Raw genomic sequence first — 284,641 nt, forward strand, 5'->3', positions numbered from 1 at the left:
TCCAGTAAAATAAAAAAATATTTTCTTTTAAATGTATTAAAATTTTATAAGGTATTAAATTCCAATCCTGAATTTAAACATTTCGGAATCATGTTACTTCGTACTTGAATTAAATAAGTCCAGGATTTCTCAGGTATTGGCAACATTTCAGACAATTTATACTGTGTTTTTTTCTGTGTATGCGCATTATTTATTATGATTTTCTTTTCGATTTTTTGGCCACATAAATATGAGATTGAATAGTGAATCTTTCTGCACACAAATGGTTAAATGATGAATTTTTAGCTGGCATTGGCTTTGGTCAAGGCAAGCTAAGGAAGTGGTTTTTATGAATCGAATCGATGAGTGTTGTGCTTCGCATGCTTTAATGTTGCTTACTTAAGACATTTTTATTCTGCACTTGCAGCTGTCTGCTGCGAGTGAGACGAGACATTTGGCGTTGCCACAAGAACACAGAAACACACTAAGATATACCACGATATTCCCACACACACACACACACACACATACTCAGCGGGATAATCAGACAAGCATCGCAACGTAGCTGCCAATTTGATTTTCAATTTACGCTGCTATTCACATTTCACACTGAGCCAATTGTGCACGTGCCAAACTCTCGAACGATGACTGCCGCTCTGTTTACGAATGTGCGTGTAAAAACACAGAGAGTGCAAAAATACGTTTCGTTCAAGTGCGCCAAAAAAGAGGCCCAACAGCGCAGACGCCAAGTGGCCAAAGAGTGCAGCAGAAACGTAGCACGGCAACACTGGCGAAGTACTTACGTCAAAGCGTACTAAAAACGTACTAAATGCGAACGTTTTTTCATTTAAATATTTCTGCAGCTTATGCTCAGACAACAAATGATAACATTTTGAGGGCGTTTTGCAAAAAAATAAAAGCTGATTAAATTGTAGAGAATGCAATTGAAAATGCACTTCAAGAGTATTTGTGGCGAACAAATAAAACGCAGCAGCAACAAGCGAAATCAAATCAACAGCAGCAGCAGCAACAAGCGCGCAGTAGCAAAAGCAGAGAATCAGCAGCGACCTGCGTCTGCTCGCCACTTTGTTGCGCGTCTCCTTCTCCATCTGGCACTTTGTCGTTGCCTTTGCCACATGGCTACTGTTTGGCTGCTGCTGTTGCTGCTGCTGCTGCTACGATTGCTGGGCAAAACACAAAACTCAACACTGGCAACTGGCAACTGGCGACGTCGTCGCTTTGCCTTCAGTTCAGTTCAACGGCAAACTCGCGCGCGAACAGTTCGAAAAAGGCGACGAACGGTGTCGCTTGTTGTGCCACTGTGCTGTCAATTGGGATAACTTGGAAAATGCTTAACGCATGGAAAATGCCGGCGGCAACATTTTTTCGTATCGTATCGTAATTAAATTTTGGGGGCCAGTGAATTGAATTCCAAATTGAATTTTCTCTAAAATAAACATAAAAACATTAAACAATTGACCAGTGCAGTGCAAGGTGTGTGTTCCGTTTGTGTTTATGTTTTCGTATCCAGCAATACAACAACAAAAAAATAATAAAATAAAAATGGAAAAAAATGGAAAAATTTGATTATGGGCCGTGCTTTGAATGGAACCAATAAATATTTACATAAAATCGCTGCTGCTTAAAAAAATAACACCATATAAAAATTATAATTTATGAGCGATTTAAAATTCTTTTACCCAACAAATTCAACACACATTGCTCATACGCCACGTGATTTGACAGGTATTTCCCGGTAAGCTGAAGATTTTCGAAAAAAAATTCGAAAGTACTTGAATAGTTTTTGTTGATCTTTGAATGCGTCAGTTTAGTTTTAATTGATTATTTGCTGAGCACTTGGCACACTCATTGTTATTTGAGATTCTTCAATTGCAATAAATGCGGATGCAAAATGCGCGGTTGAGTGAAAAGTGAGCTCAACAGGAAGCGTATACTTAATATTATGTTTCAAAGCCATCAATTTAATTCAAATGTTGCGCTTTTTACCATTTCAAATGAAATTTCACAATTGCCAAGGTTTAGTACTTTAAAGAACAGCACTTCAAGCGGACGTAAAATGTTTTGAGTAAATATTTGAAATAAACGCAAAAATAATGTGCGTTCTCTAAGATAAATAATAGCTAAGCAAAAGTATTTTTACACACAAAGATAATCATATCTTCTAAAGACATAAATATAAACGTCAAAATAATGTGTATTTTTTGAGAAAAATAATAGCTTTGTAGAAGCTCAAAGATAATAATATCTTTTAAAGGCATTAGTCTAATTAAACAATAATATTTTTAGAAAAAGCAAAAATATTGTTCACCTTTAATCATATCTTTTGAAGACATTGAGCTAATTTAATATTTATATTATTTCGAATAAACGCAAAAATAACGTGAGCTCTTTAAGCCGAATAATAGCTTAGCCAAAGTATATTACACACAATGATAATTATATCTGTTTAAGACATTTAATTTATTATATTTTCTATACACAATTAAAACTCAAGATAAACCGCAAAACAAACTTATACGTAATTTGTGTCGAGCATCGTGTGCTTACACTCGATTTGCCTGAACATCTACAACGCCCAAAAAATATTCAAATCGAGTGAATAATAATTGCATATTAATAGAGCTTCGTGTTTTGTGCTTCTTCAGCTGAGTGCAACGATTGCTTTTTGTATTTGTTGTAAAAGCCAATTAAGTGAGAAAATCCACAAGTTGTGCAGCACAAAAAAATGAAATTGAAGAACTCAAGAACTTATTTGTGTGCTCGAGTAAATGAATCAATTAATATTCATTAATTAAGTTTGATTCGAATGCGAATTGCAAATTACATTTGATTATGCGGCTGAATGTAATTTCCGCCTGATTTTGCAATATTTTAACATAATTGGAATTCATAATTAAACTATTAGTTTTTGGTTGCGAATGCAGTCGAAACTAATAACAAAAGGAATAAAAGAATAAAGTCGAAACAAAGTTGTCCGACAGTTGAAGCGAAGCTGATTCTATGCATATTTATGAGTAACAAACACAGCTTTTCACTAGTTTAATTTTCTATTGTTTATGCATACAACAATAATCTATAGATATCAAAAACGGATTTAGTCTAATGAAAATTTGTTTGGATTATGTATGATTTTAGATTTCCGTGAATTGTGGCAAATGTTTTTTGTGGCTTTGTCACAACAAAAACAAAGGCAAAAACAAAAACAACTTTAATAACCAGTTGAAAATAAATAAATATTGCAAACGTTGCTTTTCTTTTCGTTTGTTGTAAAGCGGAAACATAACTCAATTTTCTACCTAACTTTTTGCCTATCTCTGCGCTGTGTGTGTGTGTTGTGTGTATGTGAGTGTGTGAATGTGCATGTGTTCAGTGTGTGTGAAAATACATAATGTGGTTTTTGATACCGACAAATCTCGTAAATCAATCAAAGCGCCACTAACCCATCCAGCACTAAATATTTAATGTCGAAAATGACGGTCATCCGGCTGAACATTTGCTCAACTTGATTCCTGCTCTGCCAAATAAACGGATCAAAATGTGAGAGTGCAAAAGAGAAAGGGAAAGAGGAAGATAGATGGAGACTTTGTTGTTAGCCTAATTTAGCCAACTCACCAGACAAACGGTCAGCTGAGCTAGTAATAGGCTAACATAATGAAAAACCACGAGCACTGTGGGTCCGAGCTTAGTGCGACCAAAAAGCTCAAATCCTTTCAACACGACCCCTGATGCCACGTCACATTAACGTATTGAAGAGAGTCAAAAGTGTGTGAGTGTGAGTGTGTGTATGAGTGTGAGTGTGAGTGTGAGTGTGAGTGTGAGTGTGTTTCGGCAGCCATTAGTTGAACTTTATGCGAACCAATGCGATGCGATGCCGTTGCGAATATACTTCATGTTTGTCCTTGGTCCTTGGTCCAGGACCCGGACTCGGCCAGTTTCTACAGATTCAGTCGGCGGAAAGGTCTTTAAACGAATTAGAATGAATGCCATATCGTGTGCTCGTTCCCATTTACGTTCCCGTTCTCATTCTCGTACTGCTTCTGCTGCTGTGCTGTCATGCATCAAAACATTTAATTAAATTGGAACTGAAGCAACAAAAGCCCGGATCCTCTCATGCCTCTGCTCTATGCTCTGCCCATGGAGCCAGTGAAAAACTGGACAGTTCTTGTGCCCACTATCTTTTGCAGTATATGAATTTAAAATGAAGGTAACGGGACTAGGGACCAGTAAATAGCAACAGCAGCTACAAGCTGAAGTCCTAAACAACTTTGTTTGTATGTCTGAATCATGTGCATATTTTAACGATTCCAGTTTGTTCCACAGTTTATAGTATTTCTTAGTTTTTTTTTTTTTTAGCTTTCAGCTTTCCAAGTGCTCTGAACAGCTTCACTCAACCGACAACTGTCCCATCCACAATTTTATCCTTCAGTCGGAGTCAAGTCAATCTAGCTGAGAGTGCGTGGCAAGTGAATGCTGTTTGCACTTGCAACACGTACTTGGTTACTTGAGATCTCATCGCATGCGATGGCATCGTCTGGACTCGCTTTGTTCCTCAATTTACACATAATTGCAATAAATTGACTGCTCACAAAGAGGCAACAGCAAAAAAATGTAGAAGAAAACCGAACAGAATTTATTATATTCACCCTTAATACAGTGTTCGAGTTCGCATTCGAGTGTAGTTGCAATGCAATGTCTCTTGTCTGAGAATCGATTTAGGTTTTGCCATACACAGAGACAGCCGGGGCATAAATATATCTGTTGGCCTCTTAATAAACTCAGTGGCGATAAGATAAGGCATTGAACGAACCTCTTGTATGTATTCTCGCTCGAACTTTAGCATTGGCTTTGGCTTTGGCTTTATTTTCTTGGCCTTGCTACATTCGGTGTACTTTATCCGCTGAGGCGTACAACAGGTCGTATGAGTATCCTCTGTATCCTGCTCTACATACAGATTGTGGCTTTAAATAAGCATCATATGCTACTTATTGCAATGTCATGCATAATTCACTTTAATTTAAGTAACGATAAAGTTTTCCAAGGCGGAAAGGAAAAAAGAATTTCTTGTTCCACTTTTTGTTTCTGTTGTTCCTTGACGGCACTCGTATTCTAATATTTGCCATAAAGAGCAATCAGCGTTATCAGCCCTTTGTAATATAAAACTGTAAGACTTTCTGACAAGTTCAACTTGCATGCGCTTTGCAAATTTATGAACACACAAAAGTTTGACAGCGAGTTCCTTTTGATTTAAACCAATTTAAATGATGATTTGCATACGCTAAATATAGAAGAAATGCGAAGTCTTGACAAAGCGCTTAACAAAAGTGTTAAGTACTGTATGATTTTAGCTGATTTTCCCTCCCTCCCTCCGCCTGGCGCGGCGCATGTAATTGCTTTCATTTTAAATATTTTAATACACACGCAAACAAATTAAAAGCGCATAAACAATTTATCTCACGCCCACATAGACACGGTTTCTCCTCATACTGAAAACAGATTGCCAGCGACGTATACAAAAGATGCTATATAGCAGATATATAAATATATATGTATGGATGTGTACCCCTTTTATTCCAGTATTGTTTAGCATTTTTGGCCGCTTTTTGCGAGGTGCGAAAGAAGAACGAAACACACATACCCCCGACACTCGTAAATACATTTTCGGCTGGAGCAGCTCATGTAGCTCATTAAAAAATGATGTTTTGATGAATATATATTTTGTTGCTGTTGTTGTTGTGTTCTTTTTTCTGGTAGGTCTGGTCTGGTTTGGTTTTTGCGGCCAATTTATAGCATGGGGTATTTAATTAAATTTCATTTCACTTAAATATGTTTTTCGTGTGGGAAAATTAAAAATGCTACGTGCTCGTTTAGAGCCTCGACTGCTCAACAACAGCAACAAGCAAACACGCTGCATACATACGCAATAGGCCTTGGTAATTACAATTCAAGTTCATTTCCATTGTGCTCTCGCGGAGCAGAGAAACAAAAGCTCGAATCTGTAATGAAAAGCAAAAGTGTTCGCTGCCTCAGTCTCAGCCTCAGTCTCAGTCTCTGTGTTAAAGCTGCAGCCCCCAAAAAATGGGGGCTAGGCGCATTTTAGCATTAAATTGTTTTAGAACTTTGCCACGCCATCTCAATGGAGTGACAGAGTGCGAGTGCGAGAGGGAGAGGGAGGCGGAGAGACAGTGACAGAGTGAGAGTGAGAGAAAGTGGCAGAGTTCGGAGTGTGAGGTGAAGGTTTGAGCCTAAAAGTAGACCAGCATGCCGCATAGCGACTGCCGGAACCCATTGCTTATTGACATACATACATACACATGTGTGTGTAGCACCCACACATACATACCTACCATGAGGGCAAAGTTATAGCAACAATGGGGCAACTGCCTCGAACACACACACATAACAAGAAAGAACGTTGCAATCGAGTGTGCTCGACTATGAGATTCCCGCTACCCATTTTCAATAAAAGCAAAACAGTGCAATGTCGGTATTATCGACAAATTATAGTACAGAAAAAATACTAAAGGCTATGTGTGGTATAACGCCAAACTACTGCATTTAAAATATAGCATAGAAAACAGTAAAAAAGACTAAAATATCCTATAACTTATATGTGGTATGACGCCTAACTACTGCATTCAAACTATACTTAGACATATATCAGATTAACAAACAAAGCAGTGAAGACACGACAGCAGCAACAGCATTCAATAACTTTTAAGATATTTATTTGATCTTAACGAAATTTTACGCTTGCTGAAATCTAAATAAACTTAATCTGTGCAACAAAAACAAACGTTGTCCAAAATTTGGGGCTTTATCTCTTATAATTTCGGAGATCTAGGCGTTCTTACGGTCAGACACAGAGATAGATGGACTTAAATATATGTATATCGTCATAGCGTTGACGTTATGGAGTAGGAAATATCTCCTTCTGCATGTTACATATGTACATTTTCTGTTGGCACATAATAATAATACTCTTTTACTCTATCAGTAGCAGGTATAAAACCTCTTTTATTATTGCACACATATTTATATACATATGTGTAAATGTGCTCTTTTTGCTTCTGCTTCTGTCTCTGCTTTCTCTTTTGCAGGGTACACACACACCCTGCACTTGACTTGTTAAACAAGCATTATACCCTATGATTCAGTCAGCACAAATTCCCCCGAGCTAGAGGTCATCCAAGTCTGACCTAAATACATGTTGAGTCGATAGTTTACAAGCGTAATCCAGGAATTATCATATAAAATGACTCAGCGCTTCGTGTCAAACGAACCTGGCATTAAACGAATACCTTTGGCTGTAACTATTTTTACTGCACTGTAACTCTTTCTCCATTTTTTTCTATGAATTTATATTGAAAAGTGAACAGAGACTGACAGCACGACAAATTCATTTAGATGGTATGCAGTATATGCCATAAAATATTGAATAATTCTCAACACACGGCACACGGCGCGTATACGTTATCTGCCCGCATGTCGCATCGGATGGAAGAGAGAGTGGTGAGATGGCATTACCAAACCATTGCCAAACTTGCGCATCCATCCATCTCCCCAGGCATCAGCTACCGTTGAACAACAGTCTGTCTGGCTGTGACTTTAACAGTTTTCAACAATCAACTCGACGGCACGTGACAGTTGGGCTATTTTTCAAGTCAACAAAAAAAAAATAATAAAAAAAGAAAATAGAAAAAACGAAATCCAATTTTTTGTGATTATTGCAAAAAAAGTCATCACTCATCAGGTTCCCGAAATGTTGAAACTCTACGCTACTATGTTCTACGCTCTCTCTCTCTTTCACTCTCTGTTAGTTTAACAAATATTTTGTGCACAAATATTTTTAGTTGATTTCGTGGGGCATTCGTGGCCATTGCAGTGAGTGTCTATCAGAGTTGCGCCATGTAGTTCATGTTGCTGAAGTAGTTCAGTAGTTTAATTTCAGCTGAACTAACTTTTCGTTCCAAAAGTTCAAATACTTAGTTCATTCGTTTAGTCCTAGTCCATTTAGTTCTTTTCGGATCTATTTAGGTTCATTTAGATCGTTGCTGTTCGTATTAGTGAAACTTAATTTTATGTTCATTTTTATTATCTAGAATTTGTTAAATTTTAAAACATTTGATTAGAGTGATGCGATGTGTAAAAAATGTGCAATCAAAGAACATGCTCAGATGTTCTGTCTAAATTGAATTAATATTGCAACTAAAGGAACATACGACCAAAAATAATAAACGATTTAAGCAAACGTTAATAAAACTCCATTAAACTCAACGAGCCATTATAAGAAACGATCTAAACGAATGACAATTTGACTCAAATTTACAGAATATAAACGACCATCAAAAATCCAGTTAGTTAGTTCGGTGCTCGATCGAACTAGTTCAGAATGATGCGACACAACACTACTGTCTACTATAACATATAGCAGTTTAGTCTAGGGTAGTCTTGGGGTTGTTCGGGTTTGTAGCGCGATGCCAGAGTCTGGGTAGCTGCCAATTATAGCCAACATTCTTTTGAAGTTTGTTTACATTTCATTAAGACTACAATGCCCGACGAGTCGCCACAACTGCAACGTAGTGCTGTCTCCTCTTCACTCTCTCTCTCTCTCTCTCCCTCCTTCTCACACTCTTTGGCTGGTTCTCTGCTTTCAGTCGCATCACAGCGAATGCATAATATTGCCATATGTTTTGTTCGCTGTTAAAGTATGCGTGGCGTATACGTAATTATTGTCAGCGCCGGCAAACTTGACAGTAATTGATTTTTGCATTTGTTTAACAACAATTTTAGCCAACGCGAATGGAATTGAATTTGAAAATGTCGGCAGATTAATTGATTAACTGCTTTGGCCACATAATCCAGCATTATTAATGAGCAGAGGGCATTTTCATTTCGACGGCATCATCTGCTCAAGCGCGAGAGACCGAAACCCATTTCAATAAAGAAAAAACTGAAAATTCATTTTCATTCTGTTTGCACTTAAAAATTTGTTTGGTATATTTCATTCTTTTCTGTGGAATTTAAGCATCATAAATACGGAGAGTTAAGGGCTCAGTCGTCGCTTAATTTGGCGAAAAATGTCAAACCATTGGCCGGTGGTGGTTGTGGTGGTGACGATGATGATGATGATGACGGTGGTTGGGTGGTTGGGTGGTGTCCTCATTTCGTTGAACTTCAAGTGGCGACCAGAGAAGACTGTCTGACGTTTCCGTCACTCGCAATTGTCTCAATCTGTCAGCAGCAGTTTCGGTTGGCGGTTGAAGGGCGAACAGCTTAAGAAGCTGGCTGCCACCGTTGCCACCGTTGAGTTCAGTTCACTTACCACTTGCCACATCTGTTGGTCTTTTATCAAGCAAAGAAGAAAAAAAAAAACGAAGAAACTTTAACTGTCATTGCGAGCGACAAATAAAGGGAAAGTAAAAGCAATTTTCTATGCCAGAACGCGCCAGTCACCAGCATTCTCAGTCTCAGTCTCAGTCTCTGTCTCAGGCTTAGCTTTACCTTGAGGTAACAGCTACAGGTGAGTGAATCTAGAGCTCTGGGGACAAATTTCTATAAAATGTTTGTCTCGAGTGTGAATGTATATATGGAATTGGATTAGTTTTTTTCTGATTTTTTTTTTGTTGGACCTCTTGCTGCTTTTCATCAATTGTTTCAATGCTTATTTGTCCAGGCAACAAAAGAAAAACAAAAGTAATTGAAAACAAAGCAAAATTGAAAAGTCTATTTTTATATATATTTTTATCTTTCTTGCTTCATTCGTTTATAAAAAACCACAATTGTTTGTATTATTAATTGCATTGTTGCCGTGTTGAGAGAGATTTTGATTAGATTTGCCACAAAATGCGAGTTGAGAAATTAATTTTTAATTTACAATGGGTATCTTTAAGTCCACCATGCTTTAGACTATTTGTGTTTTGAGAGTACTAGAGAGTATTTATCAAAGACAAGAAATACTTCTCAAATGTTTGTCGAGCTGATTTCAAGTGTTTTTATTGATAAGCAATTGAGTGTACTCATTGCCACAATTCAAAGTTTGGAGAGCAAACTTTGATTAGAATGCGACATATCAAACTCAAACTTTAGTTCAACTTTATTTCATTCTCTTTTGTTGCAAGGTAAAGGCAACAAAATGTTTTTACTTACTTAAAGCAATAAATAAAAATGCACTTCAAATTTTCGTTTATTATTTCTTATTAATTAGATATATTTGTGGTATTCAATCAACAAATAATGAGTGAAAGTGAATGTGAATGTGTAAAGTGAGCAAATATTTTGAGAGTTTTGTCTGTGAAAATTGCCAACGCAAATGTCTATTGAAGTGTTTGCTCAAATTCTATAATAGAAAAAGATAAAAGATTTTATCACAATGGTCATTATCAGTTTGATTGTTGAAGCCTCGTTCAATTCCCAATTCTATCAGAAATGTTATTTATAGAAAATGTTGAAAGCTGATTTAATTTTCTTTTGATATTCTAAGCAAATAAAAACTATATATATTCATCATTAAAAATAGTTTAAATGCTGAACATTTTAATTTGCATTTAAATGCTGCCTAATTAGTCAATGTCCAGCTTAGAGTGCCGAACTTTTAATTGTCTTTGATGTTTACAAAGTTCCTTGCTAATTTAAAAGTTTGCCCAATGAAAAGAAATTGAAATTGTCAAAAGTGAAAAGTGAGTGTGTGTGTGCGTGTGTTTTTTGAACTTTAAAGGTAGCCAAGCTTATTTACATTTGGCTACACATGAATCCTGGAAAAGCCTATTATGCTATTATGATAGACGAGAATGTTTGCAAGAATCACAGAAAAAGTTATTTGCTACTCGTAGTTTTCAATGGAAAAACCGCAACTGTGACAAATACACAAATCAAAATTCAATCGCAATCGCCACACAATGCGAGTGGTAAATAAAAGTCGGACAGAGAAATCAAAAGTTTAAGTCGACAAAGAGGCAGACAGAAAAGAAATGCAGACACAGACTCACAGAGTGGTCCTATTTTTGTGGTTGACTGAAAACACGAAACATCTAAGAATTATTTTTGCCTTTCAGTCGCCTCAAAATGAAATTAGTTAAATGTATTATTGTTCTCTGTTGTTGTTGCAGGCACACGAGCAAGCAAATGGAAACCAAATAGGAATAGGAATAGCAATTCCATCCAAATAAAAAAAAAGGAAACGCAACATTAGTCAGAATAAACAAAGGGAACGCTAGGCCAAGGACAAAAGGGGACAACGGGAGACTCCCAGAACGCCAGTTAAAAGACTGGTCTCTGTCTCTGTGTGTCTCCGTGGTGAAACATCCGTCACTCGTCATGGAAAACATCGATGAGCTGCTGGACAGCAATGACAGCGACCATGGCAATGGCGACATCAGCTACAGCTGGAGCAACTGGAGCACTTTAGCGCCAGCCATCATCTACAATGCAATGAACAGCGTCATGGCTGTGGCCAATCAAACGCCACTTCCTGATTTCAATCAAGATTTCCGACACAACAGTTTGACCTACAATCTGAGCCGGGTGTAAGTAAACATGGTGCCAAACAAAGCCATGCCAAGCCAATGCCTAATTATGACACAAATTGAATTAATGCACAACACACGCAGCCATTAAACGACTCTCCAAGATGGTCAAAGTTCTAAGCTCTCTTTCTCCCTCTCTCTCACTCTCTTTGAGTGCCTCACACTCTTTTGCTGAGGCTGCTTGATTCAAGTAGATGAACTTGCTTCACTTGGACTCAATTCGTTTTCGCTTTGTGTGCTAACCATGCATATCTAATGACTCCACATTGCGGCATCCATTCAGCCATTCACTCAGTGACTCATTCATTCATTCAGTCATTCATTCGAGCATTCACTCACACACACTCGCTGCAAGTCGCCATTCAATCAGTCAAGCATTTCCGTTTACTCTACCCAGCTCTTTGGCTTTTTATTTCCGTTTCAAATACATTACATTGATGGCCCCCGCACACAACAATAACAACAACAACAACAAATACACATTTCGCATTTTATCTATCCGATTGTCGCAGTATGTGTGTGAGGAGCTGACTGCTTAATGTCGTCTTCTGTTGTCCCCTGGGGAACAAAAGGCATATTTTATATTGAACAGCGAGCATCGCGAGACTCAATTTGATACATAGCAAAAACAGGTTATTTTAACATTGTAAACGCTAACAGAGTCTGCTAAGTTAACAGTTGATTTTAATTTGAAATATAGCGCAGATTGCAGATTTTTAATTATTTTTTAATTTATATTTCCATTAATATAAGCTAAAGTCTTAAAACAATTTTAGTTTTGTAACATTCAGTCAAAAATCATTACATTCTGCATATGATTAGTTAACCGTTGATATTTTTAACATTACATTAAATATTCTGAACAAATTTTATACATAGCAAAAACAGCTTTACAGAGCTGACAGAATCTTCTAACAGTTAACAGTCGATTTTTATAACATTTTTAAAGATAGCATTAAATTAACATCTTATTACCGCTTAACATGAAAGGAAATGTACTTTATTTAATTTATTGTTGCTTTTTAAAAATCTTAGGGTATAATGCAGTCTGTCAATGATTTTAGAGCGGACTTTTTTACATATTTAACGACTACGGCAGTCGTTTTGCTGCAGCTCAAATTTGTTTACTCCTCCCACACACACACACACACACACAGCCATTGACTCTAGCCACATAAGTACTCGCTGCCTCGCCTAGCCAAGGAAATACAGATATGGAGGGAACACAGAAAGAGAGAGCGCAGAGGGACAGCGCTGGGAAGACAGAGATAATTGCTGCGTTTGACGTTTTGGCAATACATTTTCTGAGGTCCTGAGCGGCCTTCAAGTTGCAGGCAAATGGCAACGGCAATAGCAATAGCAATGGCAATGGCAATGGCTCATCTAGGATGGCAACGACATCTTTAAGTTGATGTAGTTGAAGTACGACGTATCTTTTGCTGCTGCCGCTGCCGCTGCTGTTGCCAATGTTTTCTTTTTATAACTGTTTATTTGTTTGCCTTGCCGCCGTTGCCGCGTCGCATTGTGCGCTCTTGGGCTTAATGCAAAAAATCAAAACACACCAAAAGAAAAGAGCTCGACAATAGCAACAACAACAACAACAGCATAGGGCCACAGCAACAATAACAGATTTATTTTTTATTTTATTTTTTACCATGACATTTTCGTGTGCCTGCGGCTGCTGCATGAAATGGTTTTCTTTAGATTTTGTTATTTTATTTATATGTATTTTTTTTCCTTCTTTTTTATATACGCTCCTCCCACTCGTTGTGTGTGCCTTTGTGGGTGACTGAGAAACTAGCCGCCTTGGCAAAAATCAATAATCCTCTTTGCACTAGGCCAATAAACAAAAGGGGACTTATGCAAATGGCCCCCGAGTCCACGTTTTTGAATCCATCACACTAAAGTGATGAGAATACATATTTTAATTGCTCTGAAGAGCTGGCCGTAAACACTAATGACACTAAAAACAGCAGCAGCTCAGTCTGCGTTCCCCTTCACAGTCCTTTGCACCCTTCGCAGGCAGCTTCTTTCTATATAGAGAAGCAGAGAGAGAGATACGAGAGCAAGCACACAGCTTACATATTAAATTACTTGTGTCCGGGGCCCTTAACGAGCCGTATAACACGAGGCCGATAGACTCGCACATATTAAGAAGGAGCCACACACACACACACTCACGCTTTTCACTAGCTTGACAGACGATGCGTTGTGGCGCCTCTTTGTTGCCTCTCTTGCACGTGCTCTACTTGGGTTGCCTCTTTAAACAATAAACCACTAAATCTATGTCTCAGCTTGTGTTGCCCTTTGCCGTCTCTATGTGTGAATTGCCTATTTAAACACACAAATACACACACACACACACAGAGAAAGCGAGCTAAATAAACAATCGGAGACAGAAAATATTAAAAAGATGTCTACTGCGAAAGAGACTGAGTAGTCGGAATGGTTTCATGTCGCAGAAGGCGCACACAAAAACACGGATTTGTCAACGCACGCACAATTACATACACCTAATATCCTGGCAGCAACAGGACACCACACTTTGCACACTCGTTGTGGCTTAACACACATAATCTTTATGTCAGCGTAATACAGCATTGTTCTAACACTCTTGCTTTCTCTTTCTCTTTCCCTCTCCCTTTCTCTTGCTCTTTTCTATTCTCATTCATTCACACAGTTTGCCCACTGGCATTACGGGTCTAACAGCCGGAGATGTTGGCTTCGGTGTCAATGGCGATCACGAGGATGCCGCATCGCCGGATGCCAAGTTTGCCTTCGTGGTCCCGTGGTGGCGTCAGGTGCTCTGGAGCATACTCTTTGGTGGCATGGTAATTGTGGCAACTGGCGGCAATCTAATTGTCGTCTGGATTGTGCTGACCACCAAGCGGATGCGCACCGTGACCAACTATTTCATAGGTGAGTGCCCAACGAGGCGTATACTTAACGCACATCACTCATACGTCATGTGAACTTTTGTGCCCTTGCCTTTAAGCTTAAAGTTCGTCAAGTCCAATTAGACGCTGAACGTGCTGAATTTATGAAATTGTTAGCTTAATCAAGTTCTCAAGGAAAATTGTGAGTGTGTGGCAATGATTAATGAGGCATTCGCCTGACGGCACTTTTAAGGACTCCACGCTGCATTGCGTTGCAATTGTGCAAATGCAAAGAAGCGAAGCCATAAACTATAAAAGAGGGAGAGAGTATGCAAGCTAATAAATGAGATAATCAAATTTTGCAAAAGAACACTTTAATGCAATTAGATATGCCGCTGCTTAAGGTTTTTCGCTTTTGGGCACTTTCATTAAAAGCAATGAAAGCAAAAGTCCGAGAGTTAACTAATGAAATTTCTTGTCATCACAGCTTGAGGGCGTCGTTTGGGCTTCCATAATGATATTATGCTGACAATGCTCTTTCAGTTTTGATTCGCTTTGTCGACGCCTTTTTGCCCTTCTGCTTCAACTCATGCATATGCCATATTCGAGTCATTTATTTTATATGCAAGGCATATGAGAGTCTGCCAGTGTATGCGTGTGTGTGTGTGTGTACTTTGACTACACATGTATTTGTATGCATTGCATTGCAACTGCCATTGCCAAAACCATTAAAAACAAAGCGTATAAAAATGCAACAACAGCAAACTAACCCCGGCCAGATGCTGTCAGCTGACTGCCTTCCGACAATTGTCACACACACTAGCATACACACACACACACGTACACACTCTTACTATACAGTCAACTGCATAGTCGAAAGCCCGGCGGCCTTATGCATGCGCTAGTTGACAATGAAAAAGGCTGACAAAATAGTTGCACTGTCAGCCATAATGGCGTCTGAGAAACAACCTCAACCCCAAACGCAGGACACTAGCAGAAGAAGAAGCAACAACTGCTGCATTTACAGAGCAATAGTTGACTTGACTTTGCTTGCTGAAAATGTCTTCAGAGCGGAAACTCTGTTGTTGGCATGCCCCCAGCCAAAGTACGGTAAAGACCGACAAGGAGACCAAGGAGACTCTCTTTCTCTCTGTTATCATCATCTGTCTGTGAACTGATTATTATTATGTAAACTAAAATGCCTTGAAGCGCGAATGGCTTTGCATTTGTAAATTCCACATTGGCCAACCTTATTAGTTGGCCAAGAGTTCAACGTTTAGTCAGCTACTGCCTCTTATAAATTCAAAACACGCAGCAACAGAAAATGGAGATGAAGTTGGAGATGGAGATGGAGTTGGAGATGATGTTGGTTGAGCCAGGTTTATTATCAAAGCGAATCATTTGCATCTTTTGTGTTTTGTGTTCATTGTGCTATTGTTATTAGATTTTTATTAATTAAAACGAGGCCAAATCGATATTGAACTACGTGGCTGCCACATCGTCAGACTCCGCACAGACCGAAAACAAAAAAAAAAACAAAAAGGACGAGACGAGACTAAGACAGGTCGTTTGGCAAATGCGACACGTTCCTTGTTCTGGAGGCGTCAATGTTGGCCAAGAACTACACAGTCCAATGCCTCAGAGAACATTTGTTTTATTCGCATTGTTGCCGTCGCTGTTGTTGCTGCTGTTGTTGTTGTTGTTGTTGTTATTGCTGTGGGTGTTGTTACGAGTGTTGCTTTTTATGCTTATTTTCTCTTGCTGCTTATCTACATAGATAATGAAAAGTAAACAATGGGCAAAGGCAAGCCAGCCAAACTCATCGCCATCTCCATCGTCGTCGTCGTCATCATCATAATAATAATAATAATAATTTCGTCTCTTTCCTTTTTGGCTACCAACGACACCACTTTTCTCAGCCCCCTCTCTTTCGGTTTCATAGTGATTCATTGGCATGTAAATCGTTACAAACATACTTACTATACTCGTAAAAACGCGAATGAAAGTAAGAATTATGGGTTTTGTCTCTCCGCTCTCACTTAATTATGCCAAGTCTCGTAGAGCTCTTCTGAGAAAACCCCGTTGTGAACTGCACTTAACTCTTTCGCTAATTATAAATGTACAGCGCATAAATAAACGTGAAAAATACAAGACAAACAAACAAATAAAACACCCAACAACAGCAGTTGCTTCTCTAACACCCAAAAATTATTATGTACATATGGCCAAAATATGTTTTGTACCTTTCGTTGCCTTTTACCTTTTTATCTGAGTTGTTAAATAACTCTCTCTATACCCTGCATGAAATGCAAATGGTGGGCACATTAAAGCTATGCAAATATCACTCAACTTGCTTTCAGTTTTTCCTCTCGTTTCTTTTCTTTCCTTTGCTTTCCCTTTCCCTTCTTTTTTTCCTGTGCGCTGATATTGACACTGCGTGAAGTTAAGCTGTGATTAAGGCATAAAGACTGCAAGCACAATATGCTAAACTCTGCGCAGTTTTGAGTCAGACTAAAAATATACAAATTATTCTAAATAAAGTTTTGGTATCTAGTAAAACTGGAATAAGTTTTATTGTAATTCTTAATAGTGTACTTAAAAGACAGTTTTTTTTTGCTTAGAATAAAAGTAAAAATGAAATGGACTTTTTCATTAGGATTCAAAGTAATGAAAAGTTAGTAGTCTGACTTTGCAATTTATTAAAAACTTTCATATACAAAGAAATTTAATGTAAAGCAATTATTTTGCTAGAATATTCATGAATATAATTATAAGAAATTGAAATAATAATTTTATAAATTTCTCTTTAGGAACTAGTAAGAATTTCGAGAGTCCTAGACATTGAAATAATAGCACAGCAGTGCTGTAATTTTCTTTAAAATATTCTAAATTAATATCCAAAAAAAAAAAATATTAAAGCGAGTATAGAAATCTAGTTACCACATTGAATCCACTAAGATTGGATTCATTATGAGCTTTGCTTTCCGTCTTTAAGAAGTATCTTTTAGCCCAGCATATCTTAAAACACATAATCACCACTTGTTGTCTCAGATAATTATGTGATTATTTATTTAGAATTCGGGTATTTGCAAGTGTCGCATGATTTCCTCGACTGAAACTAATCAAGAGCACCTGTTTGCTTTCTTTTCTGTTTACTTTTGTCACCTGCTGCGTGGTCACAGTGAATCTCTCGATAGCAGATGCGATGGTCTCCAGTCTGAATGTGACCTTCAACTATTACTATATGCTGGACGGTGATTGGCCCTTCGGCGAGTTCTACTGCAAGGTATCGCAATTCATAGCCATGCTGAGTATCTGTGCATCGGTGTTCACTCTAATGGCCATTTCAATCGACAGGTAAGTGAGTTAATTCCCAACAAACTCCCAATTTATGTGTACTATACTCGTATATACCATATATTTGATATATGCTCGTGTATAAGAGTACTCAACAAATTGCAGACGTGCGTGGCTCGTTTGCCAAGTTTTTAGGTCGCTGTGATTTGGGTGCAGTTACCCTTATCAATCTCTGACTCGACTTGGTGAACCCAAAAAACGGATCAATTTAATATAATGTACACATATGTAGTCATATGTATGTCTTGCATTTTGATATGTTAAGCCAACAAAATTGACAATAAAAAAAAATAAAAATAAAAAGGGGTAAGAGCATGTCAATAGCTTGTTGCGCTCCCAGATATTGTTAGCCAAATCGGCGCCATCATTCATCGAGCCAAAACGTGAAGCTCGTTTAGTGGAAAGCCAACGGGGGATTTCACACAATAAGCGATCGAAACTCCAAACATTATGTGCAGTTCATCAATTCTGACAAGAGCCTGTCAAGTATCGTCCCACTTAAAGGTCTCACTCAATTGATTTAAATAAAGCTATGGAAAACAACAAAGAGCGTTTTTAAATTTCCCATTCCCATTTGTTGACTTCACTTAAATTCATTACGTGGCCAGAAGGTTAGATTTCAGTTGAACTTTACAGCAAAGAGACTTGTAATGTTGCATCAAAATAAACTAATTTCCTGGACCTAAAAAAAAAACCATGTACCAAAATGCAACTGGGGTCGAGTTCAAATTTCATTAGCGAGGAACTGCCAAAAATGTACCAGCTTAATTTGATTTTTGCGAGTACATGCGAGTGAAAAGGTTAGCTAAAGGTGTTTTATTGAAATACTCTCTTATTTTTAGACATGATCACATGCAAAGCTATAGAAAACTATATTAAAACTATTATTATTATTAACTATATACAGTATTTGAATTGTTTAGACATCAGCCATAAACGACACATACCAAAGAAGTTTATGTTGATAGTATTTATATTTGCAAGAAAATTCCTTTTAATTTTTTATTTGAATTGCATAATTTTACTGTAATCGCATAAACAGAAGAAAAACTAATTTTTAATTTTGTAATTCATTAATATAAAAGGCAAAGTTTTTTCTATTTCTAGTTCTATTTATAGAACTGTGCCTGTTTATTTTTAATGATTGCATCGAAATGGTTTCACTTATAATAACCTTAAGCAGTTTCAAATAATATAAACAATAATTGTGTGAGCTTTATATTTCCCCAATTCGATTCAATTCTGCGCTTCTCTTTGTACGTTGCCCAAAAACGATATAGCGAGCGCACTTAAATAGATTTTTGGTTGCACTCATGCGAATTAAAATAATTAGTTTACAACGCAGCTTCCCCTTTTAAAAGTTACTCGTAGTGTATGTATACTTTTTGGATATTGCAGGTACGTGGCAATTATGAAACCACTGCAACCGCGGATGAGCAAACGGCGTAATTTGGCCATCGCCGCGGTCATCTGGCTCTCCTCGACTCTCATCTCCTGCCCGATGCTGCTCTTTTTTAAAACCGAAGAGGTGCTTATACAATTTTTATGTGTGTGTGTGTGCTGCCTCTCTGACTGCCACTGACCAACTTCGCATCGCTTTTTGTTTGCTTTCACTGCTTTCAGGTGCCGGTGCAGAACACAACACGCAGCGTCTGTTTTCCTGAGTGGCCAGATGGCCAAACGAATCACTCGAAGCAGGAGCATCTGTAAGTATTGCAACTAAAAGGAATTGTGTTTGCAGTTTGTTGCACATGCAGCTATAAATCAGTAAATCAGACAATTCGAAAGATCTGTTTATCTGTGTCATAAAATTTGTGTCACACCACCACCATCACCACCGAACAAAGTCACATCGAAATGGCGCATAAAATACGCTTTAGAGCCATTAAGTTAGACAGCTGGATGGACTGTCATTAAATGTCGATTCAAATAAAAACTGACAGCACATTAGGCGATTGTTCATTTACATACACGATGCGATAATGATAATGATGGCTTGTTACACTTATCTATACATCTGTCTCTCTCTCTTCACTCCTCTCTCAATAGCTATAACATACTCATTCTTATACTCACCTACTTTCTGCCCATTGTCTCGATGACGGTCACCTACTCGCGTGTGGGCATCGAACTGTGGGGCTCCAAGACCATTGGCGAGTATACGCCCAGGCAAGTGGAGAATGTGCGCAGCAAGCGAAGGGTAAGTCAATGTCAAACCCCTTGCTTTCATGCATACAAAAATACGTATTAATGCGCTACCCCAAAAAGTATGCTATGCTTTTTGTTAAACACTTTTTGCAATTTGCATAAATATATCGTTATACTAATTTCTACATATATTTTAATTTTCCGCTTAGGTTGTCAAAATGATGATTGTGGTCGTTTTAATATTCGGCGTCTGTTGGCTGCCCTTCCACACGTACTTCATTATTACATCCTGTTATCCGGCCATCACTGAGGCACCTTTCATTCAGGAACTATATCTCGCAATCTATTGGCTGGCCATGAGCAATTCCATGTACAATCCGATTATCTACTGCTGGATGAATTCGCGGTGAGTACTCTTACAATCAGCGAGAGCAATGCTCTCAAAGGTTCCGCCGCCTCCTTTTGCCCTTTGTCAGACGACAAATTATGTAATTTGCGGTTGAATTAGCGTTGAGGGCGTTAAGTGCAATGCCACAGCCACTTGCGCCTCTCACTCAGACCCTTCACGCAGTGCCCTTGCCACAGCCACAGCCACACACAGAATGTTTGCCCACATTCCACACAGTTGGCTCCTCTAACGTCACTCACTTAGTCAGCTCGTCAGCTAGCCACTCGCTTAACTTGTTGGCCGGAAATGAACTTGACGCCCTCAACTCGTCATCATCATCATCATCACCATCAACATCAGCAGCAACAGCAGCAGCAGCATTATCAGCATAATTATTCTTATCATTATTTTATCTTCATTTGGCTTCGCGCATTTAGAAATCGTAAGTTGTCTAATCGCAGCGAGGGCAGTTTATCAAGTAAAATGAGAATAATACAATTCTAGCTCCATGATAATGAACAAAGTAAAGAGTGTGGGGAGTAAAATAAATGAAAATTAATTTTATTTACAGCAAAGATTTCTGATGTATTTGCTTGCTTATTATTGCAATCCAGAGAAATACTTCAATTTCTTTCATTATTTGTCTGCCAAGCAGAACAATTCCTTTGCTTTAGCAAACACTTCTTAAAAGTTGATTCACAGAAGAGTGAGAGTGACTTATTTCATACTAGCAAGAATTAAATCAAAAGGATAAAGCAGTGAAAACTAAAAAAGAAAATTAATCTTATTTAATGAAAAGCTTTCTGATATATTTAGTATTATTATTTATATAACATATTTTTCTATTTTTTTTTTATTTGTCTTCCAAATTCAAGACAATTTTCTTTTATCCACTACTTAAATGTTGATTCCCATTCTTGCGTAAGTTTAATTCACATAACGAAATATTCAATACAGAAGGATAAAAAGTGAAGACTAAAAGAAATTCAAATTTTTCTTTTAAAGAAAATATATTGCATGAATTTACTATTATTATTGCAAGGAGTACAATTCCTTTTCATTCACTATTCCATAAGTCTATACTTCAAATTCAAAACGATTTCCTTTCATCCACAAACATTACTTAAATGTTGATTCTTATTCTTGCGTAAGTTTAATTTAAAAAGCGAAATATTCAAAGCAGAATGATAAAAAAGTAAGGACAAAAAAAAATATTAATTTTATTTAAAAAACATATTTCTGATTTAGTACTATTATTTCTACGCAAGGAAATAAAAAATCGTGGTTTACACTCTTGTGTAAGTTCATAAAAAATATATAAATTTTATTTAAAAAACAAATTTCTGATTTAGTAAAAAAAAATATTTTAGTAAAAAATCTTGGTTTACACGCTTGTGTAAGTTCATACTATAAACTCAAATATTCATTATTCACTCTATAGAGTGTTCACTGTATATACTCGTATTTTGAATAATTAGACCGTTATTTCGCCTTAGGCTCGTCAGCAGTAGGCGTTTGCATGTTCAGATTTCGATCAGAGAGTTTCCATGTCAAATTAATTGAGCCATCCTCGTTGAAAGCTATCATATATCTAGATTGCCATATGAGTATGCAACTAGTTTAGCAAACACACAGACAGACAGTGAGTGAGTGCCACATGTGGCACACAGTGGGGCCTGTGTTGTGCGCTACGTGTCCGTGTGCCACATCCGCTAAGGGGAAACGTAACTGATTGCAATTAATTTGGCCCAGTCAACATGCCAATGACTGTTGCTGTCGACGCTGCTGAAGTCATGTTGTATTGGGCGCGTTGCTGATGTCCTGCCGGTTTACGTGCATCGCAAAGTTTGACGCCAACACGTATCAACTCTCCACCCAGTTGTGGCAAACTGCGGCGCCCTTATGTAAATGATGAGAGTCCATAAAGGTGGTTGCGCTACCCTGTAAAAGAAGGTGCACCAAAGACGAGTCTACTCAGCATATATTAAAGGCAAAGAAACAGAAGACAAGTCGAGTAGTCTTTACTCTGACTTGTTTATTATTGCAAGTACTCGGTGTCGAACTATGTGAGTGTGAATGGCGAATGTTGAATGGTGAATACAGAGTGAATGAGCATGAATAGTGAAACGTAAATCAAGCAGGTTGACGTGCTACCAAATCATTCAAATGCCAAAGGTTGCTTGGTTTACCACAGAAATAACTGCAAAACCAGATCGAACTCGAAGAGAGAGAGCGAACGAGAGAGATGTCAATCATTCATTCGATTACACGTAAGCAGAGATGGAATGCTAGCTGTGTAATGCAAATAACATTAACTGGAGCAGGTTGCCAGCTCCAAGCTGATGGCATCCTCTCCAGCTTGAGTCAGAGAACTGACATATCTTTTAATGAACAGGCGAAGTTGGACTTGGTCAACATCTTTAGCATGCGCTGCTGATTATTTATTCCATTTTCATTTCCAAATGGATGCACATTGACCCGTCAAGACAAGTCACAAGACATGACATTGCTTCCTTGTTCCTTGTTGCTCATTGTTTGCATTTCGATGTAATGTATTTGCAGGTTTCGCTATGGCTTCAAAATGGTCTTTCGCTGGTGTCCTTTTGTGAATGTGGGCGCCGAGTCGCTTAACCGCCGAGATAATCTCACATCGCGCTACTCCTGCTCCGGTTCACCCGACCACAATCGCATCAAACGGAATGGTAAACGCTCCTGCGGCTGCCTAATGACTTCTGTCTTGATTCACGCACTCTCTTTTTGTTTTGTCTTTTGCTGCTCCAAACAGATACGCAGAAATCCATACTGTATGCCTGTCCCGGCTCACCGAAATCGCATCGAGTTTCGCACTGCGGTAAGCGAGCTACGATTGCAATTTGAAATTGCCAGGGCAACTGTTACACAATTTTTGCAAAAACGATTCCCTTTTTCTTCTCTTGCCAGGTCTGCTGCGTAACTCGGTGGGACGAACTGTGGAACAGGTTGCCAGCGAGGGACAGCAAAGGCACTCGATGCCGGTCAGCAGAAACAGCGGAGGGCCCATTAGTCTGCGTGGTCACAGATCGCCGTATCAGCAGGAGATGCAGGAACGCTGGAGCAGCGACAAGTGCAGCAGTGGCATCAACATGGCAACAGAAAGTCGCACCACAAACCTTTTGCCTTGACAGACAGCAGCGGCAGGAACATCAGCAACGTCGCCAGAAAGCATCGAGTTGCAGCTGCAAATGCAAGTCGTTTGCTCCTCTGGTTACAACAATAACTATCGTCGCATCAACAATGTGAACAATGTGGCAAACACAACACAGACAGTGGCTGATGACAAAACTTGGCTGTAGGTTCCTCTAGCAACCTTCTCCCAATCATGTCTCGAATTTATGTTTAGCGAATGGATACTGTTAAATACATAATTAATTGATGTAAATGTAAACCAAAAGCAAAATTAATTGATAGACTCCACACGTAAACGTCTTACATGCCAGACAGACAAGTGAGGCAAATCAATGAATTGAATGAATGAAAGCGTGCTGCCAACGGGGCGAATACGTTATGCGATTCGTGGAAATGATAACTCACTTATGTTCCGCTGCCATATCACATTTCATAAGCATTCATTGCGGCTACATTAAATGCGTGTTTAATACCAGAAACCAAAAACTATATATATATAATATATTATTTCGTTGATCTAAGTGCTAAATATAATGGATAAACCATAAACCAAAGTCATCTATGGATTTAAAGCAAAATGAAGACTTTATAATTCTATACGTGTTACACTTGTATATAAACTTAAACGTATCAAATACTTACTACATACATAATATATGGTAACAATTCTTCAACTCTTTAAGTTATGCAAAATTTATGTGTAAATATGAAAATAAATTGTATTTGTTTAGGCACGATTCAATGTCTGCCTCTCTGAGAATTGTGAATAAAGCGTCTTACTCAAATGCGATACTCGTCTTAAATTCAAAATTATTTTTTATGGCAGATTGATGAAATCCCAACCCATTAGTTGGCACTTGACACGTGGCGCCTAGACGACGCTTCTCCAAATCTCTGGCTGGCATAACTAACTACATGTGCAGAGAGATGGAAGAAAAATTGTATGTAAATATAAATAATCCGACTGCTGCCACAAGGCAGACGTCGCTGCATAAACACATGTTTAGAGTACGGCTCCATGCAGATCTCTATGTACACCTTGAAGCTGTATTTGTGCGCTTGTCTTGTCGCCGTATCAATTTTTCATAAGTAACCATTTTTGAGCAAATTGCATTTGCCTTTATTTGGTTTATGTGTGCATATGCGTGTGTGTGTGTGTTGATTTCAGCGTGTTGATGTAATTGAGCATCTGTGCCGCCTGCCTCTCGAGTTCCGGAAAATTTCGCGTGGGTGCCCTTTAAAAATCGCCCGGAGGCCTTTGCTAGTAATATTTGCATAGATGTGCACAAAACTCTTCAAATGCGGCGCCCCTTATGAAATTTCCACTTTAGCGGAATAAGTATATATGCTTAGAAATAAGTATAGACATTTCTATTCCGAAAAGTAAATACATACATATACTTTCATGTGTGGAGACAAATCTAGCACTTCTGCTGAACAAACACTCCGTAATTTCTCATGCCTTTCATTTTTTAGGGGTTGGCTTACTTTACTCTCATTTCATCGCACATTTGTGTCACTAGATTTGCCTAAACTCCTGATTAATAATTGATTTGCTGTCGACTTGACTTGTGGCATATAATCATGTTTGTGTAACATGCAACTAAGCAAAATGATTGCATAATTAATTAAGCATTCGCCAGCTGATTGCTTTTTGCATTTTCAATTGCTCTTTTTGGGAGTTACGATTAGAATTGATTATCGAGTCTGTATGTGCATTAATTGAACTGTATTTAGTTCATGAAGCAGTCGTATGCTTAATGCATTTGCACTACATTTACTCGAGAGGAAGCATCCGCTAGTGAAAGCCATTTCCCATAGCATTTCTTTTGACATGCACTATGGGTAAGTATTATATAAGTGTTTCTAGAATTCACAAATTGTTTTTAAACTAAGCCAGATGTTTTTATAATACCTTTACTAATGTGTTATTATTATTATTCGTGTTGTGGAATTACCCCTTAAATGTATTTTACTTAATGAATTGGAATTAGAGCATACATATATTATATGATTTCACTAATATTATTTTAACTTTTAAATATTTTTAAAATCGCGGCATCGTTATATTCGAATACAAAGAGCTTGTTTGAGCCAGTAGAGCATTATTGTTTTTTCAAACTATTTTCATTTGACTTAGTTTTTGTATACAAAACAATTTCTTTCTAAGAACTTTTTGCAAAAGCTGACTTTAAGTGCGAATATTTTTAATATTTACATTTCTGGTGTTTATCGTAAACTTTTAATGCTTTCCTAATATAGTCTCAAACAAAAAACCTTAATTTCACTGCTTAGAAAACAAGTCTAATACTCGCGATATAAGAATTTCCACCATAGTGAAAACAAGAAGGGCCAAAGCCAAGCATCTGTTCATGACACAATTCGTTGCCTACTTTTGAGCGCAATGCAAAAACACAACATGCCTGCACATTACTGAGCGTCTGCAGTGTGTTTGCATATGTGTGAGTACACATGCACAAAGCTCTGTGGCTATTGGGCTGGGTGAAAAGGGAAGCAGGAGCAACAGCAGAAGCAAGAGCAAGACAAAGGCGGCAACTTTACGGCGTAAAAGCAAAACAAAGTCATGAAGTGCAGCACATCGTTCTCAACAATTGACAGGGCTATATTAGCGGCCATAAGCAACTGCCAGCACACACGCTCGCTATTTGCTTATAAGCATCATTTGGGGGCTGTGTTTAAGAATGTTTGCAAGTATGTGTGTGCTAGCGAGCTGTCAAATACATTAAATAGGCCAACTTGTGCAAACTTTGTGTTTGTTGTTTTAAAGTGAATAATATACTCGCATATATTTTAAACACACTGCATGCAAGCATGATTGTGTGGCGAGCGCGGTTGCGGCAAAGCGGCGGCTATAATTGAATCCTTTGGTTATGCAGCCGCATAGTCGATGCAACCAGTCAGCCAGCCAACCAAGCAACCAACGAACCAACCAAGCAAATTATATTTTAAACGAACACAACGAAAAAAACGGAAAAGTAATTTGATGCGGTGGCTCTTGTGGCTCTTGGGTTTGCCCGGCAAACAAATTTTACGACTTCTTATTTTCCCTTTTGCGAATGCTGAAGTCGAAAGGACCGCGAATTGCACTCGATGTCCATGTCCTGTGCATTCCTTTGGCCAGTGATTGTAAATACGTGGTATTTGGTGCGTTAGTCGTTGTCTTGAGTTGGGTCGAGCACATAGTTTTACAGCTGGTCTTAACTAAAATCAATTTCATTAAATTGAGCTTTGCCGCATCGACATCGACATCGACATTGGCATCGGCATCTCGGCATGCACGTTCAGTGTACCACAGGGGACGACATCGGCGTTGCCCTTGAAGCACGTGAGCACAAAATACCAAAGAAATCCTACGCAGGCTCAATTTTATTTGTTGAGCGCTTGAACTTTCCGCTAAGACATTTACGTGGTTATAATTTATAATTTTCGTATTTATTGCAAAAGGGCAACCAGTCAAAAAGGTTAACAAAAAGAAATTGGCTGCATTACTCGAATATGTAATTTGTTTTGTTGTTGTTGTCTTCTTTCTTCTTTTTTTTGGCAAATAGCAATACAGTCGATTTGAAAATACTTTGCAGAATGCACTTAAGACACCACACGTGGACACGGAGTAGAAAAGGGGGCAATTACAAATATAAATATGGGGATTTGTATGCATCTAGATAACAATACATTGGCTGTACAGAAAGAGTAAAGTCTATTGCGTTTGGCGAATAACCTTCAGGTAGTGCATCAGATGCTCGCCCATGTTTTGCTTGAGGAAGAAGGTGCACTGGCTCTGGCGATGTTCATCATCCTCCTCGTGGTCACTCACGTGAAGTAGATCGCTCAGCGAATCGTTGAACTTAACATGCGCCCACGAAGAACTCAGAAAACTCTTGATGCGCTCGTTCGTGTACCTTAATTGCTGCAAAAGTGATAAATGAATTAAAATCAAATTCGAATAAAATAAATAAGAGTTGCTTACGCCTTCAATGCCGTCAGCCTGCTCGGGTCTCAAGCTCAAGTACAGCTTGGTGGGATCCTCACGATCCGCCACAACCTCAACCTTCAGCACCGACGCTATGAATGTCAAATCCTCGCGTTGCAACTCGATGATAACGAGCACTGTGGATGTTACGAACAGCAACGCTGGCAGCATTTGTCCATTCAACAGCAGTGTAATATCCTGGAAGAACAATATCTGATCCTTTTTCAACTGGGGCGGCAAGTAACGCCAGATGCGATAGGAGCTTGCATGCAACGCCACATTGCGTGTGGTGCTCGGCTCCACCTGCTGTGGCATCGTATTAAAGCCCACGGTGTGCAGCACTCCTTGGCCGGTAAGTGCCAGCATTTCAGCTGCACCACTAATGGGCTTCGTTAGAGCGCCCACAATGCCTTTGGTCAGACCTGTGATGACACCCACAGAGGAGCGTGCCTCCAGCGTATGATGCGCTATCCCGCCGACAGCGCCCAGCAGACTAATGCCCAGTCCGGTCAAGCCTTGCGTGAGGCCATCCGCAAAGCCTTGGGGACGTGCACGTCGCCTCGCTTCTGTTAGCTCTATGTGTTCCGAGTCGAGCGTTAGTCTGTCCAGATTGCGTGCCACCGAGCCGGCCAATTTGGTCACCGAGTTCACCGTGCCCGCCGTCACATTGCGCAGCAACGATGCAGATCCTTGAGTAACGCCAACCACGAATCCCCATGGACCACGAAACAGTCCTTGCACTGGCATCGAGATAAAGTCGCGGAGTCCAGTGCTGAAGGAACGCGCCAAGCCACTAGGACTGCCCAGTATCTCCAGGGATCCCACCACCCAACCGGCACCAAAGATGGCACCACTCAGATAATGCAAGCCCAGGGATTGACCGAAGCGCAGCGGCACCGTCAGTATCTGGTGTCGCTCGTAGCGGGAAAACGATAACGGCGAATGATCCAAGGCAATGTACAGACGCGACGAAGTGTGCACCGATAGCAGCAGACTCAGCGGCTCCACCACAAAGCTATCCAAACGCAATGGCTCTGAAATGTACAATGCTTGCGTAACAAGATGCGTAGGCAATAGAGTCTGACCGTCGGCCAGTTCAACACGTTCAGTGTCGAGTGGCGGCGTATAGACGCAGTTGGAGGGCTCGCATTCGACTAGTGTATCGAGCAGTTGATTAAGATACGCATCCTCGATGTACACACGCAATGGCTGCAGTTGACAACGCACCGACTGCAAATGAAACTCGTCCTGGTAGAAGACAAAGCTCAGCAGAGAGACGGGCATACGTTCCGCCTGCCGCTTGTAGACTGCGTCGAGATCGTAGACCAGCGGCAGGCAACAGTTGCGTTTGTAGAGCTGCTGAGCGCAGAGCAGCACAGGGAAATCGTACTTGCCATTAGTGTAGAGTTGATTGTCAATCTGCATATTAGGCAGTTGCAGATGCAGCACGCGCTGATCGTCATCATCATTGTACGCAAGCATCACATCGTCCGCATACATGTTACATACTTCAGTCTTTAAGTAATCCTGCTCGCGATTGTTGGTCTGCAGACTAAACACAAAACTCTTGATGAACGTGCGCAGGTTTAGTTGAATCTTCTGCTCGCACTCTTGTTGAAAGTGCATGCAATCAGCGTTGATTATTTCCTCCTCTGGTTCGCTCAAGTCCTCTTTTTCATGATTGTGGAATGATGCTTTTAATACATTCTCTGGCAACATGAGCGTGGCATCCTCATCAGGTTTGGTGAGACGTGAGCGCAGATCCTTCACAGAGAACTCCATCTGCTGTGCAATGTAATAGATGTTGAAGCGTATCACTCGATGCTTATCACAGATGATCACTTTGATGTCGCCATGGTTGGGCACATGCATAAACTTCTGCCACGACTTGTCGGTGCGTATGGGTTTGCTCCAGCCGATCTTGTTCTTGCTACAAGTGCTAGGCGCTGCAAGCATAAGAATATTACTATCAGGTTTCTATATATAAAGATTCTCAGTATAAATGTACCATTGTAAAGCGCAAGTGAAAGATTGCACATGCTGTACTCCACATCGGGGAAGTTGGCGTACATTTGAGGTGGTGAATAGTAACACTTGCTGTACGGCTCAATCAGTTGATTCCACTCAAAATGCTTGCCCGCAAACTCGGATGTGGTGCAAGTCACATTGCTGTTCCCCGACGCCGTTGTCTGGGCCACAATGAACTTCACATTCGTGTTGTTGCTAATCACAATCGTCGGCGCAGTGTCCCGGAACACATTGAGATAATATATATTATCCTTCTCAATGAACGTGATTGTCAATGGAATTGATTCCTTGCCATTCTGCACGCTGAAGCAACGGCGTGTGAACGGCATGGCCAATGGGACAGGTATGGAAATGTGCTGGGTATTGTTCGCCGCAAAGCTGACGAAGTACACAAAGGCAGTGTCACTGGTGTGCTTCGTCTTGCGCGCATTCAGATCGTGAAACATTTCCATGGTTACACCAATGCTGCAATCAGAGAAAACAATAATAGTTGATGCCTGTAAAGGATGATTAGATCACTTCACTTACGATTTTTCCTTTGCCTTGATGGGCAGCAAATTGCGTATATTTTTAGTCATGTCCAGCAGGCTGACATCCTCCCGACTGGAGGTCTCCTTGTGATCCATTGTCAGCGGCATTGCATGCAGCACCACATCCGTAAAGTTGGCAATGATAAACTTGGAGCGTAGCTTGAACACACGTCGCCCATCTTCAATTTTATATTCTAAGATCATGCGAAAAACATCCTCGTTGCGCACCACAACCAAGTCCACATACGAATTCACCCGCAGCACAACAGGTCGTCCAATGCCACTCGATGTCTGCACCGCCTGCATTTGTTGTTCTAGGCAAATGGGCATCGAAGGTATCCAATTGGAACCAAAGGTAACATCAATGGTAAAGTAACCGCTGATCACAGGCAACATTTCCAAACAGTTTGCACCAATCGGATAGCGTGCTCCCTCTTTGGGCAAGGACAAGCTCATTGGTACGCCCGTGGCATTGATAAACATGCCCCAAGCTGCCACCTCCAAACCTAGGGTGCAGGAAAATTCACGCGTTGGCTTCACACAATACTGAATATCCAATTTGTCGAGCACTTTTGAGATACGTTGCACACGCATTTCCTCGTCATCATCGAAGGGCCATTTGGGCTTTGGTGTCTTGTTTAGACGCTGCAGCGTTGTCTCAATGGTCCACTCGGCGGAATCATAGTTGAAGAACTTTTGCCAATCCATATTCTTCAACATGAAGGTGTATTCACTCTGCGAAGCTTCGCCAAGTTCGCAACTAAAACGATTTGAGAGAGATTTAGTATCATTCATTATTTACTCTCCTTCATTCTACTTACGGAAAATTGAACTTCACAGGATGCTCGGTGGAATGTGTTGTGGCCGTATTGAGCTGTTGGCTGCCCCCCTGTTTGGCAATGACAAGCTGCTCGTCTGTCGTCGTCTCAGTTGCCGGCAGATCACAGCTCAGCAAATTGCAGATCTCAAATATGGGCCAGATGCTGACGAGTATTTTTTGCGGCTGGAAGCCATCCTCCATGCCTTCAAGGGGAATGTCCTCACGCAGAATACGCACCCAAACGCTGATGAATTGCTGTGGCTGCTGCGTGGGTACTTTCACCAACCAGGGCAAGTTATTATTGGGTTTTAATGGAATGTCGCCAGTGCGTCCCTTGCTTTGGTCAGAGCTCAATTTAAGCCTGGGAAGTTGATCATAAAATTATATGAAGAACTATTTAAATTGAGTGACCGGTACTCACCGCATGACTATGTTCTCGTTCCGCATTACAGTCTTGTAGAAGGATGTGCGTCCCTTGGCAGGCAGCCAGTCACCTGGAAGATTATGCTCTTCGCTCGAAACCACCTCGGATCGGAAGTCAGTGATCAGTCGAAATGAGGCCATGTTAACCACCTCAATCTGTCCCTTGATAAGCACATAAACTTGAGTGGCCGACAGCTTGCCCTGTTTAATCGTAAGACAAGCATTGCCAATGCGCACATGACGAACTCGCCGCTTCTCCTCAAATTTGAGAGCAATGTGCACTGATTCGCTGACCTCTACTTTATCTTTGTCAGTGCTTGGCTTGAAGAATGTCAACTCTTGGCTATGATAGTCGCTGCTGAAGTAGTAAAGAGACACCTCCTGTGGTGTGACCAATATGCGTTCCGTTGTGCCAGTCTGACCAAAGCTGATGGGACACTGCATGCGATTAACAATCACTACGCGTGGCATCAACGTATTGACCACCTTATTCTGCTGCATCACCTCCAGCCAATGCTGCTTGGAACAGAGCAGCGTGTGTATCACCCAAGGGCCGCAATTAATGCGCAATTTGTCGAGCACTATGTTGGCATTAAGCTGACGACGCGAACGGTTAAAACGCAAATAACTCTGGAATGTCATGGGTTCAAGTATGTCAACCATGTTGAAGAAACCATAGTCGAGGCATTTGATGCGGCTGCGGAAATTCGTATCGATGCTATAGTTGCTACGCGTATAGACATTCGAATGGATACGCAGATTTTCCATGTGGACGGTGAGAAAGGTTTGCGTCAGATCGGTGGTCAATTTCAGATCGTATTTCTTAAGTTGCAACGGGAGCACATTTGCGGCATTTGGCATGTTGAGCAGATTCACCACAATGTCCTGACAGCATAATAGCAACTGCAGTTTCGGCACCTGCTGGACATCGAAGGTTGTGTCAATCCGCATGCAACCTACCAGAACTTTGGGATGTAATATGAAATCATTATCCAGATTGCCTTTATAGTCGTTCACTACACGATTGCTTTCGATCTGATAATCAAAAAATCATTGAGTAACATGAAAGATGAACGGAATAATGCTCTTTAACTCGCTTACCGATTGCAAGTCATCGTCCTCGTCAGCATCGAAGCACGTGCCATCCACCGAGATCAGCGACTGCATGATCACAACTCGCCAGATGGTGGCGCTGATGCTGCGTTCCGGCGGCGTCAATTGCTTACTGGAAATCTCCGACAGCTCAAAATCACAGTAATGCAAAAATGTTTCGTGCGTCTCGCTGAAGTATTCCATGCGGCACTTGATATGTATGGGATTGTCCACCTAGCAAATATTGTACAATTTAAATTAGTTTCACTTCGTAGTTAACACAGAGCTACTTACTGGCATTGGCACTGGATAGATGTATATTGTGTGCATTTGGCGTGGCTGCGGATAGCGCCAACAAACAATGCCATAGTTCTTCTTAATGATCTGCACCTGGTATGGCATCGGCAGTACCGAATCCGTCTTTAGATATACAAACTGAAAAGCTCCAGCGCTGCAAATTGAGCACAATTGGTAAATAAGTATAGAATTTTTACTTAGTTAACTGACCGTAGATCGTCCTGATAGAACTCAGCTTTGGGCTTCAACGAGGTCTTCGAGCGCACGATTTGTGACTGCAATGGCTTAAACTTAAACAACGTATCTGTAGGTAGTACTAGCGGCATTCCAATGGCTGGACGATTATGCAAAAACTGCTGCCACTCGCTATTAACATGTTCCATAATACTGTCCATTTTGTCTTTGGCCAGGCGCAACTGCAGAATGCTCATCACACTCGCATCGATGTGCAGCACATTCAGCTTTAGTATAGATGAAATTAAGAGCTGATCGCACCATGGTTCGCTTAACAGATCAGTCGAGAAGCGTATTAACAGCGGATGCAGAAATATTCTCTTGCCCGCCTGCACCAAAAAGGAACCCAACGTTGCCTTAATCGATGCCTTGTTCGGACGCATGTTGAACTTGACGTTGGCATTAAGGTCGAGACAGATGGCGCTGACGTTAAAAGCACGCTTCTCATCGTAGAACTTGATGGCTAACCGTTCGCAAACTAAATGCATGCGATCGGCATTGAAACAGTAGAGCTTCAATTGTTGCATTGGCGTCGAGTTCACCACAGGTTTCTCGGTGCGCACGGCAAAGTACGGTGTCTCCTGCAGCAATGTGTGGATACTGATGAGATCGCTCAACAACAGCTTCACACTTCGTTCACAGAGCCGAATCAACAAAGGTTTCCCCAGTTCAACGTCCACCTCCAACTGTTGGGTGCGATCACGTTGCGCCTTCAACGAGAGTAATGGCGGGGGAATACCAGAACTGCCCAGTGGACCGGGCATCGTATCAAAAATGAACTCACTAAATCGTTCGCTATTAATCTGTGAGCCGATGAGAGGCTCTCGCTCTTCGAGTGTCTTGGCCAAGTGGATTTGAAAGTCGAACAGCGAGGCCTGGGTTGTGCTTACGTGCAGCGTTTTCTTTGACAGAAAACTGGGCTGTGATATGGTTATTTGCAGCAACGGCTTCAAAAGCACTTTATTCTCCACCTCCACGGCATCGTAGATCTGCAGCTCAAACTTGCCAGCCACAAATGACACGCTCGATGGATAGCTGAGTCTATGTCGAGTGCCCACATGGCTCTCTGTCGTCTCTGGCAGCCAAAAGTGTGGTTGGGATTGTGTAGCTTGGGCATTTTTGGGCATATTAATGCCCGAATCACACTGACTGGCGTCCATCATGAACTCACTGCTGCTCTGGGCATCCAGAAAGCTTCCACGCATTGGCATCTGTGTTCCCGTGGTATGACGATTAGAAATCCTTGCGGTTTTTGTGCTGTAGTTTGGGTTCGTAGAATTAGAAGAGGCTGCCAATGAAATATTCGAACTGTTGCCGCCCGATCTCGTCATTGATTGCGATCTGTGGCACTCCAAGTCCAAGATGCTACACATTTAATTGAAAAATAGAATAAGTTTCATGTGTTTTTAGTTTGTCTTAGCATATGGCATACTTTCGAAGTCGTAGCAGCTGCTCCATGAGACGGGACATCAAGCGAATTTGTTGCGTGTTCAAAGTGGCCAAAAAGTCCGTCAGGCAATTGTACTCGATAATTTGGCCAGCCACCAGAAAGCGATCGAAACACATGGCAGGCGCATAGATGGTGATAAAATCAAACTCCTTGAATATAACCATATGTTCGAGTTCTGTGGTTTGTTCCTGATTATTCCACTCAAAGGCTGGGTTGTTGTGCTCGTCGGACAGCGTTTTGGCCAAACGATATTTTTGTGTTTGCTCCCAGTTGCCGGAGGAAAGTGAAATGTTTAACACACTCAGCTCGTACTGACGATCCTCGACCAGGGAGCCAGGCGTGTTGAGCATGTTTAGCTCTGCGGCTTTATTATATATATCCTGACGTATCAGAGAACGCACCAAAGGGTTTTCAACAGTAGGTGTTAACTTAATGCTCTCGATCTGCAAAAATACATAGATTAATAGAATAAACTTGAGACTCCAATACTTAGAGCACTTACTCGCAGCAGTAGAACTGAATAGCGCTTCTTTTCCGTCTCCTGTGGAATGTAGATGTAAATGCCCTTGCTATTAAGATGTACTATGGGCAGATCCTGAACGGTTAGCATGGTCTCTTTTTGTACTAGCTCTTCATTACTAGACCCTAAACGATGATTGGTACGCATAATGTCCAGTATCTCGCATTGAAGTAATGCAAACTCTGCAATCTTATCCAGATCCAATATCATTTCAATTGGCTGCAAGTCAATGATCAGCTCAGAGATGGTGTGCTGTTTATTGTGCAGATTTATAGCACCAATTTTAGAGTAAAAATCATGGAGGCTAACTGTCGTCACAACGACACTTATCATTGGCAAATTGGAGCTGTCGGGCAACATCTTAATATAGATATTGTCGACAAGCTTAAAGTCTGTCGGCTGATTTGCCTCATAGTAATTTAGACTAACATTCTCCACCTTACAGGTGAATTTTGAGAAATCCGGATGCTTATCCACATTCAGCAACAAATCCTCAAAGTTCATGACAATCTTGCGCTGTCGACGAGTGCCGCCAGTTTCCATTTCTAAGGAGATGCGCGGAATGGTCCATTGGCAAAATATGATCAAGGAGACACCTTCTTCTTGAACTGCAAAAGCAGAGATGGGTGATTATTGAGGTGAGATAATAATTTTAAGAATCGCTGAGGAGAGATGTAAATACTCATAATCCTCAAATGGTTAGCTTAGTAAATTATAAAATTGGATTGAAATAAATGGCATGTTTAAGTTATGCATTGATGGTCAATTCAAAGAGATCAATTGTAAATATTACCAAAGCTTATACTGCTAGGTATGTAGTCGGGATCTAGATCTAGAAAATCTTTGATATTCGAGTAGTTAGCCACGCTGCCTGTGTAGATTTGTAGTAGACGTTTAGCAGCGATATCCATGCACTCATTGTTGGCATCCAGGTGACGTATTGCTTTATAGATGGAATACACGATTTCATAGTGTTCATGTAGCAACTTTAACTATAAAAGACACGATACATTAAAGGAGTTTAATTGGAAAAGCGAGACTTACACGACGACCAAAGATGCTGATCTCAGACATATCTACATGCACATTGATGGAGACGGTGCGCAATGATTCTGTGGATGGCTTAGCCTCGTGCCAATCCACTTTCTTGCTCTGTTGTCCTCCCAAATCCAAATCGGAATCGTCAATGAATGATTCCACCGGTTTAGTCTTCTTTGGCCGCGGCTTGTCGCTTACCTTTTGCGACAATGCTATCGTTACAGTAGTCTGCACTGGCGCTACAATCAATTCAGACTTTGTCCCGCGACGCAGGGACATGCAAAAATCATGCAAGTCAATAACCCACTTGCAGAGCTCTGTGCGACCGCTGGTCATATGGATGGTGTTGCGAATGTTACCGCGTATCACATGATCACAATTGCTGGACGTGATCTTTGTGTGTGGCAGGCGAATCGCAGTGTATTCAACGGTCTGCTCTTTCATGGTCTTCCTCAGCATCACTTCGCACACATCAATTCTGGCCTTTGCCATGTCCACAACGACAACAATGGAAGTAAGTCGCTCGATCAGCGCAGACATGTCCAGTAGCACCTCATTCGACTCTTCGTTCGTCTCTGTGTTGACTTGCGTATGGACAGATTTCTCCTCACGTTCCGAACTCAAATGTATTGTCTCCGCGGGAATGGAGATTTTGCGACTGTTGCGCATAGCACGTCGCGGTTGCCTGTCAATATTTGATGGCTTGATCAGTGGGGCCGAGGTATAGGATAAATTCGAAAACGATTGATTCCTCTCCAACAAGCTCAGCGTATCCGAGTCTGCTTCTACATCTACAACGAATAAAGGGATAATAATGGCAAGCGATTGATTAGTTTATTAATCTTACCACCATTTTCGACGCAATCATTGAAATTGAAACAGTTAAAAAATTGCACTAAATACACGTCCAGCGTGACACGGAAGTTTTCCAGCCATAGGCAGACGGCGGTGGCTGGACGCTTCAAGTCTTCCGATTCCTCGTATCCCTCGCGCGGTATCTGAAGCTGCAGCTCCAGCCATTTATTGTTGATGCCCTTGTTGGTGGAGATTATTACATTGCGAACATGCATCATGGTGTGATAGACATCAGTGTTAAGGTTGCGCAGCGACAGCAGCATGGCGTAATGCGTGTGATATTTGCGATAGTTAAAGCGCAGCTTGGTCACCAACGTCTGCAGCTTAATCACATCAGACGAGAGATTGGCACGAGCCACCAGTCGGACCAGCGCACCCAATCTCCCGCTATCGTAGGCAATAATCAGCAGTATCATGCGATTGAGGAGCACCAGTTCACGCTTAGAGAACTCCAGACTGATAAGCTCCGAGATTATTTCTGCCGACTCCAAGGCAGCCACATTCGGTCGCCAGAGATGGGGCAATACTAAACGATTGAAGTTCACCTGCATGCTGGGTATATTCACCAGCTTGGCCTTGCCCATCTCCGGATTGGTGTTCAGTGCCATCACAGTTAGATTCTTCACGTGCAAATTGTAGAAATTGTAACACGAATCGATAATCTCGCGCGGTTTGTCCTGAAGATGTGTGATCAAGTGAACCAGACGCTTTGGATTCGCCGGTCCGCATATTGTGCCCACCACCGATGACATGTTCACCTGCAAATACGGCAACAGCGTCTGGCTGAATGTGGTGCTCAAACGATGTTGATTGGCAGCCGTGGATCCCTCATAGCTTTGTTGGCGTGGATAAAACTTCACCGTCATGTTGCGCAGATCGACGTGATAGTTGCAAACGGGCATGAAACGCATCAAGTACTCAATGTCCGAGTAGGTCATGTACTCGTTCTTGTACTCCTGGTCTCGAGTAACTGGACGATTGACATTTTCACTGGCAGCTTCTGCATGATATCCGGTGTAATCGTAAGGACGCAATAAATCACTAATAACATTTTTAACCTGAAGAAACGACTGCGAAAAGTGGAACGTGATGCCAGCGGACAGCAAACGATACTTCACCCGCAACCCGGCATCTTTCAGCTGTGCTCCCTGCATCACATGACTTCTGGTCTGCGCCTGCGGCGCACGATACTCGACAATGTCAAAGGCCAACACCGGACTTCGATATAGCATATAGTCATCCGTGTTGCGTGCATAGTATTCATCATGGTTATTGCTACACCAGGGCCGATCCGCAAACATATACTGCTCGTCGAAGAGGCTCTTATCCACAAACCCACGTTCGTTTTCCGCCTGCAAATGATGTGGAATGAATAATTCAACTGTATACAAGAGAATCTTACGCTTACCTCCTGCGTGTTCATCAGATTCTGCGTCATGGGATCCTCGCTACGATAGATACCCAACGGTTCCATATTTAGACTGGACAAACCAGCTCTCACATTTGCCCAATCGCTCTCCTTGAGCTGCGACCGCTCGTAGTAAATCCCGCCCAGACTTATACGCATTATGGGAGTATAGCGTATGCGTTTAATGCCGCCCATCACTTGATCGGTAAATATCTCTGAATTTTTGAGCTGGAAATTCAGCTGCTCCGCATAGACGCCAACGTCAAAGAAGTGGCCAATTGGCTCGTCCGCGGCAGGTGGCGCGGTTGCCTCAAAGCTGGGCAACAGATTCCAGGCCCAGCCAAACATGGTGTTTGGTGCATCGGGCGCCACACGTTGCTGCATCGAATCGCTAGTTGGTGGCTCTACCGGATCTTCTAAGACGAACGAGTCCTCCTCAATGTTGGCGGGCTTAAGTTCCAGCAAGATCTTCACCAAGCGCATGACCATGGGAAATTGAAGTGACGATACATTGATGTCCAGTGATTTGGTAAAGACACCAATGCGAGTGGTGCTCGATGTGTTGAGGGTGTTCACATTGTACTTGCGCAGCACACGCAACTCTAAGGTGCAACGATATAGGATGGGCTCCTGGCACACCTCAATTTTACCGGCTGTATTGCGTTTGTCTAGGCAAATAGTGAGATCCGATACCTGCAGCAACTTGCGCATTAGCACCTGCACAGGATTCACATCCATCATAGCTGGCTCCCAAAGTTCGTTAGCCGAACTAAAGTTTAGATATTGCACATTCATGGAGACGACAATATCATCGTCCACATACTTCAAAATGATGTTGTGGCACTGCAGATTGATATTATTAATGATCTTATTGACCACGCTCGAATTGATGGCGCCGCCGCCCTGCTGCTCATCGACCACATCCCCGCTGAGACGCTGTCGTCGACGCTCGGCCAGCTGTTGCTTCTTGGCTTCCTCATCAGGCAGCTTGGCCACAAACTCAATCGTGTTGATCTCAATGCGCACCGGTTCCGACGTCAACTTGGTCCAGGGCACTTGAATGGAGAGTTCATGAATGTGGCCGGACACGAGCTCGAAAGGCAAATTCAGCTCCTCCTCGAGAACATCAAGGCGCAAGTCAAGGTTTTGAAACGTCACCTCGCCCTCCCACAGTGACACCTGTGCATCTTCATCGCGAATATTTTTCACATATTTCGCCACGTAGTTCAGCAATATCGGTGTGATGTAGGACTCTAGTTTAAACATTATCGCTGCTGTTGCCCCGCCACCACACGCGTCGCTCGCTCAGCGCATTAATCGTCGTTACACCAATTGGGCTATTTACTTAATTAGTTTGTAGCCGTTTCTTATTTGCTGCACATTCTGTTAATTTTGATCAAAATCTAAGCCCGAAAAAAACAAAACAAAATAACATTTGCCACAGTATTCACAATTGTTTACTTTTTTGCCCCGGCACTCAGTGCTGACTAATTTTCAAATATTCTTGCAAAACCACACTGCACAACAAAAGTGCTGTAAATAACAGAATTGGAATTAATTGGCTCTAAGAATCTTGTTTTATTTAAATTTTAAAATGCAATTAAATCAATTTTGCAACTGAAATAGTGCTTAAAATATAAACATATATTCTGAGAAATGTTGACAGCTAAAAAAATTATTATACACAAATGCAGGTTGCACTTATTAATTCTTAAAAATAAAACCAACAAGTGTCTATAGCAATGACCAATTGATAGTATCTGTTATTTTAATTATCAATTAACTTGAAGCTATAATTAATATTGTAAAATTAAAATAATTATCAAACTTAAGTTGTAACTTCCCAAATTTAAATGGCAAAAAAGCGAACTTTGCAACACTGCCAAAACATACAACTCGTCGCAACGTGTAACATCTGGGCGATCCTAAAACAGCTGTTTCACCATTTGTTGACAACAGTAACGAGGAGCCACAGTTGCAATTCCACATTTAAAATGCCGCAAATTAAAAAATCTGACGAAGAATTTGGTAAGCCAAGCAATTGCATTTAAAGATTGCAGAACGGAGCTTTAAATTAACACGCCTTCTTTTAGATGTGGTCAAGTACTTTCTGCAGCTGCTTGAGGATGACAAAGACATGTCCTCTGGCATTGCGGCCATCAAAACCCTGCTTATGATATTGGAAAAAAAAAACAATGTAAGTGAATCAATTTTAAATTTTAGTTTATCATATTACGAATGTGCTCTTTCAGTTGGCACCATACACATTCTGCACACCACAATGCGTGAAGCTGTCGCTGCTATGCGAAAAACGGATCTGTCCATTGCAGCCATCGTTTCTGCTGGAGAACTCTTTTGTCGCTTCATCACGCTCAGCCTGGATGATAAACACATGGAAGAGTGTCGCCAGATCATGTTGAATCGTGGCAAAATCTTCCTCACCAAGTTGCTTAATTCACGTCAAGTAATTTCACAACAGGCACAGCGTTTCATCAGCGATGGGTGTCGCATTCTAACGCATTCACGCTCACGTGTGGTGCTCAATGCACTGATTGCTGCCTCCAAGAATAAGAAATCATTTCACGTCTTTGTGACGCAAGGTGGCGTCGGCAATTCTGGGTAAGTCCATACAATATATGTATATTACAAAGAAATTTTTAATATTTTGCCTTTGCTTAGTGAGGAGATGGTGCAGGATCTGCAGGCGGCGGGCATTGATTCTACACTTATACTGGACTCTGCCACTGGTTATGTGATGGAATCAGTTGACTTTGTAATGGTTGGCGCCGAAGCTGTGGTAGAGAGTGGCGGCATCATCAATCGCATTGGGACTTATACGATGGGGTTGTGCGCGAGGGAGATGAAAAAGCCGTTCTATGTGCTCGCCGAAAGCTTCAAATTCTCGCGCTTGTATCCACTTAATCAACGAGATCTGCCCAACGAGTATAAGGTAAGCGTCTGCAGTTCAATTTGCAATACTCGTAGTTAATTAACAATTTGTATATTAAATTAGTACTCGCGCAAGCATTTAAATGACGTGTCAAAGGTGCATCCGCTGGTCGATTATACGCCGCCCGCTTATATCACGCTACTGTTCAGCGATCTGGGAATACTGACGCCATCCGCAGTGAGCGATGAATTGATCAAATTGTACATGTAAACCCGTAGACAATAAAATTGAATTGAATTGAAATACGAAACATATATATATGAAATAAGTTATCTTGGATATTACATGCAGTTTGTTGTAAGTAGTACTATATAAGAAACATCTAATCTATACTATAATCAAGTAAATTTAGCATTTACACATTACTAATTCAAATTTATACTCGAGGTGGTCTGGTTAGAAGTGCATAATAATCCTCGAGCTCATTCTCAGCATCATAATCGGATCCCAAATCATCGTAAATACCCGCGCTATAATGTGAAGCGGCGTCGCTGTTGCTGCGACTGCTGCTGTTGCCATCTCCGTTGGTGTACTCGGTGTTGTACTCCTCGAGATCGTCACTATAGGCTTCGCTATCGTCGTCCATGTGGTGCACGCCGTGCGCGGCTAAATGTTCCTCGAAGCCATCATCCTCGGACTCGTCAAGATCACTAGCATTCTGTTGTCAATAGATTAAAGTAAGAATCGAGAATCTATCAACTTCTATGTAGCCTGCAACGTACCACCTGACCAGTCTGTATGTTAATCTCGATCTGCAATCGTATATCCATGACCAGAAAGGCTGTGGTGACAAGCACTGGGATGGTTAGGCGACTCTTCCATGCTAAGTCCGTGAGAAAGAGAAACACACTGCCAAACGTTGAATCCATTATATTCTTAGTTACTTTCCCCTTCCTGCTTCACTTGCTCCAACTCCAATTCCAGCTGCTGCTCTTGCTCGATCTGCTCTTCGAGAGCGTCGTGTTTGACAATGTGCAGTGTTTCACCCACCGTCACCGCCTGCACGGGCAGCAAATGGCGATGCAAGCGACCACTTTCGATGGGCGTATCGAGTTCAAGCAGCTGCTCAAGTGTTGTGTCCGCTGATGCAGCCAACAGATTACGCATACAATCCTGTTTCTTCTCCTGCAGCGAATCCAAAAGTTTGCTACCCTTTTGAACCCTTTGCAATTTGCGTTCTTTAACAATATAAAAGAACATTATTAGTAGTAGAAGTAGTTTTAATAGTTTATTAATTCGACTGCTCTTACCTAGCAACTGCAGGTAGTTTGCCGAGTCGGGCAAAGGTTCGATTTGTGTGACGCCAGTAACATTACTAACATCACTAGCTGCGGTTTTCTTGTCGTCGATTTCTTCAGATGATGCAGTTCCAGTTTTATGGGGGTTGAAATTATCCTCAAATTTTTCAATTACTTCAATATTTCCGTTCTCTTTTTGTTGAATATTATCGTTTTTCACTTGCCAGGGATCGGCACTGCAAACTGACATGTTTTACAAACTACAAATAGAAATATAAATAAGTACATATTTCTATTTCTTAATAAATTGTGGGTGTTTTATCCAAAAACATTTTTACTCGTCTTATAAATGATGCAGTTTCCAACACATTGATAAATGTGCTCATTCTAACAATAGGACTTTACTCACCAAACATGTATCACCAGCTGTTTGTTAATAATTCCCTTTGTAAATGGTCTAATTTCCTTCACAAATGTTGAAATAATCTTAATTGCACAGCTAAACAGAATGCGAATGTGTTGCAAAGCAAATAAATTTCTAGTCAACCCTTTTACAACACCAGCCGTTTAACAGATGTTATTCCGCAAATTTAAGATTTTACCGATACTGACCATTTAACAGCGTTATTCCGTAAATGTAACATTTGAAGCTGATATTACAGATCATAGGGATGTTAAGCAGCCCTCTTATTTACCATTACCCAACACTTACTATTAAACAGCTGTTGTTTAGTAGTTGTAAAAGACTAATACCATTTGGATTAATTTATTCGGTCCGGTTTTATTATGGATATTTCGGCGTTATCGGAGCCTAGCTTCAGTGCAGCCGATTGGATAAATGCAAACTACAAGAAGTATGCCGAAGAAAATAGTAAAAAAGACGGCGCAACTGCCACATCATTCATCCAAAGCTACGTGGCCAAGTTGCAGCTCTATGTGCAGCAGGTGAACTATGCTGTTGAAGAATCCAGCCAGCAGGTTGTGGCCAATATGCCGCGTATTGCCAAAGAAGCTGCCACGCTGCAATGTGATGTCGCCATGTTGCAGCAAAAGATGCGAACAATGCGTCAAGAAGTGGCAGCGGTGCAGGAGGAAACAGGAGACTGCATGGCCACGTTGGAGCGTTTGAATACATTGCAAACCAAGCTACAGGCTGCAAAAGAATCGTTGCAAGAGTCAGACGGCTGGGGCAACCTGCTTGCTGAGCTGGAGGACTGTTTTGAGCGCAACGATTTAAAGGTGCGTAAAAGTGACATTAATATAATAATTACTTTAAACGATATCCTTTAATGCAGGGCGTATGCGACAAGCTGACAGCGCTCCAGAAATCACTGCATGCACAGGAACAGCTGCCTGGGCATGCTGAACGTCAGACACAAGTGGAGGACTTTAAGAATCGACTGGAGGCCATGGCATCGCCCAGTTTGGTGCAGTGTTTCGCCGAGTCCAATTTGGAGCAGTCACAAAAGCATGTGGAGATTTTTAGCAGCATTCAGCGACTGCCCCAGTTGCATCAATACTATCGCGCTGTTCAAAAGAACGTGCTACAGCTGCAGTGGAAGCAAGCTCTGGAGTTGCAAGTAACCGATTCACAGCAGACGCCACATCAGCATTTCTTGACACACTTCTATGACCAACTATTGGAGCACTGTCAACGCCAGCTAAAATGGTGCGTTCAACTATTCGGGGACGACTCGTCTTCGGAAGTGGCTCAATCACAACCATTCCTGGTAATTGCTGAGCTGCTGCCGGCCCTGCAACCAACACGAGACACTCACATTCTACAGTTGCTGAAGACATCGAATGAACGGCTGGAGCTGCTGGGGCAATATGCACAGGCGAATCAAAGCTTTGTGCTGCATCTCAATTCCATATTGCAACAGTCCAACATTGTGCTGCCCAGTGATTTGCATCGTCAGCTGGGGGAGGCCATTTTTGAGTATTTCCATAAGTTTATAAATCAATATCCGCGTCTGGAGGAAACACAGCTCTCGACGCAAGTGGATAAGCTGCTGTCGAAGCAGGCAACGCCCAGCGATGCAGTACATCATCTCGAGGACAGCACTCGCAAACTTTATGAATGGCTGCAGCAGGCATGCGCTCGCTGTGCATCGATAACCAACGACCTTGCCCTATGCAAGCTCATCACGGTACTTAATGGCATCTTTAAGCGTCAGCTGGAGAATTTCAGTCGCACTCAACGTCAGTTGAGTCTCAGTCTGGGCAGCAATGGTGCAACGGGCACAGGAGCAGCACGTAGCGAGAATTGGTCACTGCTGCAGTACACCATGTCACAGCTGCAATGTCTCACGGACTTTCTGCTGCGACTACATCAATTCGAGCAGACTCTGCACACGCGCATGACGACGTTGGCCAATCGACTGCAAGTAGCTGCTGATGGACATTCCATTGACATTTATCAGACCTGTGAACGCTCGGCACACACTCAGTTGCTCGCGAGCATAGCTGATTATCAAGCGAAGCGCGCCGACGCATCAGCAGCCACATCGGCAGACAGTCTGGGTATCTTCCCACAGATCTATGGCACACTCAAGACCTATCTGGCGGAAACACATGACATTACACTGAACATATTGCTGCAGCCAATCGAGGTGCATCTGGCGCACATACGGCCACCCGTGGAATCGCATACCTCGGCTGGCATCAACATGCCTGCCTTTAGCTTTGCACCTCAGGAGAGCATCACACAAATTGGACAATATCTGTTGACGCTACCGCAACATCTGGAGCCGCTGCTGTTGTCGCCATCGGCGTTGCTCAAGCAGGCGTTGGAGCTATGCAACATCAAGTATACGCAAGCTATTCCTTGTGCGGATGTGTTGTTGTCGCTGGTCGTGGAGCAATGCTGTGTGCTTTACCAGGCGCAGATACTGCAAATCAAGTCACTGCCCGCTTCGTCGGCCACACAGTTGAGCGTGGACATTGAGTATTTGTCGAATGTGCTGGAGGAACTTGGTCTAACCATCAACTTGCAGCTGTCACAGATTTTAATTCTGCTAAAAGCGGCACCAGAGCAATATCTTAGCCTGAGCAGCGGTTGCGAACCCCGACTCGTGACGGCCATAAGGCAAATGCGCAATATTATATCCACGCAATAATTGTAATCAGTATGCACAATATATCTATGTCTCTATTACCTATATAACTTATCATCAAATCAAATTCCTCTCAACGATTCGTAAATGTGACTTTTGTAAGGAGTTTAAACAAATTCAATCGAAGAACTAAACGTTGTCCACATGAATGAAAATGCAGCTTATTCATTTGCAAAACTATATTATAAACACTTAAAATCTAACAATCTGATTAAAAACAATGCTTTAGATTAGACTATAGAATACCCAACTAAGCAGCAGTTTCTTCGGCAACTTGCTTCTGATCCTTTTTAGCATCTGCATCTGCTTCTTTGTGCACCTGCCACCAGTGAGTGACATATTCTCTCAGGCTGGACAGCGCGAGTACAGTGTGCGTATCCAGTTGTTGCTCCTTGGCCAGCCAGTCACAAAATTCGGCTCGCGGTGAGGCATAAGTGCCGCCAAAGCTGCGCAGATAGCGAATGCTGGCCAACTGCTGCGGCCAGTGACGGGCGGCACAGTCGAGCAGAAGGTCTAGTTGTTGGGCGGACAATGCAAGGTATTGGCCACTCCTGGTGGCCGTCTTCTGCAGCACATTAAGGAGGCGTGCGAGACCGGGAATCGAGACGCGTGGCGATATCAATGGCAACAACTGCACAACGAGGCGATGCAGACGCAGCTGAATATGAGCATAGTCTGGAAGCTCGCTTTGACTGGCTGCCACAGCATACCATAGATTGTTGATAATGCTAATGATGCCCTCAATGATGTCGAACTGATGGAACTGTGTATCCCTTACGACGCCTGCCAGCCAAGAGAGTATTCCCACATGTTCCAGCATGATTTTGACAGCACCAGGAATCTTAACGCACGTGGAGAGCACCGAGAGTAACAGCAGATTTGTGTCCAGATTGGCCAGATTCGAGCAATAGAAGCTGAGCAGCACCTTGAAGGTGTTGGTGGACACAAGCAAGAAGAGATCAGCACTGCATTTGATGCCATTGCTGAGCAGCTGCACGATGAACTCGCGGTACTGTTGATGCTCCGGCTCCGGCGAATAAAAGAACACATTGAATTCGGGTATCGTTTGGAAATTGAAGCTCTGCTTCAGTTGCAGATACATCATCAGTCGCTTGTACAGCAGATGCGTGGGATCCGTGCTCAAATTGAAGCTGTTCGCAATGAACAGCGCCGGGATCAAAGGCACACGAGGAGTACCGCCATGCGTGCGGCGTTGTGCCAGCCAAGCAGTGCGCAGCTCATTCAATCCACCCTGTATGTTGTCGTAAGCCTGCGTCCACAGAGGCTTCTCGTAGAACTTGGACAGCTCAAAGTGAGAGCGATAGCGTTGCTGGCAACAGGCGGCCGCCAGTCGCATATCTTTGTCCAGCGAAGACAACGCACAGAAGCTGAGCGCAAGTAGACCATTCTGCACTGGCCACTGGGCACGCACCACAGACTCAGGTGCGAAGCAATGCATCATTAGTGGCAGCATGAATGCCGGATCATAGCACTGCTCATAGAGTTCGTCGCGCTTGGGACACAAGCGACGCACATCCTGTGTGAATTCCGAGGCGCCGCTTTCAATCTGTTGCTCCAGCGAGTTGTCTCCAAAATTCTGCGACTTCCGACAGGGGTTCAAGAACTGCAGTTCAGGCAGCTGCTGGCTGGCGTGTAAGCTACGCCAGATGGGAAAGTTCTCGATGGTATATTGGCAGCCAGGACGCACAATCAGCGCTAGTACTTGCGCCACGTTTGTCTCCTGCTGCTGCAACTTGGCGCGCTCATCATCGTCGGCGGCTCGCAGCGCATAATGCGCCACAGCGCTTTCGCCCCATATGAATGGACGATACTGGGCCAGTCCCACGTCGAAACGTTCATAGTGCTCCAGTAGTGCGAGTGCATAACGATCCGCTGGCGTCAGCTTGGCGTGATAGGCGCCAAGAATGACGGGGATGTGGGCCGCATGCAAGGCAGCGGGCGCTTTGCGTGCTAACGTCTCCAACAGCTGCAACAGATGGGTCTTCACAGCGCTGGATTCGCCCAACAGATGATCATAGCAGCAGGAATGCGTGCAGACCATCTCGTAGAGCAGTGCAGCATCTTCATTTGACTGCCCATCTGCCTCCTCGCTGTAATCAACATAGAGACGATCGCAGAGATATGCCAACAGCTTAAGCAGCAGTCCATTGACTTGATCCTGTTCAGGAGTTGATTGCTTCTGCTGCTCCTCGGCCATGTGCATGGCTTGCTTCAGACAGCTGCGGCAGTAGTTCAGCCAATGCGGCGCCTTCAGCAGGCGACTCCAATCCAGTTGATCGGCAAGCGACTCTGGCTGCTGCTGCCACCAGTCGTAGCAGTTGAAGGCCAGCTGCTCCAGTTTTTCCAGCTGCACACTCTGTTTCTTCAGGTCGAGGGCAAGCATTTGGATATTCAGATTCACGTAGCTCACCACAATGCTGGCCTGTTGTTTCTCATCCTTGCTGGCGGCAAAGGCTTGCCAGTAAATCTCGCGCAACACACGCATTTGAAAGTTCTCTACAGCATCGAATTTGAGCTGTTTCTGGCAGTAATCAAGGCACTCCGACTTGGGCATGCATTGGCCAATGAGAGCAGCACTGGCCTCGGGATGGTCTCGATAGATAACGGCTGCCTTCAATGGCTTCTCGATACTCTTGAGTATGCCATTCTTGTAGGTCTGATAGCAACGCTGAAGCAGCGACTGCTCCAGCTTGTAGCCCCTACTAAAGGCTACGTCTAGCAGTGGATAGATTAGTTCCTTCTGCTCCAGATGCGTCGGCAAAAGCTGGGCGAATGTAGATGCCAATTTGGCATTTCTCTGCAGCAACAAACTGGCGAGATTGACGGCTGACTTGCTCAGTTTGCGATTAGTTGTGGAGAAGAAGCACTCGAAGAACTCTGTATCGCATGTGGCTAAATGATGATGCTGTCCGATCAAGAACTGCAATAGCGCCGACTCCAGATGCTCCAGTTGCTCGGCCAAGGCGTTTTCACAGAAATTCCTGTAATATGCCTGTAGTTTCAACACGGATTGACTACAGTCCACAGGCTCCTGCAGCTGGGCCAGGCGACGCAAGAGACGCAATAGAAGTTCATAGTAATGATTTGTCTTGTTGCTCGTGTTGAAGTAATCGCCAGCTTGTAACTTGCTCGTCAGCAGCTGCAACATCTGCGCACACTCTGTGGCACTTAATTCAAAGCTGTCTACTAGTGGTACCCACTCCATCAGCTGGGCAGGTTGCTGCATACTCTGCTCCCCGTCTGCTGCCGCGTTATCCAAAGCAATCTCCAGTGCGATAACTAATTGTTGACGATAGTAGCTGGTGTAGCTGCTGAACTTGGGCAGCGAGCGACAATGTTCGGTGAGGTGACGCAAAAAGGTCACGTAATGTAGCAACGTGTCGCTCGTCTCGCTGAGCAACTGTGTCGTACGCAGTTGACTGAGTCGCATCCCATAAATGTACTGCAACAGACGCTCCGTGTGGGTCTCCTGCTCGCGCTGCTGCTGTTGATTATCTTCGTCTTTCAGCAGCTCCAAACGTTGCTGCTGGCTGTCATCCACTTGAGTGGCGATTTGCAGTAGTTTTATCAAAGAGTCGCAAATGAGCTGCGACTGCTCAGCATTCAGCTGCTCGCTGGCCACCAGCTGCGAGAGCAGAAAGAGCAGATTATGGGCATAGATCGTGTTGCGTCGTGGATTACGCAGTGTGTGATGCAACTGCATTGAGTTGCCATCTTCCAGCTTGAGCTCAAAGCGATCGGTGTCTTCGGCAGCCGGTTTGAAGATCTGTTCAAAGGATTGTGTCGGGTGCTTCAATACCGTTCGCTGCAAGGCATCCAGTTGGGGCCAATGCTTCCCAATTGCAGCGGGCAGTTGACTGGGCTTGCCATCTTGCCAGTTCTGCATATATGTCGTGTGTTGCTCCAGTTGCGAAGAGTACAATTGCTGCACTTGAGTAGGTTTGGCGTGGAACTGATAAAGCAGCACCATGACCAATTCAACGTAGGCATCGTAGGGAGCCTCAATTGTTACACCTTGCAGCAGCAATGGCATCATTTTGCTTAGTGTCAGAGTTTCCACATAGGCTTGCACTGTCTGACCTTTCTCAATCTGAGTAAATAGCTTGCGCAGATTCTCCACATTTGTCGCCGTCTCTCTTGCATTGAGCACCGGCAGCTCCTTTACCTGCGACAGATCGAGGGAAAGTAAAGTGAGCAGAATACTGGTCACATTATCAACGGTTTCAGCATTGAAGCCAATTAGAGCCTCCAACCAGATGTCAATCTCGAAGCTGGACGAATCAAACATGCCTGTGTTTTGAAAAAGAGAATGCAGCAACTCGCCTGCCTCTGTTTTGACCTCCACATCTTCCAGCATGTAGGCCTTGATAAAGGAGCGCAGCACTTTCTCGAAAAGCTTCTCCTGGGGATGCAGCGAGCGCGGAAACAGCAGCAGTATGGTTTTAATTGACTTCAGCTCCAGCTTGATTTTTTGCACCTTATCCATTCCTCCAGGATTAGTAGTATCAATGGGTTCATCAAAGTTTGTCTCATATAACGGGCGTAGAACATCCAAGTAATCAAGAATTTGACTTGTTTTGTTCACAAATGCGCGATTCTCTTTGCACATCATCAACACCAGCTCGAGAGTGACCGACAGCTGCTCTAGCACATTGACATTGGGGTCCGCTTTCTCCTGAATACTTTTGTACAACGAATACAATATGCTCTCCATGGGTGGAAAGTTGACCAACAAGTGATTCAGTAACTCGAACTTGAAGCGACGCAATGAATTTCCAGCACGCTTCGACTGCTCTCGGAGTGCGATGGCGTTCACATAGTTGCTGTATTGTGTCATCATGGACAGGAGCAGACGATTAACTGCTAAACGCACACTGAAATCGTCGTGCCTCAGCAAGTTCTTGCTTACAATTTGAATCAATGCCTCCGCTGGCAGACAAAGCTCCTTTATCCAATAGCCAAAGTCTGTAAGCGTCATTTTGTCCATGGCCGTGGACAGGGAGCTCGGTGGAACAGCAGCAATCACTTTCGATAGCATGTCTAAGCCCTTGGGTAAATCCGTTGATGACATACGCATTGGACTCACATAGTTGGAAAAGTTGCGGGCCGAATGTCTACCCAGATCGGGACATGCTTGAAGGATTCTCAGAATCAATTGCACCTTACGTTCGTCGGCAAATGGGCGATACAGCGAACCCATCAGCTTGCCCTGCAGTTTATTGTGCTTCTGGCGATAGTTGGTCATTGCATCGAAGCTGATGCCGTGCTTGCGTGAAGTCAACAACGTGACCAGAAACTTATGTGCTGCCTCTGCAACAGTTTCACGATTCTCCGGCTCAAAATTCTTGTCTTCAATTGGTTGTTTGCGTTTGCTGTACCGTTGCACTAAGCCTTGCGGTCCTTGCCATTCATAGAGGTGGCTAAAATGCTTACAGCATTCAAGGTCGAAAACGTGCACCTTCTTGGTCTTCTGTATATTGACATTTTCGAGCACATATTGTCGCAGCGCGTTGACCACCACGCACACCGTCACATGGTCATCGAAGACGAGTCCCTTAGCGAGCACTCGTATCAAATGTGCGCGATCCAGAATGTTGCGAATGAGCAAAGTATTATCGTCAACCAGAAAGGCGAGTATAAAGTGTATATAAGCCTTACGCACGGTTTCCTCGTTCGTGTAATCGTTCTTTGAATGCGACAGCATATTTTCCATGGTTCGCACATTCGACAATATGTCATAGGAACTGAGAACTTGACGTCCCAACTGTGGATCCACGCACACAATTGCTGTCAATAGTTTGAGAGCATTACGACGATGATTCGGCTGAGCGGACTGCAATAACTGATCCAGCACTGAGCCGTGCGCCTTTAGAAAATATCGACCAGCATGTGCAGCGGACTCCATGTGGTTCTTTTGATTGGTAAGAATTTCCATGATTATGCGTTGCAGTGCCTCACAAAGGTAGCCCACATGCAGCACATTGGTTTTATCGATGCGATTGAATGCTTCGGCCAGTTCCAGCGGTTTGCCGCGTTTCTCAATGTACTTGGCCACGATCTTGGGCCTCGATTTGCACATGTATAAAAAATGGCGCAGTTCTATTTGAATACACATTTAATTATTAAATTGAATATAACTAATATATGTAACTCCTCACCTGTTATGAAGCTATTCCCCTGCAGCTTCGTACGGAAATGTATCATTTTGAAATCATTGGGAAACCATTGCGGTTTCTCTTCGGGCTCAATACCTGAGTCGGGGCTGATGTCCGCTTCTTCAACGTTTCCTTCCTGTTTCTTTTTTTCATGTCTTGGCTTGCGCTTTTTCGTTGGTGAGGCTGTTTCTTCAGTTTTATTGTCTTCATTGTCAGGCGTTGCACTTTGTTTCTCTGCATCAGCCTGTTCCATAGGCTCCTGGTAGTTTTCCTCCTCTCCCTCTGTTTTGCCGGCATTTGTGTTTTCTCCTTTTGTTTTCTTTTTCTTTGGCGTCTGAGACTCCTTTGCCACCTTTTTGGGTACCGCTATTTCAGCGTCATCTTTCTGATCTTCGGCAGCGTCTTCGTGTTTCCTTTTTCGCCTATTCGTTTGTATTGCCATTTTGCTGTGTGCTTAATATTATTAATCTAAATATCAGCCGAGAAATAATAAAACTTTTTAAACCGCTTTACCCCACGAGCCGTACGCACGTGTTGCGGCCGTATGAAATGTTCGTTGAGTATGTTTGGTCACATTGACGTTAGTGTTGAGTAAAGTATCTTAATGTTACTGTTATTATTATCGAGCGCTGTTATCGAAATTCCATGGCGCCTGAAAAAGATTCAGATGTATTATCTGCAGATTAAACACTTTACTCTATAAAGAAATAAACGCTACAAACAAAGGCTTTATTCTTCAATGTCAGTTTTATTTCAGCATCATTATATTGAACAATAAACACTTATCGTCTAAATTCACCTCTAGTACGCGTTATATTTTATACCACATGTTGGCATATACATATATTAAATAAATATATATTTTGTCGATTTTCTTTAACGTCTCGTTTATATATAGATGGTCGGGTTCGTTGGTTGGCTTAGTTAATCATCTTCAAGTGCTATGTTGGTAACGCCACCGCCTACAGAAGAAATTCCGGAATTTGGTCCAATCACTCCGGAATTTCCGCCTGGGAATTCTGGCAGCACTGTGTTCCGTTGCTTACCTGGCGCTGGGGGCACAGGAGGCAAATCCACGGACTTGCTTGTACCTTTAACATATCAGATCACTCGAACAATTATTTATGTTAACTGGTTAGATATTGAATCACTTACTACAACAACAACCCATAATAATTGAAGATTAACGAGGATCACTCGTGGCCGTACAATGGAAAGAATTCAAAGAACTAAATCAGAAAAATCAAAAACCGGTGACCAATCGGCCATGGTATCTTCATAAGTAGTTGTATGTACACCCGATGTGCAAACGACTCACGGTTTATTGATAAGGGGCTTTTGCTTTTGTTTTAAAATGTAAAGTGGGTTATTTACGGTGAGGCGTAGAGCATTTATCTACAGGGTCGGCCACATTGGCTGGTTAGAAATTTGCTTTTGGCTCTACGGTTTCAGAGCATGAGCCAGGTCGACTGCGATCAAACATTGACTGTGAAATTTACCAATTTAGATAAGTTCTAATCAGACAGCATTGGGTGGCCCTGTTGTGTTAAATGCCCGCGCTTCAATTATGTCTAGCGCAAAACATATCGATAATCGATTAAGATTATCGAATAATTTTTTTGATGTACCCATTGTTAACTATATTTATAACAATATTTCAATCACTAGTGTATTTGCAAGTTAGTGCAGTAATATTTATCAATCAAACATAATAACAATCTAGTAATATAGCTTATCTATTAATTGGAAATAAATTACTTAGAAATCTGCTCTGCGTATAAACAAAATTTAAAAAGTCCGCCGTTCAAATGTTCTTGTTCGTTTTACAGCACTATTGTCAGATCAGCTGTTGCTTTTGTGCGCATGATCTTGCTCTCTTTCTCTCGCGCTACTTCTATCTCACACAAATGGGGAGCGAACCGAAACGTAAACAGCGTCCGCTGCCATTTCACGCTTTTCTGATAAAAATGTTTTAAATCAAAAAGTGTTAATTAAAACCGAAATCAAAGTCAATGTGGCTGTGGACGCAGACGGTTCGTGTTTGTGCGCGTGAACAACGTCGACAAAAATAAATCGTTTGCAGCATCTGCTAAAATTAAATACTACATTTAAAAAAAAAGTTTCGCGTCAGAAGAGACGACGACAACGACGATTGTGAGTGCGACGGCAAATTGGCGTTTGGCGTTTTTGGCGGCGCTCGTGAGCGTGCTTTTTGCATACACGTATATATGTACATATATTTTTGTGTTTATGTTCTACCTGACATTCTGTGGCATCAGTTGTGAATGTCAGCCGCAAAGTGTACGAGGCAAGAAATCACGGCCCAAAAGCAAATAAACAAGAATCATTAAAAACGGCAATAAAACACAGACTCTCGCACTCGCTCCCGCTCAACAAGCACAAGAACTTGTATATAAAAATTAAACAAACAATTACAACTGGAAGTTTTTGCTAAAAATACAATACAAGTAAAAGAAAACTTCATTTTTGCTGGCTTGGCTGTGAAACGCCGCCAACAACTGACAGACGACGACGACAACAACAACGATGGATGATGAGTTTAAGCTTTGCTGGAAGAATTTCCAGGACAACATTGCCAGCGGCTTCCAGAATCTATATGATCGTGGTGATCTGGTCGATGTGACGCTTGCCTGCGATGGCAAACTGCTTCAAGCCCACAAGATCGTCCTGGCCATATGCAGTCCGTACTTCCAAGAGATATTTACAACGAATCCCTGCCAGCATCCAATCAGTAAGTACTCCCAATCCGAATAGTTACCATATTTAAACATTGTCTACACAGTAATTATTATTGCCACGTTCTCTTCGCAAGTTGTCGATGATTTGTTTAGCAACTCGCTGCGCTTGTTGTTTGCCCAAAATGTTCACGCGGCAGTTTCAACCGCCCGCCAACAACATTCATCGACAGAGAAATTTTTATCACACTCTGACTCTGATACTACACACAGTTCACAGTTAGTTAGTTGTCCGATGTCCACCTGTCAGTTTATCTAAGCATGGCCGTCAGTTGTCAGTTGAGCGTTCGATATAAATCAACTTTATAATAAATTCGTTGTCACATTCAACAGTTATCAAGCGGAGATACCAACCTGGGGCACTAACATCCATTTCATTCCATTCTTTGCCCACAAATAAAACAATTTAGCCTTTATCATAAATCAGAAAATCAAACAGCATTAGCTGCAACTGTCTGATAATCCACATTGAGCATTGAGCTGTCGTTGTCGCCATGTTGTCTCCTAGATGCAGCAGGCAAACGCACATTTACATTGCCCCACAACTGCTCCTCCTCCTCCTCTTCCTCCGCCACCTCCTTCCAAGACAGAGAGACACACACACGTGTCCCCCACTTGATAACGTGCTCCATCGATACTCCAGCAACTTCAAGCTGGGTGCGTTGCTGACCTCATCAAATGTATAACAAATGCTTAACTCAAATCAACCTACATATTGTTGTGTGCATGGACTCTGGAATAGTACTCATGGATATGATATCGCCTAACTGGCTGACTATACCTAGGACTGGCCTGGGACTGTGGGCTGGGGATTGCGGTCTGGGGAATGAGGAATGGGGACTGGGCTGGTCTGGTTAGCTCTTGTTGTACACGTCTGCTGCACGGTGGCTTTATCAGATCAAGCGGCAATAAACAACAATGTTTTATCTTTCAAGTAGCAGCAGAAATGTGCTACCTAACAACAACAAAACAAGAAGGGAATAGCAACAACACACATTTCCAAAGATAAAGAATATTAATATACGCTATAAATAATGCTTTGGGGTAAAATAATTATAAATAAACCAAGTCATAATACAACAACTGACTTAAAGGTGCTAACAAGCCAAATCATTTGGTTGTCCACGTCGTCTTCGCTTTCGTCTGCGTCTTCGATATTGTTGTTGCTGTTAGTTTTGCTGCTGGGGCGTGTTACACTTAAATAACAACAAAACAGCAGCACCAACTACTTGTACAACAACAAAAGTCAAACATTTTATCTTTTTATCGCGTTCAACAATCATTTATTGCCCAACTGAGCAGGCAACTGGGTCCCCGGGTCTCTAACGGCACTTCTGTCCACAGGCACTCGAGCACCTTTTTTTCTATTTTTTTACCCGAGATATTGATTAGGGGACACTCTGAGGTTGCGATATGAATTGCTGTTGATATTACCTTAACCATTGTCGTCGACGTCGTTGTTGTTATTGTTGTTGTTACTGTCGTTGCCGTGTCGCGATCGATATATACAAAATACTTAAAGAGCAAATGCTTTGGCCACTTCTAATATCTACGCCATTTTGTGAACCCCACTAATCCTCCAACACCTTATATGTATTATCTATGCCCGATTCGTTCGGTTTCGATCCTATCCGGTGCGATTCCGTTTAAGTTTTATTATTGGCACATTAATGGCTGGGACTGGAGTGTTTATCAGCTTTGTATTTAGTGCCTAGTACTCTGCTTTCCATGGGTATCATTCCAAATCGTAAAATAAGATTTTCAACTTATAACCATTTGGCCAGATAACACACACAACCGCACGCACCCATTGAGACTTGGTTGGTCTCTATGGCACTTAATACACAGCCTGAAATACAATTAGCAAGTTGCCACACATACTACTACGATTATATATATATATATATATACTATAGCCATAGCTTCCTTCTCAAGTGCTCCAGCGATCGGATCGAACTGTGCCTCTTGCTGATATTACCAACAATAAATGGAGATAATATAATATCGATCGCTGAACTTGTCGTAAATATCAAACTCAATGTTATTTTTATAGTTCTGCATGCTCTAATAGCCAAACTTAACCATGGGCGGCGCTGCCAGGAAGTGCCACCCCCTCAGAGGGGTTGCCAATTAAAATCCATCTGACTGCATGCTGCATCTGTACACAGATCAATTAGAGCAAAGCAAAATAATCTGCAAGCCACTCGAAATATCTGTGAATCCTTTTGCTAGCTAACCCCTTTCAAAACTACGCCCTTGGCTTTAACAGGTGCTATAATTCGTTGCTTACGTATTAGACCGGGAGCACATTTTATAAGCGTATCATATAATATCAGACTTTGACATTGAGCATGTGAAATTTCATCGCGTTTATTGGGCATTTGTGTTGACAAATATTAATTTATGAGTCAAACGGCAGTAGCAACAAATAGATTTACTTATCGCCCCCGCTCTTAATTCCTTGGTTAATACCCAAACAACTTGATATTCTTAAGCCAAGATATGCATAAACTTGAATGGGCCACACAGCATTGTAAACTATAATTGTTATCAAGCGCTGTGAATTTTTGTGCCACAGTTGATATAATCAGTATTTTAATAATCCTCGCATGATTAATTTTAATTGCAATTGGATGTGGTAAGAAATCAATATCTGCTAGATTACTAGCACGTTGTATCATTCTAAAGTTTGAAGGAAACCAGATTTGGATTCATAGATTATGTTCTGCGCTATATTATTTTTAACCAAGAATAAACATTCATATTTCTTATTGTTCTTTTCAAATTTCTTAGAAATTTTTTCTTATTTTGTAGAATTTGTTTTCAAATTTCTCAGTGAAGTGAAGATAAAAAAATTATATATTTCAAATCGCTTTTAAAAAGATTTAAACTTAATTTTTTTTACTTCTTATCTAAAGTTTACTTTAATATATTGAAAATTACCCTTAAAACCATATATAAATCTAATCAAAATTTCCACGGCATAAATCTACTTATATTTTTTTAATAATTTACCAAAAATCCCTTTTCATAATTCCATCTTCAAACACAAGTATTTTTGTTTTATCCTTATTATTTTCATTAATATTTCTGCTTTATCAGATGATCTCGTTTAATTGAAATAATAAATTATAATTTCGTATTATGAGCAGATAATCCCCTAATGCTGATAATATCCAACGAAATTTATCCTAAATGGTATACGTGATATATATCATATTGCAAATGGTCGCCACTCGATGGGGTTTCTCTCACCACGTTTTATCAGGTTGCAGTAAAGTTTCGCTAGGTCTAGGCACTAGCAATCACACACAAACAACACAAATAGCGACTACTCGATTCGACTAATATGGCGTTTATAGATAACATTCATTTGTTAATGTTTGTGTGTCGACATTGTCGAAATGCGACAGCCCACTCCACGGGTCTGGCTGGTAGAGAAACAAAAAAAACAAAACCTATTGGCGTTCTGATTCGATAAACATTTATCATAATCATAAAATAAAAAATATTGGTTCGAAAGCGATCGATTCGACTGCAATCTTATTGGTTGTTGCTTCTCAAGTGGGCGTGGACGTTGTTCCTTATGGGTGTCGTCGGCAAACAAAAGTATTATAGTTTTTATAGAATAGAAATCTCACTCTTAAATATCAAATACAAGCGTGTCTATATACCAAGCCATATAGTACTATAAATATAAGTATCGTAGCTGATTGCTCCACATGGCGCCGAGCTCAAGATCTGAGTTGAGCTGAGCTGCTGTTGTGATGTGCGATATCAGTAGAGATCAGCTGGGTTCAAACATAAAAACAGACATGATTCGAAATAAGTAATAATATTTTTAAGCAAACAACCAACCCAGACAACACAGAATTGTTGATCGTTCGTTGATCGGCTGCGGCAATCCGGAGCAAGATGCCCCGAATTCTACACTCTGTAGTCGTTGGTTTGCTGCTTTTGGATGTGCTCCTTATCAACAGGGCACGCCGTACGCGTATTTATCACGTTTTCCGTGAACTTTTGACAAAAGTTTATCTACAGCTTCAGATTCGAACATTCGGACAGTCTTCGTTTTGTGTCTCTCACTTTCTGTATCTGTATCTGTATTTGTGTCGGTCTCTGTGTCTCTATAGATCTCTTTGTGCTGTGTCAGCTGTCCTATCTTCTATCCATGTCACCGTCTCTATCTCGTATTTGAATTGTATCTGTAGCTATAGACAAATATTGTATTGCATCTATAATCTATTGTATAACAAGTTAATATTTATCGCTGATAACAACAGATCGTTAATAGATCGGTACTATACATTTTAGAATAAATACATTTTATATTTTGTAGTGATTTCGAGCAAGTACGAAACGATTAGCTGCATAACGATCCAGTCTCCGAATCTATATCAGGATCATCAGTCAAGCACATGAGATTTGAGTGTTTTTTATTTTAGATCGATGAGGGTTACAAAAAGCACATATGTATGTTTACTTGTTGTACTAGGTATAACACTCGGATTTTGATCTTTGCAATACAAACACGGACATGGCGACGCACAGATACGACTAACAGATAGGGAATATGGGCATTATGTAGACGTCGGAAGGCATCGGGGCGGGATGACAGCGGGCGTCGCACGGTCAGATTAAGCAACAGACGGACGGACGGACCGACGGATGGACAGTCAAGCCGTCGATTTCATATATAGTCACTTGTTATTGAGAACAAGCGATAATATTGTTTTTTTAACTAGATGTTGATGCTGTGATGCCCGGTGTCTGAATATTGAGCTGTCACAGTAGCACGAATCTAATGTTTTCGATTCGAATTCAACTTGGAATCTGTTGCTATTGTCATAAGTAAACTAGTTCTTCAGCTTTAAAGCTATTATTAAAAAAGGTTTGCTTTTTATACGTATAGTATTCTCATATGAATACGGGTAAATATATTATGCAATTGTTGCAATAAAATCTGATATAATTACTACATCGTATTGAATCTACAATGTTATAAAATCTGTTTAAAAGTAGTGGTTTCAAAATTAAATTTGAATGCTAAATTACTATCTTTAGTTTTACGATATATAATATTTCTAAAATTAACATTTCGAATTCATATTCTGTATAGAAGTGAAGTTCATTACAACAAATTCTTTCAACTGCAAGAAGGGAAATAGAATGTCTTTTACGATTTCATCTTATATTGATTTCTAATACGATCTCTTCTTATTGACCCAGTTTATGTCAGGCTCAGATCAAAGCTGTGCACACCACTGTGCAAAGAGCAGCAGCCGGGACAGTTTCATAGGCCGTGTCGCAAGGCAGCGCCAGTTGAAGCTTCAGTTGCTGCTGCTGCTGTTGCTGTTGCTGATGATATGACATGCTACTTGCTACTTGTATTTATTTCATAATTATTGCTTCTGGTACTGTACCGCTGGCTGCTTGTGTTGTTGAGTTTATATTTAAGTTTTTCAGATTTCTTATCGTAGATGTTTTTATGTATTGATTTAGTATTTGAACGTACAGATGATAACATCTCCACTATGAATGTGACCTCCTTTCATTATAATAATGTTTTCGTCGCCGCTCACACTCACAGTGAGATAATACAATTTAATGAATACTAAACCAATATGATTAATAGCCTTAATAAGAATTTATTAAAGATTCACTCTAAACCTTTTTATAATACTTGCCTTCACCTTTTTGCAGTCATACTCAAAGATGTGAGCTTCAACATTATGTGCGAGCTGCTGGAGTTCATGTATCAAGGTGTTGTGAATGTGAAGCACACGGAGTTGCAATCGTTCATGAAGATTGGTCAGCTGCTGCAGATTAAGGGATTGGCGACCAATTCAAACACTTCACCCGGCTCCAGCGGATCAGAGAAGTCAGCTAATCAATTGACAAATGCCGCCGGCGATGAGCCCCACAACAGCAGCAGCAACAGCAGCACTCACAACGTCAGCAACAGCAACAATAACAACACCCCCAGCAACAACAACAACAGCAGCAAAACGGAAGCAGAACACAATGACTCCAAGAACAGCACACAGAGCAATTCACGCACTTCGACAGCATCGCCAAATGGTTGTCGCACCTCCATCAGCGATCCAGGGAGTCATCTCTTTGCACCCGGCAAGCGTTTAGCTCCCGCTGAATTCAGCAGCGATTCGCTATCGATTTACTCGCGTAAACAATTCCGTCGCTCGCTGACGGAACATTCCGGCGCCGGTTGCAGCGAGAGCGGCGACAATGCAGATGCGGCCAGCATGGAGAATGCCCTGAATTCGGACGAGTTCTTTATGCCACCCATACCGCAGATCTCGATGGTCGAATCACGCTACGATCTGGGCAGCCTGAAGCGTGAGGGTGACAATCATCACGGTGCTGTTGCTGGCCCAGGTAGCGGCAGTGCATCCTCGTCATCAACCTCGCTGAATTCGCTGCGCAATCCCTTTGTGCCTGCATTCAATCTGGACTACAACAACTTCTACAAGCCGGGCAACAGCAGCAGCAGCGGCGCCGCCAGCAGTTCCAATAATGTGCCTGGTCTTGGCGTGAGCGGAGTTGGCGTCGGTGCTGGCAGCAATAATGGCAGCAACAACAACAGCAACAGTCTGGGCATCAATGTTGGTGGCCCGGCCACTGAGTATCCCAACGAACTGTATATGCCCAGCGACTACTCCAAGAACTTTGCCAATCACATGGACATTCCGTCAAGTAGGTGACGCCACGTGGCATCTTCTATGTTTGCCTCATCCACATCACTCTTTCTCTCTCTGATCATCTCTGTTGCATGCCTCTTTGTTGTGGGCGCTCATCTTCATACTGATTTTAATTTTGTGGTTTACGGGCTTGCATGATACTTCATCAACAACTTAACGCCTCATGTCCCAGCTGTTACTAATCCCACCGACAACAACTAGTGATATAACATTGGTTTAACACAGGGATGGAAACCTGGTGTGGATCTCTGTTTTGGTGGTGTGGTTTCCATCTCTGGATGAACCACAGTAGTTAGTATGTCTAGCTTGCTGCCTGGACATTTGCTTTGCCGACTCCTCTACTCCGACCCCTCCAGTCTTCCCCCCTTGTCCACTCTTGCAAATTCCCTGAGGCGTTTGTCTCTCAATCCTTGTACATAGCATACGTTCAAGCATTTTCGGTTACTTCCTCCCCCTTCCACCCACCCCCCAAAAGACTTGCCCACTAATGTTCCATAATGTTGTTGTACGTATATTTGTTGCGGACGCTGCATTCTCCGGATCCTGCATTCAGATGGCAGCAACATGGTGATGCTGTCCACCACCTCGCTGCTGCATGGCAATTGCGTTTTCAATCGCAACAACACCGTTGCCACGCAGCAGGGCATGAAGACCTACTGGCTATGCAAATCGTATCGCATCAGCATGTGCCGTGCCCGCTGCATCACTCACCTCGGACGCATTATATCCGCCACTGGTGTCCACAATCATTTGCCACACATGCGTGGCGGCAGCGCTGGCGCTGTTGGGGCTTGCAACGCCAACAACACACCGAATAGCAGCAGCAGTGGAAACAACAGCGGCTCTTCCTCAACGACCATCACACCCAATCCGAATCCTGGCCAGACCAGCTACAGCATCTCCGATGGCAGTCACATAATCACACCATCAACATCTGGCGTAGAAGCCAATCACGTGAATACTGTGAGCGGTCGTCTAGGCAGCAATTTGTTTGCCAACCAGACGCCACCATCGCCAGCTTTGCCTGGCGGACATCATGCGAGTTTAGGCGCGAATTCGGTGCATCATCACCATCATCATCACTTGACGCAATCGCTGCCCAATCTGCTGGTGCAGCATCACACGTCGCACGGCAGCAGCATGGAGCAGCACGGCATGGTGGGTGGAAGTGGTCCACCTCCGCCACAGCCGACGCCGGCTTCGTCTTCGTCGAGCAACAGCGTCATACAGAACATTATGCACAATCCCAATCTGATGCATTTACCCATGCAGTCGCATCCACATCACCATCACCAGCAACAACAGCAGCAGCAGCAACACTCGCCACATGCGCAGCATCATCTGGAACTGAGTGCGGGCTCGGTGCTCTTGCCACTTTCCCCAGCGCATATGCAACAAAGTCCGCAGTCGAATCGTAGCAGTCATTCCATGCATGCCACCGAATCGCCGCTGGGCATGAAGAGTCCTCCACCACCGCCACCGCAAACACAGTCAGTAGAAGCGGATCAACAGCAACATGTGGATATCAACGCAAGTGCCGATGGAAGTGCAGAAAGTGCGGCGACAACAGCGCATGTGATTGATTCCATAACGATATCGCCGGGCAGCGGTCACAATTTCAAGATCGAGAACATCTAAGGAATGCATCTAGTTAATAAGCAGCAAATGATTTCTTATTTATTATTGCGGCTGGAGCCGCTTAGTTAGTGTTTTTAGATGAAATTTCAATACTACTTGATTGACTTGATTTTTGATTTTTGTTTTTATGTATGTATTGTATATACATAATGATATTTGTATAAGTATTTGTGAAAATGCAAATGAAACACATAAGTATATTGCAACAACGACTTGGGTTCTCTTATGGCACTGTGTGACTGGCACCGTGTGGCAGGTAAGTTAGGTAGGTTACCTCATGGGATTTGTCTGCATGAGACGCAACAATTAATGGGGATCTCATTTGTGAATGTCCTGACATCCAACATAACTCTCTCTCATTTAGACCTAGATAATAGATAAGCCTTAGCTTACTCATACAAACACACACACACACAAAACTCTACACACACACACTCACACATACGCTCAATCCTGCCAATCTTGTGTATATTATAGTCGCACCCGGCGAGCACTGGTTTCAAGGCAAGCTCGAATTTATGCTGAGTCAGCGCGGCAAACCGTTGCTCGTCCACGATGGTCACACGTTTGGCATTCAATACGTGCGCAAGGATAAGAAATACTGGCAGTGCAATTTGTCGCGCAAATTCAATTGCAAAGCACGCGTCACCACCACGGACACCGGCGAGATCATTGTGACGAACAACGAGCATTGCCACACGGAGATACGTCAGCATTTGCGCAAGGATTACCAGCGCAACAAGGTCATGATGAATGCACTGATTAATCTGAGCACAAATAGTTTTGCCGACTTGCGTCGACACAATCTGGTGGGGTTACCGGTCCTGCCCACCATGGGTTCGCCCAATATTAATGAGGTTGTACAAAATTTACATGATCTGGCCAAGGCCTCGGCGCAACAGCAGCAGCGGGCACATGAGGAGGCACTTAAATATGAAAACGATGAACAGCCCCTGGACTGTGGTATGCGTAATTCGGCAGCACTGGAAGATATGGCCCGAACTTTTATGGCCAATAATAACAACAACAAAACGGCTGAGAACGATAACAATAATATTGACAATGATTTGACCAAGGAAAGTAATGAATGGAAATGCAAAAATGAGGGCGACGACTCGCATCGATAGCTCTATTGTTCAAATGTTTGAACACATCGCGCGCACACAGCGTTGCATTTACGATAGCGATAACAATGACAGCGAGTTCAGATAAGTAAACGCCATCTGGCGCATTTCATGCGTACTTTCGCTTTGGCGGTTCTGACTTAAAATTTAAACATGAAAAACCAGATTAAGTACAAAAAACGGAAAAGCATGCAATAATACTCAAATAACAAGACACAGCGATACCAAACAAATTCCAAAGAATTTAGATAATTAACCAACGCAAATGTAATGGTACATTTGCTTAGCGAATTTAAGAATATGCAACTTTTTGCTTCAAGACAATAATTAAAGACAATTATATCGTTTTATGTAATGTTAGTTTTACAATGTAATTACTTGAATTTTTTAATAAATTTTTATGTTCTTGGGTGTGAGTGTGTTCTATGTTCTATGTGTGCTCCTTAAATATTTATAACACGGCTGAGCTTCTGGATGCGATTAAGCAATAGATCACCCTGCTTAATGGTCGCCTGATACTGCCAGTTCTTGTTGTCGGGTCGATTCGTCTCCACAATGCCGCCCACGCGATCCACCTTGGCATGCAAACGGCCAGCCGCAATGAAACGTGCCAACTCCTGGTCAATGTAGTCTACAGTGACGCCAAATGCCTCCGCCATGTACTGCAAAGTGAGCGAGCGATATGATTCCAGCAGCTGGGTGTAACCCAGAATGCGCATTTCACGCACATAATAACGGTAATGGGGATGAACAAGATAATCCGAGCGCAGCTGCTTCTCCACCTGGGCCAAGTGCACATAGAACTGTTCGTACTGACAGTTGAAGAGCGAGAACAAAAACTGCTTCACATCGGGCAAGCCATGCAGAACTTCCTGTATTTCCGAACCTTTGACTACCTTTTCGCGCAGTTCGTTGCGCGGCAACGCAATCATGGACACATACACGGTATAACGCACAAATGTAGGGTAATCCATCAATTCGTACGAGGTGAAGGTGCTGACGGTGTCCAGGAAGAAAGTGGCAGCTGCCTTAAAGTCGCGCACAGCCACAGAATAGATGCCCTGATAGACCTTGAGACGATTACGACGATCCCAGTCGCCGCCCTCCTCGATCAGATACTTTGCCTTGTCGATATTGCGAGTTATCAAATCATGATCCAAGTAGAAGAGTCCCAAGCGAATCAGATGGAAGACAATGTCCAGGCGATGACCCAATGACACAGTCTTCTCATAGGTTTTGCGAAAGGCGGTCTCGGCAGCTGCCTTATCGCCAATGCGACACAAATACTCTGATTTCTTGAGGTTGGCCTCACGCACTTCCATCTCGCCCAGATTCTTCTCTGCATCCTCGATGGCGGCATCCAACTGCTCGATGTCAATGCGATTCTGCTCGCGCATTCTTGCCAGTAGGTCTTTGTCCGTATTCCAGTTCAGCTCGGTGCAAATATGCTCGTACCACGGAGCCATATTATCGGCTCGTATGGCGTCTAGCAATTTTGACTTGAGGGCAGCATCTTGTTTGTGCTCGGCCAGCGTTAGCAGGAACTTTGTTTGTGCCAGCTCCAAGTTGGGGTTCTTCTCCAGACCCTGTTCTTCAAGGTTTTCGGTAGGCATATTTATTTTTATTTATAAATTATACGACACGACTGTTTCAAACAGAGAAATATTTTGCGTATGAAAATGAATTGTTTTTGTCAAAGCCGCAGAGTCATGTACGAACTAAAGTTGGCTGCGCTTCAATTACAGTGTTGGTTAAAAATGTTAGTGAATTAGGCAGTATCGATAAGTGCGATAAGGTGCGATAACTGTGTGTGTATCGAAAAAAGGGGAGGGCGAGAGCAATTGATTTTTTTTGTGGAAAAGTGGAAAAGTTAGTGGCACCAAATTTGCGGAAAACTCTCATTAACAGCCAGATAAAATTGTGCTGAGAAGGAAATTGAATAGCAAGAGCGTTTCGGCAGCAAACGGTGCACACAATGATTGGTGGTTTGTTCGTTTACAACCACAAGGGCGAGGTTTTAATCTCCCGTGTTTATCGCGATGACATCGGACGCAATGCCGTGGACGCCTTTCGGGTCAACGTCATCCATGCTCGCCAGCAAGTGCGTTCGCCAGTGACCAACATTGCGAGGACCAGCTTCTTCCACATTAAGGTATTTATTTGCCACGTCAACCGGATGTCTTGTTTACCGAGAGTTCACAATCACTAAGCAAACTTACGCCTCTTTTTTGTGTTTTTTAGCGTGCCAACATTTGGTTGGCTGCGGTCACCAAGCAGAATGTAAATGCTGCCATGGTATTTGAGTTCTTGCTGAAGATCATTGAGGTGATGCAGTCTTACTTTGGCAAGATCTCTGAGGAGAACATCAAGAACAACTTTGTGCTCATCTATGAGTTGCTGGACGAGATCTTGGATTTCGGCTATCCCCAAAATACGGATTCCGGAACTCTGAAGACGTTTATCACACAGCAGGGCATCAAGTCGGCCACCAAGGAAGAGCAGATGCAAATAACGTCGCAGGTCACCGGTCAAATTGGCTGGAGACGTGAGGGCATCAAGTATAGACGCAATGAGCTGTTCCTCGATGTGCTGGAGTATGTGAATCTGTTGATGAGTCCGCAGGGTCAGGTGCTGTCCGCTCACGTCGCCGGCAAGGTGGTCATGAAGTCGTACTTGTCAGGTGAGTCTCTAAACTAACTGAATTTGCTGTAGTTATTAATTATAATTCGTTTTCAGGCATGCCCGAGTGCAAGTTTGGCATCAACGACAAAATCGTTATGGAGTCCAAGGGCCGCGGACTTTCAGGCAATTCGGAAGCGGAAACATCGCGCTCTGGCAAGCCAGTGGTCGTTATTGACGATTGCCAGTTCCATCAGTGTGTCAAGCTGAGCAAATTCGAGACGGAGCATTCGATTAGTTTTATACCGCCGGACGGTGAATTTGAGCTGATGCGCTATCGCACCACAAAAGACATTTCCTTGCCATTCCGTGTCATACCGCTGGTGCGCGAAGTGGGACGCACAAAGATGGAGGTAAAGGTTGTACTCAAGTCGAACTTTAAGCCATCGCTGTTGGGCCAGAAGATCGAGGTGAAAATTCCAACGCCCCTCAATACATCGGGCGTGCAGCTGATTTGCCTCAAAGGCAAGGCCAAGTACAAGGCATCGGAAAATGCGATCGTTTGGAAAATCAAACGCATGGCCGGCATGAAGGAAACTCAACTGTCGGCAGAAATTGAGCTGCTGGAGACGGATACCAAAAAGAAATGGACACGTCCACCGATTTCCATGAATTTCGAGGTGCCATTTGCACCGTCTGGATTCAAAGTGCGCTATCTTAAAGTGTTCGAGCCTAAGATTAACTACTCCGATCACGATGTGGTCAAATGGGTGCGCTATATTGGCCGCAGCGGACTGTACGAGACGCGTTGTTAAAGGATAAGCAAGTGCGACTCCCAAAAGCAATCGAGCAAGTGGACGACATTATATATATTAATAATAATAATAATATGTTGAATTTAAAAGAAAAAACGGAAGAAAAAAACAGATGGAAAAACGATTACCATTCGTACGTTATTGGAAGTTTCATCAATCAAATTGAACAAAATGTTGTCTCGTATTCCAAAATTAGTTCTTCAGCAAGGGCAAATTAATCAACTAAAAAGTTAGTTAATTGTCCCATCCTATAATGCATATAAGTATGATGCACATCTCTATGCCTGTAAAACATACATACCATTATTTACAAAAAAACAACTCTTATTTACAACTATGTATTTTATATTGTAATCATATTGTTTATAATACGCCCTGGCGCGCGTCTCAAATCTCACGCTCATGTTTTCTACTTTTTACTTCTAATTATCATTTGTATTATTAACTTAAACAAAAAGGCAAAACAAAACAAAATATATACAAACATACATATTATTCTTGTGTATTTAGTAGACCAAACAAACAAATCCTGTCTGTCACTCAATGCTAATAATAATATGGATATTCAAAGTGTTAATAATAATAATATTCGAATTGTTTAAATGAATAAATAGCATGATATATATACAACAAACTATGTGCTATCAAGTTGTGGCCCACATCTCGTTTAATTATCTATAAGAGAAATGCATTTTGTAGATTATTGCTGTGACTTTTATTATGTATTGAAATGCCGGCAAAACATAAAATTTAATTAACAGTCGGGTGACGAATACATACTCAGTCATTTTGTCATTTGCATGTGTGTGAGTGCTGCGTACCAACTGGTGCCGTTTAACCGCGGTATCTAACTCTCACACACACACACTTTCAACTCACATACGCCGATGTCTCTATGTGTGCGTAAGTAGTTTACACTATCTGTGGAAACTTTCGTTGTACAAAGTTCAGATTTGATTTCTACTCACACACACTCAAATACAATTGTTATTTTTAACAGTCACCAGTCACCTTCAGTTTAGTTTTGATTTACCTATTTTTTAGATATTAATTAATTGAACAAAGACACACACACACTTGCACATTATACAACACACTTTGGGTGCGTGTATTTTTGCATGTGAAGCCAGCTGTTGTTGCGTCGTCCAGTTTCGATAGTTTTTTGTCTTATCACTCGGTCTGAATCACTTCGACCGGCCAAATTACGACATTACCAACCTGATAGCGGTCAACGGAAATTGTTAACGAACATTCGACTGAGATTTCCATTTAACACGTCGACTTGTCAGCAAAATGAACGACATTGTGCCAGATGTTTTGGACATTGAGCCTCCCCAGGGCAAATTACAAGTGAACTATCCGGTAGGCGTGTCTGTGCAAGATGGCAACGAATTGACGCCCACCCAGGTGAAGGACGTGCCAGAGGTCATCTGGGAAGCGGAGAATGAAGATCAGCTGTATACGCTGCTCATGGTGGATCCGGATGCACCAACGCGCAAAGATCCCAAGTTCCGTGAGATTCTGCACTGGGCTGTTATCAATATACCCGGAAACAAGGTGAACTTGGGACAGGCGGTAGCCGAGTATGTGGGCTCTGGACCACCAGAGGGCACTGGACTGCATCGCTACATCTTTTTGGTGTATCGCCAAAGCAAGAAGATTGAGGAGTCGCTGCACATTAACAACCGGTAGGTACAAAGAGGAGGGCATAAAGAATTGACGTTTAATAATGGTCATAATGTTGTTGTTTTCCCTTGCAGCACTCGGGCTGGACGCCTCAACTTCAATACTCGCCAGTTTGTCGCAAAACATGGATTGGGCGAACTCATTGGTGCCAACCACTACGAGGCTCAGTTCGATGAATATGTGCTGATTCGCAACAAAGAATTCAGCTAGACACTACGGTTCCTCACCCTTTCTATTTCCTCTAGTTGCTAGTTGGTAGTTTCTAGACGTGGCAATAAATTTACCCATTGCATTTGCTGGCTTTATCAGCATACTAGACCCCGTCTTTATCTATATCTTTATCTTTATCTAGTGGTGGTGGTGTGAGTATTGGGCCAAAAGTGCACGGCACTGATTACGCGAGCCCTGAATGAATTTTGGCCACCGCTGGTGGATCGATAAATAGCCAGGCGAGCGCCACGGTAAGCAGAGTCACTGTCTCAACATCAGTCGAAGCACATCAGCTCAGCTAAACATGGACACCAGCGGTATTATTCCCGACATCATCGATGAGAAGCCAAAGGCTAAGGCAACCGTCGCGTTCGGCGGTGTTCAACTTGATCTCGGCAAGGAACTGACACCCACACAGGTTAAGGATCAGCCCACCATTACCTGGGACGCCGAGGCTGGTGCTTTGTACACTCTGCTCATGGTTGATCCCGATGCACCCAGCCGTGCTGATCCCAAGCTCCGTGAGGTTCTCCACTGGGCTGTCATCAACATTCCCGGTAACAATGTCGCCGGTGGTCAGGTGTTGGCCGAGTATGTTGGTGCTGCTCCAGCTGACGGAAGTGGCCTCCACCGTTATGTCTTCTTGATCTTCAAGCAGGGCGACAAGATCACCAGCGACAAGATCATCCCCAAGACGTAAGTAATCTTTGTACTTTTGCAGGGTTCGAGATGCTCATTATCCCTTCTCTCCTCTTTAGCTCCCGCGAGGGTCGCCTCAACGTCAAGATCCGTGACTACGTGTCGAAGTACAACTTCGGCGCTCCCGTGGCCGGCAACTTCTTCCAGGCCCAATACGATGACTTCGTGCCCACTCTTCTCGCCCAGGTTAAATAAACCACTCTCTTTTGTCTCTAAAGAACTGTAAACTAATAAATTTTATACGCATTTGTCCGTAAGCAAAAAAAAAAACAAGAGATTCATTCTTTATATTTTTACAAAGCCATAAATTAAAGTAATACCTGATAAGTTCCAGGTGTATCTAATGAAAGACAATAGTTTTTCGATTTTAAATCATTTTATATATAAACTTTATTTTCTGTTGCGAGTGATTCGACCACTTCGAGACCTCTTATTATAGAGTCGTCCTGTAGATTCAATGCCTGATTAACTATCTGTCTCTATTAACTCTCTGATGTCATATTGCATAAATTCGTTCATAAAATTTCTTCCTTCTCTTTATGTATAAAGATTACTATTTCTCACAACCGTATAGATAACTTTTCAGTTATTCAATATTTAATTAAATTCCGATAATATGCTACTTCAATTTTGTTGCCATTTATTTTATAAGTTTGTATAAAACCTTAAAGTCAAAATGTCCGTCTCTATAAATACTGCGAACTGGTATTACATAATACCTAAAGATATACAATTCGATAATTTTTCTTAAGTCTCTTTTCATATGAAACTTGATAGTCAAAAACAATAGCCAGTAAACTTTATGCTTTCTTTAATAAATTTGTGTATACCCATAAATAATATGAATTACCGTTTGGGCTGTGACTTGATAGTTCCGTCAGTGAGTGAAGACAAACAGTTTTATAGGTACATATAAAAAGTATATTAATACAAATATTCCTATGGGCCGTTTGTCCAAACGTTTCTATAAACAGTTTTATCTTATATTGCATATAAGCTGAGGACTTCAAATTCGATAACATACAGACTAATAATTATTACGATCGGATAAAAACCATGAAAGTAATTGAAGATATGATAAGCCACTTCATTTTTGTATTCCCTCGAGTACTTTTCATCTTTTTCAACTTGTTTCTTCATAGGTCTGTTATTTCTCCCTGAAGAAGTCGGCGACCAGTTTGTTGAACTCCTCCGCATATCGCAAATGGATGTTGTGCTTGCCCTCGGGAAACTCGTGATATCGCGCCTGTTGTAATCGTTCCCTCAGCCAGGGAATATGCTCGGCGGCAATCATGGGATCCTTCTTTCCGTGCAGTATAAATGTGGGCGCCTTCACCTGGCTCACTTCCTTGCGACAAAAGTCGCCGTCGCGTTGCTTATAAATGTCACAGGCGGCATCCACCCATTCCGCCCAGAGCTGGGCGAAACGTTCCACGCCATAGACTTTCTCCATGGGCTCGCGCATGCGTGGCGACCACTTCGCCACATCGCGAATCGCTTGCAGTGCCTTCACCTCCGCTTCGTTGAGATAAGCGCCTGAGCCCCAAATTGCCAATTTGTCCACCGCATCGTTGTAACGTCCCGCTAACAGCAGACCTGTGATGCCACCATCACTCCATCCCAGAATCGAGAACTTGGGTCTATCCAGGGCACGCATTAGTTGCACAGCCGCGTCGGAGTCCTCGCTGAAGAAATCCAGTCCAAATTTGCGCTGGGGTGGCACGGATTTTCCATAACCCGGTGGATCCCAGGCAATAATTGTGTGATCGGGTAGCAGTTTGGGTAGCTGCTCGATTTGTGGCTTGAAGTCGGTCCAGGCCGAGCCCAGGGCACCGGGCATGAGCAGCAGGCTACGAGCACCATTGCCACACTCCACAATGTGCAAGTCACCAGCGCCCTGAACTTGCACTTTTCGCTCCGTGTAAATGGATCGCATTGATGATAATCGAGGCATCAGGCGACTCGCCACACGTCCCAATTGAGTGCCTGCCAGCATTACGTAAGCTGCCTGGAATTGGGGGATATAAACAATTGTCAAAACGGTTTACTTGGAGTGCACTCTAAATTAGCGCGTTTTGTCTGTCTGTCTGTTTGTGTAAACACATCACACATATACAGCTGCACCTGCCTTGTAAAGTGTTCGATAAGAAACGGTTTGATAAGTTAGCCCAGCTGTAAATGTCTTCTGATGAATGTGGTGAACTTTTCAACAGCTGCGATTGATTTGCATTTTTCAACACTGCTTTCAGTGGTCACCCACGCATACAAATTTATAACATTATTTCATATTCACTTCCTTTCCGTTACTAGTTTTGTTTTTATAAATTTTGTATTAATCATTGTTTTTATTAAAGTCTGATCATTAAAAGCCCAACATTCCAATGTTAATTTCTTGAAAAAAAAACAAACTGTTTAAAAAGTCGCGCTTTCCTAACAGATTGTTCACCATTCAATTAATATACTATCAGAAGTGTAACCAGCTATCAATAATGAGTTCATTTTAGTATATTTCCGTTTTATAGCGTGTACATTTATCTTGCGGTCACTCTCCTTGCAATCAACAAAGGTGTTGCAGAATAACCAAGATTAATTTAAAAATAAATTGAAAAAGTTGAAAATTATTTTATTGAAAAGAACTCCCTTTGGGGTCTGAACTCAATTAAAAAGTATATTGTCCAATAATACTTCCAGTTATATTCATTGCCGACTCCGAAAAAAACATCGTTGTTCGCGCGTTGCAGCAAAAAGCTTGTGGTGCATATAAAGGACATTGCGATTTTTAAACAACTACAATTCTTGACATTCTTCGCTAAATTATAATTGCGGTCATGTCGTTTGCATTAAGTGAGTAATGGTCAGTGCGTGTTCAAGAAAATGTGTAAAGTGACGTTAATGGCAAAATACTAGATGCGTCGTTGGCCTTGCAGTGCTTGCTTGTGAAAAATTGCATATGATAAGTAAGTGACAAGCCAAAGGCTCCCTCTATCTACTGAGAAAGCACATGGGGGACACCCACACATTCCTTCACACAAATACAAACGCACGGCATAGTATGCATCAACAAATGCAAATCGAATTTGACGCCGAGCTGTCGAAGTTGTGTGTAGTGTATAATAAATGTCAAGGCATTTTACATGGGTCGACCGACGTTGTCGTCCCTGCACATACACACACGCATGCACACATATGAATATCCTGTCCCTTCTAATACGCTTCGAGTGGTGCAGGTTATGAACCTGCGTGTTCTGCGCTCATTACGCATGTGTGTGTATGAAAATGTGTGTGCGTTCACATACATACATATACATATATGTATGTTAGTAGTACGCATACATACACATGCCTCGTTGAAGGAAGAGAGCTTTTAATTTTTGGCATTCTGATGCTCTACACACAACATCGAGGTCTTTTCCATAGCATACATTTCGGGGTGAACAAGAGTAAAGCTGAATGTTGTAGACTAAAGCAAACAATTAACAATTATTATAGTAGCATAGCTTAAAATGTTTCCAAAATTTAACAAAAATATTATAAGTTGCCTATATTCGAGAGTGGTGTAGCGTATAAGCAGTGTTGTCTATGCTGGATTCGCAGCACTCTGTGAATAAGCTGACGGAGCTTTCGTTATCCATTGGAAACACTGCGAAGAAATTAAGTTTGAAATTGCAGTTCAGTCTTGTCGTGAATGCAGCGCAGATCGATAATAAAACCAGAAGCAGCGGAGAAGTGCTTTGAACAAAAAATTCGACACATAATTTAAGTATCCCCGTTTTGGGTTCATTCTGCAAAAATTCCCATACTAAAACGTTGCTTATCAAAATCGCAAAACCAACGCAAAATTCAAATTCCTCTACAAAAGCAAAATCAAAATTGTAAAACATAGAAGACAAAAGTGTATAAATCTAACAAAAAAGCTACAATTGTGTAAGCTGAATGAAATGGTTAAATCAAATCCAAACACCAAGCTGGAATCAATAGTTCAATCAATTTGCCAAGTAATAATTGAATAGAATAACTAATCTAGGAATTGTGTTAAAAGTGTCCCCTAAAAATTAAACACATTTGAAATGAAAATTTTCGCCTACGTGCAGTGAAAATTTTTTTCCGATTTTTAGTATGTACATGTACGTTAAAACGCTCGTGGGCACCATAGCAGGCACATCGGGTGGAGGAGGCGTCCGGCGAGCTTTTGCCACCCCTACGACCAGCTACTGCTGCTGCTGATGCGGCTGCTAACGGTTTTCTAGCACGAAACAAATGGCCAATGAAATGTTGTGCACGTCAGCGAACAATTTGCAAACCATCATTATGCAAATCAAGTGTAAAAAATGCCAAAAACTTAAAAACCACTGTAATATAGAGTACAAAACAAGGCAACAATATTAACGCAAAAATAAAAACGAAAAGAAAAGGAAGAAAGAAGAAAAAATAATCAGCAGCAGTGAAACGGTGCGAATAAGTAACAAAAGCTAACAGTGCATTAACAGCCGCAGCCAACTTTGTGTATTTTTTTGTGTTCTGAGCTTTTCTCTCTCACGCTGCTCTCTCTCCCTCTCTTTCGCTGTCTGTGACTCCCACTAACACTCTCTCGGCTTTGGTTCGACACTCACTCTCTCTCTGTGAAACAAAAGTTCAATGAAAACTATAAGCGCGGATAATATTCCAATGTATCGCAGCAGTCGGGGGCTGTTGTAGTAATAGTACACACCAATACAAGGACACAGAGTGAAAGCTTGCCAGTCAAGGACTGGAATACGACGCGTATACGCAGCCAAGAGTCATCGTCAACGACAACGCCAACGCCAACGCCAAAGCCAGAGTCGAAAGCAAGGCGACATTTACGTTTTACGCGCGCAACTCTGTAACTATTTGTGTGCGCGTGTGTGATAGTGTGCGTATACGCACGTGTGTCTGTGTGTGCGTGCGTGTGAATGAGCGCGCGCCAAGTGCAACATATCAGAGATATAGGATTATAGATACATATAGCAGACACACACACGCATAGCAGACGAACATCCTTCAAGGACTGCACAAACTATGCATTTGAGGCCATGACAGCCCACAACAGCATTGACAACGTCCACAAAATGGACTGCGACCACGTCGTCGATGCCAAGAAGCTGCTGTTGATAGCTGACGATAATAACAACAATAATAATAATAATAATGACACGCGGCTGCTGCCCGAGCCAGTTGAATCTCCTACCAAAGCCTGCTCCTCCGATTTACTATTCAACAAGGCGCGACGCCGGCGAAGAGCTCTCGAAGCACACAACCAGCTGAAGCATCCGGAGCAGTCGGAGCACTCTCTTCTACGTCCTCGTCCTCGTGCTCGGCCAGCCATAATGGTCGAGTACCGACGCTCATATCGAGTGCTCATCGTGACCGCGCTCCTCGTCAGCTTGGTTGCCAGCTTCATTACGATTAGTGCTGGCTTTCCGCTCGATGGCTCGCAGAACTCCTTCTACACGTTCCGCAAGTGGTATACCGGCCTCAATGGCACATTGGAGCTGGAATTCAAGACGGAACAGCCCAATGGCCTCGTACTCTACACGGATGATGGTGGCACCTATGATTTCTTCGAGCTGAAACTGGTCGAGGGCGCCCTGCGTCTGCGCTATAATCTTGGCGGAGGCGCACAAATCATCACCGTGGGCAGGGAGCTGCACGATGGCCATTGGCATAAGGTGCAGGTGCTGCGCAATGATGATCAGACCTCGTTGATTGTGGACGGCGTCTCACAGCAGCGTTCGACCAAAGGCAAAGAGTTCCAGTTTGGCAAGTTTGCCAGCAACTCGGATGTGTATGTCGGCGGCATGCCCAACTGGTACAGCAGCAAGCTTGCGCTGCTCGCACTGCCCAGCGTTATCTTTGAGCCACGCTTCCGTGGCGCCATTCGCAATCTAGTCTATGCGGATCAGCCGGGTGGCACCACCAGGCGCCAGGAGATGAAGCAGCCGCGGGACATCAAGTGCGGCGATGCGCCCTGCGACCATGGCGAGATGCCAACACGCGAGCGAGGCATGAGGGTGAGTTTTTCTTACACTGATATCTATTCAATCTGTTCTTTAACAAAGACGGAGGATTTTAAATTACTTGTAATGTATGTAACTGAAAATATGTCGCATATTTGTTTAATAGCGTCGATAAGATGAAGTTAGTGCCAAGTTTTCCGAAGTAATTCAAACTAATGTTGCTGATTATATCTTAAGTAAATTTATATTCCCAGTTATTCCCGTGATGAACAAAAAGGAGCTACATTGAAGATTATAAAAAAAGTTGTATTTATTATAATATTAATATTCATTCATTATTGAATATTAGTTGTATAAAAACTTGTTTATGCTGCGTATTTTATTGGAATTGAAATTTGACGTACTTTATTATTATTTCACTGAATCCATTCAAGAACAATTTTGAATTACTTATAAAGTATTTAGCTTATAACATTTTGTCGAAAAGGCGAAGAGATCAAAACTAATTTAATTTTATATTTCAATGAAATACACATTCGCAATTCGCAAAATCATAAGAAGTATAGTCATACTCAAGCTTCCAAATACATACTTTTATTATAAAAGTCTTATAATATAGTATATTAAAAGTAATATTCTTTCATTATTGAAAATAAGCAGAAAAATAATATGCGTTTTAAATCTAATTTGCTTATGTTGCGAATTTTGTTTTCAAAATAAAATAAGATCTTTGGATTTTCAGTATTAGCGCAACAAATGTTATCAATTATTTCGTTTTATTGAATGACCTTGAATCAGCCGACCTCCAACATCCAGCAATCATAATTTGCTTTTTACTATATATAATATTTCGAAATTTTTTATATGTTGAACCGAAAAAAGTAAACAAGTTTTTTTGTTTGAAATATTTGCTACATTCTTCATAACAAAAACTATTCAAGAATTTGGAAATAATTCACAACTATTTAACTGTCTTCTAACTCTTCAAATCAATAAATAAAAATAATCAAAGTCAATATAAGTATGTCTATTTTTAATGCAATTTGGTTTGATTATTTTTGAGGAATTAACAGAGAACTAGAAGGCTGAGTAGTTTAGCTATTTTTCTATATTCTTCAATGTAATTTTCTTTATGTCCCGTCCCAAAGATTATTACCTCTTAAAATCAAGTACAGTATAATAATAATTTACCTTTCCGCTGCTTTATGGGTTTGATTTAATGCGTCAGTATTGAATAAATTTGATATTGATTATATATATAAATTATGAAGTTTACAGCTGTTCAATAGACAAGCATTACTTTTCTTTTTATTGAATAATCAATCCGATTTGCAGGGCGTTCGAGGCAACACGACCGATGCCTGTGAGCGCAACGATCCCTGCCAGCACGGCGGCATATGCATATCCACTGATTCCGGTCCAATTTGCGAGTGTCGCAACCTTGAGTACGATGGCCAGTATTGTGAGAAGGAGAAGGCGCCATCGGAAGCAACGTTCCGCGGTACACAGTTCCTTTCGTATGACTTGGGCCAGACGGGCGCCGAGCCAATTGTCAGTGCCCAAGATGCGATCTCTTTCTACTTTCGCACTCGCCAGCCAAATGGTCTCCTCTTCTACACGGGCCACGGCACCGACTATCTGAATCTGGCGCTGCGCGATGGCGGCGTCTCGCTGACCATGGGTCTGGCCAATGGCAAGCAGGAGATGCACATTAAGCCATCGAAGGTGCGCTTCGACGACCATCAGTGGCACAAGGTTACGGTGCATCGACGCATCCAGGAGATCTCGTCTATCACCAGCTTCTGTCGGGTGCGTAGCTCTCTTTTCCTCTACTCGGATTTATTTAATGACTTCCCTCCTTGTGCAGCTCGTCACTGTGGTCGATGATGTCTATACGGATCACTCGCACATTGCCGGCAAGTTTACCATGCTGTCCTCGTCTCGCGTCTACGTTGGCGGCGCTGTTAATCCACGTGCTTTGCTCGGCGCTCGCGTGCACAACAATTTTGTGGGCTGTTTGCGCAAAGTGGAGTTCTCCGCAGACACTTTGAACTTGAATCTCATCGATCTGGCCAAGAGTGGCTCAAAGTTAATTCAAGTGGCGGGCAGTCTGGAGTATCAGTGTCCTAGTGGCGATCCTCAGGATCCTGTGACCTTCACCACACGCGAATCCCATTTGGTAAGCGAAGAAAGAGCATTCAAAGTGTGTATTGTGTATTTAACTGGTGTTTGCAGGTGCTGCCGCCATGGGAGACGGGCAAGCAGAGCTCCATCAGCTTTAAATTCCGCACCAAGGAACCCAATGGCATCATCATACTGGCCACCGGCTCCAAGCAGCCGCGTGCCAAGAACGTAAGTTTGATTGCTTTACGGTTACGGTGTTTGTTAGCCGATGTTAATGCTCTACTCTATTGCAGCCCGTGCTGATTGCCATTGAGCTGCTTAATGGACACATCTATATACATCTGGATCTCGGTTCCGGTGCCTCGAAGATACGCGCCTCGCGACGCCGCGTTGACGATGGCGACTGGCATGATCTCATACTGCGACGCAATGGTCGCGATGCCAAGGTGGCTGTGGACGGCATTTGGAATGATTTTCGTACACCTGGCGACGGCACCATACTGGAGCTCGATGGTCATATGTATGTGGGTGGCGTTGGGCCTGCTTACAATAATGTGGCCTGGCCGGCGGCCATCTGGACGGCAACGTTGCGACAGGGATTTGTGGGCTGTTTGCGTGACCTGGTGCTCAGCGGCAAGGCGATCGATATAGCTGCCTTTGCACGCGTGCAGGACTCGGGTGAGTACACACACACACACACACACAGGCTCAATTTACATAGTTAGAAGGTTTAATTTTGGATAATGTAATAATGTAATGAGTAACGTCTCTCGCGTCTCTCACCTCTTGCAGCTTCGGTGAAACCTTCGTGCCATGTGCAGGGCAATGTTTGCAGCGGCAATCCCTGCCTCAACGGCGGCACCTGTCTCGAGGGCTGGAATCGACCCATCTGCGACTGCTCGGCTACCTTGTATGGCGGACCAACCTGCGGCAGGGAATTGGCCACGTTGGCCTTCAATGGCAGCCAGCACATGACCATTTGGCTGGCCAATGGACAGGGCACCAAGACACAGACCGAGGAGCTCATTATACGTTTCAAGACCTCACGTCCCGCTGGATTGTTGCTCTTGACAAGCGCCGAATCGAATTCACCAGATCGTCTAGAGATTGCCTTGGTGGCTGGACGCATTCGAGCAAGTGTCCGGCTGAGCGATCGGGAGAAGGTAAACAGAGTCTGATGGCAGTCTGATTGCTGTGCTCAGCAAACTTGTGAGTGACTTAACGATGGTATTAATATGTATGTTTGCTCGATCTATGCTCGACAGAACCTGCTCGCTGGCCAATCGGTGCTCAATGACAATAATTGGCACACCATACGATTTTCGCGTAGAGCATCGAATCTGCGTCTACAAGTTGACGGGGCTCCCCCCGTCAGGGGTATGTTATGTATGTATCAACAGCACATCTATTGCCCTACTACGTGTCGTGCCGTGTCGTTTTTTACAAAAAAAAAGAAGAAAAAAATATTAATGAAGGATACTCCCCATTCTCGAGTCTCCTGCTTACTACTACAGTTATTCCATATCATATCAATGATTGTTAGACCTCCCCCCAAAAGAGCGCAATGAAGGCCAGTTCTATATGCTATTGTAGAGATCCTTTACCCCTCAAAATATCCTTTTTGCTTAAAAGGTGTGTGCAGGTGATAGGAAAGCAGTCAAAAAAAACAAAAAAAAGAAAGAAAGAAAAATGCAGATTGAAGCAGCGGTTTTTTAGTTCTTCTTAAACGTTGTTTAAACTTTTCATTTCGAGAGCTTTTCAGTTAACTACACACAAACACAGCTACAAATACAAACACACACAACTATATATGACACATACACGCATACAAAAAAAGAACACACATATTGATGATGGAAAAATGATGAAAAGCTAAAAATGTTTTACCTCTTAAATGTTTGATTTCCTCATGACAAAACCAAACAAAAAACTTAATTAGCTGAGATTTGAGATAGAATTTGAACATCACATAATATCAACATAATACTCATTATCCTACTCGTACTCGTACTCGTATACTCATTCGATTCACACTCACTTTATAAATCAAAATCACACCAAATGAAAAAATACCCGTACATTTTGTAAGGCTCTTTCACCTAATTAATTATTGAACTTTCAACTCAACTCAACGTTTTCCACTCCATTTGCTTTGTTGTGTTCTTTTTACTTTTCATTTTTGGATTAATCATTGTTGACAAATTATTAAACGATTCTTTGCCCATATTTGACTAATTATCAATTCTATTAACTTGCCAATCTCATTATTATACTTGATACAACTATTCATTTATTTGACTCTCGTTAGTTATATATTTGAGACTTTTTCAAACATCTTGATGTTGTGTTTTCATTTGCAATAACTCTCTATTGCCCCCTCTCTCTCTCTATCTCTCTATCTGTCTCTCTCATATACTACTTACTATACTATGTTTGATTTTGCGACAATCCGAAAAAAACAATCAGCGAGAGTGTGCCAAACAAAATAAATAATTTATTGAAAATTAAATACTCAACTACTTATTAGTATGTACTATCTATGTGCCAAACAAAAGTTAAGATTAACAACAACCAAGTATTGAAACAGGTGTACAGCTGCTATCAAATCGCATTGAATGTTACTATAAATATAAAATTTGATTGTCTTGTAAATTGTTATGTCCATGATATGATATACATATAGTATTATCATATTTGAAGTATTCGTACTTTCTTTCTGTTTGAAACTTTTCGCACTTGATCCACATCAAGTGCTTGTAAATTACTTTCATGATTTCATTATGTGTTTACTTTTTCGTTTATAGTTTCCTTGTAAATATGACAACAATTTGTAATTACAGGCATTCTCAGTTTAAACAAACAAAAGCAATCAAAAAGTGTGTGTGTTTAAATAAATTATTAAACGACACGTGTGGTATGTGAACAAGTTCGTTTCAGGAGTGTATAATTAAAGTAATACAAATGTATTTTAGCCAACTAAACAAGCATAACAACAAACAACAGCAACTCAGCATTAACATCAACTGCGGTACTTGTTCAAGTACTTCAATTATTCAAAAAAAATCAAAAAAACAAAAAAAAAAACAATGTCAAATGCAAATGCAATTTTCATATCACACAATTGTGATCTTAATGACCTTTTCTATTTCAACAAAAATGCAACAACAGCGAAAGCGAAAGCCAAATCCGAAACCAAAGCGAAAGCGAAAGCCAAAGAGAACTAAATAAACATCGTAAATAATTTCAAATGTTTTTTTGAGGCGAGAGCAAGAAAAAAAAATCGACACGCAAGAACTCGGTGAAACATTTTTTTGCCAAATCGCTCGATAAAGTCCAACTCAAGGATGCAAAAAAATGGAAATGAAAATGAATGAAATGAAAATGAAATGTGGCAAATAAGAAAAAGAGTCTCACGCGAGTGGCGACTTATTGAGACGAGAAGGCAAAACAATGTTTGGAAGCACCCAGGGCTGTAATTTTGCACCATTTAATATGTAATTAGCTTTGTGTTAAGTAAACTATGTACTCGTTAACAACAACAACAACAACTACTACTTCTACTACTACTAGTACTACAGTAAAAACTAAAAACAAAATACTAAGCGTGTCCAAAACGTACAAATTAGTTTCGCATTATATTGTGTAAGTGTACAAAATGTGTGCAACTTGGCCGACAAACGACAAAACGACATCGCCAACCACACGGCCTCCTCCTTCAAATCCATCTTCTGGCTCTTGTTGTTGGTGGTCCGTGTTGGCTGCTTTGCTCTTTGCCTGCGTGTAGCCCGGCCGTACACTTTGCACTCGCACACGCACACACACCTTGAGAAGAAGTATTGCTGCACCACGCACGCACACACACACACACACAAATTGCACACACTCACACACACACAGTCGCGACACACACGTCAGAGTTTGCATGTGCGCACCTGAAAGTGAAATGAGTAAAAAAAGCAAGCAAACAAAATTAATAACTTTGAATAAATACAATGGAAATCGCATGACATGCTGCCACATGCCACACAACATTCTCTACGATTAGCAATCTCTCTCTCTCTCTCTCTCACACACTCTCTCTCTCTCTCTCTCTCTAACTCTATCTCTGTCTGTTTCTATAGAAAATTTGGCACAAATTCAAAGTACTTATAACTACTTACATACATATGTAAATGCGGCTAATTATATGGCTAACAAAGCAGCTGCAACCAACAATTGTGTCCTACATCGCTTTCACTCTCTCACTCACTCACTCATTCTCTGTCTCTCTCTCTCTCTCTCTGTATATCTTCGCCTCAGACTATCGCTTACTGCAGCCATTTGCATGTGCAGATTATGTCAATCATACTCACGCTGAACCACGCGTCGTATGCGCAATGTAGTCGCACAATAACTCATACTCGTATTCTAGCTAGACGTAGTAGTCAAAAGCACACGCAAACCAAAACCAAAACCACTAAAACTACAACTTGCGACTCTCTATAGGCCACACACATACACCCACACACACATACATACATACAAGCACATACATAACATAACATTTACTGAACAAATTACAAATTACAAATCGATGTTTAGTTTCAATGTCGTTCAAACAGCCGCAAAAAAAAACTGTTTATTTCGTTTTTCGTTTTTTCTTTTTGATTATTATTTATTTTTGGTTGATGAGTTTGGCGTTTAGGTAAGAAAACCAAATAACAAAACAAAATCAATTAAATTGAAATCGTTGTCTTCGGTTGTCATTGTTGTAGGCGTCTAGTTGCAACGTACGTTAAGTTCAACTCTTTCATTTTGTTGAGTTTGTTCTATCAAGCAATGCACCTATCGAATATATATAAAAAAAAAAATATGTCACCGCTACAGTAAATACTCGTAAAAGAGAATGTATCTCACACACCAATTTATCAAAAACAACAAAATAACAAAAAGCAATTATTAAAATAAGTCAATATGGAACGCATATGTACAACTAATCTGTATGTATGTGTGTAGATATATGTACTGCGCACCCAACTCAATACTCAATACTCTACTATTTAATTTAACTAATTAACTTCACTAGCGATATTATCTTCATTAAGTTGATTTGTTTCGATTGAAAGTCGCTTGCAAATGCAAATGTAACGACAACTCAGTTTATTTCGTATTTTTCATTTGATATTCAAATCTCTACTCTATTCTCTACTATAATCTATCCACACCGGCATATACTTATGTGTAGGCATATATATGCAAAACTATCGTAATACTATCGTATAACTGCACCTTTCTTTAGTATGTACCCAAGCTGCATTGACTACAAAACAAACAAACAAACAAACAAATAATTCTAGCCACTTTCGAGTGACACTTTCAAAAGTAACTCGTACAGCAACTGCTTGAAATGAATTATGAATTGAAATACTATTCGTACTTAGATCAATGTCTACTAAAAACGCAACTACTACTACTACTACTACTATATTATTACTTACTATCTATTACTATTTGAATACATATACTCGTATGCGTATGTGCTTCTTGTAACTAAAAACTAAACTTAAAAAAAAAAATTACATTCGTTTGTCACCAACAAAACAAAACTCAGCAACTCTAAGAACTACTACTATCCTTATCCATTTAACCATAATAATATCCATATATCCATAAATATATATACTACTACTACTACTACTACTCTATATATACGATATGCCTAAAGTGTTAACGGTACTTTGCCTAGTCTAAATATTAGAGCAAGCCCCCACAGGCTGGCACATTCCCCATGCCCGTAACCCCTTGAGCTTTATCGATCTCTGCTGTATTCTTTGCACCACAGCTGAGACAATCCTGGGACGCCACAGCACCATGGAGATACGTTCCATCCATCTCGGTGGACTCTTCCATGCCGAGGAGGAGATCCAAATGACCTCGACCATGCCGAACTTTGTGGGACAAATGCAGGGCTTCATATTCAATGGACAGCGGTAAGCGAACGATTTTTCTTCTCTATACTTAATACTAATTTTTATTTTGTATTTTCCCTTAGCTATTTGGATATCGTAAAGTCGTTGGGACCGGAGCTGTCGGCGCTGCCGAGTGCCACCTTCAAGCTGACCGCACGCTTTGTCAACTCGCCAGCTGGACAACCGTATCATGCGGCCACGTTCCGCTCCAAGCACTCCTACGTGGGTCTGGCCATGCTCAAGGCCTACACAAGCATCTCCATTGACTTCCGCTTTAAGACAGTGGAACCAAATGGTTTGCTCGTCTTCAATGGCGGCAGACGCAACGATTTTGTCGCTGTGGAGCTGGTCAATGGCCACATACACTACACCTTCGATCTGGGAGATGGACCTGTGACGATGCGGGACAAGTCTCGCATACACATGAACGACAATCGCTGGCATCAAGTCAGCATACGTCGTCCGGGACCCAAGACTCATACTCTGACCGTGGACGATTCCTTTGAGATTATCACGCTGACGGGCAATAATATGCATCTGGAGTTGGCGGGCATTTTGTACATTGGCGGCGTCTTTAGGGACATGTACTCCAAGTTGCCGGGTTCGATCTCATCTCGCTCTGGCTTTGAGGGTTGCCTGGCTTCTTTGGATTTGGGTGATACGTCGCCTTCGCTTACCAGCGATGCAGTTGTGCCCAGCTCGCTGGTTGTAAGTGGATGTGAGGGACCCACCAAGTGCAGCCAGAATGCGTGCGCCAATCGTGGCATCTGTGTGCAACAATGGAATGCGTATGCCTGCGAATGTGACATGACTTCGTACACGGGACCCACTTGCTATGATGGTAAGCAGCTGTTTGAGCATAGTAAATGAGAAATGGAAGTTCATAATAAGCACACCTCATATTTTCAATACTTTCATAATTTTATTAATTGATAGCCAAAACTATTTTACTAAATTTCTGTATCGCATTCAAGTCATATTTCAATGAAACTACCATTCTTAATCCTTTAAACAACGAGAAGGAAAGTCGAGTTTCCTCGACTGTGGAATACCCTCTTCTCATTTTCAATACAAGCAAAGGATATACAGAATTATTATATTATTGGTATATCGGTATACCACTACTTTCAAAATATACCATAGAGTACAAAATATACCATATAGCGAACCAGAGCAACTAACATTCGACTGCAGCAGCAATTTAAAAACTTATATTGTATAACTTCTACAATATTTATCTGCTCGCAACCAAATTATTTAGCGACATTCCTCTAATATTTTTATATTTTTCTAGAATTTAATTTATTTACTCAACTCAAATACGTTTCTCTTGTTAACCCTATTTAATTCAATATTTTGCCTTGCAGAATCGATTGCCTACGATTTTGGCAACAACAAGGGCATGGTGCAGTACACTTTCCCCGAGAATACGCAGGCGGACACCGAGGAGGACAACATTGCATTGGGTTTCATCACCACCAAACCGGATGCGGTGTTGCTTCGCGTTGAGAGTGCCACCACACAGGATTACATGGAACTGGAGATTGTGGAGGGCAACATCTTTATGGTGTACAACATAGGCAGCGTGGATCTGCCGCTGGGCGAGATTGGAACTAAGGTCAACGACAATGCCTATCACGTGGTGCGCTTCTCCCGCAAAGGTGGCAATGCCACGCTTCAACTGGACGACTACAATGTGCAGGCACTTACACCGCAGGGTAAGTGATGGATGGCTAATACAAATGATGCAGACTGCAGTGGTTCCTTGTTCTGGTTGTGATTTGCAGGCCACCACTCGACCGTGTTCAATACGATGTCGAACATCCAGGTGGGAGGCAAGTTTAGCCGCAACGGTCGCATAAGGATCGAGCGTCCGTTTGCTGGCGTCATTGCCGGTTTGTCGGTGAACAAGCTGCGCATTCTGGATTTGGCCGTCGAACGCGATCCCCATATCACCGTGCGAGGAGATGTTCAATTGGTAACTGGAGTATTAGATAGAAATGATCTGCAGAGAATGCAGCAGGTTAGGGAATTTATTTGAAATTTTATTTCAATTCCTCTCAACTTTCAACTTTCCAAGTATTTTTCTCATCGTAACAAAAACCAAACCGTTTTTTTATTCAAAATTCTTTCTTTAATCAAAACCAAAAAAATCAATTCAAATATTTTAACTAAATCAATGAAAATCGTATAATTATCAGCTTCATATGCAATCTGAATCACTTTTCCCCCCAAGTCTGAAATCCCATGCAAGGGGGAAATTTGGTTCTGCATTTTAAATGAAAAAAAAAACTAAAACTAAAAAAAAAAAAAAAAGTATTAGCTAATCATAAATGTATAAACTAGTGTAAATGCCACTTTATTTATTTATTTCAATTGTTTTGTGTCAGTGACGTAACCGCTTTTAACCAGCACCAGCAATTAATAATTACTACCCAAAACTGAAATTGCCACTAACCTCAGTTAAAACTCAGCTATTTGATATATTTATTCCTTGACGCACAGCATAAAGCAAACTAATCAAATTGTGAATATATATATTATAAAATTATCTACAATTACTAATAAGCGTACACACATTTAACAAATGCAGATAGTATTTTATTATTGATTTCAATTGCACTTTAATTGTAACTCGTAATTCAGCCATTTTTGAGCGCACTAATGCTGCATGACTCTACACATTTATTAGCACATCAGTAAACTAATCCACAAAATCACACAGCTCATTCACAACATATAAAAGCAAATATATTCAAATAATTTATTGTTAATTTGAATATTAATTTAACCTTTCAAATAGATACAGCTTGGCACTTTCCCAATTGCAATTCAACAAATCAACTTGCCGGAAATTGATAAACAAAATATAAGAATACTCTAAAGAATTAGTTGCCAAATAATATTTCCAAATTCTCGAAGAGCTTTAATTAATTGCAGACATTAATTTACTGTATTCAAACTTACGATAATCAATCGCTGCGCAAGCAATTCATATTCATTTTATTAAATACGTGTTTCAAAGAAAAACATTTAAATACTATTGAGAAATTTCATCTAATTTAATCAAGTTTAATTTTCTGATTATCAATAACAATAATTGCCACATGAGTTAATCAAAATTGCAATAGAGTTCGTCAAAATTTCAAATAGTTCTTTTACTCAACGTGAACTTATGATGATTGATGATTAGCTTCCTCAGCATATTTAAATTTCAATGCACTTCTATTTACGAATACATATGTATGTAAACAAACTCCCAAGCTATAGAGAAATTCCAATTATTGAATTCATTAACACAATATTAAATTTTAGTGAAGCACTTAAAGCCTTCATTTGCTACTTCGCAACCATAATTATTTGCTTAAAGCCAAGACATTCTTGGTTTCTCTCACACACATCCACTTACATAAACACACTGTACATACACACGTACTTATAATGCACCTACTACTAATACTTACTCGTAATACAGTTAACAATCACTAAAACATACAATAACCGCTTGGCCAGTTCGGCGTTAGACCAACTGAAGTAAAATCAGACTTTGAATTCTACTCGACAGACGCCAGCAAGCGGTTACCCGGGTGCCATAGACGATCTGATTTTCTCCGGCGCCGGATCCGGATGTCGTGGCGACGACGAAGACGAATGCACGCCTCCCTTCGAGTCGGGCAGTGGAGATGATCTCATCACGCCGGTCTATGTGCCACCCACAAAGCAGACAACAACCACACAGCAGGGCAACAGCTTGAGTGTCGATCGCAACAACAACAACAATAACACAAGCAACAACAACAATGGCACAGAGCGTGCCTGCGATGATGAGGATTGTGTGCACGGATCTGGGGATTATGGCGAGACAACGGAACAGTTCACAGCGACAAGCACGGCGAAGGGTGCAGGTGAGTTTAGCACTTTGGATTCGAGAATTTATTATTCCTCTTTTGTTTTTTGCCAATGTGGTGTCATGTTGTCATTGACATTAGCATCACAAAACACGTACACACACACAACCAGACACACACACATATATATATACAGATCATCAGACATTCTTAGCTAGCGATATAAACTTATATATACTCTTATATTGTTCGAGTAAGTAGAACTAGAGCTCTGGGTTGTAATTATAAACACATACAAGCATATTTAGCTAGTGCATACATACACATCCACTAACACGCACACACACACACATGCATATTGAATATATACTACATATATATGAACATGTGTTTGTATATTTGTGTCTAGTTAAGCCGCTTTATTAGTCTCAATGTTCTTGTTAGCGATCTCGTCCTCGGGGTTCTTTTTGTGTGCGCGCCTTGAAGTATGCAACGCTTTTTGAACGCTTTTTGCCACAAGTACACAAAACCTATAACTACATATATAAAAGTATATAACTATATCAATCTATATATATAACATATATATCGTCTAGTTGCAAAACTACACTCACTCCACAGACATTGATCAGACCAATCGATACCAAAACCAAAACCAATACCAATCCAATTTCAGCTCAGTTCAAATCCCAAATCAACAAAAATCGATATCAAAAATCAGCCTCACTCTCGTGTCATCTTCTCAGCCTCAGCTCAGCGCCATCCATTCAAGTTGTTGATGATGCTTCCTTCCTTCTAAGTAATTTGAACTGACAATGAGTACGCCTTATGTGTCTCTTTCAGAATGTGAACACATCTTCATATTTCTGACTGTGGTCGCGCCTTGGATACTCTGTAAATTTACATAAAAAAAAAGAACAGAACAAAAATCGATGCAAGCAAACGTCTGTCTCTAGTAGCAATAAACAAAAAGCAATGCACTTAGGCTAAGCTCCTAAAGTATTTACATATTTAGGCAGATATTCGATATCTGAGCAATTACCACCAACAAAAAGCGACAAGCATAATTATAATAATAAAGATAACAACAACAACAATAACAACTACTACTACAAGAACAACAACAACAACTAGAACATCAAATTACTCCTACTACAACTACAACAACAACAACAACAAACTACACAGCGATCATTAGCGTGTGCACGTAAAGCGTTTCGTTGAGCATCGGGTAGGGGTAATAATCAGAAGGTGGATCAGAAGGAAGTCATATCAGATATATGTGGATTTGTATATGTGTGTATTTATGTGTATACTAATAGTATTACCTCTCTTTGAACGTGGTCTAGAAAGTACTTGTATTTTTGCATAGTTTATTTATTGTACTCGTATATCATACTAAAAAGCAAAACGTTAGTCGATTATCGTAAAACGAATATCGTACAAAGTATTTACATACTACATTAGCTTACCTACATATGCACTTATTAACCTAAAGGCGATTGTATGTCGTAAATGTATATCGTAATTTGCAATTAACATGAAAAGTATTAACTGACATCGCATACATGCACATATTTACCGATGGGGTAAGTGCATATGCCAAAAACGAATATCGTAAACTGAATATCGTAAAGTGACTATCGTGAAAAGTGTTTAGCTTACCCATTGACATATGTAACCTGAATATTGTTAGGCGAATATCGTAAGACGATTATCGTAAAAAGTATTTAGCTAACCCATTGACAAATGTAACCTGAATATCGTGAAACGATTATCGTAAAAAGTATTTAGCTTACCCTTTGACATATGTACATGCATCTATTAGGTGTTTAAGTGTTTGTGCCTCAATATCGTATGTATATCCCAATTGTACATATCAGCCAAGTCGAAGCACAGCATATCTCTCTCAATATCAATAACTCTCTCTATCTCTATCTATCTCTAACTTTATGTTCAATAAACTATGATTACTAATTGCAAGCGGCATAAAAGCAATCTATTTTTCCGGGTGGGAACACACACACACACACTTCTACACTAGCACAAGCACACACAGACCAATACACACACACAATAACACGTAGCGTAGAAACAATAAATCAAATTGAAAACACTAAAAACTGGTGCTAACCCACTTGCAGAGTCCAATAACGAGATGGTCACCGCTTCGACCACAGGACGCAGCAGCGATGTCACCACGGAGCAGCAGCAACACAGCAGCACCAGCAGCAGTAGCAGCAGTAGCAGCAGCAGCAGCAGTAGCAGCAGCAGCAGCTTGGGCAGCAGCACTCCCAGCTACATGACAACGATGTCGAGTGCTGGAACTGGCAGCAGCAGCAGCACATCAATCAGCCAGCCCAGCAGCACCAGCAGCGTGAGCACCACTTCGACACAGCGCACCACCAGCAGCTCGAGCACAACAACAACCACGACGACGACAACAACGACTACCACAACGCCAGTGCCAGAGATACGGACCACGGTGACAGAACGCGACACCACACAGAATATCTATGATGCGATAGGCGGTGGTATGGGTGGCGGTGGCTCAGGTCACGATCATGAGCGTATGCGACTGCCCGATGAGCATTCGTTGCCCCCGATGCCACCGCAATTGCCACAACCGGATCCACCGCCATACGGACCGTACGGTGGCAACACCTACAACAGCAATGTGAACAGCTATCGACCCAAGGGCGGCAAGGGTGGACGCATCAACTCCATTGAGGAGGAGCGCACGGCGATGATCATTGGCATTGTGGCGGGTATTTTGATAGCCGTCATTCTGGTAATATTGCTGGTGTTGTGGCTGAAATCGAATGGCGATCGTGGCTACAAGACGGAGAGCGAGAAAGCCGCCGCATACGGTTCGCACAATCCGAATGCCGCCTTGCTGGGCAACACCAGCACCAATGGCTCATATCATCAGCAGCGGCAGCATCATCAGGCCACTGGCGGTGGCTTGCAGGCGGTGCAGCATCATGGGCAACAACAGCAGCCGCCGCATCACAACAACCACAATGGACACAACAATGGCAGCGGCGGCGGTGGCATGATGTCCAGCGGCAGCGGTTCCTTGGGCTATGGCAGCGATGGTCGCCCACAGATGGCGGGATTGGTGCAGCCAAAGGCCAAGAAGCGCGACTCAAAGGATGTCAAGGAGTGGTATGTCTAAGGAGGACAGGACAACTAACAAAAGCGTCGTCAAATTAGCAATAAAACACGTGATGATGAACATCCATTTACCCAGAATACACAACAACAACAAGAACAGCAAAAACAATAATCTATAGAGAAAGTATAATTATTTATTTACAATTGACTCGTGACGTTAATTAGACACATTGACAAAGTGTACAAATGACGGAAGGATAATAAGCGGTGCCCGCACGGATTGGTTTGTTATGGCAATAATGTTAGCAAAAGGACATAAATCAACACACACACACACACACTAACTCAAACACACAGATACTTTAGCTGCATATGCATTAAGTTTTAAAGGCATTAAATCTAGCTGACGGAAAACAAAAAAAGAAAAATGAAAAAATACGATTAATAAACATACATTTTGAGCAAAAATTATGCCTAAGAAATTATAGCTTCAAACTCAAGACTTGCTAAAAAAAAACAAAAAAAAAATGATGCAGCATATATATACACTCGTAATATATATATATATACATATGTGTGTGTATATTATCATTATGTTATAGTAAACAAATTATGCCACTAGCCAATCAAATAATTGTGTATAATATTTCGCTACAAAAAACAAAATATAATCGAAAGATGTCGATGATACAAAATGCATACACAAAACTTTAGCGAAAATTCAATGTAAACGTAATTTAATGAAATACTTATAATGAATACTTATACACATACTAATACTATATATATATATACAGATATAAATACATCCAATTCTATATAAAAAACAGTTTCTGTTTGTTGCGTGAACAGCGTGTAAAGTTATCAAATGTGGTGCTGTAATCTAATGAAAGACGCAGGCAGCGTGCAATTTAATGCTACTTATTATTATACATACATATATAGTAATGAAAATACTAATGATAATGAAGCGAAACATGATAATACTAATGCTAATGAATATAATAATGAAGAAAACAATGATGAAATGCACGAATCTCTCTGCTAACTGATTGTTTAATTGAATTGAAACTGGCTTTAATTAGTTAATTGAATAATGAAAATAATAATGATGATGATGATGTGGATGAGAAACCCAATTGAAAAACTGTACTCGTAGAATTCCCCCAAACGCTTTAGTTAATTTTATTATATATATGCATACTATATATATGTGTATATGTAAGTAATGCGATTTCCTTGTTTGCGTGCAGCAAGCGAAAGCGATTTTTGATTTGTTTTTTAACCCCAAGGGAGAAATTCCCACAACATATATACTTTTAATACAATGTATATGTATTTGAGACTATATATTGCCAGGGAACTTCTCTGTGCAATATGAACTCGGACATATCAATTGACAAGACACCATCTCACATACACACACACGCACACTTGACACACACACACAGACATCGACACTCGACACTGAAGCGAACCTACCTAGCTTTTTTACGAAAAAATGTGAGCGAAAATTACTTTACAGCTAAACAAGAGGAAAATGAAAAACCAAAGTGAAAAATGAAAAATGATAAATGAAAACGAAAACGAGAACAAGCAACAATTTTACAGTATTAGAGCCGCATTATGCGTATTTTTCGAGGCTTACGTGACGTATACACAATCAGCAGCTGCAACTAACAATAAGAAAACTCTCTCACACACTCACACATTAAAACACTCATCACGTTGGAAGATATCGTTTAGTGAAACGCTTTCTTTGATTTGGCAGCTATTTCAATTCATTTATACACTCACACCACACAAACACACACACACACACATACACACACGCCCATGTCCAAGGACTTAGCTGAATTGAGTTGTTCATTGTTATCCTGAATTAACGTTTAACCAATCGACGGTTTATACCAATATCGAATGTACTATTTATACATATATACATATATAAATATATCTATTTACATATACAACAATATATGTGTATATTTAACATCTAACTGCATACATATATATACTGCATTTCAAACAAATTTTTGATATATTTTCGAGTGTTTTGAAACCTCAACTTGTATACAACCGAAATACCACATGACGAAAACTAGCGAATCTAGCAAAATGAAGGACACCTAGGACAATTACAACAAAACAAAAAACACAATACAATGCACACAAATTTATACATATATATACTCTATACAAATGAATGACCCTTCTTACATAATAATACTAATACATTCATACATACTCTACTCTTTATATAAACTTATACATACAAAACAAAATCATACAATACATGCATATATACGATATAATGTAAAATTAATTATTATTGATTATTATTATTACGATTATGATTATCATTATGTCCCTTCGCGATTTGATAATTAATTGATAATTAAATTCAAATGCTGTTGATAACTACTACTATATATTTAAAAAACCAAAACAAAACAAAACAAATTCCCACTTATGTAATGAAACACAAACACTCTCTCCAAATGGCTACGACAAATTTCTATCTTCACAATGTTAATGCTGCACAAGGAAATCTCTGCATTTAAAATAAAAAAAAAACAAAAACAAAGCAACCAAAAAAAAAACAAAGAAAAAGCAAATAAACCACAAAGTTTATTCATTTCTCGATTGATATCAACTCAAATCTTTTGCCTTGCGAATATTCAAAATGCACACTAAAAAACCGAAAAACCAAAAAAATTAAAATTTAACTTATTGAAAATTCTACACACGCCATGCAAATTGTTTAAAAACCAATATTAGAAAAAGGTAAAACCAAAAAAAAAAAACCCAAAAAAACGAAAAAGAAAAAAGAAAACCAATTAAATCAATTCAGATACCAATTGAATAGAATGAATAATGTTATGTGTATGATAAACATAATTGATAAGAGGCAAGGGCAAGTACAGTTAGTATGTATAATGAGTAACAGTAACTTAGTTAAAGCATGTAATAGTTGAATGGTCATAGGAACAGATAGATGCGAATGAAATGCAAATGCAAATGTATCAATACAACTTAAACTTACATACATACATAAATACATACATACGGATATATATGTATCTATTTAGGCTTAATATCATTGTTATCTAATATATACACACAAACACACACATACACATACACAGACCCAACATTCATACCCACACACACACATATACCCAGTATATAACTACAAAGAATATGTATATGAACATGTAATGGCTGCGCAGCGCTGCAGTTGCGCCCCCCCCAACATATATATTATAACAAATCGTAACGTGTATGTACATGTAGCGGCAGTGATTGTTAAAGAAATTGCTTTGTTTTATGTTAGATTTTATAATTTATGAGAAAGAAAAATGGTAAAAAAATGCATACAAATACAGAATGACTGACAAAACACAGAATTATAACATTGCATATAATAAATAAAATAAAAGTATAAAAGAAAGTTGAACTTATTTCGTTTTTGTAAGTATTTTACACTGGCAGTCAGTTAAAATATATATATATTCTACATAGATATTTGCATACGCAAAATGTGCGCATTTAAGAAACTGTGTCACAAAACCTCTATAGGGAACTGGTGAGCATTTCTCTCTCTCTCTCTCTCTCTGTACTTATTGTACAGCGAAATACCAGACAAACAGAATTAAGTAGCAGCAGGCCTGTGCAATCAACTGCAATCCTGGGTGGATTCCCCTGCAAAGAGTGCAGCAGAGAGCAGCTTTTAAATGGCTATGACTCAAAGGTCCATGCATGTTTGTTTCTGCTTAGAACATGAGCGGAAGATAATTCTCTTTTTCACTTGGAGAGCACGTGGCATAGCTTAATTTCTGTATTTTTGCTTGCTGCTGATTTATGTTCACCTGGTAATTCACCTACTGATGTACCACTTTTTTGGGTGGCGGCTTCGAGTGGACAACATCATACATAACGCAGCTGTTGTTGTAATTTTGAATGTTATTGTTGTATTTACTGGTCATTCGAAGCCCCTGCGAAGACCAAAAAGTACCAACTCAGCAGGTGAAATACCAGGCAAACATAAATCAGCAGCAAGCAAAAGTACAGAAAGTCACTTGCCTGCCCACGAAATGTAGCCTATTTTCAAGGCGCAAAATTTTCAGTTACCCTTACAAAAGCGCCATCTATGAGTCGTTGGTTCAATGAATATTTAAATTGGTGCATCCCCAAAGTATACAACAAAAATTTTATTAGCTGCTCATTGCATTATTTAAATGTTAAATAAATTATTCCATGTCGGTTCTATCATAACCGATTTTATTGCTCTCGATTCGTGGGTACCAAATCTATCAGTTGGTGTTAAATATTTTAAGAAGCCTCTTGTCGAGTTTATAAGCCTACTTACCTTTTGCAACTCAAATAATATTTTTTTTTCAATTTTCAATATTGTTCATACCTTATTTTTATTTTAACTTATCTTTTGGTCTTTCCCTTTTCTAAAAGTTGTTATGATTTCGTATTAGTTCTGTTTATTAATTTATTATTTATTACAAGCAATTATACTTCAGCCCTGAGGTCAAATTCGGTATAATATAGTATTTATTTCGCATTGAAAGTGGTATATTTTCAAATTAAAATTGCGGCCACACTTATAATTCTACACGATTTGCGTGTGACTAAAAATTGAAATTATTTTTGATAAGTTATAAGTTTAAGCACAAAACATGGCTGCGACCGCAAATAATACCGCTAAAACCGAGATGATCGATCTCACCAAGCTCAGTCCGGACCAATTGATGCAAATCAAGCAAGAGTTCGAGCAGGTGAGTCTACCGAATCGCATGTGGGTGTTTGCTCTTGCTCACCGACCAAAAAGAGTCAAGGGAGGGGGCAACGGCAAGAGCGGGTTGCAACATCGGTGTGTTGCACATGTTACAATTAAATGGTTTTTCACTTCGCGTGTTTAGGAGATGAGCAGTATACAGGACTCGTTGTCGACTCTGCATAGCTGCAAAGCGAAATACGCTGGCTCCAAAGATGCCTTAGAATCGTTCCAGCCTGATTGGGAAAATCGTCAGATCCTGGTGCCACTCACCAGCAGTATGTACGTGCCCGGTCGCATCAAGGACCTCAACAACTTTATCATAGACATTGGCACCGGCTACTACATCGAAAAGGTATTTGATTTGATACATTTAAATTGCTTAACTTAACATTGGATTGATTTATAGGATTTGGATGGTTCCAAGGATTATTTTAAGCGTCGCGTCGAGTACGTGCAGGAGCAGATCGAGAAAATCGAAAAGATTCAGCTGCAAAAGACGCGTTTCCTCAACTCTGTGATCGGTATACTGGAGGTGAAGCAAGCAGCTGCAGCAAAAATGATTCAGCAGCAGCAGCAACAACAGCAGCAGCAACCACAAGCCAAGCAGACAGCCTAAGGTTTAGGTCAAGGACTCCACCCGGCCGGCAACGCGTTGACGCAGAACAAATATGAAAGATGATTAAATTATTATAAACTTATAAACAATATTTGTGCATTTAATTAACATGTAGTTTATTAAAATGTTCAACTATTTCTTGGCCTCCTCCAATGCGATGCTCAGCACCTTCAACTTTTGTTCATAGGCGGATTTTAGATCCTGTCGGGAAAAACATTTATTTAGCTCTAGGGTTTTTAAGATGCTTTTATTCTCACCTTAAATATCTTGGACTGTGTGTCGTATTCCGCTCGCAGCTTATCGTACACAGCCTTCGAGATGAGCAGCTTCTTTTCGGTCAACAAACACTTGTCCTGCTCGGCCTTAATCCAGAGCTGACTCTTCTCCAGCCGTGCCTCCGTGTGCTCGCATTCTGTGGTCTTCAGCTGCAACATGTCTTTGGTAACCTGCAGCACTTCTTTGATGGAATCAACTTGCTCCTTGAGCACAGCAATCTGTTGTTCCTGCTGTTTGTTCACTTTGGTCTTCTCGAAGAGCAGCGTTTTGGCTTTAAGCAGCAGTTCATCCTGCTCTTGACGTGATTTGGGCGCATCCACGCCGCCCAGCATCACCGACTGTTTGAGGGACTGCTCCAAGTTGGACACCCGCTTCTTCAACCGCTCATTCTCACAACGCGCTTCCTTCACATACCGAAGACTTCCCAATGAATAATTTGTTAATTAAAAAGAATCTTTCAAAACTAACCTCAAAATCTTTACGCAGAGCACCGATTCTTTTGCGAGACTCCTCTAGCAACGCTTGTTTCTCGCTCTCCAATGTGAATACCATATCGAGAAGCTCATTTTGTGGCTGTGCAGCTGGTTGCTCCACTTGCTCCTCCACTTCGGTGCCATTGTTGTTAACATCGCCTCCAACGGCGCCTTCAGCAGAGTTTTCAGACATATTTAAACAAAAATCTTTTATTTAAATTAATTAAATATCTTTACACGCCAGAGACTATTTTCTTGTGAGCTATGGGATTTTGTTTTCATTTCGTTTTTTTTTTGTATTTATAGACAGAATAGATGCACGCTCTATTAATAGACAAATTCTTTGGACTCTCCGGCTCTCTTCGCATTCTCTCTCATTGATATCCCACAGAATAAAAACATTAACTAGACTCGCCAGAGTTGTAGTTTTGGCATACGCCGCAGCATATTCTGAAGTTCCATTTATTATGCATGTTACGTGAATGAGAAAGTTTGAATTATGGTGCGGAATTAATACAAATCGCAGGTTAGCAAACGAAACAATTAAATTGTTATTACAAATAAATGGGTGGGCGAAAGTTTGCAGTGAGTGTTGGTGATACATAAGATTAAATGCCTAACCGAGTTAAAGAAATGATAGTTGATGAGCCACTAACTATGATAGCTTTTAACCATCAAGCTCGCCAGCGGCGCAGGCATCTGCGTAACTCTTGCCGCTCTTATCCTCAGGATTCAGCTTAATCATGTCATCGATGCGCAAAATTGTGATGGCTGCCTCTGTGGCGAACTTCAGCGATTTGATCTTGGACATGGCTGGTTCCAGAACGCCGGACTTTTTGTTGTCACGCACCACACCCTCAATCAAATCCAAGCCGGTCCACTTCAGGTCACCGTGTTTGGTGTTTGTCTGGCTGGAGTTGTGGTAGGAGCGCAGTTTGGCCACCAAATCGGTAGCATCCTTGGCGGCATTTACCGACAGTGTTTTGGGAATGACCAACATTGATTTGGCGAACTCGGCAATAGCCAATTGCTCCCGCGACGACAACGAAGTTGCAAAGTTCTCGAGGTAGATGGAGAGAGCTGCCTCCACACAGCCGCCGCCAGCAACGACCTTTTTGCTTTCAAGCACACGCTTCACTACGCAGAGAGCGTCATGGACGGAACGCTCCATCTCATCACAGTAAAAGTCGTTGGGACCACGCAGAATAATGGAAGCAGCAGCGCTATATACATAGATCACATTAATATAGAATTTGACAATGCCAACGGGTAAAAATGTCTTACCGTGCTTTGGTGCCCTTGATGAGGATGAGCTCATCGTCGCAAATGCGCTCCTGTGCCACCTCAGCTGCCTCACCCACCATGGAGGCATCGAAGCTCTCTTCACCATCCATATTTGTCAATGATGTGAGGAAAGCTGCGCCTGTGGCCTTGGCAATAATCTTCAGATCACTCTTCTTCACACGACGCACAGCCATGGCGCCTGCTTCAACGAAATACTTCATGCAGAGATCATCGACACCGCCGCTGACCAACACAACGTTGACGCCGGTGCCCAAGATCATGTTGATGCGCTCCTTTGTGATATCCAGTTCACGAGCACGAATGGCCTCCAGCTTGTCGGGATCGTTGATCAACACCTGGACACCCATCTTCATCTTTGTCTTTTGCAACGAGAAGTCAAGGCAGGCAATTTTAGCGTTCACAATCTTCTTGGGCATCTGCTGCGAAGCAATGGTGCAGTTCAGGGCATAGCCAGGAATCAATACAGATTCGCGAGCCGATTTGCCATGAGCCTTCAGCACATTGATGGCCTTAATGGAATACGCTGTCTGTCCCTTGGGATCGGTGATCTTAACAGCTTGGGCCGCATCTACAACCATAGCCGAAAAGAACTCCGCATCGGCACCAATGATCTTCGAGCTCATTGAAGTCTTTGCAATGTTGATCAATGAGTCACGCGTCAGCTCATCTACTGGAGCCGTCAGATGCTCGGAAATGTATTTGCAGGCCTCTTTGCAGGCAATACGATAACCGGAGATGATGGAAGTGGGATGAATCTTCTGCTTGACCAATTCATCGGCGTTTTTCAGCAGCTCGGCGGCCAAAATAACAACAGATGTGGTGCCATCGCCCACCTCTTCATCCTGCAGCTGGGCTAATTCCACCAGGACCCTAAACAACTAATTAGTAAACAGTAAACATACTTAATTGTGTAGAAGACTTACTTGGCAGCTGGATGTTCCACCTCAAGCAGACGCAGAATAGTGGCTCCATCGTTGGTCACCGTAACATCTCCGATGTCATCCACCAACATTTTGTCCAAGCCAACGGGACCCAGCGAGCTCTTCACAATATTTGATATAGAGAGAGCTGCCATCACTGTTAAAAAAAAAACCAAAAATAAAGAAAACTAATTAATCTTTCCAATTGTAAATAGAAAAGAACTAGACGCTTCCAAAGCCATAACCTCACTTTACGCTGTGTTACTGATGTTTTGTGGCATTGATATGCAGTTGGTTGTAATTGATTTGTTAAAAGACACACAAATTTAAAGCGATTAAGCATGCTGGATCTCTTTGTTCGGGAATGTTCCCAGCGGTCGTGGGTGGATAGCCAAATGACAAGCAACGTGCTTGAGACTTCAAAAAAGACCCCGGCGGCTTTGCAGCTGTTGTTCAAAGCAATGATTTCTTACCGTTCTGCGAACGCACTGAGGCGCCGGACTGTCGTGTGCCTGCGATGGATAAAGGACTCGCCAATGTCGACATGTTTCGTTTGTGTTCTGCTACTTTTAATAAAAAAATTCAAACAAATGAATAACACTTGGCCTCTGCTTTCAGTGAAAAATTGCCGCACGCTAAACCGCCTGACTCAGAGTGAGAGATGGAACTACATGCGTTTTGCCGATATATCGTTAAGAAATATTCGATTATATTTACATTTATTATTTTCCTCCTCTTTATAAATATGCTGTTGACTTTAGGTGCTTTTGCCTAAATTTAATTTAATAAACACTTATTAATCAGATATTTATTTTAATTTATTTAACACACAATTCAAATCTTTGGCGGCAAACACGTTGTGCTTCTTCTTCAATTGTCATATTCGACGACCTTGCAGCGCGATATCTTATTATTTATCGATTTACTATTTTATGAATTCGATAATGTTGTTCCTGCAATGCTATTGATAGGCGAAAAGCTGTAAGCGTTCGATATCATCAACAAGAAAACCGCGGCAAAAACAACAAGACTTTTTTTTGTGTTCTGCAAACATTTATTTTAGTTTTTCTTTCATTTATTAATTTGCTAGTGTAATAAATAATTTAACATAATGAGTACCACACCATCTAAAGTCCAAACAGCTGGTGGCGAATATAAAACACCCAAGAAGCAAACGGCAATAAGAGGACGTCGAAAATCTGTCAGTTTGAAATCAATTGAGAATCTAACAAATTCAGAAGAATCGAGCGCCGCCGAAGTGGAAGAGCAGCAACCCACAACACGACGCTCGGCACGCAAACCAAGCCCCACCAAGAAGTATCAAGCCTTTAAGGATGCCACTGCAGGAGAACGTATTGTTGTCAATTATGTGGAAGCCTCGGAGGAGGAGGATGAAGAATTACAGTCGGAGAATGAAGAAGTAGATGTTGTTGGAGCACCAAAACCTAATGCACGAGACTTGCAACTGATACAGTCGGACTACAATGTGTCAGGCACCAGCATGTTTGGCTTTAATACACCCAAGAAGCGAGATGCTATGGCGTTGGCTGCTCTCAATGCCACTCCTTGCACTCCAAAGACGCCAAAGACACCGCGATTGGGAGTCAAAACACCAGACACCAAACGCAAGAAGGCGGATCATCCAAAGACACCGTCGCATGTGCGCACGCGTGTTAAGAAACGTAAGTGTTGCTTCTTTAAAAATTATTTTAGCTAATGAAACGTTTTATTAGAAATTGCCAGAATTGTCGCTGACTCCGATGAGGATTTCTCTGGCGATGAAAGTGATTTTCGACCAAGCGACGAACACTCCTCCAGCAGCAGTAGTGACAGTGGCTCTGCCACCTCGGACAACGATGCCGCTGATGATGAACCAAAGACGCCGGCTAAAGCACGTCGCGCTATTGTCGTTCCTGTTCTGCCCAAGACGCCGTCGGCAGCGCGTCAACGACAATCAGCACGGGTTAAGCGTTCCAACGAATATGTGCCAGAAAGCGATGGCTACTTTCATTCGCATGCCAGCAGCAAGATACTCACCTCTGATCATACGCTGGATCGCCTAAAGAATCCCAGACTTGCGGCCGATCGGCTGTTTAGTCTGCTGGCGGAGATGAAAACATCAGCGGAACATGAAACAGCCATCAATGCCATCATGGAAGAGTATCGTTCGTACTTCTCCAAATGGATCTGTATACTCAACGAGGGCTTCAACATATTGCTCTATGGCTTGGGCTCAAAGCGACAGTTGCTGTTAGCGTTTCATCGTGAAGTGCTGGCCAATCAAACAGTGCTGGTGATCAACGGCTTCTTTCCGAGTTTAACGCTTAAAGATGTACTGGATAGCATAACTAGCGAGATACTGGATGCAGGCCCAAGTCCAGGCAATGCTCACGAAGCTGTGGACATGATTGAAGAAGAGTTTGCGCTCATACCCGAAACACATCTTTATTTGATTGTGCATAATTTGGATGGCGCAATGCTGCGCAATGTGAAGGCGCAAGCGATTCTATCGCGCCTAGCGCGAGTTGCCAATATACATCTATTGGCCTCCATCGATCACATCAATACGCCACTGCGTAAGTAGATATTACCACGAAATAATACTTTAAATAATAGGCAACTTTTCTCTCGTTAGTTTGGGACCAGAACAAGCTAAGCAACTTTAATTTCTCGTGGTGGGATTGCACCACCATGTTGCCGTATACGGATGAAACGGCCTTCGAGAACTCGCTGCTGGTGCAGAACTCTGGTGAACTGGCGCTCTCCTCGATGCGCAGCGTCTTCTCCTCGCTGACAACGAACTCGCGAGGCATCTACATGCTAATTGTCAAGTTCCAGTTGAAGAACAAGGGCAATGCGACGTATCAGGGCATGCCATTCAAGGATTTGTATTGGAGTTGTCGCGAGGCTTTTCTCGTCAGCTCCGATTTGGCATTGCGTGCTCAATTGACTGAATTTCTGGATCACAAATTGGTCAAGTCGAAGCGAAGTGTCGATGGTTCGGAGCAGTTAACCATTCCGATTGATGGCGCGTTGTTGCAACAGTTTCTGGATGAGCAGGAGAAGAAATAGTCGCTAACGTGTTTAGAACATATTAATTTATTATCTAATTTGTTAAATACAATTACAATTTGCTTTTTAAAAAGGTTTCTTGCGGCTTTTGCGTATTCCCCAGTTTACTTTTTACGATTTACTTTATACTTTTAAGTTCTATTACATACAATATTTACGTTACGTTACGTTCTGTTACGTTCTCCTGATCCTTTATTGTTTTCTACACATTTAGATTGGCATGCATAAAAATGTATCTTATTTAGCTGTTATATGTTTGCTTTTGATATTTTCCAAGTTTTTAGTTTTTCTCAATCGCTTTTCAATCATTCACACACAGCGCACTCTTATAAATTAATTGCTTCCTTATTTTTTGTCTGTTTTGTTTTTGTTTTGGTCAATTGGAATTGAAATATAACAATCGTTGTTTGGATTTTCTGGTGAAAGCAAACCTATATCATCATTGATTTTCTGACTAACAGCACTTTATGTGTATATTGATCATATTTTGGAATAGCTTTTGAATAAGAATCATTTAACCTTTGCCTTTGTTTGTTTTTGTGCATTTTTGTTTGTATTACCACAATCGAAAGACTAATGCTAGATATTTACAATCATCAATCAATCAATCAATTCATCAAGCAAACCGTTTTATTTGTATCCAACTGCATTAGATACACTTTTCATGGTAGTAAACATCAAATTTTGTAAGTTTAATCGATTCGATTCGAGTCGATCTTATAAAAACTTGAATATTTATAAGTTAGTTGGATGAGTATTATCACTTTTACTTTATTCGTTTTCTTGCTCTATTTTAATTGCTATTACTTTTGTTTTTTTTTTTTTGTAGATTTGCAAATAAGTTTTGTGTGGGGAAAATAACTTCATCAATTGCAGCTAAAGAACGATCAAATCCTGTCCAGACTTATCCAATCCAGACATATATACCCTCTATATGGTGACTGGTAGAAGACTCGTTGCCGTTGGTTGATTTGTTTAGAAGAAAGACTTGTTTGTTGTTGTTTTTGCTTACTATACACAGAGTGCTACATTTTGCTTTTATTTCTTCAATGCTTTCGATTTTTTTTTTAGTTTTTTATACACGAAATAAAGAAATTTGCATTAAATACTTAAAAACAAAAAAAACATTGGAGTTTATTTTTATTTGTTTTGTTTAACGAAAATAGAATAGAAATTTAATGTATACAAATGTTTCAAATTTACTGCTTGTGGTGTTCTTGTAGTTGTTGTTGTTGTTGTGTGGTGTGTTGTTGTAACGGCGGTGGTTGCAGCTCTTTAATGAAGTAAGATTCTTCTCTTGAGGCTGATGTCAGTGTGTAATTGAGTGAGTGTATGTGTGTGTGTGAGTGCTTTGTGGAGTTGAGGGGGGGGAGTGTTTTTCATTCGGTAAATACAAAAATAAAACCTTTAATGCTCTCTTGAATTCAATTAGCAGAGTTTACATATACACAATATATAAATCAACTTCATTATCATATCCGTATCATTATGCATTAGTCATACTCATCGAATATACATCACAATCAAAGTGTACGCTTTGTAATTATACGCGGTAATCATAATAATAATAGAATTACACAATAATAATAATAATAATCATAATTATAATAATAGTTACGCAAAGTTTTTACTTTATTTTATTTTATTATTATTTTTATGCATATGATTATATTTGCCTTCATTTCTTCTTAATAAACTTCCTCTCTCTCTTTCTCTTCACTTATTAAATTGATTTCATTTTATATTATTTTTTTTATTTATAAATTTGTTGCATTCCGGTTTTTTGTTTTGTTTTTCTCTGTTCTCTCATTGTTTTGTTTGTTTTTTTGTTTTCGTTTTTTTTTTGTTGTTTTTGTTTCTTAAAAATAAACATTAAACATAATCATAAATCAACAAAATAAGAATATTACAATTATCAAGTTATTGAAAATAAAATTAACCGATTTGGAAACAATCCACATTTCGCTGCTTGCTTTTGCTTTTGTTGTTGCTTCTTCTACCGCTGGCTGCAGCCAGTTTATTGATGTTTTACTGTAGTTGTTATTGATAATAATATTAGTAGCTGCCTTAATTAATGTTGCATTTGTTTGAAATCTGTTGAAATATTCTTCTTCAATTTGTAGGCAACTATTGAAAATTGCTTTACATTTGTTTACTTTATTATAATTATTATTGTTGCTCTTGTAGGTATTGTTGTTGTTGCTGGTTGGTGTTATTGTGTTTGCTCTTGTTGTTGTTTTTTGTTGTTGTTGATGCTATTTGACAGTTTACTTCTGCATTATGGTTTCAGCTCATTTTCACGCGTTTCCTTGGTGGTCCAATTGGTGGGATTTGTTGTGTTGCGAGGGCACGAAATGCCTCCGCTATCAAATGTGAATGTGTTGTGATCATATTTTGCCAGCCAGAGGTTTCCATCACATCGGTGGCATGACTGTAAATTACAACAAGCGAATCGATTGTTAATTAAATGCATAAACAAATCAATATTAAATTTAACACTTACGTATTAATGAAATCTATCGTTTGTGCTTTCAATTGATCCGCACTGTGGAGATCAGCTAATATTAACGTTTCGGCTGCTGTTTCTACAGAGAGATTGACGCACAGCGCCTCCTCGCACATCACTTTCAGCTTTTCGAGTGCGTACTGTAATACGAAATAGATATACAATTAATATGTATTCCAAAATATTTGTGGTATTTTAAGAACTTACCTTATCAGCAGCCGCTAAGAGATCATCAGCCATTTTTTCTAGGTTCGACGCCTTGCCTGTGTAGATGAATCGAAGCATCTCTTTGAGTACCTCATGATCCACATCGGTTATGGCGACACGATTCAGCTTGCGCTCCTCCATCTCGTGCTCAAACATGGCCGCGAAGACATCACTGCGCGCTGTTGCAAAAATAAGGAAATAAATATTAATTGCAAGTCGATTATTTAATCACTTTTCAATCTAACTTACCTGCCAAAATGGCTTTGTGCGCTTGGAACTCACGGCCACCCACCGAGAGCGTTACGTCGCTGAATTTCTCATTGTCAAAGAGATTGCCGAGATCTTCAGAGAGCTTGCACTCCGGCACTTTGAACTGCACAATATTGGATTGTCCGGAGATGTTCACACTGTCCGCCACAACGCTGACCTCACAGAATATGGTCAGCTTATCCTCGGGCAGCAGGCCATTGGCCTCGTCCAAAAGGAAATCGCGGCGTATGAACTTCTTAAAGCCCCAATCTTTGCCCTGCACGAAACGATAAGCTCTGCAGAGAGAGAGAAAGAAGTTTATCAATCAGTTCAAATTCAATATTAGTAGATTTGATTATATCTTACCGCTGGGATTCCATTGCTTTGGTTTCCTCACGTTTTGCATTTAATATGGAAAATTTGAACTTGGCTCTGACTTCAGATTTGTTACACGAAACTAACAGTAAATATAATGATAAGTAATCCTTGCTTTCCTCATCTAGTCCCTTGGGATTTACCCGTAAACACCTTTAAACGAAATGAGGAATACGAATTAATACAAATTTCAGATTTTAATTAGTTTCACTTACCATTTTAGTTTGTCATTAGCACCGGCTGAGAATGTGGACGATTTGAGTACTTCACCCATTTCTTCCCGACAAAAACTAAAGTTATTTATGGTCCACATATAACTAAATTTAACCACTTTGACCTGCAATCAGAGAAATACATTTTGTTAAATAAGAATATTATTTTTAAGTCATCTCTCTCTGTGAGTTTCTAAAGCAAGCGCATAACATTAAAGAACTTTAGCTTGCGTTTATTCTTGTCTTAAAATCTTTTCGTATTTCTTGTGGTGTCTTATATATTTTTTTAGTATTTCCCATAATGGAAATTGGTTTAAATTTCAGTTTGTAATGCAATGCGCACCTGCGACACAAGAGACACACAGAGAGAGAGAAAGAAAGAATGAAAGAAAGAGGAGCTAACGGAAATGCATTTTCCTGTGCACATAACCACAAAATGCGGATTCAGTTTACAGTTTATTGAAATTCGAGCGCAGCTGCAATCCATAGGAGTGCAAACATTGACCAGCCAGATCCGCGCAGATCTCTTTTAGCATTGTAATTTAATCCATTTTGGTTAAGAGCAGGATAGGGATAGGGAGAGGGAAGGCTTGGCTTGGCTTGGTGGATTATTGGTGGTCTCAAAGTCTTACCTGCGTATAACACCAGTTCTCAGCAACTGGCGTATTAACTTCCGGCAAGGGCGGTGAGGGAACACGGCTGACCGCCATTGTGCTACTGGATGCGTGCAGGTTCGAGGTGACTCTAGCTGTTTGGCTTGCCTGACATTCGTTCACCGGCAATCTGTAAAATGAAGAAACGAAAAAGAATTTTAATTAGCAAAAATTTCATAAATTACCGAGTAAAACTAGTACTAGATTATATTATATTTTATATAGATTGTATTATAACTGAAATATTGAGCTGACCTCGGCTCTTGCAGCAGATCCATGATGCTGCGCTCAAACTCAATCTTGACTAAGTTGCTATCGGCGCTCGAATGTGTGGCGAGTAAGTTGAGCAGCTTTAACAGCAGCGAGTTCTCCAGCTTGCCGCAATAAATATCAAACTGCCACACAACAAAATTCAAATCAAATTTCACTTTTTTCACGCAAGTTCTTAACAATAATTTTCGACACAAAAATAATACACGAGACACGGAGACGAGGACGATGAACAAGCACACGGAAATCACAAAATGGAATGCGCCAAAATGCAAAGTGCAGCAAATGGCAGCGAAAGCAAAATTCGTGAGTAAACAAACGTTATTTCGCATTGAGTGAGAAACGTTTTTGACCGATCAACTTGAGTGGGCGAGCTTAATACTGAGTAAGAGAGAGAGAGACAAAGCGAAAGCTTTGAAAGCACAGGGCGTTCGCCTTTATTTAACAACAGCAATTTGAATGTTGTGTGGATTCTGATCACAGTTTGAGTAAATTTTTTTCTGGTAGGAACTTTGGACGAGCACCGGAGTGGACAGCGCGACAACTGTAGTGCTGAAGTGGTAAATGAAAACTAAATTTGGTGATGTGTTGTGTGGGCTCAGGAAAATCTCAACAGCGAGGATAACTCAGGCAGAAGAGGAAGAGCAAACGCAGATGACAGCAAACAAAAGGCCAAAAATGTTGCCAAGAGTGGAAAATTGACAAACAATGGGCGACGACTACGAAGGTGAGGGAGAGCAAAGAGAGGATCTGCTGCACACACACACATAAACATGTAGAGACAATAACAATGCGAGCTGCGAGCAGATGCTAAAGGAACAACTCAACAAAAGCAACAACGGCAACATTTTTATATACAATTAAGCAAAAGAAAAATCTTTACAAGGCTGCAACAAAAACAACACGTAAACGGAAGAAGAAGAACCGTCACTATTATAGCTGCAGATTAACCAAGGAGTTGATACATCTGCCAGCCAGTGGCCATCAAATGCCTCAAAAAGGACCTTCAATCCACCCGTATGTATGTGTTTGTATGTCTGTGTGTGTGCAACAGCGCGTGCGTGTGTTAAAAGGTTGACGCGAATATTTATCAAGGTAAACGAACGAACAAACCGTAAACCAGCATCGGAAGCAGCAGCAGTAATAATAACAACAACAAGAACAAGAAATCACAGCAACGTCGACGCCGACTGCGACGTCAATCATGCGGCGAAGGCAACCGCGCTGTGTATCGTCAGGTTTAGTACCTTCAAGTAGCTTTATTCAATTTTTAGTGAGTGTGCTTTAGTGTTAATGACATTGATTTGGCATTGAGAGACACACACACAATGACAAGCACCTGCGTTCAGCTTAAGCTGTGTTGTCCGCTCTCTTGTGCTGTTCGCTCTCTCTTCTGTGCTCTCTCATCATCATCATCATTGCTCTCACGGTCTGTCGCTTAAAAAAGCTTTGAAGGGCTCAGAGCAAAATAAAAAAAACTTTTTTTTGGTTTGATGGCATTGGATGGCGCCGCCACAAGGCAAAGCCCATGGCGCAGAACTATGCAAGCTAAGGTTAAAAATACCATATACCAAATATAAAGAGAAAACGACACTAAATGCTTTTTTGGAGGCAGCCTCCGCCCCCCTCAATCTCCCTTACAGTGGTTGTTGGTAAGGTTAAATATTGTGTGATGATTAATGTGACGATGTCGCTGTCGCAGTCGCAGTCGCTGTCTCTGTTGCCCTCGACGCCAACGTCAAGAACTCCCAAAGCGCGTAATGACTCAGCATTGGGATGAACCTTAAGAGTTGAAGGAATGAGGGTTGGTGGTCGCGTTGTTCGCAGTGCGGGGGTAATAAATGTTTCTAACAAATGACATGGTCACTCTGCTGCATATAAAATAAAATACACATGCCTGTTTATGTGTGTGCGCTTAGTCTGCCATCTTCTGTTGCTCGGCAGCTGAAGCGAATTTATTTGGACACGGACACGCTGCTTATACTGCGATCTAGCAACACAGGTCAACAATGTAAAGAGAATTTATGACAAACGCAAGAGAGGAAGACTGCGAGACGTGTGGGGGTCGCGTTCAGCTGCCAAGAGTGAAAAGCGCGCCAAATGCAACAATCACTTACAACTTTTCACCAATTTTCCGCCAAGAGTAGCAGGCATGTTATATAATTGACGCTGCTGCTGCTGCTTTCCACACACACTTCCGGCAACTTTTCATTAGCATTTAAATGAAATTTGATAGAGGAGTGCACAGCGGAGGGAGGGAAAAAAATGAAAATAAAAAGCCTCCAAACGAATGTCGACAACAAAAGGCAAGCCAATAATAAAAATGGTGAAAATTTTCATTTTTTACAACAAATTATCGCATGAGTTTTCACTGCCTCGTGTTTGTTGTTGTTGCCGTTTTCACCAACAAAACAAAAACAACAACAGCAGCTCCTTTCACTCGCCTCTAACAACAACAAATGAGTCGAGTGAAAAAAACGTTTTGAAGAAAAGGAAATGCTTTTCATTTTACATACACACACACATACTTGCTTGTATTTGTATAAATGCGATGCAAAGATAAATTTAGCGAAGAAACGACGGCCATTTAATTTAAATAATGTGATCTTTCATGCCAATGAAAATGATTTCAAAAGAGAAACTACTCTTAAAGCGCCGTCGTCTCTTAACTTCCGCATCACTAAATGCAGTCACCAAAGCAATAAAAACAACAACAAACACCCACTGCTCATGCAATTTCTCTTTGCATCGCCCTTCTTTGTATTGCCCTATGGAGTCACATACACACAAATACACACAGAGGCATACACACATTTTGGAGTCGATGTCAACACTTGAATGCATATTAATTTTCAAAACTCCCACGCTCAAGTTTCGTTTTATCGTTACGTTTCGTTTCGTTTTATTGTTTTTGCAGTCACAGTTGCTGCTGTTGTTGTTGTGGCGTCCATTTGCCTTTAGCAGCGCCGTCGCAGCGCAGTCGAGGCAAAGGCCGAGGCATAAGGAGAAAGCTCCTCAGCGTCTCAGTCTCTCTTTCTGTCTTCTCTGCAGTTTTGCTTGCAGTTTTCGTGAAAGTCGCTAGCTGTTATTTTTGTTGTTGTTATATAAAATGTATAAAATCATTTAAGTAGAGTGAAATTTGTCTGCTGCGAACTCTTTTTCTTTTTGCCAAAGATTGGAAGTTTGCACTGCTGACTATTAGGGTAAGGTTAATTACATTTCTCCTCTTGAGCTATGTTAATGATTTAAAAAAAGAAGTGACCAAAAAAGTTTAAAGTTGACTCTGCACGATCGATGCTATAAGAGGGCAGAGCTTAAGTTTCGTTAAGTTTTGACACTTTGGCGGCCGCATTGCAACATAAATGAAAGTTTACACTCTTTTTGCGTTAATAACAAATAACGACAAAGGGAAAACATATTTCGATTACGTAAACATTACAAGCAGGCATTGAAATGAGACCCATCATTCCCCCTCCCCAGACTCCATAAACACTGGCCTGTATTTATTTCTCGTATGTATTTGTGTGTGTGTGCGCAGGCGCGTAGGCGTCGCAGCGACAGCGAATTTCACCCGAGCGCAGTCGTAGTGTAACCCGAAGTTGGGCCACGATGTGAAACGAGAGCACATCGCTGCGAGGCACGAAGAGCGAAACGATACTCGTTGTGTTTTATGTAATCGGTAAAGCGAAGCCAGCAACAACAACAAAAGCGTGCAAAGTCAAAACTTGTTTGATGACGTAGTTGTCGTTGCCAAAGCTCAGCTTACACACGCTCTCCCTATCTCGCTCACGCTTTCTGGTCGTAGTGAGCACGTTGCCGTTTAACGCGTGGCTTGGCGCATAGTATTGTATAATAGTAGATGATGGATAGAAGACGAGTGCAAAAGAGACAGAAGACAACATACGAGTCACATTATGATTAGAGTCGTACTTCATTATCGTGTTGAGGCATGAAATGAAATCAATAAATTAATAAACATTTTGTGCCCAATTTTTAACAATGCTCAGCAAACTCAAGTTTTGGGCCAAACTTGGCGTGCTTTTGTTGTTGTAGTTGTTGTTGTTGTAGCGGCTTGTTTGCATTTTGCCGCTTTTACCATTTCTCTGCACTTTCTAAACAAATTGTGCGGCGACTGCGACGACGACGAAGTGAAGGCAACGAAGGAAACGACAAGAAATTGGCTTTCATGCGTTTTCACATTTTGTTTTTGTCGTGCTTTCATTTCTGTTGTTGCTGTTGTTGTTGTTGTTGCCGGATTTCTACTACTTTTTCTCTAGGCGCATGCTATCCTCTTCTATCTCTCTCGTTCGCTATCTATCTCTAGTTGGCTTCAAATATCTTTTTATTGGCTTAGAAATTTGTGTTTGTTTGCTTCTTGTGGTTTCCGTAGAGATTTGTTCTAAATTCAAAATGTGGGCCCCAAGTGAAAGAGTGGATCGTTGTTGTTGCCTTTTTTATGATGATGATGATTATTGGGTGAAATGCGTTAAGCAAAGTGAAAAGTGAAATATCTGTAGCAATGATTTCATTTCATTTATTGCGCCCAAGCGAAGAGTTCAACAAACACGCACACACACACACACACACACACACATACACAGGCCTTTGACAGGCTCAGCTCAGCCTAAGCTTAGCATCCACTTGGCAACATGTTGTTATAGGCGATGTTGTTGGCAACATTGTTGCCAGTTTTGCCTGCTGCGTTGTTAATTAATTTAATTTCAAGCGAAATGCGTGTATAACTTTTGAAAGTTGCCTTTAAATAATTTATTAAACATATACATACATCAACAACGTATGTTACTTATTGATATTAAAATGAGAAAGTTGCCAGAGTTGAATGTATTTATAATACAAACAACTTGTAGTAGGATTTAATCATAGCGAATGTGTTTTAATAATTACATAAGCATTTACAATATAGCTGTGCTCCCCACTAACATGGCATGTTGCTGCCACATGTTGCCAAAGCATCATCGTTGGACCCTTGCAACGCCGAGGCACTGAAGCAAACTTCCCGTCCCGTTTGCTCAGAGGGCGTGCAAAAAAATTGAAAAAGAAATAATAAATAAAAGAAACAACAGAAAACCACAACTCAGACATTTCCCCAGTTCATAAACAATGCCACACTGAAATGCAGTCCACAGCAAACAACTGTTACAGTTATCCATCGATATCACGAATCGATCTCTAGAAAAGCTTTTTTTAATGTACCTTTTTTCTTCTATATATATTTTGTCCCAATTTGTAGTAGATCTGAAAACAAATTTGCTTTTCTGCTGGGAACTAAAGATTGCTTATAGATATTTTTCAGATAAAAACTAATTGAAAACTACGCAAGCATATAAATTATCGAATTTCTAGAGCAATATAAAATCGAGCTGATATAATACAAATTCAAACTGTTTGAATGTTTTTATAAATGTGTTTTACAATAAATAACATTAGCATGAATCATTTTGGCACAATCTCAGAACACACACAATTGCCATATCGCTTGAGTTCCCATTGGACTTTGTGGCGCCACAAGGTCACAAAAGCAACAAGTACAAAATTAAAGTTGACGCTGTTTCCCTGAGAGCAATTTCATTTGGATTATAAACAACAAACAAAACTCTCCAGTGACAAGCAAGCAGCTGCTTTACCTTTGGACTTGCCCCTGCCACAGCCCACAACCCACAACCACCCACTTTCCACATTAATGGAGCAGCACACACAACCCAACGAAAGCAAACAAAACGCATCAGCATTAAATTTATTATTGTTTACCCCCGAAAATTGTATTAATTTTGTTGCTTTCTAGGTCAGAGAGCAGAGAGAAACGTCGGATGGAGAGGAGATGGGGGGGAGGGCGAACACTGAAGTGTGTTCTTGGGCTTTCGAAGCGTTTACCAACACTGACGCCTAAGGTCAGCAGTGTGTCGAGTGTGGTGGTAAAGTGGGTTACGTCGAGGTTGAAAATTAAACTAGCACAAATATCGCTTGCTCGCTCGCTTCGCAAATGAATAACACCCAATGAATGTCAGTGAAAACGGCAAGTCATTCAAATGAATACACTGCACTATAATATGCTACAACAAACAAACAACAACAACAGCAAGCTGCAGCAATGTTGGTAAACAACACACAATACAACACAACACAACACTAAATTTGCTACTGTTGCTCAAAACTCAAGGATGCAACACGATTTTCAAGTGCTAATCAAAATGTATAACGAGGTGGATGATCAGGTCACTCGAAGGTTTTCAATGGGGTCAAGTAGTTTTTTTTTTTTAGTTGGGAGACACACAAAGAATCTTTAAAGCATTTTATTCAGAGTTTCACTTGATGAAATTGATGTCAGCATTGTAAAATTCTTTGTTCTCAATTGGAAATTTCTTTTCAAGTTTTATACCTTATTGAACATTTCTTTGTTTTCTTTTAAGATTGTACTTAGTTTTATTTAGTTTTTTTTTTTTAATTTGGTTTGATTTGAATTGGAGTAATCTTCTTAAACTTTGCAAGCATTTCTAATATTATATTTTAATACTGATAATATATTTCTTTACAATTCATTTCCAATTATTTTTCAATTTGTTTCTTTTCTTAAAATTTCCATTCTTCCTCAAGTTTAATCATATTTCTTTTAAGATTGGACTTAAAACCATTTTTTTTTTAGTTTTTTTCTAATTTGGTTTGATTTTAACTTCTTAAACTTTGCAAGCATTTCTAATATTATATTTCAAATATTGATATTATAATTATTCAAAATTTATTTCCAATTAGTTTTCAATTTTTTTTCTTTTCTTTCAATTTCTAATCTACCTCAAGTTTGTTCATATTTTAACTACACTTTCCTTACAACTTATCCATGCATCTTTAATTGTTTACTCTTTTCTGTTCGATTCATTTATTTTAACTATATAATTGAGCTCAAATTTGAACTGATTTCAATTATAATTCCTTCATAACTTTGCCTATAAACAGCGTTGCTTCATTTCCGATTTATGCAAAAAAAAAAAACTGCGGAAGTCGCTTAAACGTTATTGTGGCGCCATTTTGCGCATATTAATTGTTGATTATGTTTTTTTTTAATGCATTTTCCGGCATTTAATTATAATGATTATTGGGAATTGAATTTACCTTTTATCACAGAAATTTGCGGCGGCGTTACAAAACTCCTTTGAATTTGGGCATTTAACTAATAATACTAGGCACAGAGGAGATTGTTGTTGTTGTTGTTGTTGATGATGTTGATTTTGTTGTTGTTGTTGTTGTTGATGTTGTTGGTGGTGGTGGTGATGATGATGCTGCTGTTGTTGATGGTGATTGCTGCTGTGGTGATGATGGTTGCTGTGATGCTGCTGCTGCTGTTGATGTTGTTGATGTTGCTGTTGTGCAGGATGCACGCAATTAAAATGTTGTTGCTGTTGTTGATAGTGCGACGAGGAGGCAGCAACTGAGGCAGAATTCGAGCTGCTGCTGCTGTTCGATGAAGTTGAGGTTGAGGCGTTGTTGTTGTTGTTGTTGTTGTTGTGGTGATGATGCTGTTGCTGGTTGAGATGCCGCCGTATCGATTGATTAATACGATTCGTTATGGAATTGGTCAACGCGGAATGATGGCTATGCAGATGGTGATGCGGCGACAGGAGATGCGACGTCGATGAGGCAGAGGCAGAGGAAGAGGCAGAGGCTGATGAACTCGCTGCAGCTAATGATGAACTGGAGCTTGCACTAGACGAAGTTGGTCCAAAAAGGCGGCTGGCAATAATGCTGTTGCTGTTGTTGTTGCCACCGTTGTAGTGCCTGTTGCCTGCACAGGCGCTGCTGCAGTTGTTTGAGGAGCTTGAATTGGAATTGGTTGAGGAGGAGGATGAGGAGGAGGTGGAGGTAGAGGAACTTTGTGCGCGCGTTAAAATGTGTTGCAAGTTGCTGTTGCTGCCGCTAATGCTGTTGTTGTTGCTGTTGCTACTGTTGTTGTTGCTGAATGCTGCCTGCAATATGCTGCTGGGTGTTGCCAAATGTTGCGCCAGTGTTGTTGCTGTGCCACTTCTGGTTGCCGCCGCTGTTGCTGCTGCTGCAGTTGCTCCACTTTCGTAATTCAGGTGACCCAAATGTTGTTGCAAAACCGAAGGCGCTGCCGCTTGTTGCTGCCACGGTGGCGTTGGCGTGCTCACAGCTGCCACAACAGCGTGTGGGTGTTGCGGCAACGTTGACGCCGCTGCTGACGGCGACGCTGATGCCGACGTCGACGTCGACGTTGACAGCGACGATCTGCGCAGTAATACTGGAGGCGTTGATATCAACTGCTGCAGGCGACTGCAATTGTTGCTGCTGCTGCTGCTCGCAGTTGTTGTTGCTGCTGGCGTCGCTGTTGCTGCCGTTGCTGCTGCTGCTGCTGGCGTCGCTGCTGACGTCTCGGCCAATGCGCTGCTTAATGCGCTAACACTAGCAACATTATTTTGCGGGCCACTTTGGCAGCAACAATTATCACTTGACAGTTGCTGTTGTTGTTGTTGCTGTTGTTGGGGCTGTTGCTGCTGCTGCTGTTGCTCCAAATTCACATCGACAACAACATCGACGACATTCTCATTTTGATTTTGATAAATTTCGTGCACGTTTCGCTTTTTTTTGATTTTCACATACGGCTCAAACATTTTACAATCGAATTAACGCGCTTTTTATTTATTTGTTTATTTGATTTGATTTGTATTTTTTATTTTTTCTGTATTTTTAATGAATTGCTGCTTGTTGCACACACATTTATTACACACACAAAATAAGCACACAAATTATTAAGTAATTTTATATTGCTCACTCTTGTATTATTTTTGGTGTAGTTGTTGTTGTTTAATTAACCGTTCAGCGCGCTCAATTGATATTTGTTTTAAAAATCTATAAAAATCATGGCTATTTATTGTTGTTGTTGGTTGTTGGTTGTGCTTGCAACACTTTTGAAACCCTGCAATACGCTCGCTCGCTCCACACACACACGTCGTTGTTTTATCTAAAAAATGTAGGCCTGTTGTTGTTGCTATATTGCTGTAGCAGCTGCTGCTTATTGGGCTGTCAGCTTTTTATTTTTTTTTTAGTGGGCGCAACGACAACGACTATGACGAAGACGACGGAGATGAAGGAGAACGAACCACAACCGCTTCGCTTGAAAGTTTGCGGAGAACTGAACCAAGTGTAGTCAACTGAGCAACGAGTCGAGCGACTAACGACGGCGTCGCTGCTTGCGCTGCTATTGAGTGAGCGGCAGCACCAGCACCAGCAGCAGTTGCTGCTGTCCGATTTCAGTGCACGGCAACTTTTGGTGTCGACGCTGGCAGCGCTGCTGCTGTTCGTAGCGTTTCAATTTTCGTTCGTTTCACTTCGTTTCGTTTTTGTTTCGTTTCCACTCTATGTAACGTTGAAGCGTGGCGAAACGTAAAACACGCACACACCTACACCTACACACAGTGAGAGGCGGTCGCGTCGCGTCGGTGGGGCGCGCTCTGTGTGAGGTCGACTAGCGTATGAGAAAGGAAGCGACACTGAAAAACCACTGAGCGCGCAACTGCGGAGAGAGCGAGCACGCAAGTCAAAGAGAGAGAGCACTAAACTGAGGGCCAACGGCAGCTGATAATTGTACTACGTACACACTTACTTTTGTACATATGTATGTATGTACAAGTACAATGCAGGACTGACGAGGGCGAGGGCGAGGCGAACGAACGAGGCCACAAAATGCTGCTGCTGCTGATGATGATGGTGATGGAATGAAATGGAATGACCAACAACAATGGAATGAAATGACCATCGGCAGCGAGCGGAGGTCCTTCGTGTAGAGATAAGCCGTAATCATTTAGTCACAGAGACTTCTGTTGCCGCTCTCTTTGCATCAATTGAGCCGCCGAAAGCGCGTAGCCTTGTTGCCTCTGCCGCGGCTGGCTTATCGGCGCTTCCTACTTTACATCAAAGTGCGCGGCGGCGTCAGCTTCAGTTTCGATTGCACACACATATCGGCGTTTGGCCCCTAATATATCCTCAGCTCCCTTTGGGGGTTTGCACATATGCACACACACACACTCAACTCTCCATCTTTGTGTATGTATTAATACGCCGTTACATACATCTGTGTGTGTATTAAGTCAGGGGCGTTGTCGGCAACGCATGTCACGTCGCCTGCAGTCGCCAACGTCGTTGGTGGCGTTGTCTTGGCCCACCCAACTAGCACAGCAAACCCAACAACATCAGCCGGCTCTTCACTCCACTTCAGTTTCGTTCCTCGCATGCTCTCTTGCTCGTTCTCTATGTCGTCTCTTCTCTTCGCTTCATGCCCACTCAACACATTCGTTTCATTTATGGCGTGCAAATTAGCATCGGCCCCTAGGGCTTCGTGTGTGTTCCATGTCCTTTGGCCCGGGCCACACATGTCAGCTACTGTGTGTGCGCTGCTCTCTTGCTTGCTCGCTCTTACATGCAGTCGCAATCTGTTGCCCATTAGCTACAACTACAACTACAAAATTGAATGTGTGAAAATTTGACAGTAATGCGTTGTCGTTTGCTTTGAAGTTTTGCAAAATATACCGACAAAAAGTCGCAAGGTGTTGAAAGTCGAGCGAGAGTTGCGATTGCGTTTTAGTTGAGTTATCGCTAGGAGTGCAGTGCCAAAGAGAGGGGGAAGGGGAACAGACACTAACTTTGCCTACTCAATCGGCTAGCTGCCAGTCACAAGTGATGCGTTGACTCTTCGTTGTTGCCCTCTCTGTTGCTCAGCTTACGGTCCACAACTCGCAGCCCACACACAGACAGACTGCTTGCTGTATAAGGTTGTCGTTCAATATCATATTAGAGAGATCAATTCATACTCGTATTCGTGTGTATTTCTATTTCTATGCGCGATTTCAGAGGCCATTGGACGTTCACTGACCTTTTAGCACTTCCTTCCAAATTGCGGAAACGGTACAACTGGTTCACCTTTCAGCTGTGTTTAGTATCAACAAACACAACCAACCCCTTTGCCATATTTATCGTGCAGTTTTTCGAAAGCAGTTTTTATCGTTTATCGATTTCCAATAAGCTGCAAGCTGTTTTTAGAAATCCATATTGCGCTGCTGCCTGCTATCGATAAACGTTTTAAAAGCGCATGCACATGATTTACTTGACACTAATTTCCATAAATAAAACAAAAAGTTCAATAAAAATTAAGGCAAGCAGAGCGGAGAATGGGAGGGGGGGATTGATGGCTGACCGTCTCTCTGACAATAACCCAATTTTTCAGTAGCAACACACAAAGCAAAAATATGTGTGCGACGCATTGACGACCAAGGCAGGCAGCGCAGTCGCAGTCGCAGCCGCAGTCGACGCCGACTTTAACTCTGAGGCTAAAGCTCGCGCTGCGATGTCGATATGGCGACGTCATCGGCATTTTCATTTTCATTCTCATCTCGTCACCTTTTTTTGAGAAATTTGACAATTTTTTTGTAAACTAAAGCAGAGCCATCGGTCGCTCTCTCTCCCTCTCTCTTTCTCTCCCTCTTTGGCTTGTTAAGTGTGACGCGGGCTGCGCAGCGTGGGCTGACGAAAGTGTTAATTGATTTGATTGGCTTCAAGAGGCGATTTAGCTGGTGATCGCAGCTGACTAAAAAAAAAGCCACACAATCCATGCGAAAAACGGGTTGAACAAGCTGCCAACACACACACACACACACACACATACAAAGTTACGACGCGCATCCGTTAGATACTCGAAATAAAGTTGTAAGCAGCCCCAAAAAAGAGATACAAAGATACATTCGAGTGGAGCTCGTGTTGTTGTTGTTGTTGCTGTTGCCACCGCAAACGCTGTGGGATAACTTCCGCACTCGTGCCGCGCCGCTTTGTGGCGAGTGAAACTTGCGAGTCTCTTTTTCGTAATCAGTTTGCAGCAATTGCCGTTTTGGTTGCAGCGCTTTTTTATCCAACTTTTGCTTTGCTTTGTTTCGTTTCGTTTCGGTTTCGTTTTTGTGTTTTTTGTTTTGGCTTGTATGTTCTCTATCTCTTTCCCCCCCGGTCTCTCACACTCTCTTTCAATTTACATTTCAAATTTTCACAATACTTTGCAGCTTGCAAAGTGATTGGAGGAAAGTCGAGGGAATCCTCCGACTGACGCTTTCCGCATTTCACAAAATCACACACACACACACACACACACACACACTCGAACAAAGCAGCTTTGACCGCCTACCAAACAAAAAACAAACGAAATAATGTTATATCAGTCAGTTTACATCGATAGCAAGCAAACTTTCTAACTCACTTGAGACAATTTCCACATCTGGCAGCAGCAGCAGAGGGGGAAGGGCGCTTTATAGAGGTCACTCAAGTTGTAGGCATAATCATTATCATATTTATCGCTTTTCTTATCTATTATTTATTTATCACAGCTATCAAGACATTTTGTAACATGGCGTGAAACTAGCTCAGCGATAACTTAATGACATTTTGGTATTTTTATGCCATTTGTTTGCAGTTTTATACTGAAAGTGACTTTTTTTATTATATTAAATCTAGTATTTAATACTATATTTAAATAGAGAAGAGAGTACTGGCTGCTGGGGCCTTCGACTCGAGAAAGTGATTTATATCAAATTATTTTAAACCATTTTTAAAAAACATAATTGTTTTTTTTTATTATCTTTTGTCATTCTGAAAGTTTCAAAAGAATTACTGATTAGATTTTAATGTTATAAAACTTAATAACATTGAACTATAAAAACTTATTACTCGACATTCACAAATAAGTCTTCGACACATTTTCATATCTATTAAACCTAATATAGAGAAACAAATAATAAGGAAATTTGATGAGGTATATAAATATATTGTCATCGTAAAAACTTTCTAAGAGTTTCACAATAAATACACAAGTTTTTTCCAAAATATTACAAATATAATAATACAAATTAACAATTAGATGAGTTAATCTAATAATAAAATTGTATCAATATCTTTGCATCTCAAAAGAATTGTAAACAAATCTAAGATGGTGTATTATTATTTTATATTTCTCCATTCCAAAACCTTCCCAACATTAGCATTAAACTAAATGTTCCAAATAATATTACAGGATAATTTAGGATTTGAGAAGCTAATCTGATGGATTATTTAGTTAATTTACCACCCCAATTTATTTAACAAAAGTATCACACACAAAAACTGAATTATTAGCGTAGGGAATTTATCAGTCGATCACCCTTCAAACAAAGCATGTTTTCATTGTAATAAATTTTCGTAACCAAAGATGTCCAAGTCTTTTGGCTCTCTCTTTCTCCCTTTCCCCCTCTCTCTCTTGTCTTGGGAGTTGTTTCTTTTTGGTTTTAGGCCGTGCACTGGGGAATGGGCAAAAATGTGGGGAAAAGTGTCGAAAAAATGCGTGGCAAGTTAAACGTTGCCCTTGGCTTGGTTAATGCTGGTTTCTGTTTGCTGTTTGCTTGCTTGTTTCAGCAGCAGCAACAGCAACAGCGATTATACAATATCCGACCGAGACTCCGCTTGAAAGTGTGATATTTTCGTATTGTTTTTTTTTGTGTTTGGCCCAAAAGAAAATACTACATAACTCAAAACGTAACAACTTAACTTGGCTTAACTTGTATCTTACTCTTTGTTTGCACATTTCTTTTGAATTCGCTTGTTTGTCAATCCATTTCCTGCCAAATTTGAATGAAGAATTCTGGTCACGATAATAATTTGTCAATGCTGTGGCAAACAACATGTTGCAAGAGACAAAGGGGCAAGACACCCAGGCAGGCCGTTGATTTAAATCTGGGTGTCAAAATAAACGACAAACAATTCGATTCTGTCTGAGCATCTGGGTGGGCTGCTGCTTGAGTTAATTATGAAATTGTCCTTTTGCCAAGGATTCCCCCCTCCTCCATCGAACTTGCCACACACACAGCAGGCTGTCGAGTTTCCAAAACCACAAGAAATAACGATCCCAGGCAGAATAGAAGACGAAGACGAGAGACTCTGGACTACCCACGGCGTTTGTTTACGCTCATTAAAAGGCAAAAAATGAAAGAAAAGGTGGCAGAAGAGGCAAGCAGCTGGCAGCGAAAGAGAGTACCTCACCACCATAAGCCAGAGGAAGGTGCAGGGGCACCTGTGTCTGTGTGTGTGGCCCTGTCCGTTGCGGTCTATTCTTCGTTGAGCTTCTCGTTTCTAACAATTACGCCTCAATGGCAAATAATTCAATCTTCGCTTTGCGTTCATTGTGTGTGTGTGATGTGTGTGTGATGGATGCCCCTCAACTCGCTCTGGGTTGCTCTTTGATGGATGGACGGCGACGGCTTGGATGTGCGAGAGCTGGAGCAAACATGCAAAGAACGAACACACATGACGCTCAGATACAAATGTATCTGTAGCTGCGGCTAGGCTAATTTGAAGTGCGTGCGTTGTTCTTCTTTTACAGCCCGCTATCAATGTGTGTGGCCCTCAACGTCGCCAGTTTGCCAGCCAACCACAACGCAGACAGCAGAAAGAAGACTGAACACTGAACACTGATGCAGTCAGGTAGCTTGGCTTATACCTGGCTTGTGATTCAAATGCTTGACTGGACCTCGCACAATCCCGAAAAGGAAACCCCTTTTTACCCATAATACAAAATATTGTGTGTATTTTTTTCCTGTTCGGTGTTGTTTGTCTTGCTGCTTTAATAATTTAAATAAAAAAAAATTATAAGAATGCCACCAAAGTTGTGCGGCTTCACAAGCATATGTGTTTGTTGGTGTGCGTCAAGCGCAGACGCAGAGCCTAAACAATCACAAACACACACACACACATACACACACACATGCAGAACACACTCAGAGCAGCAAACATGAGAGTCGACCTCGGCCTCGGTGACGCTGGAGGAGCCACACACGATTTTTTTGGTTTTTGTTCTTCGTTCTGCTTCTTCTGCAGCGTTGGTGGCCGCTGCGGCAGCGACGTTGGCGTCGACGTCGACGTCAAGAACGCTGCGAAGGCAGCGAAACAATCAGAATTAATTCTCGTTTTTCTTTTTTTTTTTTGCTGGTTTTTATGTCGCATTTCTCTTTCGGCTTTGCCTTTGCCCACCTTGGGTTCTCTTTTGTTTTGTAATTTTCTATTTTATTGCCTTGTTGCTTAATTGTTTTGGGCTGTCTCCTCCTTGATATTTCTGCTTTGTTTGTTTGCTTGTTTGTTGTGCTCTGTGGCCGAGAGACAATCACAATATTAGACCTTTGACACACAACACAGCGAATTATGGCAACAGGTTCTCAGAAATCTTTATCTTAACTGTGGCTAATCAATTCATGTTTATGGCATTGATTTGTGCAACTAAACGTGGCCAAAAAGTTGTCCTAAACTCATGCGCAAACTTTCAAATGAGCCGCTAATCAAAAGAAAACTACCAAACTTGGAAACTGAGCAAACACACAGTTAAAACGAAGCCCAGAGCCCGGGGACAGCGTCAAGGCCCAGTTAAGAGCGCTGCGTGACAACAACAAACAAACAGCAAGAAAGATAGAGAAAAGAGTTGGCCCCGAAAACTTTGAGTGTGTGTGTGTGTGTGTGTGCGTCGCCCTAAATGAAGACAAATTGTAAATAAACGTAAATTTCGAAGTCTTTTAACCAAAAATAAAAAAAAGAGTGAAAACTGCGCGAACAAACATTTAGCAGTCCGAAAATGTAATAAAAATAAATCCAAAAGTGCCACAAAAAAAAAAAAAAACTAAAAGCTGAATTACATCAAAAAGAGAAAAAATAAATGCCAGACAACACAAAAATTGAAGAGCGAAAAGAAATGAGGGGAACAAAAAGTTGTTTAAATACACATTTCATTGTTGCTCGTCGCCAGACGGCGAGATGATGAACATTAAAAGCAAAAGCAAAAGCAAAAGGAAGGCTAAAATGCGGGCGACGTCGCCGCAGTTACGCACAACTTGTAAAGTTGTTATCTCTTCCATTGTGGTCTGTGTGTGTGTATGTACACAGTGTGTGGTTAGTGTGTATGTGTGTGTGAGTAATTAAGCGAAATTAGGGCGGCCCAAAAGGCGCACGCCAGACAGTTGGCCAAGATGAAAGATATGCTCAAAAGTAGCTTTTATCGCACAGTTACCCTGTAAGCGCAACTCCAGACAGATAATCGATTAACTATCGATAGTAAGCACAAACGGATATTAGTGATGGAAGAATTGAAGAGGTTAAGCTATCGATATTATCGATCAGTTTACATTGTTTATATAAAGTTGTCAAAAAAAGTCTTGCGGTATATTATAGTAAGATAGTAAGCACAAGCAGAAGTTAGTGATGGAAGAATTGAAGAGGGTAAACTATCGAACTTGTTGATCAGTTTACATTAGGTTTATAGAAGGTTATCAAAAAAGTCTTGCGGTATTTTTATTGAATTATTAAAGTAATATTCGCCGTTTTGTTCGATGACATGTTCCCAACGAGATGCCAACTTCATAATGCCCCTCTTATAATACTTGTTTAGTGGTGGCACAGTATTTTACTTTTGTATTTAGGAATATGTATTTATGTCCTAATTTCAAAAAATGTCAATCTTTTCATATTTCAAACGAATAATTTTGTATTAAAATGTAAGAATATGCAATTTCGGAAATCTGATAAAGATTTATACATTTTATAAAAGAAATTCACTTTAATGAATAATTTCAGTTCTAGTTCTGATAGAATTTACTATCGATTAATACAAAAATTGAACTCATGCGTATTCCACAAAGGAAAACGTAATCGAATACTATCGATATATAAAGTTTTTAGTGGGTATAGTCGCTTCATCAAGCAGACTTATCTCATTTGTTTATCGATTAATACAAAAATTGGGAATTACGCGTATTCCACAAAGAACATTAAAATCAAGAAAACGTAATCGAATACTATCGATATATGAAAACGTAAGCGCACCGTTTCACTTTTAAGTTTTTTTTTAATGGGTATCTGGCAGTCGCTTTTTCAAGCACATTGCTCTCATTTGCTGCAGTTATAGTTCGTTTTCGAAAAGGTCTCTTTAAGGCAGAGTTATTGAGACAGCTTTGCAGATCTCTATGCGCACATACACACTAACTATATACATATGCATTAAATGTATGTGTTTGTGTATGTGGAAAAAAAGAAAGCCACATTATGATGCCAAATTTTCGGAGTTCAATCAGCGGCTGCGTTAACAGCAACTAAGCCACAAGACGCGAGTCGAGTCGAGTTTTGTGCTTATTGTTGACGCCGTGTTGTTGCTGCTGCTGTTGTTGTTGTTGTTGCTTATTACGTCGCCTGCGCCGGCAAAGCAGCTTGTGGCAGTCGCGCAGTCGTGCCCCCTTTTTTTTTGGCCATGTGACGTCGCCATCGTCGACTTCGCGTTGCTTGCACAAAAAAAACGTGTCGCGCTTGTTATGTAATCGTCCCCAGCGCTACGACGACGGCTTCGACAGCGCTGCCAACGTCGCTGTCGTCGTCGACGCCAACGCTGGCTACAGTTTGTCATTTGACGTAGTTTTTTTCTTTCATTTATTTTTTTATTTATTATTATTTTTGATCATTTTTTTTGTGCTCGCTTGCTTGCTTATTCTTTTTTATTGCAATCTTGTGTGCATTTTTTCTTCTTTTTTTGGTGGTTGCCAAAAAGTTGTTACCCAAAATGCAACTGCAACACTGCGGCAGCAACTGTGGGCGCTGCATGTGGAGTCTCTCTCTCTATCTCTCTCGCTCTTGCTTTGTCAGTCTCGCTTGTTTATAATTTGCTGCGCTTTTTAAGCGCATGGCATGAAAAAGAGGTGAAACTAATTTTTTTCTTCTTTTATATATTTTTTTTTATTTTTTGGGAGTGTGTGGTGGCTGTTTGACTTGTTAGCTGCTGCCTGGTGTGGAAATCCCTCAGAGTGTTTATGTAATACATATTTGTCATGGATTTGGTGGCATGCTGCTGCTGCTGCTGCTGTTGTTGCTGCCACAACTTGTGGGCGCTGCCACACGTATAAATGTCACTCAGTTGCTGCAACTTCAATTTTCAATTGAATTGCCAATGCAAGGAGTCTGGCTTAACAATTAAGCCAAAGAGATTGCACAACATTTATAAAGTAAAGTTTTCTTAAAGTTGTTTTTTACTCGTTCGACAATTGAAATTAGAAAGGCTGCAAATTTGGAGATCAAAATGGAAAACAAAGCTACAGGCGGGGGCAACGTTTGTTGTTGTTGTTATTGTTGGCGTGAAAGGTGAAAGGTGTAGATAATCGCCAAGCAGCAGCAACAACACTAGCAACAACAACAACAGAAAAGAGAGTTTCAACTCATGTGATAGCGGGTGAGATTTTGTTGTTTTTATTTGCCACGCTGTTGTTGTTGTTGTTGCTGTTGTGTGTGCACACAACAAATCGCGGGTGGTTTCGTTTTTGTCTTTTGTTTTAAAAATACAAATCTCGACTTGACTCGCGACTCGCAACTCAACTCGACAAATTTTGCAACTCTCTTTTGGGTGTTACGAATTCAAGTGAAATCGCCCCGCGCCACCGAAAAAGGTAAAAAGTGCATGAATCTTTTTACCTTTTTCAACTTTTTTTTCGTTTTTTGATTTTTTTTTTTTTTTTTCGGTGTTTGTGTGTTTGTTTTGGGTCGAGTGTAGTTCCGGCATTGCTGGATTTGCCCAGCCAGCTGGATATGCAGGCGAGATTTAAATTGATTGGCAAAACGAAAGGAAATTGAATTTGAAATGTGATCTGTTCCATCCACGAGTGGGAGCTGACTTTAAAGTGGGTGGCGGGGTTGCTCTCTTTATATGAATATTGCGGCTTAATAATAACTATTATACATATTGTATAACAAGTGCTTTGAGGCCTGTGCATGTGATAAGTTATTGTTGTGAAATGCAAATACAATCCAGCTAGTTATTGTTGTCAAAGCGCTTCAAATAACTGTCATATGCCAACTGTTATACACAAATATTTGTTATAGTCAATCACGTATACTAATTATTGTTTGCAAATTGTAACAAATAACTGTTATATGTAAACTGCAAAACTGTTATAAATACATACAGTTTCTGTTATACACTTGAAATGTAAATAGTGTCGCATCTAAAACATACAACGCAATAATTAAGGTAATGTAGTATATCGAACTGTCAATTCTGTTATACACTAATAACTGTCATATGCCAACTGTTATACACACAAATATTTGTTGTAGTCAATCACGTATGCATTAACTCCAACTATTGTTTGCAAATTGTAACAAATAACTGTTATATGTTAACTGTGAAACTGTTATAAATAGATATTCTGTTATACACTTGAAATATAAATAGTGTCGCATCTAATATAACATACAACGCAATAATTAAAGTAATGTATGTCGAACTGTTAATTCTGTTATACACTGATGAAGTCTTTGTTATACTATGGGAAATGTTAATCAATTGGAAATAACAATTCTGTTTATGTCTGCTGTTATACACCACAAGAAATCATCAAAATACATTCAAAGGTTATTCTTAACTTGTACAAACATAACTGTTTTACTAAAACATCCTACTAACTGATATGAATCTGTTGATTAAGAAAATCAACCTAGTTCACTTCTAAAATAAAGAAGATTTTGTTGCTAATGCTATTAAATTTTTGCAAACGCAACTGTTATACAGCAAAATCTTGCTGTAATACATCTCACACACCCTAATTGCAATACAAAATAGTTCCTTCAAGCTTCTCACTCACTCCTTAATTGATTTCAAGCTGTTATACAGAACCATTATATACAATTTAAGTGTGATTTAAATCCATTACACATACGAAAAGTGCACGCTGCGGGAGCAACCCGAAAGTGCAATGCATTGCTGGAGACTCGAGCCCAACAATTAACTATTATACATTAGAGTAATAACAAATAATAATACATGTAGATGGCAACTAAACACGAACAGTCATGCAACAAACAACCAAATGCAGCCTTTGTGTCCAGACATTTACTTTTCCCCTATTTTTTCTTTCGAAATTGTTCAATGGATTTGAATTTGAATTCAACTTTTGACTCGAAAGCCTAAGCAGGTCGAGGAGAGCGGGAAGAGAGGGGAGGGAAAAGAGGGTGAGCTGGACAAAAAAGTGCTCATTGTTTTGCATAAGTTGAATGAAAGAGAAAACACAAGAGAAACAAGAGTTTGAAAAAGCAGATCACCTTTCGTTTTCGTTTTTCACGCTGCTGAGAAAGTCATTAAGTGAATGCTTCTTTCCCCGCTCTTCTTTTTTAAACAAATTAGAGTTCAAATTAAGTGATTATTATTATCATCAGTGATTAGTTTCGTTCGCTCAGAGCTCATCTCGACTACTCAGCAAGACAATTCTTCAATTCCTCCATTCCAAAGGCGACATCGTTAGCGCCTCATTTAAATGAAAGTTAACGCTGGATTTATAGTTATTTATCAGTTGCGTTTTCGTTAGGGATTACTTTCAAATTCCATTTATGCCATTTTCGTTTCGTTTCGTTTAGGTTTTGTTTTTTTGTGGATTGCACAATTTGCTGTTGGCCCAGAAAAATCACTTTTCACGTCGAAATGAAAACAGTTGCAAAAGTTGAAAAGCAAAAACCCAGCGACAACAAAACCAAATTTGTGTGTTTAACTTTCCACAAGCCGCAGCAGTCGCTACTCGCTAGTCGCAGTCGCAGTCGACGTTGACGTCGCAGTCTCTGTCGACTGCGATGGTTGGTTATGTCATAGCCACAGCAAAAGCAACAGCAACAGCAACAGTCGCGACACCGGGAGCTGAGCTGCTGCGATTTCCCTCAAGTGAAACTGAGCAGCGTTTTGCTTCTCTTACTGTTTTTTTTTTCTTTATTATTTTTTGGAAAGCCTCAAAACGCGGCAACGGCGGCTTCCTCGCTGCTTTAGGCCTCTCTCAAGAGCTCAAGCTCGACAACAAACCGCAGCAATGAAATGAAATGAAATCGAAAGTCTCGCGCATCCGCAATTAAAAAATTTGACCGCGACTTTTTTTTTGTATTTTTTTAAACGGCAGCAAAACGCAGGGAAATTAGAGGCGCGTTATTTCTGTTTAGTGAATAATATGTAAGTGTGTGCGATGATGACCTGCTTTTAAGTTGTAGCTTTAGTGTTTTTGTCTTTTAGTTGTGCTTTGCCATGGCAACTACAACTACAACTACAACGACGACTAGCAACTAAAACTCCATCACTGACCATGCCCAAACTTTCGACATGCCTGCTATGACATGTCGACTTAACGCTCCTCTTCCTCTTCTCCCCCTCTGCTTCCCTCTTCCCTTCTGTCCAATTCAACCACATACTTCACTTCACGATATTTGGGGCACGCACGCGGCGCAACCACAACAATTTTTTTTTTTCGGCGTTCATCGAGTGAGAAATGAGAGCAAGGCAGTTAACGACTACAAGATACTCAGCATGGAAACAAGAAAAAAAAAATAAACTCTCTCTTAAGACTTTTCTAATAACTCATTTAAAAGAATTACTAAAGTGATTTCATCATTTTTAAAATGATTCAACTGAAATGAAAAATGTATACAAGATTTCATTTTAAGATACTGAGCGAAGAAATATATTTAACGTTGTTTCTAATTATATTTTACTCTTTACATATTGAATTCAGCTTAAAATTTGGAATACGTATAAGTTTTAAGATCAGTAAAACAAAGAAGATTTTCGAACTACTTTTTTTATGAGAGTTACTCTCAGTTAAAGTCACTTGACTTCTTACAGGATTTAAACTCAAGATAATCAGTATAGAAAAAGAGGAGGTTTTGAATGGCTTTTTAAGAGAACAATAAAATTATTTCAGTTTCTATTTAAAGGCATTCAAATAAACTATCTAGAACTGTTTCTACTCTGATTAAAATGAATTCGTCTTGGCATTAAATTCAATTGAAGTTTGAAACTCTCGCAGTCAAGGATTTGAGCTCAAGTCACTTATATAACATACTCATCTTAAGATTCAGTTCGTTAAAGGCTATAAAAACTGAACGAACATTTATCCAGGAATGAAACTGGTTAAGCATCGTTTCTTTTTTATCTTTCGGGGAATGAATAATTGCGAATGCTGCTTAAATAGGTCGAGACTTCGATCTGCGATCGAGTTTCGCTGATGCGTAATCAATTTAAATAAATTATAATTACTCACACGTTTTATATACATATATATTTCTTTTTTGTTTTTTTTTTTGCAGCTGGGAAAGCCTTTTAGTTACATACCTGCAAAAGAAGAAGATCGAAAGAAATATGGTTAATTAATTGTAATTTTAATTGAAAGCAATACGTAAAGCGACAAAGATAGAGAGAGAGAGAGGAGAGAATACTTGGTGGCCCAAATTGTGCTTAATGCCATCGAACATGCCATAAAAGCGTCAATGTGATCAGGGTCAACATTTCATCTTTTATATGCGGCTGTTGCTTGTAACACACAGATATCCATACCAAATACAACACATGTAATAAATTATGTCTGAAAGAAATCGAAACAAATCGACATAAAGTGAAATTGGACCAAAGTTCGAAATCCATTTCGAAATCTACATGAACTCGAACAATAGTTGGGCTATAAAATAAATATAATACAATAAATGAGTGAGTGAATGAGAAGAGAAAAACCAGGCAATGTTTGATATTAATCTCGCCATAAATCAAATGGCAACAGGCGCTGTCGCTGTCGCTGTCACGTCAAAAAGCTGACAGGGAACATGGCAAAGGGCCTTAAGAGAAAAGCCCTCAAAAACGAGGGGAGCCACAACTGTCAAAGACGAGTACAAAATTCGCTCAGGTAGGCTGGGCAATATAGCATAACATAACAAAACAACAAAAATGTATATAGATGATCTCATATGAATTGTGTTCGACATTGTCGAGAGATTTAGTGCAACACACACATTGAATCCATTTTGTGTTGGGGTCAAAACTCAAAACTCAATTCGACTCATCTCAAATCACAATGAGCTGCTGCCGTTGCTTCTGGCAATGAGCCAACATATTTCAGTTATCGTTGTTGTTGCTATTTGCTGTGTTCGGCTCATTTCAAACACAAATATCAAACAGCTCGAGTTGAAACAATAAATAACGCACGCATATTTGTCCATTGCCGCGAGCTGAAGCTGAAGCCGAAGCCGAAGCTGAATCTGAAGCTGAAGGCAATGCCCAAGCTCTGATGTCGCATCGCGTCTCTATTTGAGGCTGCCTCGGCGATAGTTTCACGGCCAGCTTCCCGCTTGCTTCTCTTTGCTTTGCTATGCCCCTCCGCTCTATACTCAATATAGGCATAGTTTGCAGAGCTTGGAGTGAAAATCATCGCCGGCTCGCTTTACCTTGTCAAGTGCTATTAATGTTGTTGTAGTTGCTGTTGCTGTTGCTGTTGTTGTTTGTTTTATTCACACAAATTTCACGGCAATGGCCGCAACAGCAACAATCTTTGCACTGCCATTTCAAAATTGTTTTCTATGCCAGCACTTGGCAACAAGTAATCATATTTTCACAATTAATTGCCTCACAAAAGCATAAACTAATTCTTAATTTTGCGTATTTGTGAGCTTAAGTTTTTGGCAGCAACAACATCGAAATAAAAGGAAGGCAGCAACTGTTTTGCGACTTTCACGCGGGCAAAACGCATCGCTGCACAAATTTGCATTTACCAACACTGCCACACACACACACACACACACACGCAGACAAAAAGCGACCGTCACATTTTCAGCATGCAAATGGGAAAGCAGCAGCAACGAGCAGCGAAACTAAAGACAACAAAAACAGCAGCAGCAACAACAACAACAACAACAGCCACTGACAACTGTCATAAATATAATTCGAGCTCAATTGAGCTTTGTTGTTGTTGTGTATATCGTAACACACACACACATACATTCATATGGGCAGTGAAACAATCTCCAATGATTTCTCCTTTAAACAAATTTTGGTTTTTCTCAGGCAGCAGCTGCTCCCCCTTCTGCTTTATGTAACCAAGTCAACAGAAAAAAAAAAACACAATGCGTCGCGTCGGTTGAGCCAACTCAGATACATTTGTATCTCACAGATACAACTACTCTGCTATTTACGCCTCGTTGTTGTTGTTATTGTTGTTATTGCTGTGCTTTCCAGCACTCAAGAAGCTTTTCAATGTTTTATCGCACAGTGCCTAATGCATTTGTGCCTGTCACACAGCACAACATGTGCTGACTGTATCTGTATCTATACCTCTGCACACACACACACACACACACACTCAGGTACACATCATACACTCTTAGTTATGGTCACATATGGGGTTTTGGAGGCCAAAAAGATACAGCTTTTTTTGGGTAGTAAAAGTTTGATGCGACTAATTGCTGGGCATGCAAAGTAAACGCATCGCTGTTTTTAGCCCAACATTGAAATCATTTCGTATCTCATATCTGACTTTGTCTATGCATATTTGTATTTAGTGTATACACAATATATAAACTAATGGTTGAAATTTAATAAATTGTAAAAGGTAAGAGAAATCGTTTATAAAGTTTACACTTTTATGATTAAACAACAACCAAAATTCATCAGAATTTTCTATAATACTAATTTTACCTCAGTTAAAAGACTATTTTCTTAAATTTCGTTATATGTTAGAAAATGAATTATGACTTTTACTTAAATAAGAAATTACAAATTTCTATATATTTATTATTTAAGTTATCTCTAATCGAATTCCATTTCAGAATAATTCATTTTTAAAGATGTATTTTTAGGAAAATTTTGTTGAATGCGATAATAAGAAATATAGAAATTTTGCTTTGATTTTAATTACAAAAAAAGGGAAATAATTCTGTATATTCTGGAATACATCGGATTTATCTATGATATATTCATAACTTTATCATGTATCAATTTCATTAATTACTTATCTCCTAATAAAATAACGATAATTAAATTGTCGAGCATACACAATTTAAATATATTTCTACTAATTTAATTATATTTTCATATATTATTCAAGAATTCAAGTTGATTCATGAATTGAATTCATGTAGACATCACAATATTTCTATTTCCTCTATGTCTTAACGAGTACTTCAATGTCGAGCACACACAATTTTGCATTCAATTTGGGCACTTGGGCACCTTTTAGCTAGTCAATTGATATAGAGACCGTTACCCATCACCTCCCTCACCTGCTCCCCACACTCTTTGGCCTGCCGGCCAACTGGACTTTGGGGTGTGGCACAAAGTAGGCGTAGACCGTAGGTAAGTAACTACTGTAAACGTATCGTTGTCGTAAACTTGAACATGACATTAAAACGCGGTTTCTGTTTGCCTCTTTTTGTGTCTGCTGCTGATGGTCTTTTACTGCTGTTGTTGTTGCTCCGTAGTTTTGGCCAAGTTTTGGGTTACGGTTAACAGTTTAGGGGTTTTGTATTTGGCTGTATTTTTATGCTGGCACGTAGCGCAAAATGTGTGCATTTTAATGGTCGAAATTATGGTTACTTTATTGCGTTATTAATAACATTTTGATTGCATCACGTACGCACACGCATCGCATCGCATGGCATCGCTTGGTGTCATCGACGGTCGTCTGCTTTATACTCGGTACTCTGTACTCGATGGTTTTACTCTGGCATCATCATCGACAGTTCCACTCACGTTTCGAATATGCGACCACTTAATGGGAAATGGGCATGGAAATGGGTGCAAGCTTGTGTCTGCGTGTCGTTGTTGTTGCTGTTGTTGTCTCCGTCTGTCTGTCTGTGTGTCTGCGACTCCTCCTTGGCTTTTGTCGGTTTCATTTGCGATGTCTCTGCTGTTGCCGTTGCCATTGCTGCTGCTGCAGCTGAGCTAAGCGAAGGGCATCCCAAAAGCCAGCCCAAACCAAAGTAGAAATCGTGCCATCGTGCTGCAGCCTTGGTTCAGTTTTGCTTTGGGTTGTGTCTTATCAATTTTTTCAGTTGTATTTTTTTTTCTTTTTTTTTTTGGTTGCGTCGAGTGCCGTTTTCAGTTAATTTTCCGTTTTTGTTATTGAATTTTTACAACTGCCATAAGTAGGTCAAACATACCTACGTACACACCAGCCAGATACAGACAACAGCTTCAAGATACAACATGATAATGACAGAGATATTCAAGTTGCATGTGCCTGTAATTTAGACGTTCATTATACCACCTTAATTGGGATCAAAAGTACGCTCAGCTCAGCTCAAGAAAAGGGAATAACCACGCCCCTCCCCAAGCACTAACTATTTCCAGCTGCTGCTGCTTTTGTGCCAAAAGGACCTTAGAATTGACAAAGACCAACAAAAAAGCTGCACACAACTGTCGCAAGCTAAACAACCTTGGAAGCTCTTTTTTTTCAGGGGCGCTAAGCGAACAAGAGAAGCAAAAGCCAAATGCGAAATGCGAAAGAATCTGTCAAGAGAGACAAGACATGACACAAGTTTTGTATAACTTTGTGTCGCTTCACGTTTTTCACGTAAACCTAAATTATGTATGTGCTTCAAATAATGTGACCAAGGTGTGACATACCCGGGATAGAGGCCACATATCGAGGAAAAAAAAGAGAAGACATTATTAGAATTTCAATCCCAAGCTAACAGACAATACTTCATATTTTCTATACTCGTTTCGTGTTTGCTCTTCGCTTAAGGACTTTTGCCTGATTGCTTTGAAGTTTTGCGCAAAGACGATATTCTTCGGCTTTTCAAATACTCTTCAACAGTCTTTTAAAGTCTGCTGTAGATCATTTAAAATAAAAATAATACATTTGTAAATAGCATCAACTATTAGGATTAAAGCAATAGAGCTATTTATAAGGCATTACAAATTATTTTAGGACACTATTTCAAGCATCTTTTTTATATGAAAATTTCCATATTGAAGATTGTGTCTAAAAAGGTTTTTTGAAATGAATAATAGTTCCTTTTTATTATTCATACAAAAATTGAAAATAGGAATTTATTCAATTTAAAAAAGGTTTTTTGAACTCTTTATTTAAATATTTGTATTTACAAACTTGAAATGATCAATGACTTTCCATGTAGATACAAATTTAGAGTCAATTATTCCTTCATTTCATATTCCGATTCATAGTTTAATCTGTCCCACACTCAAATGCTAAAAGTTCATAAACCTTAAGACATTCACTCGTATGATTAATCGAAATGTATCTTTAATCTTCACTCAATTGACATTGCCTAAAACGTTTGTACAGACAGAGTATCTGTGAGTCAAGCACTCTCTCGACCGTCAAAATTCTTCGTGTCTCATTTCATTTTTTTTTTATTGTTTTAACGAACTCAGTTTGGTGTTTTGTTGACCATGAACCCATCATAAGTTTCAAATGCCGCACGCTTCGGGCCTTCTCGGGGTTTTCGGCATTTGGTTTCGGGCAATGTTTGCCATACTACTATACTATATAGTAGTCGCAGTAGTTTCATTTATAGCCTCCTCCTCTCTTCGCACTATTTCCCCTCTCGTTTCCTGCCCGCCCTGCCCCACCTTTGTTTATTTAAATGGGCGGACTATTTGAACTCATTTGACTCTCTTCGCATACTGTGTTTTTTTTATATTTTGTTTCTTTCGTATTTCTCCTCTTCATTTTTTTTTTTGGCCGTATTGAAATTTGTCATAATTTGGTAGGTTTAGACGGCATAATTAACGAGCTGCTGCGTGTAGACGGGGTGTGTGTGTTTATATGTATGTGTTTGTGTGTGTGCTTAGTAATTATGAACGTTAGAAGCCAAAAAGCCTTTTATTTAGTATACATGCATATTATCTGCCCGTCTGTTTGTCCATTCCATCGTGTCTCAATGACCATTCAGGGCATTAAACGTCCGATGAGCTCTCAACATTTTAGGGCGTCTCGTGTTTTTTTTGTTCTTGTTCTTTACTGTCGAAGCTCGTTGTGCCAGGGTTTTAATATAGCTCAGGGCGATGCCCAGTTCTTTTACTGCTGGCCTTGGATTCTATCCAAATTTTAAAAAGAGAATTTCGCAAAAATAAAAATCATGTTGCTAGACATTTGCATATTTTAACATAAGCAAAATTACTAAAGCGCAACTGAAATGGAATTCATGGTATTGCATTTTGTGTTCCATTTCGATTGTTCCATTTTAACGCTAACTTGTGCACGCTCTTATTCCGTTTTAATCCAATCATTTCAATACAGCGATAGCTTATCGTATAACTATATCATTTTACTGCTGGCCTTGGATTCTATCCAAATTTTAAGAAGAGAATTTCGCAAAAATAAAATTCATGATGCTAGACATTTGCATATTTTAACATAAGCAAAACTGAAATGGTATTGCATTTCGTGTTCCATTTCGAGTGTTCCATTTAGCTGCTAACTTGTACAAGCTTTTATTCCGTTTCAATCCAATCATTTCAATACAGCGATAGCTTATCGTATAACCTATATCATTTTAAAACCCAAAGACACTAATAAGCGAAATCTGAAATTAACCGTCTTAAATAACGATCAGAGCAATCAACTGCCAAGTTGCTGTGCAGTGACATTTGAAGTATTCCATCAACAGATTAATAACATAAAGAGGTGTAATTTGATCCGAGTTAAGAGCTTAAAGGGTAGAGATCGCAATTCATATACAACACAAAAAGAAGAAAAAAGGTCGCATAATGTAAGCGCTTATTAAACAATTTAAATAACATATTGTGCAGAAAATCACAACAATTTTTCAGCCTCGACGCGTATGCGATATCATCGTCGTGCATTGTTCCAAGCCAACAGACACTTAAGAGAGCTGGGAATGTCAGATGGGTAAGAAGAGGGTTGAGGTTGAAGATGAAAAGGAAGTCGAGAGATGAGAGCTGAGAGCTGAGACTGAGGTTGTCGCAAAAAGGGATCTTTTTTCAATCCGATGACGATGACAGACAACAACGATGACAAACAGCAACAAACACAAACTACATGTGAGAGGGGAGGGAGGGAGGGAAAAGAGATCGAGATGGGGGGAAGGGCGAGCAAACATCAGACCATCAAGTCAAATAAAGTCAATTGAAGTTGCGCACAATGGGCAGATAAAAAAAAGTGAAGGCAACACAACGACAACTAAAACTGAGCGCAGAAAAAAAAGAGAATTAAATAAAAGCGCAGACGACGCGACGTCGACAGAGGCGGAAAGCAGCAGAAAAGCAGATCAACATAAAATGAAAATAAATCAAAATGTAAAAAAATTTTGCATAAAAAGCAAAGCACAGCGCGACACACAGAAAGAAAGAAAAGAAAAAAAAAAAAAAAAAAAGAAAAAAAAAACTCGGTCGGTCGCTGAGGATGCCAAATGAAACTTTTCACCATTTTGCATAACAATTTGTATCTTTCAGTGGAGCGCGTTAAAGCAATACAACAACAAGGGGCCAACTTTTACTCGTTGTTGCTCAACTTTAAATTTGTGAGGGACACAACACAGACGGACGGACGAACAGAGAGAGACGAGGCCATAAAAAGGGATTGGGATTGGTGTTGGGCTAGGGCTTGAGATTGGCACTGGAAATTGGAGGATTGCGAGACAACGAACGCAGTTGATGTTGCAAGCTGAGCTCAGTAGTGAGAAGTGAGAGGGGCATGCAACCATTGCATGCCAGATGCAAAAGATACCGAGACACGTGTGTGTGTGTGTGTGTGTGCGCTAAATGTGTGGAAAAGGCGGAGGCAACGAAATTAACTCAAACTGTCGACAGGCCGAGAGAACATCAGCAATGTCGAGGTTGAGCATGATGAGGATGACGATGAGGCTGAGACTGACAAAGAGGACGAAGACCGAACTGTGGAGTTGCAACCGTGAAGCATTCACATTGCTGCGGCAAAGACAAAGGGAGTTACGATTCTGTCGTAAACTGTGTAACACAGTGAAGGAGGCGTGGCACACTTTATATATTGTCAAAGCTTGCCAGATATTTGTTGAAGACTAAACAAGGGTTTTTTGGGTTGTAGATAGAGTAGAATTTATGTTTAATAATAAGTTTAATAAGTTACATTGAAACCCCACTAGATTTTTCGAAAATTTCATGTTATGATAATTAATACATATTTTAATAATAGCAAAACAGATTAAACAATTAAGTAATATAAAAAAAAAACAATGTAAGGAACATAATAAGAAGTTCTTTAAAGGAAAAGTACTTATATTTAATTTAAAGTAACACATTTGTAAAAAGTTGTTTGAATAATTTTACAATTACTTGAAGACAATTTGAGGGAAAAATTACTTTAATTTTATATAAAATAGCAAAATTAAGATTAAATTAATAAAATAATATAAATGTAAAACTGATTCCATACGAAAGACTTTCTCAATGATAAAGCGCAGTAAAAAAAGAATAATTTAACAAAAATGTTTGAAAGCATAAAGAAACAAGTAAGAAAGCTACAGTCGAGTGCACTCGACTGTGAGATACCCGCTACCCATTTTGAATAAAAGAAATATATTTTGCGATAATTTTCTCAAAATATACCGAATATACTGCAAAAATACTAAAAATATACCAAATAGTATATTTGGTATATTGATATAGTACCGCATTCAAAATATACCATAGACGGCACAATATACCAGATTGTCATCTAAAGCAACAACCCTAGTAAGTAGACGTGTTTGCCCATACAAAAGTATTTCTTTAATAACTTCGACAATTTTCATCTGATCGCAACCAAATTTTCAGGAATCATAACTACTATAGTTATTATTATATATACCAAAATTCGCAACTCTAACTTTAAAATTACGCTTGTTATTCGATTTTTTTGATTTTCGGGGGCGGAAGTGGGCGTGGCAAAAATTTGAAACAAACTTGATCTGCGTGCAAACATAACAAATGCTGTCGAAAAAAAATTATAGCTCTATCTCTTATAGTCTCTGAGATCTAGGTGTTCATACGGACGGACGGACAGACACACAGACACACAGACGGACAGACGGACAGACGGACATGGCTAGATCGTCTCGGCTGTTAACGCTGATCAAGAATATATATACTTTATAGGGTCGGAGATGCCTCCTTCTACCTGTTACATACATTTCCTGCCGGCACAAAGTTATAATACCCTTCTACCCTATGGGTAGCGGGTATAAAAATCGAACAATACAAATGACTTTTTTATTCTAACCCGAAATGACTGTCATAAAAGTAATTGAAGTTCTTGTTATAGGGTATTCCTTTATCCGTTTAATGTTGCCAACTTTCCATGGCTGTGTTATTTGTTGTTGCACTCACTCTCTCTCTCTTCGTCTTTTCTCCTCCCTTAAGCGTAGCACAAACTCCAAGTTTCAATTTAAATGCAACTGACATTAAATTTACTACTTTGGCACAAAGCTGGAGACTACTGTATATATGTTATGTATATAGAGTGTATCAGATGCCGAAGTTGGGGAGACTGAGAACAGGATTGTATGTGTGTGTGTCTGTGGTTTGGTATGCGTATGTGTCTCGTCTGTGTGTGTGTGTGTGTGTGTGTGTGTGTGAGTTGTCGTTTTTGTAGCGAGTTTGTGCAAAAGCTACTCGCAAAACCGTTCCGCAGTCTGAAGCTAAAGTTGAACCGGGGACCGCATCGGCAATCAGCTGGCGAGGAACGAGAAGTAGAAGGAGAGGGGGAGAATGAGAAGCAGAAGGAGACAGATATGGAGACAGAGAAGGAGGTCTCTCTGTGCAGACATTGTTGTCGCTGTCTGGTAAACTAAATTTAATGAACTGGCGCAGCCATAAAGCGCAACTTATCGGATACACTGCAACTGCAACTGCCACCGAGGCTGGGGGATCGACAGAGTCTACATTTTAAAACCGACTCCAAGCACAGTGACAAGTAGCAAAAACAAAAAAACGAAAAAAAAACAGATAACTTGAATGTGTTTTTGTTTGTCATAAAATTGCAATGAATTCAATGTGCTTACAAAAGAAGCACAATAATAATTGCTAAAAGGGGGCAGAAGAAGCAGAAGGGGAGCAGCTCTCATTAAGCAAACAATTTTCTTATGCTAATTTCTCATGGCATTTTGCCACAGTGTGCGGCGCTCACACACACTTCATGTTTATGGTTTATGTCATTTAACTTCTTGTCCAATTGTGCAATAAACTTAAAACAACCAACAATTCACAAATGCAAATTTCGATAGCAAAGCAGTAATAAAAAAATAAAATAAAAAAAAAAAAAGAAATCTACATGTGACTCAGATTTTGCTTAAAGGCAACAGAATCGGCAAAAGATTGTAACTATCAGTTGAGCTATTGAAAAGTTCAACATCGAGCAAGTTAACATCGAGTTCACTCACATATTGATTACAATACATACTTTACTTTCGCTTTTTATGATTTTTTGTACAAATTTTCCAACATATATTTGCAATTTAAAATGACAGTCATAAATTATTAGGAATTATGTAAAACTTTATATAAAAAAATTATTTAAAATTTTAGTCATAATAATAGTTGTAATTTTACATTCATGTTTTATAATTCTTGTAGAGAATTTATTGGTTTATTTAATTATTTTCATTCATGTTTTAGAATTCTTGCAGGTTATAAAATTTGAAATTTTAGACAGCAAAATTTCAAATATAGTTTAAATTTTAAATAAATGAAAATTTTAACATTTTACTTGCTTTCTATATTATAAATCGTTAAATGTATATTTTAATTTTATGTTTTTTTTCCAAATATAATTCCCATTTAATACATTTTATTATTCTGTAAGCGAATGATTGCTTCACTTAAAAACTTGTCTGAACTCTTTCAAACAACTCATTAATAAATAATCAGCAGCATGATTTTAAAACCATTTTCCAATTAGCTTAAAACTTTTCAAAATTAACTCTGCAGCCAGAGACAAAACTAATAATATAAACTGCAACTTTTGAGGCCATAAAAAAACTTGACAAACTGCGAGTTCGCCTTCTCTTGCAACGCAATGTGTGGGTGTCTCCAAATGCAACAAACGACATTTGAACAAATGAAATCCAGTCAAAAGCAACTACAACAAAAAAATGAAATAAAAGAAAAGCCCAGAGACTGCCATGAAGCAGCTGCGCTTAGGCAATTGAGATAAAGTTGCCTTTTCGATGCGAGACAAGCGACAAGCGACATGGGACATGGGAGACAAGGGACAAGACAAGACAACGCGACAACTGTCATTTGTTATTGTTGTTTTGTTTTCATTGTATTGTATTTGGTCAACTTGCGTCTTTTATTTTAGCTGCACCCAATGGCACCCACATGGGAAACTCTGAGTGACTGGGGCCCGAAAAACTCTTTATGATATCCATCATTTAGCGCCAACAGGAAGAGAAAGTAATGCATGCCAAGTGTTGCAGTTGAAAAGAGACAGAGACAGACAGAGAGAGAGAGAGGAGGCAACGCAACGTCGCATTCGCTCTCACTTCATAAATTTCAAGCAGCGGCAGCAAGGTGTCAAGTTAATGCCAAGCTGAGGACGCTGCTCCAGCTTTGACTTTGACTTCAGCTTCAGCTTCAACTTCAGCTTTAACTGAATGACAGTTGCCACCTTGAACACGGGCTGCTGTTGCAACAACAGCAGCGGCAGCAGCGGCAGCAGCAGCTGTCGTCGGGCCAGTGCCAAAAAGCTTTCATTCGACGTTGACTGCGCTGTCTCTGTCGCAGTTGACGTCACAATTGGCAGCTGCTGAGGCATTTGTGAGCTGAGCTCTTTGAAAGCAAATTTCATTTCTTCATTTGATTTCGTTTCTCGCTCGCTCAGTCTTCCCGCCTTAAGGTGTGTGTGCGAGTTGTGTGTACTTTCATTACTTTCATTTGAGTGAAAGATACTCACGCTGTTGCTGCTGCTGCTGTCGCTGCCGCCCAGCATGCGCCAACAACTGAAGCTGTTGTTGTTGTTGTTGTTGCCTCCAACTCGTTGCCACCGCAATACTCCCTCCCTCCCTCCCCCCTTTCAATCCTCCTCCCCCCAATACAGCAGCCTCTTCAACTGGCTTGTTTTCATCGCTTCGCTTTGGCCGTTTTCATTTCACCAAAAAGGACCAATTTCAATTTGTACAACGACTCGCAGACTCAACGGCTTTCAAATAGCCACAAAATATTGCTGCTAATTATATGTGTTTGTCTGTGTGTGTGTTTGAGTGTGTGTGTGTTTGTGGCAGCTGCAACATCGCACAAGCAGGAAGTGAATTTTACTGAAATTCACTTTTACTTGCACTTCAAAAACACGTTAAAAGCAAAGTGAACGAAGCGCATCTGCATTCGATTCAATTTTTCATTTGTCATGGGAACACAACGATTTTCTATTAAAACGTTTTAAATTGAGTTAATAACAATTATTTGCATAATCATTAAATTGGATATCGATTTCCTATTAAAAACGAATGCAGTTTGTAGCAATTGATACCAATCGATAGTATTTCACAGCATTTACTGCATAATCGATAGTTCGATAGATGTAAGAAATTTTAATCTATGAACACGATAATAATAATTGATTCATTGATCATCTATGCTACCAACATTATTTTTATTTTATTTGAGATACCAATCGATAGTATTTCACAGCATTTGCTGCATAATCGATAGTTCGATAAATGTAAGGATATTTAAATCTATAAACAGCTTTCGATAATAACAATTGATTCATTGATCATCTATGCTACCAACATTATTTTTATCTTATTTGAGTACAATTTTTTATAGAACCACATTGAAAAATATTTATGCAATTTATTAGTGTTATATTCTGGAAAAATAAAACATATTGATATATCGATAATCTATCCAACCAATTGCTATAATATAATTTTTTCTATAGAATTCTTTATTTATAAAATATTTATATTTCACAAATGGGTGTGAATTAATAAAACAAATAAAGGGTTCAGCCAATTTAACCTTTTCGTTTAAAATAGATTAATAATGAACCACAAAATTCATAAAATAATAAATTTTAGAGGAAAAAGTTAGTAAAAACAAAGTATATTAATAAAAATAAATCTTTAAATTTGTAAAGACCATTAAGTTTCTTATTAGTACAAACAAACAAATATTCAACACTCCTTATAATCAATAAAATTCGAGGTCCAACTTTAATGACATTTAGGTCTGTACTTCAACTTGTTCACCAACAGAACATCAGATAAAACGTTATCAGCTACTCTTGAACATAAAACAGACCTCAAAGTAGGCTCAACACTTAATCGTTTTTCTGTTCTTTGTTTTGTTTTGTATGTTTTACAAGAAACATGGCTAATTTCTTGGGCCAAGCCCAGACCCTAGGCAGAGTCCTAAGTTGCTGTATCGCGTTAGTGTTGTGAGTTTGTGAGTTTGGTACACGAATGCTCGTAATACTTTCTAACGACTATCAAATTTCACAAAGTGAGTGTCAAACGATGTAAATGAAGCGATAGGCTGGCTTTTTACAAGAATTTGGTGAAAGCTACAACGATAAGCTGGCATAATTTTCACGCTTTTCCGGCGAAGAGGCGCCCCGAAACTAACGAACGAACAAACGACGTCCAAAAGCAGAGATGACAGCACCCCAAACAACAACAAACACAACAAACAAGAACTGATTTACTATGCAAATTAAAAGCCAACAACTTGGGAGGGCAACACACAGAAGAAAATGGGAAATGTGGGGAGAAAAAACTCTAGTCGAGGTAGTGGAAAAACCTTTGTGAAATGATTAACTGTAATTAGTGAGAAGTTCTGCGTCGTGTCACGAAGAGCAGAGCAGCGGGAAGCGAGAGCACATGGAAAATGACGAACGAGATCAAAATGTGCAGATAGCTGAAAAAAAAGGCAGGCAGTCAAATGCGATATAATAGAAGCGATTAACAACAATAAAAAGAAGAAATAAAACACAAAAAAACTATCTGAAAAAAAGGCAGGCAGGCAAGCAGATGACGACAACGGCGATGACGATGACGACGACGATGTTGAAGTGGATACAGTCCGATTATACTTATTAACAAAGCAGAAGAGTCGGTTTCGCTTTGAAGTAAACGAATTGTGGATACTCTATGTGTGTACGTGAAATAATCAAATTAATCATAATTCAATTAAAAACGAATCAAACAAGCCGCTGAGTATTGTTCCCTCATTATTTAAGTAGTCATTTATTAGAGGGGCAAACCAATATACTTTCGGGGTTAGGGTAGCAGAGAAACCTTCTGTGTGTGAAGGAGAAAAACCAGAGGTTGAGGCATAGAAGTTGCTTGGCATTAAGTAGCTGGCCAGCCAGACGGACGGACAGACAGACAGCAAAACCGCAGAAGCAAAGCAGCCATAGCAGAGCAGAGCAAAGCGGAGAGCACATGTAGTTATTGCTCTTGAGATACTTTTGGACACGAAGCGGAAACACAAGCGACGACCGCAGCGGCGGCAGCAAACAGAAGACAGAAAAAAAGAAACACAAAGAAAGAATTGAGGGACACACGAGACCAACGCGGACAGCGAAGCGAGCGAGCGAGTTGTGAGTTGAACTCTTTGGCTACATAATAAATATTTAATGTGAAGAAGATCTGGAGAGATGCGGCAGCAGCATTTGCTGTAGTATCTTAAAGATACAAATTACAAGAGGTAGACATTGAGATTGAGGCCTAAGCGAACACGACGCCAACTGCGGTTGTTGTTGTTGCTGTTGTCGAGTGGAGGGCAATAAATAAACACACAGAAGCGGAGGCAGCATGAAAATGATTAAAAGAGCTTAAAGAGCATGTCTGGTCGAGTGTAAGTGGAAGTGGCAGCAGCAGCAGTCGACTCAGCTCTGTTGCTGTTGCTGTTGCCATTGCTGTTGTCGCTGATGTTGCTGTTGCTGCTGCTGCTGTTGTCTTTGCGGTTGTAGTCGAAGGTAGACGGCCTCATGGTCAACGGGGCGGTGCCAAACTCTACTACAAAGCAACAGAAACGATATGGAAACGAAACAACAACGCGAGGCTACCCTTGAGATATCTCCGACAAAGAGAACCTACAACTACAACTACAACTACAGCTGGGCACAATTGGTGCCCAGGCACCGCTTCCCATTCCCTCCCCCTCTGCGGCCTTTGTTCACTCTGCTTTGCCGGCTGTCATCATTTTTGTCACGCACGTGCATGTTGTCTTTTGAAGGCCAGTGGAATGAAACGGAATGGAACATGCCAAAAATAAAACACAGCAAAGGGAAAACAATGCGCCGGCGCAACAACATCATCCCAAGACTATAAATCTTTACTTATTACAAGTGTTTTCTTCTTTTCGCTCTCTTCTCTCCCTCTCTCTCTCTTTCTTGCTGATATTTATGTTGAAACGCCATTGACTTCAATTATAACCCAGTTTCTTCTGTGCAGCAGCAGCATGCAGCAAAAAGTTATGACGTTTACTTTTCTCTAGCTTTTTAGCCGATTTCAATGAGCATATTGCCCCGCAGCTCATTGTCAGATAATTATCAAGAGAGCAACCTCTTTTTTTTTTGTTTTTTTGTCGACACTGTTGTGTATGTTATTATTTATATAGCAGTGTAAAGCCCTGACCTGAAAGGCCGCTTTATTTGCTTGGCTTACCGACGAACTACGTACACAATATTCATACAGTTACATTGCCCGGGTTTGGTTATATTGTTATAGTTATAGTTATAGTTGTTTATATATGTGAATATATGGGCAAACATGCAAAGCGTTTTAGCTGCTATGAAAATCGATATTGGACAATGGCAATTACTGATAATGGCTGAAGTTACGAGGAGGAGGAGGAGGAATGAGAGCTCTGTTAGCTATCGCTTATAATTATCATTAATGCCCGCACATGCCAACAACACACACATATATATCAAATGCCACACCTTAGGGATGAATATGCTGGCCAACTGACTTGACTTGACTTGGCTTCTTCCTTCTCCCGATTCTTTTTTATGGCCATGAAAATACAAATAGCTATAGCTTTTTTATGTGTGCGAGTGTGAGTGTGTGCGACAACAAAATTGTAGTTGATGACCCTCAGACAGCAGACACTTTCAAGGATACGACGACGACGTCGACGACGACAGCGTCGACTTCGCAGTGCGCATTGAGCAGCAAAGGTTAAAGGTACAACAATCAACAACAACAACAGCGACAACAACAACAATGCAGTAGTCGACACAAGGTTAGGAACATTGCGCGGTCAGTTAGCCAGAGAGTTAAAGTGAAAAACGTATCGAAGCGCGTAAATTACACGGCGCGAGACAAAGAAACAACAAGGGGAAAAGCATCGTCGTCGACGTCGCCTGGGGGCCAAAAGCCGAGCCGAGAGATGCCCGTGTGTACTCCGGGTTAGCAACAAGACCGACACAATAAACTAATGAAAATACATAATAATAGTAATGGGCAAGTAATAATAGTCAAATGCTATAGCAGGGAAAGGGAATGGGAAGGAGAACGGGAACGAGAGAGCAGCGTTGTCCAATGAAACGAAACGAAACGAAACGAGGCGAAATGAAATGAAATGAAACGAAATAGAATCGACACTAAAACCCAAACCCGGTAGGGGTTGCCTTCTCTCTATATACTATGTGGTTGTGTTTGGCCCTGGCCCTAGGCAAATGACTGTATTAAGTGATTGCAGAGCGGGGTGGAGAAACCGATGCGATATGCGATTAATAATGACTGTGAGGCACAAAATGGAAAACGACTTGAATGCGCGCACACAACGCCAACTTTTGCAGATTGTGAATGAATTGCTATAGATTGTAGTTGTAGTTGTTGTTGGTGATGGTGATGTGCCGCCTCAGCGAGTGACTAATCAATGGATAACATCATTTGGGCGGAGGCAATGAAAATTAATATTCATACATGATACATACTATATAGCTCTAATTGAAATAATGTGGCTTCAGAGAAAAGGCATTGAAAGCATGCTATCGATAGTAAGCAACATTTAAAATAAATAAATAATAAAAATATAATACAAATAATTAACTTTTATTAAATTAAAACAACATAGCGAAACTTTTATTCATCCAAGACTGTAATAGGTACTTCGATAAGACAATCGATAGTTTGTACTTTGTCTTTATCAAAGCTACTATCGATAGTTTATAGTTATTAAACCTTTTTCAAGTAAACTGTTAAAACTGTTCTAACTGATGATCGATTTAAACTCCGACAAACACCATCTTTAACCTACTTTTTTCGTTATAAAAAAATGTACATGCGTTCATTTTCGAATACTATCGATAGTTAACAGAGCCATAAATTCGATTGGAAATGCTTGCTCTAATTAGCACATGCAGACCCTTGGGGGTTTTTGGGCATCTCTGTTTGAAGTTGAGCAATCAAGTGGAAGCGAAATAGCCCAATTGTTTATTAAGTTTGTGCCGCAATTCTCCCTCCCTCCCCCCTCTCTCAGTAGTGTGCCCAGCATCACACAATACACCCCGAAAAATACATCTACATAGATTTTGAATATTTCTATTGTGATGTGGAGCTGTGTGTTGTTTTCATGCCTGTCGGTTGCCATTGGCAGAATTGGGTCAAGTTTCAGTTTTATTGCCCTCGAAATAGGGGGCATGGGGAGAACATGAAGGGGCAGGCAGCAGGCAGGCGGCAGCCTTGTGGTTTGGTCCCTTGGCTCCCAGGCACTCCCTGGTTGGCCCAGTGTCTAAATGTGTATGTGTGTGTGCGTATAATATCTTTGATTAAATCATGAAATATGCAAAAAAAAATACATATATATGTATGTATGGATGAACGCATGACCTTTTTTCAACGTAGGGGGAAACTTGAAGCGCTCGAGGGGCATAGAGGGAGATGAACAGCAAGCGAGAGCAAGAGCAAGAGCAAAAGCGGCTCTGGAGACACGACACGGAAAGCAAAGCAGAGTTTTTGAGTTGTGAATTTTGCGGTGCCTAAAAAGCGGAAACTGGGTCAGAGTTGCTGCCTGCCGAAAATAACCAACAACAACAACAATAGCGACAACAAGAGCAACAACAATCACAGCGACCACAAGAGTGTAGAGGGAAGGATGGCAGAGGCGGCATTATAACAAGCGCCTTGCCTTTTGTTGTGAACGAAGTTCAGCTTAACTGTCGTATACATGGCGTATGCGTAATATGCGAAATTTCTTTGAAAACGCAGCTTGCTGCTGCCCAAAAGGTCAAGCTGCTGTTTCTGTTGCTGTTGCTGCTGCCAGCAGCGTCGTCAACGGCAGCGTCAATCATTCAACGGCACTGACGGCAACATTGAGAGACTCTGAAGCTACACACACCGCCCTCTCTCTGTCTCTCTCGCTCTTGCTCTCACATACACTACTCAGTCAGCGAGTGCGGGGCAATTAGCGCGCAATTGACCTACATTGGGGCAGCATGGCAGCATTAATGGTGTCAATAGTAAACGAGACTGACGACGGCGACGTCGACGTCGACGCAACAGCAGCAGCAGCAGCTGGCGAACGAAAAATGTTGAATGTTTATGCACGCACACTGCTTAGATGGGTTGAGCTTGAGCTGCGTGGCAAGGGGGCAAGGGGGAAGGGGAAACATGAATTCCAAGTGCAACAATCAATGTGAAATTGTTTAAAGATTATCGCATTATTTATTGAATACAACATAAATGAAAAGCTAATCCTCTGACGTCAGCTGAGAAACCAGGAAGCAACAAATAATACAAATCAACTTGAATACAGTTGTCTATACAGTAATTATCGATACAGTTATATGAATAGCACATTGTTGTAGCAAAGCTCCCCCTTAGACCTCGCATTAGATCATCTGCATTACACACAGCCCACTTTGATCCATATTTCCATATGTAAATTTGATGATTAATGACTCGCGTTTATGGGCATTGCATTGAAAATTAATGATTACAATTTCCTAAAACAAACCAATTTCAATTTGTCTAAACGTATAATTTTTCGTGTGACCTCTGAACTAAATTAGAGCAGAGTACACACAAAACTGAGAATGACCTACACAAGTTCTCAACTCATTTCGAGGTCTATAGCATTTTTTGAATAATTTAGAAGTGTTTCGAATTTTTTTCATTTTTGTTTTTTTTTTTGTATTTATACTAATTTTATTAATACCATTTTATTTTTAGGTACTCTTAATAAGAATGACATTTTATTCTGATATACAGTCACTATAATGTTAATAATATTTAAAAAGGTCTAGTAAAATTGTATTAAATAATTTTCGATGTGAAATATAATGATTTCCACAAAGTTAAAAAAATTAAGTAATTATATACTTATAGAACTTATTATTTTACTATCAAACACTGAATACCAAAGCAATATTATTATTACGAAGGAGTAGAAAATATAATAGTTACTACATTATTTTATGACATTCTGAATTGTGTCATTTTGTTTCAAAATAAAAATAATGAAGAATCTTACTACATTATCATTTTAAGAAACTTTCAATAAAAAGGGCTATACATAATAATATTTCTAGAAAATCCGATTAAGAATATATTACATCACTAACTGCACATAAAATGTTGAATGCCCATTCAAGTGTAGGGTATTCTTACAAACGAATTACAGCCGCATTTGGAACGATAAAAGCCTTGAATCTCTGTGCTGTCCATAGCCCATTCTCACTCCCTCTCTTTGCGGCGCTTTCAAGTAATGTTAATCTGCTCACCTCTGCGCCGCTCCCCCTCTTCCCCAACCCCCTGCGTAAGTAGCAAAGAGTGTACAAGTGACCAACGCGTTGGTCAAACAATGACGCGCACTGTGCGTACGACTTGAATGACAGACAATTGCTAAGCAATCGTCGCGATGCCTCCTCCTCCCACCCTTGTGCGCCCTCTCTTCCTCCACCTCCTCCTCATGCTCCACAGCCAGCGCTCTCATGGGCAAAGTTAGTCAGAGAGCGGCGAACGGCGAACGACGCTGCGACGTAGCGTAGCCGCGGCAGAAGCAGCGACAGCGACAGCAGCATGTAAGTTGTACACGATAAATGAGAAATGAGGTTACCTACTTTTTAAGAAGGTCAATACAACCCAAAACAAACGAGCGACGAGGCAACGTAACGCAACGCAACGAAACGCAGAGCGAGAGCAGAGCAGAGCCGAGAGTAGCAGGCAGCGACGTTGTCGCGTTCGACGGCAGCGCATCAAAACGTAACGCTCTGAGCTTCCCAAGCTCATGCATAGGTGGCGCAGCAGCAGCGTCGTTTAAATGAGTGTCATGAGTGTCGGCGACGTCGCTCAACAAAGCTCAGTGACCATGTGAGCAGCGACGCCAACGTCAGCATACCACAAACATATTACAGCAAACGTTTTCAATGAAAACAAAAGTAGTACACGCTGCCAACGTAAGCGTCAACGTCGCTGCCGACGCTGCGTGCAGCTGTAAATCGCCACCTGGTGACGAATTCGGCGTCAAGATTTGTGGCCGCATGGAGGGCAACTGAGCTGCTGCTGCTGCCGCGGCCGTAGCTGTAGCTCAACTTTTGTGGCGTTAGCGTTGCCGAGGGCGCGGCTGACGCGACCGCGCGCTTGTAACGAGGCTAAGCGAGCGGTGTGACGACGTCTCTGCTGCCGTCGACGTCGCAGTCGCCTGCATTTTGTTGTCGCTGCTGCTGCTGCTGCGATTGTCGCGCTGTCTGCTTTTAGCCTCCACCTCCTTTTTTTTTTTTTGTTTTTGCTATGCATTGTTTTATAGTATTATTATTATTATTGTATTGTACATTCGTACATTTGTACATTTGTTGTAGTTGTTGTGTTCGCTCTCTGCTTGCAATTTAAATACGAAATATGTGTTTCAACTTGGTTATTACTTATTGTCGAACCACTAAAACGAAACACATCCCATCATCGCTATCCTCGCCCACGAATTACGAGCACACGACATTACACAAATGTTGCTCCACTTTAATGCAATTTTAATTATGGCTGATCACATTAAAATACGTATATATACTAAGTTTATATTCCAGATTGCATTCAATTTGAATGAAAGGGGGGCTCGACTAAGATGCTTATAAGATTGTAAAAGCTCTACAGACTCTCGCTCTATTTTGATTAAAATTACATTAATAAAAGATTTAAGATGACTGCTAAATGATGCATATAATTTCAACTAAAACTTTAAACTAAAAATCTTTTCAAAATGTCCTAAAAGCAGATTTAGTCCCGAGATTCATTAATTGTATTATTCTGCTTAAGTTAAAATATTTTCATAAACAAAACTTTTCAATATAATAGAACTAAATATTTAAAATTAAAACCAAACAATTACAACCATTGACATTGCTCTATGAATTCCAATTCTCCAATAATCTAGTAATCTATTCGATAAAATTGCATATTCAAATACTAAATTAAGCTCTGGTTTCGCAGTCTAATGTAATGCATGAAAATGAGACTTGAATTCACGCGTTAAGGCGCAGTTCTAACTGTAATTACGTCTATGATTAACGTCATTAGCTGAGAATGTTTGTACTGAGGTCAAATCTCAATCGATATGTCGAGATATACTAGATATAATATGTTGGTGGGTACAAAACGAGTGTGTGCAATGCTAGGAAACCAAGTGCGTTGGCCATAAGTTGTCATACGGCCCGTTATGATAGCTGGACTGCTATTTATAACACTACTCAATAGATACCCTAAAAGTTTCGTACGACCATTTAGTGTCAATATATATATGACAGCTTGTGGGAACCTTGGGGACTTGAGGGACAAACACCATGGTGGTCTGATAAGTATAGCTGGAAATAGTCCTCAAAAGTTGACAATTCAGTGCCAAATGAATTTTGTATTGCGTGCGAGGCGTTGGCCATGGCAAGAATTACTTGGCATTGCTTTGTAATTGGAAGCGATTGTGATATCGATAGTAGAATTGGTAAACGCAGTGTTGTCGCGTTTCAACTGTTATCGATTGTAGACAAAAACAATCAGTACACAAAATTAGAAATACCATATTCGAATAATATATAACGTTGGCATGCAAAGAAGATAGAAAGTAAACAAAAACTTATCGATAACAAATCAGCATACGCATTTAAAGCACTTTTATCTGATATTTGTGTTAAAGCTAAAGATAATTTATAAACGTACATAGATAATAATTCTCGCATATCGGAATCGCATTGAAAATTATCAAAGGCAAATTACGCAAAATCATAGAGCAAAACGACCTTATCGTGTACATTAATTTCATGTGCTACAATACTTAACAAATCGCTTTTGTAACCTATAATTACAACAGAGAAGCAAACACGTGCTAATGTACACACACACACACACATACTTATGTATAAGTACATATGTTGAAACATAGATAAGTGAATGTATGAGAGTGTGTGTAAACGCAAACACCTTTGCAATGGCAACAAACAATACAAAGCACAAAATTACAAAAGCTTGCTCACTTCCTTGTGTACACACACACACTCATACAATCGCATTGGCAGAGAGATACGCATTGAAAAATTAAATACAACAGCAATCGCAGCAGCAGCGTCAGCGTCAACGGCAGAGAATAAACCGTTACAATACAGATACAGAAAGCGAAACATAAACAACAGCAACTACAATTATTGTCGCTTCAAGCGCACATGTGAATCTCTGCTGATGTCAACATCAAATCCGGCGCCATCCTTCCGACACACACACGCCTCCACTTAACCCCCTCCTCCTACTTCAATACCAACTACTTGGTGCTCTCTCTCCCTCATTCTCTTACTCTACGCCTCACGCCCACAGCCACTGACATGCCATCATCATCATCATCGTCGTCTTCACCTTCGGCCAAACGAATTGAAACGAATTGGCACGAGCCTTGTGTGCGACGCTCTCTATTTCTCCCACTCTCCCACTCAGTGTGCCGTTCAGTCAGTTCAGTCAGCAGCCTCTTTGCTCTCTCGCATAATCGTGAGAGAGTGAGAGCGCTGTCGACTGTAGATTGCTGTAGTGTGTTGGGGCCTCGCGCACTCACTGTGTCTACTTTCTCTCTATAAATAGTTGAAATCGAGTTTCAGCTACAAATTCAATGCAAAGACACATTTCGTAAAGCGTGAAAGTGACGTGGGGTAAGCGGCAGAAGACAGGGTTAAGGGGTGGGGTAACAGTCTCGGGTCACCTCTCACATCAGCGACCAGGTGAGAGTCGTCTCTTCGAGGAGAATGTAATAGTTTTGAAATAAAAGTTCCCTCCTCTCCTCTCTACACTTCACTGCGATCACTTATTGAACTATCTCTCTTGCTCAATCCCCCTCTCTCCCTCACCGACTCTCTTGCTTGCTCTTGATGAGGCATCAGCATCATTAGACAACGCAAAGGTTGCAATTACAATTACGATAGTTTGCAATGAGTTTTCATGGCAAGGAAATTTCATTTCATTTCATTTCGTTTCGTTTCGTTTTATGATAACGATCTCGAGGTGGCAGCGCCGCGGGGTCAGTCATATATTGTAGATATTTATCTGCCACATGCGTTGTTGCACTTGAGCATAACGGTAATTACGTCTAGGCACGGCATTGCCCCTGAATTTTTAGTAACACACACACACACAGAGAGAGAGAAATACAAACTGACAAATATATGCATTAAATGTAAGCATGCGATTTTTCCCTCCCCTTCGTTTGTTATTGTTTTTCCACAGATTTTTAATGGCGACATTGACTTTGCAATTCGTTGCCCGTTAATTAATGGTTAATGATAATGTTAATGGAGTTGGGGTTGCGGTTTGGGCCACAAAACTGCAGCTGAACAAGGCTGAGAGACCAGAACCGATTCCGACAATGAACATTAAAAATATACAAAATCACAAACAAAATCGTTGCCATAAATTGTAACCAAGAATTGGAATGAATGTTGTTAACCTTAATTTAGAACTTTATAAAGCAAGATGAAGTTTTATGTTACACTTTAAATCTACTTTAATATCGCAAAGATTTCAATAAACTTTAATCCCCAAAGCAGCACATTTCAAGTTGCAATAAACTTAGATGTTAACCTTAAGTCCAACAAGAATGTTAATAAAAAGAATAATAATTACGAGTTCTATAGTTATCATTTAATGACTTTCATATTCAGCTTACCTTGCTAAAGCCATTCTAGCATGAGAGAGCCTTCCGAGAGGCAGCGCAATTGCATCCACTTTGAAAGATTTTCCTTGACAATTTCCCAGCACAAAAAAAATGTACTTTTGCGTTGTTAAAAACGTGTTTAACAACTGAATTTTTTTCACTGCACTTTTACTTTTTTTTCAATTTGATTTAAATTTCCTAGCTTATTATGTTTGTCTATGTTTACAAATATATATTTGGATTGTTGTCACAAAAACGTCATTTTCAGGCTAAACAAAGAGAAGTTTATATAATTTTTAAGAATGCCAAAACGCCACAAAGTGTGCAACTGTTTTGGAGCCGGAAAAAAACTTGCACAACACAACAACAACAATAATGTAAAGAATCAGCAGATGATGAAGAGCAACAGTGACAGCAACAAAAACATCAAGTGGCATCCGTCAAAACTGAAAATTTATCACATCCAATATATAGTATGGGGAGTACGTGCGTCACCATAAAATGGCCCAAGTTGATTCTCCCGGCTACGTGATATTTGTGCGTGAAATTATCAAAGAGCAACAAAGCAAAAAGCCAAAACATCAGCAGCGCGGAAAAAAAAATCGCACACTCACACACATGGTCGTATTTGTATAAGTATTCACATAAAAGAAGGGTGAAGAAACCTGCAAACAATGTTCAATGCCATCGACGAAAAAACAAAAAAAAACAAAATAGAAAAACAATAAAACAAAAAAAAGATGATTCGAAACGTAAAACGAACTGGCTTATCAGTATTTTGTGCTGTGTGTGATAAGCAACGAAATTGAACAAAGGCACTGACAACCAACAACAACAACAAATACAGCAAGAACATCAACAACCGACCAATGACAGTCAAAAATTGTTGATCTGTACCCCACCTTCCCCCCTCTGCCCCCTTTCGCCTGTCGGGTGTGGTGTTTGTCCAATTTTGCACATGGCCCGGCGAAAGGATTGATAAAAATGCGAAAACGACAAAAAGAAACAACAGCAACAACTGTTAAAGTTAAGTGTGGTAGACTGAAAGCTACCCGCTTGCCGGTTTTTCGGGAAAAACCAAACAGTTTAGTGTGAATTATTTATTCTATTCCAGTTTTTTATCCAGTTTAAATAAGGTTATCTGAAATCATACAGAACATTTTAATTCCTTTAGGTACTCAAGATTTTTCTTTTCAATCATATTGAAACTTTCAGGATTCCTTCAGAATATACATTTTATTATACATATCTATTAAAATTCCAGTCTTTCGTGTGCTTCATTACATCATCATATTGAAACTATCAGTAAACTTTCGGAACTTCTCTGTCATTAAAAATCAGATATATCGAATCTGATTAAATCTGATTAACTATATATACTTCATAAGGTCATAGATAGCTTACTACGTCATCATATATATATTTTCCTTTCATCAACAAGTAATACCCTTCTGCCCCATTGGATAACGGGTATAACAAGAACAGAAATCAATAACTTTGCACCGGGTACACAGAGCGAGGTCAGCACTGACGCTCATGCCAGATGAGCCAAATGTGCTTGCTTCCCTTTGCCCCATGAGGCGGCGGGGAGCCAAAGTGGGAGGTTGGAAGGTCTTTTGGGCATCTTTAGAATATCAGAAAAGCAGAGACAGCAACACCAGAGCGAGATAGAGAGACAGAGATAGACGGAGAGATGCCTTCATAAGTGGCCAATGTGCAGTCCGATATCAGCAAAACGGACACGAAATGTGAATGTCTAGTAATCTTAAAAAGCAACAACGAGAAATAACAAGAAGAAGAACAGCAGCAGCAACAGCAACAGCAACAACGACAACGGCAGCATTGAGAAGTGCAAACGACAAGCGAGCAAGCAGCAAGAAGAAGAGAGGCAAAAAAAGGCAAATAAAAAAAAACTACCAACTAAATTCCATTTCATAGTCATGAGAGCACACAAGGTTCTTCCTATATCAGTCGATTTGACTTGTTTACGTGTGTGCGTGTGTGAGCGACTGTGTACTCACACGTATATAGGTATGTACTGTCCATATACATACAAACACATATATGAGAGAACAGTACAAAAAATAAAAAAAAAGCTACAGCCAAAGCACAATCAAAAGCCAAAAACCTGCGCAGCGAAAAAAGCTTCCATTTACTTTTGACTTTGCACCGAAGCTTCACACATTCGTGTTCTCTTTTTCGCTCTCGCTCTCACTCTTGCTTGTTCACTAACGTAACTTGCAAAGCAAAAAACCTGCGCCGCCGGCGAGGGTCGTTTGATAGCTGTAGTTTGTTGGTGCCACCAACTTGGTGGGTGTTTCGTTTTGAGCATGACCTCAGCAAGAGAACGAACGAAAGAGAGAGAGAGCGAGAGCGCACGGTTTACTCTCTGGTTGCTTAATGCGCTCATTTATAAACAATAAACAAAAATAGTGGCGCACATGTTTTTAATTGACTTTTGCTTTGCAAAGCTCTCTAGCGAGGCAAAATCAAAACATATGTTGTGCGCGTAAGCGAGACAGCCAACATCAGTAAATGCAAATACATACATACATAAGAACACACACATATGTGTGTGAAGTACATATGAATAGAGATAGAGAGAGCAAAAGAGAACGAGCTCAAGTATTTCAATGCTGACTGCATTGGATTTAGCTTTTGCTTTTTGGTCATCTATCTTATTTGTTAGCAAATTTAAGCAAATCAGACGACGCCATCGTTGGGTGCTAAAAACTGTTTCAACAATTTTAAACAACAAGCATGTGACAGACTTAGAAGTTGCCAAAGTGAGAGTGGCAAAGATAAAGAGAGCGAGGGAGGAACAGGACAAAGAGCGCACTTTAAAACGCCGCCTAGTATTAAGTTCAACCAATGGACTTAACTTGAACCGAAATGAATCTGTTACTGTTGTTGTTTTCATCATTATTATTATTATTCCACGTACTTTGCCTAATGTGACCTCTACGACGCTGAGGAATTGAGGAAGTTGTCTATGCCAATCTCATTGTCGTTGTCGCTATTATTATTATTATTATTGTTGTTGTTGTAAAGCTCTCTTTTTCACATACGTTTTTTTAGTGTTTAATTGTGCGTGTTTAAAGCTAGCTTGCTAGCTAGCTATCTAGTTGTGTATTTTACTTCTAATATTTGATATTTCAAATAAGGTCACAGATACACACATCAACGACAAACGGCTAACGACAAAACACGCGCGACGCGACTCCGGGTCACCATATATACCACATACGACTTGTGAGCCGGTTACAACAAAAAATTGATTGACTACCGATTATTTTGACGAGGTCTCTGCTTAGTCTCTGAGGTTCGACCTTTACACACCCAAAATATTTATTGGCATGTGTGTGTGTGTGTGTGCGATTTTTTAAATGTTATATGTATTTTAGTTTAGTATTATCCGTCGTTTGGGTTAGACGTGTTCTGCGGAGATAGCGCGACACACAAAAAGCACACAAACTTAACGCAACGCGCAGCAGCTGACGACTGAGGGAGCTTTTTTCTTGGCTTTGCGCTTTGCTGTGTTGTGTGTGCGCGCGTGTTGCTTTTGCACCTCGTTGCTGTCTTTGTTTTCTGTGTTTGCTTTTGTCTTTACTCTGCGAGCTTTTTGTGTTTGCCCTCTCAGCTGTGCCCAAAAATGAGAAGCAAAGAAGCTGCTACTGCTGCTTCTATTGCAAGGATTATTATGCCATAGTCGAAAAGCTGCTTTTCACTGCTGGTAACTGAACCCAAGGTCTGTCACCCTCGGCTCCCCCGCACCCTGCGCCCGCATCAACAACTATTATTACAGGCAATATTCTTGCAAATAAGCTTAGGTCCTAACACCAGAGACCGTAATTATTATACGACGTATTACAAAAATGACATGGTAATGGCAATATTTTGGTTTTCGATAAATGTGCATTTATAAATAAGATAAAATGTAAGCGTAAATAAATAGACAAATTTTTATAATATGGAATTATATCTGCTTAGCGATCATTTCATAAGAATATGAAATTCGCAGTTCCAGCCTAATACTAAGTTACGGACGATATTATATTTATCGTAGCGATTTCAGTCAGTATTTAATTAAGCAAATATGTACTTCCCGTGCATTGATATAAAGTTAGTGCAGTAGATTAGATTAGTAATTAATTACTCTTGATGCTTATCATTGATATTTCACTAAATTGAATAATGAAACGTTTCCCTAGCGCAATTAAAATTGCAGGAAATCACAGTAATTATCGCATATGTTAGAACTCACCTTCTATATAATTGTTGACAGCTCTCGCTGTCCTATCCTGTCAATCTGGCCAATCGATCTGCAGCTACTTTATTGATTGATCTCTCAGTAGATTGTTGTGCGGATGTGTGTGCAGCAAACAAGAACAAAACTACCAGAGATCGCGAGTCTGTAATCGTAACGAAATAAAAGTATGTAATTATAGAAATCGATTATTGTGAGAGCTTTGCATATGAAGCGACATAAGTATAAATAGAAATTAAGTTGGAAAAATCATGTTATCAGTGTACCCGTTGTCGTTTAATTCATCATGGTATTCATTGCAAGTGTTATATGCATATAGTATATACAATTGTGCACTTGTGCACTTACACACATATTATTTTGCATAAAAAATTAACGAATACGAAAATGCGCAAATCGGTCTTTGACTTTTTTTCGCTGTTGTTGATGTTGTTCTTCTCATTATTGTTGTTGCTGTTGCTCCCTTTGTGCTCGTGTCGTTGCCATTTATTCCCCTCAGAAATTAAAAAGTTTTTGCAAAAATAAACAAACTGACGAGCCGACAGCCACAAAAAATGCTTGACCACCGAACATATTCTACTACAGAATACCCTTTAACTAGTAGCAATTTTTAAGATATTTTATCAGAAAAAAAAAATTTTGTAATTAGCGCCAAGGTAATTATAATTTCTGAATTGGAATTTTTTATTTCTTGACATATTTCTACTACATAAATAAATAATAAAGAAAATTAAAAATAATTCAATATATTTATTTAAAACTTTATTTTATTTTATAAAAATAAAGCACCTAAACTAAACTATAGCAGCATAAAATTATTCGAACCAGTTCAAATCTCAAGTCCAAGGCCATAGTAGCACTCTATTAAAAATAATACTTAATACTTAATTGAAGGTTAATTGGAATATAAAAAAAGATTCAAAAACTTTAATTTTACTTACAGGTTTTAGAGAATTCTTATTCTACCTACCTACAGGTAATAATATTAAAAAAAATTTAAATCGTACTGAAAACACCGGCGCTTTAACTATTGTTAATTGTTTTACACCAAAGATCTGATTGCTTTAAAATATAAATGAATTGCCTTATCAAAGTACCACCTAATTTTTTGCACTATATTGTTTGCGGCAGTTGACACAATAATAAAACGTGATTCGCGCCCTCATCAAAAACAACAATAAACACAACATTAATAACCTGCCTCGGTTTTTGATTTATTTACATCTCGCAGCTGAAATATCGATGATTATAATTGATATCGATTTCACGTACTCGATATTTTCCCCGAAATGTCAACAATTCTAACTATGGTTTGATCTGTTGAAGGGGAGGGATGGGTGGACTTCATCAGAGCAGCGCCGAGTGCAATAAATTGGCATGGCAAAGATTTTGGTTGGGTTCCTGCCTCACACACAACCAAACATACTTGAACCCGCATGTAAGAGTTGTATTTGTACCTAATATGCGTACATGCACACATACAAATGTGCATATAATACATGCACAGCAGACTCACGCACACACTCTCAACGCAACTCACCTTTGTAGATAGTTATTTTTCTTTTTGCGTACTCTGTCAATTTGCTTTACATAAGTCGGGTGCAACAAGGCGGCAATGTGCACTACAATTGCATTTGCTTTGTTAACAAAATGATATTGATTTTAGTTGCACTTTTCGATATAAATTAACACACAATATGGCGATATTACTCTTTCACTTTTTTTTCAGGCCAACTTGTATGAACTGCGCCACACACGCACACACTAACACACTCTTTTTTAGCGACACACGATTGGGATTGGACGACAATCGGGCCGAAATTGCATCGGTTATTGCACTGCACTTTGACTATATTATTGCTAAAATCGACTATTTGCGACTATTGTATTACAATAAGAGCTTCCACTACGATTATTTATTGATATTATTATTGGTAAATACGAGACGAATAAAGCCAGCGAACGCGCTGCGCTTTTCATTCCATGCTGCGGCACTCACAAACACACACACAAATACACTGAATGTGCGTGTGTGTGTATAAACGTCTGATTGTGAGTGGGCGCTCATAGTCGATCTGGTAACACTACTGCTCAGTGCAACACTGTTACCAGCTGGTAGCGGCAGAGCGGCGAGCAATATGCAATCAGAGCGCAGCTACAAATATAATACCAACAACATGTGCATAATAAATAAAATTATATTTATTTAATTCTATTTAGTGCTTGATAACCACGGAAATATGAAGCAATTGGCAGTTCATTTGTCTGGCAGCATTTGCGGCGATAGATTGTGGCGGCAGGCTGATAGTTCGATACACTCTTTAATCGTGATGGTGAAAAAATCAACCTAACACAGTAAAATCAATTAAAATTATAGGGCTGAGCTGGTGATTTAGCAAAAGCAAAACATTTGTTTAACCAACTATTAAGCCAGACAGCTCTTGTGCAACGAAAGGTAAACAGCATTGCTAGGTTTTTTGATCTGTTGCAATATTTACAAGAAAGTGCGAAGCGGGCACGAGCCCAGACTGTGTGTGTATTAGTATTTGTACGTGTTCCAATAAAATTTGTGACGGTGTGTGTTTAGTGTACACAGACGATTAACTAACTAACACACGCACGCTTTTCTATTGCAGTGTGCAGCGTAGTGTGTGTCGCCCTCACCACGTAGTGCGTAACAAACAAAGTTAATTAGCAGCAGCAGCAGGAAACGGCAAAAGCGACAACGACGACGACGACGGCGGAGACAGAGGCAAGCATGGACGGGAACAAAGACGAGGCGCAGCGTTGCATCGATCTCGCTGTGCAGGCGCTGGCAGAACGCAAAATTGACAAGGCCGAAAAGTTTTTGCTCAAAGCCGAGCGACTTTATCCCACGGACAATGCAAAAAGTAAGTACAACGAGTTCTACTCTTAATTAATTATTAATTAACTCCGCTTTGTAGGGCTGTTGGCACAGGTGAAAAGCACCTCGAGCAACAATAGCACCAATGGCGGCGCCAAGGAGCGTCCCGCTGCAGCAGCTGATGAAAAGGATACTGGACCGCGTAAGCGCGTCAATTCCGACTCACGCAATCACGCTCCCGACTACACCAACGATCAGCTGGAGGCAGTGCGTAAAGTCAAAAAGTATGTCAAACAAAAATCACTTTATAAATTACAACTAATCAAGTTAATATATTCAACGCAGGTGTAAGGACTATTATGAGGTGCTGGGCGTTAGCAAATCAGCCACTGATTCTGAGATTAAAAAGGCGTATAAGAAGCTGGCATTACAACTGCATCCCGACAAGAATAAGGCACCCGGCTCAGTGGAGGCATTCAAGGCACTGGGCAATGCGGCTGGTGTTTTGACCGATGCGGAAAAGCGCAAGAACTACGATCTGTATGGCATCAATGAGTCGCATAGCGGACATGGCAATGGCGGTGGACACCATGGACATGGACAGCATTACAATGACTATGGTTATTCCCGCGGCTTCCAGGCCGACATCAGTGCTGAGGAACTGTTCAATATGTTCTTCAATGGCGGTTTTCCGCAGCAAAATGTTTACATGCGTCAGCAGCGACGTCGGCATCAGGCTCGCGAGGACAGAGATGTAATTAGATGAACGACGATTCTAATATGAACATGTCATTTAATAAGCTACTATTTTGCAGTCTAATAACTCTTCTGCCTTAATCAATCTGTTGCCCATTTTGTTGCTCATTGGACTGTCCATGATGTCGTCGTTCTTCATATCGGATCCCATGTACAGCTTATCGCCATCACAGTGAGTTTAAACATGAAAGCATTCACTAATTTAACTCTACTAATTGCAATACTCTTACTCTACAGCAAATACTCGGTTAAACGCGAGACAAACGGTCTGAAGATTCCTTATTATGTCAAAGATAATTTCTATTCTGAGTATCAGGGTTCGGTGGCGAGACTTGAGGAATCGGTTGAAGAAGATTTCGTCAATCATTTGAAGCACTCGTGCAGTCGGGAACGCAACTATCGTAAGCTCCTGAAACTGCAATTAAATCTTTCTTTATTTAAATTGTACTTGATTTTTGCAGGCGATTCAATGTTGGCCAAGGCACGAACCTTTGGAGATCGAGATCTGTATCGCAAGGCGCAGAACATTAATACGCCGTCGTGCGAGAATTTGCAAAAGTATTTAATCACATGATTTCCATATGCAACAAATTCAAAGCAATGAAATTGAAACGTGATTTAAACGCTTTTTCGTTTTCTCCTCTGTTGTTTTTCTTTGGTTGTAGTTTCCACTGTTTGTGTCTAGTTTGTTATAAAAAACAATGATTTTATTTAAATCGAAATTGATTGTTATAGTTTATATATGTATATGTAATGATATCCTTCATGTATTTCCTCTACATACATATTTCATCAACAAATCAAATCGAAAACCATATGCAAAAATTCTTTGCGATTAGTCAAAATGGGGACAAGCTAATTAATAAATAAACTATATAAATATAAATTATAGACTACTGCATTGTGTTCTGCATCTCATTAAGATTCCCTTTCCCAAATATTAAAGACAAATGTTATGTTAAAAATTGATTTTGTTTGTTTTTGTTGTTTTTTACTAGTTATAAATGTACAAATAAAGCAGTGTTATGCTAAGTAAAAGAAACGACGACGACAACTCGGGCGAGAGCAGTTGCATCATTAATTGCTAATGATGGCTTCCAAGGCGGCCACAACATCGCCGCTCTGCTCCCGCAGCACCTTCTCAGCCAACGTTTTGCTAACCAGCAGCTCGTTCATCTAAGAGAAGGAGTAGTTTCATTATGTATGTCAACCCATTACGGGCTCATTACTTACGATCAGTTCAATGTCCTCCTTCTTCACCTGCACCTTTTGCAGCTCCTTCTCCCTGGCCACCCTCAGACTATTCTCCTTGTCACGCTGATTGCCAAATTGTTCCACAGCCTGCAAAATCCAAAGTTTTAGATACTTGTCAAATTAATAAATTGCACTTTGTGCTTACACTTGAAATATTCGCCGCTGAAATTTCCTTCTCCTCGGCGTAATCCGTCACACGTTCCAAATCAGCGGCGCCGCCATCGTGACGCGTTTGCTTCTTTTGCTTTTTGTCCTGCTCTTGGGAATCGTCTTCGGCCTCGCCTTCAGCTTCACCGTTGACCTCGACCTCGGGCTCTGTTTCCGCCATGCTGCAAACTGTTTTTATGTCAATTTAGTAGGATATTTAATTTTGCTTTTGAGAGCCTCGTGCGAGTGTATTTTTTTTTTTACTTTTAACACTGATGCTAGGTGACCGAATATGAAATTTTACAATATACTGTTTTGGGACGTTAAATATACCAGCTTATACTAGTTTCATAATTTTCCCATTGGATTACGTTTTTTCATCAAAAAAATACGGGTAAAAATAAGTATAGTTTGATTTTCTGGATAAAGTTTAGATCTAAATGCTTTTACTATGCATTTTATTGTTATTAAACCATACTGCACTTTGATCGACCGCCACAAGCTGTTGTTAACAGCAATAACACTGTATGTTAACAGCGTGACTTGGCAGCTCAGGCACTGTTAGTCTTAACATGGGTTGTTGTCTTGGCTTAGCAGTCACTTAACATTTCCCTACAGCCCAAGGATTTTTCCGTTAGTATTTGAAATATATTTAGAAAATAATTATCTGAAATAAATAGTGGTCTGAATTTTTAGTTTACTTCTTCATAAATATATATTACAATTAAGAAAAACTGTTTTTAGTTTATAATGATAAAATTAGAAAAAAAAACCTTTTTGGATACCGTTCTATTTTAAAAAATAATTGAGCAGAGTTTAGAAACTTTTGAAAGTACCAAAAGTAGTATAAATTACTTATTTTATTATAAAAAGTTCTAATTTATTTTTCACTTGACAGCACATAGCTGCAGTGTATTTTTATAAAATATATTGTTTAATATTAAATAATTTGTACGTTTTATTTCCTTTTAAATTTATAGGTTTTTTCTTTTTAATTCAACAGCTGCATAGTTCATTTAGACTTTTGTCAGCTGCTATTTAATGGATGCCACAATTTCTTGTTATCTATTTAAATTTGTCACACATAAAATAGTGCACTGGGACCGCAAAACTAATTAAAAATGTCTCGAGCATAAAGCTGTCAACTGTTTCAATGCAATATGTATGTAGAAATATGTAGACAAGTATGTATTTTATATATATTTCATTTACTTTTTTGTATGCCGCAAACTCTTGCGAATTTTGTTGTGGTTTAAAATGTTAATTATAAGTTTGATGCCAGACATAATGAGATTCTCAACTAGCACACATGGAAGTCCAGAAAGGAGAGGGAGTGAGCAAAAGGAGAGAAAGAGAGAGAAAGAGAGAGAGAGAGAGAGAAGGGAGGAGGGCACTCTCATAGTGTGCCAACGTTCGAGTTCGCTGCGGGCGGTGCAGCCATGTCCTGGTCCTGTTGACATAATCGTTAGCCATCATGATTAATTTAATTGTCAGTTTGACGCAAGTGTTCGCTCGCTTGCCCTTACTCTCTCTCTTTTTCTCTCTCTAGCTTACTCCCTCTCCATCTCGCTTTTTCTCTCTTTGCCCACACTTAATGCAAAATCAAGATTAATTAACATCTCGACCATGGGCGGTCAACATCATTTGTTAGTGGAGCCCAAAGGCAAAAGTAGCGTGAAAGAGAGAGAGAATGGTAGATAGAGAGTGAAAGAGATGGAGAATCGAGGGTGACAAACATATGTGCAGTTTTAATATCATTTTATTGGATTTGCTTGGCTTGTGTGCAACACTTTAAGTCCAGCGACAAATTGGAGCAAATCACATTTCACATGCACAGCGCGTTTCACAGCCAAAAAAATTTGTTTATCGCCTTGCCAACTCATGTGTGTGTGTGTGTTGAGTATGTGTGTGTGTTCAGTGTGTGTGTGACGCAACAGGCCGCACATTTGAAATGGTTGCAACGTCGTCGCAGGTCGTGCCACAAGTCGCAAGCTGCCAATTGCCAATTGCAAATTAAATTATGCTGCTAATTAACACTGACACACACACACTCACACACACACACTCACACACTTGCACACATAAATTATGCTCGCAATTTTGGGGCTCATTGTGGTTTTTGGCTGCACAAATTGCGCATTCGCCACGTTGGCCCGCCATCGCTGCAAAACTCTCCGCATTGTCTTCAGCCAACTTCACATTTCTCATTTTCCATTTTCTCCATTTCCCCCCATTTTGCATGTGCCACTGAGCGTTCGCGTTCACACAGTAAATATTTTTTGGGGCACATTGCAAGGGATACTTTTGGATACGAGGGGGAAGGGGATAGGAAAGGGGAAGGGGGGGAGTGAAGTTGCCTCTTCAACACTGGAAACAAGGAAAGGAAGGAGTCGCAACTTGGCCGCACGTTGTAATTGAGCTGCATTGTTTTTGGCTTGATTTTCGTTATTTGTTGGTTTTATTCTACGGCGGGGCGGAAGTTGAGGAAATCGCTTTAAGTGCTACAAGCGAATCGCATGTGTGCATAGGAATTGATTTAAAATAAGCGGATCAATCGATTACAAATTGGTTTAGAACATTGACCCAGTGTCGAACCGCATGGAAAACTTAACAGGAAAGTCTGGGCAGAATTTCAAATATTTATGTAACAATATTAAACTTATTTAATAGCAAAGAACTTTGCTTTGAATAATCAACACTTAAATTCATTTGGAAATTATATAAACTAAAACAGCGGGAAGGATTTAGATGATTGTTTATCCCGAGTTAAGAATAAACCTTCAATTTTTACAATATCTTGATTCAAGATTTCATTCTTGATTTTAGCACAGGTTTTTCTTTCTATGTATAAATACTAAAATATTGAATATAAAAAAGTCCAAGAAACTTATTGCAGTTTTTAGGTTTCAAAATTCAAATTATTTTATCATTAAAATTCACAGTTTATTTCAATATTTATAAAAAAAAACAATTATTTTATTAAAACAAATAAATTATTAATATTTTAAAAGATTTTTTATATGTATATTCCATATTACAATATTTAAAAAAGAAATTGGAAAATTATTTGATTAAAACAAATTAATTATTAACATTTTATTATTATTCCAATTTCTTTCATAAATATTGAAATATGAAATTGGCATGGAAATATTTTATCAATAATTAATATGCTGTTGTTTTTTTTAATTACTATTTTGTAATTAGAATTGACTTTAAGAAACTGTAACTTTTCTGTGTGTACACAATAAATAAAATAAATAATTGTAATGACTTTATTTATAATTTAACTAAGCAGCAGCAGTTTTTTATTCCTTTAATTTGCAATTCTACTAATATCTATTTTAAAAATATAAATTATATTTTTTTCTTTCAATTATGATGATATTACAAATAATTAAATATCTATATTTTTGAAGTCATCATTAAAATAATATTCTTAGTAATAAATTATATAGAATACAAGCAATTTTTTTGTCTTTAGTTAGCCTTAAATTTAATCCTAGGCTACAAACAATAATTAACTAACAAACTTTGTTAGTTGTTTGATATTTCTTTTTTTGTTAAATATTTATTTGAAGTAATTATTAAATTTAAATTATGATTTAAATGTAGACTGATAATTAAAAATATAACGATCAACTTTTGACTATACTTTAAAGTAAAAGTCTAATTTTAAATAGAAATTGCTGAAAGTGCAATTATAATTTGCTGTATTTTGCTGAAAATTAAGATATTCAATTATATTATTATTATATAATTATTAAATCATTGCAGTTTATTTTATGTTTTTTCTGTTTTAGTATTTTTGTGGTATATTTTATTAGGTATATTTTAAGAATATACCTCACTGTTTCGTTCTTTTTTACAGATGACTGTAGTTTTCTTACTTGTTAAATATGAAGTTTACGAAATATAAATAAAAATTCAAACATTTATTAAATTTTAATATTTTTTCTTTTACTAGCTCGATTTTAAAAATTATTTGAATGTCACGCTGCTTTCAATTAGTTGTTTGACCTTTTTTGCAGCATATTTAAACTCTATCAATGATTCTGTTGCATTCGAATTTTGAATTTGTGCGAAAAATCTGAAATCTCAGTTCGGAATTTGCAGCTTTGATTTGACGATTGTGTGAACAGATGTGTGAGTGAGTGTGTGTGTGTGTGTGAGTGTGTCTGGAATCGATTTATGCAGTCAGCCTTGTTGCATTGTCCTGCGACATGCCAATGTCATTTGCTGCAGCACGTTGCACGTTGCACGTTGCAGTTGCACAGTCAATAAATAAATTTGCATAGCAAATAAATTAAGAAAATGCAATTTTCAAGAACTGAAGCCGAGGCCACAAAGCGCAAATTAAATTGGAAATGCGATGGCGATGCGAAGCGATGCGAGGACATTCAGTCACCCTTGAGAGGGGAAGAGAGAGAGAGGAAGAGAGGGAGACAGAGAGTCCTTGCCATGCATAATTTGATAGCAACTCAATTACGGCTAATAACACTCGAGCAGCGGCTCAAAAAAGCGCCACTTGCTTCTGCTTCAATGCGACAAATTTGCTAAAAAGCCAAGAGAAAAGAGAAAAGAGGGTTACGATGATGTCCTGCTGCTGCTGATGTAGCTGCTCCTTTTTTTTTGATACTGACAAACTTTGGTTTATTCGCAAATTGTCCAAGAAGAAATAATTGAGCCATTGAAGGCGCTCGAGTGGTCAGCAAAAGTTCGCTCCATCTCTTTCTCATTCTGTTTCCTTTTCCTTCTTCTTCTCTGTCGTAACAGATACTGGAAAACTTGCTCCTTTCGGTAAGGATGTGTGTAAGGAAGGATATTGTGTGGCGACCTATTGACGACCTTTATCCACGCTTGTACATAAACCATAATCGCAATTGGCAAGTGGCCGCCGCCACTCGAGCATTGTCATGGTTGGCAGGAGCCGGCAGGACACGACAGGACATTTGCCAGTGGCCACTGTGAAACGCATTGAACGGAAGCGCTGCTCATTCATTTAAAACTTGTCTGCAACTTGCCAAGTTCCCAATGCTTCTCCATCCCTTTGTCCCTCTCTCTCTCTTCATCTCTTTCCTAATCCTGCCAAGGTGCAAACACACACTTCAACGTGTGTGTGTGTGTGTGCTGAACTCGTAAAGTCCTCGCTTCCGTTCCCCACTCGTACTTTGGCATTTTGCAACTTTTGCGTTTAACAATTTCGCTTCCTTCCGCTGGCTAAACGGCGCCAGGTTGTCGTGGAAATTTGTTTTAATCGTCATCTTTGCTTTCCCCCACTCTCCTTCAACTTTTCCGCAAGGTTCGTTGACGTTCCTCTTTTCTTTTTTCCACCGTTTGTTGGGCAACTCCTTCGCTTATCGATGGCCTGTTCAATATTTTATTAGTGTCCTTTTTCGGCTCAGGACGCGGGGCGCCACAATTTGTATACCTTTGCTGAATTTTCACCACCGTTTCGTTTAAGTTTTCCCCTCTCCCCTCTCCCCATCTCCATTTGCAACTTTGATTTCTTACTTGGGCGCGCAATAAATTTTTATATGCTTGCCTCGCGAGTCCTGTCTTAATGTCGGCCATTTAGCAAGAAAAACTTACCTAAATGAAATGCCAGCGTTGTCTCATTGCTCACATTAGGACGAATGTTTGAAGTGCTTCTTTCCCTCCCCCTCTCTCCGCAGAGACAATCGAAGGGGGGCGAACATCAACCCCGAAAGCAATTCATGGCATTCAAATGAACACAACTAACATATCTTATGTCCTTATCTTATATCCTGTAAGTGGCTTAGGCGAGTAATGTGCGATTCCAAAATAGTAAGTTAACTATGAGCGAAAACCTTTGTCTTAGGTTCATTTTATATTGAATTTTATTATAGAGAAACTTGATAAGATCAAATAAAATTTATTTAAATGTAAATATACAATTTCATAAAATAAATAAAACAAAATGTTTATAAAAAATAATAGAGACAATCAACTATTTTTCCCTTTCTTGGCTTAAGCGAATTATATTATATATTTTCGAATTAAAGAATATAAATTTCGAAATCGGTAACATAAAATTCAAATATTTATGATCAGTTATCAAATTCTGTTTTTAATGTTAATAATATTTTAATTTTCTTTAAAAATATTTATGTGTAATTTAAATCCACATATTAAGTTAAAGTATTACTTGTAGTAGACGATTTTTGGTAAATACCTTAATAACTACAGTATTTATAGGTCCCGAAAATTTGGTTGCGATCAGATGAAAATTGTATAAGTTTTTTAAGAAATAACTTAATATTAGATGCTTTTGCTGACAATCTGGTATATTTTGTACTATACGGTATATTTTGCACAGTATATACTATCAATATACCGCATAGGACCTTACGTATTTTTTGTTGTTATTTTTCGGTATACTAATTTGGTAAATTTTGAGAATAATACCGTAATTTTTTGCTTCTATTAAGAATAAGTAGCGGGTATCTTATAGTCGAGCACACCCGATTGTACGTTTCTAACTTGTTTTTTACTAACTAAAATCGAAAAATCAATTCTTAATTAATAATTGCTAAGTACTGGACTTAAAGCGACATAAGTTATACACGTAAAGATAATAAATAAAAATTTAATAGTTGTAAATTTTGAATGAATGATTTCTGATCTATGATTTTTTTAGCGATGTACATAAGTTATTCTTAAAATAATTTGATATTTCATAAAATTTTATTAAACTACAATTTGGATATTACAAATGATATAAATGTTTTGTAGTATTTTGTTAAGGTTATTTTAAAAATTTCAATAGAAAGTTTTTATTTAGTAGAAAGATAAACATTTTTATAAGGCATAGATTTATTATACCGAGTAAAATATTATGAACATCTTTCAAATATAATTTTTTGAAATTTTCTTTAAATTTTAAGCATAATTAATATCTTAATCATGGTTACAGGGTATTCACAACTTCGAGTTGCGTGTTGCAAGAAAAGATTTCTTACAAACTGAAGAAAGCATTTATGGCACCTCCTTTATACCTGCCACAAACAACCACAGCAATAGCAACAACAAGAACAACAACAACAATGGGCAACACAATATGTTATGCAACTGGGGAAAAAGTTTTGCAGTATGCTTTCGGAGTGCACTTGAAAATCGTGTGCGCACTTTAAATGCTCTCTTATCAATTGAGCTGTTGCACTTTGGCCAACTGTTTGCTTATGTCACAGGAATAAAAAGAGAGAGGGAGAAGAAGTGGGAGATGTAGTAATATTTTCGTATATTTTATAGTGTGCAACAATAAAACTGTCTCGAGATGTGGCATTCAACCCCTTTTGTGGCAGTTAGTCAGAGTCAGAGTCAGAGTCAGAGTCGTCGTACATTTAAGTTTAAACGTTATTATTGTCGCCTGACAGTCTCCACAATTTGTCGTAATGTGTAATATTTCTTCTTTATAACCGAACTACGCATCCGCCCCCCCCTCGAAGATTCTACGATTCGCCATGGAAGGTGGCACAAATGATAATCCAAAACAGCAACAAGAGGGAACAAAAAAAAGTTTTGCATACTTTCGAGCGTCTTTTGCGGATATCCTTTCGCATAGATCATGGCAAAGTCCTTAGTCAAATCAATTTGATACGTTTCGAAAATTTTTGCAGTTTTTCGCTTAACTGCAAGTAATTAAAAACGTTGCTAAGCTAGTTGAAGTAAAAAAGAAGAAAGAGAGAGGGAGAGAAAGAGAGAACGATAGACGACAGGTGCTGCGTCCAAGAAGTCGATAGGAAAAAAAAAACCATCTAATGACTATACATCATTTGAACAATCAATCAATTTAAGCATATTTAATCCAAGCGAATCATGTTACATGCGCCAAGCACAGAGGTAAACAGGGGCGGGGCAGAAGAGGGGGAAGGGGCGAGAGTTCAGGGCTGCTCGCTTGACTTGAACCAACTGGAAATCTTGTGATATTAATCAGTCTATTAGACACGATTTGTTCCATCAGCTGGCGAAGCTAGCGCAGCACGATTATTCAATCAGAGCTCAGTTGGTTGCCCAGACTTCCCACCTCTGACTCTGACTCCGACTTCGATTCCGCTTCAGACACAGACTCAGACTCAGACTCAATCTCCACTCGCTTGGACAGCTTAGAGACTCGCAACCAGTGCTGCCAGTTTAGCATTTTAGTTGCTAGATCTAGCAACTTTACCAAAAATTTGCAATTTTTTTTTTTTTAAAATTCTATTAGCTACAAATCTAGAAAATTTTTATTTTTTTTTTTTGCAATTTTTGCAATTTTAGCAATTTTTCATTTATATTTTACTTAAAGCCTTTTTATTTTGTATTCCTTTTTTGCCATTCACTACATTTTAAAAGTTCACTGTTTATTATTATTTTTTGAAATTAAATAAATATGACAAAAAGTATGTAAACAACATTTATAAGGTTATTTTGGAATTTAAATATTTTTAATATAAATAAAATAAATTAAATATTATCTTTATATATGTATATAAACATAAGCATGAAAAATTTTGAATGTACTTCTTTATGAGTACTTACTAAAATAAAAAGTACACGGATATTATTGTAATAGGTGTTAAAAAAAAGAAGATGCGAAATCCTGTTTATTTTAATTTTTTATTTCTGATTTCAATATTTTATTCCTAAATTAATAAAATATTTGTATAATCTATGAAAACTAACATTAAAAAGATTTAGCAATTTTTTTTGGCTTTTTTTTTTAATTTTTAGCCATTTTTAGCCATTTTTTTTTTTCTCAAATCTATCAACTTTTACTTCGGAAATTCTGGCAGCACTGCTCGCAACATTCCCTGACTCCCTTCTCTTCCTCTCGACTCTTTGTGTGGGAGCATGTAAGTCTGGCGTGTGGCAAATGCTGCGGGGTTAATTCGCGCATACAATACAGTTACATATGGTACATAAATATACCATATATATACTCGTATGTTTGTACTTTTCAGGGCTAGCATTGTTGTATGTTGTATGTTGTATGCTTCGCAGCAGGTTAGTGTGTGACCTTGTTAGGCATCGAGTTCGAGTTCGAGCATAGCCTAAAATCATTTCATATATTTTATTTTTTTTTGCGCAGACAAAATATCATGTTAAAGCTTTAAAGCGAATCGCTGCAAATTGAACAAGTTACGAACAAAAGATCGCTTAATCATTAATTATCATAATAAAGATTATGCAAATTGATTAAGCTGTAAACAGCAGATTTGTTATGCAAAGAATTTAACATATGAAAGTTTATGCTAAATATTAATAAAAAACAGCACATTTTACAAATGTAAAAGAAATCATAAATTATAATTAATAAATATATTTTTTATTACACCAAAACCAAACTTGCTTCAAATAGAAATTTTTAATTTCTTAAATATTTTCCTTAAGAATACAAAGAATTTAACTTAAGAAAGTTTTTGCTAAATATTAATACCAAAATAAATGGTGAAAATGTAAAAGATTTCAACAGATTTTTCCACAATCTATAATTAATAAATATATATTTTATGAGACCAAAACTAAACTTGATTAAAATACAAATTTTTTTTTTTTTTAATTTTTTCCTTAAGAATGGGAAGAATTTAATATATATTTTAAGAAACCAAAGCCAAACTTAATTAAAATACAAATTTTCATTTTTTTAATTTTTTCCTTAAGAATGCAACTTAACTTAAGAAAGTTTATGCTAAATATTGATAAAAAACAATTTGCAAAAATAACTGATTTTTCCAATATTTTAAATAATAAATATATATTTTTAGAAACCAAAGCCAAATTTGATTAAAATCTAGATTATTCAATTCTTAAATATTTTCCATAAGAATGTTTATAAACTCCTAAATCAATCTTTGCCACATCATTTATATTATTCCTTATTTTAAACAGTGTTAAAAGTGATCAATAAATATACCTATAACTAATTCTTACATTATTTGTTCAAATTTTAATGTGTTTCAAGCAATAATTTATACATAATATTTAATAATTAAAAGAAATATACATAAGTCAGTCAATAGTAAAGTTTATTTTTAATACATACTGTGAAATTAAAAAATATTAATGTATAGTAACAATATTTGTTTCTTAAAAGATTTTTATGAAAGAGACTACACATAAAATTAAGGAATTTTAAATTTTAAAAAAGTTTGCCAAACAGTTATACAGTTTTTGCAATTTTGATAATAATTAGAATGGATTTTTAAAAAGATTTTTATATGGTTTTTGACTTTTTCATTTGTATTCTTCGTACAAATAATATCTTAAAAAAAAATGTTAACCAAAAAAAAATAAATATTTTAGAAATATTATTTTAGAAGCTTAATTACCCTTAAATATGTATGGTTGTTAATACTAAATTAATTTGAGTTATTTATTTAAGAGAATTACCTAAATTTAAATTTATGAATTAATAAATCCAGTATATTATTAACATAATATTTTCAACAAATACATTGAAGTTTTCATTTTAAAGTCAAATAAATTATGAAAAAATATTATATAGTTTGAACATGCTTAGTAGTATTTAAGATATTTATTATTTGTATATTTATTATGGTCTAAAATTGGTAATAACTCGATTTCATTTGTTAACTTTAAATCCTTTTTTACTGCCATTGCATTAAGTAATAATTGATTGATGTTTGAGAATAACCCTTTCACACATCAGTAATCAATTTAAAATACGACTTTTGCCATTTGGCATTCAAAATCATCATCGTCAAAGCAACACTTTGGGGGCATTTTACAAACTGAAAAAAAAATAAAAAAAAAGAATAAGAAAATATAGACATACTCACGATTTGTTGGAAAGCATTTATAGTTTTTTAGACCAAAAAATTTTGTTGATATCGTAAAGTTGGTTTTTTATGAAGTCGGTCAGAATGGCCAGCGATAGAAAACGCATAAAAATTGATGGCAATGGGGAAGTCTTTAGAGGAGAGATACATACATACATACATATATTTATCTATGTATGTGGTGTGTGTTTGATGACTGCGGCCTCACAGGACTTTAAAGGATTTGCAAGGCGAGGGAAGCGTCGCATAAAAATGAAAGACAAGCGCAATTGAGCAGCATTTGCATATTGAAGTGACTCGACTTGAGTTCGCTTCGATTCGATTCGTGGCTGAAGGCGACACAATATCCTTCCTCGCTCGCTGACGCCAAGGATAACGCACATTGTATGACTTATAGCAGCAGTCCTTCTACCCTTCCTTCTACCCTTCCATCAGTTCTCCCCCTCACAGCAGGCAGCAGGCAGCATTGCAGCCGTCAGCTCGTGTAGTTTTTCAATTTCATCATTTCTCCTTCCCCGCTCCCTTCGTTTCCCCTTCTTCCTTCTGCAGGATATTTTGCTCGTCAGCTGTTGGCGGCGGCGACGCCGTGCTGCGCACTTGCAAAGATTTATTTTTATCGCCTACAATTTCAATTCAATCCAATTCATTTTCTCCATTTGCCATTTTTGGTGCTTGAACATTTTCATCAACGTCAACGCTCGAAATTGAATCCCAGCATCGAAGCTTTGCCAGGTGTCAGACCAAAAATGCATAATCATAAAGTGCAATAAAAAAGAATAAAAAAAGTAGAGATCAACTCTCGACGAGGATGGGATTCGAACCCACGCGTGCAGAGCACATTGGATTAGCAGTCCAACGCCTTAACCACTCGGCCACCTCGTCACTTTCTTCTCGAGCGTCGAACAACTCTTCTTCAATGTTGAAGCGTTGCTTAGCATTTATTTTATTTGGCATTTCTTTTCGCACAAATTATGCTAGTCTCAACAGTTAAGAGCAGCTGATAGTGACAGAGATAGCAAGAGAGAGGGGCAGAGAGAGTAAGAATGAGAGAGAAAGAGAGTTATAACCACGCTTCTTATCTAAATATTTGACGATGGCAACACACGATTTAACTGATATTTCGTATATATAAAGATAAATGCTCTTATGGTTAACCTTAATTATAGTGGCTATCAACTTTTAGCAAAACTTTTTTTTTTTTTTGCAAGTGCAACTCAAGGCAAAACCTTGAAGGGTTTATACAGCTTAAGGGGAGATTGAGTAAGAGTTTATTTGAATTAAGAACTTGGTACCCTCAACGACTTAACTCAAGATTATTATTTAATGTTAGAGCTTTAGATAAAATACAAGGAGTTTATGGAGGGGAAAGAGGAATACATCGAGAAATAGTAAAGGAAGTCCGTTTAAAGGAAATGGAGTATTTTTCAAAGATATATAAAAATATCGAGAAATAGTAATGGAAGTGGGTTTAAAGGAAATGGAGGATATATAAAACGAAACATATAAATATGTATGTGTATTAAATATATATATAATGAATTGTTAAATATAAAATTGATATATTTAATATAAAAAGGGGGATGGAAAATAAGATATACTATAAAAATCCTAAATTAATTGATTTAATAGGAAATTTAAGGTTAAAAGAAATAGATTTAAGGGAATAAGGGAATGAATAATAATAATAATAGAAAAAAAGAAATAAAACTTTAATTTATATTAAGTTAAGGGTAAACAAATAACTCGATGAGAATAAGAGTAATATAAAAATAAGAATACGAATAAGAGTTAGAAGAGAGAAAGAGTTAAAATAAGAATACGAGTTAGAAGACAGAGAGAGAGAGAGAGAGAGAGAGAGAGAAGAGAGAGAGAGAGATATCAAGAGAAATGGGCATTAGGGAGAGAGAAAAATAACAGACCGAAATTTTAAATATTGTATTCTATTAAAGAACTCGTCTCAAAAAAAAGAGAGAGAGAATACATACTAAAGGGATAAATGTAAAAAAGATTAAAAAGAGCAAATATTTCTCATCTGCTCAGGTAAAGCTTCAAAGATCGTATTCTAAGCTAGATCTCAGCACAAAGAAATGATCTTTTAAGTAAAAGAGCTCATTCTCTTTAAGTGTAGAAGCGGCAGAGAGATGATCAAAAAGAAAAAACTAGCCTATCTCATAGAAAACTCTTGCTGTTTTTAGCTTGATAACTTTAACTCTATTTCAAACGAAATAAAAAAACCTTATCACAGAGTGAGAGAATATTTTTTGTGAAGCACTTTCAGTTCAGAGCTCATATCACTGCATATGCTTTTATCTCTCTTACGCTTTATGGTTTTACTTTTGGCAGCTGAGCTCTGAGCCAGTTCCATAAATGATAAACTTGTGCAAAAAAAAAAAAACAAAATGAACCTTAGTCGCTTGCAATCGATTTAAATTAATTTTTATGAGCGCCACATTAAAGTTGCGCCCCAAAAAAAAAGCCATAAAAAAACCATATATGAGGAGGGAAAGAAAAGAGTGCGAATTAAGAATGAGAGAGATGAAGAGAAACTGGCAGACACTCAGACTCCAGTCAGAGTTGGGAATCATCCAGAAATTGACTTTGACGCTTTTATGAAGGGCGCGTGTAGTTTTATGATCGGTTGGAGCAAGAAGTCTTCTTTAACTCAGGCTCCGTTAACTATTGGTTTAACTGAGCATAAAATCAACAAGGCGTCGGCGTTGGTAACGGCTTAAATGGTTTTACGACTTCGGGGCAGATCGAGGCGGTAAAGGGGGGCGTGGCTGGTACTAAATGTCGCACATAAAAGTCAAACGCATAAAAAACAAACAAAGTGCCGAAAGAGTTGTGATGAATGTCGCCATCGTTGATGCTGCTCAGCAAGGATTATGAATGTATCTGAGTTTAGTTTTGTGGCATGAGGCAGGTATTATAGTTGCCACTCCTTCCCGCTCTTTCTGTTCACTAATTGAGCATAAATCAGACTCGCACAAATTTATTGCCCTCTCAAAAGAGCAAACGCAAATTCTTTGGGCCAAAGTTTTCTCCATTCTCCACTCTTTTTTTTCTCTTTGCTAATACAAATTGCATCGACACTGAAGCGGAAATTGTTGTGAAAAAAAAAACTATCTGCTGCGACAAAGTGGTCAACATGCCACGAAACTTTGTTAGCAGTTACTTTTTGGCAAAAACGAAAATTCTTCTAAAACATTTTTAAACAATTTAGCACAAGAATTAAAAATCGCAAACGCCGCGCAACATGCGAAAAAGTTGCGCCAACCCAAAGAACTAAAAAAAAAATACGCGATGAAAATCGAAGAGCGCAAAACTTTTTGTACGCAAAGTTTTCAGGGCTATAAATTATCATGCAGCAGAGATGTGATGGAGAGAAGAGAGGAGGAGGGGGAAGGGATGGCGATACCTTTGGCACGTTCGGCACTTTTTTAAGCGGATTTTCATCTCTTGCGTTTGGCTTTTCTTTTGCTTTCGCCAGCGCCGTAGACTTTTGGCGCCAACGGGTTTGACTTGTACAAATTGCTGTGTCGACATCAACACACACACACACTCTGACACACACTCACACACATTCGAATACACACACAGAGACGCACCCGCACGCACAAACTGTGCTGCCAACTTGACGTTATCCTCACTTCGTCCTTTCACATCCTTTCATTGTAGTTGTACCTTTTTTTGGCCTGGCCTTTTGGCACTAATGGATTATCTAAGCCTTTTAGTGGCTATTGGTTGCCTTGGCTATACGAGTATGGCCTGCCGACATCAGCATCAGTTAGCGGACGGTTTAGATTACATCTTTTTCCATCGTCCATCGTCCACAACGACCGAAAAGTGCTTTTGGCATCAAAGAATGTTTGAAACCACACACACACACAAAAAATGCAAATTAAATTCCGCAGTTTCTTCATTTTTTCGTATGCAAAAAGGACGCAGATTTTAATCGTTTTATGCGGTACAAACAAGTGGGAATTTTCCAAAGAAAAGCTGTCGCTCAAGCCAAAGCTTAAGACACAGTTTTTCACCCTTTCATTAATTTTATCAATCATTACTTTTTGGGGAGTAACTAGAATGTTAGATTAATTAATTCAATGCTTCGACTTGTTCTCTCAAAAAGTTAATAGAATTAAGATAAAAATTAACTATTTTTTTATTATGTGAATCTTATCTATCATCAGAAACTAAATATTCTTTTCAGTATAAGCAAAAGAGAAAGAAATATCGTTTGAGGAATTTTAATTGATCAGTTAAATATACTTGATGTCTGGAATTCTAAAACCCCAAACTTAACAAATTAAATTAAAAAAAATTATAAAATATTTTTTTTTGTATTTTCATATCATACATTAAATTGACACTTATCCATATTCAGGATATACAGCAATTTGTATATGGGTAATTCCATGGCAAAATTTGTCCCGTACGAGACTTTTTACAAATTCCGTAATGGAATTACCCATATAATAAAATTAAATTAATATACAATATTTAATACCTGTATGTTAACTTAAAATTATAAAATTAAAAATAAGTTGTATTTATATTTCTTATACCCGCTGCTCCTTTGTACCGGCAGTAAATGTGTGTAACAGGCAGAAGGAGACATCTCCGACCACATAAACTATATATACATATTCCTGATCAGCGATAACAGCTGAGACAATATATCCATGTCCGTCTGTCCGTATGGACACCTAGATCTGAGAGCCTCGATTTTTTAAGCATACAATAATAACCGGAGTCCTAATGATTCCTGAAAATTTGCTTGCGATCAGATAAAAATTGTCGAAGTAATTTGTTTGGGAAAAAGCGCCTACTGCAAGAGGTTCTTAGTATAGTATAGTATATTTTAAATCTAGTACTGTATCAATATATCAAATATAGCCTTTGGTATATTTTTAGTATTTATGGTATTAATTTAGTATATTTTAAAATGAATATCACACTGTTTAGATTTGATTCAAAATGTGTAGCGGATTTTTTAAGGTCGAGCACACTCGGATTCAACTTTAGCATGGTTTTATATTTTATTTTCAAGCAAACTTACAAATTTGCAAAGAAATAATAGAAGTAGTTAAGTTTTAATTATATTATTTAATTTATATTAATGAACAGTTAAATAAATATACTTATGTTTTGGTAGATAATATATATGTATATAGTAGTATGTCCATTCCTTAATAGCTGTCACATATTTTCTTTGAAATTCATTTAATTTTAATCACCTCAAATTAAATTTAACATTGATCATATTATTAAAAAGATTAAAAAGTTTAATAAATTCACTTCAAATTAAATTTAACATTGATGATATTTTTAATAAGATTAAAAAGTTGAAGAAATTCTGTTGCTTGTTAACAAAATATATATTCTGCAATTTAATATAAGTGCTTAAAATAATTTCAATTATAATGATTGAAAAATAAAATAAAAATTGTACAATTAAAGTTAGTACCCTTCGTTATTCAGCTCTAATGACTTGCTGTCAGTGGGAATTGTTTCCGAGTGTTGAACAGCTGAAACATGCAACTGAGATAATGACGTTGTTACCTATAGAAGAGTACTGAGTACTTACGCTGGGATGCTATCTGCGTCAGACTGGGGAATGCATTCCTTTCTCAAGGAGGGAAAGAGGGAGGAGCAATGAAAATGGTGCGAGTATCAGTGAAATGCCAGACACAAACCGGCACAAATGTCAACGGAGCATATACACCGATATGCCACAAATGTAGCCGACTATACAGCTATATATACAGCTAGATGAGAGAGTAAGAGAGAGAGAGAGAGAGTGGGTGAGTGGGAGAGAGTGAGAGAGGAAAGTGGAGTCAATCCACTCATATCTATAATTACAACAAAGAAGCTGCTGAGAACGTATGACGAGGCACAATTACAATTACAATTACAGCTGGCCGCAAATTGAGAACTGCATAAGCCCCAAACACACAACTAGACACAGCTACATATATATGTATATATGTGTATATATATGTATATATAGTATTTCCCATTGCCGGGAGCGTAATCAGCAAGGCCGAGAAATGTGCGAGTCGAAAGCTGTTTGCCCCAAAACTCCACCCGCCGCGCCTCCCCCAATTCACTCATTCCGCCCACTTTTGTTTGTTTTCTTCGTCGTCTCTTCTCTTCTCTTTCTATCACTCAACTTAACTATATATATTCTTGATAATCAAACGCACTCACACTTGCAACGCGCAAATATTATTGAGATAATGCAAAAGTCGAGCAGGCGATACGACAAAAATTTTCCAATAGCTGCAGCAGAAGCAGCGACTGCGACGGCGACTGCGACTGCGGCAGAAGCAGAGCAGCAGCAGTTGCATTGCGACAGGTTCAATGTAACCATGAAAAGCGCAGCAGCCACGTGCATATTGATGACAGGGGCGTGGCAGCAAAAGAGGCGATGATGTTGACAATAAAAATAATTAATAAATTCAATTATTAAGAATCTGATTGAATATAAAGAACATGTGACTCGGCAAATCTGTCATAATCCATAGCTATATTTTATAATATAGGAAATCAACTTTCTAATTAAGAATTGTTGTTTCTAAAACAAAATAATATTAAATATTAAAATGTGTTGTATTGCTCCATTAGATATTTTAATTTTTTAAGCTAAATAATAACTCCTTAAGCTTTTAAGACTATTCATTTAACATTAAATGACAAAAAAAAAATGTAAATTTTTTGATCTAGTAGAATAAGTTTAGCGTGCGCTTGGTATACTTGTATTTTAAAATGTGATGACAAGGAAAATTAATAAACATTTTTCACTCTTTTTTATGAATATAAAAAGTTTCAGATATTAAAAACTAAATAAACAAATAATAAAGACAATATTAGCCTAATTTATTTAGAATTTAGCTAATCAAATTCAAAGATTCTGTAAGTTTAATAACACAAAAGACCTATGAAAATAAATATAAGAATTGTCAAATCGCTTTTACTATACAAATCCTTTTTTATAACTAAGATTGGTATATGTTTTGTTTGTATTAATTTTAAAATATCGTAACTTCATTCTTGCAGTTTTTATAAAGCTCAGGAAATTTAAATTTCCCAAGTACTCTCCTTATAATAATCTGTTAATATGATTTCGTATATTAATATGATTTCACATATCATATATAACTATTTAATTTTTAAACATACTGTACTCTTAATATTTGTAGCTTAGAATTTTGTGTATTTGACTTTAAATTGAACAATGCACTTATTACTATGAGCACATGTGTATGTGCTTTAAAAATAAAATCGGAATATGTTCTAACATATTTAAATATGCCGTCTGTGTGCAACTTTGTTTTGCTTGTCTGCTCCAATTTCAATTCCTTACACTTTGCCAATAATGACGTCGATTTCCTTGGCTGCCGCTTGTCAGTTGCGCAAATGACGATTATGGTTTTGATTAGAGGGGAGTACTAATACTATTTGTAAGTAACATAAGTATGTCGAACAAGTCGAACAATATGCTCCAGTTGCATTAACCTAATTGATAACGCAAAAAATTGGGGTAAGAGCTGCATGCATATTAACATATATGCACAATATGTAATACAAATGAAGCATAAAGGGTCGTCACACATAATAATCTGATGTGAAACTATATCATAGAGATTTATTAATAAGAAAGACTCATCAGTCTCCCTTAACAATCGTTCTCCCTCCCACTCTCTCTCTCGACTTTTCTAAGGACTCGAACTAATTGTTTAATTAACAGGTTTTATAATGACTTAAGTAGGTCAGGGAAACAACTCCGTCCATTCAGCATATCAACATAATGGGCGTTGCTCAATTTACTAATGGGTATCCCGGGACCAAGTGATGTTAAGGGAGGGGGTGCACTTGTTGATATGGCAGCGACTTGGAGATGATGATGTGCTAATTTGAATGATGATTACGTGCTATACGTGTTGATATGCTGCCCATATACCTAGGGGGAAGTTTGCGGACAACGGAGAGGGGTGGGAAAGCTTTGAGGGGTAAATCAAGCTGCAAACATTAACAGCCTCTTTACCTGCCTACTAACAGTGCGTGTGCGTCTCTCTGTGTGTGTCTGTGTGTGTGTGAGTAGGCCCAAGGACACGCCATTAGCCTGCCTAACAACCCCTAGGAATGCCGTCGGCAAACAAAAAATAGGAAGAAACGAAAGAATAACCAAAGAAATCCAAGCAAAACGAAACGCCGTCGGAGTCAAAGTCGCAGCTCCGGTGGCCTAAGAAAAGCCTCTTCGGCGTCGTCGTCGTCCAACCAGCAGGCAGGCGGCAATTAAACGCCACTAACGTCGACGGCGCCAGCAACCTATTGCAGCAAAGGACGAGCTGCGCAGACGCCAGGCGAACACGCAAGGGCCACACCCACTAAACGGGCTCGGAGGCGATATTAACCAACAGTTAACAGCAGCCGACAAACGCCGACCGCAGCCTCCCCTCTCCAACCCCTCACCCCACACAGCACTCGTCGAAAAGTGTGTCAAGAAAACGGCGCCTCATGCCCAGGGTTGCGTATACGTGTTACGATTACCTGTCATAGCCAAGCAAGTCCTCAGCCAATGCAGTGCATCTCATTCGCACTTAGGCATCAGCCCATGCGTGCGAGTGAGTTGGCACCAGACGACAATGCATTTTGGGGGTTGAGTGAGTGACGAACACGAACGGGCAAGCGAGCGAGGCTGCGAAAAGAGTAAAGAACACACAGCGACGAGAGAAAGTTTATGCTGTGCTGTGTGTGAGAGAGCGCCACTTGTTTGTGTGTGTGTATGAGAGAGTTTGTGCGTGTGGAGAGCATGTGGAAGAGCGGCAGCCAGCAGTGTGTGGAGTATAAGTCGAAATCATACAAGTGGTCTTGTGGAACATAATAAGAGAGTGCTGTTAATCAGCTTAATAGCTTGTAGTAGATTAATTTATTAGCTGGCAAAATTTAAATATAGCGCAAGCATACATTGTAACCATACTTAGATTAATACTGAACTGTACAAAAAAGTATTCAGTGCAACTTTACGTTCCACACATTGGCTGAGTATCAGTTTAATTCGATTCACTGTATGGGGAGCACAATTCTTTTCCATTTACTATGTAGAAGTACATATTTCTATTTTCTTGTCGTTCTTTCAGCAACGTGCGTTTTGTTGTTGTTTTCGCTGTTCAACATTTCAGAACGACGCAATAGCCGCCGCGCTTGCTGCCGCAGTCGACGCAGAAAACCACGTTTTTGCGCTACTTTGGTTATACACACACACACGTAAATCTTTTGTAAATGTATGCGTGAATATCTGAGTGAAGTGACTGTGTGTGTGTGACTAGCTTTGCGTGTCATTTCATACCACATTAGGTAAGGTTAGGTTTTCAATTCTGTTTTCTAACTTCGCGCCGCTTGACGTTGGCACTTTGCCACACACACACACCCATACAAGAATACAGAAACATGTACATATATGTATGTGTTTCTGTATTCTTGTATGTGTGCATTTGTGGACTAACTTCACTTTTTCGCTCGCCATTCTCCAAAGCGATCGACCGGCAATGAGAGTCATGCCACTCTCTCTCCAATTTGCTTTCGCTCTCTCTATCTGTGTCTCTCTTGTATTCTCGCCGAACCTAAAATGCTCCAGTTTGTTTACATAAACCGCTCGCGTTGTGTTTTGTTGTGTGTTTACTTCCGCTTTCTTTGCATTTGTTTTTTGTGTTTTTGTTTTCATTGCCGCTACGTCCTAACCTGTTTGCTGCAGTCGCTGCGCTGTCATCAACATCAACGTCATCCTCGACACCACTGCAGCTGCTGCGCTGCCGCTGCTGACCCCCCTTTGCACCCCAATAAATATTTTCGCGTAGCATGTGGTTTTCTTCAATTCACATACCATACATACAAACACATACCACACACTACTACGTTGACTTATATGAATGTGTGTGTGTGTGTTTTTTTTATACGCTTTGCGCTTTTTGCCTATTTTATTGCGCTCTACGCCTTGTCTATTTTTTGCTAGTCTTCTCTCTGTGTGGTGTGAACTTGAAAGACCACGTGGTTTCTGTGTTGGCGATTCGCCAGTTTTGCCAGCTACACATTTGTGTTTGTGTTTGTGTGTGGATGTGATAGTGGATGCTATGCATGATTAAAGCTTGTGGACTCTCGATATTTTCAATGTGGATGTCATTTGTGGATGTTGCTCTTTTATCTTAATATCGTTGTTGTCTCTGCGACATCGTCGTCGTCGTCTTCTTCTAGCGGCATCAGGAAGTTCTTCATCAAATTTACATGCACACACAAGCAAGAGTTTATGATGTGTGTATGTGAGTAGCTGTGTGTGTGATACTCGACTCTAGACCCCGCTGCCATTTGCATATTAAGCGTCGTCATCAGCAAGCGTTCCACTCTGAGTATGTGTGTGTGTGTATACATAAGTCGCACTTTCATTGACGCCTCTAGGTTTGTTAGAAACGGGTGTTTGAGAATGATATTTCTATGGCCAAGAGAAGGGAAAGGGGGCTGGGCACATTTTTCTCTCAATTGCGTCAATTCTAAAGTCGTGAGCTCTTGTCTGATTGCGTTAATTACGTCGCTCAATTAATCATATCGCCTTTGGCTCATTAGCTTACTTTTACAATACACACATTGATATTTGCATTACAACACATTTGCATATTGCACAATTTGAACTCAGTTTTGTATAAATAATAGAAATATCTTGCGATCGATCAGAGCTCTTCCGATAGAACATAAATAACAGTAATAATCCAACCAAAAAAATGGCCATATTCATTTGGCATTCTATACACAGCAAATAACCAATCTATATTCCAGTTTAGACCCCATCGAACCAACAAATTGTTAGTAACCATATTCAAATTCGATTTGCGATACTCTAACAAACACACACATACACACACGCCGGCAGAGAGCAAACATTCTACACACACACACACGCTTAGGCAAACATTTGGCAAGCTCTAAACTCTACACACAGTAGTCTCCGCTCTGCGCTCTCCGCAGCACACACAGCACATTAACCAGAAATTATAATATTTTGAAGGCCAGTCAACGGCTGATATCATTACTCCCATCTAATTCCAATTGCGCCGACGTCGTGTTAAGATAATTTTTAAACTACGCCGTCAATTGTTCAGGCGGAGCTTAAAGCTTTGACAGTGACGTTGACGTTGACGACGACGACAGCCGCTGCGCATGCCTTGTGTCTAACGTAGGCGCGCAATGGAAATGTTATCGAGGCGAGGCGACGCGACTGCGCTGTTGTCTGAGACGTCATCAGTAGCCACACGTTGAGCTTTCGTCGTCACTCTTAAACTCTTTTTATGTGTGTGGACGGGGGAGGCGTTTGAGCACTTGAAAACTGAGTGTCGATTATGACGGCGAGACATGAAATTTCGACACGCGCCAAACAAAAAAGAAAGAGCATTGGCTGATCTCCCTCTCTTTTTCTGTGTCTGTCTTACTCGCGCTGTTAATCGATGCAATCGATAAACAAGCCGATTTTCGATATTACAAATGCAGACACTATTTATGGTTCAATAATTGAACCTGTTGCAAACCAGTCTGCAACTGTTTTGTTTTTGCGAATCGTCAACACTCATAAAATCACTTGCATTATTGCATAATGAACTAAAAAGAAATCGAACTGAATTTTTAAGAATGAGAAGCAAGAAGAGTGCGATGAGTATGCAAAGTTATTCAACTGGAAAATGCGAGAAAGAGAGAGAGAGAGAGAGAGAGAGAGAGAGAGAGAGAAAAAAGCAAAGCATAGAAACTAAATTGATTTCTGTCTCGTAAATTCTCATCGAAACATTCGATAGGCTGCAGCCCTGTGTGTAGTTTTTTCTGATTTTTTTTGCGTCCCTGTCGTTGGCCATAAAATGCCGCTAAGCCTTGCTTAAACGCTGGCAAAAGGCGTCTAGACTTCATTAGCAGCGTAATTTGTGGAATTTATGTGGCAGGCACATTAAAAAAAATGCTCAAATGCCGTATGAGCCAACCAGTCTATTGGGTGAAACTGGTAAAAACGACTCACGACGGCGACGACGACGACTCTCCCACTCTTTGGCCAAGTAATAAAATTCAAAGCCCCATATTCGTAAGGAAATTGCATTATCTGAAATGCAATTTGGACGTGTGTACAGATAACAGTCAATTTGCCTCTTATCATTGACCCCGCTGCTCTCACACGTTCAACAAAAAAAGAAGCAGCTTGCCATACAAAACCAACTAAATTTTCCAAAGTTATTATACTAAATTCCAAAAAGAAACACACACACACATAGCTGAACTATTGGCGTGTTATTTATTGCTTCGTTGGTGTATGAGTATGTGTTGTAATACTGAAGAGAAATAAAAACAAATACTAAATAAAATGTGAGCGCCAAAATACAAAACGTGCATTTTTGTTGTGGAACTCAAAATGTTGTGTGGATGCCAACACAGAGAGCAGCAAACACAAACACAGGCATCCAACCAGTCTTTGCTCTCTTGTGCCCAAAGCTCTCTCGATACACACACACACCACTACAATAGGGCCGGCCGCGCTTCGTGTTCGTGTCGCTTCGTCGTTGTCGTTGCCGTTTGTCGTCGTCGCTGCTGCTGCTGCTGGTTCTCGCTCGTTCGGTTTTTGTCGCTGGTTCGGTTTGTGGCGTTTCGTATACCAATCAGTTGTCAGTTCGCATCCAACTAGAAAGCAGTTAACGAGCAGAGTCCGTTGCGTTTGCGGTTAAAAGCCACGAGGTCGTTGAGCGTTTAGCGCGCTACTTAACCCCAACGTCACCAAATTCACCCGTACGATCACGTGTTCCCTCCCCCCTCCAAACCACGCAACGTAACGTAAATAAGTGCTCTGAAATGTGATAATAAAAGCAAAAGAGTTGAATTCCAAAATCAAAACATTAACAAAGTGAGAAAAGTGCGCACAACACGAAAGTCGAAAGCAAAATTCACAAAACACACATTTACACACACACACAAACACACAGTTATACAAATAAAGCAAAGAGACGGTGACAAAAGCATAAATAACTAAAAAAAAGCGTGTGAAGAATGCGTAGTAAGAAATTAAAAAAATAAATAAGAACAACGATGATCTTTGCTGACTGCCGGTCGCTACACACACACACATAGAAAAACACAGAATACTGGTGCAAAATCAAAATATATTTTCAAATTCAAATTGGAGTAAAAAGCAACAAAATAAATAAAATCAATTTTTTTCCATTTGAACTTTAAACATACGAATACATAAGCCAGCCTATTTGTGTGTAAATGAGAGTACGTGTTCGAGTGTGTGTGTGCTTGTGAGTGTTTTGTGTGTGCGCTTTTTGTAGATCGTCGTCGTCGTCGACTGCGCAGCACGCTTTCATTGAATTCTTATAAGAATTCCAATTAATTTCTGTATGCGTCCAATTGGCATGAATTGGTGACGTGACGCGATCCCGCGCTCGCATCTATCTGTCCCTCTCTTACTCGCTCCTCGTCTCTTTACAAAGCTGTGGCGCGCTCTTTTTTCCTTTTTATAAAGCTTTTATACATACGAACGGTGTACGTGTGTATTTACATACATACGCACATACATACGTACTTATGTGTATATTTGCTCTTTATTTATTTTTTTTTATTATTGCTAAGTTAAATACAGTTAAATTTGTATGTTTATATGTAGCTCAAGCAGCCGCCCACAAAACAACAACAACAACAGGAGAAGTACATATGTGTTTGTGTCTGTGTGAGCAAAAGAAATCATGCGAGTTAGCCTACAAAAAAAGAAACAACAACAACAACAAGAAAACAAAACAGAGCTAAATAATAATTAATACAAAAAACCTGCACAAGTTTTGCTAAAAAAAAAAAAAAACAACCAAATAACATAAATACGTAAATATTCATATATTATACCCTATAATATAAAAGACAACCAACAACAAGTGAATAAAAAAGGCCGAAAGGAAAACAAAACAAATCAAATACATACGTAAAAAATTAAGAAATAAGTGCAAAATAAATTCAACAAAAGAATCAAAACACAACAAGTTCAAAACGCAGCCGATAACAGCAACTTTAAGCAAAACAGGAGCAACAACAAAAGCTTTTCTTTGAAACGTCCAATTGGATTTACACAGGTAAATAACAGTTATAAATGGAATATTTGCAAGTGTTTAAGTGTGTGTGTGTTTGTGTGAGTTTGTTATATAAAGACAGCTGCCCAATTAACGCCTACAAAATGGGTGTTTTTTTTTCCTAGCTTGTCAGCAAGCGGCATTTTTATATATAAATGTATTATTTATATAGTTTTGCAGTGCAGTGCAAATGTATCTTTGAGATACTTTTAAATTTCTCTTAATTATAGAAACAAATTGAGATAGTTCAAAAAATTTAGATTTGTTTTATTGTTAAATTCCAGTAAAAATTGAAAAAAGAAACACGAAAATGTTACTAAATAAAGATTAAAATAATAAATTCTGCAAATTCTACAAAAATATCCACAAGATACTTTTAAACTTTAGTGTTACAATATAGAGAAAAAAAGGCTCCAACTATTACAAACAATTTAAATAGGATGTTGCATACCTTTTTTTTAGGCAACAAACTGAATATTTGCAGTCACAAATGTATCTTTCGAATACTTTTTAACTTCAATTGTTTCGATAAAGAAAGGAGAGTTTAAACTACATCCAAAAATTTAGCTGGATTGTCTTTAATTAATTTGAAAAGCTACAAGCTCAATATATATCCAGAAACAAATATATCTTTTATATATAAGCGGCAAGTTGGAAGTATCTTTTTGATTTTCCGGTCTATTTGGAAGTCTTGCCTGCTTTGTGGTCTTTGCTGCAGGGCTTTGATTTTGATTAGTTAGCATTTTGTTTGAGAGTTCAGTGCAGAGATCTTAATTAGAGCACTACTGATAATACGTCTAAAAATAACACGCGTCGCTGATAGCAGCGACTACAGCGCGTGTCGCACCACAGACGATGTCGTTGTCGTTGTCGCTCTGTTGTTGTTGCTCTCTTGTTGTTGCTGTTGTTTTTGCTGTCGCTAGTTGATATTTATACCCTTTTTGAAAACGTACTACATATCTCAAACAATATTGTTTCACACAATGTTTAAGTACTCAAAGGAAGCTTCTTCTTCGAATTCGGGGAATGAAAAAAGCAGATTGCTAAAATTATAATAAACATTCTTTAACAGAACGAAGTTAGTGCTTGGGTCAATTTTAAGAAATGTACAGATTAAAGTTTATAATTTGAATTCATTTGGAAACACACAGTTAACATTTTTTTATTCGATTAATATTCATTGAAAGTTATATTTTTATTCCGATATTTGTGGTTTTTGTTTGATTCGTTTAATGTTTAAAAGTTTAAGAATACTTAAGACTAAACGTAATTATAATTTTACGATTATTGCATAGGGCAGTCTATAATTATAGCAATAATAATTATTAATTTCCTGAAATTACATGTCAACTACACATTACTTTAGTTGCATTTTCTATTATATTTTAGTTGTATACTTGTTAATCGCAATCTGAACATTTTTCGCAAGACTTTCTTTTTCGTTTTTTTTAGGAGAATATTGAAAAAATTTTGTTTTATTTATTTTCGAAAATATAGCGTTGACTTCTCAAATTTTGATTTGCTAAATATTGACAAAATAATTATTAATTTCATGATTCCTTTAGATTTCTTTTTTTATTTCCTTTAAATTTTTCCAGTTTGTTTCTAAGCTTTCTTTTTGCAAATGTTCTCTAAATATTTTCTACAAGATGTTCATGTCATACTATAGTATTTTAGTTATTACCTCCACAATCCAGTTATTTCCTCGTTTTTCTGTTTTAGTTTATTGGGAAAATTTGCAGGCTTTCTTTCCTAAATAAATGCTCAGTCATTGTGATATTGCATATTGTAATATTTCTGTTTTTTTTTTGTTGGACCAAACAAAATTGACATTGAAATGTGATTAAGCTGCTAGTTTCTTTATTAAATGGGTCGATTTTTCAATGGTCACTGACAAAAGAGATAGAGAGAGAAAGAAATGAAGAGAAAGAGAGACAGAAATTGCGATAAGTTGTCATATACTCGAATTACTCGTGTATTTATGTAAATGTCTTATCTATAGCCGCTGGTGGTAGTTATAGATTAAAGTCGGGCATATCTTCGAGTGTTTGCTGGCCACTTTTACAGATAGTGTTCTATGATAAGGTTGGGCCAAAAAGTTTGCCAAATGATAGTTGTGAAGTTGAAATGAAATTGTGGGAATGGGTCAAGCACGAGTCGAAGTGTATAGTAAAATATTATATATGTTATATTGGCGATTAGAACTTCCTTATATATGAAACATCTCAAGCGTCGTCGTCATTGCTGCTGATTGATCGAGAGTTGATTTTGTTGTTTGCCCGACAGACTTTGATTTGTATTTGTAAACAAAGCACAGCGATCTCTATGGACTTTTTTTTTTTTTACAATTTTTTTTGCATTTATTATTATTCATTTGGCAGCCGCTTTCCCTTGCACTCCTCCCTTTGAATGCAATGCGCGTGTTTCTCTCTTTTTGACCTCAGTCCCAGCCACGTGTAGAGCTAAGGAGCGAAAGAGTCGGCAAATGGCACTTTCAATAAGCTTCTATTTGAATGCGCTTCCGTGATAATTGAGTTAATAAATTAATAACAAGTTGATGCGGTTCTCGACGAAAACTAGATGCGCTGTCTACTGAATTGAGTGGCGTACACTGAGACACAAAAGTGGGTGGATTTATATATGGAATGCTAGTAAGAAGGGTTTAATGTTACTATTTTCAAATAGAAATATATTCGATTAGAATAATAATATATATATATGTATAACTTAACCAAATTAAAGTATTTTAAGAAAGATTCTGTTATATTCCCTTTCTACTGATTTTTTTTAAAACAGAAAAATATAATACAAACAGAAAAATAAATAGAAGACTGTACTCTAACAAATTGATAGATTGTAAATATTTAAGTCCGTATAATTATAATAAAATTTTAAAACAGAATTTAGCCAATTATTTCTGTAAAATTACGTTATAACGATTTTATCATCGTTTTCACCGTATTTAAAAAGCAAATTAAAAAATGGTAATAAATAAAGTATGATAAAATAAACATTTATTAACATAATGAAATTGTGTTAAGACGTGCTCAAACACAAAATAATAAAATACCGCTAAACTGTAGTATTTATGCGAAAAAATACTGCATTTACTTAGTGGAGTTCCTGTCAAAAAGAATACATTTTTAGAAAGTGAAATTTGGAATGAAGATTCTGAGGATTATAATAAACAAATTTTTCTTAGTAGATGCCCGCGAATCTAATTATTATTCGATGTACCCCTTTTTTGTGTGCAGTGTATGAAAACCAGAATGCGTCAGCGATATCAGCAGAGCAAACTGCAGTCGCCTCTTTTGGCACTTTCTTTGTTGCATTCCAGTCGCCTACAACATTTGAGTGCAGGCAGTGAACGGGTGAAGGAGATAGAGAAAGAGAGAGCGTGTGAGATTGTGAAAGAAAGAGAGGGAGTAAGTGTGAGAGCGAGAAGGGGGAAGCACGTGTGGGTGCTAGAGGCGAAGATGATTTACTTAAGACCTGTAAATAATGAAAACTAATGACAGAATCATGCAAATGAAATGCTTGCGACCGACTCGAGAGATGCATACTCAAATAGACAAAAGTGTAATCGATAAACGATAAACGATTAATTGCAAGTTCAGTTGGCAAACTTGTTGGGCAAGGCTTAAGCAGCGATAAGCTGACAGTGTGTGCATAATACTTTGATATATTTATATCCACATAGAATGTATTGCCTTGGCAACAAACGAGTGCAGTTCGCAGTCGCTTGCTGTTATCGCACAGTGATAACAGAGAGAGAGGGAAAGAATATGTGTCTGAAGCTGAAGTGATAATAGTGTGGCAAACATTTCAAGTGCAGCAAAGTGCAAAAAAAAGAGGCTAAATAACAAAAAAATATGGTCACGATCACTTCAATAGATCTTTAATCAATGCATGCCACATGCTGTGGCAAGTGAAGGTGGCTGAAGAGTTTGGCTTTGTCAGCGCCGAGTTTTAGGCCTAAGTAGACCACACCAAGCTCTGAGTTCAGACCAGTTAAGGTGCCAGCTGTCAGCTTATTTAGTTTTCTGCTCACTCATTCACTCTCACTCAGGCGCTCTCGCTCGCACTCGTTGCTGTTTGGCTGTCTGATTGGAGGGCCGCCTCTTGAGTGTGCAGCGTCTTTATAAAGCAAAAAAAAAAAGCAAAAGCAAAGCAAAGCCAGCGCTGACATACTTACTTTTGCTTAATAATCCTGTTTGACGAGTTATGCCAAGCACATACACTTATATCTTCGTATGTGTATGTGTGTGTGTGGTTGTATCTTCTACTCGTATGAGTATCTTTTACTTCCACGTAACTGAACCTGGCCATGTGCGAGAAGGGTTTAGCCGGAATAACATCACATGAGCATCTGTTTTGGTCGCCTGTTTGCCTGCGATCTCTGCTGATAACATTAAATGTACGCATATATATATGTATATACTACTATATATAGCAGTGCTTATCATTCAGGTCGGTCCAGTTAAGCGCGCATATATCTATTTTTATCTGTTGGCCAAAAAACGTTATAATCGACGAAAGAGAATGTTGAGCAGCACAAATTACATAACAATGTTTCTTTTCTTTTCTTTTTGTTTTTGCTTATATTTTATTTCTATTTCTCTTTCTCTTTCGCTCTTTGTTTGTGCATCTTTTGTTGCTTAATTTCTGTTTCGCCTATATGTGTGTATATAGTATAGTATCTAGAGTGTTTTTTTGTTTATTGCTTTATGGCTTATTTCGTCGTATTCTTTTTATTAATTTCGCTCTCTGCAAATCTCGCTTCTATATTTTTTTTTTTTGTGTGTTCTTTCAAACCTGACACTTTTTGCTAATGAGTTTCTGTCAAATGGAACTTTTCCTTTCAGCAAATTGCAAATTGTTTCAGCATTAATTTTGGGGTGTGTTCTTGGCGAAATTTCGAAAATTTTGCCATCCCGAAACCGTTTTTGGTTCCATTTCGAGAATTGTGTAATATTTGTGTTCGCCTCGCCTACAGAATTAGAACAAACATCGCGTTCAATTTGTCAGTTGTTCAATCATTCAAATGCTAATTTCTTTTCGCCCACACAAAATGCTGTTGAAATTCTGTGCGATCCACTTTACGTTTTACGTTTTTACTAAGAAATGTGAACCAAATTCTCCGTGCTTGCGGCTCTTTTCACTGATTCATTGTAATAATAATGGGCCCCGTTCTGAATTATACTCGCATTCGTAAATGTTTTTAGTTTCGAATACGTTTTTACTTTCATCTTGCGCGCGTAGGTCTATTTAGTTTTTGTTGTCTAGGTTTTTGTTTTGAATGCGTTGGCGTTGAATTCTCTTTCTTTCACGTTCTGTAAACTGTAAACAACAAGATCTGAATCCAGCTGAAGAGTGGAAAAATAGTGAGTAAGATCTAATAAATGCGTCATTTAAACTAAAGTCAATACTATAAAATTGGCCACATTTATAATTAAGTTCTCTTCATTCTAATGAAGTCTCTTCGAAAACAAATTACGCTGAAGTTTTGGAAAATTTTAAGCAAATGCGATCTAATCTAATCTTAATTACTCTGGGTTAAGTATCTAAAAAAAAGGGGAGTAGAATATACTCGACAAATTCAAATTAAATTCCGGAAAGAATCTACTGCTGAATTTCTTGTATATTAAATTAATAAAATATGTAAATTTCATATTTACTTTTTATGTTGATTACTAATTTGTAAGATTCTCCAACCTGTACGTTAATAGATGACGCAGCCCATAAATGATAAAGATGACTAAATCAATCCGAATTCTGAATTCTGTGCTCTGTTATTGTTTTGATGTTTACGTTTGTTCTGATTTTCTTAAGAATTTCAAATATATCTACAGATTGTATGTAAATGTTTATGGTATTTTGGTATGTGTGTCCGTTGATGACGTTCGTAAATGTCATTCTTATTTTTATTGTAAATTATTTAGCATTTATGTGTTTCTGGGTGACATTTGGCGGGCAACAAGTAGCCGTTGTTCATTTCATTTCATTTCATTTAATTGTGCGACGCAATTTTTCGCACTGTTTCGAATATATATGCATATTTAAGCCATACAACTAAACATACATATGCATACTAATGTGTGGATTATTTTTAACTTGGAAGCAATTGTTGCACCTAAAATTAGATGTCAGCCAGCTATCAACGAGTGAAACAATTAAATTTTGAGCTAATGAGTTAATTTCTTACATTTTAACGCGCAGTTAAATGGGTTTATGATATGTTCAGGAATTTAAAAAAAAAAAATGTATTTTTCTTATGATAATTGATCAAAATTAATTATTTAAATGTTAAAAGAACTTTTTGAACAGTATAATAATAATGAAATCTGCAACATTTGTATGTTTTCGATAATTAATATTAGTATTTTTTTTAAATTTATTTAAAAATACCAGATAATAAAATATCATTTGCATTTCTAACTTTCAGTTAGTTAAGTTTAGTAGCTGCATAAGTACTGAACTCCATCCACCTATTTTTAGAATTTGTTTTGTTGTTGTTTTTTTTTTTTAGTTTTTATTGTTATGCTCTTTGCTGTTAGTGTCTAAGGTCAGTTTGAGGTTCATTCCAGTTCAGTTCAGTTAGTTGCTTGTGCGGTTTTTTCCTGTCGTTAAATGTTTCCAATTCGTTCTCATTATTTACGGCCATAAACTAGTCACTTTAAGATATAGTATATAATGTAATGCGATGATGACACAAAACGCGACCTCTCCACCAAATAATTTCATTACGCAAAAATATTTAACGACTGGGAATTTCAGAAGGACAATGCTTTGTATAAAAAGAATAAGTTTTAGGTTTTCAAGATATAATTCGAGTATTAAACTGCGATGAAGGATTAAATTTCAAAACTATTTATGAAGAATTAGTTTTAAGTGTTTAAGATTTGCTTAAAGTATTTAATTGCGATGCAGCATAACATATAAAAACTGTTTAAAAAGATTGAACTGTACCATATTTTTAAGACTTTGATTAGAGTATTAAATATTCGACTATGTAGTGTTAAAAGCTTTACGAGTTGGATCTAGTATTTTTTTGGCACTCTGCGATAAATTGGCTTCTTTTTTGGGCGGGTCAGTGATGCTTGTTACGAAACTGGAATTCTTAGAATAACTAGCGTGTGTGTAGTTTCCCAGCACAGGTAGATTCCAAAAATATTCACACACACACGCATACACGTAAATTGATGTGTATGTGTATTTATAAGAAGAACATCGTTTGTTGTTTGTTATACTTCCGTGTTCTGTGCTGTGCTTGTGTCTCAAGGTATTTCTCCGTCGCCATCTCTGCCTCCTACATACACACACACTCAACTTATAAAATTTTGTGGACCTAGTGCGCCACACAACACAAAAATTCAAAGGCAGCAAAGAAATGTCGAAAAGCAAAGCAAAAAAAAATACAAAATGAAAACAAACTCAATAAAAAAGGCAACAAAAACAAAAAGTTTGCGGCGATCAACGGTCGTTGTTTTGCGCCTCTTTCGTTAAAATTTCATTGTACATATTCAACGAATGTGTGTGAGACTCGCATGTGTGTGTGTGTACTCTGCGAGAGCGCAATAGATGTGTGTGTGTGAGGTGTGTGTATTTTAATTCACACACATTTTCAATTTGTTTACAAAGCTCACGCAAAAGAGAGCAATCGGGTAATCGGTCAAACGGCTTAACGAAGAGCGAGAAGAGAGGAAGAAGTGTTTGCCTCTTTTGTTATTATGGTGAGTGTGAGTGCGAGTCTGTTATCAAATTCAACGATTTAAGAGAGCGCGTCAAATGTGTATGAAAATTTAAATTGAAAGGAATTGAAACTATTTCAAAATGCAAAACCACGCAAATGTTAATATTATGTATACAAAGCATATATAGTATATGTAGATAAGTGTGCGTGCTGTATATACATATATACCACAAAGTCTCCAAAATAACAATAACAGCTTTTGAAATTCGTGCAAAGTTCGTCAAGCTGCAGTCAATCTCCAAAAAGCTTATCAGCTTCCCCGTGCAGACAGCGCGCGGCCAGTGTCAATAGACTTTTGATAATGTACATATGTACTATATACATAAATATGTATATGTATGAGCAAACGATGTATATAGAAAAGATTGCTGGCGTTATTTTGGTTGCCTTTTATATTATCAGTTATTGGGAATTCTATGCATTTCGTTCTCAATTTAATAGTTTCGTATGCTAAATTTAGTCACAAAAGCAACCGCGGCGAATGCAGCGAATGTCTCCACATTGAAATTGATGAATTTTAATTGAGTTCTCAGCGAATGCCTGAAGATTGTGCGCGGCATACGACAAGATCATAACCCATAATACATTATCGTCCAATGTCGTCCTCGTCGCACATTCCACTGATAGAGGCAGAAGTCTACACACACGCAGACACACACACACAGACGATCATTTCACAGACTCAGAAATATACGCACTCGAAACTATTCAGAAGAATGCACACCCCCTTTTGATAGTCAACGATCATCTCATTGCTCCTTAAATTGAATTAAAACAAAGCGAAGTAAATGCAAAAGTTATACAACGTCCCTATACCCTGTAAGTTTAATAAAAATCAGTTACAGGTCTTGTAGAGTTTTATAGTATTTCTTGTAGATTTTCCAATTTTATACAAGTGTTAGATAGCTTGTCCCAAGACAAGTTCAATAAATTTGAAATGTTTTCGTCGGCTTGTAGCCAATATAAATATAAATACCAGCAAATATGGCAGCGCCGTTCTATTTTTCTAAAGCTTTTAGTATATAAAGATAGGTATGGCAGCGCTGTTCCCATTTTTGTTTTAGTTTTTAGTATATAAAAGATATCAAATCGTAGCCAAAGTACAATAATTTTCCTAACATAATGAGTTACGACCCTCGACTCTGGGCTCAACTCAATAAATTTGAATGTTTTCGTCTGGAAGATACCCTGTAACTAATATAAATATAATCTGGTATGGCAGCACCGTTTTTTTCGTAGATAACAGTACATAAAGATAATGAAACTAAGACTAATTACAAAAGCTTTCGGCTAACACATACCCTGTAGCTAACATATAAATGAACTTTCAATCACGTAAATGATTTATAAAATGGTACCAACTAATGAATTTAGCTTAGTTGTCTAAGAAGAGCGCAAATAGTCAGTTAAACGTATTTTTTACTATATGAACTTAACGTAATTCACGCTGAAAGCCATAACAAATTTCTGTTTAAAAAATTTCACTGACAAAACGAACTCGTAAATTTTTCAAAACACTTAAAGATCGCGTTTCGTAATCGGTTTCCGTGCATTCAAACAGGTTAGATCACTTTGAAGCGAGAGATCGAATTAAGTTTCGGGGACTATACATCGACAGCTTCTTCCTACTAAATATGTTAATCGACGAGCAAAGTGAATGTGTATGTGTTTCAGTATGTATTATGAAACAAGAGTGTGCATGCTTGAGAATTAAACGTAATGACAAAATGACACGATATAATGATTTAATGAAATTACTAATGACTTCAAGGGTTTAGCAAGATGGGAGCTCAATTGAAAATCGACTTGATGGAGTCAATTTAAATGCTGTATTTAGCCGAATTGAATTTGACTCGTTCTTGATAAATCAATCAAACGATTCAATGAAATTGCTAATGATATCAACATTACTTTACATCATAATAACTTTATTTATATATTTTACTTTATTAGTGAAATTCCATTTAATATGAATAATTATGTATGAAACCATCTCTTTTTCCCTTTCATCTTTAATTCAGAAATTGAAAAATGATATATTAATGAAATTTGTAATAATGAAGCTTATTATTAACCCATCTTATTTTCTCTTTCTTTGTAGCCTTTAAGTTTTGGAGCTAGCGGACGAAAGCTTTAAAGCTGCAACTCCAAAACGAACTGTTCGCCATCATGGACGGCTTCCCACAGGACTGGCCCAATCTGCCCAGATCAGACAATGGACTACAAATGGATCAACTGGTAAACGAGCTGCATCCAGATGCCGCCTTCGAGCCACAGACACGCGCCCGCTCCAACACCTGGCCATGTCCACGTCCCGAGAATTTTGTGGAGCCCGTCGACGAGCTCGATAGCACAAAGGCCAGCAATCAGCAACTGGCACCGGGTGGTAAGCAAACTTGCCCCAATTGCAATCAGTTGAAATATGTCTTTTATGGCTTTCTCTTCCTTCTTTATCATCATGCAGATTCACAGCAGGCCATACAGAATGCGAATGCGGCCAAAAAGAACTCATCCCGTCGCAATGCATGGGGTAATCTATCCTATGCTGATCTCATAACGCACGCCATCGGCTCTGCCACCGACAAGCGTTTGACGCTGAGCCAAATCTACGAGTGGATGGTTCAGAATGTGCCATACTTTAAGGATAAAGGCGATTCGAATAGCAGTGCAGGTTGGAAGGTGAGTGTTTGAATAAAATTTTAAGTGTAATGCGAACTGGTTTATTGCTTCATAATGAAGTAATTCAAAATTTGGAAAGAGTAAATTAAACTCAAAGGCAAAACTCAAAGGTTTGACTAGAAAATAATTCATAAATAGGATTATTGATTCGAGTTTTGAAAACCTAGAAATGTGAACTAGTTCTTTTATATATACTTATATCTATCACAAAGCCAAGATTGAAGATTTAAGATTGAATATAAAACACAATTCATCGTCTTAAATTGGGATTAAAGATTACAATTATCAAAATCTAAAACAGAGAACTAGTTCTTTTATATATGTTCATATACAATATATAAATTCATTTAATTCACAACAACTATAAAATTCATGATTGATTCATCACCTTAAATTAGAGCATTTATTAAAGTACTAATGTCTTTAACCGGTTCAGTTTAGTACTTCATTTAAGTGCGCTGAATAATTATCGATTCACGACTAAATCTTACTATATATAATTAATTTATCTATTCCTAGTACAATGCGAACTGGTTCATTTAACTAGTTCACGCAGTTAAAATGACATGAAGTGAATGAATTAAGCAATGAATGAATGAATGTTTCAAGTTCATGGCCAAAGAAGGCATGAATGAAAGAAAGGGAGGGATTACAGCTAGAGAAAGAGAAAAGGCGAACAAAATAGAGAAAGAGTCAAACAATCGTTTGTTATACTTTAGTTTTGTTTTTTTTGCTGAATTTTTTTTGCGAGGTTTGGTTTACTTTTTTTTATGTCTTTCTTTTTGGTTTCTGTTTTTTTTTTTGTGTATATAATTCTCATTCATTTTATGCTTTTCTTTTTTTTTTGTTGCTGTTCTGTTTTTTGTATCGTTGTGTGTGTGTATTTTTTTTATGTGTTTCTGTGTCTCGGTCAGCGGCCCGTTGTCTTGTCATCGTCATCGTCATCGTTGTCATCATCCTCTGTTGTTTGCATTGTCGCGTTTCCACTTGTTGTGCATGTTACTTAATAAATACATGAATTATTACATGTGCTCGTTTGTCATACATTTCCCCCCTCTCCCCCTCTCTTTCCCCTTGCTCTATTTAGCCCCCATTTCCCCTTCCTCAGCTCGTCTTTTGGCTATTTGCGTGGTCCACGCTTCGTCACTGAAAGTTGCAATTAATGCGCTTTTATCTTTTGCTGGCGAATGGCAAAACGTTTTTTCTACGTTTTGTTTACATCCATTCATACGTAAATACAATAGTACAGTAGTAAAACACACACACACACACAAGTGTTACTGTAGTTCAATTTACTTCAAACTAGAAGATTCTTTCAAAAAATTAAAAGTGAATTTCAATAACATGTGAAATTAAAATCGAATTTCAATAAACTGTGAAATTTAAATCGAATTTACTTAATTACTTGTAGTATAGACATTTTGATTAATTGCAGTTTCAATCAGGTTTCTTTGCTGGTTTTGTCTTCTTGTATTTTTTATACAGACTATTATTATTTGTCTTTTTTTTGTGGTTGTTGTTCTCCTGATAAGTACAAGTGTATTCGTGAGTGCTTCTACAGTCATTTTTTTGCAAGCTATCAAATTTTCGCAAGTTCATTGACTTTGCATTCGTATGTAATTATAAGAATATGTATATTAATTTATATGTACAATATGTACATACTGCCAGACAAGTTAAATTTGTATTTAACTTTTTAAAATTGGAAACAAGACAATTAGGAGCATGCTGGACCTTGAGATATCCATTAGTTAGTTGAGTTTAAGTCGAATACGTAAAGCGATTGTCGTGAAATTTTCAGGATATGTAGTGAGCGTCGTAAAAGTGCATATCTGCAAATATAATATAATTTAAGATAAGCTGTAGTAAGATGATAAGCGAGTTTTCGGAATATGTACATTAAAATATATATCTCAAAATAACGTCTGTCATCAAAAATTTGATGTAATTTTGATGAGCCTTAGATGTTCGTTGGGAATAAGTCGATTTTATTAAAAGAATGTGCTGAAGTTTTTAGAATATGTAGCATATAAAATAAAAATATAATATATATTTGTAAATATAATAATACTCAAGACTACTTAACAAAAAAATAAAAATATTTCATTTTATGTTTGTGATAAGCGACAGACAGACTTGTCTTTTAAAAATTGCTTAAGTTAAGTCGTCGTCTGTTGGTTACCCTTAAAAAGTATCTTTTGTCAGGGTACTTAAAAATCAAATTTAATTAATTACAAGTTCAAGTGCAAGCAATGGTTTTGACATAAAATAATACGTAATTAATTAAATGTTATAAATAGATTGTGATCACAAGAACCGGATTCTTTTGTTTGCTTGCAGCGTAACTATGACTTATTGATTATCACAATTCCGCATAAAAATGATGAAATTTTGTTATAAGTACATGTTCCACATAATTTCACATTGCAATGCGCAGAAAAACTTTCGCCTTATTGTTTTGATGATACGTGTGTGTGTGTGTGTGTGTGGGGCACTTCATGGTCTCTTATCATTTTCAATAGAACTCTACGTATTCGCATGAAGTGTTGTGCGTCATGCACGTGATTTTCATACTCACTACGCGCCGTTGTCCGATCATAAATTTCGCTGATGTTACCACTTTTGCCCATTTACCAGACTTTATGGCCAGCTTTTGTTGTTGCTGTAGTTTAGCACCTCGCTGTCTGCGAAATGTTAAACAAAAAAGAAAAAAACCAAAGAAGAAGTAAGGGAGCGAGAACGAGAGCGAGAGCAAAAGAGAGGGAAAGAAGTGAAGAATTTGCTGGTCTGGCGACATCCGAAACTCATATTTTGATGATACTCAAACTAGAATCGCATGAGTATTATGATTGTTTATAATTATTTTCGCGGAAGTAGTCAAGTGTCGCTCAGTCGCTTGGTCGCTTCGTCTCTTCGTCTGTCTGACGTTTTGCTCCCTTTTTGGCGATTACGCGGCAAAATAACAACGTGATAAAGAAACCGCAGCGTAGACAACGCAATGATGACGCTTTGCGAGGGGGAAAATTGAGACGACTGCTGATTGGGCAAAGAAAGTACGCAGTTAGCATCCATGAGATGAGACAGATACAGATACACAAATCGGCAGATCGACAGATGCACACACACACACACACAGATACACACAAATACAAGAAAAGTTTGCGACTATTTTTAGTGGGCACAACTTTCCGGTTCTGCGTCGGTTGAAAGGGACAGTTGCATGTTGCAGTTGGCTAGCTAATTTATGCAACACGTTGCAAGTTTCTATACTTAGTCAGATGTCAGTCTGCAACTTCTTTGCTCTCTCTTGCCACATAACGAAGACACCTTCAGCGGCGCTTCCTCTTCAATAAAAACTGAAATGACATTTGTGGAATTTTAAATTTGGCTTCGTGGCTTGTGGCAACATTCACATCGCATTCACAACGTATTCACATACAGACACTCACACTCACCCTCGATTGGCCATTGAACCTGTGCCAACATTTCTTTTTTTTTTCTTCTCGTTTCTTTTTCTCCTCTTTGCTTTTGCTGTTTAGTTCTTTTATTAAAAACAAAAAAGGAAAAAAAAAAAAAAATAAACGAACGTTGCAATGCCCGCTATATATACATACATATATATAAATATCTTTATTTTTTGTTTTTGGCAACGATCCTCCAACGTGTTAAAATATATTTTTGGCCCACACACTTTGCGGTTTTTATAGCTCGGTGCAGTAATTAAATGAAAACTTGCTTAGAGCTCTTGATTTATGGCAATGCGATGTTCTAAAAATATATCCGCAAAAAAGAAATATTTCCCAGAATCATTCCAGCTTGTCTCCCCCAACTGTTTTTTTTTCACGTTTATACTTAGTAGTCGTAAAAACTAAACGTTACCTCAATGCTGATTCAATTTCGCATGTAATTGCTTATTACATCAGCTTTAACTATCTCTATTTATTGTTTGCTTATCATTTGTCAATATTAGCTAACGTCAGTCAGGTGGGAAAATTCATTCCGTGCACTGCAACTGCAACTGACTTAACTCGACTTTAAATCAAATCAAATGGCGTTGTAAAGTTTAAATAATTGGATTACTTTGTACACATTAAGTTGATAATTAATTGTATATATTTACATTTTAATAGATTATCAATTATATATATTTCTCTTATACTATTTCGTAATTTTCTATTTTTAGTTTTTTGCTTAAATCCCTTAAAAAACACCTTTAGTTTATTAGCTTAATAATTTCATTCTATGTTTTCTATGATTTTTTTCTCTTTCTTTGATTTATTGTTAATTGCGTTGACGACAAAATATTAGTCACTATTTTTTTAATTTAGTGCGCTCTGCATATTCTTAAATTGTATAAAGGAAACTAATTTATTGCGTACAATTATTTGTATTTTTCACTACATTATTTTCTGTATATTAATATTCCTTTATTTGCTTAATAATTTCATTCCAAAATTAATATGATTTTGTTCTAGTTTTTTTGCTATATATTTTTGTCAATTACGTTGTTGACAAAATATAAGTTTTTGTTGTTTAATTTTGTGTGCTTTGCATACTCTAAAACTGTATTAATGAATATCATTATTATTTAAAAATATATTTTTTATTATTATATCAAAAAAGCCAAAAAGAATGGATTACTACAAAATGTAAAGTTCAAATTAATGTTTCCTTTTTGTTAAGAAAATATTTAATTAAAAACATATATCGTACATAAAATTTCTTTTCATAATTTCTTTAGTTTGTTCCACTAAATTTGTATCCATGTATTAGTTTTGAGTAGTTGTATATAATAATTTATTTGATTAATTTATTTGGAGAAATTTATTGTCGATTGCCTTGTATTAATAATTTCTAGCTCTGCATATTCTTAAATCGTGTTTAAGAACAAAATTAACTTTTATATGTTTAAAATATAATCAATGATATCATTTATTTTAATTCTTTTCACCCAAACTCTTTCCTTAAATTAGTTTTCTGTGGTTGTTTTTTTTTTATGCGCATTGATAGATTTATTGTCGATTGCGTTGTCGACAAAACATTAGACATTTTAGTTAATTTAGTGTGCTCTTCATGTTCTTAAATTGTGTCTAAAAATATATCTTTTTTTAAATTTCAAAATGAACACAAAAAAATGTCTATTTGGAATTTCTTTTGAATTATTATCTAGTTTTCTAATCAAACAACGCGCAAATTGCGCAATTTCTACACTAGAATACAACTTGTAATATTATACAAATACCTTACGTCTTTATCAGCGACGTTTCCAAGTGGCTGAAGGCCTTATGAAGCACTTCTAGAAAGTGTGTTGCAACTGACACTTACTCTATTATAGTCATACACAATTAATTAAATGCTTAATTACCAATTGGCGTATTACACACGGAATGCAAGTCCATAGTTAACAGCCTTGATATGAAAAAAAGAGGCAGAACCTATTTTGCATGTGAAATGTAATTAAACATTCCACACAGAGCGAGCGGGGAGCTTTGAGTAATTCCATTCATTAACTGCGTTTAGGCAACCTTACTTGTATAATCAATTTGACACTTGGAGCAACCACTTGGCAAAGACTCACAAAGCTCCAGTGGAGGGGAAAGAGAGAGAGAGAGAGGGGGGCACAACATGTGCCGAGTCAAACTGCGTCTTAGTGAAAAAAGGGGGGCAAAAACTGCAGCTGCTCTTATACTATACTATAAGTTAATAGTTTATCAAATGCCAACAGCAGAAAACAGAAAATAAAAGTGAGATAGCAAGCAAACAACAACAAACAGCGGCAGCGAACTTGACATGCGCAGCTAACAAACAATAATAATAATAGTAGTAATAATAATAGCAATAATAATATGTAGTAGTAGTAAATAGTAAATATTTTGCAGGCGCATTAAGTATACGCCGCACTGGTTTTACCCCCCAGCAAGTGCATGATGTATTTTGCTGTTTGCATTCTACGGCGCATTTTGTTTGCACTTCGCCATAAGAAACAATAACAATAACATTAACTTCGGACAACCATAAAACAGGTGCAGGGAAGGGAGAGAGAGGTGGAGGTAGACAAAAACAAAAAGCGAAAAAAGCAAAATATTTTTGTTTTGCTTTACATTTGGCGTACTCAATAAAATGAAGCGTGCAAATACTGGAATAATTGTGCACAATAAAAATCTGAAAAGAGCGATAACGCATTAGAGAGACCAAGACAGAATGAGAGATCGTGTGATAGAGTGCGATAGCATGATTAAGAGAGATAGAAAGAGAGAGAGAGTGAGAGAGAGAGCGGTAGCAGCTGCAGAGAGTAATCGGCTAGCATCTATAATATTTATTTATAAATAAATATTAACCTTGTGCGTGGCAGTCGCTGTTGTTCCCCTCTGCACCTCCCCCCCCTCTCACCGCTATGCCCACCGCGCAGTCCCCATTCGACCACCTCTCAAGTACTCGCTGATTGTCTGGTCAGACTGTGACCATGCCACACATATTTTGTTAGTTTTCGTGTTTTGCCTGCAACTCAGAATTTATTCTTGTTGCTGTTTTTAATGGTTTGCTGGTGTCGTGTCTCGTCTAACTGTACCGGGAGTACCGAGAGTATTGCGTAGTAGACGCTATGCCATGGCACACGCCCACTTTTTGCTGCCAGCCGCAGCAGCAGCAGCGACGTCAGCAGCAACGTCAACGCGATGGCGACGCGGAAGCAGCCGTGCCTCCGTTTGGCAAATACTTTTTTTTTTGTTGTTCAGTTGCTTAGTTGTTGTTGCTTTCATTTCATTTTATGTTCTATTTTACATTTGCCAGTTTTTAGTTAACATTTCCATGGCTAATTGCTGCGGCTCTGTAAAGTTTTTTATGTAACATACTCGTTATGCTGCTGATTGACATCAAATATCCACACATAATAAATTTATATGTGATGAGTATTCAGGAAGAATCCGCTCTAAAGTGCATAGCGGCATTAACTGTATAATGCACTTAGCGTCTGTGCGCTATAATTTAATTCGCTAAAGCGAATTTAACACGTTTATGCCGTGAAATTCTTGAATTACAGCAACACAAACGAGGTCAAACAATTGACTGTGCACTTGGTCGGTTTAATAAAATATGCATGCAGTAATAATAAATTTATGCAAATGCGAAATTTGTACTAAGCAACTTAAAAATGTATATAGGCAAAGCAATCCAATAGAATGATGCCAAGATGAATTTCATTTCTCAATCAACTTATCATTAATTACAATGCAACCAAACAACGACAACTTCAATAAAAATATACGAAGATATTCCAAAAATCATATGCAACATATGGAATATAAAGTTTTCAAAAACTTATCATTGTAAAAAAAAAACTAAAAAGGGGAAAAATTCATATTGCAAATATTTAAAATTAATTAAATTTGTTATTTTTGTCTTAACCACAATGTTATTAAAAAAGATTTGTAAATATGTGTTGTAAAATTAAAAAATCTATATAAAACAATGCTGAATTTAATATTGTGTTAGTAATTTGCTTGTTCTTTTCCTGAATATAATTTCTATAATGATTTTTTCAATTATAAGTGTCACAAAGACTGATTTCTATTACACAATTTTAAAATAGAAATAGGCAATGATGAGTTTGACTTCTTAAAAATACCTTTTTTTAGTCACAATTATTAAAGGGGTCCACCACAACTTTAATAATATTTATATGAAAATACAACCATTTAAAATATAAATATAATATGTATGTTGCAAAGATATATATTTCTTCCTTTATTAATCATTAGTTTGCCACCTCGCCATGCATTTATAATTATTACATCAAAACAATCACAAGTTTAAAATTAAAAGCGGCGAAAACACATAAATAGTATTTCATAGCTACAAAATACTTAAAATTTAATGTTACACTCACGCATTTCATGTGATATAGTAATGCCAGCCATAAAATTTTGAAAACACTCGCGAATCGTATGCTTACTATATATTTTAAGTTCCTGGGCTATTCGAAATGTTTTGCTCTATGCTAATGCAATAAACACCTATGGCAAAGCGAACACTTTTATTGTGTTTCCACTGCCTCTGACTTTTGCATTGTCCGAGGTTAGTTTGCATTTGTTGCACTACTTCGAGTGGCACGAGAATTGGAATTTTTTTTGCGGGCTTGTTGCACTAATTAACGCCGCCGTCTGCCTTTGGGCTATGAAAATTGTTTGGCTGCACATGCTCGTAAATATGTATGTAAAATAAAACTACTTATTTTCGCTGAACGTTGTACGACTTATGCACCAAATATCGTCTGGTTAGCTCAAGTGTCTGTCTGGCAAAACATATGCAAACAAAAAGAGCAAAAAAATTGTAGCCAAACTGCGCAGTTTATTGTTTGAAGGCGAAAACATTGAGTGGGCATTAAATATTTGAATAGTAATAATAACTTTTAATGTGGGTAATCGATGGGTGTGCGAATCTTGGATTCATTTACATTGTTATTTTTAGAAATTAAAAATAGATCTGAGTTTTTAATTAAGTATTAGCGGCAACAATAAAGATTTTATGATTACTGAAAATTTTGATCAAATAAAAATCCTAAAAGTGATTCGAGAAAAAAATTTTTGTGGATAAAAATTACAGCTTATGTCAGACAATAATTGCTTTGGTTACCAATTTGGTATATTGTATAGTAGTATATTTGGTATATAGAATTATATCGATTTACCAAGTACTGCACACTTATTTTATTAAAGATGAGCAGCTATTATATCTTATTTGCTCATTATTATATTATTATCATAAAGTAAAAGCATCCTTGTGATGCTATACTAATCGTTTATTTTTAACAGAAATTTTGAATTTCGCATCTGTATATCAGCTGCTATAGATAATGTTTTATAACTCCTTTTTAATATTTTAATATTTAGCAATTTTAATTGCGACTTCTGATTTGATCATTAAGCTCCACACATACACAACAAGTACAACAAAGTTTGGCATTTAATGAACTTTATGCATTAATTGAAGAGCAAAAGGCAATTGAAAGCCAATAACTGGTTTTCAATAGCCCCAAAAATAGAAGAAGGCAAAAAGGAATTAAAAAATTTATGGCGAATTTATTGTGATGTTGTCATAAAGTGACTGTTGTCTCGTTGTCTCTGCGGGGGTTAGACTACTGGCCAATATAATAAATAATAATGCAATAATAATAATCATATGAGAGACGCCATAAAAATAAAAGGCGAGCAGACACACAACTGATCAAAAGAAACCAGACATAAAGCAATGAAACTCGTGGCAAAGATAAACTGTGTTTTATACACTCCACAGTTTCAGACGAGACGAGTCCAGCCAAGCCTGTGATGGCATTCCTGTTTTTAATACCTGATACACATAGGGTAGAAGGGTATTATAATATTGAGCTGGCAGGAATTGTGTACAACATACAGCAGGAGGTATTTCTGATCCCAAAAAGTATATATTCTTGATTAGCGTCAACAGGCGATACGATATATCTATAATCCTCTGTCCTTGTTTTAGTTGCTTTGGTTGACTTTATTATACATTATAGTATATTATGGTATTTTTTGAATTTATAGTATAGCAATATACCAAATAAAAGTTTTATTATATGTATCTTCATATTTTTTCGGTACATTAATTTGATATACTAACATGACATTGACATCACTATACATTATTGTATATTATGGTATTTTTTAAATTTATAGTAACCAATATAACAAATACACATTTAAATATATTTCAGTATTTTTTCGTTATATTAATTTGATATACTAACATGACATTGACAATATTATACATTATAGTATATTATAGTATTTCTAAATTTGTTTGGTATTTAAATGGCATTTTTACCAATAAACCAAATACATATTTAAATATATTTTTAGTATTTTTTCGGTATATTAATTTAATATACTAACATGGCGTTGTCATTATTATATATTATAGTATATTATGCTATTTTTTAATTTATACTATACTAATATACCAAATACACATTTAAATATATTTCAGTATTTTTTTCGGTATATTAATTTGATATACTAACATGATAATACCGCACTATTACGAGGGTATTTTACAGTCGAGTACACCAAACTGTAGTTTCTTCTTTTTTTTGCGAGTTTTTGGTCGTAAAATTATATTATTCTTGTGCCTGTTTTTGTTGTTCTGCATTTTACGCTAAACGCGTTGCAAATTGTGTGAATTTCTTATGTCATATGGACATGGGCGTGGCTAAAATAAGGAAAAAGAGAACAAGAAGAATTCGCTGACAACCTGGATTGATGGTAAAGTGGCAACAAAAAGGGGAAGCGTATAGTATTGAACCTCGGCGCGTTTATCATTTCTATGACTCAATTCATGTCCAGCTAATGGTCAAGGCGGCAACTAATGGGGCCAATGCTCGTAAATTACGATTGAGCATGGTGGGTGGGTGAATAATGTTAAAGCTTGGCCAAATGGTTATTCAATATGCTTAAGTCGTTGTCAATGCTCAAAGCTCGACTCTTAAGCCTCCAGCTCAAAACATGCGGCTGCATAATCAATCAAACATTTAAGCATTGACCAGCGGCAGCGGCTTAAAGACTAGCAAACACTACATATGAGTACTTAATGAATGTCATCGACAGACAAAAACCAACTGCAAAGCCAAAGGGACTGAATTTGTCTGCTGCCATTTCTATTGCATACTTTTTGGGGCAATGTCCTCGACGCCGCACAAATTGTACATAATTTGGCTTGATTTCGTTGTTGTTGTAGCTGCTTGAATGGCAAAAGTTTGTGCTTATTTTCTTCTTTTTTTTTATGTACTTGCCTTTGGCTGATTCTATTGAAAGCCAGCAGAACCTTTCATTGCGAGTCGTCGAGACAAAACGCGACACTTATGAACTGTTTATGGAGTGCACTTTTCTTCCACATTTATTGACATTGGCATTTGCTACTTGTTAGACATTTGATGATGCGTTTGCGTGGCTTAAAGCTGAGCTGAGCAGGTGTAGCGAATTGAATTGAATTTTTACAGCAGCGTTTCCGTTTACAGTCGTGCTTCCGTTTCCGTCAGGCGCCAACTCCACAGCGATTAATCGCAAACTTTATATGTATTTCTATATATCTATGCGGCTTTGTCGCCAACTCAAATTCATAAAACTTTTTCGCAGATATCCCCCTTCGAAAAAAAAAGAAAAGTTTTGCAATTTCATATCATGCGCTGTATCATCACATCATCATTGGCTCGATAATGCTAGCTAGCTAGTTTTATGTTCACATATCTTAACAATACGTATAACTTTCTTCTTCAGGGGTGATTTCAACTTGAACACATACATAAATGGACAGAGGGTAGAGGGTGAAGGGTGAAGGGTAGGCCATATCAGCATCATTGCTGGAAAGTTTGCCCACTCTCAAATCGTTTTTTGATACATCAAAAAAGTATCGATCACAACCCGACTGCAAATATACACTAATTTGTCAACGAATATCGTATTTTGCCATCAAATATTCACTTGGTCTAGGTCATTACTTATCTAATCTAGCCTGACAGTCGCTTTAAGCCCTCCTCCACATATGTATAATCAGTTCGTTGGCCAGTTGCTAAGAGAAACAGAAGGCCAAATAATGGAAAAAAGCGAAAAAACGAAAAAAAAAAAACTGATAAGACTTCAGTCCCCATACTGACTACGATAATGGGGAATTTCAAATGCAAATTTGATGGCATGATCCGCGCGTTTCTGTCAATATTTCCCACAAATATCGATGTACGCTATATAGAGGGTTATTCTCCTCTCGTGCCGAGCGCTCGAAAAGAAAACAATTTGTTTAAACAATTAATTAGAGTGAAGTAAACATAAACACAAGCGAAGCGAGGCAAGTGAGTGGCCATAAATTGTGTGTGTGATTCTTTTTTTCTTTCTTTTTTTTTTGCTTAAATATCATTGATATTTCGCTTGGGGGGATTTGTTTAGTCTTCGCCGTCCGAAAGTGTTTACAAATTGGTCAGCAAAACTTTGTTAAAACAATTGAAATCAATTTCAAATCGTTTACCCCAAAAAAAAAATGAAAAAATATTGCCTGCCGCGTTCCAAACCGGACGTGCAGGTTTTTGTTTCAGGGGCGTAAAAGGGGCGTGTCACAGGAGGGTGGCACATTAAAATTTAACTGCATTGAACTTGGTTTCGAGTTCTCTCCATAGCGTGCCACAATTAGCAACCTGTGTGGGCGGCTGAAGTTGCAGCACCTGCTGGTTACTTGTGGCTGTGCATCGAGTGTCGTTTCAAAAATTTATATCTCAATTTTACATCTAAATGCGAATAATCTTTTTTTCGTTCTTTCTTTTTTTTCTCTCCCCCCGTTGCCATTTGATTTGTGTGTGAGAATCGCCGCAGCTGTTTAGCATTCGAGCGCGATTTCTTTATTATTTTTATATTCTATTTGTACTTTTATTTTGTATCTACTATATTCACCGACTCCGTACTCGTTCAAATATGTCGATATGAATCTACTACGCTTTTTGTTGACCAAACTGGACTGCGAATGCGACTGGCTGCCTGACTGGCTGGCTTTGCTAAATGCCATTTAAACGTCCAGCCAGCCAGCAGCTAAAGCGCTCCAGTTCTCGCAAACGGGGAATTTTTATTTGAGATCTGTTTTCTTTTTTTGTGTGTTGTATTTATTTATTCACTTTACTCATAAATAGATAGCATTAGCGGCGCACGACATAAAGCACTGGTATTATCTTGAAATGCTGTCACTTTTGTTAGCGAAAGGTTTGAGCTCGACCATGACAACGAATCAAGTTCTTTGCATGAATGGATTGTCGCGGGATTACTTTAAAACTCACAGCTTACTTTCTCTTAGCAATGAAAATTCTGACGAGTAGATGAGAGAAGAATCCTTCAATTCGATTAGTTCAAAGTTTACATTTACAAGAAATTTGAATTAAATTTGTATTGGTATTAACCTGATAGCAAAAGTTTAATAAATCTGAAAAACACATTAATATAAATATTGCAAAACTAAGAGCAAAAAAAATAATAGCCATTGGTAAATACTTTTTTTTTAACTTCTTAATTTTCAATTTACTCAAATATTTTATTGAATTAAAGTTTAAATTTACATAAAGTTTGTTGAAATGAAAGAAAGGGAAAATATAATCCTGATAAATAGTTAGTTTATACAGTAAAGCATAGCTTATTTCAACCATTATACTGGCCAAATTAAAAGAGGTATTAACTTTAATTAAACACAGAATTAGTCGATGGCCTTAGTTGCCAGCACTCCCTTCTTTTAGTTATTATATTATTTTGTATAATTATTATCATGTAAATAAATAAACACAGAATTTTAGTTTAATGTTTTAACCTAAAACAAATTACTTAATTGTGACATAGCTTAATACTCCTTCTACATCTTAAACTTATCATTTCAATTTACAAGATATTATAATATTTTGCTGGAAAGTATTGAGTACTAAAATTAGAGATAAAGTTTAGCGAATTTGAATATATAAATATTGATATTTCTAAACTATACGAATAATATTAATGACCCTGAAACTTTAATTTGAATAAATTTACTATACATTTTTTAGGCTTTGGATTTAATAATAAAAGTAATTACACTTTTAGCCAATCTACTAAATGTTATAATATTTTTTTTTGCCATGAATTTCCCTCTCTTCATTCCAAAACTTGAACAGAAGTAAAATACTTGCAAAAGTTGCAGTAATTACTGTGTCAAGTCAAGATTAGATATCATGCTGGGAATACCACTAAGAATATCAATGTATTTCGTATAGCTGTAGCTCAAGTGAGTTCCCTTTCTGTTGCCACATTGTGTGGCACATGACGCGCGTTGCTCGCTCGTTGGTTTTTTTTTTGTGGCTGCCAAATGCGCCCCATAAGCCGCTCAAATGGTCCAATGAAATATGCATATTTGATGCGAGATGACGGCGTACTAGAAACTCATATCAGTGCTAGACAAAAAAGGGGGGCAAAAGGGGGATGCTTGCCCCTGCACTGAGCCAAGTGCTAGGCAAGCAAAAAAGTCATGAATACAAGAGACGACTGAATATGAAACGCACTCCGGCAGAATTAATATATTTTAGTATCCTTCCCTCTTGCGCTCTTCAGCGCGTAGCTGGAACAATTACTCATATAAATTATAGAGGGAAATGAATCAGAGAGTGTGTGTGTGTGTGTGATGATGTGTGTGCGGCGGACTAATAAATAAAAATTGTGCCCTAATAAATGTAATTGGCATCGGCAGCTTCAACTACTATTTTCTGCATAACTGGGTCAACAGGCGAGGCGAACATGGCAACCAGTCAGTCGAATGGGGTGGGGGAAGGGGGAGGCGAGAGTTTTGCTGTTTCATTGTAATTCACGCTTAGTGCACATTAATTGTATGTACACAAAAGGCCATGCGGCCATATCCTTGGCGACAAATGGACTTGGGGACACATGCGTATTAAGTTTCCATTTCTCGAAAATTTTCTTTTTTCCCATTCAATGCAAGCAACAATTCAATGAAGCCATCGGAGTTGTCGTCATTTCACCATTTCGCAATTTCGCATAGTTTCAGCTTCCTTTTTAGCTCGGCTATTTTCCATACACACACACACACACACACTCTCTTGTATTTTTGCTGTGTTGATTGGGGGATGACCCACATAAGCAAACACACACACACTCTCCCCCGCTGTTCACAATGCAGCGCCTTGGCAACTTCCCATGTCGCGTGTTACCATTCACAAGTATCCTTGGCATATCCTCTTGAAGTACTCAGCTCTCTCACTCACTCTCTGTGTGTTCACTTGGCATGTGGTCGCCATCCATATCCATATCCATATCAGACTGTTTACATACGACGAGTATCTTTTTGGTTTAATAGCGCCAATTAGTTAGATGAATTGAATCTCTCTCTTTCATTGCGCTGCCCGGCATTTTTGCCAGATTTAAGTTTATGAATATTCAATGAAGTGTGTGCCATAAATTATGAATGCCATTTGTTAGCATTCCGTGGAGATTTTATGGCCTTGAGGCTCAACGTCTCTTATTTTTTTTAAAGGTTACATCAAGGTTCTACAATTCCAAAAGCGTTTTTAATATTAAATTTCACGGCAAGCAATTTTTCAATTCAATTATCGTAATGTAGTTTTCACGCAATTCTTATGAAAAGGAAAATCATCTGCAACTTTAAGACAATAAATTGAACAAATAAATTTGCCTAAAATATTGAGGCTCAACGTCTTTTTAATAAAATTTTTAATATTATGTGGTAACTTTAATAAAATGTTTGATTTTTATTATCCGAATGCAATTTTTATGCAATTTGTATCTCAAATGAATAATGCATATTATTATTTGAAAAATTGTCTGTCAAAGTTATCTTGCCACAATAAATATTTAAATTCATTTCTTTCAATGAAGTTTTCAAGCCAATTACAAAAAAATCTATCTTAATGTTTAAGGCAACAAATTGAACAAAGTATTTGCAACAAAATGAAACATCTTAATTTCTGACAAATATTTCTTTTGCCGATTATTCTTAAAATATGTATATTTTGAAAATTTTCAAATTAAGAAGAATGGAATGCGAAAGAAATCCCAAAGTCGTATCTATATAATTTTGCCTTTGCCAAAAATGAATTTATAAATATTTTCATAAAATCTATAATGTTTAATATATTATTGAGGATAAGGATAAATTGATAAAAGTAATATTATTTTATTGGATGTTTTTCTAAGAACCGTTGGAATGATTTCATTATTGTTCAGCTAAAAGATCACCAAACTTTCTTGCAAAGAATTATGATTGCCAGTAAAGCATAGTCTAATCCTTTAGTCAGAAAATGCGGCATATTAATGGGGACTAATTTATGCATGTTATGCCAATGGCAATTCCAATAACACGATAAGGTTCATATGTCCAGCCGATTGTGCGATAATCTACTGCTCGTCGCATTAGCATAATAAAGACGTTATGCTGTTTAAATTACTGCCAAAAATATCCCAGACAAGCAAGTGCTGGAGGAGCGGAGGAGCTAAAGGACATACTTAAACATTTAAATAAAAATGATAACTTTATGCAAGAAATACGACAACAGCAAAAAGGGGTAAAGTGGCAATTGTGCGTGTGCTGCCCTCCTCCTGTCTCTCTCTCTCTTTCTTGTTCACTCTTTCTGCTGGTGGGAGTAAAACCGAAATGTCATTACAACGTCGACGACGCCAGGAGACTCGCCAAACAGGACTCCGACTGACGCCAAGTAAAAGTTTTTGACTCACACAGAAGACGACACACCAAAAAAAGTATTAGAAAGTCTGCTCCTGGTTTCTGTTCCCCAAACCCTTGACTTGTCTGTCGCTGTCTGTGCACAGGTTTAGTCGCCATACACCCACACACACACACACACACACTCGCTCACACACACACATGAGCTGCTGGCAACGGTGATAAATGGCGCCAATGTGACGCCTGAAGTCGCGACGCAAACGCAGCCGCCATCGCTTTGGATTTTTGGATTCGGGTTTTGTTAGCAATTTAAGAGAACGATAAGGGACGAGCAGGAAGGGTAGCTTTGCTTTTACAGTTAGTTTAGTTTTGTAATGCTCCATTTAGTTTGGCTGCCAGCTCCCATTTTGCTTCCTACTTTACGTTTTTTCTTTTTTTTCTTTTTTTGCGTTCGCTGTTCACCCAAAAATGTAACTGATGACAAATCCGCACTAAACGTGTTTGATTGTTTTTGGTTGTGGCGTGTAATTGTTGTTGCTGTTGTTGTTGTTGTTGTTGGTTTTTACCTCTCGCGGCATCCATATGGAAACAAGGGCAGGGGCAACTGGTTGGTATTGGAATTGAGTTCACAGTTCAGTTGCCAGTTGTCTGTCGGTTGGTCTCCAACTCAGTCTGTCTGTCTCTCTCTTTGTCGATTCGCTGTCATTACGTTGCGCATGACGATATTTATGACTATTGTTATAAAATATGAATTGACAGCTTAAGCGACAGGCAAACGGCGCTGACAACGCCACCGACAACGAGAACAGGAACGACAAAGGCGAGGACAAGTTCCAATTAGAGAGAAGCGCGTCGCAAGTATTTGCTCTAAAACCCATAAAAACGTCGTCAGACAATTGAATGGCACAAACCCGGCAAAGGAAACACACACAGGACCTTAGAGTTCTGCCCCTCACGCTTCTTTCAAACCTGTTTCGCTGTTTCTTTCTCCAGGAAATGCTTACAAATTGTTACATCAGCGCATAAGATTTGCAAATTCCGCAAAATATATTTATAGAGCACATATCGTATCAGGAAATAACGTTACTAATTGCCACAATTTTGGTTTTTTCAGAACTCCATACGGCACAATCTATCGCTGCACAATCGCTTCATGCGCGTCCAAAACGAAGGCACCGGCAAATCCTCGTGGTGGATGTTGAACCCGGAGGCCAAGCCCGGCAAATCGGTGCGTCGTCGTGCCGCCTCCATGGAAACATCACGCTTCGAGAAGCGACGTGGACGGGCCAAAAAGCGTGTCGAGGCTTTGCGTGCCCAAGGCGGTGTTGTTGGTCTCAATGATGCGACTCCATCGCCCAGCAGCAGTGTCAGCGAGGGATTGGATCACTTTCCGGAGAGTCCGCTTCACAGGTAACTATTTACCGCTGAGACATTTGCTTAATTACTTTGCGAGTTCTCTAGTATTTAGTAATACCTTTTTTTTTTAGTATCTTTGCAAATAATTTTAATATTTTAATTATGAACGCAAATGTTTGAAAGTTAATTTTAGCCACTGAGTTCACACTTGGTAGATAAATGATAAATGAGGATATTGAGAGACTCGTTAATGTGTTAGTTCTAAGCGATTTATTTCGAGTGGTGACAATATCGGATCGTGTTAAGTGATAATTGGCCAAGCACGCGTAACATTTATTTCTTTCATTTAGAGTGCAATCAGAATTAGAGCTTGAATAATAAATATAAGCTGCAGATTCGTAAAGGTGAAGGATTCTGAGTTAGAATGTTGTTGGACTACGATTAGGATTAGGATTAGGATTATATAATAATTTATTTATACCATATTTTTTGGTAACAATTAAAGAACATTTTTAGCATTAAATATTGCTTTTAAGGCAAAATATATTACGATTAGCAGCAATACTTAAAATTTGTTTTTATTAGAAAATTTTACGAATGGATTTGAGCTTCTAATATTGGTTCAATAACGAAATATTTTAGAAATAGTGTCAGCCTTATTTTTACAAATTTTTGTTATACTATTTTCTTGCTATTAATTTAATGGTTTTTAGCAAATAGGTTTTTAAAATACAATGTTAATGTATGAATTAAATTCATAGTTCAAAACCTAGTCTTTTTTTCTTGTTAAAATTCGAAGAACATTCAAAAGTTTTTAGCATAAAACTCAACCATTTAAGAATATTACTATTAACAGATTTATAGTTAAAGACTTGAGGGAATATGTAATTAATATAAAAAGTAAAATGCAGATAAATTCTTTTTAGTTTAATTGTTAATGAAAGATGTGTAAGCATAGATATTGTTTTGTGGGAGTATAAATATGTTATATTAATAAACAACGTGGATTGCAGACAAATTTTACTTAGGTTGATCTAAGGTTTACAACCAAAAATAACTTTAGATAAATATAGCAATATTTTAATCAAATTTGTAGTTAAACTCCAACCTACTTAATGCATATTAATATATTTTTTTAATACAATAAGCATGTCTATCCTAATAGCTAAGTAGTTTTCAATAATAGCACACATATGCGCTTCAAGCTTACACTATTTATTATATACTTAGCAACTAAACTTAAAGCAATATTTTCAAATTATCTATATAGTAGTAATAGAGTATGCAAAGCATATTTGAATGCCAGCTTTTATTTCTTTGGCAACAAGAAGTCCCTGAAAAACTTTAGTTGACAAAATTATAATTTAAATTTTATTAATTAAAGCAACCAAACCAAACAACTTTATTTTTAAAATTTGACTTGGTTTTATTTTTAATTTATTGTTAATTGTGTTTAACTTTATTTATGTTTTGTGTTTTGATTCTGTTTTCGTTTTCGTTATTGCGGTTCAGCGGCGGGTTTCAACTGTCGCCAGATTTTCGTCAGCGCGCCTCATCAAATGCCAGTTCCTGCGGACGCTTGAGTCCGATTCGTGCTTTGGATCTCGAGCCCGATTGGGGCTTTCCGGTTGACTATCAGAATACGACGATGGCGCAGGCGCAGGCACTCGAACAGCTGGCCGGCTCCATGGCGGATGATCTGAAGCTACACAATCAGCAAGGGTCAGTTGAGTTATGATTTTTTTGTTGATTGTCTGTGACTCTTTCTTTATTTGTGATTCATTGTGCCGCCTTCGCCTCTGCATGGATAAAGAAACACACACACACATTATACACATTGCATGTCACGATCTTGATCTCAAAAGAGAGATCTCTATTTCTCTCTTTATATGTGAAAACTGTTCTATAAAGTCAACGTTTTGTTTCTTGTTTCATAATCGCAACCCAACGATCGTACGGATGGAGCAGATTCAGTGCAGCATCCGGTCTGCCAACGCAGCCACCACCACCATACCAGCCGCCACAGCAGCAGCAGCAACAGCAACAACAACAGCAGCAACAACAGCAGCTACCACAAGGCTATACGCTTAATGGTCCCGGTGTCTCGGCTTCTGGTTTCCCCACGCTGCAGCCGCATCCCAGCCAGCCGCAGTGTCTGCTGCATCGCTCCCTCAACTGTGGCTGTCTGCACAGTGCGCGAGATGTAAGTGTGGGTTGTGAGGGTGTGAGGCATGCAACAGCTGTTTAAATTGAAACTAATCTGTTCTCTCTCTCTTCTTTTCTTTAGGGTCTCTCGCCCAACTCAGTTACCACCACCATGTCGCCTGCGTATCCGAATAGCGAGCCCTCGTCTGACTCCCTCAACACCTACAGCAATGTCCTGCTCGATGGCTCCTCTGACAATACTGCGCTACTTGTGCAGCAACAACAGCAACAGCAGCAGCAACAGTTGGGCTCGGGGCTGGAGGGTAAGTTTATAGACTCTTCCACCGGACACCAAAAAAATCAACTCTTTCGTCTATCTATTTCGCCTATCTTCCACTGTCTGTCGCCTGCTATTGAGCAGATAATAACTGCGCCTCTACTTTGATAGGGCAATGCCTGGAGGCTCTGAACAATGAGTCGCAGCAGATTGACGAATTTAACTTGGAGAACTTTCACGGCGGTCTCGAGTGCAACGTCGAGGAAGTGAGTACAAAATGGGATAATATTTGTACTTTTTACTTACTTATTTCTTCGACTTTACAGTTGCTGCAGCAGGAGATGCGCTACGATGGACTGCTGGACATAAATATACCGCTGGCCGCCGTCAGCACGAATGCTACCAATGTGATCTTAACCAACAATAGTACAAACAGCAGCAGCAACAATGCCGCCACCACCAACACATCCAACAGCAGCGCATTGCAGGCACAATTGCTGTTACAACAACAGCAGCAACAGCAACAACAACAGCAGCAACATCAGCAGCAGCAACAACAGTTGCTGCTCAGCAACAACAATAACAGCTTGGATTTGGCAACTCAAACGGCGACAGCCAATCTGAATGCACGTGTGCAGTACTCACAACCCAGTGTGGTTACCTCAAGTGTGCCGCCTTCGTGGGTGCATTAAATGTGCTGCCAGAAGAAGAGTGACGTTTAAGCATAAGGATGGATGGATGCTGCTGCTGCTGCAGCTGCTGGCCGCCACAACAGTTTACAAAGTGAGTAGAAGACTTGCTTAGCTTCAGTTCGCTTCGCTTCGAAATCGCTTTCAATTTGCATCAAGCTTAAAAGCCATTCAATGTGACAGTTTATGCATAATTTATGTTAATAATGTAAAAATCACAACGCATAAAGCGCGTTACACTTTATGAATATGTAAGAGGGGCAGGGCCGCAAGACAACCCCTAAAAATCTTGACGCGCTTCCTATTTTTATAATATTCTTTAAATTTCATACATTTCTTTTTTTTGTACACTGTAAATCGCCTTAGTTCAGTTCGCTGCTGGGGCCATGAATCTTTCATGGCCATTTTCTGCTGCTGACTCAGTCGTCGCTACTTGAGGCCAATTACACGCGTTCAATTATCATAATACAATGTCAAGTGCGTCCCCCGCAAACCTACAAAAAAAAGAAAAGCAAAGCAGGAGAGGAAAGAAAACATTTAAAGTCCTTCCTCGCTTTCAATTTGGCACTTTAAAGTCGACGCGTGCTTGGAGAAATTATAGGAAATTAAGTCAATTTACCGGTGCCATAAAATATGTAAAAGCTTCCGTGTGCTCCCCGTGAGCGGGAGTCATTCAAGTGTCCTTATGTCCTTACACACACATTGCTTTGCTCTCTCTCCCCCTCTCTCCTCTTCCCCCCCCGCTGTAATGGCCGCGCTAATTTGGTTGGCCGAACTGCCCGCGGCCCAAGTCGCAGCTCCTTTGGCGACCAGCGCGTCTCGTCGCGCAAATTCGTCAAGGCAACCGTTGTCCCTTCGACCTGCCAGTCGGGCAGCATAAGCAAATGCTGAAAAATTAATTACGTCCTTAGGGTGACTTATGCACAGTGAATTTTGTTGTTGTTTTGCCATGGCTAAAACCATTGGCTATTTACCTGTCGGCTCTTGGCCGTCGAGCTGCCGCTCAAATCAAGTGTGTTAAGTGCAGCTAATATTGAAAAATTACATTGGATTTTTCACATATTTTACAAGCACTTCTTTCGCCTGGGGAGGAGATGGATTTTTCAAATTTAGTCCTTAACCCTTTTGACAAAAAGTTAAGTTTAATGGAATGTGACAGTTGTGGGTGGGAAGAAATTTAACTTAAAAAATTCATTGATGGAAATTATTAGATTTATTCAGTACATTTCTTGTTTTGAAGAATATTTAAATAATAATTGAAAATTAATTTTTAGAAACAAACGTTTGCAAATCTATAAATTCATAAAATTATTCATAAAATTACTCCCAATATATACAAAAATATTTAAATATTTTATTAAATAAAAAAAAAATTCTTTGAGAAGTTTCATATTAAATGTTTTTTAATATAAGAAATCAATTGATCAATTTTTTTACTGAAGACGGTTAAAAAAGATAAAAATAATTTCCAAAAAAATAAAGAAATAATACTTCTCTTTTAGGAGCATTTATTAAAAATTATTTAAAATATTTTACACTAATTTGGAATAGAAATTATCTTAAAATCTTTTAAGAAATTTTAAGAAAATCAAAAAAATTATTTTCCTCAAAAAATCAAAAATTATTTATAGCAAAATATTTGTTATAGCCATTTTTTACGCAAAAATTTTTAATATTAAAAGTCCTATTTATGCTCGATATTTAAGTACCTAATTTGTATTTCAACCTTTACATTAATTTCACTCTTAACTACAACAAATATTTTGAAGCGTATCTCTTATTCGTGCATATTCTAGTTCAAGATTCAGACCACCTTTTGTCTCACTTTCATTATTTTCTGGCTTTTTTCAATGTCAGTTAAGCTGTCAGTGTGCATTTTTGCTTTGTGCTCAACTTTTGTAATGTAGAGCGAGCCAAAATCAGGGAGAGGAGGAGAAGGGGGGAGGGTGTGTAATAGGCAATGGGGCGACAAAAAACCCAAAGAAATGCCATGAAAAACTTTTGCACCCCGCTTGCTTGGGCAAGTACGCACAAATTGAATTCCGCATTAAGTTTGTAAGCCAACAATTAGAAAACAGCAAAGCGACCAGAAAGAAAAAAACGCGAATCTCTCGCAACTTGCTGGCCAAAAGCAAAAGCAAGTTGCCAATGCAAAGAGTGGTAGAAAAAGAGAGGAGAAGAGAGAAGAGCAGTTGCCACAGGACAAAGTTGTAACTTTGTCAAGTTCTGGCGCCAATCGTGTGACGTGCTAATAAAATAAAATCAAATCGTCTACTTTGTGATGAGGAGAGAGAAGCCAAGGAAAGTACGAGGCACGAGTAGGGGGCAGGGGGCGCGGCACTTCAAAAATTTATGCCAAGTGCAAACTTTTGTGTTTGGCTGCCGCTTCATTTGAGTGAATAATTTGAATTGCAGCCAGCAGCGAGCAGCGATCGGATTTACATTTCTTTGCCGGCATTTTTTTTTGTTTCCATTTTCCATATTTCCATCTTTCACATATATAATATATTTTTTCTTCTGCTGCTGCTCGCCAAGTGACAGCGTTAAGCATTGCGCTTGTTTCTCGTATATAAATTTAAAATTTCTTTTCATTATGCAAATGGTGTGTGGCATGTCTACTTAAAGTTGCGCTGCGCCGTGTGGCATGTGCCGCGTTGTATTGCATATTTAATGGCAGCAAAATAGAATGCCGCATTGGATTTTTTTTAAGGCTCACGCAGTTAATAAGAGAGCGAACCGGGAAGAGCGACACATGCCAATAAACGGCTAAAGTTGGCAGCGTCAGCTGCAACATTTTGTGGCAGCTACCAACATGCTGCTCAACCATCATCATCGTCCGCAGATTGACTCACTTGACACATAATAAAGTCACACAAATTATGGCTGCAGCTGCTTGGAGGCAAGTGGCAAGGCAAGGGAAGCAACTCCCCTTACTTCTCTTCCTCCTTCCCCCAGCTGGTTGCCCCGGTGAAAGCGCGCGTGAAACACAAAAGCATTTTCAGCCAATTTATTAAAGAAGAAAACCAAAATGCGCGATTTCTGAGGTTGACATTGGCGACACAATCTCTGGCCTACGCCTAGGCAACGCAACGACCCAAAAAAAAAAAAGAAATGAAGCAAAAAGTTTGCTGCTTCCCTTTTCCACTTTCTTTTTTTTTGTCGACGGTTGGCGTGAGGTGTTGAAACTTGTCCGCAACTCGCTGAATAATTCAGGCAGTCAAGTTTGTTAGAGCGACAAGTTTTGCCGGCCAATTCTTGTGGCACATTTGATTAAATTTTAATGCCAGTGCATCATTAATAAATGTCCTGGGATTTGTCAGAATAAATTGAGTTTGCCCCAGGAGAACAGCAGCCGCCTCTGCTTTCTTCGTCGTCGTCCAGAAAATGACGGCTAATTGTTTAACTGTGCTCTGACTTTTGAATCGAAAAAATCTGATTATGCTTAAAGCTCAGACTGACTGCGAAATCAATTTGCGCCACAGTGAAAATTGTCAGCAAATTTAATAGCATTTAAGCCGCTGACAAGCTGTAAGGCTGCTTGCCTTGTTGGAGGCATGCCACAAACCACATTTACACTCACTTAACTCGACTCGAGTGTAGCGAGCATAGAGGTCGCCCTGCCTCTGTACTGGCAAAGGACGCGCCTCAAGAGTGTCGGAAAACAATTGCCAAGTCGCTGGCAGAAGCAGTAGCAGTAAGGGAAAGGAAGCAAAGGGCTTGTACACAAGCTGCTTAAGACCCTCAAGGATTCGGTGAGCACACACACGAACGAACTCACGGCAGGGCAAACAAAGCACAGCGATTTAAACACTTGTTGCACACAGCACAAAGGATAATGACGTGACAGACAGGCAGACACACACACACACACACACACACACACACACACACACACCCGCACGCACATACATGTGTAATAAGTAATAAAGCAAACAAGCTTCGTGGCTTCGTAATAAACTGCAAGGCGCAGGACATACTCTGAGGCGCTCGGAGCACAGTCAACTCTACGCTTCGCTGAACGTGTGCAAAGTGCAAATATATGCTTGGGGCGTGGCAACTAATCATCAACCAGCCAACCAAACAAGCACTCATTCAGTCAGCCAGCCAGTCAGTCAGGCAGTTGAGCAAAGGCAGCCCCAAGGCCGGTAATAAAATTCTTTTTGACGGCGCAGCAAAGTAGGCAATACTTTTTTTCGCACGGCCTGTGCACACATAAAATTCAATTGCAGCTCATAAAAATTGCGCGTGTTGAACATATATACAGCACCATCTCATCTCCCCACTCCCTTTCGCTCTATAAAGATATGACTACATATATAATTTTAAGCTGTAACTAATAAAACGTCCGATAAACGACGAGTTTTGATTTTTATGCTCCCCCTCGTTCAACTGAAATTTATTGTTATAGTCACAGCAAATTTGGTATTTTCTCTGCTTTCTTGTTGTATATTTTTTTTAAATGCTCAACACTGTCGCTTTTATGGCATAATTTGAGCCTGTCTTTTGTAGCGTCGCCCCAATTTGCATAAAAATTGCCAAGAGCTCTCTGAGGCTTATGGCAACAATCTCTCACATTTGCTTATCGCTTATGAATATTTTGACGCCAAGTGTGGCGTAGACTGAATGATAGGGAATAGCAATGGGGTAAGGAAGAGGGGAGCAAAGGCTGCCAAGTGTCAACTGCCGCCTAAATGAATAAATTAGCCGCAATTTTTGGTATAGCTGGACAGCGGCTGATGGCGTTTTTATGAAGTGTTGATGGCCAACTGAGTGACAGCATGATAGCGCAATGATATACCCATTATCTGACTATTTATGTATACCCTGTAATATCAGTTCGTAGTCTGTAATATTGTATTTGATGTAGCTTAACTAATTTCGTATTTCTTCTCTTTTCTTTGCAGGATTTATCTGGTCGCTTCTAATTTAAAATACACACAAAACACACAACACACGCGTACATATACACACATACATAAACATATACATAAACACATACGTATAGCATACATATAGATATGCGTAAACTTAATTGCATATACAAAGTAATAACCAATGTTTAGCGCTTAAAATTAGTTGAATTCTCTCTGTGCATTGATAACGTAACGACAACTACAACAACAAAACACTAATTGTAATTTCTTTGAAAGGAATTCAAATCAACCAACAACAAAAACTGTAACAACAACAAAACAACAAAATATTGCTAGTTTGTAAGTCATACTTTGTACATATTATTTTTAATACCCTTAGCATAAAGTGAACCACAAATAAGAAAGCGTAAAACGTATACAAATAAATGTTCCAACCCCTCTAAACAAAAAAGAAAAGAAAAACATTCAAGAATAAAAAAGCGATGACAAAGAAAGAATAAAGGCAAGCAAACAGAATATCGAAAACGAGTTGAATGAAAAGATGATGCAAAATAATAAAGAAATGCAAACTTAAAAACACATTAGCACAATTATGTAATAATTTATGCTTAAATCTATTTAATTGGAAATATTCCTAAAACAAAAACAAACAAAAAAAAACTTGTAATCGTAACTTGTACATTTCTCTAAAAGTCCACCAAGTCCCCATTCATCATACAATTAGAACTCGCAATGGAATACGTAATATAGTCTGGTATCATTCTTTGTATATACATATATAGGATCCTAGAGATCTGCATATAATATCGGGCTTACGAAGTTTTCTTTTTGTGAAAAGTCGGTAATCCAATTGATTGATAACAAAAACTTCTAACGAAAGGAAAACAATTAACTGAATGCTAAGAAAACTGCGCTATTTACGTTTGTTATAGTTGATAATCCTAAAAGTTAATCAAAAAAAAAAAAAAAACAACAAAAAACAAAACAAAATATAAACAAACACACAAATAAAACAAATTTGAATGTAATTCATAAAACTGTAGACATAAGTAAATGTAAATGTTGCTAGGCAAATAAACGTAAACGTAAACGGAGATAAAAATAAATGATAATGCGTAATGATTAAATGAAGGACAGAAAGATGGAAAAGTAATATACTACCTAACTATACCTATTGCGCATCTTTGTGTACTATTATGGGCTAAATGTTAATTATTAATTAGATTGTACAATTCAAATGTAGTTCATACTATTTAAAACAATTACAAAACCAGCATAGATAACGATGATAATAAAAACCAACAAATACAAATATAAAAATTATGGTTTTTAAATATTTTGATGGAATATGCAGCAATGCTCATTTTTCTTGATTCTGATTCATTTTTCTGCTGTTGAATTAAGGGATCGATGTTATTCACTTTAAATTTGAATCGTTTTTTCTAAAACCACATTGCATTGTTGTAAGAGTAAGTATTTAACTTAAAAACCTCAATATACATTTTAAAATTTGTTTTTTTTTTTAAATTATAATTATAGACGAATTTATTTGTTACACTTCTATAATTTACATTTAAGCCGGAAATCAAATTTGCAGCGCCATCTATGAACTGGTGGCAGTGTCATAAACTTTTTCTCAAAAGAGACATCGCTGTCAACAGCTTCGCAACTTCAATAGCCGGGACCGGAACCCACATATGAAGCAGCCACGGTTGCCACTTTTGGTACAAATGTACCAAAACTGGTACATTTTTTATGCGTTGGTACATTGGATCACTGTTTTACGTTTTGATACATTTTTAATATGCCTCTTCTAGTATTTAAATTTTTCATAAAATTTTATGTTCACACATATTATTTTAACAAATGGCTTTGTTCCACCATACACAAATTTTGTTTCAGTTAGAAATTGAACCACGACTACCACTGAAAAATATCGCATACAGTCGATTTGCGATGTATCGTGTCAATTGAGAAAATATGTATGTATGCGCCAATGTAAGGTCCATCGCTACGTAAACAGTTATATATGTATTGTAAATCACAATTTGTAAGTCACAATTTGTGAAATACAAAAAATCTTTCGTGAAAAATGTTTGGTATATTTTTGCTCCAAATTTTGGTACAAAACATTTTTTTGGAATGGCAACCTATGTGGGCATTAAAAATTCGGAAGGATATGCCCGAGATATTCCTTGTTTTCGAAAAAAATGACCTTGTTGCACCCTTAAAGTATGAAGAACAATTTTCAACTTTGGAAAGGATTTTGAAAATGAAGTTAGCATAAGTGAGCAATAACTTCAACTGTATGTTGTAGTGTTATCAATTCTTAATCCGTCAATAGTTGTCTTTTTCTGCATTTTTTCGTACAATTGGCGCAATTCCCATTTTTTTTCAGATAACCCCACGTTTTCCAACACCGATTTGTGCTCTGTAGGAAATAGAGAGAAGGGCCGTCTGAAGCAATGTTTTGTGAATAACTTCCATGTTTTTGATCCTAGCAAATCCGGGCTAGGATTTATACTATGTCTACCAAGAATGAGGTCTTTTTCTCTAAAATTGCTGAAAATATAAAATTTTTTCTAAATTTTGTGGGCGGAAGGGGCGGACATAGCGGACACAGCGGACATAGCGGACACAGCGGACATAGCGGACATAGCGGTCATAGCGGACAGAGCGGACACAGCGGACATAGCGGACATGGCGGACATAGCGGACATGGCGGACATGGCGGACATAGCGGACATATCGGACATAGCGGTCATAGTGGACAGAGCGGACACAACGGACACAGCGGACATAGCGGTCATAGCGGACATAGCGGACATAGCGGACATAGCGGACATAGCGGACATGGCGGACATGGAGGACATGGCGGACATAGCGGACATGGCGGACATGGAGGACATAGCGGACATGGCGGACATAGCGGACATGGAGGACATAGCGGACACAGCGGACATAGCGGACATAGCGGACATAGCGGACATGGCGGACACAGCGGACATAGCGGACATGGAGGACATGGTGGACATGGCGGACATAGCGGACATGGAGGACATGGCGGACATAGCGGACAAAGCGGACATGGCGGACATGGCGGACATAGCGGACATAGCGGACATAGCGGACACAGCGGACATAGCGGACATGGCGGACATGGAGGACATGGCGGACATAGCGGACATGGCGGACATGGAGGACATAGCGGACATGGCGGACATAGCGGACATGGAGGACATAGCGGACACAGCGGACATAGCGGACACAGCGGACATAGCGGACAGAGCGGACATAGCGGACAAAGCGGACATAGCGGACATAGCGGACATGGAGGACATGGCGGACATGGCGGACATAGCGGACATGGAGGACATGGCGGACATAGCGGACAAAGCGGACATAGCGAACATGGCGGACATGGCGGACATAGCGGACATAGCGGACATGGAGGACATAGCGGTCAGAGCGGACATAGCGGACATGGCGGATATGGCGGACATGGCGGACATAGCGGGCATAGCGGACACAGCGGACATAGCGGACATGGCGGACGTGGCGGACATAGCGGACACAGCGGACATAGCGGACATGGCGGACATAGCGGACATGGCGGACATAGCGGACACAGCGGACATAGCGGACATGGCGGACATGGCGGACATGGCGGACATGGCGGACATGACGGACATGGCGGACATGGCGGACTTAGCGGACATGGAGGACATAGCGGACACAGCGGACATAGCGGACACAGCGGACATAGCGGACATGGCGGACATGGAGGACATGGCGGACATAGCGGACATGGCGGACATGGAGGACATAGCGGACATGGCGGACATAGCGGACATGGAGGACATAGCGGACACAGCGGACATAGCGGACACAGCGGACATAGCGGACAGAGCGGACATAGCGGACAAAGCGGACATAGCGGACATAGCGGACATGGAGGACATGGCGGACATGGCGGACATGGAGGACATGGCGGACATAGCGGACAAAGCGGACATAGCGGACATGGCGGACATGGCGGACATAGCGGACATAGCGGACATGGAGGACATAGCGGACAGAGCGGACATAGCGGACATGGCGGACATAGCGGACACAGCGGACATAGCGGACATGGCGGACATAGCGGACATAGCGGACATGGCGGACATAGCGAACATGGCGGACATAGCGGACATGGCGGACATGGCGGACATGGCGGACATAGCGGACTTAGCGGACAGAGCGGACACAGCGGACAAAACGGACATGGAGGACATGGCGGACAAAGCGGACATGGCGGACATGGCGGACATAGCGGACATAGCGGACATGGAGGACATAGCGGACAGAGCGGACATAGCGGACATGGAGGACATAGCGGACACAGCGGACATAGCGGACAGAGCGGACATAGCGGACAAAGCGGACATAGCGGACATAGCGGACATAGCGGACATGGAGGACATGGCGGACATGGCGGACATGGAGGACATGGCGGACATAGCGGACTTAGCGGACAGAGCGGACACAGCGGACAAAACGGACATGGAGGACATGGCGGACAAAGCGGACATGGCGGACATGGCGGACATAGCGGACATAGCGGACATGGCGGACATAGCGGACATAGCGGATATGGCGGACATGGCGGACATAGCGAACATGGCGGACATAGCGGACATGGCGGACACGACGGACATGGCGGACATGGCGGACATAGCGGACTTAGCGGACAGAGCGGACACAGCGGACAAAACGGACATGGAGGACATGGCGGACAAAGCGGACATGGCGGACATAGCGGACATAGCGGACATGGAGGACATAGCGGACAGAGCGGACATAGCGGACATGGCGGACATAGCGGACATAGCGGATATGGCGGACATGGCGGACATAGCGGACACAGCGGACATAGCGGACATGGCGAACATGGCGGACATAGCGGACATGGCGGACATAGCGGTACAAATGTACCGAAACTGGTACATTTTTTATGCGCTGTCGGGTTCGACAACAATTATGTAAGACACTTTAATATTTATTTTTCAAGCCAACCTAATTTGTTTATCACTGCAGAATGCCTCATAGACTCAGGAAGCCCTATTTCATTTCTGAAGAAGTCATTATTTCCATTAAATGTACCACTGGATAAACCAGTCAATAGTCTCTATGTTGGAATTAGCAAAAGTAAATTGAATACGTTTGGAAAAGTATCTTGTTTTGTATTGAAGAGAAAATTAAAATTGAATTTTGAATTACTAATAGTCGACGATGAGTCTAGGAGATATGAAGCAGTGTTATGTAGGGATTTCATGCACACATGCGGCATAAACTTCAAGTTAGAGGTCCTGAAATATTTTGATGTTATAAGAAAAGGACATGGCGCAACGATTTCTGAACAATCACGTATGGTTAGTCAACGGAAAACAGAAACCCCTATCAACACTAGTTTGCAACCACTGTTAAGAACAGAAACTGTTAACTGTCCGATGTTAAGCAATGAAACTTTTAAGGGACCGACTGCGACTGTTAAGCAACAACTGTTAGAGTCACATCCTGTTAACGATAACAGAACGAACAATGAATCACAACCACGGTTGCCACTTTTGGTACAAATGTACCAAAACTGGTACATTTTTAATGCGTTGGTACATTGGATCACTTTTTTTCATTTCGGTACATTTTCAATATGCCTTGTCTAGAATTTAAATTTTTCATAAAATTTTATGTTCACATATATTATTTTAACAAATGGCTCTGTTCCACCAGACACAAATGTTGTATCAGTTATAAATTGAACCACGACTATCACTGGAAAATATCGCATACAGTCGATTTGCGATGACAATTGACAGGATAATTGAGAAAATATGTATGCCCCAATTTTTTTGGAATAGCAACCGTGGAAGCAGCCACCAACAAACGGAAAACAAACAAATTTCATTTTAAATTTGTTTAATAATCAAAAATAGAATAATTGTAAAATATCAAAAATATCAGAAATATTAATGAAATTCAATTAATATAACAAAAAAAACAATAATATAATAACAGCAAAAATTTGTTCGCTGTCGTTTCTGCTCTCTGGGTTCTATTCCCCGCTCAGTGCGTCAATGCACTCATTTATGGTTAGTGCTGTTATGGCATATAAATGAAACCCACATATAGATGGCGCTGCACATCTGCTTTGTGTAATTTAAATGTAATTGGGAGTTGCGAACGAAGAACTTCGTATAAACATACAAACATATCGAGTTGCTCTTAGGATTAAATTTAATGAGACTAAAGCGCAAAGACTACTTAGAGCTCTAGGAGCCTTTTAATGTTTTTCAAGAAAAGCAAATATTGGGATTTATTTTACACACAGTCAAATTTAATTAGTTTTTGGCTTTAATGCTGAAGTTGAGTTGAGTGCAGAGTTTCGTATTTATTTCAATCAAGCAAAAGATGAGATATTTCATTGATTGAGGGACTAACTTACGCTTTGATTTTGTGGGCTTAATACGATATCTTGTCTGATGAGGCCAATCAACAGGTGTTGTGGTTCAATAACCGAGCCAAGAAGAAGTCAGCTTTCTGCTAAGACGGTTCAAATGTTGCCCGCTGTCAAGGCGCCGCGGGCCTTGCTACAGTTTGCTGTGTGCTGTCTGTGTGTGTGCAACGCTAGCAAAACGTTGAGAAATAAAACTGGAATAATTCAATGTGCCATCGGGCGGAGGAAAAGAGGCGTGGCTGTGGGCCGTGGGCTGTGGGTAGCTGGCAGCCCCGTTGCGTAATCAATGTCCTTTACAGGCAGCGCACGTTTCATGTTTTTTCGCTCATGTTTGCCCGTGGCCGTCAAGTCGCTGGCCCAACCCACCTCTGACTGGCAACCACCTCTCTCGCCCATCCCCCTGCCCCACCCTTCTGCCTAGTGCTTCGGCTTTGGCAGCCTAGATGTGCGTGCGTATGTTTGCGCGTGCAGCAATTTGAGCCGGATCTGTGTGGACTTATGTCCTAGTCACAAACAACTTGGTTGCTCTTCGTTGTAGTTGTTGTTGTAGTTGTAGTTGTTAGTTGGCAGCTTGGGGAGTTTGTTGTAGTAGTTTCGTGCTAAGACGGAAGTCTGCATCGTCGCTTTTTGGTACTTTAACACTTTCGTCTCAGGCATCTTCGAGTTTTCCGCTCTTAATTTGCGTTTTTATTATGGTCGTTCTTCCTGCTGCTGGTGCTGCTTTTGTTGCTGCTGCTGCTGCTCATCATAAATGCAAAACCCAAATAATTCTTGAGCTGGCGGCAACCCAAAAAAAGGCGAAATGTTGGCATGCAAATTCTTGACCTCAGCCACGACAACGACGACGATTCGCAGCCCAGGCACCACAATTTCGAGTAAATTTAATTGAAACCCTTTGCAGCTCATGCATATTTATGAATCGCAAACATCAGCAGCAGCAGCAGCAGTACCCAAAGTTTTGTATGCGTGAATTAAGACTAGAAAACATTGAAAATTGCTTATTGAGCAACAGTTTGCAGTCGAAACGCAACGCAACGCAGCGAACGCTTCAGCATCATCATCGTATGTTGCTAATACGACACGTTGGCCATCAAAAAAGTTGCGTTGCAGGCTGTCAAACTCAATTTTCCATTGAACGCCGTTCGTTGCGATTATGCTAATGCGTCGCAAGACGCAAGCGGCGTCTCCTGTTGCTGTGCCTCCTCCTGGGGCAGGGCAGGACTTCGATTTGAAGGTGAGCTTTTTCTTGCTGCCTTTTCTTACATATTCGTGCATTCTTTTCTTTTCCCATCGAATTGGTAATAAAAAAGGCGCTAGCCCCAGCTGGCTCTGCTTATCGCGCTGACTTCTTGCTTCCGGTGTTACGTCGCACAGGACAGCAGAGGACAGAGGACACAGGACGCGGGACACAGGACAATCGCTGGCAGCAACGACATCAACGTCCGCTTGCGTTTCGTCGTATAACAAGTTAAAGCGGCTGCCTAGTCGCTCTTCTTCAACAAATTGTTGCGCTGTCGCTGCGTAAACATCTTCTAACTCCTTGCTTAAGCTTGCTCTCAAACTGCCTCTCTCTCGCTCTTTGATATTGCGCATACGCCATGTGCGTCGGCAAAAAGTGAAACCGTGTGCCACTGTGCATGGGAGCACTGTGCTACGTCTGCTGTTGTCTGCCTGTATAACAGAGTGCCTGTTGAAATTCCAGCTGCTCGCAACGCACAGTTCATCGACAGTCCTCGCTCTGGTGGCACGTTGCACGCGCTAAACGCACAACACCAACAACAACAGCAACAACAACTCCGACAGCAGCAGCAGCTCAGGCAGGTGCAAAGCTTCAAAAACTGCAAAGTTATTCGATTATCACAGTTCAGTTCGCATTCAAGTTCGTGTGCAAGTGAAGTGTCAAGCGCAACAGTTAACAGCAAAAGAAAAAAAAAACGAAAAAATAGAAAAACGAAGAAAAGTAAAACTAAATTTGATCTCAAGTTGCAAGCAACAGTTTCACCAACGTCTTACAACTGTCTGTGACTGTGTGTGAGTTCGTGCTTGAGTGTGTGTGTGTGCTGCATAATTAGAACGCGCCACAGAAATCCTTGCGGAAGGATTTACGCACGGCCAAGCGGCATAAAATGATAAGTAAGTGAAAAATTGGGCCACAGTCTGGCCCGCTTTAGCCGCCGTTGATCCCGTTGTCTGCTTTTCTATTCCCCGCTTCCCCTCCAGCTAACTCCCCTCTCTCTCCTCTCTTTTTGGTTTCTTTGTTGGCATTGCCATTGTCGATGCGGCTGCCTTGTGCTTATTATGCTAATAAACGTTTGGGGTATGCTGCTCATTTACACTCCACGTGCCACACACAAATGCGGCTTGCAGTTGTTGTTGCTGTTGCTTTTGCTGTTGTGGCTGCTGCGCCCCGTTAAACGCCACTTAATGTGCTTTATATTTACTTTTCAGAGTGTGTTGCTTCCTTTTTCGTTCGCTGCCTGACAACTGCATAAAGCATGCCACATACTCACACACACACACTGAGAGATAGACAGTCTGACAGTTGGACAGACAATCACTTTGTGTAGTTGGCACTCAGCAGCAAAGTGCGAAATAGAGCAATTGTTTCGCTGTGGCACAGCAGCAAAAAAAATGAAAGAAGAACTCTGCACAAAAGGGAGAAAAGTTTCCTTTTACAAAAACTGTAAACAATGTTGAGCAACAGCAACAGCAACAGCAACAGAGAGACGCGCAACAATATTAATTTATAAACAATACACAGAAAAAAAACAAACCAACTAAAGTTGGTCGAAAACAATCAAGGGCGACGGTCGGAGGATCGTCAGCTGGCCAGCAGAATTCAGCTGACCATGAAACGGGCTTAAGTTCTAACAACAAGTTAGTTTTACGGCATCCCTTTTATTTCACTATGTCATCCTGTGTGTAATTTCTGCGAGTGTGTGTGTGAGTGTAAATGGGAACGAAACGGGAGCTTGGCAAACATACACAAATCTGCGGCACACGAAACGAGTACGAGTATCTTTGCTTTACTTTGCTTTGCTTTTGCGTTGCTTTAAGCCTCTTATCCCCACAGACTACACAGAGACTACCTTCATATCTATCTATTTGCGTACTCACTGTGCCAAGTGCTGCCGTCTGCCTCTTTGCTACCTTTAACCTCTGTTCCCCTATCGATATATATGTGTGTGTGTGCAAGTGTTTTTGTTGCATACATCAAGGCGCGGACGCGTTTTGCAATTATAACTTATTTCCTCTTGAGTATCTCTGCAAAGATTTACGAGGCTTAACTGCACGAGCTTCAAGTAAATCAACAGTAACTGCGACTGCTTAAGTCGCTCCATCTCACTCTATCTACTCTCTCTCTCTTTCTGTTTGCGCTGGATAAGCGTGCATTGATTTCCATAAGCGATGTCTTTATAAAGTAAAGCCTCGTAAAAAGTTGCCAACTTCCGGAAGCTGGCAACGCAAAAAAAGTATTGATGCCGAGTTAATGAAACAGTGCAGTAAAATGATGTAAAATCTCCTGTAGCGTTCCACATTGTGTTAGGGATGAGCGCGTGTTGACAGCGCTAAATTTAAGAAGAAAGCTGTAGTCGACTGTGCTCGACTCTGAGATACCTGTTACCCATTTCCAAAAAAAGTAAAACATTGCGGTATTATTCTTCAAATATACTAAATTAATATATCATGCAAATATTAAAATATACCAAAGGCTATATTTGGTATACCGATGTACTATTATATTAAAAATATACCATAGAGTACAAAATATACCAGATTGGTTAACAATTTAAGCATCTAAGACTTAAGGAGAACTTAAATATTTCTATAATTTTTATCTGACACACATTTTTATGAATTATAAATACTCTAGTTTGAAAAAGGAATGTCTCCTTCTCCCTGTTACATATAATATATCTCCTGCAGTCACAAGGTTGTAATACACTTCGTGTAGTGGGTATATAAAGACACAGAGAGAAAGAGAAAAGCAAGAAATTTAAACAGCTAATTCTCTCATTAGCAGAGGTAGAGCTTGACCAATCATGCAAAAAGACTTTTGAACAGGGCACTCGACTAACCTCGACAGCAGCTGTAGCGCTTTACTTTATACTATAACATGAATGCAACTGCAAATATAGCGAAAGCACACGATGTTCGAAGTAACGCACAAAGTAGGACAGCACACGATGTGATTGGCACTTTGCTCGCAGTTGGCAGAATTTCTTGTCACGCAGCACTCGAAATATACGCATTCTAGCAAAGTTGTGGTAAAAATGAAGATTTAAACAATAATGCAGGCAAGCAAGTATGCAACAGCGCTGCTTAGCTTATATACTTTTATATTTTGTTTATATTAGTAACAAGTTTGTTGCGAATATCTCGTAATTGAGAATTAACTAAATTAAATTCCCGAAACGAAAATTCAGCGATAGAGTCAAAAAAACGCAAAAGGAAAAATACTTATTAAAAAATTACTCTTTTTAAAAATTTCCTAAAGTTAAAATAAAGCTAAATAGTACTAGTAGTGATAGAATAGTTTAATTAATTTTATATTTGAAGGAAATACTTCTACTTTGTTAAAATAAGATAGGATTTCAAATATAATTATAATATGTACTATCAAAACCTAGATCTGGAAATTTTCTTATTCATAATTTTTGAATCCAAGTATATTTAATATGATTCAAGTAATTTGAAAAGAAAAGAATTTGTTGAAAATTATATTTCCAGCTAATTTATATTAGTCTTGTTTAGAAAAAGCTTGCATTATTTTCTCTTTTCTTTCTACTTTTTAAATTATCAAATTTTTTTAAATAAAAATAAAGTGTTAGGTTTAGATTTTATTGAATTTTGTTTTTAGTTTTTTTTTCACATTTTAAACATTTTTTAAGTATTATCATTAAGTATTATATCATATTTTCATTTATGGATATTTTTATAAATAATTTTAATAAATAATAAAAAAAAATAAAATTCAGATGGTATTAAGGACTTTACGTAACTTCAATTACATTCGCAATAAATAATAGTTTTATATGAATTCTCATATACTACAATACTTGTATGATATAAGAAATCACGACTTGGTCTCAGCACTGACTGAAGCAAACATACACACACGCACAGCGAGCAACACTTAGTACACAGCTGTGCGTGTATGTGTGTGTGACAATGTGCACATTTTATGAGGCCCATTCCCGCCATTTTGTGCTTTTCTTTTGCCGTTTTTTGATGCTCTTGCGAAGGGTAGAAACAGGGACAGGGAAGCGTTGGCTATATGCAAGTGATAAAATGCTCGCAAAACTGACGAAATTTCAAATATAATGGCAAGAGAGAGTAAGAGAGAGAGAGCGAGTATGACGATCAATTTTATATGGTGAAAATAATTAAAAGCATAGAATGCTATATACATATAATGCTTTATATAGTAGAGTGCTTGAAAAGTTGAAATAGCCTTTGCCTTGATGCGATTCGCTTTTATTTGGCTGTTGTTCTCGGGTTTGACTTTTTGTTCCGCTTGACGTTGTTGTCGACATCGCATACGCCCCAATGAAATTTGTAGAGATTTACGCAAATATTGCATGGCTGTGGTTTGTATGTATGTGTGTGCGTGTGTATGTATGTGTGTGTGTGTGTGTGTGCGGTACAGAGACAGTCACAGAGTGCGGTCCAAAAACTCAATTGCGGCTTTTTATGCGTAATTCGGCTCTTTGTCGTTCCCATTCTTTGAGTTCAACCTCAGAACTTGGCTGCCGTTGCCTTGATATTATTTTTTAATTTATCTTTTATATTCGGGCTTAAGCCATATACTGGCAGCTTGCTCTTTTCGTTCTTTTCGCTTTTTCGCATTTTCGTTTTCGTTTTCAAGTTTGTCTTGGCTTTTCACTTTTATGGGTCGGTCGGTATCTTTTGATTCTACGAGTGCCATACGGCAATTGCCAAGAAATATTCTACGTTCGCTCTTGATTTTTTATTAAAATTAATTTAAATGTGCCGTCCAAATCCGCGACGACGTTCGCGCACAATGGCCAGCGAGGAATAGCATCAGCGGCTTATGTTAATGAGTACTTACTACAAGCCGAATAATGGAGAAGCAAAGTGAGCGCCAAGTACACACAGGACATTCGATATATACGCAAACACAAACACATAGACTGGGAAAATATACCGCTACTGTTTGGGGCCGGAAGTGCGGAAACACCACGACGCTGGCCCCGTTTAATTAACAATTTAAACCTTAATTCGATCAATAATTTAGTAAGTGCAAAGGCAACGGCTAAGTTGAGCTAATGAAATCAAAAGGCGCCAACAGGCCAAAAGGATAACAGTGATAACTGTTGCCCGCCGCCACCTCGCATAATTCTTCGACTTCGACAGCAACGAGCAAGGAGCAAGGATATATTCCATTTTTATCTGCTATGGCATATCGCATCTACTCCTTTGCGAGTCCTTTTGCCTTTGCTGTCGTCTCCTTAACTGCTGTGTGGCCCTTCACTTATTGCCAGCGATATTTAAACACACCAACAGCACTCACTCCCCCACTGTATGAGTGTGTGTGTGTCTGTGGCAGGCAACACATTGTTGCTCGCTTTGCGTGTCCCCATGTCCTTTTGCCATGCGTCGCCTCGCCTTTCGCCTTGCGTTGTATGTTGCTTGTTGATGGCACTTTGTCATGTGTTCGACAACGCAAAAAATTGAAAATAAAAAATGGTTTTCTCTCCACATCGACATTTTATTATCGCTTGAATAAAAATTGCAAAGTTTTTTTGCGAGATGCGTTACTCCCACTCTCCCAAAAAATCCACAAAGCTTCTCAAGAGAGAGAAATGCCAAACATTATACACAATACGCTGCAGGATATACATATAATGTCAAGACTAGACGCCAGACTAGAAATATTCTTTGGGAGTCAACTATTTAAATATGCCAACAAGTCAAGCAGCTATTTTCTCTTAATTAAAAGTTTGTGTCACTCAGAAAAGCTGAATTTAAGATGAGTTTGCACAAAATATGTCATCATAAAACATTAAAGAGATAATTGTGTGTAGAGAGCACCAAATTCTTTGTGCCATATTTGAATAAATATTTTAGACTTTCAAGCTTACAATTTTATTATATAAATAGCATATCGATTAATATGCAAACAATCTGAGCGTTGTCAAGCGTGGAAATCATTTTGGTATCAAAGGCAAAGTGTTTAATGTACTCTGATTGAATAAAAGTTCATTTAAATTTTAAGAGCAATTTTATTTCTTTCTTTGCACTTAATACTGAAAATTTGCATGCTCAAAGGCTGTGTGAAATATTTAATATATATTTAATAAGATTTTCAAGCACATTTAAAATGAAATTTTGATTATTTATGAAGAATAATATGTGTAAAAAGTTATTAAACATAATTTATTTATTATACATTAATAATTTAATTATATAATTTAATTTAATTTATATTCTGTTTGATTATAACGATGGCATTCTAACAGAAATTAATTTAATTAATACATTGATTATATATAAAGATATATAAATAATATTATTTAAATGTTTACAAAACCTTACACATTAAGAAAGGTATTAAGTTTCCTAATTATGATTTCAATATATTGTTTATGTTGCTGATTATTGATGAAGATGGATTTCAATCGAAGGGTATTTTGCAATGCTAAATTTTTATCCCTGATAATTAATTAAATTCAATTTATTTATTAATAAGTTCTTAAATTCATTTGAATTAAAGTTTTAATAACTAATGAAGATGACATTGAAGCATACATTTAATTCATTTTAATTTTTTTTGATTGATTTCCATTTAAATACTGATTTTTTATGAATATGACATTCAATCAAGTGTTATTACTTAAATGTTTTATCAATTATATAAATTTGATTTCAATTAGCGTATATTTTATTCATGAGACTTTAATTTGAATTTCATAAGCGCTGTGCGATACATGAACAGTGACAGAATATTTAATTTGTAATGCGATAAGTCATAGATTGAATACACCTTTCACCTTTTTTTATGCACACAATGCTGGTTAGTCAAATAGTACCAAAAATCTCAATGATCATTTATGTAGTTTGCATATGGAAATTGCCAATCCAAAAAATTTAAGGTCTATCCCAATTTACTTCCTTCAATAAGTTCAAGTTGGTTCAATTTTATATGTCAATTTAAATAAGTTCCCAGAGTTCAGCATATGTACCCTTTTATTGTATGTTTAACACCATACTCTCAATCAATTTGCAACTGTGAGCCGTATCTAATGGCATTGCTGTCACTGTATCTGAGCACTTTGAAGAGAAAAGAGAAAGAGTCTGGGAATACAAAGCACTGTCATGCATCTACCACACACATTTTTGTGCCAGTATTTGTATGTTGGTATGATATGGTCGCATGCATGTCTGCACATACATGTTGACATTTCAAACGGAAGTAGAACTTCAAGTGCATTTACACGCAGCAGCAACATACACGCACACATATACACACAAACTCACACACACAGAAGATAAAGAGAAACTGATAGTAGTTTTATATGCAGTATGTGCATACAAAAATATATTACAATTTTTACATTCCTCCTCTTTTATTTTTTTTTGATTTTTTTTTGGGTGTGTCTGCCATTGCAATGCGCATTTTTATTTTTGCCACAACTTGGCAAGCGTTTTGGGACCACAATGAAAACTGTTAATTACACATACAGCAGCTTATACAATCACACACATACAAGCAAACAAACACACACGCTCACACTGAAATGCGTCGCGGTCTGGCACAAATGGAGTGCAACAAATGGCGTTTGTGTGACCCAAGCGCATCAAGTGCTGTACGTCCACCTTCCCCTTCACCCTCCTCTCTGCCTCAAACTCCATCAACATCCACATTTCCATTTCTATTTCCATCCGCCATTGCCATTTCTCCTTTTGTTACTGGCCGAGGAATTTGCAAAAATGAAAAATACAATTTTTCATTGCATACTTTTCTGCACAATATTTTTTTTGTTATTTTTGGTTGGTCCTTCTCAAGCGTTGCCATTTTTCAGTTCATTTTTGTTTTTTTTTTTTGGCTTTCGTTATGTATTTTTTTCAATTTTTGTTTTTTGGGTTTGACGTTATCCATATGCACTTTAGTTGTTGCCCCATTTGCCATCTGAGATTTATGCCCGGCAAATGAAAGATATAATTGGCTACTCTTTTTCTTACCCGTCTCTCGCTCTCTTTCTAACTATCTATATCATTCGCTTTTTGGCCGTGAGCATGTTATAGCTAATTTAACGCTATGCCACTGAAATTGGATTTATATTGTGGCCAAGCAGTGCACTGTGGTGCAGTTCATTGCTTCTCGCGAGCAAAATGAATAACTAAAGTTTAAATTATTAGTTTTTAGTATGTAAAGAAATGAAACTAAATATTAAAATAGAGAAAGAAAAAATTTAATTGATTAATCAATGAGAAACTTTTTTTCAACATCTTTCGAAAAGTGCAACTTCATCAAAAATTGGTCTTTGCTTCATTATTTTCGATTTTACATTAATTTACTATAATTTAACTTTTAATCAATATTTAATATTTAATACAAACAATAGTGATTAAAATAGTTGCAAATGTTATTCTTATATTTTTTTAATTTTAAGTTTTTATAGTAGACTCAAGTTTGTTTCCAGTTCACAACATTAAAGAAAATCTTTCCCCAAAAGTATTTATTACTACCAAAAATTTAGATTTAACTTTTAACACTTTAGAATATTGTGTTAGTGCCAAAGTTGTATAGATTTCATTTTAACAACTTAAGAGATTTATTTTCTCTCAGAAGTACATATTTCCAAAAACTTAATTAATAATATTAAACTTATTTCATAGTACCACAAAATTAATTTAGATTTTTTGTATACAACGTCTAATACGAATCTTTTCTAGGAAAATTTGTTTTCCCAAAATAAGTGTTCAACTTTCCCATAGTGCATATTGGCTGGCTTGCAGTGGCAAGTTCGCTTTAGCGTGACCCAACTGTGGCACAACCCGAAAATTGCAATAATGCAATAAAATCGCTGCTGGCAAACGAGCAAAAGTCGAGTGCTGCCGTTGCCGTTAACATGCTAGTTTACGCAGAAGCAATTAAAAATGCAATCCACAAATTGTGTGCAAGAGATGGCAAATGTTCGACCCCGCACCCCCTCAAAATTTGAATCTATAGCTCGCACAATTTGGCAAAAATTCTCGAATTGCAGTGCCAAAAAGTCTTGGAGTCTCCGTTTCTCGAAGTCCAGTGCTGCCATCTGTCGTGTCCATATCAAAGTGCTCTTTGGCACACATGTAATTATTAAGAGTGCCACTGTGTGTGTGTGTGTGTGTGCGTGAGAGTGCGTGTGGCCAACTGTTGACTAGGGCTATCAGTGTGCTGGTATCCCTGGCAGCCCCGCCCACCAATGGGGGAAATCAAAAGCAACATCTGAAGTGCCAACTGCAGCGCTCAGTGAAAAGTCACGTAGCAACTGTTGAAAACACATCGTAAAAGTTGAGTCGCTGGAAAAGGCGCACATAAAGTACACACACGCATGTGTCTCTGTGTGTGTGTGTGTAGAGGAAACCAAACCAAAAAAAAAAAAAAGAAAATGGGGAAAAGGGTTGGCAACCCGTGTGTCTCCACGCTATTTGCGTAATGCTCATAAAAACTCTGTGCGTATGACGTGCAAATTTTCAAAGCTGTTCATCCCAACATAGCTAGCTGAAGCAAAGGCTGGGGCGCACGCTGCGGAGACGTTATATTTTATGGTAGAAAGGGTCCAGTGGAAACTGCTGTGCTGTACTGTGTTCTGTTGTGGTAATGAAGTTAATGCATACACTCGCACACACAGCAAATGAGAGAGAGAGGGAGAGATGGAAGAAGGGAACAGGCGTAGACAGCGTCGTGGATGGCCGCCAAATTGCACGGCGATGGCGATAAAAGTTTGTTGATTGCCGCCTCGTTACGTGTAGCGAGTGCTGAATCCATTTTACAGAATAATTAACTTTACAACACACACACACACACACCTTTTACACTCGAAGCTGTTGGGTTGGCTGTGAATAATTCAAGCTATGAGCATTGCACGTTTCCGCTGAAATCAGGCATGAAATGGGCTTGTAGCGGCAAAATACTTAACAGCAGTAGTTCCTTTTGTGTGCCCACTGCGAGACGGAGAAGGAGAAGGATAACCAGAATGAGTGCGAATGCGAATGCGAATGCCAGCCAACAAAAGTGGAAGTGAATAAAAGCCGAGTAATACGCTAACTGCATCGAAACTGCAGGCATTGCCAGTCGGCACAATGATGCTACTCGCCGGTTGTCGACACTCAACACACTCCGACAATCCGAGACTCCGACACTCTCGGCTGTTGGCTGTTGGCAGTTGGCAATCGGCAGTTGGCAGCCAACACTCGGCATTTCTCCTTCCCCGCTTTTCAGTAAATTCAATTAACCTGTTTGCAGGACAAACTGCTAACGGATAACGGTTAGGAGGGCTGCGGGTTGCGGGTTGCGGGTATGTAACTCTCTCACTAAGTAAGCTGTGAATTTGCCTAGGCGAGCAGTTAATCTACAATAACTTCAACTGCCAAATAACTGCTTGCCGCCTGCTGGTGGCAAACAATGCTTGCTTCATAAGTGCATAGGTGTGCGTGTGTATGTATATTATACATATACATACATACATATACATATTTCCCTTGGCATTTTAATAAAAATGGATTATTCACGGTTGAGTGCTCGCTGCTGGTCGAATTAGCGATGGCAAAAAAGTCAAGGGAAAAAACACGCTGCCATTTATAGTTATTTCTCTGACATATTGATTATTTGCATATCTTTGAAGAATGTCGAACCTTGAATTAAAATAACAATTTGTTCAACGAAAAAAAGTGATGCACAAAGTAAAAGAACAGATTCACATTTAAAATAATCTAAATACATATAAAAATTACTAAAACTAAATTTCAGTTTCAAAAAGATTCTGAAATTTGTTTAAATGAAATTAATTTGGTTGGAAACGTCAGAACTAATATCTTAGTTTAAATTCAGTTTAATTTAATTATATATCAATAATAATTTAATATTTCGAGCCTTGTTTTAAAAAAATAATTAAAATATGCACATTTTTAAGAGGTTATTATAGTTTCAAAAACGAATATAATAGAAAAATTGTCGCAATATTTTTAAACTTAATAAAACTAATTTGGTTAGGAAAAGTCCAAACTCAAACGAACTATAAAAGTAATATTTTTAAATAAAATTGAGATTGAAGAATATTTTAAATATTTCACATTTTTTGTGTTCAGTTGTGTTTAGTTACTATGAGTACTAAAAACTATGCTTTAATTTTTGAGAACGTAGTAAGCCTTTAAGATTGTTATCATTTTGTACCTGCTTTTGGGCTACAATTCTTAATTTATTTCATTTTTCTCTGTCTTTTTTTTCCTTTTTGTAAAAGTACGTTTTTAATATAATTTATTTTATACAATTTATAATAATAATAATTTATTTATTACAATTTATTTTCATACATAAAAAAAATAATATTTCTAAAGTTTTTAAGTTTTTAATTTAGTTGGTTACAAAGTTATTATCAAAAGACTTTAGTTGTCATTACTTTTAAAATTAGTTTTCTTTTTTATTTAAAAGTCTATCTAAATTATAAGTTTTAATTTACATTTACAGGTGATCACATTATAACATTATTATACATTTTTGTGAGCATAATTATATCACTTGAGTTGGCAGTCATTGCTTTTCACATTTGCTCTATAATAATTTCCATTCACTTACCTCTTTCACATTTCGCTTTCTCGTTCTCTATATTTTTTGCACAAAAGTAAGTTTTGTTTGCAATTTGATTAAGCATAATACGCAGTGGATGAACAAAAGAGTAAAGCTGTCATCTGCATAAATGTGCGGCACACATTTTCGCATTTCACATTTCATATTTGAAGAGCATTTATGGCACAAAGCACGATGCGCTGCTGATGCTGATGCTTTTGCTGATGTGTGTGTGTGTGTGTGTGTGCCACAGCCACATGCAAAAAGGGCCAACGATGTAGCGTTAACATAAATGGGCAATAAAAATATTTTCTTTAATTTCATTAAAATTTAATTAAAACAACAAGAACAACAACAATTGTTGAGCTGTGTTTAAAGTTTCTGTTGGCAGCGTTTTATTTGCACATGCGGCTTAAATAAACAAATAGCACTAACAAATAGGGACAACCAAGAGCGAAAGAGAGAGAGAGAGAGAGCGAGATAGCTGCAATTGTTTGTAGGTGAAAGGACGCGAAGCTTCGCTTATTTAAGCCAAGGGCAGTTCGCTTGGCTACCTGGCTGCCTCGCTGGCTGGTTGCAGCCGTTTATCAATACAAACACAGCAGCTACCACAAACGAGCACACACACACACACCACAAACAGACAAAGAGAGGGGGAGAGTGGGAGCAGAAAAGAGGGAAAGATATATATACTCAACAGCTTTCATTCAATCAAGTTGCCTGGGAAGCGCGGCTCGTGTGCGATTTCAAATGCTCGTGACAATAAAAAAAACGCTTCTGGCTAAATGTGCACGAGCAACTGCCACAAAAAGCATCATCGCGAAATGCCGTTATTCCGTTAGAGGTTCTCTCTTTTTTTTTCGTTCTTGTTATTGTTGTTGTTGTCTTTTATAGTTCTCGTGCTGTTGCACGAACAGGCGTCGCCTGTGTGTATGTGTGTGTGTGTGTGTGTGTGCATCTCACTAGCCACATGTTGCTCGCTCTGGGTTCGTTTTTTGCACTTGCCACCCACGTCTCCCGTTCTGTTGGCAGCTTCGTGCGCTCTGTGTGGTAATCGATTTTCGGCAAACGACAGCAGCATTAACTCTAAAGAATCTGCCACATGCCTCATGCCTCATGACGCTCTGTCGCCCCTTCTCTCATTATCTCTCTGCATCGTTGTCCTGGCCTTTATTTGCACCCGACATGAGACTAATGGAACAGCCAAGACCATACAACGGATTATTGGCTGCGTTTTCTTTTTTTCTACTTTTTTTTTGTTGGTCAAGTTTATCAAATGCGTTTTCTTCACTGAGGAAATTCGGTTGGCGAACGTCCAGTTTAAAGAGCATTTCTTTGAACAAACTGCGAGCGCTGAATGCGAACCAATTTCCGTGGAATTATTAAGTTGATTGCATGAATCGATTAGTTATAAAGTAATCAATATATAATTTTAAGTGCATTGAATTACTATAACGATATGACAGAAATAGAATCTCGCACATTTCAATTTTGGTAAAATTATAAAGTTGATTGCATAAATCGATTAGATATTAAATGAAAAAAACATGATGTAAGCATTATGTGATTTAAGTAGAATTCAATTGTCATATTTATGAGTATGGACTTAATAAAAGATTTCACAATTGAAATGCATTTACAAATTGAATATAATTAAAATGTTGATTGCATTATTTCATTAGATGATTGATGATGATGATTAAATACAAAATCTAAAGCTATCAACGTGTTATTTTAAGCGAAATGTTATATTTCTATGTGTGCACATATTATGAATAATTTTCATTATTTTGCCTATATGAATCAATTTTCGTAAAATTAGAAAATTGATTGATAAATGAAGTAATCATTATTCTACTTAAGTTGAGTAGAGTTATTAAATTATAATGAATTTTTATAAAAATAATCGTACATTTAAATATTCAGTTATATCTAATAAGTATAATTAAAATCAAATAATGTCTGGAAGGATCTGTTCATTTTTGTTATAATTTGTTACATTTAGCTAGTAAATTTCCAATAATTAATATTAGTGCTTCAATTCATTGCATCCTTCCTTCTCTCGTTTCTAACAAAGCTAATTGAACTTTCACATGTTCACACTTTTACGCAACACATATTACGAAGAGGTCTAAGAAAACGTCATAATGTGTTTATCCCTCAACCCTCAACGGGAATCAAAATCGTCTACTTATATATTAACGTATTACATAAGTAGACAATACATCACATAAAAATGTCATAAATTCAAGAAGCAATACTGTACATGAAATATTTATTTGCCCTTTTTGAAGTTGTGATAAATGATGCCAACTTTTATTCAATCATATTAAAGGGAGCAGCCCATCATTTATTTCGCTTTAAACTAGCTGTGACCTTCAGAAGGTGTCTGCGATTTCAGTATGAAATTTCAGTTTCGTCATGAACAAATTCACTGATTGAGCTTCATGGACTACATCAATATTCAATCGAGTCGGTGTAAAATCGAATTTTCTTATCAGCAATTTGCAGTGCTGAGAAGCAAGTACAAGCTCGTAGTTATTTTATGGCAAATTGAAGAGCTTGTAAATTGAAGCAGGTATTTGAACTGTCACCTTCACCATCTTCGTGGTTGGTGTTGGCATAAAGCAGAAACTAAACTAAACCAAACCAGTTCAGCTTGCACTTTGGGGCCATAAATCAAATAGGTCTTAAACAACGCGCCAGTGATCCACTTGGCCATAAGAGCAGACTCCTCCACCAAGTGCCCCGCCCAAGGCGTGAGTATGTGAGTTGGCATAGAATACAAACAGCAGCCACAAATATTTTTCATTCTCTATCTTTCTCTCTCTCTCTTTCTCTTGTCTGTCTATCTCTTTCGGTGTGTTGCCATGGCAGCGCATAAAACTTGTTGAATTATTCGCCTGGTGCGACTGACGACGACGGCATCTAAATTTTGGTCGCTGCTGTCGGCCCAAAAAAAAAGAAGCGGAATTTTTATTATTATTGCAAATTAAAAAACTTTACATTGGCTTAACTATGACGTTAACTATGTAAAAGCCAAGTTTTTCGCCGAGCATGCGATTGGCATGGCAATGCTGAGGGGGGAAGCCGGAGCGTAGCGATGGCAAATGGAATGTGGCAGACGCCTCGGAATATTATTACAAAAGTATTTTCCAACAGTTTGCCGCAAGCGCAACGAAATACCAAAACGAAAATAGGCAGACTTACCTGCACTCAGCTTGTCGCTTTTCACTTGCCACTTGCCACCTGCCACCGCGTGTCTTGCTTAAGCAATAAAACAAGAATTCCAGTCGAAGCTTCTGAGAGCTTTCTGATTGAAACTGAACTGTCAGCGAAGCAAGAGAAGAGCGGCTCAGCTTAACATTTAAATGCGCGCATTTTGCTGGCTCATTACAAAAATTGACATATTCGTTTGTCCCCTCCCAAAAAAAAAAAACGAAAAGGAAAATTGTGTTGGGCAACAAGCATATGGCGAATGAACATAAATGTGGCTGTAAAAGAAGCGGAAAGGAAAGCAAAAAAAAAAAACGCCAAATGGCAAAATGAAATAGGAAGACGGAAAGGCGGAAGACACGTCGAGCGACAAAAGGAAACTCGCATTTTCCACTTGCTCAGCAGTTGGCCAACAACAAGAACAATAACAGTAAGAAAAGCAATGTCAAAGCACTTTTCATTTCGTCCGTCCATATTGATAGACTGACTTGAGGAATTGATTAAAAGCCTTGTCGATGCTGCAACTGGAGGCTGAGAAATGTTGCACAATACCCAAACACACACACATACATTGTTGTTTACTGCTTTTGATCTATATATATAAGTGTGTGTGTGGCAAGAATACAACAGAACGCAACCCAACACAAAGGCAAGGGCTAACAATTTGATGCTTTAATCCTGCCCCGGACTTGCTTGATCTGAGCCATGAGATTCATTGAGCTAAACATTTTTTTTTTTTGCTCTTGCTTGTTTTCTGTTTTTGTATTTTCCTTTTGCTTCGCTTCGCTATGCTTGGATTGCCTCCTCACTCCTCAGCGATTGGGTGTCATATTATGGTAATTCGAATCCGCAATGATTAGAGGCAACATGTGGAAGACTGAGTTTCTCAGTCCCTGACCTCGTCTCCAGCTATCTTTTCCATCCCTTCTCTCTGCAATTGAATTAGATCATTCAACCTTGCGTGCCGTGACCAGCTTTATTTCTATTCTTTTCTATTACATATATTCCATTCGATTCTATTTTGTGCTGTAGATATTACATTGAGTAAGCAAATCGCAAAGATTTACTAGAGAGTGTGTGGCATGCCACACATTGCATGTGCAACGCAGTGTTGTCTCTTTGCCATTACTCTTGGTTAAAAGCAATTCGCTGGCATTTTAAATTCAATTATTCTTTACCCGTTTTGCCAGCCTTTCTCCTCTACCTTGAGTTGAGGTGCGTCCTGCTTTCTACTTTCTTTGTCTGCGGACATGCCACATGCCATAATTTAATAGGAGCAACAGCAAAAACTAGTTTACCACTCTATGCTCTCCAGCAAACTGATTTGATTCACCAGACAGTTAATCGAGTGAATCTACCTGCAACCTGTTGAGGCAATAAGAGTTGCTGCTGATAAAATTGTTATTATTATTGATTTATATGCATGTATATATTTATTGCAAGCGCTTCACTTGATTTGTTATTGCATTGTGTGTGCGTTTGATTCTTTCCTCTAGTAAAACCATTTCCTCCTTTCTCGCTGCCCCCTTTTCAACATTCAACAAGAAGATAAGCATTGAGATGTGCACTGAACTACAAGTACTATAGTTTATACAAGCTGCAACTCGATGGCTGCTCAAGTGGAATTTTCGCATGGATTTGTTGCCAAGGCAAATAAAAGTAATGCCCTCTTCTTCCACTGGGATCCCTCTAGCCGGCTTTGGTTAAACACATTTCAACTTTAATGTGGCTCACTCTAGAGTTTCTGCTGCGTTGCACCTTTGATTAGATTATGCAGCAGGGCGTTTAAACCTTGTAATTATCGATTGAGTTAGCACGTTTTGCCCCCAGCTAATTTGTGCAATTTTAGTATTTGTTAAACATGATTTTCTGGAACACTAATCTAATTTGTGAGCTGTCTTAAAAGTTTTCAATTGTTAATTATATGCTTCATGCCATAACTAAAATAGGTATTTGTTAGTTTAAACGAGACAGCACAGTTGTCTTCAAAAAGGAAGTAAGGAAAATTAATAAATATATAGTATGTCCAACATAACAAAACTATATCTAGTGGGTGTTCTGATTAGTAATTGGGTTAGGTGAGAAATCTGTTCTTTTTAAATAAATTATTGTTGTTCTAAATACTAAAATTCATTTGTGAAGAAATAAGGTCACACTGTTTTCATTTTATTAGTTCAAAAATTTAATTAATTAGCCATCAGTTTTAAAAAAAATTGATCTTTGAGACTAAACTCAAATTAGAGAATATCGTAACGACATGAAAGTACTTGCCCCAATTAGTATACGCTCTTTCCATAGGGTGAACCGAACTAGTTATAGAGCTTCATATATCGTTATTTAATTTGTATATTAATTTAATATATTTAAATGATATTACCCCTCTGAGTCGCTTTTATTGGGATCAGATAGCGGTAGTATCTCAAAGTCGAGAACATTCGACTTCAACTATCTTTTTTTAATTCAGTTGATTAGTTTATGAAGTCTCAAAGTCTATGACTATTTATAACCACTTTTACTCTTTGTTTAATCAATTACTTCATCGAGTTGTATTCATTGTCGACCATCAACTTTTAATATGCAACTTTTACTAATACTTTGTGGAAAATATTTATGAACTTTACTGGACAGACAAGTGGGAGTATGAGAGCATTTAAGTATCTGATTGAATGCATATGCGTGTATTAAGTGCTAAATAACGCATCCATTAAGCGTAAATTGAATCTGTATCTATGTAGTGCGTTGGTATCTGCGAGTTTGGTTCAGTGGAGAGGGAACGTTGAGTTTTGTGGCCTGTCATTTTACAGCAAATCAATGATCCGCCCAGTGGGACGTGAAATTTTATTAGCGCAAAATGATTTCATGTGCCAAATATTTGGTAAAATTGGCGCTGACCGCTTGCGTACAGCAATCGCTCGATGACCAGATGACCAGACCGGAGGACAGGAGGAGGCTGTCCCAAATGGTTTGGCTTGGTTAATGGCCGCGCACAGTCTGAGGTCTGACTTTTACGATGGCAGCCGGACGGCATTAACGGGGGCGTATACGCAATACGCAATCTGTATGCGAGCGTGCGAGTGTGTTCGCTCTGGCTGGCTGTTGTCATGCTGGCCACGCGTTCAGTTGGGCTTTAAGTGCACTTTGTCTTTAATCTGGCGCCATTGCGTGCAGTTAATGTGCTTATCGATGATGGCCGCTGATGACGATTACAGTAACGATTACGATGATGACAATGAACATGAAAATGAAAATGTCGATTAAATGTGTTTCAACTTCCTTGTTATTTGTGCTTGCAGGCATTTGGTACAACAGCGACCGAGACCATCGCGATTGGGTACGCATTGCAGGACGATAGTATCCATTGTACCCTGTCAAAGGGTTGAGACCATCATCGCTGCGCAAATCGTCCTTCTCCAGCAGCAGCAGCATCAACAACGCTTGTCCCCCGCCGCCGCCCACGCCGCATCAGCACCAATTGACCGCCAGCAGCAGCAGCATCGTCAATTCCAGCTCCAGCAAGTACCAGCAACATCAACATTCGCCACATCATTCATATCCGCAGCAACACCAACATCAACAGCAGCAGCAACAGCAGCAGCATAGACGCAACAGCAGCTCTAGCACCAACCATACTGAAGGAGGCTGTAGCTTGGCCACCAAACCTGTTATCAATTTGCTTGGCAATCAACTGCAGGTCAACTACTTTGAGTTTCCGCCCACCAGCAGCAACATCAGTAGCAGCGCACACGCAAAAGCGAACAGCACACGCAGTGGCAACCCGCTGGTGTTGTTGGGCAATCGTTGTGCCACCGCCACCGCTTCCACGCCCTCGCTTAATTGCAATTGCAACGGCAATAGTCCGAGCTATAGCTCTGCGGTTGCCAAAGCGGCTGCTTCAACAGCTTGTGCAGTTCTTGCCACGTGCCACGTGGCCAACAACAGCTCTAGCCCCACCGCAAACTTCAGTCGTAACCAACAACAGCAGCAGCAACAACTTCAGTCGACCACAGACAGCGACAGCATGGGTCGACGTGAGATTAAACGTTCCAATACCAGCGGCTCCACCTCCAGATCCTATGACAGCGGCAGCGGTAAGTAAACTCTGCGTTCATAACTAGGCAACGTTTTTCTTCGCACACACACACACACACACAACACGATTTATACTAGACGCAATTAAGCCGATGGTAGTGGGCGTGGCCTTGGCATAATCGCCTTACATGAGCTGAGAGCGTAGGTCAGTAAATACCATAACAAGTGACATTAGGCTGGCAAATTAACTTGGCCCAGATTTGTGCCTCAACTTGTCGCCGACTGTCTGCAAACGTATTATGTGGCGGCTTACAACAAAAGCTCGAAACTTGCCAGAGGGGGGAATGGGAATGAATGTGGAAGAGGGAGTGGGCAATGAAGTTAAGTTGAAAAAGATGAAAAATATTGGACAAAACAAACTGATAAGTCTTTGACATCAAATAAAACTAAGTCGAAAAAGGAAGATAGATGGTATTTTTATACCCGCTACCCATAGGGTAGAAGGGTATTATAACTTTGTGCCGGTAGGAAATGTATGTAACAGGTAGAAGGAGGTATCTCCGACCCTATAAAGTATATATATTCTTGATCAGCGTCAACAGCCGAGACGATCTAGCCATGTCCGTCTGTCCGTCTGTGTGTCTGTCCGTCTGTCCGTATGAACACCTAGATCTCAGAGTCTATAAGAGATAGAGCTATATTTTTTTTTCGACAGCATTTGTTATGTTTGCACGCAGATCAAGTTTGTTTCAAATTTTTGCCACGCCCCCTTCCGCCCCCGCAAATCAAAAAAAATCGAATAACAAGCGTAATTTTAAAGCTAGAGTTACGAATTTTGGTTAATACAATAACAACTATAGTAATTATGATTCCTGAAAATTTGGTTACGACCAGATAAAAATTCTCGAAGTTATTAAAGAAATACTTTTGTATGGGCAAACACGCCTTACTGGGGGTCTGAATTGCTTTATCCGACAATCTGGTATATTGTGCCGTCTATGGTATATTTTTAATGGGGTACTATATGGATATACCACATATACCATTTGGTATATTTTTAGTAATTTTGTAGTATATTTAGTATATTTTATGAAATATAATGCAAAATATATAGATTTTATTCAAAATGGGTAGCGGGTATCTCACAGTCGAGTACACTCGACTGTGGCTTTCTTACTTTACTTTTTTTATATATAGGGGAAGTAAATCAGTTATTTGGGATGCTTAACTTTGAATAAAAAATTTTAGATAAATGATAGAAATAATATTGAGACGATAAGAATACTCTACAAAATATTCCCATATAAATAATATGCATAATTCTTCGCTATTTAATTTTTGACAAAATTTGATTAAACCATATAAATATTGACATAAAATTTTAAGCAAAAGTTTTAATACACTCGCCGATCTATGACTGTTGCAGTGTGATTCCTACTCACAAGTAAAACAGTGAAATTAAAATAATAAATATGGTGTTTAAACTTTAAGAATATTAAACAAAACATTCTCATATTATATGTACGTAATACGTATCATATACATCTTTTCTATTCAACCTTTGAAAAATTTGATTTGTTTAGGCCATACATTTTGCAAAACATATCTCATTTATCACTATAACTATTATTGATGGCAGTTAAAAAAGACAAATTTGCAAATGTTTTATTAGTGTTTTAAGTGTTTTAGACTTAAGCTTAGACAATAAATTAAATAGGTAGGTATTGGCGTAGGGATGGAGGACCGGTTGAAAAGGATCTCGTTAATGAGGCAATCGCACCATCGCGCACATTGTCCGCACAGGGATTGACGCCCCAAAAGGCGCCGTGACAGCCAAATTCCTCAAAGCAATTATAGTGGATATCACTGTTGCCCTGCGAACAACAGTTGACAATGGCCCAGACACAGCTTGACACCCTCGGTGTGGTTCTTCTCGACGCTGCTGGTGCGGATGTCGTCGGCCTATTTGTGGCTGTCAAATATTAAGCAACAATAGAGAGAGAGATAGAGAGGGAGAAAGAAAGAGAGAGAGAGAGAAAGAGAAAGAGAGACACAAAGAGAAAGCGTTTTGGTTAGCAGTTACTCAATGAGACAAAGCAGGGGTTTTTGTTATGCCACAAATTGAATGAATTTCGAATGCAAGTGAATGATCAAGTATGAGAGGAGTTGAAGGGAGTTAAATTTACCTGGACGTCTTTGTGGGCTGGGCTCCCATCTAGGCGGTTGCATTAGCAGTCGATTACCATGATACTTGGGTTCCTTGTCCTCTACCGGATTACTGCAAATGGCAGAGATAAACAATGAAAGTCAAGGCATTTCCATAAACAACCTTCTATTCTAACCGTGGGTTTAGATTTGGGTGCCCAAATGACAGAGAATTAGATACGGAAGCGGGGCGATTTTGATAGGGCTGCACATCGTGGTTGTTTCGGCTGAAGTTGTAGTACGCTTGACGACGCTGACGACTGTGATACTTCTTGGGATACTTCTGCAAAGTCTCCTGCTTGGAGGGCTCCAATAGCGAGCCGGCCTCAAAGTTATCGGCACCAAAGTCATCGGCATCGTCCACAAAGATTGGTGTCTCGGGCAGCACATCGAAGCGTATCTTCTCTGCGGTGCTGTAATGATGACGCATGCGCTTCAGTTGCTTGTATTTCCTTGTAGGTTTTGCCTTGGTTTCACTCTGGGTGGGATCTGCGCAGAGAATGCACAAGTTCAGCAAACATGTTTCAGTTTCACAATGAATATTAAACTTACCATAATCCTCGTTGACAAAGTCCTCTTTGTACATAACAATGGGATGATCCTCAGTCATAACGCCATTGTCGAGCTTCACTCGATGCAACTGCTCAGGGAAATACTTGTTGTATAATCGATGGTGTTAACATAACATATTGTCCTGCACTTACCTCCACGTTATCCACATCCGGAGGAAGCGATGCAATATCAGACTCATTTTCCGACTCCCCCGCAGCTCGACACTCGGTATGGGACACAAACAGCAGCAGCAGCGTCAATAGCAGTGCCGGAAGTGCAATGCCACCGACTGTTCGTCTCGTTTCGTTCATATCCTTGAATTGAATTTGTTGTTCTCTCTGCAAACAACGATTCATCATTAGTTAACTTGAAGCTCAATATCAATTACTTAAATTCAAGAAACCCAAGAACTTTTGAATTAGTTTCACTCTGACATCTGTTTTGTTTTGGTATTGCTAAGTTTCTAGTAACTCGCCTTTGCTTTGAATATGGTCAAAGCTACTTGACACTTTAAATTGCGGCTTTAAACTTTACTGCAATTCACACACACAAAATCTACATTACTTATATAATATTAAGCTCACTTTGATATTGTGTAAGTCACCAAATGTGCTTTCGATCTTTCTGTTTTGGAAAGCAATTGTAAAATGAACAATAGCTTGCGGGTACATCTGAATTTAAAGAACACTCAATGTGCGCAACACTCACACACACACACTTAAATATATTCCCAGACTCAATCCAACGTATCGTATGAGTGTGCCTAATGTTTGAACTCAGCAAAAATTACGTACGTCAGCAAAAATTACTCTTGGAGAACCTTTTTATATTTCTTAAATAAATTTTTAAAATTAACTTATGATTGACGAGCTGATTCTACAGAGCTCCAATTCTTATCGCGCAGAGATTAAATTTGCTCTGACTAAGAAGTCACAGCGGGATGACTCATACAGACCTTCTGGTTATCGACTAGGCAAATATTTATTAGAGCACATTTTGCTTATTGACAACATGAGGTAGCAATTGAATACATATCAGGAAACATGTGCGAATCTGTCTGATCTGTTGCCAGCAAAATACACATTAAAATGTTATTCACAAAAAAATCATTCGCAATTATTTGTAGAAATTTTTTTTTAAAAACAATAAAAATGTATTTTACGTTCCCTAGAAGAATTGGTGCAATTTTTATGCTGTTTTTGTTTTTGCGTTTGTCCAGATTAAACCACGGCAAAAAAGCATAAAAAAAGGGCGAATGGAAGACGACGACAACCAATTAGTGTTAATTAAGTTGGAGTACTACATGTTTTGTAAAGTGAAACGTCTCATGTCGTCCTGATGTCTTAGTAGTTATGTGTAAAAGTATAATATGTCATTAAGCAAGTGCAAATTTTCACCTAAGTATCATTTATCAGAAGCTATAAAAAGTGTCTCTGACCTCCTTTGACCTTTTGAAATTAATTCTTGATCAATTGTATATAGTCTGCATCGCCACATATAACCAAATTTCGTGAAATTTGCATATTTAGACCATAACTTCAATTGCAAAACTGCAGTTTTAGGTTATATAAAAATCAGTGTCGAGAAAAGCAAGTAAGAAAGCTACAGTCGAGCACACTCGTGAAATACCCGCTACCCATTTTGAATTAAAGCAAAATATTACGGTAATAATCTCAAAATATTAAAAATAAAACGGGATTTGAACTCGAGCACCACCGACCGGGTGGTTAAAAATAAAAAAAAGTTTGTACCTCGAGCGGGCTCGAACCCGGGCACCACGACATGCCCGGCTTGCACTCTTCCAATAGAGCTATCGCAGTGCCTCTTGCATACAAAGATACAAATATAGAGGCGAGCATGTATATACGTATACGCATACATACAACACATACATAGAAGGCGTTTTTGCCCATACAAAACTATTTCTTTAATAACTTAAACAATTTTTATCTGATCGCAATCAAATTTTCAGGAATCACAAACAACATTGCTATTATTGTGTATACTAAAATTCGCACGTCTAGCTTTAATATTACTCTTGTTATTATTGATTTGCAAGAGCGGTAGTGGGCGTGGCAAAAATTTGAAACAAACTTGAACTGCGTGCAAACATAACAAATACTGTCGAAAAAAAATTATAGCTCTATCTCTTATAGCCGCTGAGATCTAGGTGTTCATACGGACAGACGGACATGGCTAGATCGTCTCGGCTGTTGACGCTGATCAAGAATATATATACTTTAAAGGGCCGGAGATGCATACATTTCCTGCCGGCACAAAGTTATAATACCCTTCTACCCTATGGGTAGCGGGTATAATGATAGAAATAATATTGAGACGTTAAGAATACTCTATAAAATATTCCCATATAAATAATATGCATAATTCTTCGCTATTTAATTTTTGACAAAATTTAATTAAACCATATAAATATTGACATACAATTTTAAGCAAAATTTTTAATACACTCACCGATCTATGACTGTTGCAGTATGATTCCTACTCATAAGTAAAACAGTTATATATGTTGAAAAAAATAATAAATATGGTGTTTAAACTTTAGGAATATTATACAAAATATTTCCATATTATATGTACGTATACATTTTTTTCTATCCAACCTTTGAAAAATTATATTTGTTTAGGCCATAAATTTTGCAAGAAATATTTCATACATACGAGTATATCACTATATTAAAATTTAAAATATACATACGTACTAGAAGGATTTGGTATTTATGGTTAAAAAATATATTCAATCTTTAAAATTCTATTTTTTTATGATTTATATGATATATAAACAATCGTCGCATTAACTATGAAACTTTTGACATATTTCTTTTACCCATGTAAATATTATCTTGATAATTTAAAGCCGATTCTCCAATAGATTCAAGGATGTAGAAGAGTTGTTATCGATCATATGTTATTCCCATTAAATAAGAAAATTCTAAATAAAATATTCACATGTAAAAAATTTGTAAAAACCTATGCATTGGCCATGAGACTTTTAACTCAAAACCTTTATTCCTTTTAATATTGCCATCAAGTTTGAAATCAGCATTTCACCTATATAAAACAGTAGTCGCTGATAGTAAAATTAAATATGTATACTTACTCAAACATTTCTGTACTTACTCAAGGAATCACAACTAAGTATTCATACCCTTTTAATCCATCACTGACAGGTATAATAAAGACATACTTTGTTAAGTTGACAGCAGAGCAGAACTTTGTAATTTATGAAACTTGGCACAAAATATACGAGTATACGTGGTATTAACATATGTATAAACACGCTATGTTAAGCTAGGCTAAACTGTATCATCTATAAGCGAGTATGCGGGAAAGTCAGTCGACGACTAGCTGTGTTACTTCTTGTATGTGAATTAGGAAAAGGTCAAAGCCAAATGGTCAGCAGCACTCTCTGTGTGGTTGGCTTAATTATAATTGCGGCCAGACAGCAAGCAGTAATGTGAGACAGAGTTAAAAGCAACTCGAGTCGTTGTGTGTGTGTGTCTGTATGTGTGTGTTTGTCAATCACTAAGAGCAGGTCGAGAGTATCTCAGAGATGCTGTTCTCACAGTTCAGATGCTGGAAACAATCGTACAACGATGCCAGATTAGAGAGACTGCAGCAGACATGCGAGGCCCGATGGCAGGCGCTGCCCTCCTTGTAGCTCGGCTCCTCGGGATACACGAGGACGTCTGTAATGAAACAAAGCAATTGATTTACTTTGACATGGACATCCATCATGGCCAGTCAACGTTGGTTGGCTTACCCTGGCGATACGCGGGCGCTGGACGGGGGCGAGAGGAGAGCGCAGAAGCTGCAATTAAAATGCGCCGACTTGTTAACTTTTGTGGCGTGGACAAGTGTGCTGCTCTACAGGTGTGTGTGTGTGTTTGTGATGTGTATGTGTGTGAATGTGTGTGAATATTTGTATCGTATTACAACAAGAACAGTTATTAGCCAGCTATCGGATTGCCTTTAATTGTCTGCAATTGAAATGCATTTTGGCCAAACAATAGAAGACTGCAACAGTTGAAAGCTGGTCAACTGATTGAGTGGGCGTAATTAATATCTAACTATAACTGTAACTGTAATTGTAATTGTAATTGCAATTGATGTGTAATCGTAGACCAAACCAATAACATGTAAAAGCCATTAACCAAGTAACAGCTACGGATTTGTTAAGTTTACCATTTGCCAATTAAACCAGATTTGTTTAGTAATTGAAAGAGAATTGCAGTTAAAAAAGACAAATTTGAAAATTCTTTATTTGTGTTTTGGGTTTTAAGTGTTTTAGACCTAAGCTTAGAGAATAAATTAAATAGGTAGATTTCCTGTATGTAGCGAAAATCCCAAAAATACTTTCACGGCGCACACACAGCCAATCGAAGTAAGCGAAAATCTCGATTATTTATTGGCGTAGGGATGGAGGACCGGTTGAAAAGGATCTCGTTAATGAGGCAATCGCACCATCGCGCACATTGTCCGCACAGGGATTGACGCCCCAAAAGGCGCCGTGACAGCCAAATTCCTCAAAGCAATTATAGTGGATATCACTGTTGCCCTGCGAACAACAGTTGACAATGGCCCAGACACAGCTTGACACCCTCGGTGTGGTTCTTCTCGACGCTGCTGGTGCGGATGTCGTCGGCCTATTTGTGGCTGTCAAATATTAAGCAGCAATAGAGAGAGAGAGAGAGATAGAGAGAAAGAAAGAGAGAGAGAGAGAGAGACACAGAGAGAAAGCGTTTTGGTTAGCAGTTACTCAATGAGACAAAGCAGGGGTTTTTGTTATGCCACAAAATGAATGAATTTCGAATGCAAGTGAATGATCAAGTATGAGAGGAGTTGAAAGGAGCTAAATTTACCTGGACGTCTTTGTGGGCTGGGCTCCCAACTAGGCGGTTGCTCCACTAAAAAGTACATAAAATAATTGAGTTTAATTTGAGTATTGAGTTTAAGAAAATGTCGTCTAACCTGGTGACTCTGGTGGGGACTGGAATCCACCGAAAGGAGGGCGAGTTGTTGGCGTTTGACGATTGCTTGAGCTTGGTCTGGGAGTGTCTGCTGCTGGCCTGGGTTGATTGAATACCGAGAAGTCGGCATTGGCAGGATTCGAGTCATGGAACAAAGAGTTTTCATCGGGTTCGCCTAGACGTGTGCCAATATCGGTGGGCATGCTGGGTTTCGTGGGCTTCGTTTGCCATGGCGGTTGCTTGCCACGATATTTAGGTTTCTTGCCCTCTACCTGACTACTGCAAATGGCAGAGATAAACAATGAAATTCAAGGCATTTTCATAAACAACTTTCTATACTAACTGTTGGTATTGATTTGGTGTCGCAACTGGCAGATAATATGGTGCGGGAGAGGGGGCATATTGATAGGGCTGGACATAGTAGTGGTTTCTGTTGTAGTAGTACACTTGTCGACGCTGACGACTGTGGTACTTCTTGGGATACTTCTGGAGAGTCTCCTGCTTGGAGGGCTCCAACAGCGAGGCGGCCTCAAAGTTATCGGCACCGGAGTCATCGGCATCGTCAACAAAGATTGGTGTCTCGGGCAGCACATCGAAGCGTATCTTCTCTGCGGTGCTGTAATGATGACGCATGCGCTTCAGTTGCTTGTATTTCCTTGTAGGTTTTGCCTTGGTTTCACTCTGGGTGGGATCTGCGCAGGGAATGCACAACTTCAGCAAACATGTTTCAGTTTCACAATGAGTATTTAACTTACCATAATCCTCGTTGACAAAGTCCTCTTTGTACATAACAATGGGATGATCCTCAGTCATCACGCCATTGACGAGCTTCACTCGATGCAACTGCTCAGGGAAATACTTGTTGTATAATCGATGGTGTTAACATAACATATTGCTCTGCACTTACCTCCACGTTATCCACATCCGGAGGAAGCGATGCAATATCAGACTCATTTTCCGACTCCCCCGCAGCTCGACACTCGGTTTGGGACACAAGCAGCAGCAGCAGCGTCAATAGCAGTGCCGGAAGTGCAATGCCACCGATTGTTCGTCTCGTTTCGTTCATATCCTTGAATTGAATTTGTTGTTCTCTCTGCAAACAACGATTCATCATTAGTCAACTTGAAGCTCAATCTCAATTACTTAAATCCAAAAAACCCAACAACAATACGGACTAAGATTCAGACCCATATCCAGAACCCCCCCAAAAAAAAAACAAAAACGAAACCAATTCAACCCAACAACAAGCAATCCGACGTCAAACTTTTCGAGCTGTAAATTTTGTTGCGGTTCTGTTTTGGCTTTTCGCCAGGCTCGAAAGTTTGCGTTTGACTTGAAGGAGTCGAGGTTTATTTTAAATTAGACATCAAGTTTAGTGCAATTTTTCTTTAGGGGGGCCACGCTGCATGTTTTTGTGTGCTGCGGCGAACTTTAGAATTACTTTCACTCTGACATCTGTTTTGTTTTGGGTTTTGCTACGGTTCTGGTAACTAGCCTTGGCTTTGAATGTGGCCAAAGCTAGTTGACACTTTAAATTGCGGCTCACAGCTTTACTGCAATTCACACACACAAAATCTACATTACTTATATAATATTATATTAAGCTCACTTTGATATTGTGTAAGTCACCAAATGTGCTTTCGATCTTTCCGCTTCGGAATGCAATTGTAAACTGAACAATTGCTTGCAAGTACATCTGAATTTAAAGAAAATTCAATGTGCTCAACACTCACACTTAAATATATTCCCAGACTTAAGCCAATGTGTCGTATGAGTATGCCTAATGCTTAAACTCGTACGTCAGAGAAAATGTGTTCTGATAAGGCAACGCTAAGCAAATTAGTTGATGAGGATTCTTGGAGAACCTTTTTTATATTTCCTAAATATATTTTTAAATTTAACTTATGATTGACGAGCAGATTCTACAGAATTTCAATTCTTATCGCACAAAGATTAAATTTGCTCTGACTAAGAAGTCACAGAGGGTTGACTCATACAGACCTTCTGGTTATCGACTAGGCAAATAATTATTTAGAGCACATTTTGCTTATTGACAACATGAGGTAACAATTGAATACATATCAGGAAACATGTGCGAATCTGTTTGATCTGTTGCCAGCAAAATACACATTAAAATGTTATTCACAAAAAAATGATTTGCTATTATTTCCAGAAATTTCCTTAGAAAACCAATAAAAATTTATTTTGTGTTCTCTAGAAAAACTGGTGCAATTTTTATGCTGTTTTTATTTTGGCGTTTGTCCAGACTAAACCGCGGCAAAAAAGCATAAAAAAGGGCGAATGGAAGACGACGACAACCAATTAGTGTTAATAAAGCATTCAATTTCAAGCCGTAATTCAATTTGCGGTAATCCGAGCATCCGAACAATGCGACCAAAGGATGCGCTACATTAATTGACCGCAAAACGGACTAAAGGACTAAGGGGAAGGGCTGTGAGATGAAAGAGATTCTATTTTCAATTTGTTGGCTTTCTTTAAGACTGCAAACTGAAGGGAAAACTTGGTAATTTTTAAACTATTTCTTGTTAATTTAAATCTGAGCAAGAATGCTTAAACGAAATGCTAAACACTTTGTGGGCTGAACGATGGGAAAATACTCTATGTGGTTTATTTTCTTAATTATCGATCAAAATTTCCAAGCACGTATTTATAACATTCTGACGAATAGCAAAAGAGTTGCTTTCCCTTTAAATTGTACTTTGAAAAATTCTATTTTTATATACCCTCTTTTCAATATTCTTTACGTCATGAAAATGTAATCACTTTTGTATTTTTTAGGATTCAAAAATGTAATCCTCTTATTAATAATTATTAGAAAGAGAAAGCAGTTAGATTTATATTAAAATACTGATTTTACATATCCTTTTTTCAATATTTATAAGAGCGAGTAAATTGTAGTTTAAAAAAGAGATTGGATATACCCTCTTTTCCATATTTATTAGCATATGAAAATGTAATCCTTAAACTATGTAATTAAACCATTAGAACTGTTGCCATAAAAATATGCACTTCCTGATAGAAACCAAATAAAATTGATTGCAAAATTGTTTTGCAAATTGTAGTGTGAGTTTTGTTAGCCACAATAACAGGCAATTTACTGTTGGGTGTGTGTGTGGATGGGCTTGGCAAACTCATAACAGTTTATATGGAAGCCCTGAAATGTGAAAGGCAGCTGCTCAAATGCTGCACTTTTGGCCAACGGAAGTTGTTAGTTTGTCATGGGAATTGAGTCAATTTGGCAAGTGAAGCTTTTGTATGACCAAAAAGAAACTGACAAGCTGTAGCAACAGCTGCTGTCGTTCTCTCCAGGCTTTGCCACATAATTTGAGTAAATTAAAAATGTATATACAAATTAAAGCATTGGTGATTACAGCGTAAAAACAAATTATCGCATTACAAATACACTTTGCAATGCGAGCCAATTGGCATAAATATTTAAATTTCAATTTTTACATATGCTCAAATGAAATTTTTTTGCATTTATTCGTGCAATTAATCGAATCGTAATTGCTTTTATTTGGCATACCAAAAATTGATTATATTTTGATTTTTGTTCGGTGCGTTTTCCCGCAGTTTTTCCAATTGTGAATTAATTTATTTTTGATTATAAATTAATTGAATTCGTTGACAGACAGTTAACATATGAAATAAATGCAAAAATAATATCTGCAAATACAAACACAATTTTTTTATTCAAACTGGCAAAGGAGCAACGTTACACGAACGAACGAGTGGAAAAACTATTTATGGAAGAACCTTCGACACAATTGTGGTCAATAGAGTTTTGCAACTTAAGTGATTATTTTACAGGCAGCGGGGGAGTCCACTCAATTGAGTGGCTAAATGGGTGAAAGGAGCTGCTCGACTGCCAAAAGGTGAAACGAAATTTAATAAGCGCACAACAACAAAGTTGCCAACAACGTGGCAGACACATGCTCCCGTCATGTCCTGTTGCATGCAACACGGGCGACGATTAGAAAGTTTTTCCTTTCATTTTTCGTGTCAGCAAAAGTCCTGACGAGGCGAGCAGCAGTTTTCCGTTAATGCAACCATTTAGCTGGCAAACTGTTTTAGATTTCACTAAGAGCAGCTGAGACCGAGTCACAAATGACACAAAATGGAAACGGAGGCTGTCGATGATGAGGCCGAGTGTCCAGTCAGGCGTATCCTGATGACGATGATGACGATAATCGCACACAGTCTGTGTACATAAACGAGCTCGGCCAGCATGGCCAGCAGAAGCATTGTCAACCGGGGTCCGGTCAGTACTTGTGCATCTGGCGGCCTTAAAGGTGACGTTGGCACATTGTTACGGCAGCTCGGTTTGGCTCGGTTCGCGGCTGTCAAACTTCTATTTGTCCAGCTGAGCAAACAGGCAAACAGGAAATGTCGATCAGCAGGCACAAGTAGCGACGACAGAAACGACGTCAGCTGTTAATTGCAATATGGAAATTGCGTAGAAAAAGAAGCAAAGAACGTGCACGCTCTGCTCATCAATGTCGCCAAGAGGAATTCATTTGAAAAAGTGATTAAACGCAAACATACACAGTGGGGCCATGCAGCGCGGTAAGAAAGAAGCAAATTGCTACCAGAGCATTATATTTTTAAATTTGTTTGGCCATTAAGTCTGACGATGCCGTTGCCCAAAATGAAAAGCAAAGTTGCAAAATCTAATAACGTACAGAACAGAGAGCAGAGATTCTGTTGGCCGGTTTAACGTTAAGCTACAAAATGAGCGTGACATGAATTTGAAAGGCGTTTTCCCATATTAAGTGGCTTATGCCTTAATGTGAGGATATGCATGCATATACAATATTCTGCAATATACAATATTCTCTCGTATCCTTGTGTCCTTGTGTTCTTGTGTTGTTTGTTCCGTGTTCTATTCAAGCGTCAAAGTGTCATCCCATCAACTGCTCACGTAGCAGCAAAATCACCAGCAACTCAGCACAACAGCAACAGGAACTGGCAATGTCAATGCAACTGAATGCAAATCCTGTCCCTTATCTCGGCTGCTTGTTGCATCATTGTGCGGCGCATTTGCCCATCATCCGATGACCCATCGGGTAATTAGAAGTTTTTCAGATCGTCCCAATCAATGAGCATGTCAGGCTCACAGAACACTGTAATTAAGATGCCACATTGCTGTTGTTGTTGTTGGTGTTGCATTCTGCATTTGGCTTTTGGCAGTCGGCACTCGGTAGTCCGCATTTTGTATTGCTCCATGACAACGCCTAATGAGATTTGTGCAATGGTGCGTATGCGTAATATGGCCAGCAGATGTAGAGCAAGGCATGCTGTAAAGTTTCCCTAATCTTAATCCACAATAGCACTTTGTTAGTGTATTTCGGCATCGGTTTGTCTGCTTTTTCGTGTTTAAATTATGCACGTTGCCTTTTTTTTTGTGGTTGTTGTTGTTTCAATTGTTGCTTGTGCGATTTTGATCTGACTACGAGGTTGGACCTCAGGCCAAATACTGCCAACTTTTCTTATTATTGTTAAAAATGAATTTTATGTAGCGCACACTCGCACACACACACATACACACAGACACCCTCATACAGAAGCACACTCATAAAAGTTTACTTTGTGCTTGGAAAGTGGGGCAAAAGTAAAACAATACCAAAAACAAATATACATTTGTGTTATGTGCAGGGGGGAGCATTGGACTTCTCTCTCTCTCCCTCGTTCTTTCTGTCTGTGGTGGAATGTGCATAATAATAACAATAGTGGCAACAATGCCGTGGCCGACTATGAGTTTCAATCCAAAGACGGATGATATACACAACTCGGAGCGTTAGCATCGTGATGCTTTGTAGTAATCAACAGATTACCTTGGATATATTTTCTTCGGTTAAAAATAGTGTCGACTTCTATCAGAAAGTTATATTGAAAAATGATATTGCTACACCAGTGGCCAACACATACAAAATATTACTTATAAGTAGAGTTCAACAGTTATAAAATACTACTTATAAATGCAACAAACGAGTTGTCAATTGTAGAATAAATTACTTGAGCTTTAATATCATCAATTAAAATGTTCAAGTCTCTACGATGTAAATTTAAATTAGTTTTCAAATTTGGGAATAATCAACACCAATCAACAGATTGCCTTGGATATACTTTCTTTAGTATAAAATTATTTTCAGATTTAAAAAATACTTACTGAATAAGTACTGTTGACTAATCCTATTACCGCAACAGTGGTCAACAGATACATATAAATTATTATTAATAAACAGTGATTAGCGCATATAAAATACTACTAATAAATTGAGATCAAAAGTTATAAAATACTAGTTATAAATGCTACAAACAAGTTTTGCAATTGCAAAATAAATTACTTCAGCTTCAGAAGTTTTCATTAAAATGTGTAAATTGCGTAATTGCATTAAATTTTTTGCTGGGTTGCCTAACAAATGAATGAAACCAATTATGCAATAAATTAACGAATTATATTTAAAAATTTTGCTATTTTATAGAACTACTTTTTGAACATTATGAATATATTGCATTGCGGCATATTTTTTGGCCTAACAAATGAATGCTACCTACTATTTATTAATGATAAATTATAATTTTATAGGTTGCAACTTATGGACTTATGCACACAATTTATTGATTCAACTTTTAATATTTGGCATATAAATACTTTTTATTGGATTGTCTAACAAACTAATACAACTAATTATGTCATAAACAAATAGCAAATTATATTTTATAATTTTCAATTTTTGGTCTTATGTTCACAATTTATTAAACAACTTTTTACAATATAGTTTGTTGGGTTGTTTAACAAATTAAGGCAACTAATTATGACATAAGCAAGTGGCAAATTACATTGGAATAATTCAACCTTTAAAATAGCATTTTCAAATTAGCTGGAAGCCATAGTTTTGTCATCAAATGAATTCTAATTTGTTGGGCCCTTGAATAATCCCAGAAGGGGGAAGCAATCTAATTAGTTAAAAACTATTTCATGTCTGACTTATTCCTTTTTCCAATGAATTCAACAGTGTCAAATATGAGAAAAGAGTAAAAAGAGGTAAAGCAAGAAGTGGCAGAGTGGTAAGTGCAACAACTGCAACTAGGTCTGTGGCAACTGCTACAAGTGGCTGTTAAAGTGGTGCAGTCGACAAGGAGGAGCTTTGTGACAAGACAGAGTTACCACAAATGCCACTTTGGCCAGGACGGCATCTTCTAATTGCAAAAGTTGTGCCCTACTAGGGCTTGCAAATTATATGCACTCAGCGGGACAGAAACTAGAGAGAAAGTAGCTAGAAAGAGAGAGAGAGAGAGACACGAAGAGGTGCAAAAGATGCAAATGCTCAAAGACCACAATGGGAAAAAAGGGAAAGAGAAAGGCAGACTGAGCTCTTCTCAGCTGCGGGCAGTTTGAAGTGGTTCCACGAGGCAAACACGAAATATTTTATTAGTTTGCATTTGCTTATGGAAATAAGAGAAAAGCAGAGAGCAGAGAGCAGAGAGTAGAGAATTGAGACTGAGATGTCTTTAAGCACGCCCAATTGGCCTAATAGTCGTCATCGTCATCGTCATCGTCATCGCTGTTGTAAGTCGTAAGTAGTTGTTGTTCACGTCGACATGAACTTGGCCAAACAAATGACTGTTTTATTTACTCAGATTTGGCTTTGGCAAGAGCTGATTTTGGTCCAAGTGGAAGCCAGCTTAATGGCCATCAAATGGTCATTTTCATACAGTCGCATTTTGCATTGTGAGCAGCAGGAGCACGAGCCAAATTAATGCCGAAGATGTTTCCTGTGGAGTGAGACCTTAGGAAATCAGAGAGTGAAGAGCAGCAGCAACAGAAGCAGCAGCGGACCACAGAGCAACCGAGCAACCGAGCAACCGCCAAACGAGCGACGCACAATTGACAGCTAAATTGTCTGTCAATTTGTCTCGCTGCCTGAATGCGTTGACTCCACTTTCCTCTGTCCCTTCTCTCCGCTTCTGTTGCGTGAGTGTGCCTTGGTGCTTGTTTAGTTTGCACAAGTTGACAGCTGGTTGTCGAGAGTCCTTGTTGTTGGTGGCTTTGTTGCCTTGCGGTTGTCACTGTGCTGCGTCAATATTAGCGCAACATGAGCGAAAAATTGTTGTTAGAATTGTAATTATTGTCTGTATATCGATATTGTTGTTGCTGTCGCTCTTGCCACACACTCACACACACACACACACAGCATGCATCTGTCAAACTGCGGATCCAATTGGGCGTCTGTCGGCTTTATAGTTGTTGTTGTTGCTTTTGCTGTTCCTTATCTCATTTTTTTCTTTCTTTTTTGCTACAATGTATTTTGCCTTTGTGTGAAGGACAATCAGGCGTGTGCTGGGGAGTCAAATTTGGGCTCAACTAAGGTTAAACCAAAACTCACAAGGCTGAGATCTCACACTGGGGACTCTAATTTAGCTGGTGGCAGGCGCCAGGAATAGCTTCGACGAGTCCTTTTCGTGTCCTTTCGCCTCGTTTCGTTTTCGACTTGACTCGTCTCGTTTGGTTTGGATGCTGCCGCACTCATCTATTTGTGCTGCCTGCTGGGGCACACACACACACACGCACTAATATACACACCACAACACACACACACGCACACGCACATGTGCTTGTGTGTTTATGTTTGCTCAAATGCGGCGGCAGTTGCCTGAATAATGCAAAGTAGTAGTAGCATCAAATGACAGCAGCAAAAGTGACTTAAAGTTTTAATGAAAATGCCGGGCTCAGACAAATATACACACACTGACACACAGCACACACATACACACACACACGCACAAAGAGTTCTCCCTCGAGTGCCACACACACTGAAGAACACTTACATCAAATATTAAGTGAAGATATAGCATTGGCCCGGAGTGCACATTAAATTTACTCAAAAAAAGACGAAACGCAGCCACTTGTATTGAATTTCATGCGACGTTTGCATTGAAAATTGACTTGTAAAAACCTGCACATAATAATCTAATTTATGGCCCTAATTCAATTGAAGTGTCGAACATGTTGCGCATACGCCCCATTGCACACAAGTTGGTAGTAAAACTTTAGCTGTAATTAAGGCAAAAAATTGTAGAACATCATTCTTCAGACAGAGTAAAAGAACACCATGTCTTTCGGTTTGTGGTCAGCTTTGCCAGCTGAGCTGCATTAGACAACATTGTGTACAAATGAAATGCATTGTCCGGGCTGTCAATATGTCAAGATGCCACAAACTGTGTAAGCCTAACTAATGCTGAGGTCGTAGCTTTAATACGAGTATGACAAAGCCAGTTCTATCTAGAGGCCAACAGGTGGATGACAAGTCATCGAACTAATTTACATTATAATTGAGTTCCATGTATATCATCATTTTGTGTATTTTCAATACATTGAACTGCTCTCAACAATATTTACTCAGCTTTGGCATAACAAAAGTGCCACAAATCGCAATCCCACGCTCTAATTGAAGCACTTGTTTGTCATTCGCGCCACTGTGAAAGCTGCACAGTGTCGCCTGACTAATCCGCTAGATTGTCACCTACAGGTTACAAATTTCACACATTTCACACACTCTCGCGCATTCATTCACATTTCCCCAGTTGCGATGAAAAATAAACGATGCATTCATAAATCAGTTTTGTGGCCAACAAGCATTTATCATCATCGTCATCGTCATCGTCAACACGAGTGCAGTTTGCATTTTGAGTTCAATTGTTTGCAGCACGAAGTCAATAAATCAAAAAGGTGGCTGATGATTGACACGCCTTTTTTAGAGGGAAAGAGGCGTGACTCGATTCGACTGTTTGAATGCCTGACTACGCGCAATGTCGCCAAATGCGGTCAATTAGTGAAACAAAAGGGGCTCCAACGTGAACTAATTAAAACACGCTGAGCAAACACTCCCCCGGCTTGTCACATAAAATAAACTAACAGCGAGTCTGACTCAGAGTGTGCGAGGTGTAGGAGGTGTAGGAGGCGTAGAAGGAAGTAGCACAAAGAGAGGGAGCAACTAATAGGGAAAGTGGAATAAGCACGTGCGACTAGGATTTGTGAGGCGTCGTCACATTCGTACGCTCATTTAGTTTGCTGATTGATGAGAATTAGCAGAGAATGCCTGACTGATAAGAGGGGAGAAGAGGCAGAGGTTGCCCCTGAAAAGGGGTTGTGGGTCACACACACGCCCTTGGCATACACAAATACAAAAGCTAAACGAAATATTGCGCATACGCTCAGTGGGCTGATTAATACTTGTAATAAAAGGCAAGCAGGTGAAAGCGTTGACTTCAGCCAAAAGAAATAAGAATGAAGGATTTACGTTAATAATATGCACAAAGCTGATGATGACAAAAGATGATGTGTGTGTTATTCATCAAGCAGACGCCGTCGACTTTCTTATGCCATATGCTGTTGATCAAACATTACCTCATGCCTTATGATCTCATACATAGTAGCATTGGCTACATTCAAATTGCTTAAGCTCCAAGTAATTTCCGTGCCATTGTGCAATGGCCGTGACCAAAATAAATACACTGCTTAGCTGTTGAGATCCCCAAATCGCATTGACTAGAATTTTTAGCAGATGTATCTGTTACACTCGTGTGAGTACCAGACCACATTATATGGGTGGGGGAGAGTTGGTTGTACTATAATTGAACTCAATTTGCGCTCACAATACTTTAATTTTAATTGGACGATAGCCAGCTTAATTGCACACACTCAATTTGTGGCTGCCACATGTGCACTAATGCGCTGCAATTAAGTAGTTTTCCCATTTCGCCATTTCCCTTATGCCACCCAAACAATCGATTAGAAGTGACACGCCGAAAGCATCGATTATGCTCGTAAAATGGCATTTTAATTAAATGCATGTGAGTCGAGTGCAATCGAGTGTTCGTGACATCAGCTGTGGCATAAGCTAAGAAAGAAGTAGCTCAATTAAATGGAACTCGTTCTCGATTGTTTATGATTGTTTTTATCTGCCGTTTATATATGTGCAATTAAGAAAAATAAGCAAATCTTGTTAATGCTATCATAATTGCTAGGATTTATGGTCAGTCATGGTAATGTAAAGATTATTTCTAGTATACTATAAATATGACGTCAATGAAGTTTCCCACTCTTAGTAAAATGACGAGCCTCTGTTTCTTATTCTGTTATTTCCCATGATATGATCTCAGCACACAAATGATGCATACGCCTTGCGTAAAATTACAAATGCAAAAAGATTCAATCAAGTAAGGTAGCTAACAGACGCGCTGCTGTTAGTTTGTCAATTGATTGCTGTAACCACTGCTATTATTTTGAATTATTGCCAATACATGTCTGCGGTTTAAACACATGTCGGCGGCGGCGTTCTTTGTGAACAATTCCGCCAACGAGAGAGATTATTACGATTGTGTGTTTGTGAGCAGTGAGCAGCAGCTGCTGCATGTGACAATAAATTTCAGCATAAAAAATTCACGGACTGAAAATTCCATTTTGAGGTTTGGCTTAAAATAAACGAAACGAAACAGATATGTAGATATTTATTGGCATGTAGGTAGAGTATGTATTTCTCATGACTGAATGATGAATAAGCCGTAGAAACCCAAATCGTAAATATTTGCCTTCACGACGCGTTTCGCGATGCGTCACTTAACAGTAACAAAAGAGAGAGAGATAGGGAGAGAGTGAGAGAGAGAAACAAAGAAAGAGAAGGAAAGAGATTGTAGAGTACTCGTGCTTAAATAAAAGTGAAAACGTATAAACAATAAAAGCATACGTCAATGTGGAAACTGTAAACAAACAAAATAAAAAACGAAAGAAAAAACGAACGCAGCTCGGCAGATAATTTGGCATAATCTAAAGTCGCGTAGGCCAATAAAAAGCGTTATGTTAATAGCTTGCTTGAACTTGAAGAGGCCGCAGACACACTCTCACACACACATGCACACGCACACGCACACTTAGCTATCAAAATGTACATAAGAGCACTCGACAACAACAATATCAACAACGAAAAAACCGCATACACGTGCAGTGCCTTAATTATTCGTATAACAAAAACCAAACAAATGAAAACAAAACACAAATTTGTACAACGAAAAGTTGGCGCCCGTTTTCGTTGTATCTTTAAGATACATTTGTATATTTATTCGACTCACAGACACGAGTACTTTTTGGATACACTGCAGACATTCAGCTTCAGCTTCAAAATCAGACTAAATGCGAAGACTCAACACTGCTGAAGACACTGGAGACAAGTTGCGTTTGAGGTTTGCGATGTGATGTCGTTGTGTTTGTGAGAATGCTTGATACATTTTTTTGTATTGTATTTGTAGGTTGCGACTGAAAACAATGCTCACTTCTTTTCCATACCCTGCGAGCAAATAGCAAAAAGTGGGGTATATTGAATGTGAATTATCGAAAGAGACTTGGAAATCTCAAAGAAAACAGAAACTCAATAATCAAGAATCGTAGAGTATTTGTGCTGTTGCTTAACTTATATAATTTAAGTCTTAAACTTAAATTGCCAATTCACACATTAGCAGACTTATTGAATGTATATTATCAAGGGACTCTTGAAGAGCTGTCAGAAATAAAATTAAATTTTTTATTCATAGTTCATACAGATTTAATATAACTCTTCAAGTTGGTGCTTACTTCAGCATTAAATGATGAAAACCGACTTGTTATGCAGAGTGAACTGAGACCACTAGCGATTCATAATATATTTATGATTCTGTATAACTCTTACACAACTTTAGATGTCATCTTAAATACGTTCATACTTGAGAAGAGTTTAAAGCTTATACTTAAAAATCACACTTCGGCAGGGTAATTATAAGCAATTTATTAAAAGAGACTCAAAGAACTGTGTGAATTAAATAACATTTAAGAGTTATTGTATATTACAGATTGTATAAACATAACTCTTAGATCATTTTTTTATACTTTGACTTAAAAATATTTGTTCACACTTCAGCAAAGCTATTGGCATTAAATTATCAACAGACACTCGCCGTGCTGCTAAAAGTAAGATAACAATGGAGACAGCAATTCTTGAATTCTGTGAACGTAATTTAAGACCTTAACTTAAAGTAGTTAATTTATACTTGAAAAGCGTTATTAAAAGTAATTTATTTTAAAAGAGACTTGAAGAACAGTGAGAAATAAATCACATTCAAGATTCATTGTATATTACCGATTGTATATACATAACTCTTTGATCATTTCTTCTCTTACTTCAACTTAAAAATCAAGTTCACACTTCAGAAAAGTTATTGAGATTAAATTATCAAAAGAGACTCGCTGCTAAAAATAAGATAACAATAGAGACAGCAGTTCTTGAATTCTGTGAACGTAATTTAAGACCTTAACTTTAAGTTGTTAATTTAAACTTGAGCAGCGTTAATTGCATTTTGCTTCAACAGGGTATCTGCTTGCTTCAGCATCATTTAACCAGTGCACAGTTACTCTTTAATTTTTGTTGTTGGTTTTTTTGTTTGCTGTTTTTTCGCCTCTGTGTGTGTTTTGCCAAATTAGCAACAACCGGTTTACACTGGTTGCCATCGAAGTATGCACTAAGCAAGGGCGCGGAAGTTGCTTATGCGGGGAGAGTGAAGGGCGGGGGGCAAAAGGGCCAGAGCTAAGCAGTGCAGAGCAGCAAAGCGAAAGGTAAACAAAAGCCGCTTCGCTCATTAGTCGACGTTGTCGACGGAGGCAAGCGAATCGCTGAATCGCTGTGAGAATGGAGCACGTTTTGTGTCAAATATTTACAGTACATACTTCATATCGACACAAGCGACTTGAGCTTGGGATTGAGGAGAAGAGTGGAGTGAAGTGAAGCGGCTTTTGGGTGCAGTCAAGTTCGAGTACTCGGCACACTCTTAACAAATTATGCGAGCGACAACAAGGCCGCAAGAGCGCAAAAAAAGATAGAGAGGGAGGAAAGAGAGAGAGAATGAGAGGGAGCAGACTATCAGTGTCAAAATGATAGCATAACAAAAACAATTCACGTACTTAATACACTTGCAAAAGGTGCAAACACAAACAAGTGTTGTGAACAGCTCACTCGACATCGCATATCGTACATCGTATATCGTTAATCGTCTATCGTATATTGCATACTTGCACGTGTGCTCGATTTGCATTTCTGCTGCACCCTTAACTGACTATAATTAAGTATGTATATACTTAGTATTTATAGATATCACAAGTATATGGCAGTAGTACAAGCAATAAGTATTTGGTCTCTCAAACTGGTCCAGATTCGCACATTGACTGTGCGACGAGAAACGAGTTTTACGAGCGACACCAGTTTCCTTGGGTTTTTAATAAAAAACCTTTTATCGATAATGTCATTACCAACTGTGTTTGTCGTCGCTTAAGTTTTTTTTTCCATTGATTGTTTGCTGCCCCTGCAAAATGCGTCTTAATTCACAAATGCACAACTATACCGTTAGACATCGAGGGAACTATTCATTTCAAGAGTGAATCGATGAATATTATTCATCAAAAACTGCCCTAACTCATCTGGGTAAATATTAGATAGCTTTCTGACGTCAAAACTTTCAGAATTTTGCTACTCATGCATATCTTTTGGCTTTACCCAGTTAATGATAAAAACCATGATAAGTCCAAAACCAAAACGAATTCAAATTGCGCAAAGATCGACTGCAAAAATTGTTCAAAGAAGCGTATTATTGTATTTACGCAAATAATGATCTGCATATACTCGAAATTTACGCGAAGAATTTACTTGGTTATTTATTTTTGTTTGTCTGTTCCTCTAAACAAAACATTTGCTTTAATCTTGACATACATTGGAAAATTTTATGTTTATTAAAATGCATTCTTCATTTAATTAGCGCACATTTTCAGACAGATTTAATGAGCAAAAATATTGAAAAATCAATTTAAAAAAAAAACATGTTTTTTAATGCATTTTCTGTATACTTATCTTAGCCGAATTTATTGAAAATTGAGACAGCAATAATTACCAAAAAGTAATTTATTTAACAGCTTTGATGAGTCGAAAGCCAAAATTAATTGAAATTCTTGTATTTTCTCAGAATTAAGATTTACATTCCTTAAACCATTTTTTGGCAGCATTATTTGTCAATGTGACGTCTGTCTGTGACACATTTTGTGAGTAAGCATTTAAAAAACATGTACTTTTTTTGTTGGCTAGCTTTTCTGTCGAAAAGTGAATTCATATGGTCAACATATGGAATATGGCAAAACAAATACGAGTAGATAAAAAAAAGAGGGAAAACTGCATTAAATTATGCAAGTCAGCTGAAATCGTGCGCAACAATTACAAACATGGATCATTTGCAGCTTTTTTTAAATGGAAATATTGTGGCATATTGCCAATATGAAGAAGAGTTCAGATATCGACAGCTGTTGTCGGCGGCCAATGACCAGCAGAAGGTTAAAAAGTTCTAACTTGGTAATGTTGAGTATAATTAAAATAGAAAAAAAAGAGACTGCTCTTGGATAATTTATAATGATGCTATAGCATTTGCCGCTGTGTCAGCGATTTAAACATAGATATTATCTGGTTTCCAGATACAAATCGTGTATGGTAATCGCGATCATAAAACTCACCTTGTTTGGTAACTCCAATGAGAATTTATATAGACGAGAGTATTCTAGTGCGTTCTCTGCTCTTCGATCTCACTCTCTTTTATCGTTCTCTTTAGTTCTCTCTTCGCTGTTGGCAGTGTGTTAAATTTGAAAATATTGTTTAATTAAAAGTTTTTGTGGCAAATGAACTCAATAAAAACGCACGATCGAGTTGCGAATGCGAATGCTTAGCGAATTTTCTGTACACCCGAATGACACTTTACGAGTATTTCCTATATATGTATATATAATGTATAAGTGTATAGCTATATAGTCGCTTATATAAGTTCGTTTTTCCTGATGTTAAGTTCACTTTATGCTGCCGCTGTCTTTGTGCTTCGTTGTCATATTACTCTATACGTATTTTGTTCGTGTTTCGCTCACTTCTGTACGCCGGGCCGTCGTGTTGCTGGCTGTTTGATTTTTTATTAAAGACTGAAAAGATCTCCCATGTGTAGGAATATATAATTATATTTGCGAGCTTAAACACTTTTTGTACAATCGTCAGTGGGAGCGTGAGCGCTCAACTGATTCTCTCGCTCGTTCTCGCTCTCTCTCTCTATCTCTTTATCTTTCTTTTTCGTCTCTTCACAATTGTATTCCTATAAAAATTGATTCTTACTTGACGCGAGGATTCCCAGCATCCAAAGTTCACATTGCTCATTGATTAAATGGTTTTTCTGATCTCGAGACTATTCGAAATTGCATATCACGAGTACTTTGCAATTTTTTAATAGCAACATTCAGACGCCCGCTATATGTAGAAGTTCTTTGTCCCCACGATGACTCACTATAACATTCCCTTTTTAGATTGCACTCTGTACTCATTATGTGCATCCGCACAGCTGCATTGGCCATTATTAAATGCAAACTCATCATCATAGATTATAAAAGAATTATTTGTTTGTCATAAGCTACAAAAATTCCTAGTTTTCAAACACAATTAGCGCGCTCTTCGATTCAGTCTTCAACGTTTGCGTATCTTCCTCGACTAATTTACAGCGTTTTTTATTTTACTCATTTTCGCAGACTTCCCACCAAGGTTACGAAATGGGTAGGTCACGTTTTACGTGAACTTGAATAGATTGCCATTAAACGATGTCATGATGAATGCTAATTATCGCTTACACATTTAATAACACAGATGCTCTAAAGTTTTCCCATTTATTAATACAAAGTATTTGTGGCATGCGAAAAAATAACTGAGCCTCAGGCCACAATCCGACAGCCATTTATAGTACCTCTTTTTTTTTAATTTATTTAATGAAATATTTTTTGTAATTCTTTGACATTCAATCTGCTGGCACTTGAGTTAAAAATGTTTAACTTGAAAACAAATAATATACATTGTTTCATCAATGAAATCTTCAAGTGTGAAGGAATTACTCATAGCTTAAAATACATTAACTCATGTATGTCAAGTGGTGCTGTTTCAGTAGCTCTCTACATTGTATTCTCAATAAACTTGTTTGTCTTCTTTGTTATTTAAAATATACATTTTTAAATTGCCCAGCACTTTAATTAAAAAAAAGCTACAAAAAGAAGAAATAAAATGAAATGAAATGAAATGCAAAAAAGAGTTGCATAAAGAATAGAATACAAAATGGTAAGCTTTTCAACAAAGAAAATGATAAAAAAAAAAAATAAAGTAGTTCATTCGCATTATAAATAAATTGACAACTTGTTTTGCCTTCTGGGCATTTATGCTTGGTTGTAGCTTAAAACAAAATCAAATATAACATCATAAATAAATGTTTATATTCTAGGTTTAAATAAATGAGAGCAACATTTATAGTATTTTTCAAGCCAAAACAATAAACACAAGTATTCAGCATGCATTTAAAATGTAAATGGGTTATATAAATAGTATTTTTAACCATACGAAACTCTTATCAAAGGTCTTTAGAATGATTACACACCAGAAATTAGCCATCAGCTAATGAAAATATCTGTTGGGCCTATTTAGTTTTGTTGCTGCCTGTGGCGCAACGCTTAGAGGTGCGACACCGCATGTTTGATATCGCGGGTTCGAGTCCGCGTATGGTTAGGTCGCGAGAAACGAAAACAATTGATAAAATGCATTTATTTTTAAACGGATTTAAATGCGACTCATTCTAGGCATAATAGTTCGACTCCTCCCATAGACGAACAATTTCCGCATGAATCGCAGATTAAAGTGGGTTAATGCGCGTGTCTACTGACATTTGCATAATGAATGACAGTGTTTCGTGTAATTTCCGTACATATTATTTTAATTGATGCAAACGATAATTGTAATATCTGCCAGTACGAGTACTTAAGTGATTTATTTATTTATATACTTTATTTTTATTTTTAGCCACCACAAATTTTGTGGGCAAATTCACGCAGAGCGTGCGTCGAATCGTGCAGGATGTAAAAGACGAGGGAGCACCCAGTGGCATGACCCGTGATGAGGTAATCGAAACCAATGAACGTCTACGTTCGCTACGCCTGCGCCTCGAGGAGTCCTACGATACGGTGAAAAAGGCGCTGATCAATCTGATGAACAAGTACGGCGACTCGAAGAGCCATCGCAACATATTTCAACGCTATCCCATGCTCAAGCTAATGATAAAGGTGCGTCGCAAACACATGCAACCCAGAACAATACGTAACTCAAACTCAATTTACAGGAAGTCATACGCCTGGAGACTCAGTACTGGACATTGGTGGACATACCGCGCCAGGAGAAACAGGAAACCGTGCCGTCGTATGTCATGCGAGCCTGTTCCATTATGGAGAAGACGCAAAAGTCGGGCGAGGGCGTGAAGACGTCGGCCAAGCTGGCAGACGAGGCAGCAGAGCGCAGGGAGCGCATGGAGCGCTTGGAACGTAAGTCATAAGCAAAAAAGACAGCTGATGCGGTCAGCTGATAGCTAAGAGAATAATTAACCAGCATCCTTTCCCCACAACGCAGACATGACAACGGCACAAATCGAGCACGAGAACACACAGCTGATTAATGATTTGTATCGTTTGCTGAAAAAGTATCTGGGCTTGCGGCATTTGATACGCGTGCTAAAGGTGAGCAGAAAGTAGGAGGCAAAGGCGGGTTAAACAATGGGCTTCAGAGCTTGCTTGACCTCATGGGGAAACTTTTTTGACATGTCTCTATGTTTTGTGTCCGTTGCGTTTCCTTTACTTTGCAGGAAGAGTACGGCAGCTCAAAGATGTATCCGATATTTCCACGATACACAATGCTCAAGGACATGATAAAGGGCATTATGCACGACCCCGACTACATGGAGGTGTGTCACGAAACGCTGGCCAACTCCAACTGAGCCGAGGCCTCCGGAAATGGCAGGCGTCGCATGAGTGTCATTTGAGAGGCCCACACATAAGCAGAAACGAAAAGCAAATAAACCAAACAACAACAACAACAGTAACAACAACTACTACAGCATCAGCAAACAAACAACTACAACAGAAGCTCATCCTGCCATGTGTTCTCGCACACAACACAAAAATGTGGGCAGGATGCGAGTTGAGTGTGCTGATTTCACATGCGACTTTCAGTTATTCCAGCTAAATGTTAAGCTGCTTTTTTTTAAAAGCATTCAATGATGTTCCGGGTGAGCGATACTAACCTTTTTGAATAGTTAGATACAAATCTTTAGATAATTTTCGCCAACTCACAAAGGCAACGCAACTAAAAGCAAACTCAACTCAACTCAACTAAACTCAAACTCAAACTCAAACTCAAATTAAACACCCATCTACTAAACTAAACACGCAAAGCCCCCACCACAGAACAGTGAAATACTGACAACAAACAACAAATGAAACTATAATCTATAACTATGTATAACTGCAGAACTATTTACTACATTAGCGAAAGATACAGATACAATTTGGTACTTAGCCATAAGAAACCGACAAACAAAAGAAACGCATTTATTTTAATGACCTTTTGAGATGAATATAGAGAATGAACAAAAAGCACAAAAACAAATATAAACTATAACTGAAAATTCAAGGAAAATGCTAAACTAAATAAAACTGAAATCTTTATGTAATTTTTTAATACAAAACAAACTCAATACACTTATGTTTTGTGTTCTAGACAGCGTTATTCCATTTCGAGAAAAACACAAAATATTAAAAAAAAACTATTATATATACTTAAATATATACATTACTTATATAGTTAGACAATATCAGGGAAATGTTCCCATAATTAAAATGAATGAAACACTAAATCAAATTTCTTGACACTTTTTGACGGAAACACCAAGTTTATTGCGGAAATAGTTATTTATATACTTACTTATATTCGAAAAGTGAATAAATGTGTAACTCAGGATCATATGTTATGGTTCCTTGACACTCCCGCAACTCTCACACACTAGAACAAAAACTACTTTACAAAACCACAAAAGAAATACCAAATGCTTTAAATGTGTAATTTTATATAATTATAATTAGCCAAACAGCTTTAAGTCCTATGCAATTTGTTATGATAAATAAATCCTCCCCAAGTTCCCCAACCCCAATTCCTAATCTCCCACTCGACCCACAAATGTTGCTGCTTTATTGTATGAGTAAATGTATATGTTATAGCTTTAGTGAGAACTAATAATCAAATAAGAGAAACACAATGCAAAACACTTTTATACGAGACCAATGACAAAAAAAACCAAAACAAAACAAAAACAAAAACAAAAAACTATACGAGCTTACAGCATTTTAGGGGACAAAGAAAAACCTATCAACTAATTTCCATTTAATTTCACGTTAGCGCCTCGAATACTATTGATAGATAACTATGTTTTCATAACTCAAGTGACATGTTAGCTCAATGAAATTAAGTAATTTGAATAGGAGAATTAAATGAACTCGCAATGCCATAAGACAACAATATATCAAGACACTCGCAACAACAAATAATGAATACTAACTATAATATTGACACCCACCCACCGAATTTGGGCCTGCTCTAACACTGACCAACAAAAAGCAGAGTAGAGCTTGTTACCAATTCACACACTGACAATGCCAAAGACCACACAGACACACAAATGATGTTGAACTAACTCACTTCACTCACTGCATATACAATTCATTTAAATGCCTAAATTAATCTTTTAATGGCATATTTCAATTTCAATCAGTGCAAATTTAATTGTGTGTATAATCATAACTTCCATATATGTATCAGTCTGTGTTTATGTGTGTGTTTGTTTGTTTGTTTAACAGTGCTTAATCAAATGCAATTGTTGGTTTGACACTTCATAAAACACACCTCCATATAAACACACAAACACAGTCACTTGAAGAATAAAAGCATGACTCAAACCAGAATAATAATTCTATATTGATCGACCCCAAGGCGAATGTGATGATGCAGCACACTGAAAACATAATTACTGAATTAATGTGGCATTATGTTACATACCTAAAAAACAACACGACTCATAAAAATAATTAAATTAATGAAAAAATGAATAAAAAGCATATATTGTAGTTTATAAATATTATTTAGATCTATTTTGTTGTTGTGCAACGTATGTGTACTACTAGTTAAATGTTTGGTAATTAAATAAATGAATTTAAAACTGATAAAGCCGATGAAAGCAAGCAAAAACAACTACTAAGAACTATCGCAAACATATTGAACAGAATGTTAATCAAAAAAACCAAAAGAAAACAAACAAAAAAACTATAACAATTTATTAGCAATATGTGTACGCCTCGCTAACCCTATGCGTGCCCTGGCATATGCATAGTAGTTAGTCTATACTTCAATGGATATATACACACAAAAATATATATACAAACATCTACTATATACATATACTATATATATATATATATATACTATAAAGTAACATAATTAAGTATCAGATGGTACTTGTTGTACTTGCTCGTATACATATTTACAACAAAAGAAACATTCACACACATCAGAAGCTTACATCAAAACCATGACAAAACAAATATACATACAAGGGGTATACAACAAAAATACATACATTCTTACATTACATAGACCTACAATACGAAACATTTCGTACAATTTTACCTTTTCAATATCTAAGTGTCTACCAGAAATGGAAAGTGGATATACTATACAAAGAAGTTAAGTTAATGAAGTAAAACGATATTGTGCATGTAATTACACTCTATATACAGTACATTAATATACATCTGTGTATGTTGTGTATGTGTGTCGATACAGCAATATTATGAAAAACTTATTAAATATATTGGTATTCAAAAGAATACAAAGTGTTTGGCTTTTTGAGTATTTATTTCTCATTAGATTCGAAATGAAATTCCGTTGAATGCGTGGCGCCATCTATAGTTCGTATGGCATTCTATGATTTCCTCGCAAAAGCTGCTTGCTATGCAGTCGCATCCAACGTATGTATACGCAATGAAAGAAGTACTTTTTTGGGATATTGGACAAGAGCTTTGCTGGCAAAAGCTCAAAGCTTTCGAACAAGTTTATTAGCAGGGCACACAAACAATAACAAAATGTACTAAATTAAATGTACTAAATCTCCTATGAAGGCTTCTTCTACTTCTTGGCACGTTTCTCCTTGACGGCCTCCACATCGACAACGGATTGGTCCTCGGGTAGCGAGTCCACGGACATTGAAGAGCCTTCCTTTGACTTGTCGCCACTGCCCGATGAGCTTGAGCTGCTGCCCGAGTTCTTGGGATACTTGACAGCCTTGGTATTCCCCGAACATTGCATTATGAAACGCAGCTCATCCAACAGTTCGTCCTTAAAGTTGACCTAGACAGTAAGCAGACACCAAATGAGTTACGGGCAGTGTATATGGTCAAGGATAATTCAGATACAGGCATGCAAATGTGATCAACTGCCATGCAAAGCGAATGTAGTATGCTGCCATTCTCTAGAGTTTCAGTTAGGACATGAACGTGTTGAACTTGATGAACTTTAGTTAGCGCTCAGCTCATTTGACTGACCCCGCATGTCGTATTGTGGGAGTTTGTTTATTTAAGTTACAGTCGACCTTTAGCATGGCCATTTTTAGTCACACACAGACACATTCCCATCTGCATCTGGGTTGCTGTTAATACACGCACGTATTCATAGAGAGTGAGTGAGTGAGAGCTCATCCTTGGTTACCTTGTTCTCTAGCGATGTCCACAAGACGCTAAGCAGACAGTTAATCAGACCATAAACGCTGGCAAAGCAACTGCCCACAAACATGACCAGATAGACTCCGCCTAAATTGGCAAAGCCCAATGAGGAGGCATCCGAGTCCTTTTCCTCCTGTGCTCATTGTGCGGAAACGATGATTGAATATATCAACAAAGTGTCTCTAGTCTACGGAGAGTGTGTGCATGGTAGTATTGGTGTGTGTGTATATTTCTGGGATACAGGCCAACTACTTAAGCGAAAATAAAAAAGGTAGACTTGTTGTAAATGTTAAATGCGCTGATACCTTGTTCTCACTGCTGCGCTCCTTGACGCCCAGTAACATCTCCAGTAGCGATACGAATACGCCAAAGAAGGCGCCCACACCCAGCACCAGATAGACGCCACCCAGATTGCTTATCTCGAGGGCCAATGCGCCACCCTCGTCGCCTGCATCCTGCGCACACACACACACACTCACTCCACACACTTACAGAGACAGCCGCAATACGGATGTCCTCAAAATCTTAAACAACTTACCGAACAGGCGCCGCCGCCACGCTTCTCCTTCCACCACTTGGTCTTCATTTTGGTAAGCAATCCCTGTTCCTGCATCTCCAAGATGGCCTGACTCAACACATCGCGATAGGGCCAGTCTGCAAAGCAATAGAGACTACTTTAGTTCTGTATATACAACTTCAGCTTTAGCTACTCTTTCGCATGGCAATGCCGTAGCCCTTCTCGTCCAGCAGCGTGCCCACTTGGGTCAGCGTGCAGCGTCGCTCGGTGATGTACTCAATGGTCGTTGACTCCATGAGAAAGGCGTAGTTGCTGTTCTCCACACGATCGACGCCCTCCTGATTTGAGTTTGTCATGTACTGCGGATTCTGATCCATAAACTCGAACATCTTCTGATACGTCGGATATTTAGCATCCTAAGAGTAGCAGTAATAAATTAGTAGTAATTTCTGTGTCAGCCAACGACTCACTTTAAAAAAAGTAAAAGTGCTGCCACCAATTTTGGCACCATAATTGACGCCTCCTTTGTTCTGTGACAAGTCATCGGCATCCTCGATGGGTGTCACCAACGATTCAACTGTGAGAAAAGCGGCCAAATTTGCGGTGTACGAGGAGACCAAAATCAGTGTGAAGAACCACCAAGAAGAGGCCACGGCGCGTGTTGAGAATGCCCTGAATAGCGAGAAGCATAAATAATAAAAGAAACGTGTAATCAAATAGCAGAACGCACTTGGGTGCCAGCTCAGAGCCTTGCTGCAGCAGGGCGCCAATGGAGAACCAGAGGCAATTGGCAAAGCTAAATTGATTCTCCAGTTCGGTGGGCTCTTCAATGCACGGATATGGATTATCCCATTCCGCTGGCGATAAACGTCCCAGTATAAACATGCTGATGGATACGCCCATGTAGGCCAGACCCAGCCAGAGCCAAACTTCGCCCGAGAATGGGGACATGAACGAGAATAGCTTGGGTGGCTCCTTCATCGGTTTGCGAAACAATATTGCGATGCCTGAAATGCCCCCAAAAAATTGCAATGGAAAATGCTAAGTCACGCGTGCTAATGTGCCCATCTACTACTTGTATAACATACTAGAATAGAAGGACAGCTGGCATTGATGATTGTATGCTTACCCAGATTCATAAAGGGAATGGTAAAGTCCACGCCGCTCTCACGTTCCGATGTCATGGTCAAATCGGTTATGCCCATGTCAGCACGCTAATTAATAATGTTAAGTATACAATTTGCAAACAATGTTCACACTCACACACACACACACACACACACACACACAAACACATTTCTATTTATATGCAAACATTGCAAATATTGCGCATACGCACAGTGGCATTATTTAAATTATTTCAATTATTCATTGCTTTGGCCATGTTGTTATTATGTATGGATATGCATGAGCAGAGATGAAACAATGTTTTTGTAATTGATGAACATCATTTATTTACCATATAATCCTCGATATGTGCAACTAATGTGTGGCCAAGTTTTCAAATTCAATTGCATTTCATATTCTGTGTTTGCTTCACAGCTTCACAGTACATTGTTATTGGATAACTTTGCAAAATTTGCATTTAACTGAATTACGAATTTATGCAAGGCTTTAATTATATTTTCTATTGTTTTAAAATAATAATACGACAATGTTAGCAGTATTTCAAAGCTTTAAATTGTCGTTAACTTTAAAAGCTAAAGCAGAACTTTCAATAAAGTTGTTTAGATATTATTTTTTGAACAAAAACTTCATTATTCTAAAAAGACAAACTACTTTTTTTCTTTGTCTCATAGAAATATAATTTATCAAACCAATGTGAAACTTAAGCAAAACTTGGAGCAGTTGAATCATAATTCTATTATATTCTAATTTAAGCAATAGTTTATGATTTATCACAATTTATAGTAAACTGATTTAGATCTTCTTTATAACAGACTACTGACTTAAATGCGTAATTCTTCCACATTTCTATATCTCATAGATATTTGATTTATGAAATAATATCATCCGTTTTTTTACAAAACGAAACTTATAAATTTGCTGCAATTCAATTTTATGATTATGATTTAATAAAACTTTCCATTAAGTAAATTGGACATTCATTTTGTCAGACAAAATAAACACTATTCATTGCTTTGGCCATGTTGCTTTTCTATTGCTCATAGAAGATTGATTTATTAAACATTATTATTAAACTTCTGCTCATATCTTGTAGCGTAGTGTAACTAGATTCAACATTGTTGCCATGTATTGATTAATCACGCGTAATCCTTTTTTGCTAAATTCAGAATATTTAAGCTACATTTTGCGTTCATTTATTACCCGACTATCATAATTATGAACAGAAAGCTGACACAAAAATAAAATGAGACCGAGAATGAAGTAGTTATAAAGCTTTTTTGTTAGTTGACAGCAAGTAAAAGGAGGCGTGGCTGTGAGATAATTATGTTAATGATGATGCTCATTATGTGCAACGTTAATACACAAGGGATAAGTATAAGCTCATTGATATAAATGGCCACTGGGCGAGGTTCGATTGGATTTATGGCTGCTATTCCCCAGACGAACACACTTACATTGTCTATTATCTCGCGCAGCATTCCATTCCATTCGCCCGTTTTGGGATCCAGGCCGCCGTATTTATTGTCCGGCTGCAGATAGAAGGTGTAGGTGAAGCCAAGTTTCTTGGACAGCTCATCAATCAATTCAATGCCGAAGCCTTCGAATTGTGCATTGCCCTCCTGCTTCTCCGCCGTCTCCTTGAGCATGCCATAGGGTTCGCTCTGCAACATAGAAATTAGAGTGTGGAACGTGGAACGTGTAACATGTAACAGGCAACAGATGCTTTGTTGCACAACAATACTCACTATGGCCGTGACAACCACAAAGCTCTTGTTCATCAGCGAACGCATATCCGGTTCAAGTGTATGCGCTGCAGCAGGTCGATTCATTTCGAAGCCGTTCTCGGTGCTCCATTGGCCAATTGGCAGCAAGCCCGACACACTCAACTCAATGACCTCCAGCTGAAAATCTGTGCGCAATCCCTCGTTGTCAAACCGAATGGTGCCCGTGAGGCCGTTGAGCGTCAACTGTGGGGTCATATTCATGTTTTATGAAGCCACTTCAACTACTTTCACTCACTCACTCACTCACTCTTTCACTAACCTGCTTCATGTAGTTGACGAACGTGTAGCCCTTGTCCCAGGTGCTGTCGTCGGCGCAGCTTAGCTGAATGGGCCGGAAGTTAATATGTTTATGGGTCTCGGCCAGCAGCTGAATGCCATCGTAGATCAAGGCCATGCTGTTGGTCACAGGACACGACACTGCCAAAGCGGCAAAGAAAACGCAAAAGCAAAATGAATGTTCAACGGACCATTTGCATACATCATTTCTCATTTTTCGAAGCAGATTCAATTATGCAAATCCACAATGGATTTGCATAAATTGCCAACACGTGAAATTGAAATAGCAACGAATATGAAATTTAGCTTTGCTACTGCTTGTCTATTTTACCATTTTGAAAAGGCTCCTCGCTCGCATACAACGCCTTGGCCACCTCCAGCACCTGTTCGTTTTGCGGTGAGACGACACGCATGCCTGTGATGTTGGCATCCGCATGCTGATATGGTTCCAGATCCATGGTATGCCAATCGAGATTACCAATAATGTACCGATAATCGCTGGTCATCAATCCCACCTGCTGTGCCTGCTTAAAGAACTCCGGCAACGTGTCCATCGATCCCACAACCACAAATGAATCATCCTCTGCGTTGCGTATACGTCGCAGCACATTGCGATAGTTGCCATTGAGATCGAGGTCATAGCGTCGCAGCGTTATCGCCGGTCCCGTTGTGCCGTACATCTGCAGCAGTTCATTAACTGTCGCCAGATACTCGCCCGACTCGTAGATGATGGTGAAGCTCTCCCAGCCCAGAGCGCTCACCAAATCCATGAGAGCCACGCCCAGTTGTGCCGGATGCGGATGTAGATTGATGGTGGGCAGTTGGGCCGCAAAATCCCAGCGTGTGTCCAGAAAGGGCAGCTCCTTGGCATCGCATATGCTCATGGCATGGCGTGCGGCCAAATTCGTGCTTGGTCCAAATACGGCTACCAAATTTTGCTAACAAAATCA

The 284,641-nt window shown here is 39.0% G+C and overlaps 26 protein-coding genes and 1 non-coding gene across 53 annotated transcripts in view; 13 read left to right on the top strand and 14 right to left on the bottom strand.

Annotated features, from left to right (window-relative positions):
- The first annotated feature begins 1,244 nt into the window (after positions 1-1,244).
- Positions 1,245-24,241, top strand: LOC132786386 (tachykinin-like peptides receptor 99D). Of its 3 annotated transcripts, none has more exons than XM_060792902.1 (11): positions 1,245-1,735; positions 11,106-11,522; positions 14,203-14,441; positions 17,581-17,755; positions 19,154-19,283; positions 19,379-19,461; positions 19,805-19,955; positions 20,113-20,309; positions 22,854-22,993; positions 23,077-23,142; positions 23,232-24,241. In XM_060792902.1, exons 2-11 carry the CDS (start codon positions 11,314-11,316, stop codon positions 23,450-23,452), a joined length of 1,611 nt encoding a protein of 536 aa, XP_060648885.1. In that variant the 5' UTR covers positions 1,245-1,735; positions 11,106-11,313; the 3' UTR covers positions 23,453-24,241. The 3 variants fall into 3 exon arrangements, with proteins under 3 accessions (XP_060648885.1, XP_060648887.1, XP_060648886.1); XM_060792904.1 differs by having other exon boundaries at positions 1,245-1,473; XM_060792903.1 differs by lacking the exon at positions 1,245-1,735 and adding an exon at positions 2,026-2,095.
- Positions 24,242-26,889: 2,648 nt separating this feature from the next.
- On the bottom strand, positions 26,890-39,582 carry LOC132785858 (intermembrane lipid transfer protein VPS13B). 2 transcript variants are annotated; one of them, XM_060792151.1, is made up of 15 exons: positions 38,143-39,561; positions 36,727-38,086; positions 35,886-36,670; positions 35,635-35,833; positions 34,824-35,449; positions 34,304-34,764; positions 32,848-34,236; positions 32,635-32,791; positions 32,350-32,574; positions 31,247-32,283; positions 30,827-31,186; positions 30,004-30,765; positions 29,456-29,940; positions 27,445-29,393; positions 26,890-27,384 (listed from the first exon to the last, which is right to left on the bottom strand). In XM_060792151.1, the coding sequence occupies exons 1-15, from the start codon at positions 39,406-39,408 to the stop codon at positions 27,175-27,177; spliced, it is 11,271 nt and encodes a 3,756-aa protein (XP_060648134.1). In that variant the 5' UTR covers positions 39,409-39,561; the 3' UTR covers positions 26,890-27,174. The 2 variants fall into 2 exon arrangements, with proteins under 2 accessions (XP_060648134.1, XP_060648135.1); XM_060792152.1 differs by lacking the exons at positions 26,890-27,384; positions 27,445-29,393; positions 29,456-29,940; ... (8 more) ...; positions 35,635-35,833; positions 35,886-36,670 and having other exon boundaries at positions 37,532-37,734; positions 37,793-38,086; positions 38,143-39,582.
- Positions 39,583-39,658: 76 nt separating this feature from the next.
- LOC132785861 (translation initiation factor eIF-2B subunit alpha) lies at positions 39,659-41,345 on the top strand. 2 transcript variants are annotated; one of them, XM_060792157.1, is made up of 5 exons: positions 39,659-40,170; positions 40,236-40,343; positions 40,395-40,761; positions 40,822-41,092; positions 41,156-41,345. In XM_060792157.1, the coding sequence occupies exons 1-5, from the start codon at positions 39,996-39,998 to the stop codon at positions 41,300-41,302; spliced, it is 1,068 nt and encodes a 355-aa protein (XP_060648140.1). In that variant the 5' UTR covers positions 39,659-39,995; the 3' UTR covers positions 41,303-41,345. The 2 variants fall into 2 exon arrangements, with proteins under 2 accessions (XP_060648140.1, XP_060648139.1); XM_060792156.1 differs by having other exon boundaries at positions 40,236-40,339; positions 41,156-41,344.
- LOC132785863 (uncharacterized) lies at positions 41,330-41,961 on the bottom strand. Its single transcript, XM_060792159.1, has 2 exons — positions 41,815-41,961; positions 41,330-41,750 (listed from the first exon to the last, which is right to left on the bottom strand). The coding sequence occupies exons 1-2, from the start codon at positions 41,959-41,961 to the stop codon at positions 41,469-41,471; spliced, it is 429 nt and encodes a 142-aa protein (XP_060648142.1). The 3' UTR covers positions 41,330-41,468.
- A 7-nt stretch (positions 41,962-41,968) lies between these two features.
- LOC132785862 (uncharacterized) lies at positions 41,969-42,850 on the bottom strand. The gene is made up of 3 exons (XM_060792158.1): positions 42,740-42,850; positions 42,343-42,590; positions 41,969-42,270 (listed from the first exon to the last, which is right to left on the bottom strand). Exons 2-3 carry the CDS (start codon positions 42,578-42,580, stop codon positions 41,969-41,971), a joined length of 540 nt encoding a protein of 179 aa, XP_060648141.1. The 5' UTR covers positions 42,581-42,590; positions 42,740-42,850.
- Positions 42,851-43,024: 174 nt separating this feature from the next.
- Positions 43,025-45,496, top strand: LOC132785860 (conserved oligomeric Golgi complex subunit 7). The gene is made up of 2 exons (XM_060792155.1): positions 43,025-43,569; positions 43,626-45,496. The coding sequence occupies exons 1-2, from the start codon at positions 43,117-43,119 to the stop codon at positions 45,447-45,449; spliced, it is 2,277 nt and encodes a 758-aa protein (XP_060648138.1). The 5' UTR covers positions 43,025-43,116; the 3' UTR covers positions 45,450-45,496.
- Positions 45,497-45,611: 115 nt separating this feature from the next.
- Positions 45,612-52,187, bottom strand: LOC132785859 (nucleolar pre-ribosomal-associated protein 1). Its single transcript, XM_060792153.1, has 2 exons — positions 51,626-52,187; positions 45,612-51,566 (listed from the first exon to the last, which is right to left on the bottom strand). Exons 1-2 carry the CDS (start codon positions 52,062-52,064, stop codon positions 45,697-45,699), a joined length of 6,309 nt encoding a protein of 2,102 aa, XP_060648136.1. The 5' UTR covers positions 52,065-52,187; the 3' UTR covers positions 45,612-45,696.
- Positions 52,188-53,533: 1,346 nt separating this feature from the next.
- LOC132787307 (protein bric-a-brac 2) lies at positions 53,534-64,270 on the top strand. 2 transcript variants are annotated; one of them, XM_060794259.1, is made up of 3 exons: positions 53,534-54,374; positions 60,082-61,092; positions 61,651-63,178. In XM_060794259.1, exons 1-3 carry the CDS (start codon positions 54,170-54,172, stop codon positions 62,733-62,735), a joined length of 2,301 nt encoding a protein of 766 aa, XP_060650242.1. In that variant the 5' UTR covers positions 53,534-54,169; the 3' UTR covers positions 62,736-63,178. The 2 variants fall into 2 exon arrangements, with proteins under 2 accessions (XP_060650242.1, XP_060650243.1); XM_060794260.1 differs by lacking the exon at positions 61,651-63,178 and adding an exon at positions 63,213-64,270 and having other exon boundaries at positions 53,542-54,374.
- On the bottom strand, positions 64,187-65,583 carry LOC132787309 (26S proteasome non-ATPase regulatory subunit 6). Its single transcript, XM_060794262.1, has one exon. The coding sequence runs from the start codon at positions 65,470-65,472 to the stop codon at positions 64,303-64,305; it is 1,170 nt and encodes a 389-aa protein (XP_060650245.1). The 5' UTR covers positions 65,473-65,583; the 3' UTR covers positions 64,187-64,302.
- Positions 65,584-65,672: 89 nt separating this feature from the next.
- LOC132787308 (AP-2 complex subunit mu) lies at positions 65,673-67,614 on the top strand. Its single transcript, XM_060794261.1, has 3 exons — positions 65,673-66,011; positions 66,101-66,539; positions 66,596-67,614. Exons 1-3 carry the CDS (start codon positions 65,835-65,837, stop codon positions 67,291-67,293), a joined length of 1,314 nt encoding a protein of 437 aa, XP_060650244.1. The 5' UTR covers positions 65,673-65,834; the 3' UTR covers positions 67,294-67,614.
- A 664-nt stretch (positions 67,615-68,278) lies between these two features.
- LOC132787311 (phosphatidylethanolamine-binding protein homolog F40A3.3) lies at positions 68,279-69,292 on the top strand. Its single transcript, XM_060794265.1, has 2 exons — positions 68,279-68,981; positions 69,054-69,292. Exons 1-2 carry the CDS (start codon positions 68,587-68,589, stop codon positions 69,187-69,189), a joined length of 531 nt encoding a protein of 176 aa, XP_060650248.1. The 5' UTR covers positions 68,279-68,586; the 3' UTR covers positions 69,190-69,292.
- A 145-nt stretch (positions 69,293-69,437) lies between these two features.
- On the top strand, positions 69,438-70,161 carry LOC132787312 (protein D3-like). The gene is made up of 2 exons (XM_060794266.1): positions 69,438-69,885; positions 69,948-70,161. Exons 1-2 carry the CDS (start codon positions 69,494-69,496, stop codon positions 70,081-70,083), a joined length of 528 nt encoding a protein of 175 aa, XP_060650249.1. The 5' UTR covers positions 69,438-69,493; the 3' UTR covers positions 70,084-70,161.
- A 172-nt stretch (positions 70,162-70,333) lies between these two features.
- On the bottom strand, positions 70,334-72,108 carry LOC132787310 (valacyclovir hydrolase). Its single transcript, XM_060794263.1, has 2 exons — positions 72,013-72,108; positions 70,334-71,892 (listed from the first exon to the last, which is right to left on the bottom strand). The coding sequence occupies exon 2, from the start codon at positions 71,882-71,884 to the stop codon at positions 71,036-71,038; it is 849 nt and encodes a 282-aa protein (XP_060650246.1). The 5' UTR covers positions 71,885-71,892; positions 72,013-72,108; the 3' UTR covers positions 70,334-71,035.
- Positions 72,109-73,350: 1,242 nt separating this feature from the next.
- On the top strand, positions 73,351-93,749 carry LOC132784375 (neurexin 1). 5 transcript variants are annotated; one of them, XM_060789947.1, is made up of 13 exons: positions 73,351-75,917; positions 77,199-77,672; positions 77,731-78,042; positions 78,099-78,215; positions 78,281-78,665; positions 78,780-79,150; positions 79,253-79,373; positions 83,809-83,956; positions 84,019-84,776; positions 85,303-85,653; positions 85,723-85,958; positions 87,480-87,840; positions 89,928-93,749. In XM_060789947.1, exons 1-13 carry the CDS (start codon positions 74,940-74,942, stop codon positions 90,959-90,961), a joined length of 5,646 nt encoding a protein of 1,881 aa, XP_060645930.1. In that variant the 5' UTR covers positions 73,351-74,939; the 3' UTR covers positions 90,962-93,749. The 5 variants fall into 5 exon arrangements, with proteins under 5 accessions (XP_060645930.1, XP_060645933.1, XP_060645935.1 ...); XM_060789950.1 differs by having other exon boundaries at positions 85,723-85,913; positions 87,501-87,840; XM_060789952.1 differs by lacking the exon at positions 89,928-93,749 and adding an exon at positions 88,627-89,766 and having other exon boundaries at positions 87,501-87,840.
- A 1,804-nt stretch (positions 93,750-95,553) lies between these two features.
- Positions 95,554-96,463, top strand: LOC132786343 (probable prefoldin subunit 5). Its single transcript, XM_060792851.1, has 3 exons — positions 95,554-95,690; positions 95,835-96,044; positions 96,099-96,463. Exons 1-3 carry the CDS (start codon positions 95,592-95,594, stop codon positions 96,306-96,308), a joined length of 519 nt encoding a protein of 172 aa, XP_060648834.1. The 5' UTR covers positions 95,554-95,591; the 3' UTR covers positions 96,309-96,463.
- On the bottom strand, positions 95,571-97,394 carry LOC132786342 (uncharacterized). Its single transcript, XM_060792850.1, has 3 exons — positions 97,053-97,394; positions 96,566-96,988; positions 95,571-96,509 (listed from the first exon to the last, which is right to left on the bottom strand). The coding sequence occupies exons 1-3, from the start codon at positions 97,248-97,250 to the stop codon at positions 96,441-96,443; spliced, it is 690 nt and encodes a 229-aa protein (XP_060648833.1). The 5' UTR covers positions 97,251-97,394; the 3' UTR covers positions 95,571-96,440.
- Positions 97,395-97,477: 83 nt separating this feature from the next.
- Positions 97,478-99,938, bottom strand: LOC132786341 (T-complex protein 1 subunit alpha). Its single transcript, XM_060792849.1, has 4 exons — positions 99,756-99,938; positions 99,286-99,439; positions 98,342-99,232; positions 97,478-98,280 (listed from the first exon to the last, which is right to left on the bottom strand). The coding sequence occupies exons 1-4, from the start codon at positions 99,826-99,828 to the stop codon at positions 97,725-97,727; spliced, it is 1,674 nt and encodes a 557-aa protein (XP_060648832.1). The 5' UTR covers positions 99,829-99,938; the 3' UTR covers positions 97,478-97,724.
- A 316-nt stretch (positions 99,939-100,254) lies between these two features.
- Positions 100,255-102,427, top strand: LOC132786346 (origin recognition complex subunit 2). Its single transcript, XM_060792856.1, has 3 exons — positions 100,255-100,964; positions 101,016-101,858; positions 101,918-102,427. The coding sequence occupies exons 1-3, from the start codon at positions 100,394-100,396 to the stop codon at positions 102,352-102,354; spliced, it is 1,851 nt and encodes a 616-aa protein (XP_060648839.1). The 5' UTR covers positions 100,255-100,393; the 3' UTR covers positions 102,355-102,427.
- Positions 102,428-103,463: 1,036 nt separating this feature from the next.
- On the bottom strand, positions 103,464-158,997 carry LOC132786344 (protein roadkill). 4 transcript variants are annotated; one of them, XM_060792855.1, is made up of 9 exons: positions 158,559-158,997; positions 157,016-157,163; positions 106,536-106,686; positions 105,907-106,028; positions 105,683-105,844; positions 105,317-105,612; positions 105,068-105,246; positions 104,858-105,000; positions 103,464-104,785 (listed from the first exon to the last, which is right to left on the bottom strand). In XM_060792855.1, the coding sequence occupies exons 3-9, from the start codon at positions 106,611-106,613 to the stop codon at positions 104,641-104,643; spliced, it is 1,125 nt and encodes a 374-aa protein (XP_060648838.1). In that variant the 5' UTR covers positions 106,614-106,686; positions 157,016-157,163; positions 158,559-158,997; the 3' UTR covers positions 103,464-104,640. The 4 variants fall into 4 exon arrangements, with proteins under 4 accessions (XP_060648838.1, XP_060648837.1, XP_060648835.1 ...); XM_060792854.1 differs by lacking the exons at positions 157,016-157,163; positions 158,559-158,997 and adding an exon at positions 152,764-152,782; XM_060792852.1 differs by lacking the exons at positions 157,016-157,163; positions 158,559-158,997 and adding an exon at positions 113,952-115,962.
- Positions 158,998-159,317: 320 nt separating this feature from the next.
- On the top strand, positions 159,318-161,341 carry LOC132786347 (dnaJ homolog subfamily B member 12). Of its 2 annotated transcripts, none has more exons than XM_060792858.1 (7): positions 159,318-159,473; positions 159,655-159,909; positions 159,964-160,147; positions 160,209-160,617; positions 160,679-160,791; positions 160,857-161,020; positions 161,081-161,341. In XM_060792858.1, the coding sequence occupies exons 2-7, from the start codon at positions 159,777-159,779 to the stop codon at positions 161,191-161,193; spliced, it is 1,116 nt and encodes a 371-aa protein (XP_060648841.1). In that variant the 5' UTR covers positions 159,318-159,473; positions 159,655-159,776; the 3' UTR covers positions 161,194-161,341. The 2 variants fall into 2 exon arrangements, with proteins under 2 accessions (XP_060648841.1, XP_060648842.1); XM_060792859.1 differs by having other exon boundaries at positions 159,322-159,566.
- Positions 161,342-161,572: 231 nt separating this feature from the next.
- On the bottom strand, positions 161,573-162,361 carry LOC132786348 (huntingtin-interacting protein K). The gene is made up of 4 exons (XM_060792860.1): positions 162,285-162,361; positions 162,019-162,209; positions 161,853-161,960; positions 161,573-161,795 (listed from the first exon to the last, which is right to left on the bottom strand). The coding sequence occupies exons 2-4, from the start codon at positions 162,199-162,201 to the stop codon at positions 161,697-161,699; spliced, it is 390 nt and encodes a 129-aa protein (XP_060648843.1). The 5' UTR covers positions 162,202-162,209; positions 162,285-162,361; the 3' UTR covers positions 161,573-161,696.
- Positions 162,362-173,622: 11,261 nt separating this feature from the next.
- Trnas-gcu (transfer RNA serine (anticodon GCU)) lies at positions 173,623-173,704 on the bottom strand. Its single transcript has one exon. It is a non-coding gene; the product is annotated as a tRNA-Ser (tRNA).
- An 11,794-nt stretch (positions 173,705-185,498) lies between these two features.
- On the top strand, positions 185,499-223,470 carry LOC132784570 (forkhead box protein O). 7 transcript variants are annotated; one of them, XM_060790262.1, is made up of 11 exons: positions 185,499-185,677; positions 186,510-186,966; positions 196,818-197,102; positions 197,181-197,395; positions 214,728-215,023; positions 216,482-216,691; positions 216,938-217,172; positions 217,257-217,437; positions 217,536-217,657; positions 217,718-218,174; positions 222,985-223,470. In XM_060790262.1, the coding sequence occupies exons 3-10, from the start codon at positions 196,886-196,888 to the stop codon at positions 218,081-218,083; spliced, it is 1,842 nt and encodes a 613-aa protein (XP_060646245.1). In that variant the 5' UTR covers positions 185,499-185,677; positions 186,510-186,966; positions 196,818-196,885; the 3' UTR covers positions 218,084-218,174; positions 222,985-223,470. The 7 variants fall into 7 exon arrangements, with proteins under 7 accessions (XP_060646245.1, XP_060646251.1, XP_060646246.1 ...); XM_060790268.1 differs by having other exon boundaries at positions 217,563-217,657; XM_060790263.1 differs by having other exon boundaries at positions 185,499-185,672.
- A 2,859-nt stretch (positions 223,471-226,329) lies between these two features.
- LOC132784201 (uncharacterized) lies at positions 226,330-279,069 on the top strand. Its single transcript, XM_060789637.1, has 6 exons — positions 226,330-226,416; positions 248,812-249,547; positions 275,191-275,450; positions 275,507-275,705; positions 275,791-275,897; positions 276,023-279,069. The coding sequence occupies exons 1-6, from the start codon at positions 226,330-226,332 to the stop codon at positions 276,152-276,154; spliced, it is 1,521 nt and encodes a 506-aa protein (XP_060645620.1). The 3' UTR covers positions 276,155-279,069.
- LOC132784812 (uncharacterized) lies at positions 251,084-252,931 on the bottom strand. Of its 2 annotated transcripts, none has more exons than XM_060790678.1 (6): positions 252,830-252,931; positions 252,398-252,583; positions 252,246-252,333; positions 251,831-252,182; positions 251,675-251,766; positions 251,084-251,460 (listed from the first exon to the last, which is right to left on the bottom strand). In XM_060790678.1, exons 1-6 carry the CDS (start codon positions 252,914-252,916, stop codon positions 251,198-251,200), a joined length of 1,068 nt encoding a protein of 355 aa, XP_060646661.1. In that variant the 5' UTR covers positions 252,917-252,931; the 3' UTR covers positions 251,084-251,197. The 2 variants fall into 2 exon arrangements, with proteins under 2 accessions (XP_060646661.1, XP_060646662.1); XM_060790679.1 differs by having other exon boundaries at positions 251,094-251,460; positions 252,721-252,868.
- LOC132784810 (uncharacterized) lies at positions 255,464-273,302 on the bottom strand. Of its 5 annotated transcripts, none has more exons than XM_060790674.1 (8): positions 258,843-258,944; positions 258,141-258,326; positions 257,989-258,076; positions 257,577-257,925; positions 257,235-257,512; positions 257,126-257,170; positions 256,027-256,074; positions 255,464-255,952 (listed from the first exon to the last, which is right to left on the bottom strand). In XM_060790674.1, exons 1-8 carry the CDS (start codon positions 258,927-258,929, stop codon positions 255,789-255,791), a joined length of 1,245 nt encoding a protein of 414 aa, XP_060646657.1. In that variant the 5' UTR covers positions 258,930-258,944; the 3' UTR covers positions 255,464-255,788. The 5 variants fall into 5 exon arrangements, with proteins under 5 accessions (XP_060646657.1, XP_060646659.1, XP_060646658.1 ...); XM_060790676.1 differs by lacking the exons at positions 255,464-255,952; positions 256,027-256,074; positions 258,843-258,944 and adding exons at positions 256,498-256,919; positions 272,835-272,940; positions 273,237-273,302; XM_060790675.1 differs by lacking the exons at positions 255,464-255,952; positions 256,027-256,074; positions 258,843-258,944 and adding exons at positions 256,498-256,919; positions 272,835-273,277.
- A 202-nt stretch (positions 279,070-279,271) lies between the features above and the next one.
- The window catches only part of LOC132786296 (glutamate receptor ionotropic, kainate 2), a 6,869-nt gene continuing 1,499 nt past the window's right edge, over positions 279,272-284,641 (bottom strand). For 2 of the 3 annotated variants that reach the window (XM_060792790.1, XM_060792791.1), the window contains 11 exons: positions 284,023-284,629; positions 283,675-283,832; positions 283,377-283,598; positions 283,086-283,292; positions 281,633-281,717; positions 281,234-281,510; positions 280,974-281,175; positions 280,697-280,919; positions 280,525-280,640; positions 280,292-280,441; positions 279,272-279,615 (listed from right to left, as the gene is read on the bottom strand). In XM_060792790.1, the coding sequence (XP_060648773.1) occupies positions 279,394-279,615; positions 280,292-280,441; positions 280,525-280,640; positions 280,697-280,919; positions 280,974-281,175; positions 281,234-281,510; positions 281,633-281,717; positions 283,086-283,292; positions 283,377-283,598; positions 283,675-283,832; positions 284,023-284,629 (2,469 nt within the window). In that variant the 3' untranslated portion in view covers positions 279,272-279,393. Of the gene's footprint in view, positions 279,616-279,972; positions 280,120-280,291; positions 280,442-280,524; positions 280,641-280,696; positions 280,920-280,973; positions 281,176-281,233; positions 281,511-281,632; positions 281,718-283,085; positions 283,293-283,376; positions 283,599-283,674; positions 283,833-284,022; positions 284,630-284,641 lie in introns of all 3 variants that reach the window. The other variant, XM_060792792.1, reaches the window with a different exon arrangement.

The sequence above is a fragment of the Drosophila nasuta genome, chromosome 2R (assembly GCF_023558535.2).
Source record: "Drosophila nasuta strain 15112-1781.00 chromosome 2R, ASM2355853v1, whole genome shotgun sequence".
NCBI lineage: Eukaryota > Metazoa > Arthropoda > Insecta > Diptera > Drosophilidae > Drosophila > Drosophila nasuta.

Excerpts from the sequence above, each read along its gene's own strand:
- LOC132786386 (XM_060792902.1), top strand. The coding sequence starts at position 11,314 with ATGGAAAACATCGATGAGCTGCTGGACAGCAATGACAGCGACCATGGC. Across the intron at positions 19,956-20,112 it reads ATGTGCGCAGCAAGCGAAGG|GTTGTCAAAATGATGATTGT; the intron begins GTAAGTCAATGT and ends TTTTCCGCTTAG. Across the intron at positions 22,994-23,076 it reads CAATCGCATCAAACGGAATG|ATACGCAGAAATCCATACTG; the intron begins GTAAACGCTCCT and ends TGCTCCAAACAG.
- LOC132785858 (XM_060792151.1), bottom strand. The coding sequence starts at position 39,408 with ATGTTTAAACTAGAGTCCTACATCACACCGATATTGCTGAACTACGTG. Across the intron at positions 34,765-34,823 it reads ATTCAGTTCTACTGCTGCGA|ATCGAGAGCATTAAGTTAAC; the intron begins GTAAGTGCTCTA and ends GTATTTTTGCAG. Across the intron at positions 34,237-34,303 it reads CAGCTGCTACGACTTCGAAA|CATCTTGGACTTGGAGTGCC; the intron begins GTATGCCATATG and ends TTAAATGTGTAG.
- LOC132785861 (XM_060792157.1), top strand. The coding sequence starts at position 39,996 with ATGGCAAAAAAGCGAACTTTGCAACACTGCCAAAACATACAACTCGTC. Across the intron at positions 40,762-40,821 it reads GGTGGCGTCGGCAATTCTGG|TGAGGAGATGGTGCAGGATC; the intron begins GTAAGTCCATAC and ends GCCTTTGCTTAG. Across the intron at positions 41,093-41,155 it reads ATCTGCCCAACGAGTATAAG|TACTCGCGCAAGCATTTAAA; the intron begins GTAAGCGTCTGC and ends ATATTAAATTAG.
- LOC132785863 (XM_060792159.1), bottom strand. The coding sequence starts at position 41,961 with ATGGATTCAACGTTTGGCAGTGTGTTTCTCTTTCTCACGGACTTAGCA. Across the intron at positions 41,751-41,814 it reads ACATACAGACTGGTCAGGTG|AATGCTAGTGATCTTGACGA; the intron begins GTACGTTGCAGG and ends TATTGACAACAG.
- LOC132785862 (XM_060792158.1), bottom strand. The coding sequence starts at position 42,580 with ATGTCAGTTTGCAGTGCCGATCCCTGGCAAGTGAAAAACGATAATATT. Across the intron at positions 42,271-42,342 it reads AAACTACCTGCAGTTGCTAG|AACGCAAATTGCAAAGGGTT; the intron begins GTAAGAGCAGTC and ends ATATTGTTAAAG.
- LOC132785860 (XM_060792155.1), top strand. The coding sequence starts at position 43,117 with ATGGATATTTCGGCGTTATCGGAGCCTAGCTTCAGTGCAGCCGATTGG. Across the intron at positions 43,570-43,625 it reads TTGAGCGCAACGATTTAAAG|GGCGTATGCGACAAGCTGAC; the intron begins GTGCGTAAAAGT and ends CCTTTAATGCAG.
- LOC132785859 (XM_060792153.1), bottom strand. The coding sequence starts at position 52,064 with ATGGCAATACAAACGAATAGGCGAAAAAGGAAACACGAAGACGCTGCC. Across the intron at positions 51,567-51,625 it reads GGGGAATAGCTTCATAACAG|AACTGCGCCATTTTTTATAC; the intron begins GTGAGGAGTTAC and ends GTATTCAAATAG.
- LOC132787307 (XM_060794259.1), top strand. The coding sequence starts at position 54,170 with ATGGATGATGAGTTTAAGCTTTGCTGGAAGAATTTCCAGGACAACATT. Across the intron at positions 54,375-60,081 it reads TCCCTGCCAGCATCCAATCA|TCATACTCAAAGATGTGAGC; the intron begins GTAAGTACTCCC and ends ACCTTTTTGCAG. Across the intron at positions 61,093-61,650 it reads TCACATGGACATTCCGTCAA|ATGGCAGCAACATGGTGATG; the intron begins GTAGGTGACGCC and ends TCCTGCATTCAG.
- LOC132787309 (XM_060794262.1), bottom strand. The coding sequence starts at position 65,472 with ATGCCTACCGAAAACCTTGAAGAACAGGGTCTGGAGAAGAACCCCAAC.
- LOC132787308 (XM_060794261.1), top strand. The coding sequence starts at position 65,835 with ATGATTGGTGGTTTGTTCGTTTACAACCACAAGGGCGAGGTTTTAATC. Across the intron at positions 66,012-66,100 it reads CCAGCTTCTTCCACATTAAG|CGTGCCAACATTTGGTTGGC; the intron begins GTATTTATTTGC and ends TGTGTTTTTTAG. Across the intron at positions 66,540-66,595 it reads CATGAAGTCGTACTTGTCAG|GCATGCCCGAGTGCAAGTTT; the intron begins GTGAGTCTCTAA and ends ATTCGTTTTCAG.
- LOC132787311 (XM_060794265.1), top strand. The coding sequence starts at position 68,587 with ATGAACGACATTGTGCCAGATGTTTTGGACATTGAGCCTCCCCAGGGC. Across the intron at positions 68,982-69,053 it reads TCGCTGCACATTAACAACCG|CACTCGGGCTGGACGCCTCA; the intron begins GTAGGTACAAAG and ends TTTCCCTTGCAG.
- LOC132787312 (XM_060794266.1), top strand. The coding sequence starts at position 69,494 with ATGGACACCAGCGGTATTATTCCCGACATCATCGATGAGAAGCCAAAG. Across the intron at positions 69,886-69,947 it reads GACAAGATCATCCCCAAGAC|CTCCCGCGAGGGTCGCCTCA; the intron begins GTAAGTAATCTT and ends TCTCCTCTTTAG.
- LOC132787310 (XM_060794263.1), bottom strand. The coding sequence starts at position 71,884 with ATGCTGGCAGGCACTCAATTGGGACGTGTGGCGAGTCGCCTGATGCCT.
- LOC132784375 (XM_060789947.1), top strand. The coding sequence starts at position 74,940 with ATGACAGCCCACAACAGCATTGACAACGTCCACAAAATGGACTGCGAC. Across the intron at positions 75,918-77,198 it reads CACGCGAGCGAGGCATGAGG|GGCGTTCGAGGCAACACGAC; the intron begins GTGAGTTTTTCT and ends TCCGATTTGCAG. Across the intron at positions 79,151-79,252 it reads GGCTGAGCGATCGGGAGAAG|AACCTGCTCGCTGGCCAATC; the intron begins GTAAACAGAGTC and ends TATGCTCGACAG.
- LOC132786343 (XM_060792851.1), top strand. The coding sequence starts at position 95,592 with ATGGCTGCGACCGCAAATAATACCGCTAAAACCGAGATGATCGATCTC. Across the intron at positions 95,691-95,834 it reads TCAAGCAAGAGTTCGAGCAG|GAGATGAGCAGTATACAGGA; the intron begins GTGAGTCTACCG and ends TCGCGTGTTTAG. Across the intron at positions 96,045-96,098 it reads CCGGCTACTACATCGAAAAG|GATTTGGATGGTTCCAAGGA; the intron begins GTATTTGATTTG and ends ATTGATTTATAG.
- LOC132786342 (XM_060792850.1), bottom strand. The coding sequence starts at position 97,250 with ATGTCTGAAAACTCTGCTGAAGGCGCCGTTGGAGGCGATGTTAACAAC. Across the intron at positions 96,989-97,052 it reads CTCTGCGTAAAGATTTTGAG|GAAGCGCGTTGTGAGAATGA; the intron begins GTTAGTTTTGAA and ends CGGTATGTGAAG. Across the intron at positions 96,510-96,565 it reads CACAGTCCAAGATATTTAAG|GATCTAAAATCCGCCTATGA; the intron begins GTGAGAATAAAA and ends TTTTCCCGACAG.
- LOC132786341 (XM_060792849.1), bottom strand. The coding sequence starts at position 99,828 with ATGTCGACATTGGCGAGTCCTTTATCCATCGCAGGCACACGACAGTCC. Across the intron at positions 99,233-99,285 it reads GTGGAACATCCAGCTGCCAA|GGTCCTGGTGGAATTAGCCC; the intron begins GTAAGTCTTCTA and ends TTAGTTGTTTAG. Across the intron at positions 98,281-98,341 it reads ATCAAGGGCACCAAAGCACG|CGCTGCTGCTTCCATTATTC; the intron begins GTAAGACATTTT and ends CTATGTATATAG.
- LOC132786346 (XM_060792856.1), top strand. The coding sequence starts at position 100,394 with ATGAGTACCACACCATCTAAAGTCCAAACAGCTGGTGGCGAATATAAA. Across the intron at positions 100,965-101,015 it reads GCGCACGCGTGTTAAGAAAC|AAATTGCCAGAATTGTCGCT; the intron begins GTAAGTGTTGCT and ends ACGTTTTATTAG. Across the intron at positions 101,859-101,917 it reads TCACATCAATACGCCACTGC|TTTGGGACCAGAACAAGCTA; the intron begins GTAAGTAGATAT and ends TTCTCTCGTTAG.
- LOC132786344 (XM_060792852.1), bottom strand. The coding sequence starts at position 115,465 with ATGTTTGAGCCGTATGTGAAAATCAAAAAAAAGCGAAACGTGCACGAA. Across the intron at positions 106,687-113,951 it reads GCAAATTTCTGTGATAAAAG|ATTGCCGGTGAACGAATGTC; the intron begins GTAAATTCAATT and ends TTCATTTTACAG. Across the intron at positions 104,786-104,857 it reads ACGATAGATTTCATTAATAC|TCATGCCACCGATGTGATGG; the intron begins GTAAGTGTTAAA and ends TGTAATTTACAG.
- LOC132786347 (XM_060792858.1), top strand. The coding sequence starts at position 159,777 with ATGGACGGGAACAAAGACGAGGCGCAGCGTTGCATCGATCTCGCTGTG. Across the intron at positions 160,792-160,856 it reads TACAGCTTATCGCCATCACA|CAAATACTCGGTTAAACGCG; the intron begins GTGAGTTTAAAC and ends CTTACTCTACAG. Across the intron at positions 161,021-161,080 it reads CAGTCGGGAACGCAACTATC|GCGATTCAATGTTGGCCAAG; the intron begins GTAAGCTCCTGA and ends TGATTTTTGCAG.
- LOC132786348 (XM_060792860.1), bottom strand. The coding sequence starts at position 162,201 with ATGGCGGAAACAGAGCCCGAGGTCGAGGTCAACGGTGAAGCTGAAGGC. Across the intron at positions 161,961-162,018 it reads CAGCGGCGAATATTTCAAGT|GCTGTGGAACAATTTGGCAA; the intron begins GTAAGCACAAAG and ends TGGATTTTGCAG. Across the intron at positions 161,796-161,852 it reads AGGAGGACATTGAACTGATC|ATGAACGAGCTGCTGGTTAG; the intron begins GTAAGTAATGAG and ends TCCTTCTCTTAG.
- LOC132784570 (XM_060790262.1), top strand. The coding sequence starts at position 196,886 with ATGGACGGCTTCCCACAGGACTGGCCCAATCTGCCCAGATCAGACAAT. Across the intron at positions 217,173-217,256 it reads GTCTGCACAGTGCGCGAGAT|GGTCTCTCGCCCAACTCAGT; the intron begins GTAAGTGTGGGT and ends TCTTTTCTTTAG. Across the intron at positions 217,438-217,535 it reads GTTGGGCTCGGGGCTGGAGG|ATAATAACTGCGCCTCTACT; the intron begins GTAAGTTTATAG and ends GCTATTGAGCAG.
- LOC132784201 (XM_060789637.1), top strand. The coding sequence starts at position 226,330 with ATGGCGGACATAGCGGACAAAGCGGACATAGCGAACATGGCGGACATG. Across the intron at positions 275,451-275,506 it reads TGCTCAAGCTAATGATAAAG|GAAGTCATACGCCTGGAGAC; the intron begins GTGCGTCGCAAA and ends CTCAATTTACAG. Across the intron at positions 275,898-276,022 it reads ATTTGATACGCGTGCTAAAG|GAAGAGTACGGCAGCTCAAA; the intron begins GTGAGCAGAAAG and ends TTTACTTTGCAG.
- LOC132784812 (XM_060790678.1), bottom strand. The coding sequence starts at position 252,916 with ATGTACCCGCAAGCTATTGTTCATTTTACAATTGCTTTCCAAAACAGA. Across the intron at positions 251,767-251,830 it reads CACCCAAATCTAAACCCACG|TAATCCGGTAGAGGACAAGG; the intron begins GTTAGAATAGAA and ends TGCCATTTGCAG. Across the intron at positions 251,461-251,674 it reads CAGCCCACAAAGACGTCCAG|CCACAAATAGGCCGACGACA; the intron begins GTAAATTTAACT and ends AATATTTGACAG.
- LOC132784810 (XM_060790673.1), bottom strand. The coding sequence starts at position 258,929 with ATGTACTTGCAAGCAATTGTTCAGTTTACAATTGCATTCCGAAGCGGA. Across the intron at positions 258,327-258,842 it reads GTGACTTACACAATATCAAA|AGAGAACAACAAATTCAATT; the intron begins GTGAGCTTAATA and ends CGTTGTTTGCAG. Across the intron at positions 257,513-257,576 it reads ACACCAAATCAATACCAACA|TAGTCAGGTAGAGGGCAAGA; the intron begins GTTAGTATAGAA and ends TGCCATTTGCAG.